Source organism: Bicyclus anynana, chromosome 10, assembly GCF_947172395.1.
Source record: "Bicyclus anynana chromosome 10, ilBicAnyn1.1, whole genome shotgun sequence".
In the NCBI taxonomy this organism is placed as follows: Eukaryota; Metazoa; Arthropoda; class Insecta; order Lepidoptera; family Nymphalidae; genus Bicyclus; species Bicyclus anynana.
This window is the reverse complement of record NC_069092.1, coordinates 9,520,297-9,773,517: the sequence shown is the minus strand read 5'-3', so window position 1 is coordinate 9,773,517 and position 253,221 is coordinate 9,520,297. Positions and strand designations below refer to the sequence as shown.

Here is a 253,221-nt window from a genome sequence, read left to right as displayed (position 1 = left end):
ATTTACATACGTATTTTTATCTCTTAAGACTGAATTCTTTTTGCGAACTGTGAATACATTGGCTTTACACGTTACACAGTTTTTTCACACTGCATAGGATCATACGGTTGCATTACCAATTCTCTATGTACGATCGCAACAGGCTTTGATCCATATGTATCCATTAGGTACAAAATAAACGCAAAAGTAGCGATGTTCGTTTAAAAAAAAATATATCAAACCATGCTTTTTAAACATTTTTAACATCATATTCCCCTTTCTCCCCCGAGTAAGCGAACTGTTATGTGTAGGCTTAACAAGAATCTTGTAAAAATAATGACATTGAGTCGAACCTAAACAAATGCTGTCTTTAGGGTAAGGATCTGAAACTATTCCTTGTTGACTACGGAACTCTAAAACGATTGAACCAGATTGATTGAATCGAGGGATAGTATAATCAATTGTTGGTCTGTATGTCTGTACGTTTTCGCTAACCCTATAAACAAAAACATTTCCTGCTAAACACTTTCTTTTCTACTTAATTCATGAATGGATGAAGTCAAGTTGACGTAGAAACTGATGTGTATATTTGGCACGCTTTCAAACTCTGTACGAAACTAGTTTGTGACGCAGTTGATTATTTGATTTACAGTTTGATTAAACCGTACAGGCTTTAAACGTATTTTGCCCTTAGGCACTATTCACATTGGCGCAGAGTTGAAGAGAAACGTCGCAAATCTTCTAAAAGCAGGTTAACTATATTGAATTGTAACCCAATTTCAAAGTATACGAATAAGCGCGATTACTCGACACATATTGTCATATTTACAAAAATAAATTTATATATCGAAATAGAGTTCTATACATACTTATTAATCACTTTTAAAATCATTTCGCCATTTTTCGCTTTGAACCTGCGCCAATGTAGGAAAATTAAACTTTATCTTTTATTCATATATATCTTTTATTCATATATATAAATAAACGCAATATTTCACGAAGAACTTTCCACGATGCAGTCTACCAATACCCGGTTTAGTTGTATTTTCAATCGATCCAGTGGCCCATTTAATCATGATCATCATCATCAGTCATCAATGGGGGTGGACCAACACTGCGTTTTCCGGTGCGGTGTAGTCTCAAAGTGCACGATTAAAACGTCCATCGGCTCTTTGAACTATGCGCCTCACCTATTACTCACTTGAAGCTTATTAAATATATTTTAAACACTCAAGTCGTTTCAGAAGAGTGCTACCACAAAATTCATACACGAGTTTTTTTTATATATATTAGAATATCGGACGCCCTGCGGTTTCACCCGCGTAGCTTTTGTTAGCGTGGGTATTACAAGCAAAAAATGTAGCCGATTATGTGTCTTTCCATTGGTGAAAGAATAATTTTCACAACCAGTCTTGTACTTTAGCCGTGAAAGCCTCACGCAAGCAAAGTCATGAATTTGCAATATATCATTCCCCTTAGTTTATTCTCCCGTGGATATACGTGGATTAAAATGCTTGTTTTCATTAGGGAGAATGTAGGATTCTAATAGTGAATGAATTTTTCCAAACGGTCTAGTAGATTCAGTCACTGCAACAACAAACAAACGAACAAACAATCGAATCTTTCCGCTTTGTAATATTAGAACAGACGAGTAAATTTAGTATGGAAGTATATTTAACCGTTTTCAAAAGAAGGAGGAGGTGCTCAATTCGGCGCGTATGTTTTTTTTTAATATTTGTTACCTCATGACTTTGTCATTTATTAACCAATTTGGAAAATTCTTTTTTTTACTTCCAGATTGGTTCCATTTCATTTTCATGAAAATCGGTTTAGTCATTTTGTGTTAAAATCTAAATCACTGAAATACTTCTTTGAAGTCGGTTCGTTTTATAAGTTAAAAAGATTATAGATGGCGTTATATTTTATCAATGGCGCATACTTTGATACATTTTTAGGGTTTCGTAGTTCACAAGGAACCCTTATAGTTTCGTCATGTCCGTCTGTTCGTTCGTCCGCGGTTTAGCGCAAAGACTAATAGTACTAGAAAGTTGTAATGTAGCAATGAATATGTAAATTAAAAATGTGAACAAAGTCGTAAAAATAATATCTTGAAAAAAAATTTTTTCAGGGTATATACCCTACATGTAAAGTGGGGATGAATTTTTTTTGCCCCTTTCTCACATAGTGCGGGTATCGTTATCGGTATTTGGCATTACTTAATTATTATAAAAACAAAAGCTGGACTGCTTAAGCTTAATGAACTGAAAAGAGAAAAACATGTATCACAATATCTATATAAAGTTATGAATAAATTATTTATACATTTATACACATACACACATACAAACGCTCGAAAAACATTACCCTCCTGACGCAGTCGGGTAAAAATAAAGATGTTCATTTCTTTCTTTCTTCAAATGTAGTTGATTATTTTATCTAAGTACTTAAACAAATATCCGCGCTGTATTGTAATAGCATACATAAATCGTTAGCTAAAAGCAGTCTCTTTACACTGAATTACGAGTGTTTCCTAAACTTTTAACTGCATTCAGCTAGCTTAATATGAAACGACCTGCTCGCATTAGTGGCATTACTTTAGCAATTTATGACCGAAAATTTTGCTAAACCTGACTAAGTAGTCATGTTATTACTGTGAAAGACAAATATTTTGATTTAAAGAAATTATTAATGCCGGATTGGCAGGCTACGTCATCATCATTATCAATCCATATTCGACTTACTGCTGAGCTCGAATCTCCTCTCAGAATGATAGAGTTTAGGCTAATAGTCCACCACGCTGACCAAATGCGGATTGGCAGACTTCACACACGCAGAGAATTAAGAAAATTCTCTGGTATGCAGGTTTCCTCACGATGTTTTCCTTCACCGTTTCAGACTCGTGATATTTAATTTCTTAAAATTCCCATAACTGAAAAGATTTTTTTTTAAATCTTCGACTCTAAGACTTCGTCTGCGTGGAATTTAGTTTTTCACAAATCCCTCAGGAACCATTGATTTTTCCGGGATAAAAAGTAGTCTATGTGTTAATCCAGGCTATAATATATCTTAATACCAAATTCGGTTCAATCAGCTAATTCGGTTCATTAGTTGAAGCGTGAAAGAGTAACAAACATTGATATCAACAAAATCATCAGTTTTCGCAAATCTCGGGAAACCATAGAATTTTTCGGGATAAAAAGCTTTATCAGATAAACTTCTCTTGTAAAACGGTTGGGTATAGTTTTTCATCGAAAAACACATGGTAAATAAAATATTTGCCGTAAAAGTCTCCTCTTTCACACAGTTCATGGCTTTTGCTATCCTTTCGGATCGATCCAAGAGCTTGAATGTTAGAAAATCTTGAAAACGTGTCCTAATATTTCTGGATTGGTATTTTTTTTTTATTATGTCTATTATTGATTTTCATTTTCGTACATTTGGTATTGTTAATTATAATTAGCCTGTTTCCTTGAAATATACAGGTCTCCCATTGGAGAAGGAGTTTGAAACCCACCACGCTGCTTCAAGCTGGACTGACGGTCTTGCTTTGATTATACGAGTATTTTTCTCTGAAATAATTAGTAATGAATTCTAATAATCAAACCGAGATTTCACGTATGAATATCTTTCCAACTCTTTCCAAGAACTTTCCAAATCTTGGGTCTTAATCGAATTTCAAAATACGAAAATTGAAAAATAAATACTGAAAACTTTTAAGTAATTAATCCAATAACTTATATAGCCTGACTCTCTTAGGTCTTCCTTCTTCTACTGATGTAAATCAACCATATGTAACCAACCAATAAATCAACCAACCTGAACCACAACCACAATCGAGTTACGACACACTTGCCTACTAGTCTAAGGTCCCGTATATCCTTGACTGAATTTTTTCAGGCAACCCATTGGCAATATATTCATTGATTTAAAAACTTTTCATCCCGTGAAGGTCGTCTTAAATTCGGATCCTCTATCTACCATACCTAGTTACTAGTGTAGGCGTACTCAGGATTCAGGTAATAATAACTTCTTGATTGTTTGAATACCTTCTTTTATTTCAATTACTTTATGATATTTCTATTGGTGGTGAAACTACTCTCGATTCGGAATTGCAGACATTGCAGAGAAGAATCGATAAGAAACTCTACAGTAGCTCTTTTCAAAGATGTTGGTTATAAAAACTGTTTCAATTCTACTCGACTTAACTCGTGATTCGCTCAACAGAGAATGATCAACCGCCAACATGAAAACAATAATGTCTCCTGTCAAGTTGTAGCTTTCAAGCTTGGATAAAATAAATCTGATTGGTTCCCGCCATTTTACTTCAACCGGCGTCAACCAATCACAGAATGACAACTGAGAGATCATTTAAAAACAAAGTTGCCAGCATGAAAATAAAAATGTGATATAATTATGAATCTAGTTTGCTTAATCCTAACAATCGACCGTCCTGACAACGTGTGCGCCCCGCACATGTCGCCAGGAGGCATCCTAACAATCGAAAGTTAGTCAGTTGTCACTCTTTACATAAACTCTTACTCTTTTCATAATATTATTCTACTCGTACATTCTTATAAAACTCTGATTGTATACAAATTTCAATGTTAATACCATTCCAATAAACTTACTTTATGAACTGAATAACTCTTGTATCTTATATGATATCAAAATGTAGATTATATTCTCAATTGATTTTATACATCGCAATCAACATAGTTAATGCAACAGTTGCAAATATCAATAAAAACGGTTAGGTATATTCGTAAACTGCAGACTATATTCTCAATTGATTTTACACATTGCAATCAACATAATTAATGCAACAATCACAAACATCATTATAATCGGTTACATTCGTAAACTGATTATCTTTTAAGACTATTAATATTTATATTACATACTGCTATTATTGGTCACATTACTTCGTAAGTAGTTATATAGATCTGCTTGATAAGAAAAACAACGATCGATTAATGCTTTCTTTCACTTATATGACTTCTAACTATTTCGTTGGGATTCGAACGATCGATTAATCGAATAACCCACTATTATCAGCTTACCACTACCCACATATATGCCTGCAAGACGATCGATTTACTTGTGGCAGCCAGTGGGGCAACATACTCTAATATTCACATACCAGGACACGATCCGATCGATTCTCGTGCCTGGTTCTAGTGTTTCTGCTGTGTATCAGGCCACGATCCGATCGATTCTCGTGCCTGATTCCAGCTCCATCGAGAGTGACAAGACACGATCCGATCGATTCTCGTGTCTCATCTGTAACAACGAAAATCAACCTGCAGTTTAAATGCATCGATAAATAAATATAAAAAACACAAAATACCTGATTATTGTAAAAATTCTATTTGGATATTTTATGTTAACTACACCGTTATTGTAATTGTACCTATGCATATGCACCTGGGGAAGTCACTGGCCCTTAAGACACGGGCTTACCTAGTTTAAGGGCCAGGATGTCATTGCAATTCGAGTACTGAGTTTTTTCGTATAAACAATTCTTATTCTTATATAAAATTGTAAACTAAAATCATACGAACATTAATAAACTATTTTTTTTTTTAGTCAAGTATTAATTATCATCTTTATATAATCCTTATCATCAGAGCTCTTGCTCTAACCGTTCATCTTATAAATCAGCAATATGTACTTATCCATGCCAACATACGGTCGGCGGGAACTGTTGTGGGACGTGTGTTTTGCAGACCGATTACGCCTGACACCTGCGCTACTTGATACCTATCCTAGGATATCGTACCCTAGGACTTTAGAGACACGATAGAGTCCTAAATATGAGGGCATGAGCTTTGTTCTGTTCATCATTATTAAAAAACTTTTTTTTAGTTATCTTAACAAGTTCACCTTCAGAGTAAACTCAGGCTGGTTTTCTGCCTTTGTCAAGAATGGTACCTTTCTACTTGACCTAGGACTTACTGCGTTAAGAATATGCTTAGTGACACATTTATTACAAGCAAAATCGAGTAATGGTAAAACGAAACAGCTACCGCGGTCAGCTATAATACGGTCAGGCACTCTAATCATGAAAAATATATCATCTTACTAACATCTAACAGGCTTAATAAGACATGATTTGGTGAATCCATCTACAATCACTAGCAAATGTGTTTAACCTCATTTTGTTTTGACGAAAGGTCTGAGTTGGTCAACATGTATGGTATGAAACATCACATCTACTCGTACATTAGCGAAAGGATGGAGCAGACCTTCTCTCGAGTTTAAACGGGTATAGGCATATGCACATTCAATGCACAAATTTACATATTTTTAACGAACTTTGACATTTTCCTAAACCAATAATTTTTTTTTTCTTTTTAGTGTCTTCTCCGCCCCAAAGTGAACAAAGTAGTCATGATGCGACATAATTATCTGCCACATTCGGCACTCTCAACGGAGATTATCTTTATACGACTCTAAGTAACGATACAATTTATTATCTTTTATTAAATAGTTATCCTTTAGGTATTGGAATCCCTTTTCAGTAAGGTTACTATTAAATATACTTTTTTGTAGGACACAAAGCTCTGTGTTCAATTATTAAAAAATCACAATTCAAAATTCATTTATTGCAATTGAGCTCATTTTACAAGCTCTTTTTAAAACGTCAAGTTATGTCATACTTTAATTTATTTTATGGTGGTAATTATAGTCCAAAACTTATAATTAAAGTTACGAGGGTTCCAAATCTTTATTATTTATGCTTATATTTTGGATTTAATTATCCACGAAAACCGATCAGTCCTTTGTACCCTCCAACGTGTAAACTGTTCTTGGCGCTATGAATTATGAATTAATTCCCCTGTTCCCAGAAAGTTGCACGACCGACAACGACATGACGATTGTTGTCAGTAAAAGTAAATAACCTCAGTAATGTAGTAGATATTGATTCGAATTCAATGGATAGGTTTTGGAAAAAGACCATCTTTGAATATCTGGAAATCTTATGGCTAACACGTACCTTTTGTTTTATTAAAAAGTTAAAATGCTCTTCTTGTAAGTGAAATAAATAAATTAAAATAAAGATTACTCAGTTAAATATAATATTATTATATTATTATTATTATTAAAAAATACAACATATTATTCAGAATACGCCGTATTGTTATTAATAATAACAAATATACATACTCGGCTATGAAAAATGCTAAACATTGTAAAATAACTACAAAACTAGTAAAATAAATATAATAAAGTTAATGTAAAACGAAAGTGCTTTTACGTTCATTTTTTTTTAATAATTCCTCTGGTTTGCATGAAGTTACTAAGGACTATACTTCAAATATATATTTTTGTAAAACTCAAAAAAATGAACCATTTGCGCCAAGAACGAACAAGAACTCAATAGATGTTTTTAACTATGTAAAATAATTAAGTTTAACTAAAGTTTTTTTGGATTATACTCGAATAATTTCAATTGAAGTTTATATTTATATTAAATTAATAACGTTAGAAACAAACAAAACATTAGAGTTTATATTACGATACGAGCATATTAAATTAATTTATATTTTAAGTTATGTACGCCTAGAATCCGTGATGAATAAAATAAATGTTTGGATATATATGGATATAAAATGTATTTTGGTCGCTGTTTCTAACCCTTTTTCAAGGCAAATAAATTTTTCTCTCATTTATTTATATGACCTTTTTTTAATTTTTTTTTTTTTCAACATTGTTAACAAAATATAATATAAAACACTATTAAAAATTTATAATTGAGTGAACCGCCTTACAATACGCGCCATCTCAACAATCACTGCCTTTTGTATCTGACTCTTGATCCAACAGTTAAGCGAAAGCTTCTTAAGGTATTCGTCGAAGCTCTTCGCTATAAGACCATTGAGTGAAACAACTATCGGAACAATAATAGTGGACTCAAATTCACATGACGGTAATCTCATGAGCAAGGTCCAAGTATTTTGATACTTTTTTTTTATGACAAATAAATTAATATTATTATTAGCTCGATGTTAATGTTAGTAGATTTTTAGTTCTCTCTAAAGGTTCAGTTTTCCAATGAATGATGAAAGTGATAGCCCGAATTGTTACAAATTAACAAAACCAAATTTTCAAATGTTAAATTTTCTATGATCTACTTATTACATTTTATTTTTATGCTTCATTTATTACATCCATTTATTACATTAAATTTTATTTTTATGCTTCAACACTGTTTTTTTTTTTTATTCACTTTTGCTGAATAAATAATCTTGGCCAATCCTAGAAGCAGAACTTAGTAATGGCGATCCTATAATCTCAACCATACATCGCAACGTTTACCTTATAAATTTACCAGACTGTACTGTGACTGTGTTTAGATAGATATTCACTGTTTAATGCAATAAGTAGTCAAAATTTGGAAAAAGGTTTACTATTTGAATTTTTACTATTCTATTGGGCTGAACAGCAATAATTGTCGAGATTCAAGACTGAAGGTACTAGTTAGACTTTAAGATACTTATAAGACTACTATAGAGATAATAAAGAACGATGACCTGATATTTGATGTACAATGCCCGCGGCGGACTCTTTCGCGCCGCTCTTCAACGTCCCGGCGCCGTCCCACCAGCGCCACAGCAACGCCCTGGCGCCGTCACACCAGCGCCACTGCAACGCCCTGGCGCCGTCGCACCAGCGCTACTGCAACGCCCTGACGCCGACACACCAGCGCCACTGCAACGCCTTGGCGCCGTCACACCAGCGCCACTGCAACGCCCTGGCGCCGTCACACTAGCGCCACTGCAACGCCCTGACGCCGTCACACCAGCGCCACTGCAACGCCCTGACGCCGACACACCAGCGCCACTGCAACGCCTTGGCGCCGTCACACCAGCGCCACTGCAACGCCCTGGCGCCGTCACACTAGCGCCACTGCAACGCCCTGGCGCCGTCACACCAGAAACCTGATCTCGAGTCTCTCAGAGACCAGCCACCATCTCACTATGATCAACATGGCCCAGAGACAACCCTGGTCAGCACTCCACATAACGAGCCCAACCTCGAGTCTCCCTGTGACTAGCTACCATCTCATTATGGTCCATAGACCAGAGACAACCCTGATCGGCACTCCACTAATCACGAGCCCAACCTCGAGTCTCCCTGTGACCAGCTTACCACCTCATTATGGTCCATGGCCCAGAGACTACCCTGGTTAGCACTCCAGCGTCGCTCAACTAAAGTAAAACTCCACGTGGCGGCGTCTCAGCTGGACTCTAGTCCCTCAAACCGGCTTTGACTCAGGCCACCACGACTGCTTGACGGTTGTCCTCTTTATTTCGACATCTGTTGCAACTATGGTATCTCTTGTCTGTTTCCCTCTTGTAACTCATTCGAACTCGAACAAAAGAAAATGAATAATGTTAATATATGTATATGTGTTTTTTCGACTTACAATTTCATAAAGATGATAATGCTTTCTTTTTATAATAGGTAATTGGTATATTCTGAATCTTTTCAAATACCATACAAAATTATATCAATTATTTGTATAATATTATTTTAATAATTATTATTTTTATATGAGTCAACTATCCTATTGAAAACAACATTTGTCAGTCTACCCCAATGATATTAAACACTGTTAGATGTGTTATGTGTTACTGGCGCATGAAAAATGAGGCGCTCAAAAGAGAAAATTTATAGTAAGCTAATAAAAGTTTTCGTCAACAACGAACGTTATTTATACAAATAATACCTAAATATCGTCTACAATTTCGAGTTGTGTGTTCAGGAAGTATAAACAACATATACACATAAATAAATAATGGAACTAAATTGTACATGTATGCGCTCAGTGTTGTAGCCTATTACTATTATTATTCGGATCACTTTATGCGGTGATTTTGTAGGGACGTAACCGGTCTATAGTATAAATATATCATTGATCTTCCCATAAACTAATAAAAAAGGTAAACGATTTCTCGCTGTCAAACATCCGATACTGAAGCACCATAATAGCGCCGAGTATCTACGTGTGAGTGTGTAGTATATTGCCAGATGTATGAAATTAATGGCCTTGGTCTGTCTTCATATATCTATATGCAATTTGAGCGTGATGGCATGTACTTACATGGGAAATTGGGATGCATCACTTTCTTGTTCATTTGACGGTAGCTCGAATTTTTATTACGTCTATGTGCGTACCTTCATCAATTAAATAGCCAACGCACCAACCAAGATTTTATTTTACAGGTTGAACAAAACTACTCGCAACCGCTATCAATAACTAACTGTACGTGAAAGTTGTAGTTTGTGATATACTTTATTCATTTGTCACAAAACCATTTCTTTGTTTATTCGTTACACTTAAAAATCTGTCAAAGTAATTAAAGAATTTATCATTAAGTATCACAATTACTTACGTAGGTTATCCTCCACTTCTGAAATGTAGGCGTACTCAGGATTCAGGTAATAATAACTTCTTGATTGTTTGAATACCTTCTTTTATTTCAATTACTTTATGATATTTCTATTGGTGGTGAAACTACTCTCGATTCGGAATTGCAGACATTGCAGAGAAGAATCGATAAGAAACTCTACAGTAGCTCTTTTCAAAGATGTTGGTTATAAAAACTGTTTCAATTCTACTCGACTTAACTCGTGATTCGCTCAACAGAGAATGATCAACCGCCAACATGAAAACAATAATGTCTCCTGTCAAGTTGTAGCTTTCAAGCTTGGATAAAATAAATCTGATTGGTTCCCGCCATTTTACTTCAACCGGCGTCAACCAATCACAGAATGACAACTGAGAGATCATTTAAAAACAAAGTTGCCAGCATGAAAATAAAAATGTGATATAATTATGAATCTAGTTTGCTTAATCCTAACACTAGTTAGGTAACTATATCGTTTTGTTTGATAGATCGCTATTAGTTTTTATAGCAAATGCCTAATATTTGAAAATTATTCGTGTATCTAAGTATTATTTACAGAGAAAATATGACATATGAAGTTCCTCCAATTTATTAAAAAGAGCAGATTTATATTCTTTTAAACCATATTTTTCTAGATGTCGCTTAGATATACGGCGTCGCTTAATCACAGGAGTGGTTTAAATGCAATGCAGCATTTCAGAAAGGTATCTTTTGTTAGAATTGGCAGGAACATAATGGTATATTATTTCAGTAATAAATCTTTTTAGAAGGAATTGTGTTAAAAGGATATATTTGGTTTAATTTGGTATAATAATTCTATGGAATATACACTCGACTGTTAATGTTAAGGTGACTCTCCATCTACAAGTAGGTAAGTCATAATTATGTGTATCGAACAGACTGGACTATCACAATAGAATAGACTATGACAATAGTGAACACTTCATAGTATAATCTATACTATATTTAAAGCTGAAGACTTTGTTTGTTTGTTTGTTTGGTTGAATCTCAGGAATTTCTGATCCGATTTGAAAAATTCTTTCAGTGTTAGATAGCCCATTTATCGAGGAAGGCAATAGGGTATATATTATCCCCGTATTCTTACAAGAACGGGAACCACGCGGGTGAAACCGCGTGGCGTTTACTAGTAAAATATAATCACATGAAACCACCACCCACATAATATATTTTTTAATATAATTTAGGTTTGTGACATAACACAGACTACAAAATAGATGTTTTTTTAAAATTTTTTATTGCTTGTCCGTCTGTTTTGTGTATAATTTCAAGCGTCAAAGCTTTTGGGCGGATCTATTTAAATGTTAAATGTGGTTTTCTCTGGTATTTCTACTAGAACTAGAAGCTATGTTTGGTGCATTTTTGATTCATCATAAACGGATGTTAAAAGAGAATTCAAAAATTATTCACGGATTTTTTTGCATTGCGATGTTGTACTGTACTAATAGGACATACCAGACCAGCAGGGTTATTATGTAACTCGGTGTACTATTAATGTAATCAGTCACTACATCGTTTTTCATCGTATTTTCGTTTTTGCAACCATCTAACGTTGTGTTTTCAACGAAATGACACAATTATCGTCATTTTACATAAAATAACATTATTAAAGTAGTGATAGTGGCTGATAGTATCGTGGTTTTAACGAAAAACTAGTATTTACGTAATTTCGTAGAAATAATCATGTTAGATGATCGTAGAAACAAAACAACATTATCACTTAATGTAAAATAGTGCTGTCAAGCTTATTTCGTTGAAATAACTATTTTAAATCATCACAAAAACGAAATACGATGAAAAACGATGTAGTGACTGATAACTTGAATGGTACACCGAGTTACATAATAACCCTGCAGGTGTAAAATCACCTTTAGCCCTTAACACCAATGGAACTTTTTTCCGTTCATACAAACCTGCAAAGATATTGGGAATTGAGTTATATTTGATCTGCATCGAGTATTCGATCGCGTATCGTAGTTCCGACTGTACCAAACTCGATTGCAACACTGGCAAATAACGTGGAGAGCTTTTACAGTTTGATAGGCGAATTTTTCTTTAACCAGTTTTATTTTTATGTACCAAACCATTTTTTCCAGCATATTTTGTTACTATAAATAAAATACAGTAATCCATACTTTAATTTTATAAATGTAGTGTATGTGTGTTTGTTTGTCCGTCTTTCACGGCAAAACGGAGCGACGAATTGAAGTGATTTTTTAAGCGGAGATAGTTGAAAGAATGGAGAGTGAGATAGGCTACTTTTTGTCTCTTTCTAACCCCCCACTTCTCTAAAATGCCCCCTATTTTAGAAGTTGGCGAATTCCGCAATTTACAAGGTAGAAAGCTAAAAATTTGTATGCAGATTAATTGTGACTAAAAAAAACGTGCATCATTTTTTTCACGTCACAAATTCAAACAACCCCGCCACCCCGTATTTAAGAAAAATGGTGAGTCTAAGCTCCAAACTCGATTTCAGTAAGGAGAAAGACAGCTTTCTAGTGGGTTGTTAAAATGATAATTTTGAACTGTTGTAAAATCTAGTTGCAAGATTTCTCCCATACTAACAAGTCTAGTTTTTTGTTTTAAAAAAAGAATATTTGCCATATTTTTTATAATATTATGACCAATATTCCCATTCCCCGCCAAATAGTTGGATCGAACTACCACTCCTCGGCGATGAGTCCAACCGCTCTTACCGTTGAGCTATTGAGGCTTAAATAAAAAGCTTGTAAAAAAGAAAACATTAGTAATTGTGCACTCAGGTAGATACTTGTACAGGAAATAACTCGTTTCATACATTATCTAAGCAAGAGTGCGAGTGCTTTTAAAACTTTTAATGGAGTCGATTACGCTTCTCATTCGAGAGAGCCAACTCAGCGATCCGTGAGAGAAAACATCCTATTTACCGAGCACTAAATAATTTAGCTTAGAATTCATAGTTTTATTTTTTTAGCTATTTTTTTACTTTATCTATTTACATGTAGTGTATGTTGAGAGAGAATCATATATTAAATCAAACTAATTTATTACACTATAATTTCTTTATTTTTTTTACATAATACACATAATACGTAATACAATATACTCTAAATCGGTTATTTAATTGATATTGATATTTTAATAATATATTGCTATACATATCCACAATAACTGGATAGGTGTACTCTCGAAGACAGTTGAACAAAGAATGAAGCCCCCTATGACATCATAGGGGGCTTCATTCTTCATTCATCGTCTTATACTATAGCCAGACGAGTCAGAGATTTTGCCGCCATATTTGCGGAAGTCATTGTTCAACTGTGTTCATTACATTCAGTAGCCATCTTGGCGGAAGTCATTGTTCCACCATGCTCATTACATTCATTTAATAAAAATAGGTAAACATTAATGATATCGATATTGAATCTATTATTAACAATTGCTAGCCAATAGCTAACACATATTTTAGGACCATCATGTGGCAGAAGAGATACACTCCTAGCATAGGTCGTGACTTGCGGGTATAAGGTAAAGTTTCTTTATGACATGTAAAAACACTCTTCTTCTTTCTTTTCACTCGTTGCTCGTGTTCTCTTTCTCCGCTGAATTTGGTTCCATTAAAGAAGCTATGGATTGGACATGCCTATATTATTACAGAAATTCATCATCATCATCATGTCAACCGATGGACGTCCACTGCAAAACATAAGCCTTTTGTAGGGACTTCCAAACATCACGATACTGAGCCACCTGCATCCAGCGAATCCCTGCGACTCGCTTGATGTCGTCAGTCCACCTAGTGGGGGGTCGACCAACACTGCGCTTTGTGGTGCGGAGCCGCCATTCCAGCACTTTGGGACCCCAACGTCCATCGGCTCTTCGAACTATGAGCCCTGCCCTTTGCCACTTCAGTGGCATGACGGTGGATGTCGGTGACTTTGGGTCTTCTGCGGATCTCCTCATTTCTGATTCGATCACGCAGGGATACTCCTAGCATAGCTCGTCCCATCGCCCGCTGTGTGACTCTGAGCCTTCTTAAGAAAAATGGTTTCATACCCCATGCCAAGTCTTGGAGGGTATGTTAAACCTTAATTCTCAGTTATTAGCGTGATCGACCAACTCTTTCTCTATGGAAGGAGGCTTGTCCCTGTAATAGTAACCCATTAAAGTAGGTTGATATTGATTGCTTAACTCTACCAAATATTGGCGTATAAGTTCAACAATTCGGTAATAGAAATTCTTATTGTTCGAGTTTCGAAAATCGAGTGGAATGAAAACTTTAGCTTAGAATGCAGTTAAACTTTTAATAGGCTATTAGAGGTGCAACGAAACGGCCGGATTTTACTGAATCAATACGTGTAACGAGGTTACTAGGAAATATACGAATTTCTGTTAACTGATACTGTATTGATCATTTAAAAGATTTCATTTGATGGTTTTCCTCAAATACCAAATTGTCTTCTTTCAGTGAATACATTATTGCCGTTATAAACACATCAATGTTTTTATAATCATAAAAATTGTATATAATGAGGTTGAATGTTAAAATTTTTAAAGAAAAAAATTTTTTCTTCTTTATAGAGCGTTTAAATAAAAGCTTTTTTTTTTTAAAACGTTTTGGTTTTTTTTTTATTTTTCATTTTTTAGTTATCGCTAGCTAGGTATCTGAGTCTGTTCATATTTTCAAGTTACTCTTAAGAAGCCCTTTCATCTATCGCCATCTTGGGTGGTCTGCCATATTGGATTTAGATTGACGTCATATGACATATCGCGCTTTGTCATTGAAACTTAACGTGTATACAAAATTTCAGCTCAATCGGTTGCAGATATTTAATTCAAAAATGGGTTCAAGGAATCCTCCGTAACATGTATGTTACGGTGGATAATGCAAGTTAGTTATAAAAGCTTTTAAAAATTTTAAAAAAATATGGACCTCGTGTCAATGGAACTCTATACAAAAATTCACAAAGCATTTTTCATGCACCGATAGAGACTAGGATGTAGTTACTAGTTAGTATTTAGATTGCATTTAGTAGTTGGGTTCGGGAGTTTGCATTAGCCATTCCGTTTCAAGCTTGATTGCATCACAGATGTAAAAGGAAAATTGCGTAGTTTCGATGGAAAAAGACTGAATATAGACGGAAAAAACGAAAAAAAAGAACATTTTAAGCAACACTGTCGTACTTCATGGCATGACAGTGTGCAGGCATGCATCTCTAAATTTTCAATTATGTGCGTTTTCAGAAATAAAATATCACGTGTCTCAAACAGTGAAGGGAAAGCATCGTGAGAAAACCTGCATACCTGAGAATTTTCTTAATTATCTACGTGTGTGAAGTCTGCCAATCCGCATAGGGCCATAGCATATGGTGGACTATTGGTGTAACCCCTCTCATGATGCGATAGTGATTTTTGAAGGACTAATCGCCATTACATTCTTGGCGTATAGACTATATAGTACATGACAGAACCTTGCGGACGCCACACGGTTTTACTCGCGTAGTTCCTAATGCCGTGGGGATAACTGATAAAGTAGCTTTCCATTGGTGAAAGAACTTTTAAAATCAGTACAGCAGTTTAGCCATAAAAACGCTACTATGACACACTTTCACATTTATAATAGCTGATGCCCGTGACTTCGTCCGCGTCAATAGCTGACATTTTCATACTACACGTGTGAACCTTCTTAAATCACTCTATCTATTAAAACCGCATGCGTAGTTTAAAAGATCTAAGCTTATAAACGCGGGAAGCGTTTTTTTTATATTATGTACGGGCCGACGCCTCGAGGGATAAAGAATAGCCTATGACACTCATAAGTAACGTCGCTTTCTAGTACTAAAAGAATTTTTAAAATCGCTTTACCTGTACGACAACAGCATAAACTTTACCTCTTTTTAATATTAGTAGGTACGTATAGAAGAAGTATGTTACACACATTAAATTCACGTGTGACCTAAGGTCAAAATGTAAAATTTAATCCAACATATTCAAAATATTAAGTAAACAAAGAGTTAATAACATAGGTACACAGAATATAATAAGCCCTGTTATTCTTCAGTATTCGATAGTTACGAACCGTTAACAATTTGCGCCGAGGCAGTTGGAAACTTCTAATGGAGCAATTTGCAGGTGTATTGGAAACCACCGAGCCGCGGTAGGTGTCGAATTTAGCTCGAATATTCTGATTATTTAGATAATCTGTAGTAATTAAATAATAATATACGTTAAATATAATTATGTACCTGTTTTTATACCTTTATCAGCCTACTAGCCGACGTCCCGCGGTTTCATCCGCGTAGTTCCCGTTTCGGTGAGAATACGGAGATAAAAGATAGCCTGAGACACTCTCAAATAACGTGACTTTCTAATGGTAAAAGAATTTTTAAAATCGGTTCAGTAGATCCAGAGATTATCCCCTACAATAACACAACTTTACCTATATTTCAACATCATAATTATCAACCCATAATGAGGGGTTAGGCCAATAGGCCACCTTGCTGGCCCAATTCGAATTGGCAGACTTCACATACGCAGATAATTAAGAAAATTCTCAGGTATGCAGGTTTCCTCACGATGTTTTTCCTACACCGTTTGAGACATGTGATATTTCATTTCTTAAAGTTGGAGGTGCATGACTCGGACCGGAGTCGAACCCACACCCTCCGGAATCGGAGGCAGAGGTCATATCCACTGGAATATCACGACTCTATCTCACCTATATTTAGTATAGATAAAAATTGGCCACTACAAAGTCAGGCCCTCCTTATTATGGGGGTTGCGATTTGGATCTAAGATCCACTACGCTAAAGTTCATAATGATCACATTATTCGTTATTAACAATGATATTTTAACCGAGGTAAAAGGCTTAACGCCGTCTCCAAGGCACAGGAGGTGTTTTTCATTATACGAACAACTATTATATTAATTACTAGCTACACCTTCCCGTTCCTGTAGGAATACGGGGATAATATATAGCCTATAGCCTTCCTCGATAAATGGGCTATCTAATGCTGAAAGAATTTTTCAATTCGGACTAGTAGTTCCTGAGATTACCGCGTTCAATCAAACAAAGAAACAAACAAACTCTTCAGCTTTATAATATTAGTATAGAAGTATAGATATAGGAACAAAAATATTGGAAAATTTACGATAATTTTTTGGAAGTTTATATAGAACAATGTGTGAGTCGATGGAATCAAGAGCTTGTTATAAGATAACCTAAAAATATGATACTTCAGGTCCCAATTTCCTGATCTACAACAATAGGGTGCTGGTTGGCGTTCTGCCATTTAACGTTTTAAAATCTGTAGAAAACGTCTTTTTCATTATTTAATTCAACAAGCTTCGTATTTGCGCCGATGCCAAAAATTATGAAGCAGGTGAAATCGTTTCTTTGAACATACGTTTCTATGAGATAAGGATAAGCTTGATAAGAGATAAAAGCGCGGTTGCAACAGTAAGTTAATTCTATTTTTACCATTTGTGTCCCGACATTATTGTGATATATTTGGTGTACATACAATTAATAAAATACTAATTACTGTTTAGACAATTCAAAAAATTAAAAAGCTCTTAAGTATTAGATCTTGAGGAAATATGACTACCTGCGAATTTTATACTCGTATCTCTACGTATGTAAAGTCTGATCCGTTTCGCATTGGACCAGCGTAGTAGACTCTTGGCCTAACCCATCTCATTCATATATAGAATAAGAATATGGATTGATAATGAAAAAGTACTTGACCGTCTATGTCAGTCATGTGACATATTTTTAACCAACTAGGTCTATTTCATAAATTATTATAATTACCAGTATATGAAGGTAAGCCTCGCTGGAATTCTGCATAGGTTATAACCATTAATACTTACTATATTCACGTCTCATTTGAACTCAAACACCTATGAGTATATCTGTAAATAGTTCACATTCACAAGACGTTGTAATGCAAGTAGGTATCCTAGTTGTGGTGCACAGAAGAACCGCTCCGAGCAATGCAGCTAAGTATTTGCTCGAAATGGTTACGAAGTACGAACTAAACTATTGATTTGTACCTACTATATTTACCTACTACCTGTGACTTCGTCCGCGTGAAAGTTAGTTTTCCACGAATCCCGTGGGGACTACGGATTTTTCCGGGATAAAAAGAAGATTATATGTTGCTTAATAACTTCCTCTATCTCCCAGTGAAAGTCCCGCTAAAAACCAACCGTTCCTAAGAATAACTCCGACAAACGGAATGACAAAATTTGAAAAATCATTTTGTGTTTTGGTAAAAATAACTACAAGCACTTGAAAAAACACAGTTAATTAAGTTATTAACAATCCATATTCGGCTCACTTTTGCGCACTAGTCTCCTCTCAAAATGAGAGGGGTTAGGTTAATAGTCCACCACGCTGACCCCATGCGGATTATTAGACTCCACACAAGTAAAGAATCAAGAAAATTCTCAGGAATGTAGGTTTCTTCACAATGTTTTTCCTTTACCATTTGAGACACGTGATATTTAATTTCTTAAAAACTTCAAGCGAAATTTGGGACCTCAATGTCCATCGGCTCTTCGAACTATGTGCCCCGCCCATTGCTACTTCAGCTTCGCAACTCGTTGAGCTATATGTCCGTGACTTTTGTTCTTCTGCGAATCTCCTCATTTTTGATTCGATCACTCAGATATATTCCTAACATAGCTCGTTCCATCGCCCGCTGTGTGACTCTGAGCCTTCATAAGAGGCCCATAATTAGCGACCAAGGTAGGCTTAGTTTACAAGCACTTTAGAAACGTCAAGTTTGACAATTTCTACCACCAGTTCGAAAGGTAGGCATAGATCATATCCACAGGGCAATCACGGCTCTTTATTTTTTTGACGGCCTCCGTGGCGCAGTGGTATGCGCGGTGTATTTACAAGATGGAGGTCCTGGGTTCGATCCCTAGCTGGGCCGATTGAGGTTATCTTAATTGGTCCAAGTCTGGCTGGTGGGAGGCTTCGGCCGTGACTAGTTACCACCCTACCGACAAAGACGTACCGCCAAGCGATTTAGCGTTCCGGTACGTGTCGTGTAGAAACCGAAAGGAGTGTGGATTTCATCCTACTCCTAACAAGTTAGCCCGCTTCCATCTCAGATTGCATCATCACTTACCATCAGGTGAGATTGTAGTCAAGGGCTAACTTGTAGATAATAAAAAAAAAGTATTATTTGTATGTATGAATATTTGTGTATTGATTTTAAATTTTGTATTTAATAACGTAGTAAAGATGAAATTGCGCACCGTAAAATATATTATGTACACAGAGGTTGGACAAACTAAATCAATTTGAGGCCGGCCGGCGGCTACTAATTGGTTTACTTTGCAACAATATCTACCTCAATTAAAAATTGTTGGCGTTAGTTGGCTACCCCGGTGTAATACAACAAATATTTGATCAACAAACATTATCTTATCATCTGGTATAGAGTAATATTATACTTATATCCACTAGCCGTGATAGCCCAGTGGATATGCTGCCTCCGATTCCGGACGGTTTAAGTTCGAATACGGTCCGGGGCATGCACCTCCAATTTTTCAGTTTGTCTCAAACGGTGAAGGAAAATAATCGTGAGGAAACCTGCATACCTGAGAATTTTCTTAACTCTCAACGTGTGTGAAGTCTGCCAATCCACATTGGACCAGCGTGGTGGACATGCTCAGCAGTGAGCTGAATATGGGAGGATGATGAAAAATGAGATGGCAAAAGATGACGAGATGGATTGACGCTGGTTCCCTGTGAAATGGGGTCGGTTCTAATGTGGGACGCTACATGCGTTGACACATTAGCATCGTGTCACACCAGGGAGACAGAATCAAGACCGGGAGCCGCAGCAAAAAAAGCAAGTGGCACATTACTTGTGCCATATACCGGTTTCAGATTTTTCTGACTGAGAGTTACATATTTGTTCCTTTTGTCGCGGATACCCTTAGGCCGCAGTACCAAAAAATTTCTTCGTACTATTTCACCGCGGCTAGTTGCTTCAAACTGGTTACAGAAGGGCAGGCTCATTTCTTGCGCAAAGGATCAGCCTGGCTGTATGAAAATGTAGCCAGTATTCTTGCCACCATTCCACGATGGGTGGGTGGGCATGATTTGTATAGTTATTAGGATGAGTCAGCCTAAGTTCCTGATTGTATTTCACAAGAAAAAAATAGCAGAATAAGAGCTATCAGGACTAACAGTATTGGACAACTGTCAGTTGGGTTTAACTTACTTGCCGGGCTCTATACCCGGATATAGGCCTGTTTAAACGAAGTATGTTTTGACTAAGCAAGTATGAGGGATTATCTCCCCGGCGTCAGGGTCTTCGACCGCCGACATAACTTGTCAAGACGCTGTCAAAGTGATTGACGAACGACCCAAGCGTCAATCCTTCGCAACGTTACATTGTTTCAAGCGTTCTAGTAATATCCAGATATCCACCCATTCCTAATATTATAAACGCAAAAGTAAGTAAGTCTGCCTCATATCTTGTTTACCTTTTCACTGAAAAAACCCTGAACCGATTTGAATAAAATTGAGATAAATTTATACAGAGATAAATTGGATCTTGGAGCAGAACAAAGGCTAATTTTTATGCCGGAATAAATCACGGTTCCAGCGGAATTGTGAAAAAAATATATACGGTCGAATTGAGAAACCTTCTCCTTTTTTTGAAGTCGGCTAAAACAGAATTTCACGTGACGTGAATATAGTAGCGGACTGTGTAAGTAGAGCTTTGAACTTCGGAAGGCAGGTTATGCTGAAAAGAACCGACAAGGAACTCAACAGTTGCTTTTTTTTAAAAAAAAAAAACATACGATATTATAATAACAATGAATTGAAGAGCCGATGGACGTTGGGGTCCCAAAGTGCAGGAATGGCGACCCCGCACTAGCAAGCGCAGTGTCGGTCGACCCCCAATCAGGTGGACTGACGACATAAAGCGAGTCCAGGGATTCGCTGGATGCAGGTGGCTTAGTATCGTGATGTTTGGAAATCCCTAAAAAAGGCCTATATCCTGCAGTGGACGTCCAAAATTTCTTTTTAAGTTCGTTTCATGTAGGATGGTGATGGTGACAGTTTGATTCACTCTTGAAAGTTTGTCGCGATTCACGATATTACCTAAGAACGTCGCACAGCCGACTGTCACCGTACCCATGCTATCTGAAAAACACTTCAGTTTTACTTCCTGTGTAAAGGCAAAAGCTGATCCAGTTATACAGTCCAGAGTTCTATTCCCGTGGAATCCCACAGGAATAAGTTTATAATTTTCCACTACTTAATCTGCGGTGGTATCATGTATCGTGGTTGTTAATAGTTATAAACAGAGGTTCAGCAAACTTAATCAATTTGCGTGCGATCGCACTAATTAATTTACTTTCAACGAGATACCTATCTCAATTGCCTTTGCTTGACGGTATAGTTGTAGTTGACTAATGACTACATCAAAATGCCTTGCTGATCCAGTGGCCTAATCCTGGCCTAAGGCATAAGTAAGGCCTATGCCTATGTGGTTACAGATCACGGGGAATAAAATACGGGGTCAAACGACAGATTATCAAAATTTCATTTTAATTATGTTACAAATTCATTTATTACACACAAACCCCGCACCGGAAAGCGCAGTGTTGGTCGACCCCTCACTAGGTGGACCGAGGACATCAAGCGGGGTTCGCTGGATGCTGGCGGCTTTAGACCGTTGTTTGAAAGTCCATGCAAGAGGCCTATGTCCAGCAGTAGACGTCCATCGGCTGATAAAATGATGAAGTTAGAAATTTGAAAAATATTGTTTTTCGTTTTCCATTAGATTCTGTAATCTATACTAATATATAAAGCTGAAGAGTTTGTTTGACTGAACGCGCTAATCACAGGAACTACTGGTCCGATTTGAAAAATTTTTTCAGTGTTAGATAGCCCATTTATCGAGGAAGGCTATAGGCTATATATTATCCCCGTATATACTATACTAATATTATAAAGCTAAAGAGTTTGTTTGTTTGTTTATTTAACACGAAACTATTGGTCCGATTTGAAAAAAAAAATTCTGTGTTAGATAGCCCATTTATAGAGGTAGGCTATAGGGCCTATAGCCGTACGGGAATAATATATAGCCTATATATTATTTCATATTATCCCCGTCAGCTAGTAATTTGATAAAATGGTGCAATGACGACTCAAACGAACGATGAAAATAATGACAACATAAAGTTGAGCGTTATAAATTGTTATAAAATCTTTTTGAATCGCGCCTAACTGCTCAAGCAAAAGTAATTCAAACAAAGTAGATAAAAGTTGCGGCGATAAAAAGCAATTAGGAGAAAAATTTGCATTCTTTCAAATTAATTACTCCCGTAACAAAGTTTTATGAAAGGCTTTAAGGGAATATTTCGCAGTTTTCGAAAAATTTAATGAAAAATATTTTTAACACAAAAATTTTAAATGCTTCGCATCCTTTTATGTGTGAATAGGTTCAAACTTTTATTTAACTTGCGTCGTCCATATGTTTGCCTTTGTATTTAAAACTATTGATTTTTCAGCTGAATTCGTTGAATTTAATTACAATTAATATATATTGTGCTGTTCAATATTTATGACTGCGCTTTAGGAGTCTTAAAAATATCAATGTCTATACTACAGCCTTTCTTGATAAGTACTGTTTACCAACAAATAAATTAGAAATGAAGGTAGAAAACGCATGTAATTTCATAACTTATTTATTTTAAATTTACATAATTTAAAATAAATAAGTTATGAAATTACATGCGTTTTCTACCTTCATTTCTAATTTATTTAAATTTAAAATAAATAAATTATGAAATTACATGCGTTTTCTACCTTCATTTCTAATTTATTTGTTGCTTCATTTCTAATTCATTTATTTTAAATTTACATAATTTAAAATAAATAAGTTATGAAATTACCTGCGTTTTCTACCTTCATTTCTAATTTATTTGTTGGTAAACAGTACTCATCAAGAAAGGCTGTGGTACTGAAATTAAGTTACAATATAAGACTTAGTCAAACCAAACCATTAGGGTTGACTTTATTCTCCCAAATATACCGAATTAGGGACCAACCCAGCTGATATATAACCCAAATTTTCCACTTGTTTTAATGGAAAAGAAAAGAATTAATCATTTTTTAAAACTGAAACTTTTCTATAACATGAGTAATTGACCCCGCGTCCGCTTCGCTCGGAGGCGTGTTCTGTTAATTGAAACTCAGTAAACCGCTGAAGCAATTTATGACAGCTAATAAATGGCTCAGTTTAAAGAGACTGGGTTGTTTGCCAACTCGCTTGTACTCCCATATTACACGCCAGTACAAGGTTATGATTATATCTTGACATGCGAAATACTCCGTAAACGCGTGCTGTAATATTATAGAACTAGCTGACGCCGCGCGGTTTTACCCGTGTGGTTCCCGTTCTTGTAGGAATACGGGGATAATATATAGCCTATAGCCTTCCTCGATAAATGGGCTATCTAACACTGAAAGAATTTTTCAAATCGGACCAGTAGTTCCTGAGATTAGCGCGTTCAATCAAACAAACAAACTCTTCAGTTTTATAATATTAGTATAGAGGAAATCATGTGATACCCAACGACTACACACTAGAGATCACTAGCGCATGTCGAGTGTGAGTGTCTTGTGTGTTCAGGAAGTGTAAAAACTAGTAAGTAACACAAAATTATATAGTGTGCTCTCGATGGAGTAGCTAAATTCGGATCACTTTTTGCGCTGATTTTGTATGCACGTAACGTATCTATAATATAAAATATCGTTGGTGACACCTCATTATACGAAGACTGAAAGTTTACGTAGAAACCGAAAGGGGTGTGGATTTTCATCCTCCCCCTAACAAGTTAGCCCGCTTCCATCTTAGATTGCATCATGAGAATTTGTAAAGAATAGTAATAAATAAAAAACTAATAATTTTCATCTAACAATATTTTTTAATACCTTTAATGTCCAAACTAATGTCTATAAATGAACGAATAGTATCTATATATAAATTAACGATAAGTAAAAAAGCCATGACAATAAAATGGATAAATATCATGAAAATGTTATCAATGCCGAGGAAAAACAAAGTACAATCTGGGAAGATAAACAAGCAAAGCTCTCTAGTAAATAGACTCTTGACAAATTGTTTCTTTTATCAACTCGATTGGTCTTTGGAGAAAAAAATATTGGTCGGAAAATCACCCGGAAATTGTCGTACGGAGGTAATATCTTAACTGTCGAAGTAGCATTTGTGCTTGCCATTGCTCGCCAGACATTTAACACATCATTAGATTAATGATAAATGTTTTGCTCGTATGTTTGTCTCAGTACGAGTAGGTCTTTTTTTTTTATTTTTTATGGCTGGGACGCATTCGGAAAACTTTGCGATATATTTTCGTCCTAAATTCCTCAGTGTCTGAAAACAAAAGTCTTCGAACAGTGCGCCAGTGATGACCTATGGTTCCGAGACTTGGTCGCTAAGTATGGGCCTCATAAGAAGGCTCAGAGTCACACAGCGGGGGATGGAACGAGCTATGCTCGGAGTATCTCTGCGTGATCGAATCAGAAATTAGAAGATCCGCAGAAGAACCAAAGTCACCGATATAGCTCAATGTTTCGAAGCTGAAGTGGCAATGGGCGGGGAACATAGTTTGAAGAGCCGATAGCCGTTGGGGTCCCAAGGTGCTGGAATGGTGGCCCCGCACCAGAAAGCGCAGTGTTGGTCGACCCTCCCACCAGGTGGAGCGACGACATCAAGCGAGTCGTATGTATTTGCTGGATGCAGGTGGTTCAGTATCGTGATGTTTGGAAGTCCCTACAAAAGGCTACCATAAGATGCATTATATTAAGTGCCATTATAGGTTAAGTGCCCGCAAGTCGGTCTGTAAAAGTAGAATGATCAAGAATTCTTGTTTGAAATTGTATGGATATAATTAAGTCTACTTCAGTTGCTTCATTATTATACCAATCAATTAAGATACCTACCGCATATTATAATTGATCATTGATTACAACAATAATCAGATCCCTAATTATTTATTCAATAAACAGCTTAATTATAATTAACGCCACTAATACTAACTGATATTAATACCTACAACAATTATATTGGCAGCACCGTCTCGCACTATTATTATAGATGTGCTAACTGTATAGGTATTTATTCGTCTTATTTTTTAAATTATTATTTTTTTAATACTTTTAACTATATAATTCGCAATTTTTCGAAATCCTACAGGGTATTTTTCGTAAACTCAGAATCTTGAAATTTGATAAGAAGGAACTTATAGCAAAGCATAAATTTTTAGTCAAAATCATAATAAAAATATATTTTTAAAAATTTTAAACTTTTCCTTTTCCTCATGAACGCGAAATGGTAGGTCAACTTGAAATTCATGTTAAACACTTAATTATATAATGCCTATAAGCTGTTACAAAATTAAACTCCTATGTCAACGAAATCAAAATAAACAGCAATTTAAACCGCATATTTTGAAACTCGCGACTCGCAAGGAAAAGAAAATCTACAGGGTACTTCCCGTGAACTCAGAATTTGCGAGTTGTACAAAACATCATTACAGAATAGCCGCCAAGCTAATTCACTATCTTTGACGTATGCAAGTTGACATTTACGAAATTGAGATTCTATGTAAAACTGTCATGCGGTGCTTACTGGTGGATATCACACAGTAGGTATTTTAACAGGTTGATAATAATCACCAAAATAGTGAATAGAACAGCAGGTTTTCCTTTGTATACTAGAGGGTATATGGAGCTTATACCCACGATTCCACAATGCCAGTAGGTGGGCTTTTATATTACCATAATGCAAGATCTAGGTACCTAATAAAACAATGCGCTTAAACATAATAAAGCACATTAAAGTAGTGACAAAATTGGCATAAATCTGTAGCGCTATTCTGTAATGATGTTTTTATAACTCGCAAGTGCCAGTTTCGAATTCACCTCTCACCAAAGAAAGATAGAGGTGATTTCGAAACTCGCACTGGCGAGTTATACAAAACACAGTTACAGAATAGCACTGCTGAACTTTGGGTACGGTATTATTATTTCCTCCGTTTTCGCTAAACAGTAAAGCTTATTGGCAAAATTATTATAGAGCGGCACATTGCAGTTGGGACCATAGTCGCCTGAAATCCACCATTGTCATTCCGTATTACAAACAAAATATAAATCCAACAATATTATTCTGCAAACAGTTTAATGAAAGCATTGAGAATGATGTACGCGTCTCGTTATAATAGAAATAGCCTTTATAAGCACATAAATTGGCGATCGGCCATACTGTGGTTCAAAAACGGCTGTAATTGGAGTCGCCATAATTTGATTTCGCTAACGTAGTGTTTGTCGATGCCAGCGCGCTGAAATTGAATAAAAGTGTGGGGTCGGTTTACAATCGCATTAGTAAGGGTAGTCGGAATTTTCACAATGCTTTTTTGATTTTTCTTTGTATAATTTGTCTTCGTTTTCACTTGTGTCCTTAACCTTGATCAGGGTGTTAAAATATTTCGGTCCAAAACCTTTTTAAGAATAAGCTCTTATCACCGACCTCCATTTCCTGTAACAATGAAACCTCGATAACATAATGGTAAAGGGGCCTGACTCAACACTGAGAAAGTCGTAGGTTCAATCCCCACTCGCTGGACAATTGTCGTATCTACTCCTAACGCAGTCCTTTTCAAAGAATAAATAATAATTGGAGAGGAATATGAAAATTATAAATTGACATATTTTTTAATACTTATTAATGTTTAGTAAAATATGGCATATATTTAAAAAAATACTTGATACATTATACTTACATCAAAACAAAAATATGACGTTTACGCATTTTTAAATCATAATTTATCTTAAATATCTTGAAAGGTTTCAAATAAGAATTGTTTGAGAACAAAGGGGTCGAATTTTAGACATCAGATCATCGACCCCCATTTTTATTTATTGTTTCTGATGACGGGGTCATCAATAAGAGATCAATATCGCTTAGTTTTGGAATCCACGCTCTCAATATAGGAGGTTCAAATTGAAATGTTTAAGTTCATATTGAGTCGGTCCCTCGGTTTGGTTATTGTCATCGGTAGAGCAACAGTTTTTAATTGCGGTAGGTATCTTGTTGCAAAGTAAATCAATTAGTACCCGGTATCGCCAGAAGCTCACAAATTGATTTAGTTTGCCGTGCCTTTGTGGGCAAACATTTTGTACTAACTTGCTCGCTAGTCTATTCTGTTTTCAGTTCTGTGTTAATATAGAGTAGTACGATGTCCTGTAGAAACCGAAAGTGGTGAGAATTTCATCCTACTCCTAACTGGTTAGCCCGCTTCCATCTTAGATTGCATCATCACTTACCATCAGGTGAGATTGTACGAATAGTCAAGGGGTAACTTGTAAATGGGCCGTGATAGCTTAGTGGATGTGACCTCTGCCTCCGATTCCGGAGGGTGTGGGTTCGAATCCGGTCCGGGGCATGCACCTCGAACTTTTCAGTTGTGTGCATTTTAAGAAATTAAATATAACTTGTCTCAATCGGTGAAGGAAAACAAAGTGAGGAAACCTGCATACCGAGAACTATCTTAATTCTCTGCGTGTGTGAAGTCTGCCAATCCGCATTGGGCCAGCGTGGTGGACTATTGGCCTAACCCCTCTCATTCTGAGAGGAGACTCGAGCTCAGCAGTGAGCCGAATATGGGTTGATGACGAACTTGTAAATAATAAAAAAAAAATTATATATTTTTTAACATTGGATATTGTGCAAGTTGCTACATCGTATAACGATTAAAAATTATGCAATTTATAGCACCGGTGCCTTAATGCATTCACTGATTAATTTATTAGGGGCCGCGGTGTTGCAAAATTGATGACTATAACGAGATGAGCGTTATTTTATTTTACGACCATATTTTATTACGGCACGTGGAAAGCGTTGCTTTTTTTATAAATTTAACATAATTTATGACAGCGACTGACCACTTAAACATGCCTCTTTGTTCCGGAGGCTTGTTTATCAGTACTGATAAGATGGCAGTCCCGTATCCCCGAGAGCACGTAAAACTGCCCCGGTCATTATTATAAACATACTAGCTGACGCCGCACGGTTCCTGTTCCCGTAGGAATATGGGGATAATATATAGCCTAGAGCATTCCTCGATAAATGGTCTATCTAACACTGAAAGAATATTTCAAATCGGACCAGTAGTTCCTGAGATTAGCGCGTTCAATCAAACAAACTGGTCTGCTTTGTAATATTAGTATAGATTTTGTTAGTTATACATTCGAAAATTATTATCACCATAATTAATTGCCTCGTTAGCCTATGTGGTTTTGGATACCGAGGTCGAATCCTGGGTCACGTTAAGCCAAGAGCAATTTAAGGGTTTAATTAACATCAGTGATAGTGGTTAACGTTATCACCCTAAGCCCACTAACCCGTATTGGAGCAGCATGGTGGGTCTAAGCTCTATATCCCCTTTCCTATAAGAAGGGAGATGACCCTGCAGTGGACCCTTAAAAAAGGCTGATAATGAAGTTCGCGAGATCGCATTGGTGGTTCTTTTTCAAATTCCTTCACCCAAATATAAGAATAACATAAAATTGAAAATTTTGATAAACCCCTGGTCCCCAGGTCATGAAATTATTAATTACACTCTCCATCAATATTCTCTTTCAGTGCACTTTCATTTGAGACCCCACTCGAGTCGATTTGCAGACATTCGGTTATTCTTCCCTACTTTCACCCCTCACAACTTTTAAACGCTCAACCGATTTTCATCAAACATGTCTAAGAACATTTGCGCATACAAAAAAAATATATTGTAATCGCTTCATCCGTTTGGCAGCTATGGTGCTACAGAAAGACTGACAGACAGACAGACACGTCAAATATATCACACCCCTCTTTTTGCGTCAGGGGTCATAAAAAAAGGTGATTCATTCAAATTACCCGAATACTAGCTGACGCCGCGCGGTTTTACCCGCATGGTTCCCGTTTCTGTAAAAATACGGGGATAATATATAGCCTATAGCCTTCCTCGGTAAATGGGCTATCACACACTGAAATTTTTCAAATCGGACCAGTAGTTTCTGAGATTAGCGCGTTCAATCAAACAAGCAAACAAACTCTTCAGCTTTATATTTATAGATAATGATGAGCATTATTTATAGGATTTTTTTCCTCCTGAAAAAAAAATGACAGCTTGTAGGAATACATATTGTAGGCTTTTAATAATGCATTATCTGATTCTGCTATCATTTCCATAGCAGAAGTATGTCATGTCCGAGAGATTGCTGTGAATTTTGTCTGATTAATACTTTATATCCGTTGATAAATAGCCTACGGATAAAACACATTTAATGATGTTGAACATTTTATTGTTAACATTTCCTGGGTAGCTTATTAACTATCGCTGATTAACATGTCCTGGATAATATGTAGGCTTTTATATTATACTAGCGGACGCCCGCGACTTACTCCGCGGTTTATCACAAATCCCTTTTTTTATTGTTTACAAGTTAGCCCTTGACTACAATCTCACCTGATGGTAAGTGATGATGTAGTCTAAGATGGAAGCGGGCTAACTTGTAAGGAGAAGGATGAAAATCCACACCCCTTTCGGTTTCTACACGGCATCGTACCGGCACGCTAAATCGCTTGACGGTACGTCTTTGCCGGTAGGGGGTAATCCCGCGGGAACCATAGATTTTTTCGACATGAAAAGTAGCCTATGTGATAATCCAGAGTAGAATATATTTCCATACCGAATTTCTGCCAAATCTCTTCAGTAGCCGCATCGTAAAGGTGGAACAAACATACACACAAACTTTCGCCTATAAAATATTAGTGTGCATTCGGAGGGTGTAGGTTCGAATCCGGTCCGGGGCAGGCATCTCCAACTTTTCAGCTGTAAGTAATTAGATATGACATGTCTCAAACGATAAAGAAAAACTTCGTGAGGAAATCTGCATAACAGAGAATTTTCTTAATTCTCTGTGTGTGTGAAGTCTGCCAATCAGCATTAGGCCAGCGTGGTGGACTATTGGCCTAACCTCTCTCATTCTAAGAGGAGACTTGTGCTCAGCAGTGAGCCGAAAATGGGTAGATAATGAGTTGATATTTTACTTTTACAAGGAATAATCTCTCTCCATACCTGCCAAATGGCTACAGTAGTTCCGCCTTTATAATATTAGTGCGTTTATAATAACTGCCTTGTTGGCCCAGTGGTTATCCTATGTGATTTTGGATCACGGGATCTTGGGTTCGAATCCTGGGACGGGCTATATATGCCTATGACATACTGAGTTTTTCTTTGTTCTAAGAAATACACATTCGTTGCCATATAAAATGTATGACACAGATTCTGTTCTGATGCGTCACACATACAAATATAAATCCGGCTTTAGTTACTATATTTAACATCAGATAGTGGTCGTTAATGAATTTAAGATTATCACCCAAAACTCGCCAACCCACATAGGAACAGCGTGGTGGGTTCAAGCTCCATATCTCCTCTATTATAAGAAGGAAGGCTAGGCCCTGTAGTAGACCATCAAAATAGATTGAAGGTTAGTGTTATTTGTAAAATATTTATCAAAGCAAGTGAAGTTAAGATAGTACAAACTATACAATATCAACATCTACTGCATAAAGAGCCCTTCCTTATGTTTACCGAGGGAATAAAAAGGCAAAATTACATCCTCCAGGTAATAACAATACAAAAGAAACGGCATCATTACAATAATATTAAGGACTGTGTGTGAACTTTGTATTGTGACGGCAGGTTATCTCGGTGTCCGTATATAAAGTTATTTCAACAATATGTTGTAATAACACTTAATGCGACAATCAGTTCTTTTCGGCATTGTTGTTGTTGCTCTTTTGTTGTAAATCCAAAACAAAATTGTCGCTAACAAAAGATAATATCGCCGAGTGTAATGTTTACCTTTATGTTCACGATTATAGCTCGCCCTTGATTCTGCACACTCTTTACTGCTTATGCCCTTTCTGGGTCATGGAAGCAGCTGAAAGATTTGATTCCAGAAATAGTAAAACTTTTTTCATTACAAACTTGACGGCAAATTTTTGACGGCCTCCGTGGCGCAGTGTTATGCGCGGTGGATTTACAAGACGGAGGTCCTGGGTTCAATCCCCAGCTGGGCAGGTTGAGATTTTCTTAATTTGTCCAGGTCTGGCTGGTGGGAGGCTTCGGCCGTGGCTAGTTACCACCCTACCGGCAAAGACGTACCGCCAAGCGATTTAGCGTTCCGGTAGTATGCCATGTAGAAACCGAAAGGGGTGTGGATTTTCATTCTCCTCCTAACAAGTTAGCCCGCTTCCATCTTAGACTGCATCATCACTTACCATCAGGTGAGATAGTAGTCAAAGGCTAACTTGTAAAGAATAACAATAAAAAAAAAACTAGCTTACTTCCGCGACTTTGCCCGCGTGGAACGCTTCTATGAAAGCGGAATATCCAACCATACATAGTTTTGTTATATCTCAAAACTCCCTGATGAAACTCATTGATAAAAAAAACAATTCAGTAGTTTTTGAGTTTATCTTGAACAGACAGACAGATGGCATGCGGCGGGACTACGTTTGTTAATATTTATTTTAGCTGTTAATATTTAGTTAACACTAAAATAGAAAATGGCTATAATGTTGTTTCGTACTCGTTTCGTTTGAGTTTGTTTTTGAAATGCAGCGTTTCATGTTTTTATTATACTCTTGTACAAATAAAAAAAAAAATCATAAAGAAATTCAACCGACTTCAAAACCAGAAAATAAACTAAAAAGCGAAAAATAACATCGTACGTGCTATCTTCTGATCACTTTGAAGGCGGCGCCAACACAGTGATGCATTAACTCAAACCACCACAGCCAACACAGCCAACACAGTGATGCATTAAATCATAAAGTTTTCAGACAGTTCTTTCAAGTTCTTTTCAGAAACGGCTTTAATCTCTTTCGGTTAATAATGACGAAGATGTGCGCGAAAGCGCCACAATATGGGCAAATTCATTCATTTATTTTAGTTATTTTCATTTTAACACAAAATTACTAAACTATTTTTATGAAAATTAAATGAGATCAATCTGGAAGGCACTCTCTTTTAAACAAAAAAATCGGTTGTCTGTAAAGTCGGTTTACTGACGATTGAACGTGACAACGTCATAAGAAAATACTGATTCGATTCGAAATGTTCGCCTTTTTATAATACTTAATATACGTTTAATAATCTTAATAGACCAGAATATACTTTATTTCTTGTAAAAAAATGTTGGCAACCCTAGAGCGAGGGAACGACGCATGACGTCATCTTTTTTCGGATCGGCCGGCTCCATCGAATTATAAGACGTTGTCATGTCAAAAACAATTTTTAAAATTGGTTAATAAACGACGAAGTTATGAGGTTAATAAACAAAAAAACATACGCGTCGAATTAAGAACCTCCTCCTTTTTTGAAGTCGGATTAAAAATAAAGCTTTGATGGTTTCAATTTATCCCAAAACGTTCCTTTGTTAAATTTAGTTACCTACTTAAAGATACAAAGTTGTACAAGTTAAAATATACCGTCTTCGTTCCGCGTTACTTCGGCTCAAGATCCTTGTAAGAAATTTGTATTTGTGGTTACTAAAATGTTGGAACTGACGTCTTATTAGAACATAGGCAGGTTTCGTGCAGAGCCGTGACGAAAGAGAGAATAACCTCTAAGATATTTTATGGGTAGATAAATAATTGTTAGCGCTCCTTTTTGGCAATAACCCTGTATATTTGGAAATGCAAATTAACCGATAAAGGTGATATTTTAATGTTATCGCCGCGTTGCAACGACTTGCGGTACCTACGGCTTCAGTGTGCTCGTGGAGTTCGAGCCGTCCACGTCTGTTGTTGTACACAACAATGTAATTCTTTATGGGTTGCTTGGGATAGGCGGGGGGAGTGACTTGAGTGGAAAAGGGGTGTGTTTGTTAAAGGCGCCTTTAACCCTACACACAAGGTTCACAAGTGCGTGACTTCACAATTCAGTTTCTTACAGTAACCCGGCATGTTGAGATACAAAAATTTTATTATCTTATCGTTCTCTACATCTATCATTCATCGTTATTGATGCCATTATCATCATCATATCAGTTGATGGACGTCCACTGCAGGACATAGGCTTTTTGTAGGAGTTTTCAAACATCACGACACTGAGCCACCTGTATCCAGCGAATCCCTGCGACTCACTTGATGTTGTCATTCCACCTGATGGGGAGTCGACCAACACTGCACTTTCTATTGCGGAGTAGCCATTCCAGCACCTTGGGACTTCAACGTCCATCGGGTATTATTGAGATATCGATTGTAAAAGTCAAAAGTCTACCCATGTTTTTTTTGTTAATTTTTCATGACATAGACGCGGGCGGGCACACTTATGCTGGTTTGTATAGTATTCCAAAATGAATGGGTTTAAAGATATTCAAAATGAAGGAAATCACACGAAATCACAATTCTTGAATTGCTTTTCAGAACTTTATTGAAATGTATTTCTCGAACCCTTTGATTCATCAAAAGCCCACTAGAAATACAAGTAGACTCCGAAAATTGCTCGAAAGTCTTACAATAATACCTACTCGGCTCACTGCCGAGCTCGAGTCTCCTCTTAGAATGAGAGGGGTTAGGCCAACCACCACTCTGGCCCAATGCGGATTGGCAGACAGAAAATTCTCTGGTATGCAGGTTTTCTCACGATGTTTTCCTTCACCCTTTGAGACACTTGATATTAAATTTCTGCTTCCTGAGAATAGAGCTTACAACAAAACAAACTTTTCATTTTTATAATATTTAAGTATTAGTTTTTTACTTATAAAAAACTTATTTCAGTAAAGTAAAGCTAGACCGGTCGCTGACGCTAAGTGCCCTAAGTCAGATATTTTTCAGATGGGATTCCTTCTTTCCCGCAAGAAATGATAAGAAATCTTAAAGTCGTTTATCCACCTATACGAGAGAAATTACATTTCTAGAGTATCTAGTGACCACAATTTCCAGCTAGAGATACGGTCGGGCACGATCGATTGTGAGATCAGTTTCTTAAGAGACAAATTGCGGTAACTAATGATTAGTTAGTTCAAATCGGAAGATTTGTAAACTTACTTAATTGTTGTTGACGAAGATTATGATAGCATAATAACTAAATCGATCTCCGTTGTGATTTATTTTCAGATTTTATACGTTAACTAGCGCCCGCGACTTCGTCCGCGTGGAAAACAATGTAAACTTTTAACCCTATTTCATCACTTTAGGGAATTTTAAAAATTCATGATTTACATTATATTTTGTATCTTTTTATGATTTATGAATAAATTTTTAAAACTGTAACTCTAAAAATGAAGGACTTTCCATACAAACTTACATCCCCTATTTTATCCCCTTAGAGGTGGAATTTATCAAAAACCTTTCTCAAGTAATGCCTACGTCATAGTAGCTTTATGCATACATCTATTTGCATGCCAAGTTTCAGCCCGACCCGTTCAGTGGTTTGGGCTGTGCGTTCATAGATCACTACCTATTCAGTCAGTCACCTTTGAGTTATTGTTTAGATTTTTAAGCAAGTTGAGTTTGTATTAATCATGGTTTTTTTGATAGGAAAACACTGTCAAATGGACAGGCCAACAAATGGAAACCAAGTTCGGATCGAGGTAAAATTATTTACTTTTAATTAAAAAAACAGAGCATAGTTTTTTCTTGATGATTAAAGTATCTTTTGAAAGAATCTCTCGTATAGAATATAGCGAGAGACAAGTAGATACTATTAAAGTAAGTAAATTTGAAGGTATAGGCAATATTACTGGACGAACTGATATGTTATGAGCAAATAGGTAATTATACTCGCATACGAGAAATATACTGGGTGCCCGGGAGTATTTACCGTAGGTTCAAGGTGTTGACAAGTCCACTTATAGGAGCCGACCACCATGTAACATACGCCTTTATCTATCCTTGTATTTTAAAATACGTAATCGTAGTAGTAAGACGATATAATCGAGATATTGCAATAGGCATTACGCACTTCACTAGTAAGCTACTTCATGATATTTACGAGTATCAATGACTAAGTTTGGCTAGGTCATAATATAAGGATGCGATATAAGGAACACAATTTAAAATCTATTTACAAAAAAAATATTTTTAGTCCGTAAATATTCATTTTAGAACATAATATGTTACTTACATATTTTTAATGAATTTTCCTTAAATAATATAACCCTAGAATTATGTGAAATAAAATTAAAAAAATTCAGCATTCAAAATTCATTTATTTCAATTAGGCTAAGTTTACAAGCACTTTTATTATGTCATAATGTAATTTAATCTAATGGTGGTAATAATAGTCGAAAACCTAAAATTAAAGTTACGAGAATTTCAATGGTCCGAGAAGAGCCTACAACAAACTCAGCCAAGGTTTATTTTTTTTGTTTATCGCCATTTTACAAACATATATAATAACAATACTATGCAATAATACTCCCGATCATCCTGTATAATATAAAACGACCAAATGTAAATTCTAGGCCCGAACACTGTCGTCTGAGATTGCCGGAAACCTAAATGTACTTCATATTTACAGCTTCTCAAGTGGCATCTTTTTGGGAATGTGAAAGAAAATATCCTGAACCTGCTTATCTCGGAAGAAACGGATATCCGCGCTGGAGCAGCTAAGACTTCCCTATGAGAAAACTTTTGCGTGACGCGGTAATAGAATTCACACAGAACCAGGGGCGTAGCTACCGTATCAATGATACGGGGCCCCGGACTACAGGGGCCCCTTACGTGCTAAAGCAATAATTCATAAAATGTAATCCACAATCTCATTGAATCTGGTGCTTCCCAGAAAAAACAACTGCCTATAAAATTTCACTTCAAAGTGACAAAAGTCATAAAGCAATCGTTTTTTGTCAGTGTCATATTTTCTTCTATGGTAAAAAAGGCCCCTTCATTTGGGCCTCTCAACTAATTTTGATACGGGGCCCCTCCAAGGCACCCTAACCCACTGCACAGAACAGAAAACGCTAAGCCTTCATTCGCACAAAAGATTTTTTAACGGACTTTAAAAAAGCGTTCAAATATATTATGAAGAAATGAAGATCTATTTCCTACACCCAAAATTGAAAATGCAACAGTTCTCGCTTTTTTAACGCCCGTTAAAAAAGCTCTCGAGCGAATGAGGGCTAAAACTAACGTATTTAGAGAATTTATACATCAACTATCGGTAAAGTTATCCGCGTGAATTTCAGTTTTTCACAAATTTCAACCATGAATGGAATAGAACTCTAGACTTTTCCGGCACAACAGTATCTTATATTATGTTGCTCAATACCTCTTCTATCTTCAAGTAAACGCACCAATAAAATCGGTTCAGCAGTTTTTGCCTTTGCCCGGAAAACAAGAGTGATTTCATTTGTGTCGTGTAAATATATTTACACCAGTTAGCACTTGAGAAAACACAGTAATTTTGAAATCAGATACAAATAGATGATCATAATCATCATCATTTCATTTGTGAAATGTGAAATCCGTTAGTTACTTACGAGTAAATAAAAAAATATCTTTTCCGCAGAATCTCTGCAGAAAGTGCAAACTTAATAAGAATTTATTAACAGAGAAAAATATTATGAAGTTTCTTGCAAAACGCGAATAAATAATAATCATGCAACAGTACTTTAATGCATTGCTTGATTAATTTATTAGCGTCCATTGTGTTGTGAAATTGATGACTAAAAGGAGGTAAACATTGATTAATATTCAACACTTATTATCCTAGTACATAGAAAGGGGAATTAATAATAGGGGAAATAATTAATTTAAGAAATTAAATATCACGTGTCTCAATCGGTGAAGGAAAACATCGTGAGGAAACCTGCATACCAGAGAATTATCTTAATTCTCTGCGTGTGTGAAGTCTACCAATCCGCATTGGGCCAGCGTGGTGGACTATTGCCCTAACCCCTCTCATTCTGAGAGGAGACTCGAGCTCAGCAGTGAGCCGAATATGGGTTGATGATGATAGAAAGGGGAATGCATACCGGCCCTTACTACGTCGATACAGGGAACCCAGGTATGCTTCACCGTTTGAGATTTTGCCTCAATACTCAATAGCTCAACGGTAAGAGCAGTCGGACTCATCACCGAGGGGTTGTAGTTCGATCCTCGCCCCGTAGGTCTATTTTGTACCCACTAATACAGTCTAACCCGACTAGTTGGAGGGGAATGGGAATATTATTCATATTTAAAACGATACGGCAAATTATCTTTAAAAAAAATTGCGAAGTGTAAATAATCTAACACGCAATTAAAAAAAAATACTTATTTTACATGTAGTTTTTTTCATCTTAACATTTTTATACTCTCATTTAATTTATTTTCCTCTTCAGGTCCTTCAAAACCGTATCATGCGTCGGGCCACGGATGCTCCGTGGTTTGTAAGCACGACTTACATAGAGACCTAGATCTCCTTATTGAGGTATACTTTTTTTAAGAAAGAAAGAAAGAAAGAAAAATATTTTATTTGGACACACACACACATAATACACAAAAGACAACAAATACCTAAAACAAAAGAAAGAAATTTTACAAATATAGTAAACTATAATTTAAAGATATTAAACTAATAATTAAATTAAATTAAAAAAAAATGATGTGTGTGGTACCAAAATGGTCACCACTCAGCATGTGCTACGCTAGTGACGGATGCACCAGCGCAGCGCTGGTCTTCCGTGGAGCCATGTGGTGACGCGGGCGGAAACAACAAGAAGAAGTGTTACTAATTAATAATTAATAATAAGAACATAATAAATAATTATATATATATATACCTTTATAATTATATTTATATAGTGGTTTAAATAAATTATTAGTAGTTTTCAGTGAGAAATATAATATAGATAAAATTAATTTATTGGTTCCTTAAAACCTTCCCGGAGACTATTTAATATTAATTAATTTTTAAAGAGGGTAGGTGAGGAGCCTTAGTAACTTATTGGACTTTTGATAGTCTTGAGTCAAACTACCTGTGGTTAACGTCAGAGGTCTCTACAACATACCTTCACACAATACGCACGGTATAAAGTATTACTACCTTCTAAGTCCAACATTCAAGCGAAAGCATCTTAAAAGGTATTGGTCGAATATTTTATTAAGATCATCGACTGAGAAGACTATAACAACAATAATGATCTTAACATCATTATTATTGTTGACGCCGCGAACTTTAAAAAATGAGCAGGCAACATTGTAGCGCGCGCGCTGCGGTTGTCATTTTTTTGTAGTTGTCTATGGCTGACCGCTGTTGAAAAACGCGAGGAGTTATGTCGGAGAATTAGTGTTTTTTGGTTTCCGTATGACCATTTCTTGTTGCATCGAGACATGTAGTTGTTGACGATGTTAAGCGCGTGTGAATTTGGATAACTAACTTTGCCGCGGTAGTGAACGATATAACTATTCTAGACCTGGAGGTGAATAGTGCTGGAAGCGGATTGCACCTGCAGACAGGTGAACACATTGAAATACACAATTCCCGACCTACACTAGACACATTACACATTCATATCGCCCGTCAGCTAGGGTCAACCAACCCAGGTCAACTCGCGACACTTCGGCCGTAAGTATTCATTGCCTATCTAACCAATTCTTTGAAGGCTTTCGTTTCGCGGTGTAGCGCCGTATTACGAATGCCCGGCTGCCCACTCTGATCAGTTGATGGGCCCCTGATCCATTCGCGTGGAAGCCGGAGGTATGCCCATACATAATTTCTGGTGGCGAGGCAACCGACTACGCAACAATCAAAATAGCCCTCAAAAGCAACGAGTTTAAAGTGGTTACACTGATTGTAGCAAAAATCGGCTACGACGTGCTTTGCATTTCAATGCAACGCAAACGATGCACCCATCCGGGAAATCACTGATAAAAAGCCGCACCAATCGAGCCAATAAATATTCTCACAACACAACAACTGTCGGAGCGGGAACAGGTTTTTATAAATTATGTTCAATTTATAAAAAAAACATAGTTGCATATAATCTTTTTGTTTACAAAAGGCGTCGAGCTTCTTTCATTAGTTCTTCAACGTCATCATCATCGACATTATCATGCCTCTTGCATGGACCTCCTAGCACAACGGTCTCTAGCCGCCAGCATCCAGCAGGTTCCTGCAATCCGCTTGATGTCCTCGGTCCACACTCCACAACACTGGTGGGGAGTCGACCAACACTTTCCGCCGCGAGTTCGCCATTCCAGCACCTTGGAACCCCAACGTCCATCGGCTCTTTGAACTATATGGCCTGCCCATTGCTATTTTAGCTTCGCGACTCGTTGAGCTATGTCAGTGACTTTGATTCGTCTGAGGATAGAAACTCCAAGCAGAGCTTGCCCCATCGCCCGCTGAGTGACTGAGTCTTCTAATAAGGCCCATAGTTAGCGACCAAGTCTCGGATATAAGTTCGAAGACTTTCGTCTTGAACATCATCATCAGACTCACAAAAAATATAATGTACTAAAGCTTATTATCAGCCTAGTGTTAGACTGCCTAGTTTGTCCAGTAGTTAGCCTATATGGTTTCTGGTTACGTGGTCCTGGGTTTCTGCCCTGAGTCGGGCTATACTAGAGTTACTGAGTTTTTGTTTCTTCTACGAAATATTCAGTAGATTGGGAGTTGGAAGTAGAGTTAGGAAGTTGATGGTGTTACGTTCCTCAGAGATATCATCATCATCATTAACAACCCATATTCGGCTCAATGTTGAGCACGAGTCTCCTCTTAAGATGAGACGGCGTTAGGCCTTAGCCCACCACGCTGACGCAATGCGGATTGGCAGACTTCACTAACCTAGAAAATTAAGAAAATGCTCAGATATGCAGGTTTCACTGTTTGAAACACGTCATATTTAATTTCTTAAAATGCTTACAACTGAAAAGTTGGAGGTGTATGCCCCGGACCGGATTGAAACCTACGCCTGCCGATGCTCCGCGTTTTCACCTGCGTAGTTCCTGTTTCCGTGAGAATGCGGGGATGAAATATAGTCTATAACACTCATAGTAAAGTTGGCTTTCTAGTGGTAAAAGAAGTTTCAAAATCTGTTAAGTAGATGCAAAGAATACTCTCTACAACACTACAAACTTTACCTCTTTATAAAGTTAGTTATGTATGAAATACTTCTACTATTAATAGCTATGAAACAATGATGACATCTGTTACATACATCGTATAGGTATTGTTAAACTAAATGGATTTTTTTTATGAATATTACGGACGAGATTTTCGTTCCCGTTATTGACAGCCGGTTATGTCCTAGGAATATTTATTGCCTCGTTTTATGTGTTACTTTTTGCGGACAGTTTCCCTGGAGCTTTCAACTACACATTACATCAGTGGTTCCCAAACTTGATTGGTTCTTCTAACAAAAACAGACTAAGCGTGGACCTCTTGGCCATCTTAAAAAAGGAGCGCACAATATTGGTAACGCTCAAATTACCTAGTCTTTGTGGTCAAGGGAAAAAAGTCAATGTGAAGTTCAGGACGTTGACCGACTGCTCACTGCTAAGCTCCAGTCTCCTCTCAGAATGAGAGCCAATAGTCCACCACGCTGGCCCAATGCTGATCGGCAGACTTCACACACGCAGAGAATTGAGAAAATTCTCTGGTATGCAGGTTTCCTCACGATGTTTTTTTTTTAAAAAACACACAACTGAAAAATTTGATTCTAAATACAGTATTTTTTTAATTTGTTATGAATTTGTCATCACCAAAGACAACAATTTAAAAATTTATTTATAGAAAATCATTATAATTTTATAACTTTTGTTATAGTTTGTGGCTGTCCTGCTGTTTGCCCGATAGGTCGGGTTATCTTAAGTTACCCACCCGTGGGTCGCCCCATACTTTGGGAACTTCTGCATTACATGCATGTCACGCAGCATGCAGCTTTAAAGGTATAATGACCATTAGTCGAATTGCTTTTACGATTTTATCAATGAAATATTTTTTCCAATGAATTGGATACATTAAAATTCAACAGGCTTACGTTTTTTACGACAATAAACTCTTTATGGATAGATCAAGAGCTATAAAATTTTTTTTTTAGATAAAAGGTAATATCGTATGAGTAGAGCCAAATAGCATTAGGGTTATATGGCCGTGCTCAAACTAAAGACATAATATCTTAGGTTCAAAAAGGTATCGCTCGTTAGACTATTTGTCTTGCCAATTTCTAGTAAAAAGATTCAAAATTCAAAAAATCAAAATTCATTTATTTCAATCATGCTTAGTTTAAAAAACGAGGGTTCCAAACTCAGCCAAGGTTTATTTTTTTTGTTATCACTATTTTACAAACTTATTTAAAACTAAGCACAAAATTCAAAATTCAAAATTCAAAATTCAAAATTCATTTATTTCAAGTAGGCTCAGTTTACAAGCACTTTTGACACGTCAGTTGACTATTTGTAAAGATTCTACCACCGGTTCGGAAGGCAGGTTCTGCTGAGAAGATACCGGCAAGAAACTCAACAGTTGCTCTTTTGAAAAAGTCATACAGTATTACAATTTACATTTGATAACAATTAAATTACAATTTCTTATAGTTTTATTTCCTGTGTGAAGGTGGAAGCTGATCCAATGGCCTCCAAGCACCTTTGTCGTTAAGGAACTCATCAATAGTGTAGTAACCTCGACTAAGTAAATGTTTTTTAACACATTGCTTAAAATTGTGCATTGGCAAGTCCATCACAGTCTTGGGGATCTTGTTATAGAAGAGTACACCCAAACCCACAAAAGATTTTTTAACTCTTTGGAGACGATATGCAGAAATAACTAACTTATGCCCGTGTCTAGTAAGACGTGGGTTTAGATCTCCTTTTCGTTTGTACAAATTAATATTTTGTCTCACATAAACTATACTGTTATATATATACTGACAGGCTACTGTTAAAATGCCTATTTCTTTAAACTTTTGACGAAGGGACTCGCGTGATTTTAGTTGATATATTGCTCGAATTGCTCTTTTTTGAAGTACAAATATAGAATGTCTAATTCTGAAATATAGAATGAAATATAGAATATAGAATGTCACACAGTCGTATAATATAGTTTAACACCAAGCTTTTATATCATTTATATAATCATTAACACTATCGTAAGACTTTCCTAAAAGCTTGTGTTTAATGAACACTTTGAAATTTTTGAGAGACATTCCAGTGGCTAAAGTTTTTAGGATCAATTGGAAAGGAAAAGGGAATTTTGTTTATTTCTAGAAGTATACGTGCTGTTTGTAACGTGTCTTGTTTTGGAATTAAATAAATCAAAATTGCTAACACCATTCCTGATTTATTCTAAGGATTTTATCTTCGGAGTTGCCAATGAACATTAACTGAGACCAACTTTGAAATCACAATACAAGTTTCAACCTCAATAAAAATTCACAAACTTCAAAAACCTCTTAATAATATTAGTGTACCTACTAATTAATCAGGTTCTATTTTTAAAATTTGTTACGAACCAAAATATTCTCAATTCTATGCGAAAACAACATTTTCAAATAGCGTTTCTTAAGCTGACAAGGAAAGAAACATGAACAAAGTTTTCTCAAGCAAGAATAGTATCGTCATTGTTTCGCGGTTTCTCGGGTTGAGACCCTTGTAAGCTTAATACGTATTTGTGGTTATCGAAATGTTGGGGTTGGTTAAACAGTTTTCTTGAAACTACGTTAACTGAATGTTAGGTATACAAAGTACAGTAATTGTATTGCGTATTTACTTCACGGTTTGAGAAGATATTTAGGGGAGAAACTCAAAACCACATTGAAAATTACTGGCAAATAAAGTTGAATGTTGATGAATGATGATGGTTTTTCACTAAACATTAGGTACGAAAACTCCAGTGGTATGGACTTCATAGAAGCAAAAATGCAATTAATTGAAAACCAAAACCTTTATACCATTTCGTTATTGTTAGGTTTTTGACGGCCTCCGTGGCTCAGTGGTATGCGCGGAGGATTTACATGACGGAGTTCCTGGGTTCGATTCTCGGCTGGGCCGATTGTGGTTTTCTTAATTGATCCAGGTCTGGCTGGTCACCACCCTGGGAGGCTTCGGACGTGGCTAGTTACCACCCTACCGACAAAGACGTACCGCCAAGCGATTTAGCGTTCCGGTCAATCTTAGATTGCATCATCACTTGCAGGTGAGATTGTAATCAAGGGCTAACTTGTAAATAATAAAAAAAGGTCAGACATATGATATGTCAATCTTTTGACAATCATACAATTAATAAACTTTTTTAAGTTCTTACACCAAGTATAAGTACCTATTTTTTAAATATTACTTCAATATAGTAACAATGTCTTTTTATAAAATAATTACCTACTTAAAACAAATATGTGGCGAACAATTTTAATTTATATTACATCAGTTATCTTTGTAGCAATTCTTTTTGTAAGTACAATAAATTTTATCCCTATTATGCAAGGAAGGATCGGCTCTAGCAAAGACAGAAATAAGCTTTATCCCTCTTCTTTTCTCTAAGTGTTGTAGTTTTAAAATGATATTGCCTTCAGAATATTTACTCTACTAAAGTTAAACTTTGAAAACAGTACGAAGCGCCTCTACTCAGGACTATTTAAACTCAGTCAAGATTAAAAAAGTTTTTGTTACAAAAGTTTTTTAGTTTCTTTTGTTAAATTAATTTTAAATTGTCTAAAACTTTTTTTTACGTTATGTAATCTTAGATTAACTTGTTATTTACGCAAATAAGGTATTAATTTTATCGTTAATATTTATTACCTACTGGATGATATGAAATATAGAATCAATCAAGAAAGAGATTTATTTAAATTTTGTTACTAAAGAAATTTCAACTCAAATGTATAAATCAATTTACTACTATTATAGTAGTAAATTGATTTATAAATTTGAGTTTAATATCAATGCCATCTTCGCCGACTAGCGCTTACGAGCACAAAGAAGAAAAATCTTTGTTATTAATTTAAAAGAAAGAAAGAAAAAATCTTTATTAGAGCATAATTTGTTCTTTTAATCGTCAGGACAATATCCTGCGTTGTGTGGCATTCTTAAGTAAATAAATCTCTTTCTTGATTATTTCTATTACGGGTATTTTATAAATACTTGACCATTGTCCCATCCCTGTTGCGCAGAGTGCGGGTCAGTTGCAGCAGCTAGCTGGGGGCGTTTGCTGACAGGCTCGACTGTCAGTTGAATCACTGTTCTATTATTCATGTACTGACTAGTCGATCCTGTCATATATGTATTTAAGTAGGCATAAGTATTGTGCTTGGTAAGGGGTGAACGGTAATAATATCTTACCCGACCCACATGCCAACCTCACCTGCACGCGTCAAAGGTTCGTATGAATAGTTGACGACGGTGCCCAACATCGTGGTGCCCCCTACTAGATAACAGACGAGGCTCTGGCGATCGACTATGAACCCTTTCTTTGAGTCGAAATAGAAGATTTTAATTTTTATTACCTTTTTTATATATATATCTTCACAATCTTGACTTTTTAAGTCAAATATAAATAGAAGCTTTGTAATATTTATGAGTTCAGAAAATATATAACCTTTGTACCCTTGCAATTAATTTTATTATAAAGATTTATCTTTTTAAAAGATTTCATAAATTTTACTTAACATTTGATATTTGTAAGGAGTTTGTCGAATTCTCCTTACAAATATAATAAACATTATAAATGATAAGGTATTGGAAGTCGAGGAAGTCGGAAATTGTGTATTTTTTAATTTTCCGGCTGTCTTCACGAGGTCTGAACAGACGGGTTCCGTGGCGTCGCGAATGTGTTGTGAGTTTGTATTAAATATATTTCTGATATACGATACCAGTACAAAGGGATATATTTAACTTAACGTAGCATTATTATTTGTTCCAGAAATCCGATCATCTTCAATACATATGTAATTATATAAAACTTAAATGTCTGTATGTGATCTCAAAATAAATGTTTTACTCAACTGCTAGTTATTTCATCATTATCAACCCATATTCGGCTCACTGCTGAGCACGAGTCTCCTTTCAGAATGAGAGGGGTTGGGCCAATAGCCCACCACGCTGGCTTAATGCGGATTAGCAAACTTCGCACACGTAGACAATTAAGAAAAATCTTAGGTATGCAGGGTTCCTCACGATGTTTTTATTTCACCGTTTGAGACGTAATACGTACGTGATCTTTAATTTGTTAAAATTGTATAGGTAACTGGAAAGTTGGAGGTGCATGCTCCGGTGCGGATTCGAACTTACGCCCTCCGGAATCAGAGGCATATCAACTGGACTATCACGGCTCGGCTAATTATATTAGGTACATGATATTAAAATACAACTTTTTAAAATTTTTGTCAGTCTGTCTGTATTTTTGAATGACCATGGATCACGATCCATCATGGTCCATGATTTGTGAAAAATTTAATTTCACGCAGTTCATCTGCCGGCATCCACTATGTGTAATTCTTTACTTAACTAAAATAAATTTTCCTATTAAATAAATCTGTCTAAAATAAAAATTATAATAAAATCCGTTGCATAGTTTAAAAAGTCTAAGCGTACAGACCATGTCAAGCAATTTTCTTTTATACTATAGTATTCGTAAGAAGATAAATATTTATTTCGAATTTCATTTCTGTTAATAATAATGAAAACAATTAATAAATTTTAGTTCATATTATTTCAACAAAAAAGATCAGGATGATTTAGATATAATTTTGTGTAAAGATAAGGTTCTGCTTGTAAACTACCTATAGTTGTTATTTTCTCAGAAAATTAATTAATTAAATACTTATAATCTACAAAAACACCTACCTATTTGAAGTCAACCAGATAATCTCTCATTTTACTTGAAAACTTGTTTTCTAAAAATAACCTTCCACGAATATCCATCCACTTTGCTACAAAAAACAATTTAAGTTAATTGGAAGAACTTGAATTTTCGAATTTTTTATTAAGTACAAATTTGTATAGCCCGGGGAGGCAATCACGCGGAGGCTTTCAACTTTGCTCAACTTTTTTATTTACTCGCTATAACGTCCGTCGCTGCGATCGTTAAAAATATATTAATTAAAATATACAAAAAAAAAATTAACAGGTTATCTATTTTTGCTACTAATTTCTAATTTGTGTAAGCCATATCTAACTATTATTCATATTACCTAAAAATTGGCTCTTAGAAGACATTTTTAACAGACGAAAAACGGCGAGAAGGTTATCAATTGGACGTGTATATTTATATGGACACGCATAACTTTTTACTGAGTGGCCAGAAGTCGGTGTTAAGCCTGTGTGTTGTTAACTTTTAGTCGTTACTGAAAAAATTTCATTAAAGAAAAAAGAATGTCTTAGAAACAAAAAATTTTATAATAGTACACCTTGAATTAATCACCGGCTTGGCACCTCCTTCAAAGTGACCAATTGGTAGAAAATATTATATTGTCATTTTTCGCATTTTAGTTTCGTGGGTACGTTTATATTTTTAAGTCGTTTATGTTTTGAAGTCGGTATGTTGTAATATTTTTTAAATAAGTAATTAATTATTTTATAAACAAAACAAACAATCAACTTCATAATAGATAAATAAAGATATTTAAAATTAAAATGTAAACTTGTTGGACAATTTTTGAGGGGGCATGTTGGGACATTTTTTAGGGGGATATGAAGTTTGTCAGTTGGATTGAAAGGAAACCGACCCACTACCGATCATAGTTCATAGTTTTGTCCGATTGGTCATGTTATCACTTAACAAAGTTGGAACAGTATGGAGGCATTATCATCATCACCATCATCCTCATATCAGTCAATCCACTGCAGGACATAGGCCTTTTGTAAGGACTTCCAAACATCACGAACCTGAGCCGCCTGCATCCAGCGAATCCCTGCGACTCGTTTGATGTCGTCAGTCCACCTGGGCACAGTAATATTACGTACCTGGGGGTTCACCAACACTGCGTTTCCTAGTGCTGAGTCGCCATACCTGCACCTTGGGACCCCATCGGCGCTTTGAACTAAAATTATACATTATATCTATCGCTATAATAAAAATATAGCTTTTAGCAACCGGAATTTTTTAAATCGGTTCAGTAGTTTCGGAGCTTAATAAATGCAAACAAACAAACTATCAAATCTTTCTTCTTTATAATATTAGTATAGATAATGATTAGCTCCCAACGATCTCATTTGTGCAAAAAATATACACAGCCATAAAATGTGTGTAAAATACATCATTACTATTAACCAGCTTACATAGGCAGACTTTTAGAGCAGAAAAAACCGTGTTTCTTTGTAAAGGAACGGCTTTAAGAATTATTATTCTCATTTCGCAATAGAGAAGTTTTAACAAGAAAACTTCCCAATGTTCTTTGGCCAGAATGCTCGTAAAGTTATTGTACTAGTGAATAATTTTGATCTTTCGCCCCAATCGATTTGTGGTCACGAATTAAAACTTTTCCGCTCCCTCGGCTTAATTAATTTTATCGACGACTATGAAGCACATTTAAAAGTAATTTAACTTTCTTTGAGTTCAAATGGTAATAACATTTTGATATTCAAACTTGTCTTAATAAACCATGTAAACAGAACCGTTAGTACAACTTGGATGTGGTTATGTAGCAGCGGCGAAGAGTGCATACAAGCTGATTCCCATCGGCTTACCTTTAAATCATGCATATTCATTGTTGTAACTAGATATATGAATTTCTTTTTCTTTTTCTTCATCTAAATTCCATCCTTCGCCACTGTTATGTTGTAACCAAACCAAATATACGGTTCTCTTTCATTTCGTTGGTACGAAAATACTCCGACACCATTGAACGAAAATTTGTCTGTATTTCTCTTCATTGGTCGAAAATTACCACTGAAGTGCTAACATGCAACCAACGACATTATTTCGTCTAATTTCAACAATGAAAATGAAATGAAAGGACATGTCCCAAAATGGGCCTTTATTATTTATAATTTATAAGCGGGTCGATATTATTTTTCCGGATAGAAGATACAAATTGCTGTTTAGAAAATAATTTTCAGAATTTTACTTTAATTTTCAGAATTTTTTTTTAGTACTAAAAAGGGACTGCGACGATTCCGATGCCATTGGTCGACACTTAGTCTATTTTTCTTCACTAGGTCGCATGTTAGCACAGCTGTATGTTTTGTCTACCTATTACTATAGCTTGGCAACTACGTTCGTAATACTCCCGATGTTGCGCGCGGGCCGGGGGACATGTAGCGATGAATGAAAACCTTCGACTGATGCACTTCACTTCCCCGCACGCACGATTTCTCACCCGCGCAGTCATTCCCCCTGTCGCCCGCATATCATAGGAGTGTTATCAACAAACTTGCCAGACTATGAAAAAGTCGTATTTTTTCCAAGCAAAAATATGATGAATACTTACAAATAGTAAGTTATTTGATAACCTCAAAGATTATACATTCTATGAATATTCATTCAAACAAACTCAAAGCGTCAGAAACAATATACCGACCCATTTTATAGGGAAAAAAGCGTTTTACGCGTTTAAGATAATAAATGTTAAGGGTGTTTACTTAAATGCGGTGACATAATATTTTTGTCTTTTTGTAGATAAATACCTATTTAACATTATCGCCTATTTTAATATGAGAGGGAACATGGAGCTTGGACCCACCATACTGTTCTAATGCGGATGTGCGGGTGTAGGGTGACAATGTTAAATTTATCTCTTCGTCCTCTATACAACATCACTAATTTCCGAATTCCGTAAGAATTTTTACTTCTTTGAAGTTATAGAAGATAATGAATGACTAATACAATATCATGTAGAATATGTGATTATATTGCCAGTTTTTTATGCTTTACAAGTTGGCACATGACTACGATCTCACTTGATGGTAAGCGATGACGCAGTCTTAGATGGAAGCGGGCTAACTTAGCCCGCTTCCATCTAAGACTGCGTCAGGAGGAGGATGGAAATCCACACTCCTTTTTGGTTTCTACACGACATCGTACCGGAACGCTAAATCGTTTGGCGGTATGTCTTTAGCCAGACCTGGACCAATTAAGAAAATCTTTCTTTATTTCTTGATAATAATCAGCTCAAAATAATCTACATAATAAGTATAGTAAAATTTATAGGTGTTAATTAAGGAAAAACAACGGTTCTATACCAAAAAACAGAATGAAATGAAACATGAAATCAAACATAATTTACGGGCATTACTTTAAAAGCGTAATGATATTAAATCGGCGGAACGTGAAAACTGCAGCGATGGGAACGGCGCTTGCAATTTCCCTGACGTCATATTTTTACGGACAATAACTGTCTCATTAATATAATTGAACATTTTGCTTCCGGAATTCAACAAAACCACCGATTTTATGAAACATCAATTTAAATAATCGCCGTAAATATAATATTTCATATTTTCGGTTACGGATAATCGGGCAACTATGTTTACAAAAGTAGGTTCACTCTGCCGGATTGAATTATCGCATCGTTCATTTACTACGCTCTGCTCTTATTTATGGAATATTAGCGGACGCCCGCGACTTTGCCTGCGTGGAATTCAGCTTTTCACAAATCCCGCGGGAACCATGGATTTTTCCGGGATGAAAAGTAGCCTATGTGTTAATCCAGAGCAAAATCTATTTCCATTCTAAATTTCAGCCAAATTGCTTTAATAGCTGCAGCGTAAAAGAGAAACAAACATACTTACACACTTACACACAAACTTTTTTAATATTAGTGTGACAAAATAATACACTGTTGCCCGCGACTTCGTCTGGATTAACTTATAGAATTATTATAGGGGACCACATCTTTAGTTATTTGGAAAATGTGTTATTTCAGATTATAATATGCTGTGACAAATTTCATCAAAATATAGTTTTTACTCTTTTGAGTAAAGCCCGAAATATGCAAACTTTCGCATTTATAATATTAGAAATGTTATGATATTCTTTACATTAAAAAAAAAAAAAAATCCGACGAATTGATAACCTCCTCCTTTTTTTGAAGTCGGTTAAAAAATAAAAAGAAGAGTTACTTGAACCATTTATTAGCATTTCAATGCGGAAAGTGATTGAAGTGAAAATTAGCACAGAGATAAATCTAATATTTTTTTTCACCAAAATAAGTTATTTTTACACATGCTGGTCACCCTGAATTAAATTAAAAATATCTGTGTCGATAAAGATAGATTATAATCTGGTCTAGCACAAATACTATCCTTTATAACACGATATTCCTGCGAGGGAAATATTGGCGGGTAAAAACGCGGGTCTTTTTATTTATAAAAGTTTTGATGTGTTTTATCGAACGTAGTCGTATCCTTTAATATTATAATACATTAAAGTTGATTGTTATTTCATTTGTGGTTATTGGCAAGGTAATATTAAAAGCGATAATTATTATATTTATACTTTGCAATAAGCTTAAGCGATTATTTTAGTATTAATAAAACTTTATGCTTTTTGTGTGGTTACGTTACACGTAAATATTTATTTTATTTTACTAGGTACCTACTTATCAAGCATAGGTACATACCTCATATTTGCTGATGATATTATTTGAAGCTCAGTAATTTTAGACATACATTATCGTACTTGATATAAAAGACACGTTTTTTATATAGATTTTGGTAAGTTTTTACCCCCCACTTACGTTATTAAAAGTAGCTTCAGTACGTTAGTAACAACTACCTTCCAAAACCACCATGGTTCAAATTCCATAGTTGTCTACCGTAATTTACCTTTGGTAGGAAAATGAGCCGACACACTTTCTACTTTATTATTATATAGTAGTAAGATCTTTCAACTTTTGCCTCGTCAAATTTTTTCATTATTTTAAGTTAACTTTTATTTTTTATGAATTATAAAAATTTTAATAAAAAAAATTCAACCGACTTCCAACTCTAAAATTAACCTAAACTAAAAAGCAAAAAATAACATCTTACCTATGTGCTACCTTCTGATCAGATTGAAGGCGGTACCAAGCCAGTGATGTTTTAATTCAAGCCATTTAAATTACACAATTTCTGTGGTTCTTTCAGAAACGGCTTTAATTAAAACATGACACTGGATTGGCACCGCCTTCAAACTGATCAGAAGGTAGCACATAGGTAAGATGTTATTTTTTGCTTTTTAGTTTAGGTTAATTTTAGAGTTGGAAGTCGGTTGAATTTTTTTTATTAAAATTTTTATATTTTAATTTTTAGTGTTAGCACACCTAACTGAGTGTGAACAAAAATTAATGAGCAATTAGTTGAAACGTTATTTTCTTATGATAAGTATCTAAGTCCTACAATCCCAATTTTAAAAATACTACCTTAACTCATGTACTCCTAACTCCCCCTTTATCCTAACTCCCCCTTTATCCACACGTATATGAATATTCAGAAAAACGTGAAAGGTGACTGTCCTCCGTCTTCATCACCAGACCCCCTATGCAGTCACAATCCATATGGGTGGAAAGTTCTCATCAATGTAAAATTTATCAAGTCCAAACACAAGGTAGCTACTGTGAACCGTCAAGGAGTTCCCTTAACTCTCCTTCATCTTCATCAACAGACCTTTAATACAGTCACAACCTATCCAAGTGGAAAGTTCTCATCAATACAAAATTATCAAGTCAAAACACAAGGTAGCTACTGTGAACCGTCGAGGAGTTCCCTTAACTATTCTTCGTCTTCATCACCAGACCTCTAATACAGTCACAACCCATCTAGGTGGAAAGTTCTCATCAATACAAATTTATCAAGTCCAAACACAAGGTAGCTACTGTGAACCGTCGAGGAGTTCTCTTCACTGTCCTTTGTCTTCATCATCAGACCCTTAATACAGTCACAACCCATCTAGGTGGAAAGTTCTCATCAATACAAATAAATCAAGCCCAAACAAAAGGTACCTGCTGTAAATCGTTGACGAGTTCCATCGTCTGTGTATCAGCTCCATCATCAGACCAACTCCAGACCTTCATAAAATTGTAGTGGTTTAAAATACCTTATGGAAACACTAACAAACGCACTAGCCGTCCCTACAATTTTTGAAAGTTCCTCTCGATTTCTCCAGGATGCCATCATCAGATCCTGACATGAAAAAAATGGGACCACCCTGGAATCAAACCCTTCAAAACAAAAAAAGAATTTTTAAAATCGGTCCACAAATGACGGAATTATCGCTGGACATACATAAAAAAAAAAAAAAAAAACATACATACAGCCGAACGTAGAACCTCCTCCTTTTTGGAAGTCGGTTAAAAATGAGTAATGCATTTCATACCCTACTCTATATTATCCTAAAAAATATATATAAAAGAAATTCTATTTTCTCCTACTATTTTCAGCACTAACTATATTTTCTCCAAGGTTCAGTTTGATTCCAAAATTTCATTTATCACCAATACTCATCATGATTTAAAATAATTGATTTTATGGTTTAAACGTAACAGACGTACAAACCGACAGATTTGCAGCATTTATAATAATTATTACAGATAAAACCAACGCGCAAGTCGATCATCGGTGTTCCTTTTACGTGACACCTACATTAGCTATAATTATTATTAATGAAATTCCCCACTGTTCGTTAAATACTGCCTTCGCCGTCAAATAGAGACTTTGTAATACCTACCGCAAGATATCTAAATCGTGGAGCCACCGGGAAATGACTGGGAAATTGCTCCATTATGCCTCAGGATCGTGAGATGCATTCCTAACACTTCTTTCTTTGTAATTTGCAAGGCTTTAAGCTCGGAACAATATACCGTGAACGGCACAAATTTGAAGAGGTTTCATTGAATGTTTCGTTAATGTTTCATTTATTAATTTTTATCACACTAATATTATAAAGGCGAAAGTTTGTGTGTAAATGTGAAGTATGTTTGTTCCTTTTTTAAGCTACGGTTACTGAAGCGATTTGGCTGAAACCCCTCATCCTGGAAAAATCCATGGTTCCCGCGGGATCTGTGAAAAACTGAATTCCACGCGGACGAAGTCGCGGGCGTCCGCCAGTTTAAAATATTTCCTCAGTTGATAGGATTATATTATTGACCTGCAGGCTAATTCACTAACTTTGACATGACATTTCTTAGTTGATTTGATGTTTATTTTAATAGGTTGTTAATAAATACCAAATTAGAGAATAGGCCAGTTTGCCCTGTAGTGAACATTGCAATAGTCTGATGATTATGATGTTGGTAATGTTAATGTTAAACAATGATAGCCCAGTGGATATGATCTCTGCCTCCGATTCTGGAGGGTGTGGGTTCGAATCCGGTACGGAACATGCACTTCTAACTTTTCAGTTGCGTGCATTTTAAGAAATTAAATATCACGTGTATCAACGGTGAAGGAAAACATGCGTGAGGAAACCTGCATATCAGAGAACTTTTTCAATTCTGAGAGGAGACTCGAGCTCAGCAGTGAGCCGAATATGGGTTGATAACGACGAATGTTAATGTTGGTGATGATGGTGATGATGATGATGGATGATGATGATAATGAATTCCTTTTTAAAATGCTCAAGTCTTTAGTAACATAGTCCAATCGAAATGCGATAATTCAAGCCATTATCCGTTAATAGGCGCAGTGAAGAGCCACGCACGTGGTAAGAGGGACTGGCCCGCTGATAGGGGTTAAGCGCTCTTATATTGAAAGCTTAGTTTGAGCTAGCGAAATGTCGCACGACAAAACGTTTCGAGCGACAATGCACTACTGTTTCTTAAAATGGGGAAAAATAAAAGTACGTATCTTATTACGTAACTATCTTTTTAATTAACAAAATAATATAAATTTAAGTAACCTTTGAGAAACGTAGTGACTTAGGCGTGAAAGCGCAACAAACAGAAAAACTCATTTTCACATGTATTTATGTAATGTAAGTAGATATGGATTGTTATCAGACTAATATTATAAAGGCGAAAGTTTTAATCCCGGAAAAATTCATGGTTCTTGCGGGATTTGTGAAAAGCTGAATTCAAAATATTAATTATGAAATTTTCAAATTCTTATCATAACTTAGAGTATATCTTTAGTCAATTTATTTTATCAACTCTAGTTTAGAAACAAAAAGTCGCTAGTGTGATTTTACTCTAAACATACTTCAATCCCCTACAAGAGTCTCGTTAGGAGGTTACAAGGGCTATTTAGATATACCGAGAAACACGTCCGAGTCCCTGTTAATGAATCCGCTCTACTGAATTAGATTTATAAGATCACTAGCGGAATTACGAAAACCCTGAACCACGAAATTAATTATTTATATAATAAATATCTATATTATTATCTATCTATACAAATAAATATATATAACTAGATTTAAATCAATTATGAAAGAAAGTGCTTATAGTTGTTTTCACGATAAAACACCAGAAAAATTCATGGTTTATGCGAGAATAAATGAAATTTCACGCGTACGAAGTCCCTTGCATCCTGTTAGAAGATGGAGGAGGAGGGGGAGAAGAATTAATTCGTCTATTAGCTTGGGTTAAGCTAATAGACGAATTAATTTTAAGCAACCGTCTGGTATGGGATCGGCATGAAACTGAGGCTGGTCAGGCGGGCGGGAAGCTAGATCGGTCAGGAAGAGGCTAGTTGGCGAAAGGTCAGCAGGAAGGGTTGTGGAGACACTTGTAACAGTCCGTTAGTGTCACACTCACAATAATCTTGAATTAAAAGGAAAAAAAGAAAATACGTTTATTCCTTTTAGTGTCACCAACAGTACATCCTATTTAAGATATTAAATGTTGTCTGTAACACCAAACAGCTCAACACTAAGCCGTTCATTGCAAAAAGCATTTCCCAGCGCAACTGACATCATCGTATGATTTGTCTGCTACAAATAGCTCATTACCGCAATACAGGTTCTGTAAAAGGACCTACATGGCTCTAACATCAATACTCTATAGTAATATGTAAAGCTGAAGAGTTTGTTTGTTTGATTGAACGCGCTAATCTCAGGAACTACTGGCCCGATTTGAAAAATTCTTTCAGTGTTAGATAGCCCATTTATCGAGGAAGGCTATAGGCTATATATTATCCCCCTTTTCCTAAGAGAACGGGAACCACGCGGGTAAGACCGCGCGGCGTCAGCTAGTATAAGATAAAATACAAAACAACGGTTTGAAAAAAAAAATTGATGAATGAACTGAAACTAGACATATTTATGTAAGCCTGTCTTTAATGTAAAAGTAAAGCATAATTTTTAATTTAAAAAGGTGACATCAAAGTCACATACAAGGTTATTAAGCTGTAACATCCGAAAAGAGCTTTTAAAACATAATTTTTACTTACTGTAAGTGTCACTTGATTTTACCAGGAGCGAAAATTAAAACAGAACATTAATGGCACTGCATTAAAAAAGTAATAGTATTAAATTGTCGAAAATGCAACGCTTCGCTTGCAATTAAACTATTTGCACGTAAAGAATATGAAAGGATTCTTTACGTGCAAATAGTTTAATTGTATCATTAATAATTATAATTGAAATATTCCGGCATTTTATATTAAACATCAATTTATATGAATACTCTAAATGCTTTCGTCATAAATTATTTGCAATACTTGAATTATTAAAATTGTAAATTAAAATATCTTCATCATCATTATCAACCCATATTCGGCTCGGGTCTCCTCTCATAATGAAAGGGGTTAGGCCAAAAGTCCACCACGCTGGCCCATTGCGGATTGGCAGACTTCACACACGCAGAGAATTAAGAAAATTCTCTGGTATGCAGGTTTTTTCACGATGTTATTCTTCACCGTTTGAGACACTTGGTATTTAATTTCTTAAAATGCACACAACTGAATAATTGGAGGTTTGGACCGGATTCGAACCCACATCCTCCGGAACCGTAGGCAAAGGTCATATCCACTGGGCTATCGCGGCTCTAATTAAATAAATAAATTGAAATATACGAAATATTAATGCATGTTTAATACGGTTGCTGCGGCACTGATTTTTCTGTACTTTCCTCTGGTGCGGTACGAGGTTTTTTGACCTCTTACTAAAACTTTGAGTGGTACGAGGCCCATCGACCTCGTAACTCTTGAATACACCAGACTTACGAGGTCGATTGACCTCGTACTGTAGCGAACGTGTTAAAAATTTATAAAATATTGAAAAAGAATATAATAGGAAACACAAGCTAACTTATTTTAGCTAACAGCATTTCCTCGTAGGAATTTGCGCAAAAAACAAGTGTCACCTCCGACGCACGAATAGAGTTTACTCTTTCAGATCGACTGTCTAAATAGGTGTATGTTGCCCCACAGGATCCACTATGTACGTCTCGATACTACGCCTGAAAAGTGAAAGGTGCGCAGAATAGATTGCACACAAAAACGCAACGCTGTCATTCGTTCATCGAATTTTACTGCCCATATTTTTTTCATACCGGGGGCTATAAATGAAAAATCGATTCTTAGGGAGTAAACTCCTATAAAAAAAATACAACCGACTTCAAAACCTAAAAACGTACCCACTAAACTAAAAAGCGAAAAATAACATCATAATATGTTCTACCTGCTGATCAGTATGAAGGCGGTGCTAAGCCGGTGATGTATTAATTCAAGCCATGTGAGAATATCTTATAGATTTAGATTTTGCAGACAGTGTTGTTTCATATGGTCCTGTCAGAAATGGCTTAAATTAAGACAACACCGGCTAAGCACCGCCTTCATACTGATCAGCAGGTAGAACATATTATTATGTTATTTTTCGCTTTTTAGTTTAGTGGGTACGTTTTTAGGTTTTGAAGTCGGTTGTATTTTTTTTATTAAAATTTTTATTATTTTTCCATTTTTAGTGTTTCATCTCAAACGAATACATTAGACCCCTAATGACAGTCATAACCCATCTTGGTACAAAATTCTCAGCAATACAAATTAATCAAGCCCAAGCACAAGGTAGCTACCGTAAACCGTTAAGGAGTTCCCTTATTTGAGCTTAGACTTCATCATCAGACTCCTAATAACAGACACAACTCATCTAGGTAGAAAGTTCTCAGCAATACGAATTAATCAAGGCCAAACACAAGGTAGTTACTGTAAACTGTTAAGGAGTTCCCTTACTTGTCCTTGGTCTTCATCACCAAACCCCTAGATGACAGTCACAACCTATCTATGTGGAAAGTTCTCATTAATACAAATTAATCAAGCCCAAACACAAGGTAACTGCTGTAAATCGCCGAGGAGTTCCCTCGTCTGTTTTATGGCTCCATCATCAGATCGATTTTAAACCTTCATGGAATTGTAGTGCTTAAAAGTACTTAATGGAAAAGTTTACGAACACACTAGACACTTATATAATTTTCGAAAGTTCCCCTCAATTTCTCCAGGATTCCACCATCAGATCTTCACATGAGGGCAATGGAACCAAATGGGGACTATACCGTTTCAAACAAAAAAAGAATTTTTGAAATCGGTCCAGGCGTCTTTGAGTAATCGGTGTACATACATAAAAAAAAAAAAAAAAAATACCGACCGAATTGAGAACCTCCTCCTTTTTGAAGTCGGTTAAAAATGAGCCAGCTCTTCTGTCACCAGAACCTATTTAATTTAAATTTCGGGTACAGCGACTAATATGTGTTCAAAAACACATACAAGAGTGCACCATATAACACATGGTGTTGTATGGAAAATGGAGATGAAACACAGGCACCGGAGAGAGACAGGCGCAGAATCGATTGCGCAACGTATTTTACGAAAAACTTATCTCCAATTTTCCTATTAAAATTGATTAATTGAATATACTCCACCAATCAAAGGAAATTTTCGGAATTTGTCCTTATTAAGAAATCTAATATAATATCTAATTTAATTTGTCTAATACCGTCGTAAGGTTTTAATGTAGAAGGAATAGTAACTAATTATGTTGAGCAATTCTCAATTGAAATCATTGAATTGCTCCAATATTTTTCTACTATTATGAATGCCAATGCTGTACGTAGCAACGAAGAGTTTAAACGGATTTCATTATTTCGAGCTGATTTGACTTGCATTCCAATAACTCAAACAGCTGTGAGCAATTTATACCTGTAGTTTGTCAAAGACTCAGAGTAAGTTGGGAACTGAATTAAGATTTTGACGAAGAAATCGATCTTTTCGTCTTAGAATAATATATAAATTAAGTAGGTAATTAATTTTTTAACTTCTTCATCATAGCGATGACATGCAGTCTGTGATCTTTGCTATTCTGAGTATCTGTAACGTGGACAGAGAAATGAATAGACAACTGATTGGCATATACCTCACAGCACGCTACACAGAACATTTTTGCACCATAATATTATATTTTATTTTGCTACGTTTATTGTATACTAGCCGACTTAGTACGCCCTTTGACCTCCATAATCCCGTTAAAGATGAGTGTAGTAAGCCTATTTCTTTTTGACAATTGTCAAACTTTTTCATCCCATCGTTGTGTCTAAAAAGGGGCACGCGTTTTGAAACCAAATATCGAACATCGAAAATCGAATATCTGTCCATGTCAGCTCTATACTCTATTTGAGGGAATGCATCGGATATCTTCTATTCATTTCTTTGTCTACGGTTTGTGGTATCAACTATTCAGATAAACACTAAACAAAACTGACATTTATAATTTTCTTCACCTCACCGGTATTATACCAACTCTTCAAATTTTAACATCCCCAAAGGTCAAGTTTACCTTAAAATTCACAAGTAATATAACTTTTTATGAGCTTACTTCAAACCAATAAAAATTTAACAACTTTATGCATAACTTTTCTATTCGCAAGTAGGTACTTCTTTTTGGGAATCACATCACACTATCACTAATGTGACAAAGGCGAAAGTATGTGTGTAAGTGTGTATGTTTGTCCCTCCTTTGCGCTGTGGCTACTGAAGCGATTTGACTGAAATTTGGAAATAGATTTTTACTCTGAATGAACACAGGCTACTTTTTTTTCATAAAAAGTAATTCAAATCATTCTGAATATCCATGTAACATAATATGCATTTTAAAATACGTAAAACTTTACTACGTCATAATCATAAGGATGTGTTTATGGGACACATTTTAAGATCTATTTACAAAAGAAATATTATTTACCACGAAAATATTAATTTTAGAACACATGTTCTTCGTACATTTTTAATTAATTTTCGGTAAAGAATATAACCCCCAGAGTTATGGCAAATACTCCCCAGCACTCTGTATGTAACACTTTTCATCCATTTAACAGATGGGTGAAGGTCTTTTCTAATTCGGAACTCCTACTTTTATGAAATTTCAAAGTTAAGAGTCTACACCAAAACGTAGACCATCTGCCAAACTTCGGGTGTTCAAAGCAATTTTTGTGAATGTCAAAGTCTCAAGGAATTTTTCGAGAGAACAATTTTTTCCCATTTGTTTGTTTCACTTTTAGGAAAACACATTTAAAGTATACAATAACTGAAGACAAAGGAAATGAGATACATAAAAGTAACTTTGGGGAATAAATTTCTTTTGTATTATCCTTTCGATAGGAAAAGTTTTGATCATAATAATGAAACTGTTTTCGGTATAGAGTGCCTAACACTTTCAGTTTTTAGTTAAAAACTTAAGGTGGAATATAGACTTATTTTTATGAAATTATTTTTTGACTATTGGGTCTAGTTACTACTCTACCAACATAAATGTCAAAATAACTTCAAAAGAATATTATTTATGTTATTCATAAAAATTTCGTATTTTAATATTATGTATTTTGAAAAGATTTCTATATTCTAGTTTATTATTTTTAATTGTACATAGTTCAATTTTGACTACTGGCAATTATAACGAAATGTCAATTGCGTATTATATTTATCTTTCTTTTACGAAAGATAAATATAATACGGGTACTTATCAATCGATCATTCACTTTTGAGCTAATCACGAGTTAAGTCGTTAGTGGAAGACAACAATTTATAACCAAAATTTTTTTTTAAGAGCTACTGTAGAATTCTTAAAAAAAAATTCAAAAAAAATTCAAAAGATGACGAAACATTCAAGAACTTTTATTAACCGAATCCTGACAACTCTAATACTTGTAACTACTTGAACAAGACGTTAGTAGCTCCATGCAAAAAGAGCTTTAGATGCTCCCGGTGGTATTATGAGGAGTTATTTGCTCGCAGCTCGTTAGGGCGACATCCTATACGTAATGATATGCCAGGCCACTCGTACTAAACAGAATTAAGTAACCAGGATATAAGGCTTATTTTTATTAAGGTTCTCATTCGCTTTGATGTTAAATGCTCCGCTGCATTTTAGGGATAAAAATCGTAAAAAAGTGTAAATCGGCTAACTGTTTTTAATATTGAACTAGCATATGTTCCGTGGTTTCACGATTCCGCGGAAATGCGAGAATAAAAAATTTCGTTTTAGTGATCATATAAAATAGTTATTCCAATGAAATAACCTTGATTGTACCATTTTACATCAAGTCGTAATGATTTTTAGTTTCTACGATCACCTAACATGATTATTTCAAGGGAATTACATAAATACTAGGTATTCGTTAAAATAACGTTACTATCGGATTCTACCACGACTGTACTAATGTTGCTTTACGTAAAACGACGATTATTGTGTCATTTCGTAGAAAACACAATGTTAGATAATTGTAAACCCGAAAATACGATGAAAAACGATGTAGTGACTGATTACTTGAATGGTACACCGAGTTACATAATACCCCTGCTGATGTGATTACGATCACTCCGTATAGATTGTCACAACGTAGAAACTATAAAAAAAAATATAATCAAAGCAGTAAAAAACCATTTTTCTATGTCCGAGTAAAGCTTTTAAGCTATTCCCTTTGGCATCTGTGAGACAAGACATGCAAATTACTAACAAAGAACTATTGCGATGCAGCTCACGATTTGCAAGCATAATGGAGCAATTTCGTAGCCACTTCTCGGACTGCAAGTGTCCGATGTGTTGTGGAATTTTGCTTTGTCAGTTTTAGTCGTCAAAGATAAACGTCACTTTGCAACTTTGCGCCTACTATATTTTGTTATGTGCTCGTGTTACTCGCACTCGTAGCTACGTGCTAGTCATACTATTAATTTAGATAAAAGTTCGTTGTACCAAAAGTCAAAATACATTTGATATTGTTACACAAAATATATATAACTAGCGGACGCTCGCGACTTCGTCCGCGTGGAATTTTCTGTGGGAACCATGGATTTTTCCGGGATAGAAAGTCTATGTGTTAATCCAGGCTATAATGTATCTTAATACCAAATTTTAGCTAATTCGGTTCAGTAGTTGAGGCGTGAAGGAGTAATAAACAGTCATATCATAAAAATCATCAGTTTTCGCAAAACTCGGGAAACCATGGATTATTCAAAAATAGCCTATGTGTTAATCCAGAGTAAAATATATTTCTAATCCAAATTGCAGCCAAATCGCTTCAGTAGTAGCGGCGTTAAAGAGTAACAAACATCCAAACATCCACACAAACTTTCGCGTTTTTAATATTAGTAGGATAAAAGCGAAAGGTCCACTCATTACAAAATATCGAACACCGCTGGACGTACAAAGATGAAAAGCAGGGAGGTCGTTTCTAGTTAAAAGACGTCCGCTAAGCACGGATTTTGCTACAGGGCCCGATTTAGAGCGGTCGGTACGATATGGATAAAATTCGAAGCGCAAACGAGACGCCAAATTATGATTTTAACGTGAGTGAAAAGCACGGAGTGATTGACGCGCGACGCAAATTTTATGACGTGAGCGCCAAAACCATTTTTACCTAATTGCAAGTAAATTAAACAATATAACGAAAAACAAAATGGCCATGTTCAAGATATATACCTAATTTTCTATACAAAACAAAAATTTAAGAAAATAAGTTTGCTTTTCCTGAGATTGAAAGCAAAATGTGAGCAAAACATGTATTTTTCAAAAAAATAAACTATTGAGAAAAGTTTTAAAAATTGTGTATTTTGTATAGTCATAACGAAGCTTACACTTTGAAATATCATTTACCCAAATATCAGGCTCCTAACTTTTTCAGAATCTGAGATCCAGTACCATTTGTAACCACCAAATTACATATTGCACACTCTTAAGGATACCGGAGAAGGAGACGCCCCGTGGTTTTACCTGCGTAGTTCCTGGTCGCGTGGGAATAGAGATAAGCTTACTCAGTCAAATTAGCTACAATTTGATTGAGTAAGTATCTGTCAAAGTCTTAATTTTTTAAATTAATCAAATTGTATGGAAAACTTGTTTTACGACGTGACTTTAGCTACGAAGTGTTATAATTTTTAATGAAAATCTACATTAGAAAAAACCATGCTTATAAATTAGTGTATTCAGCGCGATAGCGGACAATTTATTATGTCCTTTGATAAGAAAGAATACAATGTAAGGGAGAAACCATTAAAGAGATACCATCTATCAAGAGATTTTTGTAATACTCCTGTCACATTTGCCACGCTAGAGGGCGCCGTCTGCTCAGACCTCGTGTAGACAGCCGGAAAATTAGAAAACAAACATTGACTTCACAACTTCCTTGTAATTTATTTTTTCACACACGCTTGACAAGAATAACAATACTGTATAAAAGGGTATAAAATTTGACTTATAGATATGTTCTTAAATATTGACATCTGTCTATAAAATAAACCTTGGCTGAGTTTGTTGTGGGCATTCTCAGACCAAGGCGCATTTGGAACCCTCGTAACTTTAATTTTAAGATTTCGACTATAATTACTAAATTAAATTATGAATTATATTGACGTTTCAAAAGTGCTTGTAAACTAAGACTAATTGAAATAAATGTATTTTGAATTTTTATACAAATATAATATAACGTTTGCTTTTATTAACAATTTTCACGAAGATGGTTAGAAAATGAAAGAGTTTTCAAATTGAAAAATCGTTGTAATTCGTTAATATCGATTTCGTGTACGTACATGATCAGAAAATTTCTCGACAAAGTTCTCAGACATTTACAGGCCCAACTAGGGACCCAAGTAGCTTATATACTGGTGTACTACTATTTACTATGCAGTATCATCATCATCATCATCATTATCATCATCATTATTATCAGCTAATGTCATTGCTCTATCAGTCTACCTAATGGGGTGTAGACCAACACTGCGCATTTCAGTGTAGGGTCGCTATTCTATTTTCAAGACCCCAACGTTTATCGGTTCTTCGAACTATTAGAAATTAAAAGTAAAAGGGAAATGCCCATCCCCGGCCCAGGCCTACCCTAACCACCCTGCAGTTTAATTATATCTAAAAAAATCTTGATAATTCTATTATAATAATGAAATCATTACTATATCAAAAAAAGTTTGCTACAACTTTTTACAACATTTTTAATTCTACTACAACATATTTAATTTAAATATTGGATAGAAGCAGGCGTTACTTTGCGGAAGTTCATCATGATTATATAATGATTTATTTATTTTGCTATCATGCTCCGGTTTCGGGGTGAAACGTGCAAAGTATTTTGTCGGACCTGGGTGACGTTGTCGCATGGGCTCGTCGACTTTTTGCGGATGATAGCAAAATAAATAAATCATTATATAACATATTTAATTTGTCTACAACGGGGACAAGCTATGATCTTTGACCATACAGCCTGAGTTGTACGACGAAGACTTATGATTGATTTATTTGTTCGTTTTCTTATTTGTTAAGCTTGTTGGTAACGGAGATGTTACTTTGCCGCTTTGGTACACCGGCGAACATTTTGCCCTAGAATAGTGATAAAAAAAATATTTTTCTTCAAGAAACATACTTTTATTAAGCCAATTAATAAACCAAATCCTTATTTATACTTTAAACTCATCAACTTTTATACGAAAAACTGGGCCGATGTTGTATGGGCCGGTGGGCATTCTCCTTTAAAAACTGATTAAATTAAATTACCATGAACATCATTAGAAGATAATATACTCGTATAATAATCTAATTTGGGAGTAATTTCTGTAAAGATAATGAATAAGGGAGATACAAATAGACTTAATTCAATTAAACGTGAAGAATTACCACAGGCGTCCCAGTACATACACTAGGGGCTTAGGAGACAAATTTCTCGGGAAACAAATGCGATTCAAATTCAGACAAATTGTCCCCGCGCGGCGGAAACAGTTTACCAGGAAATTTGTCCATCAGTTTTGGGGCAGCAAAATGTTTCGCCTTTTATTCCGAGTAAACCACAGCTGGTTAATGGTTCATTGCTTAATTATATAGGTATATATATAAGTACTATACAATTAAGTCGTTTACGATGGATGTTGCTTAGATCTTATAAACTATTCAACGGATTAATGCAGCTTGCTAAGGTACATACGCAGTAAATAAAATATATCAGAGATTTAAAAAGCTAGGCACAGCGGATGCCGGGCGCCGGGTCCGGTTGGTAGTGGTCGGGGTTAGGCAGACAAATCATATTAATTATTATTAATAACTCCACACTACCACATATTAGTCTCTACATAGCATCCGTGCGTAGCTAGTCGGTATATAAAGAATATTAGTTTCACAACATGCTAACTGCAAGTGTAACGTAATTTCAGTCAGCTGTTTTAGACAACGATCTCCTTAATAATTTGGAACAAATTATTTGAGAAAAGTTATTAGACAATGTCTCTAGAACAATCTCTGTTTATGGGCCTTTTGCGAGACCAACATAACTAAATTTTGTAACTTAGCCTCATATTTCTCCTTTTCCACATCATAGCAATAGCCATATACTTATTTTAAGAAGGCTAAAGTCAGCCCATAAAAAAAGTATAATAAAAATCGTTTATTTCACTTTCTAAATTTACATAAGTTAGTGCGATTTTGGAACCTTGCTCCTACCCATGCCCAGAGCCCATGCTTCTACGGTATGGTACGTATGTACGGTAGCTAATTTTTATGGATCGTAATGGCTTTGGAAGATAGCAGGTTTCAAGAGTCCAGATCCTCGAAAATCAAAATGTAGTTCGTAATAATTACATCATGAGAAATCATTCCAATAGTCAGATAAGTACTTAGCTTTGTGGCAACCCTTCGCTAGACACTCTTTAAGTTCTCTTTAAAAAACAGCGTTTGTCGAAGAGTTGCCGCAAAGCTGGCGATTGTGGATATGATTTCTCATATTATGCCGAAGAACACATATAAAATACGCTACTAAAACTTACTTGGTCGGTTGAACGTGTTGACTCTTGGAACAAGCTATCTTCCAAAGCCGCCACAGTCAAACTCCATAGTTTTCTACCTTTCTTAAATAAGGTATATCAGGCCATCGCAGGCACTAGAGACTATAAAAAGGCAGACAGGCGTGCTATCATTCAAACGTCAAGAGATGTCGTGACTACATAACATTTTCCGATTGCCCGACTTCCAGCCCAAGTAAATAGATCACCGACCCTAATGCTTGAGAGCACAAAGTATCCCTTTTTGTTTTATTTTTCAAAGTGATGTCTGTGCCATAGAAAATATTTTTGAATATCTGTATGTACGTACAAGTATGTCTTTACTTGATTCATTAGTCTACGTGGCTTTGGTCAAGAGGTCCTGGGTTCAAGGCCAGGATCTGGCAATGAAATTTTAAGGGTTTCTCACTTTTCCATCCGGAAATGGGACGTCAGAGACTACTTACGTTAACCTATCGGTCTTATATCGAAGAGTAATTTTTGCAAGAATTAAACAAGCCCACCACCCCACCCCGCATTGGGAGAGAGTTTTGGGTCTAAGCTCCCTCTCCTATAAGGAAGGAGGCCTCAATGATCCGAGTTAGTACCCTAAGCCCATCACCCCCACTGGAGGGGATGAGTGCTGAGTCTAAGCTCCCTTTCATATAAGAAACTAGCGGACACCCGCGACTTCGTCCGCGTGGAAGTTAGTTTTTCACAAATCCCTCGAAAATCCAGAGTAAAATCTATTTCCATTCCAAATTTCAGCTAAATCGCTTCAGTAGTAGCGGCATTATAGAGTAACAAACATCCAAACATCCATACAAACTTTCGCGTTTATAATATTAGTAGGAAGTAGGATGAAGCTTCAATTGTCCAAGTATAAAATGTAATTTTCTTATAATTTCTACGCTGGGGACCCTTAAAGTATGGTCTTTAATAGTGTTTTTCAAAAGTGTTGCCACGATGCTAAGCGACTAGCGACTAGTATAAAATCTTTTTAACAAAATCATTGTACCAACTTCAATGATGCATTACTCTAAAATGATTTAATATTATAAGGAAGGTCTGGCTATAACCGACTCTCTCTATCTATCCATTTAAATAAAAGCGAAATGTAGATAAAAATGGAAAAAAAATCACGCTAGAAATATTTCTTTGAATTAAGCCCCTTGTACATTTACATACGTATTAAAGAAAATTATTTGAATCTCCATAAATAAAACATCAAAACACTGATGAATATGAATTTACACACGGACATAATGTGGAATTTCCTCATTTTTCCACCATAATCTACTTTGTACCATAAAAGAGCGATTAATAATCTACTGATAAAAGGAATGAATATTCATACACAGAAGTTCAAAGCGTCGTTAATGTACATTTTTTTTATAGAAAAGCAAAAAGCTATTTGTAAAACTCAAAAAAGAAATCTTTGAACTAAAACATAATCCTGTTGATTTACCTGGTACTGGTACCTCCATAAATGCCTTTTGACCCTCGGTGTAATAATTCGGAGATTTTTTTTGGCATTGCGACTCCATGACCATTGGCATTGAGTCTCCAAGGCAAAAGGAAAAAATATCAGTCAGAGAGGCATAATACTTGTGCATAATATTTAGAAAAAGCTAAAACCGATAAGTGGTTTCAGCTTTTTCTGCTGCTTTAGATTACTACCAATTCACACATGAGCTTATTTGGAGACTATTATAACATTTAGGTGGTTTTAGTTTCCAAATAATCGCTCGACTTGTGAATCGAATCTGACACCTCGAACCTCTCGGTTATACTCAAATTATAATATTATAAAAAGGTTTGTTATATATTGGCAACTTCGTTCGTAACATTCCCGATGGCCCGCGCGGACCGGGGGGCGTGTAGCGATGATTTAAAAAACCTACGACTGATGCACATCACTTCCCCGCACGAACGATTACACACCAGCGTAGTCATTCCCCCCGTCGCTCGCATATCATGGGAAGGTCATCAAAAAACTTGCCAGACTATAGTTTGTGAGGTTGTAGGGGGTAATCTCTGGATCTACTGAACCAATTTTGTCTGACAGTACAAAGGCGGTTATGAAATCGTTGTTCCTGTAGTACTGAAACCGGGTGGAGAAGCTTGTTCAAACACAAGTTAAAGGATCCTACATAGCCCACCTAATTAATAATTATGGTTTAATTAAGACCGTCACATGCAAATGTTTACCAGACCTTTGAAGAAGTATTACATTATTCACAGTGTCGTGTACGTATTCTGAACTTCGGTGTATCTAACAATGTCCATGGTTGTACGGTTGGAAACACACTCATCATTTATCATCACTCAGCTGTGATCCAGCCCAATCCGACCTCCGTGGCGCAGTGGTATGCGCGGTGGATTTACAAGACGGAGGTCCTGGGTTCGATCCCCGGCTGGGCAGACTGAGATTTTCTTAATTTGTCCAGGTCTGGCTGGTGGGAGGCTTTGGCCGTGGCTAGTTACCGGCAAAGACGTACCGCCAAGCGATTTAGCGTTCCGGTACGATGCCGTGTAACCAAAAGGGGTGTGGATTTTCATCCTCCTTCTAGTTAGCCCGCTTCCATCTTAGACTGCATCATCACTTACCATCAGGTGAGATTGCAGTCAAGGACTAACTTGTAAAGAATAAAAAAAAACCCTAACGCAGTGCACAAAGTATCTAAAACAAAAATAAAATTTCGAGTTTTCAGTTCTACGTAAATGATTTGTTCTTCTTATCATGCAGTTATCAAAACACTTCAGGAAATTGAAAGTTAAGAAATAAAACTCCACAGATTATTTTGACGGGTGAATTGAACATTTTACAGTTATGTTAAGAAGGTAGTTTAAATAAGTTACCTACTTCGTAAACTGCCCTGTCCGGAATTATCTCGTATGCAAAAAAAAGAAAAATAACTCCAAATAATTATTTTGACCGATGAATTGAACATTTTACAGGTAAGTTAGGATTATAACGTACAGAGTGGTAACATAATAGAACATTCTAGTTGTAACAATAAATACTAAGAACAGTTTGTCCTGCTCTTAGAATTCAGATCCTGGTACTTCGTATGCAAAAAGATCTTGAGACTTGAAATTATAAGGGATAGGAAAGAACTATAAATTCATGATGTTTTTAAAAATTTTCGAGTTCTCGCATAAATTATGTCAGGGAGACAATCGGAAAAATCGAAGATCATAAAAATAGCTATAGTCTGGCAAGTTCATTGATGACACTCCCATGATATACGGGCGACGGGGGGAAAAACTGCGCGGGTGTGAAATCGTGCGTACCGGGAAATAAGGTGCATCAGTCGTGAGTTTTTCATTCATCGCTTCCCCTTCCTGGCCCGCGCAGACTATAGGGAGTGTTACGAACAAAGTTGCCAAGCTATATAGTTTTTGTTCAGTTTTATCTGGTAACTATTCCGAGTTTATTTTATACTAGTGGACGCCCACGACTTCGTCCGCGTGAAAGTAGATGTAAACTTTTATACCTACCCTACCCTACTCTTCCCTTACCCTAGTCCCTATCCCTACCCTACCCTACCCATTAAGACTGCACACGCGACGGAAGCTTAAAAAATGGAGTAACTTTTCCCGTTTTCCCAACATTTTCCTTCACTGCTCTGCTCCTATTGATCGTAGCGTGATGTAAAGTATACTATAACCTGCCCAGGAGTATGAAGAATAATTGTACCAAGTTTCGTTAAAATCCGTTGAGTAGTTTTTGTTTCTATAAAGAACATACAGACAGACAGACAAAAATTTTACTGATTGCATTTTTGGCATCAGTATCGGCCACTAATCACCCCCTGATATTTTGGAAATATATTTCATGTACAGAATTGACATCTCTACAGATTTATTATTATCAGTATAGATAGATACATGAGATGTAGAGAATTAGCCGGTTATCCTTTGTGTGGCGAGGCAGTGTAGTCGACAAGTTAGCGGTTTCAAGATACGCGTGACATTCCGCATACCTACGCTTGTCCCTTGTCAAGTGGCTGTTGGTGTTTGGGTAAAGGCATTTTTACCTATAACAATGTTGGATAGTTTGTTTTCCTTATCCGTTTTTTACGTTTATCCTGCAAAGTATTTTAGCTGTTTGTTTTAATTTTTCATCGTTATCAGACTATTTAAACAAACACAGGACCAGCTGGCCTATTTCCTATTTTAGTTTTTATTATCAACCCAACAAAATAAAAAACAAATCAATTGACAAAATGTCATCCACATACTATGATACAAATTACAAATTTCGTCCAGTACTTACAGTGTATATCATATAGTATGTAGATAACACTTTGTTGTCCACTTCAATAAGTTGATAATAAAGACCAAAATAGTGAATTAGGCCACAGGCCAATACAGGACCAGCAGGGTTATTATGTAACTCGGTGTACCATTCAAATAACGAGTCACTACATTGTATTTTCGTAATTGTGATCATCTAACATAGTTATTTCAACGAAGTTGTCTTGACTACGTCATTTTACATCAAATGGCAGTGATTTTGTTTTAGGATCTAACATGATTATTTCAACGTTAAAAACGGGTTTTCATTGAAATTATCTCAGGAATTGCTACTGCCACCTCAATATTACTGCTACTCTACGTAAAATGAAGATACTTATATCGTTTCGTAGAAAATACGATGTTAGATTATTGCACAAACGAAAATATGATGGAAAAGGATGTAGTGACTTGTTTGAAAATGTAATCCACAATCTCACTTAATCTGACGCTTCCCATTAAAACATAAAAATTTGGCTATATAGTTTCACTTCAGAAATGACAAAATATACAAAACACCAAGTTTACTGGGTTAAGTATGTGCTCAAACGTAGGAGACAGACATCTTACATAATATAGTTGTACGCATTAACAAAACTATTGGCCTTGGAGGTCCAAAAATTAAAATAAACATTCATTTTTTGAGCCCCCGCAAGTAACTTTGATACAGGGCCTCCAAGGCACGCTACGCCACTGGTTTTAGTGCCCACTCTGACTGCTTCTCAGCCAGCTATTTCTGCATATAGGTCTGTCAATCAAGTATCTCGGTGAACAATTCAAAACATGAACAACTATATATTTTTTTCAATATAGTAGCGTACACCGATAGACATAATAAAATTCGCAATTTTTTCCGAGTTTTTGGGCTGTGAAAATGCATTTCTCCACCGACGAAACAAAAAAGAGACAATAGTCCATCACGCTGGCCAAATTTATGATCATTTTCCAATTTTCAGATGCATTATGCAGGTTTCTTCATATAATTTTTCCTATCATGCTATATAAAGATGTAGGCAAGCTATAAATATATAGTGGTTCAAACACAGATAGATTCGCAAATTCAGATACGTAGCCCGATTAATTATAATTGCGTAAAATAACAAATTCAGCTATTTACTTGTGGTGAATATTTCTAAATAATAATTGTATATTTAGGCGGTCGCACCTTCACTAACAAATAAGACAACCGCATTATTAAATACAGTTGTCACTATTATAATAATTAGATATTTTATATGTGTGGCAAATTTATAATTGTTAAATAATTTGATCATTATTTAAATTCATCAACTATAATTGAATCCCAGGGAAATATTAAATGTGAAAATAGGGCTAAATTCGATAATTATGATATTAGGAGATCGGGGAGTTATCAATGTAGTACCTACTTGTGATTTAAGGAAGTAGAGTCCCTTAGTGGAGCTTTTATTCATAGGATACGAATGTTAGGCGATTTTTCCATAAATTTAATGGAAAGTTTGTATATAGAAAAATTTTATTAAAGTCTTTCAAGCTTGTAAATTAATTAAGACGGCAAAGACGTACCGCCAAGCGATTTAGCGTTCCGGTACGATGCCGTGTAGAAACCGAAAGGGGTGAGGATTTTCATCCTCCTCCTAACAAGCTAGCCCGCTTCCATCTTAGACTGCATCATCACTTACCAACAGGTGAGATTGTAGTCAAGGGCTAACTTGTAAAGAATAATAATAAAAAAAAACAAGAACAAAAAAAAATAATTAAGACACCGGGGTACCAAAATAGACGTTACGACTTTATGCCACGGTTACGTTTGGTGTTACAAGTGGTATAAATAAAATCTCAAATTGCGAATTAATACATATAATTCTACCAGTTTTATTATAAGTATAGATTGCATCATCATTTACCATCAGGTGAGATTGTAATCAAGGGTTAACTTGTAAAGAATCAACTGATACAACTATATTTATCAATTTAAACCCACGAAGTAGTGAAAGCGTTCAAACATGTCAGCCACTGGGACAATAAAGCAGTCAATATACAATATACACAGTGGAGAGCTACGTATGTATCGAGAGGGTCCGAGCCGAGGGCGCATCGAAGGGAGTGAAGCGCACTCCAACACTAATCGCCTACAGAGCCTCTCCGAGAGGTTTCAAGGGTTCTTTCGACTAATCACTATTGCCCGAGAAACACGTTCCAATGCCGGATAATGAATTCCCGCTAATTGGATTAGCGTATTTAGACAAGTGGCTGAAGAACAAATAACCATGTACTCTTTTTATCATTAAATAAGGGGTTGTTTTGTTTTAAAATTAAACAAACAAAATGAGCGATATTTTTTATATTGTAGTTTTTATTGTTGTTTCGAGTAAGTACATAATAATGGAGTCAAATAATACATAAGACAAGCATATGCTGGAAATCCTCAGAAACAGCTCCGATTTTAATGATTTTTTTTAAGTCATGTTTTTTATTTAAAATCAGAAATGTTTTGGTGCGGGTACGAAATTATTTATATTGTTAAAAAATATCTATGCTATTTATATAAAAAATAATTTTAAAATACTACCGACTTCAAAAATACAAACATATGCAGTAAACTAATAAGCGAAAGAAAATATTGTAATATTTTCTATCTATTGATCACTTTCAAGGCAGGGCTAATGGTCCAAACAATGCTCTATTGATTCGCCTATAAGTTCGAATCAAATAACCATTAAAATTGATTCGCTCGTTTGCAAGCTACGAACCGACACTCTGACATACAGATACACGATTTAAAATTTTAACTCCTTTTTTTACGTAGGTGCTTAAAAATATTAGTCAAATTTAAATTGATCAACCAGGCTAGTAGAAGTCCGCGATAGTGACCGCGTGAATTTAAGTTTCCTAACAGAAAGAAGTCTTTGATTTTTAAGTTAAAATAATAGGTATCTCCTTAATTTCGTCTAGTTAAACATTATAAGATAGATTGACGCATTTATAATAACCAATGAATAAAAAATTATTTCAGGGGTAGGGCAGGTGTAAGGTAGGAGTAGGATAGGGGTAGGGTGGGGGTAGGGTAGGGTAGGGGTAGGGTAGGGTACTAGGGTAGAGTAGGTTAAGGTAGAGGAGGTTAATCGAACTCCTTTTGATTTTGCTGAAGGGGAAAGAGAATTAGTTTCTAGGGTGGGGGTAGGGTAAGGAAGGGTAGGGGTAGGGTAGGATAGGGGTAGGATAGGTGTAGGTTAGGGTAGGGTAGGGTAGGGTAGAGGTAGGGTACGGTACGGGTAGGGGTAGGCTAGGGTAGGGTAGGGATAGGGAATAAGTGCACATAAGTCAAAGCGAAGCTTGACCGGGTCCGCTAGTTAATCATAATCATATCTTTATTTAATAAAGGGTAAATAATATATATGACAGGTGGACAAATGTGCACAATGTGTTAATTTCATGTAGTAAAAAACTAAAGTTATTTTATTTAAACAAATATTACCTACTTATACATTGTCTACTATGTCGAGTTGTGTGTTCAGGAAGTGTAAAAACTATATACATATACTTAAATATATAATGTAACTAAACCCAAAATTAGTATAAATCAGTTTGTAGGCGTGTAACACATCTATAGTACTTATAAAATATCATCGAGACAGAACAATAAACAAAGTTCTACAATATTATATTTTTTTGCGTTTTATAAATCTAGGTAATACGCGCACTGTGAAATAAAGCATTTAAAGCATCTAATTATTTCAAGTTGAACTCATTGTAACTCACACAGCTGTAAGCAACTTGTATTTTATAGAGACTGCAGTCCTCCAAAGAAATTATTATTAGCGACTTGGAAAAACGACATTTAAACTTGGGCAAAATGTAAAGCTGAGTAAAGTTAAGTTTCATACCATTTTGAATGGAATGTCATTTATTATTAAAGCGAAAGGGGTGAAATGTGACTGAACTGTGTGCATGTTGATTTGGCAAAACTGTACAAATAACAAAATACTTTTGTGAAATGTAAAGCTAGAGACAATGTCAACTTTAGAATTTAAAAAAAAAAAACAAAAAATCTTTCGACAAATATGTACTAAGTACGGCGCATATTAAAAAATACCTAAAAATGAATTTCAAAGAGCACAATCTATGCTCACGTAATATTACAAAGCTGATGCTTAAGAGTTTGTTTGTTTGATTGGACGCGCTAATCTCAGGAACTACTGGTCCGATTTGAAAAATTTTTTCAGTGTTAGATAGCCCGTTTATCGAGGAAGGCTATAAGATATATATTATCCCCATATTCTTACGGGAATGGGAACCACGTGGGTAAAGCGCGCGGCGTCAGCTAGTTTGTAATCATTCAATATATACCTATCGTCCCGAAAGACGTAAATACTTAATATAATATGAAAAAAAAAGATTATGATTCGGTACGTTCGATTTTTTAAAAAGATTACATTTTACACATCAAAAAATCTTTATTACATATGACTAAATATTAGACTTATAATAAACTGAATAGCATTTTGATATTTACTGAAGGTAGATAAAACTCAAGATATGGGTACGTTTTATTATGGCAGACTCCTTGGGTTGGCAAGAAAATTCTACATTTTAATACAACAAATATGAATTCAGAATGCTTACGTTAAGTAGAATGAAAATATGAATAAACTTTCTCTTGAAATGTATTTACAAAGCTTCAGAGTAACACTGCTAAATGTAGCCACATATTCGTTTTTACTTTAAATTATAATTTTGATTCATTTTTTAAACCTACTCTGAAAAATTAGCTACAATCTCACCTGATGGTAAGTGATGATGCAATATAAGATGGGAGCGGGCCAACTAATTGTTATAGTAGGGGAACCGAAGAGGGGATTTTTGCAGTTACTCAAGCGCGGCAGATAAACATAAGGGACTATACCTTGCACGTTGTTGAGTACCTCCACCAAGTATGAGCCCTTAATATTGGTATTGGTATTGGGTACGTTTAGGGCTACCAAAAAAAAAAAAACTAACTTCAGAAATACTCAGCACGTCAGATTGAGATAAGGTAGGTGAGTTGATTGCACATTTCGAAAATCTGACGATTTGAGCGTAACGTAATGGAATGGGAGGTTTCAAAGTTACAAAATAAAACCCTTATATTTTAGTTCTCGAGTTACGAGCGCGATTAATTTTTTACTTATTTTTAAGGAAATAACCTTCTAATTATTCTCTAAGAATTTCTGATAATTTCCAAGCCAAAGTAATAAAAATTGCTTTTAAAGTCTGTAGTCTTTTTTACCACCGCTAAAAGCGAAAAAAGTAAATAAACATTTATTCTTTCTATAATTTAATCTACCAAATGCAATCGGTTCCCATGACGCTCGAGTAACAGCAAATATAGCATCCCGGGCTCCCCTACTATTAGGAAAATGAAAATCCACTCCCCTTTCGGTTCCTACACGACATCGTACCGGAACGCTAAATTGCTTGGCGGTACACTTTTCAATTTTTCAATTTTTGGCCGGTAAGGTGATAACTTGCCACGACCGAAGCTTCCCACCAATCAGACATGGACCAGTTAAGAAAACGTCAATTGGCCCAGCCGGGAATCGAACCCAGGATCTCCGTCTTGTAAATCCACCGCGCATGCCACTGCTCCACGGAGGCTGTCAAAGATTTGATGACCCGTAAATACGCACACATAACACGCCAAGCTAAAGAAATACTTATTTGTTACATATGCTAATGTAAACTTAGATTGCATTACCATACAAAGCAGAACGATTTGCTGACAATGATTGAATTGCATGTGTGGGATCGGACGGAGTCCCGAATCCCGACAAAATGGCGGACGTCATTTAATCCCGCTGATCACATGTTTGCTCTCTGCGCCATCATATTTAAATTGAATTTCGGAGTATCCACGACGAGAAGCAAACAAAAACGCGGAATAGTATTAGGGCAAGCGCATACGAAGGGCTTGTCCTGAAGTTTGTCAAAAATCTATATCAGTAAATTAATAATCATTTACCTTCGTATACGAGAGATGAATCATTTGAATAATAGTAATGTATGAATTCCGGCATATATTATTTAGTGCGTATGGTGTTCATTTTGAGATATTCGTACGAAAATAGTTGTACTTCTGTAAAGTAATGTGCTAAGACTTCTAGTGTTGAGAAAAATCTATACTTGCCTACATCACTTGAAATTTTTCTACTTTTGTCATCAATGATTTTTCTCAGGATACTCAATTCTCAACTAGACTACTAGTCGTAAAACTGATATTGATGATGATTCGTTAGTTCCTGATCATGGGTGCGAATCAGCTATTTTACACTCGAACTTTTGCCTATAAAGTCAGCCATTGACGATCATGTAGGCTCACATGCTTTCAGCGCTAAAAATAATCGGGTGCTGGTCACGATCTGCATGAAATCATGGCGATCGTGACCAACATACGATCAGTTATATCGGACGTCAAGCCGTTAACGCTGCAGGCATGTGATCGAATGGTGAGTGGCTAGCATAACACGTCTCGATTTTTACTAAAAATGTTTTTATGATGGCAAAATTAAAATATCATTAACAAAGAATTTTCAATGGAAATGAACGATGTCCCAGAGCTGTAAACTTTACAGAACGCAACTGCACAAAATCGCAAGAAAAGAAAATCAAAACTTAGAAGAAAAATATCTCCTAATCGTAAATATACTTTGAATTTAGAGAAAACCGTAAATTTTATTGCATTTCATGATTTGGCAATGTATTGTCACCATATATGAACATTTACATTGCCTCTGAATAAAATTTATTAAAAAAATATATTATGTTCGGTTTGCGCTGGCCATTATACGGCTCCCAGTTCGTCTGAATGAGTTTTAATGGACGTCCTTAAAATTGAGTTCCGCTTATAGCTCCAGCGTTTTACATAAAATTTTAATAAAAGAAATCAATGCTTATCTATGTACCTATTAAATTAATTAATTTATTAACCTCTACTAATTGATTAAGTAGGTTTTTTTTATGATGTTGTTAATATCGCCACCATTTGGCAGCCATTTTATTTCTGCCACTAAGCAAAAATAAGCGAAAAATTACTAGTACTTAAGACTTCATACTTAGGTCAATACAGTACTACAGTTTTGTTAACTTATTACAATCTATACTAATATTATAAAGCTGAAGAGTTTGTTTGTTTGTTTGATTGAACGCGCTAATCTCAGGAACTACTGGTCCGATTAAAAAAAATCTTTCAGTGTTAGATAGCCGTATTATCGAGGAAGGCTATAGGCCATATTTTATCCCTGTATTCTTACGGGAACGGGAAACACGCGGGTGAAACCGCGCGGCGTCTACTAGTACAAAATAAATTGAAAAATAAAGTAAATAATATTGGATTTCTGTACGTTGTACAATCTACTCTTAAGATATAAATTTCGATAAAGGGAGTTAGTTCAAAGGTCTTTAGATGTAATTTACTTCAACTTAAAGCTAATAACACAAAGCTTTATAATTCGTAGAAATAGAACGAGCGGGCCAGCGTATCATTACAAGAAGGATGTCGTTACTAACGAGCTGCGAGCAAATAACTCCTCATATTATACCACAGGGAGGAATCAGAGGACCAGAGGAGCTCTGTTTGAATGTGTCTACTTACTTGTGCAAGTTGCGTAAGCTAATACATACTGAATATGACAATATTTTTACTGATTTTTAGTATTAGTAGTGCTCTTTAATACAAAGTTTTTCGGGAAAAGTAATGCCTTCATTCTTATGTATTGCGTACCTTACTTTACTTACCTTGCTTGCCCTGCGAGTGTTATTGTAAATTACTAAACACGACAGACAACTGAAATGATATTTTGTAGGACGGAAAATGATATTTTTTAGGCCACTCCTTAGGTACTCTTTAATATTTAAAATTAATATTTAATCTTCATAAAAAAATATGGAAATTAAGCAAAATGGAATCTTTTCCATTTATGCTTCCTTTGTCTGTTTGAGATACAATTTCATTAATTCCAGTAGTTAAATTGTTACATTTAATAGTACTAGAGTTTTATTATGTTTAAACTTCTACATATCTACTAAATAAAAAGATACAATATAGTTGCCAGTGTACTCGCGTAGTTCAAACGCGTCTTCTTGGATAGAGTGTGGTTAGTGTGCATATTTACCGGCAACTCGGTTTCTCTGTTATTAATAAAGCTTAAATTAAAAACAACAGCATATTAGATGAAGTTTCAAAGAAAGTTTTAAAACATAAAATTCTACTAGTTACTCGTGCATTTCATGCAGGATAACATTTTAATGAGTAAACTGTAGGTATTGAAAGTTGAAAAGCACTAAGTTTTTCTTACTACGTGCTTGTATAACAGCTACAACTTGTAAAGAATGAGCTAAAATTGTACTTCGTAGCAGGTATTGTTTCACTTAATTTGTATCTTAATTTGCGTATACGCTCTACATACAATTAGGATGTTAAATTCATTATCACCATCATCTTCAGCCCACAGACTCTGGCAAGAGGCGGAAACATCTCTGCGCATTCTATGCAATTGCCCAGCTCCAATATATAAACGCAACCTCTACCTAGGTTCATCAAAAACCCAGAGGAGGTAAATCACATCCTAGCCAAGAAACTGCTGCTCTCCCTGGCGGCAACCAGTATTGGAGGGGAAATATAGTCATTGGCGATTAAAATAGATAGGACGAGTTCAACATGATACAGTGACCTCTTGAAGACCTGCAGAGTCGCTACACCTACAAGAAGAAGAAGAATAAGATCATCGGCCTATAATAGCCCTTTATTACTTTTACCTTATCAGCCGATAGACGTTCACGGCTAGACATAGGCCTCTTGCATGGACCCCCAATGACAACGGTCTCGAGCCGCCCGCATCCAGCGGCCTCCTGCAACCCTTGATATCCTCGGTCCAGCTAGACGGGGGTCAACCAACACTGCCGTTTTCGGTGCGGGGTCGCCATTCCAGCACCGTGGGACCCCAACGTCTATCGACACTTCGAACAATATGGGCTGCGCATTGCCACTTCTGCTTCGCGACTCGCTGAGCTATGTCAGTGACTTTGGTTCGTCTGCGGATCTTCTCATTCCTGATTCGATCACGCAGAGAAACTCCAAGCATAGATCGCTCCATCGCCCGCTGAGTGACTTTGAGCCTTCTAACAGGGCCCATAGTCAGAGACCGAGTCTCGGATCCGTAGGTCATCACTGGCAACACTCACTGTTCGAAGACTTTCGTCTTCAGTGCCTAAAGTCGAAATAATACTCTTAAATCAGTAAAATTCTAAAATATGGCATATTTTAGAATTTAAACTATTGTGAGTGTTATTCATATTATTGGTTATGAAAAACGGCTAAAACTCACGTGATATTAGGGCGGAGTATGCCCGACTAGTTTCGAATCCATACGGGACCCTTAGTCATGAGCTGAATCTTGCATCGTGGCACGATCCAAACTGATCGGGTCTGTTTGGATCTAATATCACGTGAGTTTTAGCCGTGTTTCATAATCAATAAATATGGCATAGGTATTTATTCTGAGAGCCGATTTGGAGCTTAGACCCACCACGCTGCCCTAAAACGATGTTCTTGGTTTCGTTTCCTATGTTCTACAATCCGACACAGGTCTCGAATCCATGCTCTCATGATTCAAAGACACATGCTTTCCACCAACGACTGAATCTTAAAGGCATTTTGTAAATTACTATCATGCCTTGGAAACACTACAGTTGCGTAACTTATAAAAAAAAATTTGAAAGATTGAAAGAAGTTAACGATCAATCAGGACTTCGTTCAGATATTACTATGAAGAGTAAACTTGTCTAGAATTTTAAAAAATCACTTCGAACGAAATTACTTTAGCATTTGTAAAGTCGTGTCGAAGGCCGAAGTTGCGGAAAGTGTCCACACTTTTTTTGTGGAGGACCGAAAGTTAGCACTTTCATAACTCTTTGCTTGAAAGATAAATTATCACAAGTTTTCCCTGACGCAACTCTTTGATTCAACTTCTAACGAAATATTGCTTCGGGATAACCGCTACTTCGTAACATGCAATATAAATATTATTGCCGCCTCAAAAAATTATGTTCTTTTATACTTACTAAAAAGTATAATAATAAATATAGTATATTTATTATTATACTTTTAAGTATAGTGTTTTTCAAATAGCATGGGTACTGTATGAGACAGTTCTTTTCACTATTGAAAGTTTGCCGCGATTCACGATAATAGTACGTATTATAAACGTCATAAGGCAACTGTCACCGTACCCATGCTATTTGGAAAACACTTTAGCGGATACCCAATAGTTCCGCTTCTCGTAGTTTTTGTTTTCGTGGGACTATGGGGATAAAATATAGCCTCTATTACCACTCTCCATTGTTATTATTTCACCAACAGAAAGCTACAGATCAGCGATCATCTGAAATAATTTTTAAACGGTTTAATGGTTTAGCTGTGAAAGGATAATTTACCAACAAACTCAAATTTGCATTTATAATATATTAGAAGACGCCCCTCCTTGAAGTGGTGGCTTCTTATGGGAAGGTAAACAACCCCCTAGCCAAGTGGCACGTCGATTCTCTTTCTACGATCGCTAACGCTTCGCAAAATAAGAAAAATTTATGGGAATGACACTGATCTTGATCACGTGACCTGTCGATAGCCAATGTCATTCCCATACATCTTTCTAGTTTTCGAAGCGTTAGCGATCGTAGAAAGAGAATTGACATGCAACTTGGCTAGGGGGGCTGGTTTGTAACGTAACGCGTTACGGAGCAGTTTAAATTATCACTTCTGTCAAGCGTCCCGAGACGCACACGTATTTTTTAACATTTATCTCTTTATGATAATTAGTTTAATATAGTTTACTTTAGTATAGTTGTACAGGTTTTTTTTTTTTTTTAATTAGAGAGAGACTGGAGTGTTTCCACTACATAAACGGTTTCATGTTTCCCCAGAGCCAAAATAAAGCGTTGTATAATTAAAGCTTTAAACAGTAATTTAAGATTTCAAACACATAATTGAATTTAGAACATTAAAGTCTTTATCTAAAGTTAAATTCGCGAATGTCGCAAAGTAAGTTCAATAAGAGGTGTCAAGGAACAGAATACTTGAATATCAATGCCGCGAAGCAAGGAAGACATGGATGTGGATTAATATCTCTTATTCTTTTTTTAAAAAAAAAATATATTTGTCATATCTTAGTTTAGTTATTAGTCGGCAAAGACTGTTTTAGGAGTGGGTACGACAATAGTCCAGAGGGCTGGGATAGAACCCACAATTTTATTTTCCTTCACTTTCACAATCACACGGCAGTATTATAACCCCTTTACTGTTGAGTTGCCATGGTTTGTAATACGGAATGATTATACTGGTAATAGTAGTAGATCGTCAAACAGCATTGCTGTGTTCTAGTATTGAGATCGAACCCCTACACTGATTAGGATTTGGACTTGGATTGGATTAATGTTCCCGTGGGAATACCAGGATATATTTATAGCCTGTGTTACTCGTTAACATTTGCTAAAATAATTTTCAAAATAAACTTTTTTATAATATTTTTTACTTAATTAACAATGTTTTTTACCGTGACTAGTAGATACATCTCAATTTTTCAGACCGCTTTTTCACCGTTCTGCTAGTGATACTTTATTTCTTATTACATTACTTTTATTTACTTCACTAGCTTAGGTATATATGAAGAAGCTTTCAATCCTACACCAGGAGCGGCCACTTATGTTCTTCCTCCGCTACTTTACACTAAAAGGCTTTTCCGTAAACACAAGTCCCTACTACAAACTCAAACTCTAAATCAATTTCTGTGTATACTTTAAGAATAAATAAGAAAACGTAATAGTGAATGGTCTTCGACGTCGCTTAGATCTACCAAAAAGTCCTTTACGTACATTTTACTCCAAAGCAGAAACATCCTCTTGCGATGTTGCGCCATTGTTGGGCAATCTCAGGAGCGAATTTGGGACTCTGCGGTACGTTTGACGACCAATCGTACCCCTGCTGACCCAACAACAAGCCCCGGTTGACTTGTTGTTGGGTGCCGACTTTTTGGGTTGCATTGTGACAGGTGGCGCCCAACCCTTGAAGACTAAGAGCTTCAGTGCCCTTCCGATATTTGGCCATAGCTTTCTTGGTCATGTTCTGCCAGTAAGGCCGTTAGAGCATGTTGAGCTTCTCCGAGTTGCGGGCACCGCGCTTATTGACCTTGTGCAGTGGTTTTTTGAAAACGAGGAACCCCCTTGTGCGTCTCGAGTGAACCCCTCCGACCAGAATTGTGAGCTGTTTTATCAGAATAATATCTGGTCGTCGCAAGGATGGTCGGTTTGTTACTCGATTACCGTTTTTAGCCTCCCGACGCCCACTCTGACGAAGACTGTTGTCTATGGGACGGCTTAAGCGAAGAGACGAGGCTTTTCGGGAGAAGTATACTGCATTTATGCGCGAATAAGAGGAATTGGGACACATGTCGGTGTCAATCTTCGATTGGCGCGCGCCTGAACACTATTTCCTGCCACATCACGCTGTGTTGAAAACCCCCTACAGCAAGATCAGCGATCGCAAGAGCAAGCGATGCTGTCTCTTCAATATTTAATTCTATTCGCAATCTAACATTAAAAAGATTGTATAAATGACGGTTCCATAAGTTGTCGCTTAGATTCGTCGGGGTTTCGTGGAAAATATTTCAAAAAATCAATTATTCACTATTCATAAAAAAACTTCCGCAAAGCTACGCCAGCTTCTATTCAACATTTAAAATCATAACCCTAGAATAAAAGCTTTGTGTGTTAGTTACACATGGGGCTTAAAACCTTTACTACACAGTTAGATGTTTGTAGGTGCAGGAGTATCCAGCACACTATAGAATATAGTCCCTTGCATGTTTTAACTCCCAACGCTTAGTTAGTTTTTTTTTGTATTTTAGGCATGTTTGGTGAAAACGGTTGAGCTGTTTAAAAGTTGTGGGGGGTGAATAACCTAAATGTCTGCAAATATACTCGAGTAGGGTCTCAAATGGAAGCGCACTGAAAGAGAAGTACTTGATTACTTGATCAAGAGTGTAATTAATAATTTCATGATTATCGGGGTTTTTTTTTAAATTTTCAGTTTTTGTGATACTCTATCATTGTTCCCTTTGTTAAGTACAATAAAAATAATGTTCTTTATAATATGCACACAGACATCATCTAGATTACCCATACGTACTCAAACTTACAAACATATATAAATACTAGAAAACTTCAGGCTAGCCTCAAAAACAATGCAGTAATGTTTTCATCTCAAAGTTAGCCTTAAAAGACTATGTGGTAATTCCAGACTTCAGTGCCTGTTTGTAGTCGTAGTTTAGGCGGGGTTTTAATTATAATCCGTAGTCGGGTAACAAGTCTATTATCCCCGATTTCGTAATGCCACGTGAGACTATTGTTCGTGAGTTTGGGCACTTCGAAACAAACTTCCACGCTCAAGTGTTTGCGCTCCCGGCTCTTTGGTATATTGTTATTCATAGCCTTGCGCTATTGATATACGTATAGCCCCCTAGATACAGCTTAGTCTACTAAATTTTGCATTTTTTAATTTAATTTTAACATATTCATTGCAAAAGTAATATTACAAATAGCCAATAGCACTAATAGACGTCTCTTCCCAGCCTAAATTATGCTCTAAGAAACGTTGCAACCTAAATCGAGAAGAGAAAAAATCGAGAAGAGTAAGAAAAAGTTGTTCATAAAAAGACGATTACTATAAAATAACAGAAAAAAATAACTCGAGAATAGAGTTTGTGGTATGTGATGTGTATTCACTGAGGGTCACAAAAATAATTAATTTACCATTTTTTATTTCTCTACAATGTTTTTCTCCGTATAGCTGTGAAATCAATTATCGTTTCTCGAAGCTCCGCAGTGCCTGTAATACGTTTTTCTAGTACTTACATTTGCCTCAGCCATCTGTTTCAATACAAGCGCGGAACACATCATGTAATGACATAATAATCGCAGTCAAGCGCTTATTGATAAATACCCTTTAAAAACTACAAAACTTCCTTTGGGTCCGTAATTGGACATCATTATAGTATCTTGAATTACCATGATTAATTTATTATAATCATATATTTCTGAATTTTAAACTTGGTACCAATTATATGGTCACAATTTTAAAAATCGAAATAAACAAAACCAAAACCGGATACCAATATACTAAATATAAAATACAGAAAAACAAATGAAAATGAAAATTCAATAATTTCAATAAATTATCCAATATTATACAGGATAATAAAAAATATACCAAAGTTATAACTGATTTTAGGTAAAATTAAGGGTAAGTGCAATAACAAATACAGTGCAACCTCGATATAACAAATCGGAGGGGAACAAGAAAATATTCGTAATATCAAGTAATTCGTTGAACTGAGGTTTGTTATGTTGAGGTTAGATTGGTCTAAAATTCGTTATAAAGAGGTAAAAGAATAGTTTTATTCACCTCAATATTACGTACTTATCTTGTTATAGCGAACAACTTCTACTAATAAATGATAACACATTTTTATCAAATTACTATAATGTATTTGCTATGTATTTAAAAACAATAATAAATTTTTTTTCTTACATTAATAATCAAAAAGAATTAACAAGTGGTTATACATAGTAGCTTAATCTCAATTTTTTTCATTTATTAGAAAAAAAGTCATTGATAGTTGTCTGTTTACCACCGGTATGAGTTATGACATCCAAAGCGCAATCTAATTTCGTGATGGATTTCACTACATCGTCACTCAAACCTCCCTTTTTGAGAAATACAGATTTTATTGTATTCAAATCATTATAAGCATCTTTTATTGTGAAGTTATGCTCATCAATTTCACCCTCTTCTTCCTCGTCTTCATCCGCTTCTGCATCAGTAACTGGCAACACAGATGTGACGATGTCAGCATCAGTTAGTTCTCCACAGATTGCTAAATCATTATCAAAGGTAACGAAGTCTTCGAAGTCACTCTCTTGACGGTGTAATTCTTCTTGAACTCTTTGCCAGGTCCTAGCAAGTTCTGCGAGGAATCCCGAACTTATTAGCTATGTCTAATTTTTTCGTCATGGGATTTTGATCAACATAATTAATGATGTTTCGCTTTTCTGCGACCGATAAGGAACGCCTTTTACGTTTCTGAGCCATTTTAACTTAAATCTTCAACAATAGTGACGAGCAGAGGTGTTTACATTACTTTCCATCAAAACAACACTGATTACTTTACAAACAAAAGCGTTTCGAAACATGTCGATACATGAATCACATTATAAGATTAAGAGTTATATTATTGGTAGAAACTTTATATAAAGGTTTTGGGTTGGCAAAATTCGTTAATTAGAGGTATGAATACTTTTTCTTGATAGTTGAAAATTCATTATAAAGAGGTTGTACGCAAAGAATGTTCGCAATGTAAAGGTATATTTTATATTGACTCTTATGGACAATTCAAGGGGATTACGAAAAATTTGTTAAATCGTTATATTGAGGTACGTTATATTAAGGTTGCACTGTAGTTTGTTTCTTCCTAAGTTTATTACGTTTTAACGTTTACTTTCGAAACCAATCATTCAAATTTTGTAACGTTCTGTTGCAAAATTTTTGTTAATATTAGTTAGTTATTAGATAACTATAATGTAATTAACTTATAATTTTTAGCAGACTCAGAAGTGATAACAAAAATAAGAAAACTAATGTCAAACAAAGGTTGTCATTCACAAAATTTGTCAAGACAACTTAATTAACAAATCAAACTGTAACCAAAATAAGACCCTAGAATGGCAGAGAATGACCTTAAGTGAAGTCACGCACTTGTGAACGTTGTGTGTAGGGTTAAAGGATCCTTTGACTGTTAACAAACACTCCCCTTTTCCACTCAAGTCACTCTCCCCGCCTATCCCCAGTTAGTAACCCATAAATAATTACACAACAAGAGATATGGACGGCTCGAACGCCACGAGCACACTGAAGCCGTCCGTACCGCAAGTCGTTGCAACGCGGCGATAACACAATATAATGTTTTTAGGTAAAAGGTACTGTGTATCTTCGGCTTTTTAATACCCATGACCCTTGTAAACGTTGTAAGTACGCTGCAAAAGAGTGCTCCACACTTATCGCTTATCATCTGTAGAAAGTAAATCACACTCGTCGGGCCCTGTTTTGTTTCATGCGGAGACAAAAGTTATACGATAAAAGTTAAGATAACAATCATTGAACGGTCGTTGACCTTTGTCTGCTAAATTACATGAAGAGTCTGTGTTGGTCAGACCTTCGTAATTTTTAACCGACTTTCGAAATCACTCAACTTGACGCCAAAAAGGTAAAATAAAACTTTAAAAGAAGCTATGTTGTTTGGCATCGCATTAAAACCGGTAGTAAGTATGTTATTCTTCTCTATTTTTATTTTAGTGTAATGTATGTCAGTTAAATTTTTTTGTTAAACATATTTTAGTTACAAGCTTCTGGCAACTTGGCTAGAGAATTAAAGTTAAAATACACTTAAACAAAGAAAATACACCTCACCATTGGAAGCATGAGGGGCTTGGATGTTTGAAATCAGCAATCTCCGAAATCCAATACAATTCAAACTAACGAACGAAATATATACATATTTAAATATAATACGAACCAAAATACCCGGCTTCATAATCATAGAATAATTATTAAGACTTCAATTAAAAAAGTAGGTACCTATTCCTTGTGGACAAAACGTTATGTTTTGTCAACAATAGGTACCTACTTTTTAATTTAACATAAATAACTTGAATTCCAGACTTGACATAATACTAAACCTAAAGAATAAATTGTTAAGAAAATAATTATCCATCATTTTATATTTTTTTCATTTATAGACGTTTAAAAAAAATGTCAACAAAAATTTGTTTGGAATATTGTTATTATTGATATAATTAGTTCATTAGACAGCAAAGTTTCCACCCATACGTGAACTATCAAGAGAGCTCTTTAAGAAAGGCCCCAGGGAGTAATAATATTCAAGTTACATTAGTCGAACGCACTAGTTTGGTAAGCGTAGCTTCAGGAGAACTTTACCACATCCAAAGGCTAATAATAATAAACCTTTAACAAATTACTTAAGGAAATATTTTCTGTTTTAATATTAATTAATTGGTAGAGATTTAAATTTAAGAACTATATATATAAGAAATTAAATATCACGTGTCTCAAACGTTGAAGGAAAAATCGCGAGGAACCTTCATACCTAAGAATTTTCTTAATTCTCTGCGTGTGTGAAGTCTGCCAATCCGCATCGAGACTGCGTGGTGAACCATTGGTCTAACCCCTCTCATTCTGAGAGGAGACTGATAATGTTGATGATGATGACGATGAACTATATTTTGTAATTCGAATATTAAGTACCTATGCTATTGGTCTTTGAGCCTTGAACAAAATATTAATTCATGACCATTTCACTAAAACTTTGTCATGGCGAGTCGTACAAAATTATGAACATAGCGAACCAATCTTCCAGACTTCGGTGCGTCCGAGAGCAAAATATAACCCCTGTACTACCTAAAAAGTTACTACTTCATTTTAAATACGATCTATTAATTTTTTTTTAATAATACAGCCGACTTTTTTAAAGTACTAATTATAAAATCAGCCAAAAATAAGTGTTTTGGCTGTTTCTACAATTTGATTAATAAAGCTCACTACTAATTTTATTCAACTGCTTCTGGTTATAACATATTCATCACATAAACCTGAAAGTAACTTACGATTTATTTACGTTAAAAACTTAAACATTAATAAGGACAACAATAGTAGTCTTAGTCACACAAATAGACAACAGACATGCGCAAATCACACATCACGTTCACGTTAAAAAAGCTCAACATACAACATCATTGTCAGTTATAATATATCTTAAAATATAATACTTACGGTCCTGTTTACAATATATTGATTCCTGGTGTGTGCAATATCGCAATAACAAAGCACTGTGAAGATGCGTCCAGTCAAACACACATATGCGACTGATGCACACAAATAAACAACTTACATACGGAACCGAAGCAAAGTTGTTTTTCGTGTGTGTTCGTAAAGTCCTGTGTACACAATTTCGTGAAAGCAAGACAGGGCAAAAGAGGAAAAGCGCTCGCAGTAAACGCGGGCGAAACACCGGTCGGGTTTCTGTACCAGTTGTCAGTATAAACTGGGACGCGAAGAGAGATGGTGGTTTTGTCGATCGCGAATTTCACTTCTCGACGTCTCGATTTCCCGCGTAAATGTCCACGTGGTTAACTTGTTATGATATCTAAAATACTATTAAACTTTCAAATTACATGTGTTATAAAATGCATACGTGGATGGTTGTATCAGCAAACAAAAACTCATGATTGTGTTGTGTAATTCTAATGGTTGTCTTCGTTTTGTGGAAGTAAGTTGACTAATTAGTACTTTAGCATGAGACATGTTTTGTAATTTAATGAGATCTCCATTTGTATAAGCATTGAGGACTGCCGGTGTCTGTGAAGTTTAACTGGAAAACTTTCGCAATTAAACGTAATTAGTTAACTTAAAACTTTGTTCGTAACTAAAGCGTGCAAAGTTTTATTTCTTTTTATAGGTGCGAATAACTTGTTGATTTCGCGTTCAAAAATTAAAATATAAATTAAAAAACCCATAATACGTTTTGATTCAAAATATTTTTTTTTCTAGTTACCTAGGTTAGTTTACAAGTATTTTTGAAACATTAGGTTTGTCTTTTGTCTATTTTATGTGTTAGTGTGACTCTACCACCAGTTTGGAAGGCAGGATTTGCTTAGCAGAGCCGAGAGATAAGAGAATAAATTCAACAGTTGCTCTATTGGAAAATCAGAAACAATAAACCTTAAAGTTCTTAAACTCAATACCTACAACTTCTTCAATTTCCTGCATGAAGGTGGAAGCTGATCCAATAGTTTCCAAACCTTTTTATCATTAAGGACTTATGTAGTAACGAGGTTGCTTTCTATACATTGGTAGGTTCAAAATTGTATTGGGGATGTTATTAAGAGTACACCCAGTACATAAGATTTTTGCACTTTTTGAATACGATATGACGATATCATTAATTTATGTCGTCTTAGACGACGATTGTTATGTTCTGTTTATGTTTATAATTAATATATTAATCATAAAAAATGTTGTCAACAATTGTTGATTAAATAATATTTTTCTGTAGACTTTAAGTAATAAAGAATATCGTAAACATGCCTTACTTACTTTTGGCAACACTATTTTATATTGCCTATTAGAGCAACTGTTGGAGTGCATCAAATTGACTTTTATTCTTTAGGTTTTTTTACTACGAGTTAAGTAGGAAAAGGAAAAACTTTTTATGATTTTGGAACGAGTAGGTAGGTACTTAAAACTTTTGATTAAAATAAATTATGTACTTTACGTTATATGATAATAAAATATGTTGTTGACAAAGTTGCGAACATACAAACATACACAGCGAAAACAGAAACTGTTAAAATAAATAAACAACATATCCTTTGTTCTACATACCTACACAATTATAAAGAATACTGTATTGTACATAAAACTAATCTAGTAACAATTATACCAACAATGTATCAGAATTTCAGCTGATAAATTAATTCGATCACGTATATACTAAGTGTAGATATATCTATAGACCAAATTCCTAAATAGAACGTTCGAGAATTCGTAGCGCAACAAACCCTCAATACTCGAAATATTTTACGTACAACAGTAACAAGCACGCGGATTACTTTCAAAGAGAAAACGCAGTTCGTACTCTACGGCTGGCTAACTAAATGGTTGTATATACTTAGTACCTACTGTTAAAACAATATTTCCTATTATATTGATCTCCCGTCTAGGCCTTTACTGGATTCAAATGTCTTTTTGATATAATTGTTATCTATACAAATATTACAAATGTGAAAGTAAGTCTGTCTGTCTGTTACCTTTTCCTGGCTAAACGGTTAAATCGATCAAGATGACTTTTGATATAATAGTAAATAAGACCTTGGAGCAAATCATAAGGTACTTTTTAACTCTAAAATAGAAAAGGTAGGGGTGAAATAGGTGTTGAAAGTTTGTATGGAAAGCCCTCCATTTTTAGAGTTACAGTTTTAAAAATTAATGAGAGAGAGAGACGAATATATTAGCATTCCATGGATTCACCGTGCGGGTGCCGGGTCCACTGCGTTATAGAGAGAAAAACTTATAAATCATAAAAAAAATCGAAATATAATGTGATTCAAGAGTTTGTAAAATTCAACCCCCAAAGTGGTGAAATAAAGGTTGAATGTTTACAATGATTTCCACGCGGACGAAGTCGCGGGCGTCCGCTAGTCTATACTTATAATAAATCTGTAGAGAGGTCATTTCTGTACATGAAATATATTTCCAAATAACTATCAGGGGGTGATAAGTGATCGATACTGATGCCAAAAATGCAATCAGTAAAATTTTTGTCTGTCTGTCTCTCTGGGCGTCCGCTAGTCTATACTAATTATAAAGCTGAAGAGTTTGTTTGGTTGAACGCGCTAATCTCAGGAACTACTGATTTTATTAAAAAAAAACCTTTAGTGTTAGACAGCCCATTTATCGAGGAAGGTTATAGATTATATTTTATCCCTGTATTTCTACGGGGACGGGAACCACGCCGGTGAAACCGCGCGGCGTCAACTAGTAATTAATATAATAGGTATGTTAAGCTATCGCAGGCTCTACGGTCCTCCAGAGTTCCGTGGTAATGAGCTTTAGTACAATTGAATGAAAATCGATTCAATGTTATGTAATTTATTTTTATCGTCAGTGTTCGTTTATAAGCTTCTTACTATTAAATTAATTATTGGAGGATATTCCAGTAGCATTAATTCTTTCATGCACCTTTATAACCCCAAGGAGGAATGAATAATAAATTATTAAATTTTCATAGGAATAATATAAAAGCCTTAATAATAAGAAGGAAGGAAATTCTGCAGGAGGTAATGAAATAAAGATTTATGACATCCGTTGCACGGCTCTCTCGTAGCGCACTGGCGGCTCCATTTACTCGCTTTATAGGAAAAAGTAAGCGTATTTAGTTATAAGTATTCTAAATTGACAATTTCATAATTTTATTTCAGCTTAACAAATAAAAACTTGGGATGTAGTTTTTAATTACAAGTCAGAAGACCCACAATCTATATAAACAAAAGAAAGTCGGGTTTGTTACAACACTTATAACTCGAGATCTGCTGGACCGATTTTCATGGTTTTTGATTCGTTGGATTTATCTCCGCCAAGAATAGCAGAATACATCTTTAAATCAATGAAAACTCGACGAATAAATAATTATGAAAGATGGAATAGGAACTACGAGAAGGAAAGCGTCTGCTAGTAAAAGATAAATTTAAATAGCAAAATCTGATCTAAACACATTATTTTATGGATATTTTCTGTATATTATTATTCTTTCATCATCTCGATGACATCATAATACGTTGTCACCAGGCTTAAATAATGATGAAATTTTATTTAAACTGGGAGGCAAGAAGGTGATACCATGCAGTTTGCAAATTTGAACCATATAAATATGGCGACTTGCGGAAAAGAGTAGGTAATACATTTATGTTTTAAATAAAACATTTTTGTGAAAGCCCGATCATGGTTTAAAATTTTACAGTACCAACGTTCATATACGGTATTGGAATTAAAATTATTTCGACCGAAAAGTTATATGGTATGGAATATATTTAAAGCACTGTTACGAATTCTTTATTTTATGTTGTCAAAGTATTCATTTAAAAATTCTGTAATATTTTTTTGAAAGGAACCCCGAAAGTACGACTTTTGTGTTCATAATTAAGGGAACAGGAAATTCGTGTAGACGGAGTCAAAAGCCATGCATAGCTTGTATAAGCTGCTTACGGTATTCGATTCGATACATTTTTAATCTATCATAATAATATATTATTTAATTAAATATTACTGTTCATTAGAGAGAAGAGAGTCGTGATAGCCCAGTGGATATGACCTCTGCCTCCGATTCCGGAGGGTGTGGGTTCGAATCCGGTACGGGGCATGCACCTCCAACTTTTCAGTTGAGTGCATTTTAAGAAATTAAATATCACGTGTCTCAAACGGTGAAGGAATATCATCGTGAGGAAACCTGCATACCAGAGAATTTCTTAATTCTCTGCGTGTGTGAAGTCTGCCAAACCGCATTGGGCCATGCGCGTGGTGGACTATTGGCCTAACCCCTCTCATTCTGAGAGGAGACTCGAGCTCAGCAGTGAGCCGTATATGGGTTGATAACTGTTCATTAGTTGGTTGGACTTCGACGTAGAGTAAGGAATATGACGAATCGTGTTAGATAGAGTGAGAAAAGAAGCCGTTTTGAAGTCGCGTTGCGTAGTGCGCTTTAGTAGTGCGTTCTACGGAAACACGTACAGTAATTAGAACGTAGAACGTACGTAGAACGCGCTACCGTATTAACTAAACATAATATCTACAAAAAATGTTAAGTCTAAAATTAAACGATGAAGTTTAACTTTAATTCTAATAAATTTCAACGGGTAGGTAAGTGTACATACTGATATAAATAAAAATATAGTGTAGATATGTCTGTGATTTTAAAATACTATTTTTTCTCATTATAATTATTTACACGATCGCTGAAAACGAAAAAAAGTGTTTCTGTTTGTACGGGATAATCTCTGAATTGGCTGAACCGATTTTAATGGGACTTTCACTGGATGATTGAGCAGGCTATTGAACATCAAATATGATACTCTTTGTCAATGTTTTCCGCCGGATTGGTGAAAAGCCGTGTTTCAGGCAGATGAAGTCGCGTGCGTGCCTAATAAAGCAGGCTATTGAGCATCTAATAACCTACTTTTTGTCCCGAGAAATCCATGTTTTCCGCGGTATTTGTGAAAAACCGTATTTCGCGATATCGTTTTAAATATGAAAGAGCAAACATTATAATTATTTTGCTTATACCTTCATTAATTTAAGGCCGATAATTCGCAATTTGCATCACAATATTTGCGGTGGTCTCGGGCGGACTGCGATTATCCTGTAACGTTGCAACGTTTTATTTGTCATCACCGCAATATTAACAACTACGGCTGAAATGCGGTTGTTCAGTAAACCGGGCTCCATGATTGAATTATGTTTAATGTTTGCATTTAGGAATATGTGACCATAAACGTATTTTAAGCACTGTTTAACAGTATTGAACGTTTGCAATAAAAACAAATTAGACAAATTGTAGCATTGTTGGAAGCAGTCTGTGCTTCGTTTAGTTGCTCGTTAAATCTAATGCAGACTTAGTTATATCGTGTTGCAACTCGAAACGCTGTCGGAATACCATACGAACAATAAAAAAAACAGCTATTCAAACGGTATTCGGCTCTCTTCAAAGCGAAAACACTGTTAGTAGTAAAAATGTCATTCGCACATGCATTTGAGCTATTCTACACACGACCACACCTATCCTGTCCATAGTTCTTATTGTCATAGAAATAAAATCCATAATTCGCTGAAAAGGCTCCCGATTCCGCCATTCCACAAAACAAGAATGCCTTTGTTTGAATGAACAAAGAGTATGCATTTAACGTGTTCGCTTAGTTATGTACGTGCTAAATTTTCTGCGACAACAATGTGTTATCAAAGTTGTGCAGTATTGGTTGTCGTATAAATCAGATCAGCTCGCCATTAAACGCGTTTATTGTGAGGCCAAACATGCAGTCGGGGCGCAAAAGTTCAATAAATACTGCACCATTTAAATGCTATGAGATTATTTAACACTATATCTAAATAACTAAATATAAATGTATAATTTTGGCTGGTGGGAGGCTTCAGCCGTGGCTAGTTACCTTACCATCCTAAAGACAAAGACGTACCGCCAAGCGTTCCGGTACGATGTCGTGTAGAAACCGAAAAGGGGTGTGGATTTTCATCCCCTTCCTAACAAGTTAGCTCGCTTCCATCTTAGACTGCATCATCACTTACTATCAGGTGAGATTGTAGTCAAGGGCTTACTTGTAAATAATAATAAAAAAAGCTCATTGGCGTATCTAGGATTATTCCCTAGGGTGGGCCTGGCCCTCGATAATACAATTCCATACAGTGGGCATAGGTACATTCAAGGGTGGGCACTGGGCATGGCCTATAACCCCGTTCGCTAATAAGCAGCCGTGATAGCCCAGTTGATATGACATCTGCCTTCGATTCCGAGGGCGTAGCTTCGAATCCGGTCCGGTTTATGCACCTCCAACTTTCTAGTGCATTTTAAGGAATTAAATATCACGTGTCATAAACGGTGAAGGGAAAAAATAGCGATAAAAACTGCATACATGAGAATTTTCTGATTATTAACAACCCATATTCGGCTCACTATTGTGCACGAGTCTCTTCTGAGAATGAGAAGGGTTAAGCCTTAGTCCACAACGCTGGCCCAATGCGGATTGGCAGACTTCACACACGCAGAGAATTGAGAAAATTCTCTGGTATTTTTAAAATTTTCCTTCACCGTTTGGACACGTGATATTTAATTCATTAAAATGCACACAACTGAAAAGTTGGAGGTGCATGCCTCGGACCAGATTCGAACCCACACCCTCCGCAATCAGAGGCATAGGCCACTGGGCTATCACAGATATATAGTACAAAAAGTAGATAGATAGTGCAATACTAGTACTAAATACGGACGATGTAAAAGTGGAAATTCATCTATACTAATATTATAAAGCTGAAGAGTTTGTTTGTTTGGTTGAACGCGCTAATCTCAGGAACTACTGGTCCGATTTGAAAGATTCTTTCAGTGTTAGATAGCCCATTTATCAAGGAAGGCTATAGGCTATAAATTATCCCCGTATTCCTACGAGAACGGGAACCACGCGGGTGAAACCGCGCGGCATCAGCTAGCTCAAAATATAATTTCACTCCTTTCAGTCATATGCTATACTACATTTTGTAGCAAATTAAAAGTTTCCCAAGACTCATTAAAAATTGTTACTGAATTACTGCAATCAATATCTCAGGTCCGCAGTGCAATTTTATAAACTTATGGGGAGTTATATTTCTCGCGAGGAAATAAGTTTCTGCTGCTGATATAACAGGAAAACTAATGGAAAAGAAAAATTGCAAACCTCATTTTGGTAGCACAACAAATAATGTAAAAGAAGGCTTATTTTTATGGATATGAAATCTTCTTTCGATTGGAAAGATGTAGTTTCGAATCCTGGCATGCACCTCCAACTTTTCAGTTATGTGCATTTTCGGAAATTAGATATCACGTGTCTCAAACGGTGAAGGAAAATCATCGTGAGGAAACCTGCATACCTGAGAATTTTCTTAATTCTCTATCTATCCGCATTGGGCCAGCGTAAACGTGGGACTAAGGCCCATCCCTCTCATTCTGAGAGGAGACTCGTGCTCAACAGTGAGCAGGTTACGCGTTGTTGATGATGAATGATGAGGCTTATTTTACAAGCACTTCGAGACGTACGGCCAGGATATGTTGTCATGGTGATAAGTAAAGTTGAAAATTTGAAATTAAAGTTGAAGGTTTCAAACGCACTTATCGTCTGAGCAAATTCATGTTTTTTATTCTGCACAAGTAAGACCTTGATTATACAATCTCACCTGATGGTAAGTGATGTTGCAATCGAAGATGGAAGCGAACCCCGAACGTTTTCTACCCGACATCGTACCGGAACTCTAAATCGCTTGGCGGTACGTCTTTGCCGGTCGTGTGGTATCTAGCCAGTCTCGGACCAATTAAGAAAACCTCAATCAGATCAGCCGGTTCGAACCTAAGACCTCCGTCTTGTAAGTCCACCGCGCATACCACTGAGCTACGTAGGCCGTCTTGTAATAGAGCAATTTAAGCTTAAATCTCTTACGTAGCAAATTGCAAATTTCCAACCAACCAACTTCCTGTTGCGGTTTTTCAACGCCATTATTATAAGGTTATTTAAGGTGGCTAAATAACCCTTCAAATGCTGGTAAAGGCGGTGTAAGTGTTTATAGGCTGTCAACGACATTTTGTGCTATAGACATGTTACGTGCCTACAAATCACCGCAAAAAGTGGGCCGAATTCAGCTAATCCACTGAGCGCAGACATCCACAATTTTGTGTATAATTCCTTATTATTATATTTATGTATACAGGATGCTCGGGAGTATTTCCCATAATTTCAAGGTGTTGACGAGTTCACTTATAGGAATTGCATAACTAATTTAGGTTTTAATTTTTTTAACTAAAAAATAAAACCTTTTTATGTTTTCATACAAAGTAATTCAAAAAATTCCGATTATCCATGTAAGACACGCCTTTATCTATCCTTGAATTTAAAAATACGTAAAACTTAGCTTTATAGTCATAATAATCATAAGGAATGCGTATAGGGGACACAATTTATGATCTATTTACAAAAAAAATATGATTTAGTCCGAAAAATATTTCTAATAGAACACAAATGTTTGACATTTGTAATTAATTTTCTTCAAAGAGTATAATATTCCCTAAAGTTATGGAAAATACTCCCGAGCATCCTGTATACATTTTCAAAAGTTCCTAACTACACAACTCGACATTATATATGCATGTTTATATATTATTTGTTTTAATAACTTTAGTTGTTTACTACGCGACTCTGTAAAATACGACCAATTAGCCGCTTTTGTTCGCCTCAGATTAACGCGCTAGTGATATATTATCTCTATTATAAAATATTTGGTTGCTGTAATCACTTCACATCAGGTGATCCGAAAGCTCGTTTTTGTCGCTACTATAGCAACAAAATGTAAATATAAAAAAGCAGCTGCTTTATCTAGTTTGTTAGTTTGACAGTAAGTTTTTTTATGGTTAGTAATCAAATGTTAGAGCTGCGATAGCCCAGTGGATACGACCTCTGCCTCCGATTCCGGAGGGCGTGGGTTCGAATCCGGTCTGGGGTATGCACCTCCAACTTTTCAGTTGTGTGCATTTTAAGAAATTAAATATCACGTGTCTCAAACGGTGAAGGAAAACATCGTGAGGAAACCTGCATACCAGAGAATTTTTTTAATTATCTGCGTGTGTGAAGTCTGCCAATCCGCATTGGGCCAGCGTGGTGGACTATTAACCTAACCCCTCTCATTGTGAGAGGAGACTCGAGCTCAGCAGTGAACCGAATATGGGTTGGGTTGATAACGAATCAAATATTAATATTATTTACTGTTTTGAGCTTTTTGAAATTTTCATTTTTATAACAATATTTATAAAATACAAAAATTGGTGGGCAGTTGATATTCTATATTAGAACCAACTTGCAAGACAAACTTGCTAATATCATGGCCAACAATTAATTAAAAATGAAACTCCAACTAAATCAATTCAAAATGTATTACTTATAAAAAGAAATACAAGGAAATTGTTTACGTAGATACAGTATAAAAATAGTATGTATTGAGGGCTGATTTACGCAACAGTGCTTCAATATTCTCGAGCATTTTAAAGGAACTTTTGAGCCAATCATCGCGTAACATTTTCAAGAAAATCTCTCTTTACATTAAACTGAAGTGGGTAGACGTTTCCATAAATAAACCTTTTATACTAAGCGTAGTATTAAATTTCCTTAGAAAATCTGTACATTGTATCTTAATAACACACACGTTACTTCATAGATTGGGTTGTGGGTTGTTAACTAATGAGATACCTAATATCAGTTATCCTAAATAAAAATACCTACCAGCAACGAAGAGAACATGCAAGCCGATTCCTGTCGGGTTACCATTAAAAATCCATGCATATTCATTGTTGTACTGTATTTAGATATATGAGAAACCGGAGTGTGTATCACGCTGTAAGAATTTTCTTGTCGACTCGACTTGTCTTCATCTAAATTCATCCTTCGCCACTGGTACCCGTTACCAGACAAAAGTTAAATACTGGAAGATCAAGACTGTGGTTAAAAGTCCTTAAAATAGTAGCGATGAATGATGATCCACTGTTGGAATACAATGTATTTGTTGTATTACCCATTTGTCATCCCCATTTTTCACCCGAAACGTCCAACTACTACTTAAATCAATTTAAGACTCAGAATCACTCAGGGGATGATTGAGTGAGCTATGCTTATAGTATCAAATTAGAAACAAGAGATTCGCAGAAGAACCTAATTAATGGACACAAACCTGAGGTCAACGACTCGCAAAGGTTATAAGGCAATGGGCTGTAAACGTACTTCGAAAAGCCGAAGGATGTTAGGGTTGCTAGAATGTCGAACCTACACCTGAAAGCGGAAAATTACGGAATTGACGGAAGCTCCTACAAAATGTCTGTATCCAGCATTGAACCGTCCATCGGCCGATGTGATGATTATGGAATATACTGTTTTAGTCAATTTAACCCAAAGCTGTCAGAGATTTTTTTAAGTTTGCTGAACTTAAAAAAACTGAACGAGTATAAGCCACATTATTAAGTCTATTGGAATAGTTTTTAGTCACAGTTAATGCAACAATGAAGAGTAGAGATGCTAAATTTATACGACCGCGTAGCGTAGCGTACTACTCCCATCGGACGTGATTTAATTACGTTGAAGTCAAATTTAGGTTTAATTGTGCATTATCACCACCAAAGATAAGAATATCTTTAATATACCCGTTTAAGAATGATTTGTAATAACAACAGAAACTGAGTAATGTTTTTGAACAAAAATACTTGGTTAAGGTTTTTATTATTAAAAATCTATTTGTTTGATTTATTTATTTATTTTCCTAATTTCCGTGAAATATCGATAATGAAAAAGACGTATTTCACGTATACATATATTGTACTCGTATACTAGTGGACGCCCGCGACTTCGCCCTCGTGGAATTTAATTTTTTACAAATCCCTCGGGAGCCATTGATTTTTCTGTAATAAAAACTAGCCTATGTGTTAATCCAGACTATAATCTATATCTACTTCAAATTTCAGGTGATTCGGTTTAGTAGCCGAGGCGTGAAAGAGTAACAAACATTCATACCTACCATCAAAATCATTAATTTTGTTGCAAATCTCGGAAATCCATGGATTTTTTTGGGATAAAAAGTAGCCTATGTGTTAATCCAGAGTAAAATCTATTTCCGTTCCAAATTGCAGCCAAATCGCTTCAGTATTAGCCGTGTTAAAGAGTTACAAACACTCAAACAAACATATATCCATATAAACTTTAACTTAGCTTTAACTTTATAATATTAGTAGGTTTCCGTAATTCCGTATTGATAAATATAAGATAGATAGCTAATTAGGTACCTAATTATTAATTTTCTTGTTTTTAATTTTCATTACATTTCACTGTTTCGTATTTATAAACACTCGATTGGTACTTTTGTGTCTTAAATTCGAAAACCGCTTTACGGAAAGCAATCCCTGTAAATTAATCAGAATGCAAATTGAATCGGAAACGAAACAATCAACGTGCTAAAGATCATTAAACTTTGTACTCATCGTGGGTGAAGTGTCGCTTTAATGGGGTAAATTACACTTCCTTGATAACTGCCTCATTGGACCAATGGTTAGTCATTATGAGGTCCTGGGTTCGATTCCTGGATCAAGCAATGAAATATTAAGCATTTTTTGCTCTCCGAAAATTCGCGGAGTTCTGAAGTTGTAGGAGGTACATACCCTTGTCGCATAGAACCTTAGTAGCATAGAGCCGTGATAGCCCAGTGGATATAACCTCTGCCTTCAAAGCTGGAGGGTGTAGATTCGAATCCGATCCGGGACAAGCACCTCCGACTTTTCAGTTGCGTGCATTTTAAGAAATTAAATATCACGTTTCTCAAACGTTGAAGGAAAATCTTTGTAAGGAAATCTGCATACCAGACAATTTTCTTAATTATCTGCGTGTGTGAAGTCCGCCAATACGCATTAGTCCTTTCATATAAGAGATATAAAGAAATACTAGCAGACTCTCGCGATTTCGTTTGTTTCAAGCTACTTCACAATTCACGAAAACGAGATTATACTCGTAGAGTGCTTATGAGAGACGCCTAAGGATACAATATATTCCTGTGCTGAATTTCATCAAAACTGGTTCAGTTTATTCCCCGTGGTCCCTGCGAGACATATAATGCTGCCGAATTAAAAATATGTTGTGATCAATATTATACTCGATTTTTTTTAATAACTCGAATACTTTTAACGTAATCGGGAATACTTTTGTCGTATTTTTACTGATTAAATATCTTATTAACCGACTTTAAGAAAAGGAGGTTCTCAATTCTACGCGTACCTATGATATATTTTTTTCCCCTTTTTTATTTTTTTTTTAAATTTCTTTTTTTTGAATTTTATTTTTGATATTTTTTTAAAATTTTTTTTTAAACTTTTTTTTCAAAAATGCCCGTAAGATACAAGAATATCTTCAAGAAAATAAAATAGTCCATTGGTTTTATTTTCTTGAAAATCGGTTTTGTAATTTTGTGTTATTAGGTATTATGTGAAAAAAGATTAAAATAGATACAAGAAATCGGTTAATAAGATATTTAATCAATAAAAATACGACAAAAATATTCCCGATTACGTTAAAAGTATTCGATTTATTAAAAAAAATCGAGTATAATATTGATCACAACATATTTTTAATTCGGTAGTATTATATGTCTCGCAGGGACCACGGGGAATTTATTCTCCGTGGTCCCTGCAGGGACTACGGCGCAGGGACCACGGGGAATACACCTTCAGTGGTTAAGCAAATACAACAAACAAACAAACTTACTTTCACATTATTTTTATTTCAGCTTAAAATACCTAATAAAGGTACTAATTATGAAAAAGTCGACTCAAGAATTTCATAGTTGGGTTAGATATTATTCTCTGCTGCTAAAAATAAACTTACTGATTTTCTCAAGAAAGGATTAAAGCTTTACAAGGCTTAGTTAGTTTTTTGCTGTTTACAAAATTATCACAATCTCAGTTCAAGTAAGATTAAAAGTTTTAAAATAAAAATTCGCCATTATACTTTATATTATAAGTTATACAAACTCCTTCCTTTGGGAGGATTGTAGGGGCGGCGAGTTAGCTATTCCAGAGTTTTGGATTGTTGGTTCGGCCAATGCGATTCAGAGGAAAGTTGAATTCGGATTGAATCGGACATAACGCGAGGAAAAATCAATGATTCAATGCTGCTATCGTAGCATTGAATCATTGATTTTTCCTCGCGAAGTTATTTGAAGTTTGAATTTGTTTTGTGCATATTTTGCTGTTGGATTTCAAGTCTTTCGAAATTCGTAACAAGCAAAATGGTAGGTCGAAATATTATTTGTGGACTAGGATAGCAGCGGTCTAAGCAGTACAAGTTTGGGCATTGTACCAGCATGCTAAGTTGTTTGGTATTTTGTTAATAGGAAGAAACCTCTCAGCGAACTAAACTTGAGCCAATTTAGAAAGAGGAATGTCCACCGGCCCATACAACGGCGCAGGGAACCCAGGTATACCCGTATAAAAGTATATGGAGAGGATTATATGATGTGTAAATAAGGATCTGGTTAAATAATTGTCGTAATAAAAGTATGTTTCTTGAAGAATAATGCATTTTTTTCATCACAGAGCAAAATGTACCAAAGCAGCGAAGTAACATTTGTATTATTTTTTCTGTTACCAACAAACTTAATAAACAAGAAAACGAAACAAATAAACCAATTACCAGTCTTCAAAAAATATCGTAGAGCTCAGGTCAACAGTCTTTGCTTGTTTGTGCCCGTTGTGGAATAATTAAAGATGAATTAAAAATGTCATAAAACGTTGTAGCAAACTTTTTTTTTATAAATGATATCTATACTAATATTATAAAGCGGAAGAGTTTGTTTGTTTGTTTGTTTGTTTGATTGAACGCGCTAATCTCGGGAACTACTGGTCCGATTTGAAAAATACTTTCAGTGATAGATAGCCCATTTATCGAGGAAGGCTATAGGCTATATTTTATTTAAAAAAAAAATAGGGATCCTTCCTGAAACTTCAATAATGTAACCCAAGGTGTACATGGCGTGTGTTCGCGCCTTCCCAAAAGTCTGCTAATGCCCTCAAGCATTGTCATTGCTATTCAAAAGGCCAAGGGGTTGCAAATACAGCAGCGTCATTCATTCGACCGTGAAATGACCTCACTCTCAACCAACACGCGCACGAGACGGTTGTAGCTTGCCAATTTGTCATCGGACCTAACCTTACTTACAATAAACCTTTTCAACCATCTCCATGTTTTTCTTTACCAGCGTGCGCTGCAAAAACTATTGATGTTAGAATAAAATAATGTACAACAACTTTGTAGAACACATCATTTTCTACAAAAAATGTCGCGACAGCATATATCTTTCTATCTATCTATCTATACTATAATAAAAGAGTAGAAATCGAGTGTCTGTACTTTGACCAAATTTAACTAAAATCAAGTTAGGGCGATTAGAAATGAGCAATGGAATACAAAAATATATATATATTTTTTTTTTGCCTGTCTGTCTGTCTGTCTGTCTTTCTGTCTGTCTGTCTGTATGTCTGTCTGTCTGTCTGTCTGTCTGTCTGTCTGTCTATTTGTCTGTCTGTCTGTCTGTCCTTCTGTCGCGCTATTATCTGGTTCTGCTGAACGGATTTTGACGCGGATTTCACAAATAGATTAAGCATAGTTCAGGGCAACATATAGGCTTTGTTTCATTAAAATCGGACAGATAGAAAAAAAGTTATCTTAAAAAAACCGGATTGCTCAAATTGATTCGAAGGCGTTATTTGGAGAAACGAGTTTTCCACTAAAACTGTGTAATATCGATATTGAGGCACATATTCTATACTCAACTGACCAATTTGTTTGTTTATTTGGTTGAACGCGCGAAACTAATCTCAGGAACTACTTAAAAGTTCAGGTTCAAACTGAATAATCCTTTTTGTGTTTAAATAGTCACATTGTCTACTTTTTTTATCGTATAATGTTATGCAAGATTTATTACTATAACCCTTTACACTCGAGGTTATACGATCGTGAGTTTTGACTTTGAAAAATTCTACACTGCACACGTAACAGCTTTTGCGGACGCAAACGTCGTCGAACGATCGTAAGACTATCTGAGGGCATGCGAAAACACACTTTATTACTATAGCTACATGGTGGAACTTGTCAGTCGTCCGGAAAACACGAAAAAGATGACTGTGTTTTTTGACCACGCCGCTCGAACAAGTACGTATTCAATATTTTCGTAATGCTAACGGTTTACTAATATTTTTAAATGTAGTTTGCTACTTTATTAGTTGTTAAATAATACCACATATGTTTTTTGTACATTAGTTTATTTATCGGTTGATACTATGCCTCGAAATTTAAACTCGCACGATTGTAGTACCTCGGTTGTACTACGTAAACTTGATAACAAATGTTACCCTGTCTTTTAGTTTTATTTATGTGATTTAATGCCTTTAAATGTATGTATTTTTTACTTTTAGAGCGTTCACTCATGGGCGAAATAGTTCACCTTTTGGTTAACGGCAATATCTCTGATATTGAAGATTCTGAACACAGAATTAGATCCAGATGTCTCGTTTCAGCACATTGCAGACGTAGCGTCAGAAGAAGAACAGGATGACAAAGAAATACCACCTTCCTTTTAGGTAACAGAACTAAAACCTCCGTCACCACCATATGAATTGCCAGTCCTGCCAAATTTAAGAACGACAGTGAGAGAATCGCGTTCTACTGTGCGAGAATCAAGATGTTTGCCTTTTGCAGTAGCAGATCGAGAACGCCAGTAAGTAGACGTGGAAGAAGGCCTTCAAGAGGGCGAGGGGCAGCATCAATTTTAGGTACAAGAAACAAGAAAGCGAATATGGAAGCAAACTGCTTTTATAGAAAACGCTCACAAGTATTCTACCTTAACAATAAACCCAGTAAGACGACCTATTGAATATTTTCATGGTTATTTTGATACACAGTTTTTTTAGAAAAGATATCTCATTGTTCCAAATTATATTACCATACGCACATGATCATGAACTTAAATCTTCAAGAGCTGAAATAACGAAATGATTTGTTATTCATCTTATTATGGGCTGTATTCCTTACCTTCGAGTAACGTATTGGAGAGTTGGTATGAAGTTAGGATTGATCAATGACCTAATGACAAGTGACAGACTCCTTACTTTAACTGGTAATGCACTCTATGTTGTCGAGTCCTATTCATCAGCTCCAAACGAAGTGGATAACCACGTATGGAAGGTACAAGCCATGATTGACATGTTAAATAACCTGTAAAAAATTGGTAAGAGTCCCAGAATTCTACTCGATTGACGAGCAGATGATCCCCTTTACAGGACGCTGTAAGCTATGGCAGGTTGTAAAAAATAGACCACGACCTGTAGGCCTAAAAAGTTTTATCCTTTCCACAAGTGATGGTGATGCTAGATTTCGAAATTCACATAGGCGCTAAAAGCAGTTTCGGTGATACAAATCTTGGGTCTTGGCCCCTCAGTAATTTTAGATTTGATAAAAGGTGTTCCACGTGGTTGCTGTACATATCATGATCAATATTTTACTATACCTTCCCTTTAATTGAGGAAATGGAAAAGATGGGGTTGCATTCGACAGGAACCATAATGCAGAACAGGATTGGATGGCCGAGCATCAACTAAAATGTTTATTTTGTTTAACTTAAGTCTAAGACTGAAGTAAAAAAGTGTTGATTTTATAATAATAATTATTTAAAATAAATTATGTTTATAGTTATCAATCATTATTTTATTATTTTCTTTGTTATATTGCTATATAATAACAGAGACTCACGATCGTGCGACTTACAATTATTTCCTGAAACTCACGATCGTGAGGGTCTGGTTGCAGCAAACCAGGTGCACTAGGATTTTTTTCAATATTTTTCTCATAATTTTCTACCACTATGGAAGTTAAGGAATAACATTTAAACACAATATAGAAGAACTTCATCTCTCGGGTGTAAAGGGCTAAAAAGAGCACGAATTTGGCGCAATAGCTATTAAATACTTATCTATACTCTATACTTATAATAAAACTGTAGGTAACAGGTCAAATTACAGAACTTTTTGATTAATTTAAAAAAAAAATTATTATAGGGCATTATACAATCGATACTGCATTCAAAAACATTTTTTTTCGATTATTTGTCTGTCTGTCCCTATTTTTTGTTGACCGGGCATCACACTGAAACTACTGAATGAATTCAAATGAAACTTAGCACGGTTTGAGAACATAATACGGAGCAGGTTATAGAATACTTTTTATAGCGAAAATAAAATCAGAAAGGGGTGAAATAGGGGTTGAAAGTTTGTACGAAAAGTCCTCCTCTTTTCCTGGTTAATTTACCCAAGCACAAAAAACGCGCTTTAAACTTTATTATAGACCGGCATTCGGCCGGGAGTTTGTGATAGGGCCTTTGACCGTGACTACGGCAGGGCATTTTACTCAAGCACAAAAATCGGAACGCGCGGCCTTCGGCCGGGAGTTTATGATACAGCCTTCGACCGTGACTACGGCTGGGTATTTTACCCAAACAAAAAAAACGGAACGCGCGGCCTTCAGCCGGGAGTTTATGATACAGCCTTCGACCGTGACTACGGCTGGGTATTTCACCCAAGCAAAAAAAAAGCGTGGTCTTCAGCCGGGGGTTTGTAATATGGCCTCTGATCGTGGCTACGGCTGGGCATTTTACCAATGCACAAAAAACGGAACGTGCGACCTTCGGCCGCGCACTGTGTTGTGATCCGGCCTTCGGCCGGGAGTTTGTGATAGAGCCTTCGACCGTGACTACGGCTGGGCATTTTACCGAAGCACAAAAAACGGAACGCGCGGCCTTCAGCCGGGAGTTTATGATACAACCTTCGACCGTGACTACGGTTGGGTATTTCACCCAAGCAAAAAAAAAAGCGCGGCCTTCAGCCGGGGGTTTGTAATATGGGCTCTGATCGTGGCTACGGCTGGGCATTTTACTGATGCACAAAAAACGGAACGCCCGACCTTCGGTCGCGCACTGTGTTGTGACCCGGCCTTCGGCCGGGAGTTTGTGATAGAGCCATCGACCGTGACTACGGCTGGGCATTTTACCCAAGCACAAAAAACGGAACGCGCGGCCTTGGGCCGCGCACTGTATTGTGGCCCGGCCTTCGGTTGGGAGTTTATGATACAGCCTTCGACCGCGACTACGGCTGGATATTTTATCCAAACAAAAAAAAGCGCGGCCTTCGGCTGGGGGTTTGTAATATGGCCTCTGATCGTCGCTAAGGCTGGGCATTTTACCAATGCACAAAAAAACGGAACGCGCATCCTTTGGCCGCGCACTGTGTTGTAACGCGGCCTTCGGCCGGGAGTTTGTGATAGACCCTTCGACCGTGACTACGACTGGGCATTTTACCCAAGCACAAAAAACTAAACGGGGTCGAAAATGTACATCGATTTTCACGCGGACGAAGTCGCGGGCATCTGCTAGTTCGTGTATATTAAACAGTTCGCTAGTGCAACTTGGATCGAAATCGAAACAATCTAGAAAGCAATCAAGATGTCCAAGATCGTGCAACTTCATTCCATGTTAGTTTAAGTCGTGTCATGTAAAAAGACAGTTCGTGGGCGTCCTCTATAGGAGTACCTATTGTTTAATTTTGTACAAATAATAATTTACTATAATTTAACTTGAAATAATAGTCGAATAGAAATAAATAAATAAAAATAAAAAAAACCTTTTATTTCTTTTTATTAACAGTTTACAATTAATTAGGTGCTAAGTATTTTAATTTGTTAATTATTTAATTTAAGTAAGGTATAATTTTTAAAATTTTATTTTCTTTCCTTTTATTTAAAAGAAGAACCCTTTACGGTGAAGGCCTCCTCTAGGTTCTGCCATTTTGATCGGTCTTTTGCCTTCAGTAGCCAGTTTTTGCCGGTGTAATAAATAAATAGGCGAATAAGACTCACTAATGTTTATCGTGAAACAATAAGAGATTAATCTTTTATTGTGTCACGCTTAAAACGGTTAATCTCTTTTAATTTTAATTTTAGTTAGGAGACTAAATTAATAATTAAAAGTATTAATTGTCATATCAAACCCCTTTAAGTAAAATATACTTTGCAAATAGCGATTTATAATGTTGTAGACCGGTAGGAATTAGTTTTATGGTGTAGCAGGACAAAAGCATATTTTTATGTGCCACTTTTGCTTCTCTGAATAAGTATTACAAACACATATTGTAGAATATTACCAAAGCTCAAATATATATTTTTATGACAAGTTAGCCCCTTGATTGCGATCACACCTGATGTTCAGTAATGATAATAGCCACAGCCTTTGCCTACCACCAGACCAGATCAGACCAGAGACAATTTAAAAATTATAAAACATTAAACTGACCCGTGCTAGGAATCAAACCCAGGAACTCTCTGTTGAGAACCATAATCATAAATATGCAACTTAGGTAGGTGGCAGTTTAATATCCTGTCAATTGCTATTTTTACTTGACACCTATTATAAAATGTATGCGGTTTGTTATATAATAGGACGTTGGCGAAATATTGCAACGTTCTGACGCCGTCCTTTGAATGGGGCAAGATAGAGTTAGCAATGTCAGATTTTGCGTTATTGACTCGACCACTGTGACTTGTAGCAAATCCGCGTTTGATTGAATTGGACCCAGCGTCATTGCTATCCTCGAATAGATTTATCGGCAATTGCTTGTGTGGCTGTTTTGTTATTTTGAATTATCCTAATAGTATATTGATTGCCGTTTCAATTCAATTTATCATTAAATTCAATAACCTATCCATTGTAATTTAATGGTAAATAGCCTTTAATAAGCTTTAAGTGTTATAAGCTTACTGTGTACTGTACAGCTTACATTTTGCGTGTCTGCCTGTATTTAAAACAATTTAGGGTTACACCGAATTCATATATTCCTCAATAGTATTATAATCACTTACATACACAAATTATCTAACACCTACCAATATATTTAACTAGCAGGTGCCCGCGACTTCGTCCGCGTGAAAATCGATGTACATTTTCGACCCCGTTTCGTTTTTTGTGCTTGGGTAAAATGCCAAGTCGTAGTCACGGTCGAAGGGTCTATCACAAACTCCCGGCCGAAGGCCGGGTTACAACACAGTGCGCGGCCGAAGGATGCGCGTTCCGTTTTTTTGTGCATCGGTAAAATGCCTAGCCGTAGCGCCGATCAGAGGCCATATTACAAACCCCTGGCCGAAGGCCGCGCTTTTTTTTGTTTGGATAAAATACTCAGCCGTAGTCACGGTCGAAGGCCGCGTGTTCCGTTTTTTGTGCTTGGGTAAAATGCCCAGCCGTAGTCACGGTCGAAGGCTGTATCATAAACTCCTGGCCGAAGACAGGGCTACAATACAGTGAGCGGCCGAAGGCCGCGCGTTCCGTTTTTTGTGCTTCGGTAAAATGCCCAGCCGTAGTCACGGTCGAAGGCTCTATTACAAACTCCCGGCCGAAGGCCGGGTCACAACACAGTGCGCGGCCGAAGGTCGCGCGTTTCGTTTTTTGGCATCAGTAAAATGCCCAGCCGTAGCCACGATCAGAGTCCATATTACAAACCCCGGCTGAAGGCCGCGCTTTTTTTTTGCTTGGGTGAAATACCCAGCCGTAGTCACGGTCGAAGGCTGTATCATAAACTCCCGGCTGAAGGCCGCGCGTTCCGTTTTTTGTGTTTGGGTAAAATGCCAAGCCGTAGTACGGTCGAAGGCTGTATCACAAACTCCCGGCCGAATGCCGGGCCACAATACGGTGCGCGGCCGAAGGCCGCGCGTTCCGTTTTTTGTGCATCGGTAAAATGCCCAGCCGCGCAATCCGATTTTTGTGCTTGGGTAAAATGCCCAGCCGTAGTCATGGTCGAAGGCTGTAACACAAACTCGCGGCCGAAGGCCGGGCTACATAAAAGTGAGCGGCCGAAGGCCGCACGTTCTGTTTTTTGTGCATCGGTAAAATGCCCAGCCGTAGCCACGATCAGAGGCCATATTACAAACCCCCGGCTGAAGGCCGCGCTTTTTTTTGCTTGGGTGAAATACCCAGCCGTAGTCACGGTCAAAGGCTGTACCATAAACTCCCGGCCGAAGGCCGCGCAATCCGATTTTTGTGCTTGGGTAAAATGCCCAGCCGTAGTCATGGTCGAAGGCTGTAACACAAACTCCCGGCCAAAGGCCGGGCTACATAAAAGTGAGCGGCCGAAGGCCGCTCGTTCTGTTTTTTGTGCATCGGTAAAATGCCCAGCCGTAGCCACGATCAGAGGTCATATTACAAACCCCCGGCCGAAGGCCGCGCTTTTTTTTATTTGGTCAAAATACCCAGCCGTAGTCACGGTCGAAGGCTGTATCATAAACTCCCGGCCGAAGGCCGCGCGTTCCGATTTTTGTGCTTGAGTAAAATGCCCTGCCATAGTCACGGTCAAAAGCCCTATCATAAACTCCCGGCCGAATGCCGGTCTATAATAAAGTTTAAAGCGCGTTTTTTGTGCTTGGGTAAATTGACCAGGAAAAGAGGAGGACTTTTCGTATGAACTTTCAACCTCTATTTCACCCCCTTCTGATTTTATTTTCGCTATAAAAAGTATTCTATAACCTGCTCCGTATTATGTTCTCAAACCGTGCTAAGTTTCATTTAAATTCATTCAGTAGTTTCAGTGTGATGCCCGGTCAACAAAAAATAGGGACAGACAGACAAAGAATCGATAAAAAATGTTTTTGAATGCAGTATCGATTGTATAATGCCCTATGATAATTTTTTTTTTTAAATTAATCAAAATGTTCTGTAATTTGACCTGTTACCTACAGTTTTATTATAAGTATAGAGTATAGATAAGTATTTAATAGCTATTGCGCCAAATTCGTGCTCTTTTTATAGTAATAAATCTTGCATAACATTATACGATAAAAAAGTAGACAATGTGACTATTTAAACACAAAAAGGATTATTCAGTTTGAACCTGAACTTTTAAGTAGTTCTTGAGATAAGTTTCGCGCGGTCAACTAAATAAACAAACAAATTGGTCAGTTGAGTATAGAATATGTGCCTCAATATCGATATTACACAGTTTTAGTGGAAAACTCGTTTCTCCAAATAACGCCTGCGAATCAATTTGAGCAATCCGGTTTTTTCAAGATAACTTTTTTTCTATCTGTCCGATTTTAATGAAATAAAGCCTATATGTTGCCCTGAACTATGCTTAATCTATTTGTGAAATCCGCGTCAAAATCCGTTCAGCAAAACCAGAGAATAGCGCGACAGAAGGACAGCCAGACAAACAGACAGATAGACAGACAGACAGGCAAAAAAATCAAAAAAAACTATTTTTGTATTCCATTGCTCATTTCTAATCGCCCTAACTTGATTTTAGTTAAATTTGGTCAAAGTACAGAGACTCGATTTCTACTCTTTTACTATAGTATAGATAGATAGATAGATAGATATATGCTGTCGCGACATTTTTTGTAGAAAATGATGTGTTCTACAAAGTTGTTGTACATTATTTTATTCTTACATCAATAGTTTTTGCAGCGCACGCTGGTAAAGAAAAACTTGGAGAAGGTTGAAAAGGTTTATTGTAAGTAAGGTTAGGTCCGATGACAAATTGGCAAGCTACAACCGTCTCGTGCGCGTGTTGGTTGAGAGTGAGGTCATTTCACGGTCGAGTGAATGACGCTGCTGTATTTGCAACCCCTTGGCCTTTTGAATAGCAAAGACAATGCTTGAGGGCATTAGCAGACTTTTGGAAGGCGCGAACACACGCCATGTACACCTTGGGTTACATTATTGGAGTTTCAGGAAGGATCCCTAATTTTTTTAAAAATAAAATATAGCCTATAGCCTTCCTCGATAAATGGGCTATCTATCACTGAAAGTATTTTTCAAATCGGACCAGTAGTTCCCGAGATTAGCGCGTTCAATCAAACAAACAAACAAACAAACAAACTCTTCCGCTTTATAATATTAGTATAGATAACATAAAATTGAAAATTTTGAAAAACCCCCGAAGGTCATGAATTGATTAATTAAGCTCTTGATCAAGTCATCAATATACTCTTTCAGTGCGCTTTCGTTTGAAACTCACTCGAGTATATTTGCAAGCATTCGGTTATTCTTCCTTACTTTCGTCCCATAGAACTTTAAACGGCTTAACCGATTTTCATCAAACATATCTTTGTCAAAGAACACTTGCATATAAGTACCTTATTTATAAATCTATATTGAAATCGTTTCATCCGTTCGGGAGCTATGGTGCCACAGACAGACTGACAGACAGACACGTCAAGCTTATAACACCCTTCTTTTTAAGTCGGGGTTTTTTTTTATTTTTTACAAGTTAGCTCTTGACTACAATCTCACCTGGTGGTAAATGATGATGCAGTCTAAGATGAAAGCGGGCTAACTTGTTAGGAGGAGGATGAAAATCCGCACTCCTTTCGGATTCTACACGACATCGTACCGGAACGCTAAATCGCTTGGCGGTACGTCTTTGTCGGTAGGTAACTAGCCCCGTGTGTGTGTGTGTGTGTGTGTATGGTTGTTCCTCTTTTACGCTTGGAATGGAAATAGATTCCACTCTACTTTTCATCCCGGAAAAATCTCGTGGGATTTGTGAAAAACTGAATTTCACGCGGACGAAGTCGCGGGCTTTTACTAGTTTACAATAAACCAAAGGTTAAGCCAAAATTCGGATAGGACAGTCAGCGAATAAAAGATAAAGTTATCACATTTCAAGCATTGAACTTGTCCGGGTACCTTACCTGGGTGTTAGGTAAATAGGGCTCTGAAATTCAGCAACCCACTAACGCTGTCCTTTGGGAGAGAAGCCGGTGCTATGCGACAAAGTTAGTAATTACTCCCGAGTTTGCATTGTTGGCTCGACCACTGTGACTTGGAGCGAATTCGCTTTGGGATTGAATTGGACATTACGCTGCCACTATCGTCGAATTGTATCATTGGCATTTGCGTTTGTGAAAAACTGTTTTAAAATTGGTTCAGAAGTTTTCCGTTTCGAGTTGTTTTTTGTTTTGTTCCCAAGGGACTTTAGATTTGAGAACGAGATACGTTTTTACTGTTTCCCGCTTTTACGGGATTAATAATTGCACTTCGACGGCCGTGTGGCGCAGTGGGTAGTGACCCTGCTTTCTGCATCCACGGCCGTGGGTTCGATTCCCACAACTGGAAAATATTTGTGTGATGAGCATGAGTGTTTTCCAGTGTCTGTGTGTATTTATACATTATACAAGTATTTATATGTAGTATATAATTGTAGGTATATTAATATTATAATATCAACTATCTTAGCACCCATAACACAAGCTACTCGTGATGTGTATTGTTTAAGTATATTTCTATCTATCTCTAAACTGTATCATTGTAATTTTCGTTTGAGAAACACTATTTTAAAATTGGTTTAGAATTTTTTGATTTTAAAGTTGATTCTTTCGCTCTTATGGGACTTTTGAGGACAAATACATTTTACTGTTATCTGGTTCTACAGGAATTATACCTACTCGTATATACGACTACGTGTAATTACAATTTGTATAAAAATATGAATAAAACACAACCTTCTTTACGAGCTTAAAATTTATGCTATGATTAAATTATATCGTTGGCGTTTACGTTTGTGGCATTTGCGTTTGTCCATAGCCTATACCTTTTTTATGTGATCTATGCTATGTTCAAAAAGCATTGAAAATTTGTTTAAAAGAATTTTGGTTCAGAAGGTTACAAGTTGTTTTTTATTTTGGTCCTTGACTTAAGAACGTTGTTGTGATATTGTAGGACAGATAGACAGTTAAATTTTATTTATATGTATTGATAGTAGAAGTAGAGCTCTGAAGGAATGATTTTTAGAAAAAAAAATCGTTGTGTAATTGTGTAAAAATGTAGTTACGACTTAAAGACACGAATCACATTTGGATGCCCATGTAACTAATCAATTTTTTGCGCCACTGTGATTACGAATTACAGAAACAATATAAAAATAAACTAACACTTGTAGTTCCATTTTATCTACAAAAGCTTTGTAACAATACAATTAATCAGAATGGAAATGCAAATTAGATTGAAATTGAAACAATCTCGGAATCAATCAAGATACTCAAAATCATTAAACTTAGTAGGTTCAGTAAACGTGGGAATCCGAGGGTGTTACATAAGTAGGGCTAAATTGGTTTCCCCCGAAAATCAGCCACATTCTAACGCCGTCCTCAGGGAGGGGAGGCCGGGGAAGAGGGATAAAGTTAGCAATCCCAGAGTTTGCATTGTTGGCTCGACCACTGCGACTCGGTGGGAATTCGAATGGGTATTGAATTGAACCTAACGCTTTCCCTGTCGCTCTATTGAATCATCGGCATTTTGCTTATATTGGGCCTTGTTTGAAGCTATCTGTATTTTGAATTTTTTTTAATCTGTAATTTATTTATTTATCTATTTTTTTTTAAATTTTAACAATGTTAATATAAAAATATAATACAAAGCACTATTAAAAATTTATAAAAAAATAAACCCTTCCGGTGCGGGACATTTGAGTGCCCAAGCAACCGGTGGTCATGGCTCCAGAGAATTAAATTTAAGAAAATTGAAAGATTTACATAATTAGAATATAACTAATAATAATTAATATCGATACCTTTGATAACGCTATTACTCAAAACTTAATAATCTTTTTTATTTTGGGTACCTAATAATAATCAATTAATATCACATTAAGATTTGCTCATATCTTTCCTTAATCTATGAAAATAATTTTGATATCCAGGAGTAAAATGGAAATCGATTCTCAGAATAATCCGTATATTTATACAGAGTAGCCTGAAGCAGAGCGATCTAAGACGGGCTCAAGCCTTCAGCCAGGGTTTATTCAGTCTCGCGCTGTAGTTCACATAAAAAGCATAATGGAATGCATCAAACTGGCTTTTAGGATTAGGCGAAGTGTTCGAAGTTTAAAATTATTGTTTAAGATTGGATGGAAGTTACTGACTTTGATTATTTTAAAATTGGATGGATGAAATAAGTAATAAATGCAAACTAGCGGATGCATGCGACTTTGTCCACGTGGTATTCAGTTTTTCACAAATCCCGCGGGAACCACGGATTTTTCGGGATGAAAAGCCTATGTGTAAACCAGAGTAAAATCTATTTCCATTCCAAATTTCAGCCAAATCGCTTCAGTAGCCGCAGCGTAAAGGAGGAACAAACATACTTACACACACAAACTTTCATCATCATCATCATTATCAGTAGATGGAGGTCCACTGCTGGACATAGGCCACTTGCATGGACCTTGGCAAACGGTCTCAAGCCGCCAGCATTCAGCGGTTTCCTTTCACCTTTATAATATTAGTGTGATGTAAAGAGCCTGCGACACCTAGACATACTTCATTTTAAAAAGGCTGAAAGTTTTTCTGTTCATGCCGCTACCATAAGTAAGTACTGTAACTAATTATAAAATTTGAACTGTAGTTACTTTGGAAAATAGCACTGCTCAATAGGCTTTGTAATTATGCAATTATTATTATAATATCATGCTCTACAAGTCTTATAAATCCTTCTAGTAGCATAGTTTCACAAGAGAACATGCGTATGCATAAATATTAGTTATTAGAAGGATTTTAACTTCAAGTTGACATCGCTGGACAAAGTTCACTTCTTCTTATTGCATTAAGTTATAAATTTAATTCATCTTAAATCAACAAATATACTAATAGTCAGCTTTGTTTTACTAATTTTTAACTTTAACTTATTTTACTTTAAAATAGTGAATCATTGTTTACATTAATACAAATTGTAGGTACACCTTTAGCACATGGAACAATTAAGAAAATATTTCTAATTTCGTCCGACTCCATCATCGGGTTTTCATTCCATGAGTCAAAATGGAACGTCCACTATCTTTGTACTAGAATTCATACTGATATCTGATGCAAAGCAGCATTGCTATTTTTTGGGGTGTAACAAGTTGGTTGCTGAGTAAATATAGGCCGTATGATGCTCCCCAGAAAGACTGGTATAGCTTGTCACTGCCAAGTTTTACTCTAAGTGTATGTGATAGTTTGATAGATCAGGTGTACTATCTGCTTGTTCAATCAACTATTACTGTAAAAAACGATTGTCTATAAAGTCTGTTTACTGACGACAGCTGAACGTGACAACGTCATAAGAAAATACTGATGGAATGGTAGTATTTTTCAAGAGAAAATGTTCGTTTTTCTAAAATACTGTTTAATAATCTTCATAAACCAGGATATACTTTATTTCTTGTAAAAAAAGTAGGCAAACCTATAGCGAGGGAACGACGCATGACGTCATCTTTTTTCGAGCGTGCAGCTTGCTTCATCGAATTATAAGAATTATCACATCAAAAAGGGATTAATTTCTTCTCCGAAAAAAAAACGACAAATTGAACCGAAAAATCCGGCAGAAAACCCTCTAGTTACCGTTGCATTGTAAAAATACTAAAATAGCCATAACCGCATTGAGAACCTGCTTTTTTTAATTCGATTAAGAATCATTAATCACCCATGCCGTGATAGCTCAGTGGATATGACCTCTGCCTCCGATTCCGGAGGGTGTGCGTTCGAATCCGGTCCGGGGCACCTCCATAAGTCGTGTGCATTTTAAGAAATTAAATATCACGTGTCTCAAACGGTGAAGGAAAACATCGAGAGGAAACCTGCATACCAGAGAATTTACTTAATTCACTGCGTGTGTGAACTGCCAATCCGCATTGGGCCAGCGTGGTAGACTATTGGCATAACATCTCTCATTCTGAGAGGAGACTCGACCTGCTGAGCTCAAGTTACCGAGAGTGAGCCGAAAAAATAATATAAGTTACCGAATTTTCTTAATTCTCTGCGTGTGTGAACTCTGTCAATCCGCATTGGGCCAGCGTGGTGAACTATTGGCATAACATCTCTTATTCTGAGAGGAGACTCGAGTTTAGCAGTGAGTCGAAAAAATGGCAATCACCCATTGCTAATGACTCCCGCTTGGCACAAAGAAGGGTCCTAGAGTCAAAATTGAAGCCACTCCTGTGGAGTGGCGTGCAATCGTGCAGCAATGGGCACATACATTGTTGCTTCGCTAGCATTGTTCTCGCACCTGCGAGCTCCCATTCCTCTTGTTCGGAACTAGAACATACGGACCGCGCGTCTTTTCACTGCAATTGTATTGCATTGCATTGTCTCGTTTCATTTATTCCGCGCTATAGTTTGGTGACAGCTCCTCCTTTCTTGGCTTATTTGTTGAACATTTGGTCCTCGCATCACCTGCGGCTCGGTTCACTGTTCTATAAACTAAAAGGAGTTTATGTACCAACAAATGTAATATTTAAGACTCAAGTATTTGCACGTTTGATTTATTTGCATTAACTATGGATCCTGTGCCAATGATATTATTTTTAAGCACTTTGGTCTAAGGTTGAATATTTCCAGGATTAAGACCACAGATATAAGAGGTAACTAGATTTATAAAGTGCCAATTCTTTGTATTGAACCAGCGTACCCAGGGGCGTGGCCTAAATAGCTGTTTGATATTTAGTGACAAATGAAATATGTCACCCTTACTTTAGAGTTGAATATTATTATTTTTTTTTTTTAATTTATTTTACGGCCTTGGATACAAGTCCTTATAGGCCCTGCTTAAAATATTACAATTTTTCTTAAAAATGTTGAATATTATTTATTCCTTTTGTCACAGAACAAAACAAGACTGCTAGTACATGCGCGGACACGCTTGCGTTGTTCCGCACACCCGGGTGTACTGTCTGTTCTGTGGTAAAGACCCTTAAGCGTCCAAATATAATTTTCTAGAACGATTACTATCACATAGCAATGATATTTTTTTTTTAATTAATGATAAACTTAATAAAATTACAAGTCTGACTAGCACAGGTCCTCAAACTGTTAAACAAAGTAGCAAATTTTTGACGGCCTCCGTGGCGCAGTGGTATGCGTGACTTACAAGACGGAGGTCCTGGGTTCGATCCCCGGCGGGATCGATTGAGGTTTTCTTAATTGGTCTAGGTCTAACTGGTGGGAGGCTTTGGCCGTAGCTAGTTACCACCCTATCGACGACGTACCGAAAATCGATTTAGCGTTCAGCATGTCGTGTAGAAGGCGAAAGGGGTGTGGATTTTCATCCTCCTCCTAAAAAGTTAGTCTGCTTCCATCTAATGGAACTACGCGGGTAAAACCGTAAGTCGTCTGCTAGTCCATAGACATAAAATGCAAGTATATGAAAATATCTACGGCTAAGTAAAGTGTCTATCTTCTAAGTAAGTTATACCTTTCGAACTGGTAGTAGACTTTAGACTTTTCAAAAGTGCTTCTGGTAACATAAGTAGCATGGTGTTGCTTGTACAGTAAGCTGCACTATTCGTCGTCATCAACCCATATTCGGCTCACTGCTGAGCTCGAGTCTCCTCTCAGAATGAGAGGGGTAAGGCCAATAGTCCACCACGCTGGCCCAATGCGGATTGGTAGACTTCACACACGCAGAGAATTAAGATAATTCTCTTGTATGCAGGTTTCCTCACGATGTTTTCCTTCACCGATTGAGACACGTGATATTTAATTTCTTAAAATGCACACAACAGAAAAGTTGGAGGTGCATGCCCTGGACCGGATTCGAACCCACACCCTCCGGAATCGGAGGCAGAGGTCATAACCACTATTACTTAGTACTTATACAGCATCTATTTTACGTATGCACAGTAAATAATAATTTGCAAGTTCTTCAGGCTCATTAAAGAAGCTTATTCTCCTCAGTATATAGCCGTGATCGATCATAGCCATAGTCTTCCGGAAATAGAATATCCTTAACAGATTTTTTTTTATAGTTTTAGTTATACCTACATTTAGATTAATATATTTCCTTACTGTCCATTTAGGGTATCCATTTAATCCGCAAAGGCTTCCAACAGTGTAAATACTTGGGTTCACAGTTTCGTGTGACGCCATGTCAGGATGATTGATGAGAGGACACTTGAGAGTCGCATGTTCACAGCCTCGTGCCGTTTGACAATGCTATGTGATTTGTGAGTCAAAGTTCAACCGACGGGAATTTGATTTTTGTGATCACATTTAATTTGAAATGTTTTGTAACTATTCAAAAAGTGGAAGTAGAATTCTATTTTTTTTATTTATTCAACCATTTATCTTTATCAGAAACACAAAAATATTAATTTACTTTATTAGTAATACTGGCTGGTTTTGGTGCATTTGTCTAAAAAAAAACAACCGATGGTAACAAGTTAGCCTTTGAAAACAATCTCACCTGATGGTAAGTGATGATGCAATCTAAGATGGAAGCGGGATAAGTTGTTATGAGGATGAAAATCCACACCCCTTTTGGTTTATACACTACGAGTATATCGTACCAGAACGCTAAATCGCTTGTCGGTGGTAACTAGTCACGGCCATAGCCTCCCACCAGCCAGACTTGGACACATTAAAAAAAACTCAAACGGTCCAGCCGGAGATCGAAGGACCTCCATCTTGTATATCCACCGCGCATACCACTGCGCTACGTAGGCGGTCGATAATGATGATAAATAAAATAAAAAAAAAGTCAAATAAAAATTATGTCGCATTTTCCTTTCGCCTAATGCACAGCAAAACGGATCGCGTTGTACATCAACGGGCACAAAGATGTGGTCACGCAGGATTTATGACTATCCTCCCATCAATCATTCAGATATTGTGTGACGCTTCAACTTGTGACCCCAAGCATTTATACTGTTGACAAGCTTATATGGATTAAACTGATCCGCTAAAGGACGAACTCCAAGCGGAGATTAGACTGAAACAGTTATAATGTTGTTAGAATCATTCCAGGGATCGCTCCGTGTTGCTAAACTTTGTTGCCATTGAATTATGGGAGTGGAATTTATGATGAAACGGATGCATAAATTACTATCGTAATAAACAAGCTTTCCTTTAAAGTATAATAGATTTTTGACGTGACAACGTCTTATAATTCAATGGAGCCGGCTAAAAACTCGAAAAAAGATGACGTCATGCGTCGTTCCCTCGCTATAGGGTTGCCAACTTTTTTTACAAGTAATAAAGTATATTCTGGTCTATGAAGATTATTAAACAGTATTAAAAAAAAAACAACATTTTCTTTTGAAAAAGTGCGACCATTTCATCAGTATTTTCTTATGACGTTGTCACGTTCAACTATCGTCAGTGAACCCTAACCTACGTCACAATTTCTCTTATTCGGCAGACTATGACTATAGACTATATGAGTCGACTAGTATGCTTTGGATTGTCAGTCACATAGGAATACAGAGCATCGCTTGGATGATTCAGCAATCGGTTAAACTCGCATAAGCTTGTTAACTGTATGAATGCTGCAACTCACAGTTTGATGCGTCACGCTATATCAGAATGATTGATGAGAGGCTGCTCGTAAATCCCGCGTGACCACAGCTTTGGAACGTCCGCTATATGTCCTGGTTAGTTTGTGAAGTCGACCGGACATATATTAATATATAGATGTGATATATGGGATACGTTGATTCTATCTATTTCAAAAGAGTACCATAAACTTTATATAATTTAGGTAGAACATAATTGTGTAGGTATAATCGGTGTAATATATTTTATTTCTATACCCTAATGTTAATTTTATTAAACTAAAGATTAAGGCTGGTTTTAGAGTCACGCTGACAAGACGCTGGCTGTCGGCGCTGACAGACAAAATGTATGAACTACTAGCCATTTGCTGCCCGCGAGTATTTTATCGAAAAGCCCGTCTGCGTTGAAGAAGCCGACAGTCAGGGAATGCGGTTTTAATCTACCGTTGTGAGCCATTTAAAAAATCTTTTTATTCCTCTATCGCACGGAGCATGATACTGTGCTCGCCTATTGCCCTTAGTTTACTTTATATTTTTTTACATGTCACGTAACGGATCGGGCGACCGGTCGTCCATTTAGGAGTCAAGTGTTTCAGAATAACGCGTGGCTATCAGGGCGTGCGGGCGGTCAGCGTGACTCTAAAACCAGCCTAAAAGGAATAAATACAGAAAAGACGGTTTTTCTACTCTTATTTCGTAATGTACACAGTATAAAACCTCAAACCATACCACAGAGCTATTCATTCGTACAGTTTATTAGGTAATGTTATTACCACATGGGTAAATCGTGTTTTTCTTAAATTTTTACAGGACTAAACCTAGGACGCCACGCCGAGATTAAATTTAGAAAGCCACGCCAATACAAAGTTGAGGAGACCATGCCCAAGGCTAGATATTAGTACATTATGATATAAGTGCGGAAATTTGAAAATTACAGCCGAGGCGATATTGCAAGCTCGAGCCTTGGCGAGAGCTATAAGTAAGGAAGCAGAGGCTGTAATTATCAAAGCGCACGTATGTCATACGACGTTTTATAACACATTTGCGAGGAGGTAACACACATTCTGAAAATTAATTTGCATCTTTGCCTGTTTTCCTTAAGATGACATTTTGATACGCTTGTCATTTTTGCACAGATAACGAAGTGCGTACCAGCGTTTGTTTTTTTTAAACAAATGCATCAAAAACAGCCAGTACTAATAAAGTAAATTCATATTTTTGTGTGTCTGATAAAGATAAATGGTTGGCATTTATTGTCAAAATTATTAAAATTAAAGATTTAATTGTTTGACAGGTCACGTGATCAAGTTATCGACCGCATCTGTCATTCCCATGAACTTTTCGAAGCGTTAACGTTTGTAGAAAGAAAACCGACGTGCTTAGCTACAGGCCCTGTTCTGCATGCTGATTTACTGAAATTGTAATAGAGAACATTATGATGGTAAGATATCCTTCGTGTCCGTCAGCGAGTACGGCTCGCACTTGACCGGTTCTTCTTTTAAAATAATAAACATAAATTTCTGGCCACTCGCCTTTGTAACTTTATAAAGGATCGGTTAACTCGCAGTGAGCTGGTATTTCGGGCCGTGGATAACCTTTAGTTGGCTCTCCTTATAAACTCAACCTCAAAGCGAATTCTTGTGAAACACGCAAATTCTTTTTGAAACAACGGGTATTTTGAAAGGACTGCTATGGACTTGATATTATGTAGCATAGCTTTTGAGTTACTAGATGACCCATTAAAAAACCTATTATTATAGGTATTTGTCTTTATAAAAACAAATTTCAGTTCGTTAGTAGCACTAAAACTCAAAAACAGTTGTCTGATTTATATTATTTTTTCTTCTATTTGCTCTAACATATTGTTAAACCTACCTAGTGAAGATACATTAAATAATTTTAAATTTACCTATTTAATAACTTATGAAATTTGCATGAAAATAAATGTTTAAAAAATTTGATTTGGTCATCTTAAAGTTCTTTTCTATAGTTTTATAGAGTCAAAGGTTCGCCCAGTCGGCCAGTGATTTTTCTAATTCAAGATAAACTTATCTTGTATCAGAAAAATCATACGAATTCAATCTTGTTATCTGTTTAAATCAATAGGTACTACTTACATATATGCTAAGTATAAAAAAAATTAAGTGTATGTGTGTGCGGTTTCAATAAAACAGTTTATTCTCATATGCATAGAGTTGTCTACACAATACTAAAACACAATCTAGTTTTTCTCTTTCTGTTTGTCTGGGCTAATCTCTGAAACCGATTTAATTAAATATTAATTTCAATGGAAGAGGTTATTGAGCAACTGCACAGTTTATTTTTGCCACGGGATTTGTAAAAAAACTGAAAGTAAAATGTCCGCTAGTAGAAAATATATTCACTTATAGCGCGATAAATTTTTCTGACCCGGTGGCCAAAATTGGAACTAATGTTACGGAGGTAGCCATACTAAAAGCGCGACAACAGTGATTTGTAGGTATAACTCGCAAGTTCGAGTTTCGAATTCACCTCTATCTTACTCTTTCTATATTACCGTGTTAGACAGACAGAGAGAGGGAGATAGAGATTAAATCGAAACTCTCACTAGCGAGTTATACAAAACATCGTTACAGAATAGCTCTTCTAGTCATATACGTTTGTGGCAGTATAATTATATTTCCGTTGTCAAAATAAATATCGTCGTGGCCGTAAGTGCACGTAAGTGGAGGCACTGTTTGTATCTCATCACTTGGTAAGCGCTTGTCGAAATAGTGACATTCAAATAAATCGTTACTTACGAGTACTGTGTGTTTCGCCACTTAGCAGCTAAACGTATCTAGATATTATTTGCTACACATATATATTTTTAGCCGTGATTAAACGAATTTAGTATTTAGTATTGTTATAAAGTTTTTTTTCAAATTATTTATATTTTTTTACATATATAAAAGTAAATTTTTAAGAAAAGACCATTTTGTTTTTTTTTTGATAGATGTAGTCATGTTTTCCACAAAAATCATTATATTATATGTTACCGTTAAATTGTAAAATATATTAGTTTATACTCTTACTCGCGATATTGTTATCTGTCGTTATATTGTGAATTGAACATACTGATTACAATTTAACGTGTTATTTTTTAATATATTATAATCTATCGAAGTGAGCTCGGTAAATGTCAGATTATAAACTAACGTATTTTACAATTTATCGGTGACATATACATATCATAAACACAGTGTCTACATGATTATGATGATATGATTATTATTTCCATTGTAGACTTTGAAACCGTACAACCGAAGTTCGTAAAACAGGTTTCATTAGAAAACTATGCAAAATATGCCATTGCATCGCACAATGCAAAAATGGATTTTATGTGTTTGTTTTAGTTTAATAACACACGCCGGAGTATGCGCTAATAAAATCCGAATTATGTAAGAGGAAAACATTTCGAGTAGTTTTATATTTTTCTCACTGAAATAGTAATTTCTGTTTTATTGTTTATTCTGATATAATTAAAATAGATAGACGATAGACACGCTCACAATGTATGTAAATTTTATTGAATCACAGTGTTTTAGAGAACTATAATGTCTAAAGCAAACAATAAAAACATCTCGAAACTTATGTTTGCTTCAAATATCATAATAAAATAAAGCGATATAAGAATATAATACCGTAACTGACGTGCTTTGGGATCCGTTAAAGGCTGAGATAGAAATAGGGAAATTCAAATAAACGCTACCACAACGGGGGAATAGGAGCGGAATGGATTTAGATTTGTTTTACGGAATGCGAACAAAAATTGTTTAATACCCAACGTTTTGACGTACATATAAAGGAAAAATAATATTATTTTTGTATCCATTTTTTTGATGGATTTACTGTGGAGTCTATCTACACAGTACACACCCAATCCGCGAACTTTATCACCCTGATGACGGCTTGTTTTTGGTAGGTAAATTGGCGGCTTTCCAGCTTGTAAATACATCATAGATGGGCATCTTTATAGAATACTAGCGGACCCGGTCAAGCTTCGTTTTGACATAAGTGCACTTATTCTCTATCCCTACTCTACCCTTCTTTACCTCTACCCCTACCCTACCCCTACCCTACCGCTTGACTCTTAAACGTTTGTATGGGAAATAGAAAAGGGCAGTTTTTAGGGGTTTCCCGGAAATTATTTGATTTTTTCTAACCTTTTAAACCTTTCCTGTACCTCCACGAACATTTCAAGACCAAGATAAGATAAATCCGTTAAGCCGTTCTCGAGTTTTAGCGAGCAATTCATTTATATATATATATAGATAGATAGATATAGAAAGAACTATGTATATTGTATATAGTTTGTTTAGTTTTGGAAGTCTGTTTAGATTTAGATGTAGTGGTAATTTGTAGTTACAGACAAAAGCGGTTGACAGCAGACCGCGCGTTAAGGCGGATTTACATTTCTCTGACGTGCCGTGTCGTGACGCATCAGAACAGAATCGGTATCATACATTTAGTATGGTAACGTTTACACTTATGTGTTGTGACATGTCGTGATGGGTCGCAAACAAAATGTATGAAACCGATTCTTTACTGATGCATCACAACACGACACGTCAGACAAATGTAAAACCGGCTTTAGTGTTTGAAACTGAAGGAATAATTATCTCATTAATTAAAAATCAATATCAATCCGACATGTTTTCTGTCCGTCATAATGGTTTTTGATTGACGTAATTTTAACTAACGTTTATCAAAATTTCGTAAAAATAAACATGTTAGATTACGGGAAAAAGGATAATCTCTTGATGTAGTGGTGGCTCAAGTTTGAAAGTTTGGTTTAGTAGGTTCTTAACGGACGCCTAATAACTATAAACTACCTCCCTGCCAAATTTCATCTGTTGTACGTGTTCGATGGTGGTTCCTCCCTTACCCTTCAATCATAAATGAAGCTTTAACTCACCATCACCCGTCATTTTAGGAAAAAATAAAAATATCAGAAAAGTCTTTTTGTCACTTTTCGCTTTTATTTTATAAAGATTAATTTGTTATAATTAATTAGCCAACTATATAAGTAGATCCCGTAGATTGAAGACAGGATTAAGACGGAACAACATCGAATTTGGCAAAGTGTGCTCGCAGGCGAGTTAAGCTCCTAGAATTATTTGACGCTTGGGAATGGAATGCGATCCATAATACATGCGAAGTTGAGGTTCAATTTAAGCAAATGATTTTATGTTATAACTACTAGAAGACGCCCGTGACTTCGTCCGCGTGAAATTCTGTTTTTCACAATGCTCGCGGGAACCATGGATTTGTAACGAGTAAGTTATGTGGTAATTCAGGGTATAATCTTATTCCATTCCAAGTTTTAGCCAAAACTGTTCTATAGTTGCAGCAGGCGTAACAAACACACACTTAAACACAACATATTGCCTTTAATAGTAGTGTGATAATGTCATCATTTTTATAGCAACTTAACTACAGGACACAAGCAATCCCTTTTGTACAAGTGTAAACCCATCACTCTTCTGGCATATTGGCAAGCTTTTGGCTTTGTAACAATCGTTATCACTTCATAATCACCATTAACCCATATTATAGAATGAGAGGGGTTAGGCCAATAGTCCACCACGCTGGCCTAATGCGGGTGGGCTTACTTCACACACACAGAGAATTAAGAATATTTTATATTCTCTGTTATGCAGGTTTTCTCACAATGTTTTTTTTTTTTCACCGTATGAGGCACGTGATATTTAATTTTTTAAAATGCCCCGGACCGGATTCGAACCCACATCCTCCGGAATCGGAGGCAGAGGTCATATCCACTGGGCTATCACGGCTCTCGTTATCACTTATCAGATATTAATACCTACGAGCAAAACATGTAGAAGCAGGGACAAAATGTTCTTTCTGAGGTATCCTCCATACCTATACTATACCAACTACTTCATATCTTTGATTGAAAGTAATAGATTATTGAAAGAAAGAATACTCAAATATTTCGATAAACTACTCAGGATTCGAATGTAAGACCTCAAGATCCGTAATCATACATGTTAACCAATATACAAAGAGGCAGTTTATGTATAATACAGCAATATAATGTAATATACCATGATAGAGCAATATAAATCCTCACAGTAAGTTTCCACACAACTTGTTCAAAGTAATATTATTAGGTTTCGCATAAGAGGTTCAATTAGGACCGGAGCCTCGAACAATAACTTTATCAGAGTACAGTACATGATAGTTAATAACAGGGTATCGTTTTAAAATATTGGTACAGTAGCCGTGTTCATTAAATAAGATTTTCGAATAAGGCGCATACATAAATAGCATGACACACATACATAGTACCATATACAGCGTAATCAGTGTACCTAGTGGGAGTTTAAATATTTTCATACTGTTACTATCGCGTTAACGTTAACGCGAATTTCTCTGCAGGTCATCTCCTCCCTGACAAAAATCCAGGTGGGGGTACGGGCCTCGAGGCTACGCCTCCTTGCCCGGGTAAGGCGCGGGGGATCTTGTTCCCCCGGTCATGTTCTTCCAGCCCCTTTCGGGGCTGAGACCTTTCGGCCTAAGGGTAGTAGACGATGTTAGTCAAAGTGCCCCGCGCGGACTGCAATTACTCGCTATCCTGCGTTGGGGCGGTGTCAAGTCCGGTATGTGCGTCATCCATCTCGTCGCCATCTTCGTCGCCGTAGGCGTCTGCGCCTGCAGGTTCGGCCACTAGAAGGAGCTCGCGAGGTAGGGGACGCCCGTTCGGCGGTCTCTCGCGGTGGGGTGCGATGCCATGGAGGTGTTGGTATGGTCCGTTATCTGCGCGCACGAACATACGGTGCGCTAGATTCCGGACGAATTCTTCCACGGCGGGCGTCCTGGTGTCTCGGTGTATGACGTCATTCCTGACGTACCTTGGAGCTCCGGTGGCAAGGCGCAAGCACTTGTTCTGCTGGACCTGAAGCCGGTTCTTCTGGTACGCGGAGCACAGGGCGTACCAGGCTGGCGCCGCGTACGTGAGACGGGAGCGGACATAGGTGCTGATGATCTTCAGCTTGGTCCTCAGTGGGAGTCGGGATGTTAGTACCTGGTGCAACATCGACCTGGCCGCCGCAGCCTGACACACAGTGTGGTCCACCATGCGGATCATATTTAGGCTGGCGTCGATGTAGCATCCCAGGTAACGGACTGAGGTCTGCCATGCTATGCCCTGCCCTCGGAGCTGGAGATTACGTAGCGGCCTCCGAATGTTGAATGCTATGGCGGCCGTCTTTCCCACATTGACTGCCATTCTCCACTTGTCCAACCATTCGGGTAATAAGTCCAGCAGACGCTGCATTTTGTTGATGGCGACGATTTGGTGAAAGGATGATGCAAAGTACGCACTGTCGTCAGCGAACAGCGACAATAGTACGTCTTCCTCTCCCTCGCTCAGGTGGTTGGCGAGCGTAGGGATGTCATCGGTGTAGACGGCGTATAAACACGGTGATAAGCAGCTGCCTTGCGGTACTCCTGCTCGTATAGGGCGCGACTGGGATTCCGCTCCCTCTACGGAGACGTGGAAGGTCCGACCTTCTAGGTAAGCTCCGACCTTCTAGGTAACGCGAATTTATATTCAATTGAAACAGTTGTGCAGTATTGCCACTAGATGGCGCTGTTTCAATTCCTTAGAAATTTGCGTTTAAGTTAACGCACCGTATCAAACTGCTACTCGGCCCTAAGATCACATCAAGTCTCACTACAATAATGAAGTTTATGTACTTAATACAATCTTTATGTGGGAAAAATCAACTTAGCAAATGCAAATGAACTGAGAAAGCTGATTTTAGATTTTACGTAGGTAGCTTAGAGTAGTTTTACTTCAAATTATCGACCAAGATTTCCTATGTGCATTTTCCGCTATCTTTGGCTGGTGGGAGGCTTCGGCCGTGGCTAGTTATCACCCTACCGACAACGACGTACCGCCAAGCGAATTAGCGTTCCGGTACAATGTCGTGTAGAAACCGAAAGGGGTGTGGATTTTTATTCTCCTCGTAACAGATTAGCCCGCTTTTTTCTTAGATTGCATCATCACTTACCATCAGGTGAGATTGTAGTCAAGGGCTAACTTGTAAAGTATTAAAAAAAATCTTGAAAAAGGTTTAAATCCAGTTGTTTGTTTACAATATACGGTTTTTAAGTTATATTGTTTTTTGTATTAATTTCATTTAGACGTTAGGTACCAAAAAGAATTACGAATGAAATTTCGTACTGAAATTTTCTTAGAAAATAAAGCTCATTATTCTATAGCCCGACAGCCGACACAAGAGTCGTTCCCAAAATCTCATATTTTAAATCCATGTTGGTTACTACTGGACAAACGAGGTAGTTTAAAAAAACCTAAATTGTCCCGAACCGAACCGAATCGACGAAAGGGGTGTAGATTTTCATCCTCCTAACAAGTTAGCCCGCTTCCATCTTAGACTGCATCATCACTTACCATCAGGTGAGATTGTAGTCAAGGGCTAACGTGTAAAAGAATAAAAAAAAGAACCGAAAATTCAGGTTCTAAGCATTCACAAACTCCGCTACTCGCCAGGGGACATCAAAATGCTTGATCATTCTGCCTGTTTTATATTCAAAAACCCATAAAAGGTATTGACAAACGCAGTTCCAAGTTCTCTTTATCCGCCGTCACATCTGTAACCATCCTTTTGTTAGACGCCACATTTCCCGCAACTCTAGCCCGACGCTTACTTCACAATGCAACGTGTTTTCCCTTTTGTACAAACATTTTGCCTTTGTGTTATATGAAGCGACTTTTCAGTATTATTATTTTCATTCCCTTTCATATATTACACCGGTTCGATTGAAGTTTGACACCTAGTATTCTGGTCTGGCCTGCGATAGCCAGGCATACCTCACTTTATCTGCTATTTATTTATTTATTCATTTATTTATTTATTTATTTATTCATTTAAGTTACATTTCCACATGTCATGAATAAAAATGTCATAATTATAAAAAAATGGAACCCTGTGAGGGTGTTGGTAACTACAAAGTAAAACTTAACTTAACATAACATAAGATAAGATAAGTAGAGAGGCGGATTTATTGTTTTTCGGTCAAAAAAAGCAAAAAGTTTTTTAATGTTAATAAAAACATTAATGTTTTCCTTTTTCTTAATGTTTTGCGGTAATTTATTATATATTTTTATGCACATTTTGTGCGGGCCAGTACTGTGCATTTTTAAAATTGACTTTGGCTGTACCAAGTTAAATTTACGCGCGGTCCGTAATTTATTTTTTCGTGGCAATTCATTTAATTTTTGAAAAAATTCTGGATTTTTCCTTACGAATTTGAAAATTTCGTTTACTTAAGTTAAGAAAATCTATCTTTTTTTTCTTATCTGCTTTACAATAACCTACTGACAGATAGTTTGACTATGTAAAGATAGTTTGACTGTAACTGATAATCGAGGATAGCTATCTATCCATAATCTTGGGTAGTTTACTGAAATCGGCCGTAAAACAGAAGCAGGCTTACTTGGAAAAGATACAAGTTTATGCTACCCATACCTCTGACGGTTACTACGCGGCATCGTATCGGAACGTTAAATTGCCAGGCGGTACGTTTGTGCCCGTAGGGTGGTACCTAGCCACTGCCGAAGTTTCCCACCAGACCAGACTAGAGCCAATTGGATTTTTTTATTCTTCACAAGTTAGCCCTTGACTACAATCTCACCTTATGGTGAGTGATGATGCAATCTAAAATGGATGCGGGCTAACTTGTTAGGAGGAGGATGAAAATCCATACTCTTTTCGGTTTCTACACGGCATCGTTTTGGAACTCTAAATCGCTTGGCGGTACGTCTTTGCCGGTAAGGTGGTAACTAGCCACGGCCGAAGGCTCCCACCAGCCAAACCTGTATAAATAAACAAACAAATATTAAATTCTATCGAATCTAATCGAATCGTTCTTTGAATAACAAAGCTAATTTTAAGAAAATAAAAGAAAATGAAGAAAATTCTTCATCCAATATACCAATATACACTACACGTTTCAAAGATAAATTTCAAAAGCACTTCGTAACAAAATAGAGGATAGCGCAGTTTTTTCCTTGTGGTCTACACCTCTGTCACAGACACGTCCTTTTTTAACAACGACCCGTCCACTAACTAACGTGTTATTCTTTATGCAATGGTGCAGGCTTTTATATTCATACACAACGGTTTTTTATACTAGTGTTAAGTTCAGAGGAGTTTCGAAATAATATTCACTGTTGATCTTCAATACTATATTAATAAATTCGACATATATATATATATATATATTACACTTCACCGCAATCACTTGGCACTTGTTACCTCTGCGATAGCAGAGGGACGACTGACTCGCAAATGAGGAACCGATAGCTTTTATCTCATGTATCATGTAAGTAAACACAAAATTGTGCATGTGTGCGCTTAATAGAGTCGCTAAATTCGGAACACTTTTTGCGGTAATTTTGTAGGCACGTAATATATCTATAATATAAAATAATCATTGTTAATGCAAGCGTTTTTTGAAATACTATATTCGTACGTAGGTACCTACTTAATATTATTATTTGCCCATAAAACTTCTAGCCAAACTATCAGTAATAAACTATAGTTTGGCTATTTTTGGTTTTTGGGCAGTATATTTTTAACGTATTAACACTTTTTATAGAGTGCAAGTTTTTCTATTTTGCACCTTAAAATATTTATCTACGAGTATCTACAGGACATATTGGATCACCAACTAAAATATAGGATTATGGATTTTATTAAAATTTCTTTAAAATCTATATGATTTGATAAAAAAAGGCCGTTAATTGGGTCAGCCAAAAAACGTTAAATATTTTCATCATAGAGAACATTTAATCTTTTAATGGAATCTTTTACTAGAAAGCCTATTAATTACTTCTATATCTGCGGCTTCATTCAAAATGTTCTGCATTCTGGATGTTATTTTAATTGCTCTATAAATCGCATAATATGACCTGAATTACCCTTATTATATAAAGCCCAATAGCGGAAAATGTTCATCGGTTATTAACGATATAATTAATATGAATTAAATATTTAGTATTCCAAAGGTTTCCTCGTCAATCATCATGTCATTGAATTAGCTTTCTAACAAGGACATTAATAAAACACGTTTTTAGTTTGAGAAACCATAATTTTTGTACCTGTGTAAGGTATGTTTTTGTTTCCACGAGATTTCCGAAAAAAAAATATAACTTGGTCACCCTAGGGATTTTTTAAAAACTGTACAATTAAGATAAGGTGGTGTATCTACATTTGCGTTTTATCCATTAGTTTCGGGACATCCTGTATAAACACACTCAAGGACATAGAGGCAGCACACAAGAGGAGAGGAAGGCCAAAGAAGAGATGGTTGAAGTATGCGGAAAGAGAATTACGGGTGTAAAGGGGGTGGATTATATGTTGACGAGTAGGTAATAGAGGCAAATGGAGGAGATTGACCTATTTTGCCGACCCAACTTAAGTGGAATAAGGTAAAGGAGATGATGATGTTATTATAAACACATCCAGACACTGAAAATGTCTTCACTGAATCATGTCACCAGTTGTCGTGATAATACTTTGCTAGAAATCTTTCTCGGTGTTTTTCGAAGCGACTGGCGACTGAGGGACATGATTTTTTTACCTACCTTCTGCTGCCTTACAGACACCACATTCCAAAGCCCATAATGAGCTACTATACTTACTCCTGGTAGGAGAATAGGCTAACCAACTCTCAGCCTTCAAAAGTAGGTAGAACGGACATATCAAGGCCCTAATATCTGCCACACTTTCACAACCGCTTTATTGCTATCGTTAGCCGTCAGATACTGCCTAATGCATTTTATAAACAGGATTATAGAAGATATATGCGACAATGGTATCGCAAATTGGCTTAACGTGCTTGCCTACGCCTATCACGGATAACCAAATATTTATTGGCAATAAATATTCCCCCCAAAGATCCGTTGTATCAATAAACGTTATGTTCTTGTTGATACAGTGATGTTATTAGAAATAGTGGATAGATAATTACTTTCACTAGCTAAATATAATGTGATATAAAATCGGTTGTGTAATTTAGAAGCTCTCAGCGTACAGTGGGACGACGGGAAGTGACAATTTATAAAGTAATACCTGCAACTTAGTCCGACCGTGAACCGTGACACTTTTTATTAAGAAGGTTAATATCACAGGACATAAAAATGCTAAAGCTAACGATTTGCTTATACCAATCTTTATTTTTATTACCTAGTACCTACACTATGTATTGTTGAAAACCGCATTAAAATCCGCTACCTACTTTAAAAGCTTACAGACAAAAAAGACTTTGTTTTGTCAAAATACTTATAATAAAACTATTGAATTCTATACATTTATTCGTCGTATCTCTTTTCTCGGACCCGCATGGGTCCGGGGGGAAGCACGTCCGAGGCGTACGCCTTCTGCGTGCGGTTTCTCTCGCACTCTCCTACTGTAGAGCGGTCATTGGATTACCCATTTGTAGGGTTCTTGATTTTTTTCTCGTCTTCGATTTCTGTCTTCTAGTTTATGCCCTGATTGCTCTGGACAGGAGTCTCACGATGGAGTCATTTGGCTTCTTTCTAAGAGATTGTCTCGTGGGAGAGCCCAGCGATCAGGCGGGCGTGCGTGCCATAAAGCCAACATCACGCGGTGTTCCCAGGCGGTCACCCATCCAAGTACTGACCGCGCCCGATGTTGCTGAACTTCGGTGATCGGACGAGAACCGGTGTATTCAACATGGTATGGACGTTTTCGCAATTTGAGATTTAACTTATACCATTTGTAATAACAAACGTTACCGTGGCATAGAGTACAACTAGCGCCATTTAGAATCGATACTTATAATACGAATTCTGTACATTGAATATATTTTGAAAATTTTTGTTGGCATTATATAATCGATACTGAAGTTAAAAATATTTTTTTTCGATTTTTTGTCTGCCTGTCTGTCTGTCCATGTTCTTTGTTATTCGGGCATCACGCTGAAACTACTGAATGTATTCAAATGAATCTTGGCACGGTTTAAGGCCATAATACGGAGAAGTTTATAGGATACTTTTTTTGAGAAAATAAAATAAGAAGGGGGTGAAATAGGGGTTTATATGAAAAGACCATCAATTTTAGAGTTATAGTTTTAAAAATTTGTTCATAAATCATAAAAAAAAATACCAAATATAATGTGATTCAAATTTTTTTTAAATTCAACCTCTAAAGTGGTGAAATAGGGCTTGAAAGTTTTGACATTGATTTCTACGCGGAAAAGATGTTAAGATTACAGATACATGAGGCCTTAACCTTTATAGCCCAGGTTGAAAAATTCCGAAAAATGATGCTATGTTTTAGATGGGGTTCTCACTCGAAATCGATTTGCCTTTGTTTAATCTAGTAATAATTTATGGTAGTATTTTTTTCTTTTGTAAATAATATTCTCCTAAAACTAAGCGAAATTGAGTATATGTGGATCGATTCATATAGCTGTCAAATTGAAGTAGAGGAGACCTTGAATGATGACAGGACAATATTACTTAATACAATTATTAAATTACTCTACGTGTAATAATAATTAATATCACCATACGTGAGCAGAAATTATAGCTAAACTTAACACCAAATCGGGCACGCAATTAAAATATTATTAAGCTTATTACACTAAATTGTTTTATGTTATAAACTGGAACGCGATTTAAGTGTGATTAAACTATTATAACATAATGACGCTGTATATTTTAATAGACTCTTAATTAGCTCCGATTTTATGTAGTAACGCTAATATTATACAGATCACGTAATACTGCGTGCCATCTATTGGATTTAGTCTATAATTTGCGTAATTAAATTAATTCTGCTATAAATTATATGTTGGCGTTACAGTCAGCTAATATTTAATGATAATTAGAAAGAAATTTAATTATTTAGTGCATACGTTGTAAATTGAATAAATTTGGCAGAACTAGACCATTTATCTCCCAAATTTTAATTTGCATGTAGCATACAATATTTTTAATGCTTTACCATATTTTGTATGAACCAAAAAAATATGATTATTTTGAATAGTTTAAAGGTTTAAATGTGAGGTTTTAAATTTAAAAGAATCATTCTAATTTATTTAACTTCTAGTTGAAAGATAAATATTAGTTAAAATTACTAATTAACATTTTATTTTCTAGTTTATTGAATTACTTACATCTTACAAAAATTCGAAAATAATTTTCAATAATTAAAAATATTAAAATAATTACACAATTATTAAAAAAAAGTCAATAATTAATAGATAATGTGATTTTTGACTCAGTAACTTTAATTAGATGAGTGATGAACTAGTACTTTAAGCCAAAGGTTGGGGCAATGCAGTTTTAGTAAACAACTAGCTGAACTGCATGTACCTATTCTACCTACGTAATCAACAATTTTATTTGCGTATAATATCGTAAGCCCATCCCGATCACATCAGCTATCAAACATAAAATCCACATCAAATATGATCCATTTGTCGAAGCTCAAACATAAAAACATACACGTAAAACTTTTAACAACCCTAACTTTCGGGGGTTAAAACGTGGCAAAGTATACAAACAACTTACAGTAATACAAAATGCTGCCATTTAAATTGTCTAGGCGCGCGTCGCGAGTTAAATTTTGTTTCCGCCCTTAATTATCCGGCTAACAAACAAGATGAATGAGTTGTCAGCTGCCACGCACGAAGTGGAAGTTGAACACAAATGCACAAAGGGGTAGCCTAATAAAAGCCTATTTTAACCGACTTAAAAAATAGGAGAAACCCAATTTGAAACCAATTTTTTTTAATGTTTAGAAACCAATTTAGAAATTTATTAAAAAGGTTTTTTTTTCCAAAAAAATACAAAATGAAACTTTAAGAGCAGTTACATTAAGATACCTATTTAGAACCTTAAAACTGATTAGTAGGATAAAACATAAGTACGAAGTCATTTATCATATGTAGTAAAATCTTTGTGTTTAATAAAGTTGGCTTTTTCTAAAATGAAACGTTTAGTTTTTAAATAGTTAAGTCAAACATTAACGCAATGCACGTTAGGGTTAACTATATGTAAACCAATAAATACTATTCACAATTTACATAGATGAAAAACAGGGTATCACATAACAGACAAATAAATAGAATGTAAAGGAAAAGCGAAAAAAAATATAGGTACACCGAACTTATTAAACTAAATACCTTTTTAGGAATTTGCGGAATAAATGTCTGTCAATTTTATATTATCTCCTATTCACCACTACGAATTTGGAAAACACTCATGTTTCTGAAGAAGTCTCAAGGGTACTGGCTTTGGACTGGTTGCTAAGTTTTATGCAAGAGAACGTTCACCCTACGACTGTTTTGTTGGCTTGGAAGATACTAGTCATTCTGTGTTCCGGCCAAGGACAACAGTCGCCAATATTGCAAAGGTATGTTCATCCAATGGTGCTGAAATCAAGGTGTACAAATTATTCGCTATAGACTTTTCTAGAGCGTCACCATTTCCGCTAATTTTAAACATGCGTATTTTGCACTTATCCATTGACGTTAGCCATAAAAAATGCAGTGTTAAATAGCAGCTTGCCGATTATCTTTTTCAATATTTCATTTGAAAAAGATAGAACTTATTTTCTATTTCTCGATGTTGTTGTTCGGGGGAATTTAATAGACACCGATAAATCTCAAGCAAAATTTGTTGCAGATTTCTAATTTTTTTTTTACATCCGATCTTGATTAAATAAAGTGTTACATAATGTACCGAAGACATCAAGTGGCTTGCAGGGAGCCGCTGAATGCTGGCGGCTCGAGACCGTTTAGTTTGGAAGTCCATGCAAGAGTCCTATGCCCAGCACTGGACGTCCGTCGGCTGTTTAACATAAACTGTGTACAAAATTCATAAATAAGTAGGTAGGTATAAGTTTATCAGGTGAGCACGAAAAAGCTGATAGATATTCAGAAATAAAATTAGCTTTTGTGTTCTGCTGTACTTCTTTCTTCGAGTGCAAATAAAATTTATGGTAGGTCTATTTAATTAGTTGAGTATATGTGTTACCGGAAATGTGTATAATTCAGGTACTGTATAGAACGCCTAGGCAATGTATAAAATAAATAATATTTCATACACGTCTTTGGTATTTATACATTGCCTTGGCATTGTATAGAAAGCCGGATTATACACATTGCCGGTAACATATACAGAAATGCTACTAAGCCACTTTTTCATACATTATATCTGTAGTATATATGTAGTAAACGTAGATTACGCTAATTGTTGCATTTGGAAACGATAAGCCATTTCGGTTCAGTTAGTATCAAACGTACTGTTTAGTTAGATGCAGATTAACAAGTTGCTTGCCTGGTTAGTCACTAGGATAACCTATGTTGCCTTTAAAACATGATTTGAGTTCGAGTCCTGGGTCAGACTATAAAATATTTGAGCTTTTATTTTTTCCAGAAAAATCCCAGTGACATCATAGAGTTGAGTCTATAACTGTGTTGCCAGAGATCAGGTCCAGGCGTCGGTGATTTAACATTAATAAAGTCTGAAGAAATAATTACAGTGTTATTTAATCTATCAATCAACCTGACTCCATATTGGAGTGCGTTACTCCAATAAAATGTTGTAAATGGTGGGTCCAAATTCCAAATCCCCTCTACTTTAAGAAGCGAAGCCTGCACGGCTATTCTTTAACGATACTTTGTATACGAATTCGTCGCTATATTTCTCATTCTATAGTATCGTGTTAAACAGAGAGAGATAGAGATAAATTCGAATCTCGCACTTGCGAGTTATAAAAATATTGTTACAGAATAGCCTAGCTGTTCTATAGTTAGTAGTCTATTTAAAATAATAGTCTTTTAGGGGTGATGTTTGGTTTAGTCTTTTTACCTGCCCCCCTAGCCAAGTGACACGTCGATTCTCTTTCTACGATCGCTAACGCTTCGAAAACTATACTACAGCCTTTATTGATGAGTACTGTACCAACAAAGAAATTAGAAAACGCATGTCATTTCATAACTTATTTATTTTAAACTATGTATGGTTTGCTTATAAAATGTTACATAAAATATTTTAACCATATCTAATTGTTCTAAGCTTATTAATCAAATTTATTTCCATTTATTTAGGAGTAAGTTAATTATAATTATTATTAGGGTGAAATGACTAGTGATTTATACCCTCATTTTTAATTTGTTTGTTGGTAAACAGTACTCATCAAGAAAGGCTGTAGTATAGAAAGATGTATGGGTATGACAGATCTTGATCACGTGACTTGTCGATAGCAAATGTCATTAATGTAGAATCGACGTGCCACTTGGTTAGGGCAGAACAGAGAGAGATACGACGGGTATATGAATATCCAAAATATTTTAGACAAGTTGATTAATAATGGTTCTCCATTCTCTTTTTATAACTGCTATAAAATATTTTTCGTTTTGGCACGACCACTCACGGCTCGCTGATTAAAATTGAAAATTAACGGCCACAATATATTCAAAAGTATTTGTACGTAGGCGGTGAGAGATAAAATTTTTATGTTTTCGGCTATACATTTGTACGGTATTGTATAGTAGATACGAATATTTCTCTTTTATAAAAAAAAATGGATTAAGAGCTTGCGATAACCAGACTTACCTCATTTTATGAGGTTGAAAGTTTGTCAGATTCAAGCTTCTACCTTGTAAGTATGATAGCCAATTATGTAGATTAAGACGCAGTGTCTTTAGAAGGCACTTTTCAAAAGTCTAGACCTTAAGGCCGGACGTATTATGTTGGTGGTTGGTTATATTGCTATTTTGAGGGGGTACATTTGTAACCGGACGCACTAAAGCCTGGAAAATATTTTGGAAGCAAAACGCGCCACTGGAATGGTCTGTACGCCATGAATATCAAAGGATAAAGGTTTTCAAAAGTCAAAAAGTTCATCATTGTTTTTTTTTTGCTATTTTTGAGGGGTTTATTTGTAATCGGATGCACCAATGTCTAGAAAATAATGACAAAATGCGCCACCACAATGATATATAGGTACACCATGTATATAGCATTTTTTCGGAAGTTTTGAGCTCAAAAAGAAAGTTTTGCACTCATAATATTTGCATCTCAAGGTGGAACTGTAATGATAAAAATCACAGATATTTTTTATCAGAAGCTTTCGACTATATTCATTCCGTTTTTTCCTTTTCAATGCAGAACCCTAAAATTTCGATTTACCTTATATCACAAGCAGGATATATTATCGTGATTTATTTAATAATCTCCAATTTTAATCATAACAAAATAATTAATACGTATATTTTGTTATCCGAACAAAATGAAACACCGACAACCGTTTAATAAAGCACGGCACGTTAAACACAATACGACTTAATCCAACTGAATGGCACATAAATTATCCTTGTTTCACATATAATCAAATATGCAATTACCGAATGTAATTAGTATTTAATGTGAGGTTTAGACTGTGGTCGGGATTCCCATAATTAATGAACATTTGGGTTGCAAATCTGTGGACGTTTGGTTGACCGGGGTCAATTGGGACAAACAGAAGATTAGGAACTCCTAGCGTCTGATTGCTTTTATATGCCAACAAGTTATACAGGGTGTCCCGTAAGTATTACGACATACTCTACAGCTACAATTTTGCGGTTTTTATTATATTATTTTCAGTTATATTAATCTTTGTCGTTTGTACGAAAATGTAGTTGGAATGCCCGTCCTGCGTTTGTGTTTCCTGGAACTTATAATAGGTTGGTGAAAAAATTTTTTTCGCTTATAGTGTGTATTAACTTGCAATAAAATCTCTTTCGCTATAGGTACCATTTGTATCTGGCTGGTTTTGGTATCATTAAAAAAATTTTAGAGATGACAATTTCAAATTCAAATTAGGAAAATGTTTGATTTTCATTTGTTTCTCTTATTTAAAAATGAGTGAATGTAATGAAATAATTCGATACACTTCAAAATTTTACTACAAAACATTTAGAAATGCAACACAAGTCGCAAAAAAAAACTTTTTATTTAAACACCTTCAAAGCAAGCGTGAGTAGGCATCTTCTAAGTGTGTTCCAACCTGGACCGTATTGCTGCTTTTCATCGGGCTTAACTGCAGTCAAGCGTGATATTTCATAAAAAAATATATATGTCACATGTCCTTTGTATGACGTCTTCCCCATCCTCCAGTGAGTTATGAGCAGTAGCAACAGTAGATCACACTTTGACGTCGGATAAACGAATTCCCATCAAAAATATATCTATGTAAAATAACGCTGTCAAGCCTTGGGCGCGTTCGTTTTAAAAAGTTGTGAGTTTCTTAATAGATCCTTGACGAGTATTCATATCTTTACCCTGTACTAATATTATAAAGAGGTAAAGTTTGTGGCTTTACCTCTTTATAATATTAGTAATAGAAGTGATAGGTAACATAATGAAATATCCTTTGACACCATTAAACAATAAACATAAAAGATATACATACCATTATAGCGGTAGAAACAGATTACAACGTTCATAGTTCTTCAATCTCTTCCTATAGATAGAACTACAACAATAGAAGTAACAATGACAATTTGTCTTTTCTTGTCAAGATTCGAAAATAGAATAATTTATAACCACTTCATTCTGTTGACTTAATCCCATTTCGACTGGGTTTATCGATAAGAAAAAGCATTTTCAGTGGTTAATGAATAACAACCCGCGTGTTCTATCAGCGAATCAGATATAAGATGACAATTTTATTTACACAGACGAAAAATATACTCTGGGCGCTGTCCACAGAACAAAACCTAGAGCAACATTTTAAAAATCATGACAAGAATATGATGTGTTACCAGATGTATCTTTAAACGTCATTGTTTCATTAGCCGCGGTTACTATATACGTATAGTTACAACGTTCACTTACGAGTAGTACTTTAATCATTATTAACAACTCATATTCGGCTCACTGAGCACGAGTCTCCTCTCAGGATGAGAGGGTTTAGGCCTTAGTCCACCACGCTGGCCCAATGCGGATTAGCAGACTGCACACACCTAAAGAATTAAGAAGATTCTGCAGGTTTCGTCACGATATTTTCCTTCACCGTTTGTGACACGTGATATTTAATTTCTTAAAATGATTCGACCGGATTCGAACCTACGCCCTATTAGTACGTTAATAAACAAAATCAATTGTCAAAAGTGGTATAATATACTCAAAGTTATTTTAAAATATTGTCTGATCTGACGCGGCCTAAAACAAAGTCGGAAAAACGCAAAAAAAACACTTTAAAAACCGTAATAGGCATATTAATTCTGTCCAATTTTATGCTCGAGGGACCAATGTTGTTAAATAATCTCATTTCTGAAAGTTTATGATAAAACGCCTCGATTTATTGGAAGAATTATTATGTTCGGTGACGGCTTAAAAGTTTCAAGAAAGATACTCCTAAAGCCCTTGTTACTTGGACATATTGACAGTTTTTTCTTGTTTATATAAAAATAATGAACGAGCCAAATAAAAATAGCAAGAAAACCTTTCAATACTCGATACGATTTTCTCCGCTTAATAATATTGCTTCTACAACTACGACATACTTTTTCACCCACAATTTCTCGTATTTTCGTTTATAATATTGTTCTACAAAACTATTTTCTAGAGAAGTAACTTACTCGTATACGTTCTTGACTCGTTGAGCCAAGGGGTATAATACCACCTATTTGACAACTCCGGGTTGAGGATTAGTACAGAAAATTTATTCGGAGACAAAAAGTACTTCATACCGACCTACGACTAGGACTCGAAGCCTGGTATTCGTGATTCGAAACCACATATGTTATCCACTAGGCCAACGAGGCAGAGACATGGCTACCATTTCTTTATTTAGATACTAGCGGACGCCTGCGACGTCGTCCGCATGGAATTCTGTTTTTCTCAAATCCCAATATATAAAAAATTAAATATATCAAAGTTGTATAAGTGTAATTATGTGTGTGTGTGGCGCAGCGCAAAGGAATAAATATACACAATTCCACACTTCCGCACACACACACACACACAGTCTTTCACCCTCAATTTTCGCTTTTATAATATTAGCGTGATTTAGCGTTACTTAAAGAATACCGCATTACTAATTTTTTACAGATATTTAAGAGTGGTAGGAGTCACTTAACATTAGGTTTGCTGATGTACCCGCAATTAAAAAAAATACACGTCTATCAGTGTAACTAAGTGACGTGTATTCACAAAAGCATTTCTTGTCTGTGGTCACGTTAAAAGCTGGCAATTTATCATTCACTGGCATAATTATCTGTAACAGCGGCGTTAGTCTTTTGTAATAAAAACGTATTTAAAAGCCTTTCAAATCCGTTATCACGTAAAGTATGTGACGGAAAAGTCAGTCAGAGAGTAATTTATCATCTATGGTCGGTCGCCACTGACACATGGAAAAATGTTGTCACGAGTTATGACCATAGATTTTGTTAACGGGCAGACTACCCTCGTTTTGTTTTGTGGACCGTATTTGATGTACATTTGTAGCGGTTACCAGTGAATTTAGTTGGCTATTTCCGATATTTTTAAAACTAAAACGTATTACGCAGCGTCGACGTCATACACCATCGTCAGATATCGATAATATTACTGTGATATTATACAGGAAGACCCTTGGTGAGAAAAGTTTTGTTATATTTTATTGTAAATCGTCATTCTTGGCTTCTTAAATTGATTAGTTCTTAACGTTTTAGTGCGTGCTCTTGGCGTTTGAGCCGTCCACATCATTCTCTTGTTGTGTAATTCTTTATGTGTTACTTGGGATAGGCGGGGAGAGTGACTTGAGTGGAATAGGGGAGTGTTTGTATACAGTCAAAGGATCATTTAACCCTACACACATCGTTCACAAGTGCGTGACTCCACTCAAGGTCATTCTCTGCCATTCTAGGGTCTTATTTTGGTTACAGTTTGATTTGTTAATTAAGTTGTCCTGACAAGTGTTGTGAATCATAACCTTTGTTCGGCATTAGTTTTCTTATATTTGTAATCACTTTTGAGTCCTATAATATTAGTTTTAGAGTGTTTATTAACATACATAACATATAACATACATACATACATACATAACATATTTATAAATCGTCCTATTGAATCGCTCCATCTGTATGTTAGAAGATGTAATGTTTGAAAGATTTAAGCGTACATACATACCTTAGTGTAAGAATTTTAACTCTGAGGTAAAAAAACGTACAAATAAAGAGACGTTTGTCTAAAATGATACATAATTATGTTAAAATACGAGTATAATTTTGTAAATTATTACAAAGAAGTTTTAACGTAATTATGCTTCTTATTTAGGCCCAGACATCTGGGCTCTAAATACACAGATCAATGTATAACCTAAACATAATCATCAAAAAGGGCTGAACCTTCTACCACCTAATTTACTATGTATAGATATTGTTTACTATATCCTAAGTAGCTCTAGACTAGAGTAACAACACGTTCGTCGTAATGAAACCACTTTCAGTATACGCCATTAAGTTGTCGTTAGGATCGGTTCACGTTATAAGACCGAGTAACGTACTTAATACAAAATTATTTAATGACGGAGCTTTAATTAAATTTTGTTACAAAATGAAATTGTATTTTATCAGGCAAAGATTGTACGTTAAAGGCAAACAAAGCCCTCATTCACCATGGAAGCTTCCAAAGAATGTGAAGCCATGACTTCACCCACGCTTAATTAACAATTCCGTGGATGGTTTATGGAAGCTACTCGATTGTTCAGTACTAGTCAATTATTGGAAGCACTGATATTTAACTAAATATTGGTGTAGTGTTAGATAAACGCTGATTTATAGGTAATATAAAAATGAATCTTGAATCTTCTTAAGGGCAAATCTTGAAAACGGCTGTACCGATTTCGTGGTTCTTACGTAGGGTTTTTTAGGGTAGGGTAGGGAATAGTTAGGTTAGGGGTAAGGCCTACTCTACCCCTAACTTATGAAAAGTATGGTAGGGGTAGGAAAGAGGTAGGGTAGGTGTAGGGTGGGAGTAGGGTAGGTGCGAATAGGGTGCACTTTTTGCACAAAAGTTTTTTTATGAAACTTCGAACCTGCGCAAGTGTCGAGTTAGAACCGTAATTTTGACTTTGCGACTAAATTTTATGCAAGTTCTGCAATACTTAGTTAAGTCATCTCTCCTCAAGCAAAATCGTAGAATATACATTAAATAGATTAGAATATACATAGGGGTGATTCGGATACTCCTCGTTACAGGGCATCTAAATTTCAGCTTTGAACGTCGATTCCCCGGCCACCCTGTATACATAGTAATGTCTCGTTAGAAATACATATTGCCAGTTCAAGATGACGATGTTTATATCATTAAGAGTCTCAGACCAATTATAGAAGGACCTGTATCGCACTCATAGTCACGAACAAAATTGTCTGTCATTTTCTGAGGAAAACGAGCTTAAATTTTGTATATCTTATACTAAACTAGAAGTTTTTGCCCGTTTTTTACACAATTCAATTAAACAAAAAGGTATTTTTACGGAGCTCTTTAACCAACAAACACGATTACAACTATTTAACATCGACTCTATAGAGATAGTTTCTAGAATCGCATTAGATCGTTGATCATATACCTTGACAGAAAAGTAACGTCTAGCGAGGCAGGTCCTATACAATAATTGGTCTGAGTTAAGAGTCCATAATTGACATGCGGAGCTAAATTGTTGTAGTTATTTGAGCTGGCTGCTTGTTGACACACAACGGCCAACAGAACAATCAATACGCTCATACGAATTATGAGTTGATGTGGAGAACGACAATGGCCAGGCCGTTGTTGCTCGATTTATTTGACAATTTATTGCCACGGAACCTGACTCGAACTAGATTTATTAAGGTACCGCCGGCAATTTATTAGTCTTTGTAACGGAGCAAAAGAAACCGTTCTTATAGCAAATTTAATTGGCTAGAAGTTTGATTGTGATAGCATAAAGTGAATTTTCTGAAAGCTTGCTTAATAAACGGAGATATTATTTTGATTTGTGTCTTTCTCGGATTAAGTTTCTAGTACCCTTGTTCCAGATACTTTATCTCTTTATCCTACTAATATTATAAACGCGGAAGTTTGTATGGATGTTTGGATGTTTGTTACTCTTTAACGCCGCTACTACTTAAGCGATTTGGCTGAAATTAGGAATGGAAATAGATTTTACTCTGAAACTTTTGATTTTGATGATATGAATGTTGATTACTCTTTCACGCCTCGATCACTGAACCGACTTAGCTGAAATTTGGTATTGAGATTTATTATAGCCTGGTTTAACACATAGGCTACTTTTTATCCCGGAAAAATCCATGGTTCCCGAGGGATTTTTTAAAACTAAATTCCACGCGGACGAAGTCGCGGGCGTCCGCTTGTGTAACATAAATGCGATTGCGGTTATAGGCTATAAGTTTATTTAATTATTAAGTATAAATCATAATGAAATGTGGCAAGTAGCAAGCAGAAGAGAAGAGTTTATTTAGAAATATCGTGATTGATGTTGGTGCGTGAACTTTCGTTGTCAACCGATATTAGAAGGTTCACGGAATCTTTTTTTTTCTTTATTTAAAGATATCTGCGAATATGCCTCTTCGTTAGGCTTCTTATATTTTATACTTAAAATAGGTAGGTACTACAATAAAACTACTAAACTATCTATATAACAACATTTTATTACTAAAATAACTATTCTTTTATTGGGAAATTTCTGCATAAATAATCATTTATGTAGAATATGGATTTGTGGTAAATTAAGTGTTTTCTTTTTATAATTAAGATTTTAGTTTTAATTTTTTTATGTAACATAAACTGAAGAATATTGTAAATAAGGAGATAAGCTCTAATTTAAGAAGTTTTGTTTTTATAATTATCATTGTTAATTAAAAACTATATTCTGTTAGATAACAAAAACTATGCACTTTTGTGCAGCTTTTTTTACTTATTTAACGAAAATTATTATCCTGTTATTTGTCTGTGTGCTCACATAATAACAATGACAAAGTAATTCAAGATAGTTGCATGGTAAACTGAAAGGAGATAAATAAATAATTGTCCTTTTGCCAAATACGTACCTAATAATGAACGACATACGACGTGCATTGTTCGTATAACAATCAATTCCTTATCAAGTGCTGCTTGTAACTATATACCAGATTTGTGCAGTATGTATTCAGGTAGGTACAATGTCTTTATCTTAAATTAGATCTTAACGCTCTAAGATAGACTTAGATTCTTGCAGACCTCTATTTGCAAATTTACGTATTTTGCCACTTCCATGCCTATATATTTTTATCATATGTCTCTTTGTTAAAAAACATAGTGTGTAGTACCTTTTCTCTAAAGCAGGTGACGTAAATTAAAGACCAATGAGAAATAAGTATAGATTGTTATTGAACTATAAGCCCTATACGGCATTTTTCCACAAAAACAGCTATGCTATGTCTATAAAAATATATAACAAGTTGCTTCCAACCTTCGTCAACAACCTCCAAATCAATTTAAAAAAAATCTTTTCTCGTCGTTGTTAGATAAATGCTTTTATTCGGTGAATGAATTTTTATACTAATGTAAATGTAAATTGTTCTTAGACTAATTTAATTTAATTTGCATGCCAGATGTGGTCGAATGCATTGTATTATATTTGGATGTATTCAGCAAATAAAGAATTTGTATTTGTATTTGTATAAGGGTAGTTTTGACTACAGTTATATGAAGATGCTTTGCTTCGGAAGCAAATAGTTCTAGAAATTACACCAGTTCTGATAACTGTATACTCGTAATTGTACAACGTACTCGTACATACATATAGTTGTGTGTTGCCATTGTCTGTCTGTGTATAGTTGTCAGCCAGATTTCTCTACTAATCCAATGTGTTAGTCAGTTTGAAATTGTCTTTTAATCGTCCGCTAATAGAGTGAAATATTAAAGTGGCTTTGAGATTATCTGATCTGATAATCTCATGATCATTGGATTCTGCCATGCAAATCGTAAACATGTAATAATTTCGATATTTTGGATCTATGTTATCATCATCGTCATCGTCGTGGTCGTTGTCGTCGTCGTCGTCTTCATCGTCGTCGTCGTCATCATCATCATCATCATCATCATCATCATCGTCATCATCATCATCATTATTATCATAATCATCATCATCATTGAGCTATATCAGCCTAATTAAATCTCCAATCCGCTCTTCTATAAAAAGGGAGGAGTAAAAATGGCTTTTAAAATACAGGCTGATGACAATTCTCGCTAACTTGATAAACATAATACCATCAAGCTGAATTACAATGAAATATAAAAACTGTTTTAATTTCTTTTTATAATACAAATCCTAAACCGCCGTTACCTTTGCAAAAGTACTTGAAATACGAGATTAAACCCTATTGTTAATTCAAACAAAGGTGTTATAAAATCGGGCGCCTAATAATTTCGCAATACTTTGTTCGTACTTTGAGCAAAAAGAAGTCAAAATGTTTCCACGGAGTTTTTAATCATAGTTTACGAAACAAAGTTTTAATTAGACTTCCGCTTAGAGTTATCGCACAGTTTAAATCCTCAAATTGGGGAAAAGAGTTGAGGTACAGGGAGACTATTAAATTTTTTTATTCATCATCATCATCATCGTCATCATCATCGAGCTCCTTGGGACCACAACGTCCATCGGCTCTTCTGCAATTTATAACATTTTTTTACTAGGTTATAATTTATTATTTTATAATGGTCAGGATTGGGTAAGACCATTCGGATTCAATTTTGTATTACCATATGATTTACATTTGAAGATGTGGCCGGTAACCGATCGCTTTTTTGAAATTTTGCGAAAATTACCTAAGGTCGCGGTCAGTGGTATTCAAAGACGTTATAGGGGCTCTCCCAGGGGATCATTCACCCGCTGAGTGTTAAATTCTCAAACAAATAGAGGTTAAATTTGACACTCAGCGGCTAAATGATCCCTGGGTGTGCGACGTCTATGAATTTCACTGTGAGACATATCTAAATCGACAGTCATTATTAACAGCTTATTCCAACAGTTTATTAGGGCCAGGTCTCCTTCCTTATATGAGAGAGGATATAGAGCATTGCACCCACCAACCTATTTCAATGCGAGTGTACACCACCAACTTCCGTATTCCGGGCTGAGAATTTTTATTGAAATTTTTTGTTAAAAAAAAGAAACCCAGAACTCGAATCCAGGACCTCGTGATTCGAAGCCACTTAGGCTAACCATTGGACTGACGGGGAAGTTTCCATCATTTTCAGGCAGGTATATAGTAGGCAGGTAAGGAAGGAGGCCCTGGCCCTGTATTGGCCCTGGCTGTCAAAATAGGCATATAATGATAATGATTATATCTATTCACATTTATAGCTTGACAACTCAGTTGATAACGCACTGACTGTAGTGAAAATATGAACACTATTACGTGATATATGAATGCTTAGCGTTGTCTAAGAGCGATTGTACAAATAAAACGTTGCAGTGATATATGATAATAGCATTTTGCGGATCAACTCTGGATAATTTACATTGATCCCACTCCGTTTGTGAGCCATCAATACAGATAGGGGAGCAATTAGTTCCCTGGGGGGTACAAGGCACCCCCGGTTACGTCGAGGCGCTTGCACAGGGATATTTATTTCTTGGTACGTGTTTACGGTTTCTATACAGATCAAATGAGTCTGCGGCCTGCTACGGTCCGCATCGATTTGTGGTCTCGCATTGATTGATTTCTGTATAGCCTTTAATTACAGCAGTAATCAAATTACGTGCGGATTTGCGGGTAATTAATCAAGGATAATATTATCTGTACCAAACATTATTTTGTACGTGTGCTGAATTTTTTTGCAGGTCCGATACTATTTGTTCATCGTCGTGAAACGCGCAGTGATTGGTCTATTTAGTCCATATGAAAAGTTCACTCTCAGTTAATAGGTATCATACAAGCACGTTATTCCTAGGTAGGTAGGTGGGAGGCTTTGGCCGTGGCTAGTTACCACCCTACCAACAAAGACGTACTGCCAAGCGATTTAGCGTTCCGGTACGACGTCGTGTAGAAACTGAAAGGGGTGTGGATTTTTACCCTCCTTCTAACAAGTTAGCCCGCTTCCATCTTAGATTGCATCATCTCTTACCATCAGGTTAGATTGTAATCAAGGGCTAACTTGTAAAGAATAAAAAAAAACTCACCAAAGTAGGCATATCCTCAAATATTCTGAGGGGACTAAAGGATATACTAAAGGATATGTTCTAGATATCATTAGGACTTTATTAAAATTTTATTTTTCAATTCTAAAATAAGCTTAATACCATATTTTAATGCTTTATGAGGCACTAGCTAACTAGCCTTACTTACCTAACAAACTTTATTTTTTTGCAGTTTATTTTATTCGTCCTCTTAAGGTCCAATTAACTCGATGACTTTCGCAAATAAAACCTAGAATAATACTTAAATAGAGGAGAGCAAAATTAATTTTCCAGAGTAATGTTTACTTAACCTTTTCGTGTTCAAATAAAAACCGGCGTAAATGAGTGCCCACGTGCGAAACAAAAGCGTAACGCCAAATTAAACGCTTAAGTAACGAACAAAATTTCAGTTCCATACGCGTTTTTATACATATTTTTATAGTAACTGACTTATTTTTTATATAACTTTATTAAAATTAATAAAATTATAGTGGTTTAAAATTCCTTATGGAAACACTAACAAACACACTGGCCGTCTCTATAATTTTCGAAAGTTCCCCTCGATTTCTCCAGGATGCCATCATCAGATCCTGACATGAAAAAAATGGGACCACCCTGGAACCAAACCCTTCAAAACAAAAAAAGAATTTTCAAGATCGGTTTGTAAATGACGGAATTATCGCTGGACATACATAAAAAAAACATACATACAGCCGAACGTAGAACCTCCTCCTTTTTGGGAAGTCGGTTAAAAATATTTAGCTGGTATAGGAAAGTCATTGCAGAAAAACCATAGACGGTTCAAAGATTTGCCAAGGCGTTGAGTCAGTGGGCACTATTCTTTCTTCTTCTTTCATCAGGGCCTTGACCATAGCAGCAGCTATGTTAGCTACCTAATATAATTAACATCAAATCAATAACAACTGCTATTTTATTCGTATTCCGTAAAGCCCATTGTTAACCAAAATCACAATGTCAACTGGGCAATGTCATCTACCTACTCTATGATATCCACGAAGGGTTGTCAGTCGCCACTATTTGACATTTTTTACCAATAATCTTCGAACTTCGAACGTCGTTCGAATAGCCGATGGACGTTGGGGTCTCAAATTGCTGGAATGGCGACCCCGCACTAGTAAGCGCAGTGTTGGCTGATCCCCCACCAGGTAGACTGACGACATCAAGTGAGTCACAGGGATTCGCTGGATGCAGGTGGCTCAGTATCGTGATGTTTGGAAGTCCCTACAAAAGGCCTTTGTCCTGCAGTGGACGTTCATCGGCTGATATGATGATAATGATGACCAATAATCATAATTTTGATCAGTTAGCATTAAATAAATAAATAAATGATTATGAGGGAATAGTCTGGAGGTATATATTGTATGTAAGTGATGATACATGCACACACATAGTAACTCACACACATACACACACGTATAATACACAAGGCAGCATTTTTATTGCTGTGAGTTATTTGCATGTGAAGTGCTGTTAATTACGTAAAAATCACCATTAGATCCATTAAGTGGGTCATCTGTTTAGTTTGTCAAATATAAATAATCAAAAGATTCGTTTATTTATTTAAGAGTTACAAATTATATACTCATAGGCACAATTATCCGCCCACTTTAATATACTCGCGTCTAGAGTATATAAATTAAAATATAATATTGTTTGTTTCAGAAACATCATCGACAAACACATGCTTTCACCGTCGATGAAGGCGGCCTGCTGGCTGACGACGTTTTTAAGCGTTTTTGTCACTGGTAACTAAATCTTCACTATTATAATTAGAGTATTTTAACGGTCCAATACAGAGCACAATCCTCCTGTCTCCTTAAAAAAAACCCTTGCTCCAATACATTAAAGGCATTGAGTAATTTTGGTAATATTAATGAAAGTGACATAGACCGACTGAATGATTTACCGCGTCTGCGAGGCATGGGGGTGTTACACCCATAGAAACAGTGCAGTTATCAATAATGGCATCGTGAGGCGTTGACGACGTCGGCAACCACCAACGGCGTCTGGACTCGCAAAATGTTTTACGCACAGAACATGCATCACAGAATCATCTGGCAGCACTATAATATGTACTAACATGGCGAAATTATATGGGTTTCTTGTGGACTGCGTTACCCTAAAAATATGAAGCGCGTGAATATCAGGAAAATCTTGAGGAGATGTCTAACTTACAAATTAAAAATTTTCTTAAATGGAAAATGACACGTGCCTCAAAATAATAAATAAAAATAATAATTTTAACTGTTTACACAGGTATGACGCATTCAAAGTTGTAAATAAATGTATAAAGATGTGATATTTTATAGGTGAAATGCCGATCCAAGCAGAAGTGGAACCAGAATTTTTGCAAGCTCTGGAAAATCACACGGTAACACAGGGACGCGAGGTCCACTTTACTTGTGTGGTCAATCATCTTTCCAATTATAGGGTGAGTAATAAAAACAATTCAACAGTGTATCTTTTACTAAAATCTTGTGTATCTATATCGGATAATAAAGCAGAACAAACCCGAGTTTTAAAGATTTTAATCAAAACCTGTTTAAAATTTCCAAAATTATACGAATAGCCTTCAAATTGTATGTCTAATCACCTATTTAATAACGAGTATTTTGAATGAACGATGAGTAGCTAAGTATTTTATGTATGGACGGGCATAAACTTTTAGAGGAAACCAACGCACGAAGTTTTAATTCAATCACAGAATACAATAAAATCGTACATTCAGAATAAAAAATAAATATCCTTCGTGGTAGAGCTATGAATATTTCGGTAAAAGATATTTGAAATGAGGTTAAATATTCCCACAACATAAAGCGCCTATGCTACAAAAATCTACTGTCTTAGTTCTAACAATACATTTTTAAAACCACTTTTAATTTAGAGCGAATTAAAAATACAAGCTATATATTATTTTACACACAAGAGATCATCACAATATGATAATAAGGATATAGTTTTGTATTTTATTAATATCTATTCATTGTGCTTTAAAAGTACTGTCCAAGGTAAGCGACTATTAGGTATGTTAAACCAAACTTTTTTGCCGGTTTTTTTTAAATAAACTAGTGTTTTGGTTTCCTTTAATCATTAGAATTGTATCCAATATTTTCCAGATATCGTTTATTAGATTTTATAATATATTCCTAATAATAGATTATATCACATTAGTTTGAATTATTGCGAGCTATTAAACCAACATTTTTGTCATTCTCACGTGTGTTTGAAGTTCCTACGAAATATTCTTCTATTTCCAATGGACTTTTGTTTTTTGTCTCAGGCATGTATAAATACAAAAGAATTGTTATAATAGTAGACAAAATAGCAAAGCATAAGAAGGTGCCAGCTAATGTCAAGGTTTTAAATAAAAAGAGACTTGATTTAATAGTAACCACCATTATAGTTGCAGCAACTGTACCAACAATTATAGCGGATGATCTTTGATACCTAATTGGTATCAATTCACCACATATAGAAGTTAAAAGTATCATTGGACCACTGCTAACAGCTACAGAATAAAATCCTAACAAACCTATAGTTATAAAGTTATTCTCAGGAATTATGGATTCTCTGATTAAATAAAGGCACAGACTCAGTATATACAAAAATGCTATAGCGAACGACGATGTACTAAGTAAATATGTTCTTCTTTTAAAAAATTGTGATATAACACAACCACAATACACACTGAATACTGTGATGCCGTCTAAAATCAACATTCCTCTGTAAGCAGTTGTTTCATCTTTTGTTATCTTTTTCAGTAACTCTATAGCATACATACTGCATACCAATTTACCAGATAAGTGATATTGTAAGACTATCAAACTTGCAATTGAAACCGGTTTATAAAATGTTTTGTTTGTAGCTGTTTTGTATAACGACAAAACGTATTCCTCTGAAAATATTGATTTTATATCAGATTGTTCGCCACGAGAACGTTTATAGGAACGTACAATCGTATCAAGTTCCTTTTCTGCCTCAACTGAAGTTCCCTTTAACCATCTATGTGACTTCATACATTCTTCAAATTTTCCTTTTTCTGCCAACCAATAGGGTGATTCCGGCCACATGAAAACTGTTAAAGAATAAATATTGCAAAGAAATGCCAGTATTGTGATGTTTTTCCAATTCAAAAATGTTCCTATAACATTTGCAACCCACATCCCCCAATAACTGGAAGCAGATTTAATAGTCATAATAATACCTCTGTATTTAGGTGATACGTACTCATTTATCGTCAAAGGACCAACCGCATGTAAACAGCCTAATACTATTCCTAAAACAACTTCACCAATCAAAAGTTGCGTTAAATTATTACACAAATATAGAACAAGAAATCCAGCGAAACAACTAAGGTATACAAATACAAATGTTTTCTTTCTTCCGATAAAATGTGAAATCATAGGTAAAATAAACACCCACGGCAATGCTCCAAAAGTAACAATGGACGCTGGAAAGAAAAAATATGATAATTATAAACGTATACAAAATCATAGTAAGAATAGAAAATAATACAAGTCATACTAATATTATTAACACGAAAGTATGGATGTTTGTTACTCTTTCACCCAAAAACTACAGAATGGATTCGGCTGAAATTCGGAATAGAGATACTAGAATTTACCCTGGATTGACACATAGGCCACTTTTAAGGTCGTAGCTCATTAGAGCCACGTGAGACCCGACCCACACTACCTCGCCTCGAGTGGTTATAGCTTGGCAACTTTGTTCGTAATACTCCCTATGGCCCGCGCGGGCCGGGGGGCGTATAGCGATGAACGAAAAGCCCACGAATGATGCACCTCACTTTTTCACCCACAGGTACGATTTCACACTCGCGCAGTATTTCCGCATATCGCATATCATGGGAGTGTCATCAACAAACTTGCCAGACTATTGTATTCTTCTTATGGATTTGTATGGGCATTGGGCATGCGCCCACTACATCAACTCCGTGTCATTGCCTCGCCAGACTTCTCTACCAAATCGCCTCGCTCGCGAGGTGTCCACGCGCGCTCTGCGAGTGGACCACTCGATGACAGCTAGGTGTGACATGTGCACACCTAGGGCCAAACGCTGGTAGACTACTCGGAAATTCGTTGACCACGCGAGGTTCACTGGTTACAACGCGGCGTCCACCCACTGCAAGTGGATGCCTAGCGACGAGGCGGTGTGAGTCGGGTCCCGGATGGCTTTAATGAGCTTCGATTTTTATAACTGAAAATCGTTTTCTGTGAAATACTAAAATTCACGCGGACAAAGTCTAGGTCGCGTTCTTGAGTGGTAACTAAAAATGAAATGTTTGTGATACTTACTAATCCATGAAGCCATTTCATCGTCAATATCGGATGGAGATTTTGATTCTTTCCGTAACTGTGCGATAAGCACTGTCGGTGCTCCTATATGTAGGCCATACAAAAAGTACAGCGTCCAAATTGTGCTGCTGAGCAGCAACTGAAAAATATTTTTAGTTTTTACAAATAATAAGTATGCAATAATATAAATTTGTAGATTATTGATAGATGAATTTTTATTCTAAGCATTTTGAAATTTAAACAATTTGTAATGGCATATTTGAAGAACAGATGTAAAATTTCACCGAGAATTTTATTATTTACTAACGGACGCCCGCGACTTAGTCCGCGTGGATTTTTTCCGGGAAAAAATCTATATAAGAGTAAAATCTATTTCAGTAGCCGCATCACACTTACTCACACACACTTACACACACATACACAAACACATACAAACTTTCGCCTTTATAATATTAGTGTGTAATATAATATTTGATAATTATTCAACCAGGGTCAAAAGGATTAACAGGCAAGCAATAAACACTACAATGTCGAGTTCGATAAAAGGCACTCACGCTGAGGGTTTTTGAGCAAAACAAGGCCCTTTACTAGTATTTTGAAATTTGTGGCAGGCGTCCACTGATCTGCATCGTACGTATTGGACGCATCGCATCATTCGGATTTTTAATTTTACGGTAGATAAAATCTGTTCGATGTTGACGCACTTCTATGAATTTCCAAACATCCTCATTTCATCCTTACGTCATTGACATTCCTAGAACTCGTACGAAACGATTTGCTTCTTCGTTTCTTATACGTATGGCAAGGGTATGGAACTCTCTCCCGAAGTCAGTATTTCCTAAATCTTACTACTTGGGCATCTTTAAGATGAGAGTGAATAGGCATCTTCTAGGCAAGCGCGTATAACCTTAGGCCACATCTACACTTACCATCAGATGAGGTCGTGGTCAAGCGCGAGCTTATTCCATATATAAAAAAGCTAAGTATACTGAAATCCGTTTGATAGTCCGATACGTACGATGCGGATATGTGGACGCTGCCATTATATGGTAATATACTACAGAATGCGAGAAAAATATTCATGACTAGCTGACGCCGCGCGGTTTCACCCGCGTGGTTTCCGTACCCGTAAGAATACGGGGATAAAATATAGCCTATAGCCTTCCTCGATAAATGGGATATCTAATATTGAAAGAATTTTTCATATCGAACCAGTAGATCCTGAGATTAGCGCGTTCAATCAAACAAACAAACTCTTCAGCTTTATAATATTAGTATAGATAGAAAATAATTAAAAGTATATCAAAATTTTTCGAAGGTAGGTTTTACTCGTAAAGGATTTTATTATACCTACTATCACTTGAAACTGGAAACTAAGCTAAGTTTTATTTTTATATTATCTGTCAGTGAATGACAGAGATTCCAAATTAATTTCATTTTATTCAAAAAAGTGTCAAGATAAAGCTTTGGGTATGGATTCCGCTATTTTACATTCGTCGATGAATATTTCGCCAATAACACGTCACTTTCAAAAACTTCTTGTTAAAAAGATGTCAAATTTAAAGCATGGCTAACAACGAAGTTGCCATGGCAACGAAGGATTTTACAGCGCTGTTAGGTACTTGACTAGGTACTACTAGGTAGGGCTGATAATGATATTATGTTTAATAATAATATTTACCTGTCTAAGAAGGGGTTTCCATAATAATTTCTTTTGTTGTTCATCAAATTCACAAATCTCCTCCGTATCTACGCCTTTATAACTTGATCTACGAGTGTCTCTATCTACATTCATCATGATATTTTCATATCACTAAAGAACGAACATAACACTAACTAAACTCATATCAAAATAATATTAAATAAATTAACCTAAACCTTCAATAAAGGCTAATAGTAAACTATTAGTAAATATATATAAACACCTATGTTAGTTGAGCAAAACACTGTTTGATATGAGACTGTTTATAATATACTAGCCCAATACATAATTTAAATCTAAAGCAACTTTTTGGCAAATACTTGTTACCCAGTACCGGTTTGGCGGCATGATCTGTTCGGGTTGTTACGTGTAGGTTTATACTGTTTTGCAAATTTATTGGTAGGATTTTATTTATATAAATATTTATTAGTTATGTAAATACGTTCATCAGTTATTTATTCGTCTAACATGTCAAATGAAAACTTATTTTTCACTACTCTTGCTCAAAAATACCAGTAGTTGAAACTAAAAGGTACAAGTAAAAAAAATCCGACGAATTGATAACCTCCTCCTTTTTTGAAGTCGGTTAATAATAAGTTTTTGCAGACTACCTAAAGTTGGTCAAAGAAGTGACGTCAATTTAATCATGAAGTACGCAAAAATACGGTCGATTCTCTTCGCTTCATTGGCTGCTTTTGTTGTGCGCTATTAATTGTGTAAATAATTGTCAATTACTGCCTATAGATAACCAGTTCGCTCGCAAATCGACTGGGAATCGCGGCATTTCAGTAATTTGCCTCTCAATAAAAGAATTTTCGATTTTATCCTCACTGATTATTCTGCAAAAATTCAAGCCAATCGTCGAAAATATTCGAGGCCGAAAGTTTTTATTAAAAAGAAATGAATTATTAAATTCAAGAGGCGCATAAAACTTCATTGTGAGACAATGAAGTTTTATTACTCAAAAATTATTCAATTGTAATACTTTTAACATTTTTTTAAATAACTGCATTGGTTACACGATCTTTTAGAATGATCACGGTTGCTACAAAATTTGTTTTTTAAAATCTCGCAGTTTTTGAGGCATCACTAAAACTCTATACTAAATATTTTAACAACTTGAATTCTCATTATCTCCTCATTCAAAAAATTAGTACATTGTAAGATATCCTTAAGGTTTTTGGGCTAGTTCAGAAGCCTACTGGTTTTAATTTGGGTTTTAAACAAAAATGTAATCATCATAGGGTAGGCTTCAATTTATGAATTACTGTGAAAATAAGCTACAAATGTAAGAAAGAAAGAAAAAAGCTTTATTAGAGAATTATGCCACACAACACAATTTGTTCTATTAATCGTCTGGACAATATCCTGCGATGTATGGCATAACCCAGTAAAGGGATGTACATTAAAAGCAGCTTTTGTTATTGTTTTAACAGTTTTCGCCTGTTTTTGAAGTGGATTTTCATCGTTTATCGCTAGAAAAAAACCTGAAACCGTAATTGAAAACAGCATCAAATCCGAACTAGTACTTTAGGAGATTAACGGCAACATTGGTTTGCGCAAACATCCATTTAAACCATCACCAAATGCAACACTGCTTGATAAAAAACCGTCGTGTGAACGAATACTTAGGTATGCATTTTTTGTATTTGAAAGCTATTTTTTGTATTTTTAACGGACTTTAAAAAGCTCTCGTGCGAATTTGGGCTTAGGCTTCATTCGCAAGAGAGTTAAAAAAACGTTCTTAATTTAATGCATGTTCTATTTCTAACGCCCAATATTGAAAATACAACATTGCTCGATAAAAAGCGTCGTGTTTTAAAAACGCTGTCGTGTGAACATATACTTGGGAATGCATTTGTTGTATTTGAACGCTTTATTAACGTCCGTTAAAGAGCTCTCGTGCGAATGAGGCCTAAGCGGATTTCTGAAATATCACTGAACAATGTCATCATGTAGTGTGTTCTCAATTTTGTAACGCGGTCACGGAGATAATATAATATGTAATTAAAATTCTAATCTACCTTCGCGAATAGCAGTTTATATCGTGTCACGTAAATTACAAGCTTTTTCACAGCGGCACAGTCATAAACTTATTAATGTATTGTAATTAATCTCTCTCATGGTACAATTAAACGCTGCTCGTCTGCCTAATAACGCGGGGGAAGTACTAAGGCCTCTTTCGTGGCTTACAAGTTAAAGTAGTAATTTTACCTTCACCGCTCGCTAAATAATAAATGTTACCAACATTTTGTCTTTGGAACAGCTATTATTTTACGTAGGTATTATTTCTTTTGTATTTTCTAAATATTGTAGTCAAAGTCAAGGCCAAATATTGTCTATTTTTAATTCGATTTGTCTTAAATTTGCCATACCGGAACTTACATTTTCAGGACAATTTTATGGTCTCTGAATGTTACCGAAAAGTGGTCAATATAGCCTGAATTTACAAAAACTCAATATAAATATTTCAGCTCTAAAGTAGTTCCATCTTTGGGACTCAAATATAATATGTTTCTTTTAATTAAAATATTATTTGTTTAAAAGAAACATGACAATGAGTAGGGCAGTTGTTATTACACGATTTTACTTTTTAAGTATTTCCATTGACACATTTACATACTGAGCGAGTGTATTTTTAAAGTAAAAATTGACAGATCAAAAAGATGTCATTTTTGATGGTAAGTGGAAAACTATGGCCTATATACTGGGCAACACAACACAGAGCATGCGAATGTCATGCACTACATAGTCGTTGGGCCGCTCTGTGTCCATCAACCTTTAAGCATTAACCAAGGTGTTAAGCGCGTGGAACTATTACCTATTTCATACATTGTTTTTTTATGCAGCGTTTTCGATGAAATCTTATGAAAATCCGTTCAGTGAGTTTCAAGTTTATTGCGAACAAACATAAAGATTGATGCGGCGGAGGACTTTATTTTTAAACAGCAGACACCTGTGACTTCATACGCGTGTAGTCCCGCGGTTGCCATGCATTTTTTCGGGATAAAAAGAAGCCTTTATGCTCCATAACCTCTATCTTCCAGTGGAAGTCCTATTAAAATCGGTTCAGCCTTTCCAGAGATTAGCCCGTATAAACAAAAAAACGGGCAGACAAAATAAAAAAAATGATTGATTATGTTATAATATCGTGTCGAAAAAACATGGTTATTTTGAAACACAAACACTTCAATTTTATTTGAATGTATTGATATAAGTAAAATACACACTATAATAAAAACAAAAATACACATTTCCTTGAATTAAATTAAAAAAATACATTATAAACGCGACAGATACCCTTCCTCTTGACATGAAACAAGAACCACTCGTAAAATACCTACTGCGTATTTAAAATTCTTCACGCACATTTTTAAAAGGCATTTTTCCACAGTAAATAAAATATAAAGAAAACATACGGTATTTAAACGGTTTTATTTAGCTTGCCCAGTTTGTTGGGTCAAATTTAGTAATTTACTGTTGTTGAATTTTTTTAATTTTTTACAGTTTTCATGCTTTTTATGAAAAACTAAATTGAACTGTGAAATAAACAGTTCTGTATAGGTAGGTACGAAATCAAAATTTTAAGTTTAAGCGAGAATATCAGATTTATAGAATACTAGCGGACGCCTACGACTCTTTGCTAAAATTTCAGTTTCTTACAAATTTCGCGGGACCCGTGACTTTTTTCCGGATATAAAGTAGCCTATGTGTTAATCCAGGGTAAAACCTACCTCCATTTAAAATTTGATACTTAACGAAGCAACAAACATATTTTGTGGTCATTTGGGTTTGATACTTAACGAAGCAACAAACAGCTTTTGTGGTCATTTGGGTTTGGGGGACTTTTGGAGTCGGGGGGCCTCATAAGGTCGGGGGGCCTTTTCGAGTCAGGATGGGTCCTTTGGGGTCGGGGGCCTTTTAAGGACCCTGGAGCTCACCAGCTGTCTTCAGGCCACGGCATAAAACTATAGCAAAAACATTACCCTCCTTCTTACGCAGTCGGGTAAAAAGTGTCGTTACTTCGTTTCAATAATAACCCCCGGTAATTAATAAAGGATAACTAATAGGTACTGTTTTGATTATATTAATTGACTGTTACCTAAAGAGTCGTAGATTAACATCGCTGCAATGTTTGTAAAGTTGGAACTTCGGTTGGGTACTTATCCTTTGGTATAGTTTTACTAAAGCCTCAACTTAAAGATCCAAAAGCGTTTAGTGAAAACTCTCTGCGCTGTGGTGAACTAATGAAAACGAGAAAAGTTTGTTATTTTCACTTTACTTCTTTATTTTTGTAAATATCGAAAAAGAGTATTGAAAAGGTACTGTTGATAATTTATAAGGCTGCTGTGATATTAGAATATTGTTGTACCAAAATATAGTCACAATATAATATCAATTAAAACTTATTAAAATAAACAACCTAGCTAACATAAAATATACATTTAAAATGATTAAAAAAATACATTTTAACTAAAGTATAAAGTTCTAAATAGTAATATGATAAATAAGTTTTTAACATTATAATTATAGGTACCTATAGTAAAAGTACTTTGTAAATTTAATAAAAAAGCTCGTAGTAATCAAAGTACCACAACGCAGTTCCTTGAAAACATAATGTTTTGTTAAAATTTCTAAACGTGAAATATTAACAATCGCTTGACGTACAAAATTAAATTTGGCAGGGAGGTAGTTTAAAGTCAAAAGACGACTGCTGAGAAAGGATTTTGCGACATAGTCAGATTAAGAAGGTCTAAGGCCGGAAGAATTCGCGGGCGTCCGCTATTAAGTATTATTCACTTCAATTAAAAATGAATGTTCTGTACGCTATTTATTATTCTTTGTCTAAAGTGTACAAACAATATAACTTCTGTCGTGGAACGTCATATAAAGAGAACGCGTTTATTACATCGTACCGAAACCTACCTAACATAAAATATACGTTTAAAATCATTAAAAAAATACATTTTAACTAAACTATAAAGTTCTGAATAATAATATGATAAATAAGTTTTTAACATTGAAACTATTGAAATTTGGCAGGGAGGTAGTTAATTGTCAAAGACGTCCGCAGAGAAAAGTATTTTGCGACATAGTCAGATTAGGAAGATCTTAGGGCGGAAGAAGTCGCGGGCGTCCGCTAGTAAGTAAATATCACTTTAATTAAAAATGAATGTTCTGTACGCTATTTATTATTTTTTGTCTAAAGTGTACAAACAATATAACTTCTGTCGTGGAACGTCATATAAAGAGAACGCGTTTATAACATCGTACCGAAACCTAGCTAACATAAAATATACATTTAAAATTATTAAATAAATACATTTTAACTAAAGTATAAAGTTCTGAATAATAATATGATAAATAAGTTTTTAACATTAAAATTATAGGTACCTTTAGTAAAAGTACCTGTAAATTTAATAAAAAAGCTCGTAGTAATCAAAGTACGTCAATGCAATTCCTTAAAAACATAATATTATGTTAAAATTTCTAAACGTGAAATATTGAAAAGCGCTTGACGTACAAAATAAAATTTGGCAGGAAGGTAGTTTAAGAAAGGATTTAGCGACATACTCGGATTAAGGCGGCCTAAGAATAATAAATAGCGTACAGAACATTAATTAAAAATGAATGTTCTGTACGCTATTTATTATTCTTTGTCTAAAGTGTACAAACAATATAACTTCTGTCGCGGAACGTCATATAAAGAGAACGCGTTTATAACACCGTACCAAAACCCTCAGCTACAAACGTTAGCTCCAGAGCTAGTTGGAAATAATTCTCACAAACAATGAAAATTGTTACTAATTTATTTCCCTGCCGCAACAAAGCGAGATGTCACATGAAAAATACGTGAAAGCGGTTGGATGGGACATTCCTCGGATGAAACACGTAACATTTTATGTGTCACACCCCCAGTTTTACGTTTGCCATTACTACGTAGTTAAACAATCGTTTAAACATTGACGTCAATTTTGATTGTAATCGTGTGTGTGTTATTGACACCTTTCTTTAAGTTAGATTATATTATGTACTAGCGGACGCCTGCGACTTCGTCCGCGTGGAAATCAATGTAAAATTTCATCCCTATTTCACCACTTTTGGGGTTGGATTTTAAAAATTTTTGAATTACATTATATTTTGTATTTTTTTTTAAGATTTATGAACAAATTTTTAAAACTGTAACTCTAGAAATTAAGGACTTTCCATACAAACTTTCAACTCCTATTTCATCCCCTTCTCATTTTATTTTCGCAATAAAAAGTATTCTACAACCTTCTCCGTTTTTTTGCCTTAAGCCGTGCCAAGTTTCATTTGAATTCATTCAGTAGTTTCAGCGTGATGCCCGAATAACAAAAAAACACGGACAGACAGACAATGAATAGAAAAATAGTAGATTGTTATACAAGGGGCTAAAAAACCCATTTTAAACGAGGTATTTTTAGGCCGCCTAAATAGAAACCGAGCTTATAATGGGTTTAGCCCCGCGTGTTACACAATACTTTTCACTACGATTGCGAGAAAATAAAATAACTCGGTACAGTATTCAATGTTTTATTTTATTTGAAAATCAAAATGTAGGTACAAAATACTACAACTTCGGATGTTTCGGGGAGATGCTTTTACCCGGTAACTTAATTTCCGACTACAGTGAAGTTGAATAATGAGTATGAGGGGTAAACATGTTAGATAATTGTTTAAAAAACACCATACGTAAGTTGTAAGTAAGAATGCACTTGTTGTTCTTTTCTCCACTTATTAAATTTTTCGTAAGTAGGTGTTTAATTTGTAAGTTATGTAAGTTTAATTTGATCCATATCCAAATTAGGGTCACTATTCTCACTAGATGAAGCTTTTTAGCTTTAGTATCGATTATATAATAAATGCATATATTTTTAATAGGATTAATATTCCCATTTCCTTTCAATTAGTTCGAAAAAACTCCATGTAATAGGAGTGAGTGACAACAGTCTAGCGGGCGGGGTCGAACCCGTGAAGCTTTCAGGCAATGGGGATGATGACTAGGTTTGAATAATATTGATTTTTATGATGATTTGGGTAAATAAGGTCAATGTTAACTAATTTATACATAAAAAGCAAAGATTGTTTAGATATTTGTAAAATAAATAAGATTATAAAATTTCATAATGCACTAAAAATCTTTTAACGTAATTAGATGAAAATTCCTTGCATTGAAAGTGACATTTTTAATTATATGAACTATAAACGCACAAATATCAAAAATATTGGTAATTTTGTTTGAACGACCATACAAATCTAACGATCATTATGTACCTACGACGTCATTAATTCGTACCATTTTGTATGGGGTGTTTTTCAGGAATCCGCGACAGCGCCGCTTATCTAACCCTTTAAATCCATGTAGCGCCGATGATCGCAGATACCCTGTTACTTTTACAAAATTGCTTTACTATTAGCATACTCTTAATTTATATACAATTTAAAAAACTGTCATTATTTACTATTGTGTTAATTTCTAAGAAATCAAGTCCGCTCAAGTAACATTATGTTTCGACTTCTACACTGAACAATACAAACGATTTAAAACTTAGAGGAGCGTCGAGGAAATTGCTGGCAATTTATGACATTAATCTAGACATTAAATGAAATTTCACGCTCGTATGCAATCCCGGGGAGTGTTTTGTTTTCCCCTAGTCTGAATGTAATTGTGTTATTAGAGGCCTTTTCGTTAAATAAACACTTAGGGCTGGTTTCACCACTTACTCAGGACAGAATAGGATATATACCTACCTCCATCCATATCCATACTAATTCCATTCTATTCCATAATTTATAAATGTACAATGTAAAAGTAAATGCAAAAGTCTGTCTATTTATAACTGTATATATCTGTATATTTATATGAAATTTGATAAAAACATAAATTGGAGCCGTCGTTAACAACCCATATTTGGCTCACTGTTGAGCATGAGTCTCCTTTCAGAATGAGAGGGATTAAACCTTAGTCCACCACGCTGGCCCAATGCGGATTGGTAGACTTTACACACCTAGAGAATTAAGAAAATTCTCAGCTTTAACTTTAAGTATTAAAACTTTTTGAAAACTTTCTGTGCTCTATGAATCTTAATATACATGTAAATGCGAAAGGTAGGTACATCACAAAATTCTCGAAAATCGCTTGACGTACAAAGAAGAAATTTGATAGGGAGGTAGAACATATTTTGCGATAGGGCCGGATAGGTCTAAGGGTGGATGAAGTCGCGGGCGTTCGCTAGTAGTCGTATAAAGTCATTATTGAAGATCTTAATAATAACGTTATACGTATATAATTACTCGTATTTATACACAAAGCCCGTTCATAAAACTTGCAGAGTATTTGCAACGATGAATTAATAAAATTCCCGGGGTTTTATTTAAAAGCGGAACTAGAATTACAAAGGGAAAATGTATAATTGAAGGCACTCGGCAAGCTACTCACAAATAATGTTATCTGCTCCCGGTTGAAAAGAAAGACGACCTAATTTGATGGCTCCGTAGCAATCTATACGACTATAGTTTACTAATATTATAAAGCTGAAAAGTTTGTTTGTTTGCTTGAACGCGTTAATCTCAGGAACTACTGGTCCGATTTGAAAAATTATTTCAGTGTTAGGATAGTCCATTTATCGAGGAAGGCTATATTTATTTATTTTTATTTATTTATTATTCAACAAACAACACATTTAAATTAAGCCTAACCATAGTGCAACACAAACCACAGTTGGTTTTACTGTGCACTGGTTATATATTAACCCCGTATTTCTACGGGAACGGGAACCATGCAGGAGAAACCGCGCGACGTCAGCTAGTAATTCATAATACTATCGGGACTTAACTGTGATAATTATGTTCTAAGATTTTAACTTTAGAAGATTGAACATATTTTTTTTACTTAGTATTTAGTAGAAGATTCTTACAATTCGATATATTAGCAGTATTCAGTTTTCTATTTCCGTTATATTCTAGCTATCCACAAATAATATATTAAACATACCTATTCATGTACTTACCGCGGGGCGTCTGCTATTTTTTTACATTTTCACTATAAGACGCCCGGCGGTTTCAACGGCGTAGTTAATAAAACATTACCTGTGATACTCGCACATAACGTGGCTTTCTATCGGCAAATGAATTTTCCAAATCGGTTCAGCAGATATAGAGACCTAAAACCCCACAAACATCTCTTACATACAACTTCACAAACTTTACCTCTTTAAAATATAAAGTGGATATCACATAGTAGGTAAATGACATTTTGACAATTGATTTGATGTTTATTTTATTAGGTTGATAATAAAGACCAAAATAATGAATATACCAGCTGGATACTACATAGATACGCAGATACAACAAATAATCCTCTCTCCCTGTCTATTTTTTTTAAAATGTCGTAATTACTTTCGTTAAAACAAAATAATTGAAATGACATTTATTTTCAGGTTGCGTGGATAAAATCGGACTCCAAAGCGATACTTGCAATCCACACTAACATGATAGCACTAAACCCTCGGCTGTCAGTCACATACAATAACCACAACACTTGGAAGTTGCATGTCAGTAACGTCCAAGCAAACGACTCTGGCACTTACATGTGCCAAGTCAATACAGACCCTATGAAGAGTCAGGTAAGATACATAATCGTTTGAACTATTATTTAATGTAACTTTCTACATTTTCAGTTATTTGTATGTAGCTTGATAATTTTAGTATTTGGAGTCTAAATTTTACTTATTCGTTGGGGTAGGCTGACCACGTTTTTGCATTTTAGCATAATATTTTTGCTTCTTAAATTCTCAATAATCCTTTCGTATACCTCTATATTTCGTACCTTACCTTATCAGCTGATAGACGTCCACTGCTGGACATAGGCCTCTGGTATGGACCTCCAAGCACAACGATCTCGAGCCGCTAGCATCCAGCGGCTCCCTGCAACCCGCTTGATATCCTCGGTCCACCAACACTGCGCTTTCCGGTGCTGGGTCGCCATTCCAGCACCTTGGAACCCCAACGTCCATCGGCTCTTCGAACTATGTGGCCTGTCCATTGCCACTTCAGCTTTGCGACTCGCTGAGCTATGTCAGTGACTTTGGTTGAACGTCTGCGGATCTCCTCATTCCTGATTTCTTTCGTATAGGTTCGTCGTACTCTTGACCTAACCTTTAATTCTTGATCCTAGTGTTATCGACGCGTTGCAACGACTTGCAATATAAGGTGAACGTCGTATAAACGGCTTCAGTTCAGTGTGTTCGTGGCGTTCAAGCCGTTCACATCTCTTGTTGTGTAATTCTTTATGGGTTACTTGGGATAGACGGGGAGAGTGACTTGACTGGAGTGTAAATTGTACTGTAAAGGGTAGTGTTAGCAGTCAGAGTGAAGTCACGCACTTGAGAAGGTAAGATACTTTTAACCCTACACACAACGTTCTCAAGTGCGTGACTTCACTCAAGGTCATTCTCTACCATTCTAGGGTCTTAATTTGGTTACAGTGATTTGTTAATTAAGTTGCCCTGACAAATGTTGTGAATCATAACCTTTGTTCGACATTAGTTTTCTTATTTTTGTAATCACTTCTGAGTCTGCTAAAACTAGTCCAGGTAATTTCACCTTGACCTTTCACTTAACTCATACATTTTCGTTAGTCAATCTATTATACAAGGAACAAAAAAGTCAGGTACAAATTATATTGGAATTTTAAATCCTAGATATTCTTCCAATCCTGCTGAAGCAGTCGCAGGTACGAAAAGAAAACTGTTACGAGCATGTTTTCACATTTAACGAAATTGAAAAACCTGAAACCGACTCGAAACATTTCCACAAACTTCAGCAGTATTAAAAACTAAAACGAAGGCTTATAAGAAAAGCAATTTCGAGTGGAATATAACAAATTAATATTGTCGCCCTATATCAAACTAAATTGAGTTATGGGGGTATAAAATCGTGATTACTGCGGCTTTGTGGCCCCGCGCCATTTTGTGATCTGTTATTGACAGTTTATAGAATAACTCGTTTAATATTAACGATTGATGCCCACTGATCTTTGGGGACATTAATTTAATAGTCACTCGCCATAAGGTCACCATTAAATGTAATGGCTTCTAATGCAGATGGATGGTCAACATTATCTCATTAAATAGCTTTACGCTATCCTTCGCTAGTTCCGTTCTTTCAAGTTCTGATTCGTTATTCTTGCTTTTTAATATTATAGGATGGTGCACACACACTCACATACAGATAAGAATTTATTTAAAATTAATCTCGAATCAACCGCGTTAAGCCACTACTAAATTTCTAAGGTTAAAAATTAAAATTGAAGGTTTATGATAAAACGCAACATGACGTGTTTCAAGAATTTTAAAAATTGGGGTTAAATTTTCATTTTTAACAGACTTCAATAAGAAGGTTCTCATTTCGACGCGTATGTTTGTTTGTTTTAATGTTTGTTACCTCATAATTTCCTCATTTATTAACCAAACCGCCTTCATAGTGATCAGAAACGTACGATGGTATTTTTCGCTTTTTAGTTTGTTTTCTGATTTTGAAGTCGGTTAATTTGTTTTTATGTACTAATAATATCCTCATAGATTTCAATTTCTGTATGTACAGCAAAAAATTTTTTTATTTAATCTTCATATAATAGAGAACTTAAATTCATTACTAGGCAGAAAAAACTTATCTCATTGGACACCTATTCATTAATTTTCGTTTCCAAGAATAATATATAAAGGAAAGAAACTTGGCAAGAGAGCACCCGGTCATCAAAGGCGAAAATGGTTAGGTAAATGAAATCAACTACCCACTATAGAATAGAGTTGTTAAAGAAATTTTTCTGCGTACTAACCACCAAATCTCGTTCAGAGGAAGGTGACTATGATGTAGAAAGTGATGATGATAATCTTAATAACTATTTTTGTCAGGTTCTGTTTTTCTGAGTGTCATGGGTCAGAAGTACCGGGGACCGCATATGAAGTTTCGCTCTGCCACACGATGTTAATTATATTCCTGGTCGTTAGTACCCACCGCGGTATAGGTACCTATACCTACATTGTATCTATAGGGTTATTGATTTTTGCAGATGGGTCATCTATCAGTAGTGATCCCCCCAGACATCGTGGACAGTGTCACAGAGGGTAGCTCCGCGAGAGAAGGGGGTAGCGTTCGGTTGACTTGCAGCGCAACCGGAGTACCCCCTCCCACTGTTATGTGGCGAAGAGAACACAACAGACCAATCGTCTTCAGGCACGAAGGCGGCAGAGAGAGAAAAGGTCAGAATTTATATTATTTTCTAAGTTTAAGGTAGTTGTTATAAAATAATCCGCTTTAGAGTTTAAGCAAATGTTTCTTACATAAAGCTATATTTTGTTACTGCGAAAAAATATCTAAAAATATAGGGACTAACTCTTTTTCACTTTTGGGTAGGTTTCGAAACATAACGGCTTAGCAACTCATTGTACGATTTAAAAAAGTGAACTACTACATCCAGTGTGGTTTTAAATTTCTTTCATCATCTAATGTGGTTATTTTATTATAATAAACATTATTTCTTTGAAATAACTCAATAATGCTAAGCAAAGTTATTAACGGCATTACGTTGATTTAATCATTCGCAATTAAACGAAAAATGGCTGTCACTTGACGTAATGGTTCCTGTTTTGAACTGTGTGCCTAGTGTGAGTTTTCAATATTCTCATACTGTGTCTATCACGTTGATGTAAACGCGAAATTATATGGAATTGAAACAGTTGGCTTGACTGTTTCAATTTCTTAGAAATTCACGTTTACGTTAACGCGATCATCACAGTATCAAACTGCCAGTAGGCCCTCAGAGGGCCTTTCCAAATAAATTAATCAAATTCGCGTTTACCTCAACGCGATAGTAACAATATGAAAATATTGAAAACTCCTACTAAACACACTGTACACCGATTTACCCTCGCTCACTTTACTATAAATCTTTAGTTTATCATTACTTAAACATAAAAAGTAGCAAAAATAATAAGTCTTAAAATGAAAAACTTAAAAGGTTCCACGCAGTTCACGATGAAGAGCACAACAAACTAAGCCAGGTATTGTCATTTAACTAAGATGAGAAACTGTAAGCCGCAAATTCTCCTCACGCGTATTAAAAGAGAAATTTTTAATTAGCACTCCCTCCTTATCTCGCAAGTCGGACGAATATTAAAGTAATAAGTTAATTTAAAAATACGGTAACGACTATAGTTTCTGACGGCACTCGGCAAAAATCTGAAGTTATTCTAGTCGTTGATGCAGTCATGGTCTTATTAAAATATGAAAGTTTCAAGGATGGCTCATTTCATTATAGCGCTGGTTAGTTCGGAATAGTGCACGGCTATTACCGTTTGTTACAGCTTTGTTGTTATTACACGGTTGCCTGCGATTGGATTCATAAGTTTTTCTTTATAATCTTGCTTCTTATGGGCATTATGGTTGCAGTTAACATTTCATACTGGTTATTTTTACTGCAAGGCGTATTGCAAATTCATACGGACGGTGTATTTAATTTTTTTTTAATAATTAATTAATGGTCCACTATTGTACATAGGCCTCTTGCATAGACATCCAGCGGCTTCCAGCAACTCTCTTGATATCCTCGGTTCACCTAGTGGGGGGTCGACCAACATAGCTTTCGTTAATAATTAATTAAGTGGTAGATATTAATAACATAAATGGCCCAAAAAGCTGCTTTTCTTTGTTTGCCTGTTTATTTGTTCGAGTAGGAATAACACAAAAAGTAATGGATCGATTTTCATGCGGTTTTTGCCAGTAGATAAAATGATGCTTAAATCATGCTGTAGGGCTTTTTTCACAGAGTTCAGATAAAAAGAAAAAAAAAATTTGGTACTTACATCAAGACAATATTAAATATTATTTACATAAATTCCTGTATTGAAATATATTTAGTTTATCTTTCAAGAGCATTTTTACGTATTTGTTTAAAAAGACAAACAAGCTGGCGTATTCGATATTTTGGTCTTTTTTTATCAACAAATATAAGAAACATCAAATCAATTGAGAAATGTCAGCTACCTACTGTATGATATCCACCAGACACCAAATGATATTTGTTACATAAAATCTCACTTTCGTATAATGTCAACTGGCATACGTCAAACATAGTGAATTAGCCTGCAGGAGATGATAAGACTCATGATTAACATTTATACATTTAAGTACCTTACACATAAATGTTAATAAGCAAAAGCACTTAGCAAAGGTAAAGTAAATCTCTAGTAAAGAGAACAGAGACATTTTCAAGTCAAATCTTATTAATTGAATAATGTAATTAAAAGTAATGAATAAGATAAGATCATTAAAGTTTCTGTATATAATGAAACGGTATGAGATTGGTGACTTTAGCAATATTTCAAGGTACTCTTGTTAATAAAAGCTTAATTTACAAATAATAAATGAATGAATAATATAGAATGTGAGCTGTGATAGCCCAGTGGATATGACATCTGCCCCCGATTTCGGAGGGTGTGGGTTCGAATCCGGTCCGGGGCATGCACCTCAAACTTTTCAGTTGTGTGCATTTTAAGAAATTAAATATCACGCATCTCAATTGGTGAAGGAAAAACATCGTGAGGAAACCTGCATACCTGAGATTTTTCATAATTATCTGCGTGTGTGAAGTCTGCCAATCCGCATTGGGCCAGCGAGGTGGCCTAACCCCTCTCATTCTGAGAGGAGACTCGATCTCAGCAGTGAGCCGAATATGGGTTGATAATAATGATGATGATGATGAAATGAATGAATGAGATATACTTTATTATACGCCAAAAATAAAAAAAAAAATTAAAAGCAAGAAATTGGCGGCCTTATCGCTAATGAGCGATCTCTTCATGACAACCAATCAAAAAAGAGAAAATAATAACAAGGACTAATTACACAATATGAATACACATTAAGAATTTAACAAATACACATACATCTGTACATATTCATATCATTAACGTTAAACGAAGAGGCTAATAATTGAAATATCCGTATTAATAGATCGCTATAATAACGTGTATTGGAATGATATCCGCTGTTTCCGTTACGTGAAATATCCATTTGTAGTTTGCTGACCCCAATTATGAGTAAATTGTTTATTCGATTGTTGACAATCATTGCCGATGTGTGGTTTCACGAATAGACCGAGAGCCTGCAATAGTCAGATATCACTCATTTCTTTTATTTATTTACTAGCAGATGCTCGCGACTTCATCCGCGTGAAAATCGATGTACACGTTTGACCCCTTCTATTTATATCTTCGTATGTTTTATATATAAAAATCAGAAATCACCACCCTCCGGCCGAAGGCAGGCGGTGTACAATAAAGTGCGCGTTTTTTGTGCTTGGGTAAAATGTCCAGCCATAGCCAAGGTCGGCGGCCGTATCATAAGCCCCTGGCCAAAGGCCGGTGTATAATAAAGTGCGCTGCCGAAAGCCGCGCGTTTTTTGTGCTTCGGTAAAATGCCCAGCCATAGCCAAGGTCGGAGGCCCCATCATAAGCCCCCGGCCAAAGGCCGGTGTACAGTAAAGAGCGCGGCCGGAGGCCGCGCGTTTTTTGGCATAATCAATAATAATATATCATAATCAATAATAATAATAAAATTAAAGTATGACATAATCATGACCTTTCAAAAGTGCTTGTAAACTAAGCCTAATTGAAATAAATTAATTTAAAAGTATTAAGAAAAACATTTTAGAGTATACAGTACTTTAATGCATGTATGAAGTGCACGCCACTGGTAGTGGGCTGTTAAAATAGGCTGATAATGAAGAAGACGATTACATCGCAAATTTTGCATCCGTAATATAACCGTTTAAGTAAACATTTTAAATCTCAGTATTTAAAAGGAAAAATGTGGAAAAACGCGTCGACAACTTGACATAAATAGCTTTCTTTCCGCTTGGTGTTAGCAGACAATCATTTTTCTATTTCATTACAAAATGCTTTTTTCATTTCAAAGCTGAACATAGTGGATCCAATTTACTGTTAATAAAAACACTTTATATTTTTCCAGTTCAGACTTTATATTAGTGTGGGATATTTTATTTTAACTAGCGAGCAATTTGAAGCAATATATTTTGTACTAGCAGACGCCGTGCGGTTTCACCTGCGTGGTTCCCGTTCCCGTAGGAATACTATATAATAAAATAGCACTTGGACTTTTTTGCGACCTCCGTGGCGCAGTGGTATGCGCGGTGGATTTGCAAGATAAAGGGTCCTGGGGTCGATTCCTAGCTGAACCGATTGAGGTTTTCTTAATTTTTCCAGGTCTGGCTGGTACTACACTACCGGCAAAGGCGTACCGCTAAGCGCTTTAGCTTTCCGGTGTCAATAGCGCGATGTCGTGTAGAAACCGAAAGGGCTAACTTGTAAAGAATATATATTATTATTAAGAATGTATATATAGGAAAGAAGTATTTGGTCACCTTGTCTGCTACAATATATCTGATGGCGACTGTACACCACGAGCAGGTGAGGTTGGCAGTTGGGGAGACTGACTGGTACGGAGCCTCCCCCTTACCCTCCTCCAATACCGATAGCTCTTAGTCCATATTATTTTCGAATGTAATTTATCACATCTCGTAACTTAAATTGACTTCAACAAATAATATTTCGACACCGCGCCGGGCCGTTCACAAGATGGGAATAAAAATGGACAAGTGGGCCTTCCCTGCTGAATTTTTGAAATATTTGTTTATTTCTTTATACATTGAACACCGGCTATAGTCCTGCGGGCAACAGGAGTAATAGCAAAGTTTTGGTTCTGATTTTTAAAGGCAATACAGTTTACGGAAAGTTGTTAATAAATTTCCATTTTTACTTCAACCATCTTTTGTAGGAGTAAAAATTGCCCGTAGCCACTCTGGAGGAGTTTTAAAAATATTCGTTTTTATTACGTAACGATGACAGGAAAGTTTATGAAATAGTATTTAAGTATTTTTATCATCCTGCTTATATTATGAATGTGATTTTGTTGGTTTGGATGTTAAGATATTTTATATTTAAATATAAAATATTTATATAATTTAAATATAAAATAAATATAGATATTTAAATGCTGGCCGTATTAAAAACTAGGACAACCTCGTGGTTTTCAGTAGTACTTCCCGTCCCCGTAGGAATACTGGTATATAATATAGTCTATGTTACTATATGTCCGGATAATATACCCGGATAATTAATGAAAGTATTCTCCAAATCGGTCCAGTAAAGAGGATGTATAAAGAAGTAAAGTTTGTGAGGTTCTAAGGGGGTAATCTCTGGGTCTACTAAGCCGACTTTGAAATTCGTTTACCAAGAGAAAGCCAGGTTATTTGCGAGTGCCAGGGGCTATATTTTATCCCACGGGAACGGGAACTTAACAGACTTTATATAAGAATATTAAATTCAAAATCGATTCACTATAGAATACCCCCTACAACCTCATAAGCTCAAAAAGTCAAGTTTTGAGTTTGTGAGGTGATCTTTTTATAATAATTATTATACATATATTAGCGACCCGCCCCGACTTCACACGGCTCATACTAAATACACTACAGAAAAACTATGAACTCCCGCCGCCTCGGCCGGCCGGTACGCCGCAAACGCTACGTCCCGCAATTTTTAAATCTGTAATATCTTTGAAAATGTTCATTTAAATTATATGTGATTTAATTCGACGGCCTCCGTGGCGCAGTGGTATGCGCGGTGGATTTACAAAACGGGGGTCCTGGGTTAGATCCCCGGCTGGGCAGATTGAGATTTTCTTAATTTGTCCAGGTCTGGCTGGTGGGAGGCTTTGGCCGTGGCTAGTTACCACCCTACCGGCAAAGACGTATCGCCAAGCGATTTAGCGTTCCGGTGCGATGCCGTGTAGAAACCGAAAGGGGTGTGGATTTTCATCCTCCTCCTAACAAGTTAGCCCGCTTCCTTCTTAGACTGCATCATCACTTACCATCAGGTGAGACTGTAGTCAAGGGCTAACTTGTAAAGAATAAAAAAAAAATATGCTGTAAAAGGCCATATAGATCAATTAAATCAACAATATATTTAAGATATTTAATTGGATAAGGATTAATGCTATATGGGTTAAAATCGCTTCGAAAATTAGCCATTATTTGTCGTAAAAAGTAAAATAAGTACATTATTTTGATAAATCTTTTAGGGTTCAGCCTGCGTTTGCAATGTAAGCGGAAAAAATGTAATTATTTACGACATCACATTTGAAACATCAAAAGTAACAGTATTTCTCCACTATTTATTGGATGTTATTATACATAGAAAGCTTTCTCTTCAATCACTCTATCTATTAAAAAAAAGCGCTTCAAAATCCGTTGCGTAGTTTTAAAAAATTAAGCATACATAGGGATACAGAAAGCGACTTTGTTTTATATACTATGTAGTGATTTTTGTAGTGAGTTTTATACTATTTAGTGACTTTGTTTATACATTTTAAGAAATTAAATTTCACGTGTCTGAAACGGTGAAGGAAAAACATCGTGAGGAAACCTGCATACCAGAGATTTTTTCTTAATTCTCTGCGTGTGTGAAGTCCGCCAATCCGCATTGGGCCAGCGTGGTGGACTAAGGCCTAGCTCCCCTCGTTCTGATAGGAGACTCGAGCTCAGCATTGAGCCGAATATGGGTTGATAATGAATGTAGTGATTAGTACATTTAGTTATTGGTTTGTTTTACTAAAACTTGTCAAATCATAATTAAGTAAACACACTCATGGTATAACAATTACTGTACCTGGGCTTCTGTGGATGAGCCGCTAAACAAACAATTACCCGATATTTCGCTGCGCAAACAGGGCGGCCAGATGAAAATTTCACGTTACCATATCCAGCTGATATCATTTGCTGCCAAATGCTGCATGCCGAAATTGTTTGCACAACGTAATTGGCTTGTACTTACAAGTTAAAAGTTTGAATACCATTATGGTGTGGTGTTCAAAACAGTGGTTATCTTAGATATATTTTTGTTGTTTTAGAATTCACTTTTAGTAACGAGTAAGTAAAATCTCATAAACGTTTTTTTATGAACAGATATTTGCAAATTCAAACAGTATTTTATTATCAACTTAAATTAATTTTGTGTAGTTTAAGCATTTGCTTTGATAGCAATTAGGTAAAATCTATGATGCAATAAACACACACGTTTATTCATGAATTGCTTAATTCAATTGAAGTTTGATACTATATGAGTGTAATCGTAACTTAAGCCTCAATAGCTCAACGGTCGGAGCGGTCGAACTCATCACCGAGGGGTGGTGGTTCGATCCCCGCCCCGTTGGTCTATTGTCGTACCTACTCCTAGCACAGTATTTCCCAACTAGTTGGAGGGGAATGGGAATATTTGTCAATTTGGTCATATTATAAAATATATTATGGCAAATATTCTTTAAAAAAAAAACTAAAAGCAGTTATGGCCTCTACAGTCCACATGAAATTCAGTTTTCTTAATTCCAAAGAAATTATGAATTTTGGCTTTTTTTCTAGAAAAGGAAAAACATGCCGCTTGATATAAACTCCGGTTTCTCATACATCCATAAATATTTATTCATTACACTAATGAATATGTATGTATGGATTTTTAAAAGGTAGCCTGGAGGGAATCGGCCTGTATGGACTCTTCGCCGCTGATACTTAGGATTAATCCTATACTTAGTATTAGGTAACAAATGATAACAAATGTTGCTTTTGCTCTATGACCTATCTTTTTGTGAAAGTCCCATTAAAATAATTATTATAGTACAGAAAGAAACAGACAGACAGACAAATCTCAAAAAAGTATAATGTAAACTTGACTTTTCAGTTGTGTGCATTTTAAGAAATTAAATATCACGTGTTTCAAACGGTGAAAGAAAATATCGTGAGGAAATCTGTACACCAGAGAATTTTCTTAATTCTCTACGTATGTGAAGTCTGCCAATCCTCATTGGGCCAGTGTGGTGGACTATTGGCCTAACCCCTCTAACTCGAGCTCAGCAGTGAACCGAATATGGGTTGATAATGATGAAACTTGACTTGGGAAAACACTTAATTCAAACAAGTTATTTTATTTTGAAATCACAAACATACGCTTAAGTTTATTTATATTGTGTTTATATATTGATTATACGCCTGGTGATATCCGTGACTCATTCTTATTTTAAAAAAATATTTTTAGATTGAAATAGTACTTATAATACTCGTTCAACGAACCTCTTTGCTTGTACGCGTATTTCGTTTTCCTCCAAAAAAAAAACACACAGCACTGAATATATTAAAACGCTTCCATTCAGACATTGTTCCGCCAGTTACGAGTGCTTTCTTTTGAAACGGAAGAATTTTTCATTTCAACCCTTTATTAAAGGATATTTTGATAATAGTTTTTCCAGAAAAGCTAGACTTTTATGCTCGTGAATACCTAGTTAACACGGGAGGCGCAGTGGGCGTAAAAATAAAACTGTACAACTTAAGCCTTTGTACTTAGAGCGTGTCTGTTCGAAATAGCATTTCATAATAAGATATTCTAAGGTTATGGATATTTTATTTTACTTACAAATACTTACAAATGCAAATATGAGAGTAAGAACTTATCTGCTCAACTATCTTTGAGCCAGGAGACTCATTGGCACAGATTCACCGCTTTTGACAAAACTCCAAACCCTTGAGCATCGGCGGAAAGTTGCCAGTTTATCAGCGCCAGTTTATAGAATATATTTTGGAGAGGAGCTATTCGACGTCATACCACTTTCGCCTTTTTACCATCGCACCGCAAGACATCGGGTGGGTTTTCATCCCCATGTTGTAGATGTTCCTAGGACCCGTACAAAACGCTTTGCGTCTTCTTTTTTCATAAACACGGCTAAGGTTTGGAATACCCTTCCCAAGTCTGTGTTTCCTGAATCTTATAACTTGGGTATTTTCAAAACAAGAGTGAATAGGCACCTTCTAGGCAAGCGTGTCCCATCTTAGACTATATCTACACTTACCATCAAGTTAGATCATGGTCAAACGCGAGCCTATTTTCTTTAAAAAAAAATATTAGAAACAAAGATAAGGATATAAAATAAAACTTCCATCATCTGCACCAGAGGGCTTGGCTCCGACACAAGGGCCCAATCTTCGGAGCTCGCCGCTAGTGGCGTACGGCGCATGAGATGGACGTCGGATATTAATTTGAATGTCATGCGCGTGTACTACTGTGTTACTATCGCGTTAACGTAAACGCGAACTTCTAAGGAATTGAAACAGCGCCATCTAGTGGCAATACTGCACAACTGTTTCAATTCCATATGAATTCGCGTTTACGTCAACGCGATAGTAACAGTATGAAAATATTAAAAACTCCCACTAGGCACACTGGTGGAGAAACCGGATGGATTGGCTATATCCTGACAATGACAATACCCTGATATGGCAGAATTCGGAATTTTATATTTTCTATTTGCCTTTGGATCAGTCGGCCTGTAGTCTGAAATCAGGTTTAAGCTTTGCTATTTATTGCCTTATATAAGACGCACGGTCAAGCGATTTAGCGTTCCAGCCAGATCCTGAATTATCGAGTTATGAACATATTTTTTTTATATTAAATAATATGAAAAATCATGTCGCCAGTCGGCAGGCAGGCTAGTTTCACGGAAACCTTGAGACAATATTTAAGATCAAACTTTAAAGTATCATAGGTCACTAGCGAAGGGCTGCTACGAAGCAAACAGTCTGACGACCAGAGACATGATTCTTAGAGACATTTTTCCTTTGTTCAGTAGAAAATATCAAAAAAAAAATTGTCCAGTATGAAATTTAATTTTTTTTTTATCTAGTAGAAAAAACAAAAATATTTTCTATCCAGTAGAAAATATCAATTTTTTTTTATCCACTACAAAATATAAAAAAAAAAAACTTGAAACCTGCTGCTACGTTTACCACACAATCTATACTCCAAAACTGGCTATCGGAATTACCTTACGACTTTTAGCTCTCATGATGAATCATCATCATCATCATCATCAACCCATTACCGGCTCACTGCTGAGCTCGAGTCTCCTCTCAGAATAACTTGATACGACCTCTGGAATCGGAGGTAGAGGTCGTATCCATTGGGCTATCACGGTACCTATGATAAGTATGTCTTGCTATTACTGGCTCTCGTTCCATTATAGAGAAGTCGACAATTCGCCAAAACAAGGAGCAACAATTGTACTGGTAACAATTCGTTCCCTCACCTCGCGGCGGCTTTACTTGCTTGCAATATACACTAGATTGTTTTGTTTCGTATTTACAGTTAGAAGAGTTGCTGGGAGCTTTGAAATTACAATCCCACGTGAACTAGAGTGCGATATCTGGTATATTTTATTTACAGTTGTGAATGTGTTGTGTGGAGTTTTAGAAAGTCCTTCAATTACATTAAATTATATTAATATTTTATTTACGATTAACTGGTCCCACATACGTTGTTTTTACAGTTTTTTTTTCTAATTTTTTTGAGATACCCACAAAAGTTTTGTCGCAATCTGTAGAATGGTTAAACGGAATGATTTGAGGATAAATATACTATGATTTAAGTTTTACAGTTTGTACGAGTAGAAAACATAACTTAATTAAATAATTATAAACTTGAACTTGAAATAATTTAAAAGTTTATACATAGATACAAAATTCACTATTAAAAACGGGGAGTGGTGTAAGGAGACAATATGACCTATTCTCATACTTATCAAATATCAAAAAAAAAAATCTTCAAGCTGTATGTATCGCAAGAGTGCGACTAACATACAAACACGAGAATTAATATAAGATTTTCATAAACACGTCTCTATATTTCACGAGCAGCTGAACAAATTCAACAAAATAGTAATAATCTTAGTTTATTTTTCCTTTGAACATACCACTTTTATTTCAACGTAGATTGAATCTTTAATTAAAAACGAGCAAATAAACTTCCTTCCTCGTTGATTTTATAACGCAATTGCTGCATTTTCAATGCCCAACTCGGTTTTATCTTCCGACTCTGTAAAATGAGTGCTTTTATTTGTTACCAATGAACGTTCGCTTTTAGCGTATTCTTCGGATCATCAATCGAGCAAAGATTAACGTAATAGTACGAGTTCTTGCTTAACATTATTGATAGGTATCACAATTCACTATATTATCGTTTTGTTTATATATTTAAGTCTTGATTAGCCCGCCAACTACCGTGGTGGGTCTAACTTTTATATCCCCTTTCCTATAAGGACGAAGGCCAGCAGGCTGATTCACTATCTTTGACATAACTAGTTGACATATACGAAATTAAGATGGAAATGTCATCCAGTGCCTAATGATATCATACATACAATGACATTTCACAATTGATTTGATGCTTATTTTAATAGGTAAAGACCAAAATAGTGAATAGGCCAGCTGGCCCTTTAGTGGGATGTTACTTAATAGGCTGATAATGACTGTGCTATCATCTACTTTAATTCTGATAATAATGACTCTTGATTCATATCGAAAAACGTTATTTTACCAGGAACATTGAGTTGATGGCATGCAATTAAAGTTTTCAAAATATGTACAACCAAACAAAGAAATGATTTTTTGTGATCCTTATTAATAAGAGCAGATTGATAGTATTTGGGATTTGAGACTAAATAAAAGTAATAAGTAGCCTATTTTTTACGCTATACATGCTTCTGTATATTGTGTATATATGCTAATACTATCTGATGGCCAAGGCGTCTACCGCGTCGATCCCACTAATCCTTATGATTCAAATAACTCTGACACTTCCAATAATTCTCATATTAATATTTGAAACAATTTACACAAATCCTTCACTAATTTTAAACCTATACCTTCCTCAAGGATCACTCTATCTATTGGCGAAAACCATTTAGTTTTTGAGTTTTGTGATTGAGGTATGCGGAGGCGGAGGACTTTGTTTTAAAATGCTTGTAAATGTTAATGATTATACAAATGATAAAAAATCTTGGTGTTAACCTGCATTATACGACTGTGTGCTTAGTTTTAAAGAAGTTTGTAAAATGGTGGTAAACAAAAAAATATATATACATTGGCTGAGTTTGTTGTAGGCTCTTGTGGACCAAGGCGCGTTTGGAACCCTCGTTGCTCGTTTAAATTATCACCGTTAGATTAAATAAAATTATGACATAATCCTGACTGAATAACCTGACTAAATCCTGACAAATAAATGAATTTTGATTTTTACTTTTGAAGTCAAACTTCTGAAATTGAACCTACAAGCAATTGTCTCTCATAAAAACACCCATTTATAAAGTTCTCAAGAGTTCATGAAATCCTTTATCAAGGTAGACGTGCAGGAAAAGTATCACCAAACAGAGCACATTTTATACACTTTCCCACTAAAATCCTACAAATGGAATACAAAAGTCCCATCTAGTACGAATCTGTTTGAAGTCGGTTTTTTGTCGAACGCTTTTATCGCTGGTTTTAGAGGACTTTCCCGTAAATATTTATATCACTCAGCGGAACGAGCAGCGGAATAGAGTGAACGCCTGCGGGTTTGCAGTTTCGTAAAAAAATATAATGGCGTTTTTAATTCGTAATATCTACGAGTAGGTGCTTTACGCTTCATAATACGAAAATCCTACAATTTACATTCTTATTTAAATGAAATATTACTATTACAATTTCTTATTTACTTGGGTGTTATTGAGTATAAAAGAAAAACCAACTATGCTCGGACTCGTACATCAAGGTTTCCATTCTAGACATTCCTGCTAGCATATTTACTATTTTGGTCTTTAATAACAACCTTTTAAAATAAACATTAAATCAATTGACTAAACTTCATCTACATACCTTATGATATCCACCAGTAAGCACCTGATCACATTTGTTACTCATGTACGTATATGTCAACTAGCTTATTTCAAAGATAGTGAATTAGCCTGCTGTTTGCCAAGGTTCGTTGTCAACGAGACCCTATTGATTTTCATTTTCATACGACAAGTATTTTTTTTAATTTTCCTAAAGAATATTTGCCGTATTTTTATATATGACAAATATATAAAAATACGGCAAAATAATCTATTAAAACATGGCCTCTCAGTGTAAATCTGGTTTCTTTCCCGTTCATTGAGGCTTTAATGCAACGTAAATGCAACTGAATTCGTTTACTTACAATTAGAAGTCTAATTTCTCACAGTTCTGCCTTCAGAACTAGAACAAATTAGACTTTTATATTACAGCCCTACTCGATATGTACTATAATACCAACAAACAAATTAAAAATGAGGATATAAATCGCTAGTCATTTCACACCTAGGAGTAATTATAATTAACTTGTTCTTAAATTAATGAAAATAAATTTGATTACTAAGCTTAGAACAATTAAATGTTAATTACATTTAATTGTTCTAAGCTAAATATATCGTATATTTTTTTAATAATATTTTTTAAAAAATAAAACTAATTTAAAAAACATAAGTTGAAATGACATGCGTTTTCTACCTTAATTTCTAATGTTTTTGTTGATAAACAGTACACATCGAGTATAACCCGTACGCATTAACTTGACACCTGGCTACCAAACACATCCATACAAACACAGTACTAACATCATTCGACCCAGGAGTCAAGTTAACGAATGCAGTTGCATTTAAATTAATCAAAATTCACGTAAATACTTATTTACGTGAATGTTGTTATTAATTTCAACATCAAATAGATAACAAAGTGTTCCAATAAGGGTTCCGTGTTTTCCTCATGAAACGTGAAACCCTACCAATGATCGTTTTACAAACAAGGAGAATGTAAGACGTATTGTCGTCCCTACAGATTGAAATTTCCTTTTTCCCAAAGTGTCGATGGCTCGAGCGTCTTTTTTCAATTCAATCTATTTTGCATCGTCCCCAACATCGCATGAAGTATTACACCTAGACCCGTCGCCCACCTCCCTTGCACTTATTCCCAAGCACCTCTTTTCCCAATCGATTTTATTTACGCAAGAGAAAGCAAGCTTAATACATATATCGTCGGAGACAATAGGGCGGCTTTAAACGGGGTATAAAAGCTTTGAGTTACTCTTCGTTCCTTTTAGTAGGATTCCTTTGAAATGAATCGAATAATTTACGGAGTTTATGCTCATCGTTAGGATTTTATTTGCGAAATACTCTGTTAAGAGTGTAAATAATGATCGCCGCAATTCGATCGTTCGCTCTCAGATCTTTTCCGTTTCGTAATAATAAAACAAAATACCCTTACATGTCGGTTTTGGTGGAAAATAAAAGTAGGAATTCGTTGTAGAGTTTACGTCAGTACTGATAATATAAAGTTTGTGAGGTTGTAGAGGGTAATCTCTGGATCCACTGAACCGATTTTGAAAATTCTTTTACTAATGGAAAATCTACGTTATTAGCGAGTATCAATGGTTTTATTTCATCCGCGTATTGCCACGAAAACGGGAACTACGCTGTTGAAAGCGCAGGGCGTCTGCTAGTAGCAAATAATAATCACAGCTTTGCACGCTCGCTACGTGAAAGGTACAACATTCCACGCTTCGGCTACTTTTTATAATAAATAGCTCTTTGTAAATAATCTCGTACATTATGATTATAATTAGTTCATTATCGTTCTACCGTTTTATTACATGCAAACGTGATTTATAATTTCAAAGCTACAGGTTTAATGACATCTCATTTATTTGCAAATTCGTTGAACTTTACCTGTGTTTAATAATGTAATTATGTTAAAATATATTATTAGCCTTCCGATACACTTATTCCATCTCCCGTACAACATTTTAAACTAGCAGATTCCTGCGATTTCGTTCACGCAAAATTCAGTTTCACAAATCCCCCTGGATCCATGATTTTTTTCGGGATTAAAAGTAGCCTATAAGTTGTTCAATAACCTACTCTATCTTCTAATAAAAGCAGAAATCGATTTACCCGTTTCAGAGATTAAACCGGTCAAACAGACAGACAGAAAACACAGTAATTTAAAATCACAGACATAGACTTCAATTTAATTTATATGAGTTGATGTTTGGATTTCTTATATCTGTTACATTATTAAGTTTTTTTTGATAAAATAAAACCTCACTGCCGTGGTTGTTCAAAGTTTTTTTTTATTAAATTTTAAGTTTGACTGCAATCTGCAAATGACGACGGTAATCATAGCAGGCTAAATAACTATCTTTGACTTATGCTAGTTACCATATTCGAAATTAAGATTCTATGTAACAAATGTCATACTGTGGATGTCAGACCTACAGTGGGTAGATGACATTTTTTAATTGATTTGATGTTTATTTTTAATAGGTAGATATTAAAGACCAAAAATAGTCAATAGGCCAGCAGGTGAACCGACAGAAGGTTCATATACATTTTTAGCATTTAAAAAATTGTGCTGACTTTTTCTAATATATTCCTTTACTAAATCAAAAAAGCTTTTGTTATTTCTCGGTTGAGTGTTACAGACAAGAGCTCGCGAAGGTATTTTAGTTTCAAAGTGAAACGTGAATAATGGTGTACTTCAATATACGAAGTTATTATAAACTATAAACATTTATATTATATTTAAGTATCTTGTAAAATAAAAGTAATTTTTAGTTGCTTAAAATATTTTTTTTGCAAAATAATGTCTGCATCTATGCAAGGAGGAGCATTGTTTCTCGAAAGATGACTTGCTAAGGTGGTCACAATCCTCACTCGATACTACTGTAGTTTCTTAGACAAGAAGCTAGAAGGTTTTGATGAGTAGCTTATATAAGAAACTCATCATCTCTTACTTCTTTAGAATAACCGTCTCGTTAATCCAGTGGTTAACCTCTATGGCTCCTGAAAGTTTTCTTTCAGTAAAAATTTACAGCCCGATGTTGGGAACATAATGACATCCTTTGAATAATGAGAACTTAGCCCCACTAGGCTGCTCCAATGATGGTTGGTGGGTTTGGAATAATATATATTTTTTAATTATTATGCTTTGAAAAATTACACACACCTAACAAGTTAGCCTGCTCCTATCTTAGATTGCATCATCACTTAACATCAGTCGAGATTGTGGTCAGTGGCTACCTTTTAAAGAATAAAAAAAAAGGTACTCAAATCCAAAACCATGATCGCAGGCCACATATGCTTACCACTGGATCAACGCTCAGACCAATTACAGAAGGACCTGTATCGCACTCATAGTCACGAACAAAATTGTCTGTCATTTTCTGAGGAAAACGAGCTTAGATTTGGTATAAATCTTATACTAAACTAGAAGTTTTTGCCCGTTTTTTACACAATTCAATTACACAAAAAGGTATTTTTACGGAGCTTTTTAACCGACGAACACGATTACAACTATTTCACATCGATTCTATAGAGACAGTTTTTATAATCGCATTAGATCGTTGATCATATACTTTGACAGAAAAGTAACGTCTAGCGAGGCAGGTCCTGTACAATAATTGGTCTGAGGGATCAACGGGACAATTTTTGATACAGTAGAAAAACAAAAATTAACATCGCTTATTCCAAACCTTTACTAAGAAATTAAAAAAAAATGTACGTGGATTTTACTCTGTGAATAGAGTCGGCATTTTCAGTAGGAAGTCGCAATTACCATTATTGCGGTAATTTGGCGATGCTCGTCTTGCAACTCGGCGGCTTTCTTACGATGAATTTAATTCGCTACCTACTTAAATATAATTTAAATTTTTTACTCTACTATTTTAAAGTTGGAATAGAGCTTTATTTGTACAACTAGCTGACGCCGCGCGGTTTCACCCGCGTGGTTCTCGTTCCCTTGGAGTACGGGGATTAAATATAGTCTTTAGTCTTCCTCGATAAATGGGTTATCTTACACTGAAATAATTTTTCAAATCGGACCAATAGTTCCTGAGATTAGCGCGTTCAATCAAACAAACAAACTCTTTATTTTTATATATTAGTATAGATAGTTTATATATTAGTATAGATAGACTTTATATATTAGTAGATAAGTAAACTAAGAACAAGAATATTAGTTTTTATTAGATCCTTAACCGTGCTTCTTAGTTTTACAGGTTTTTGTTATGTTCCTGTGGGAATATCGGGATAAGGCTATATATATACATGTATATATATATATATATATATTGCAACTAAAAATAACCTATATTTTGTGCTGTTTTTTCATCTAGAAATGCTGAATCGTTCTGGAGTTTATGCGTAATAGGACTGTATTTTATATATTGATACAATGATTGTGATTATTATAACTAGAGATGCTCGCGACTTTGCTCGTTTGATTTACTTTATTTAGTAGAAAAGTGTTTGGTAATTTATTTATATCTATCTGGGCAGTAAATACTCAATTTTTACTCCTAATGATGTGCACCTTTCACCGTGATCAATTCACTTTTCAGGCGTGAGTATTGAGATGTACATAATGTATGCTGCAGGGCAACAAAAAACTATTTAGACAGTCGATCTGAAAAATTTAACTTTCATTAGGTAGTTAAAACAACTGCTTATTCAAAAATAATTAGCTAAAGTATTTTTTCAGCACATGGTATAACTAAACTGCACTGAACATAGGGAGTTTTGCATTTTGTACAAAAATTAATATAACTTAAAAACCGTAAAATTTCGGCTAACACATTGTGTAACACCTTGTAAAGTATGTCGTAATATTTATGGAACATCCCGTATATAGATTTGGATATGGAATAGACACAATTATAGAACAATTAGGGTACCACCTTTAGAACGATACGATGGCACAAAGCAAACGTTTTGCAGCAGGAACTCGCAATTACCATTATTGTGGTAATTTGGTGCTCGCATTGAAGCTTGGAGACTTGAACATACGTTGTAGTTTCGCTGGTTTTCAAAGAAATTAGAACGTCTGAAGACTTTCTAATAATAAATGACTCGGTATTTAAATTAAATCTATAATTTAATATACGAAATATATTTTACTAGCAATTGATAGCCCAGTGGGTATGACTGCCTCCGATTCCGAAGGGTGTTGGTTCGAATCCGGTCCGGGCATGCATCTCCAACTGTTCAGTTGTGTGCATTTTAAGAAATTAAATATCACGTTTCTCAAATGAAGGATAACATCGCGAGGAAACCTACATACAAGATAATTTTCTCAATTCTCTGCGTGTTGAAGTCTGCCAATCCGCAGTGGGCCAGCGTGGTGGGTGGGCCTAACCCTTCTCATTCTGAGAAGAGACTCGACCTCAGCAGTGAGCCGATTATGGGTTGATAACGTAACGTGAATGGCCCGCGATTTCAACCGTGCTTCCGTGAAAATATGGGGATAAAAGATATTCCATTCCATTCACAAATAATGTGGATTTCCATTGATAAAAGAATTTTCAAAATCAGTTCTGTAGATTCAGAGATTACACTTACAACTTTACTTCTTTATGGTATAAATAAAATAATAATTTTGTTTAAAATTTGATACTAAATGAACACAGACAATTTTGTGGAAATTATACCACCAGAGTAATTGTTTGTTTTCATTGCGAGCTTTAATCTAATTTATTTTATTGTTATATCAGGTTTATATACCATTTTACACCTCTAGCATCGTATTAAAATGGAGCACAGTATCATGTGTTGTTTTATATACCTAGAATAGTGTTAGTTCTTGATTTAAATTAAGTGTTTTAGTAAAACAAAATAATGTCTCAAACATTCCAGATTTATGCAATGTGTGCTTTGTTTTTCTTTTTCTTATAATTTTTTTTATATATATTTGAATATAATTAGTTAGTAAGTTAGTTACTTTTTTTTTATTCTTTACAAGTTAGCCCTTGATTACAATCTACCTGATTGTAATCAAGGGCTAACTTGGTGATGCAATCTAAGATGGAAGCGGGCTAACTTGTTAGGAGGAGGATGAAAATCCACACCCCTTTCGGTTTCTGCACGACATCGTACCGAAACGCTAAATCGCTTGGCGGTACGTCTTTGTCACTAGGGTGGTAACTAGCCACGGCCGAAGCCTCCCACCAGCTAGACCTGGACCAGTTAAGGAAACCTCAATCGGCCCAGCTGGGGATCGAACCCAGAACCTCCGTCTTCCAAATCCACCGCGCATACCACTGCGCCACGGAGGCCGTCAACGTCAATGATAATATAGTTAGTTTTGTTTTAAACATAAATTTAATTTCTGTAGTGTCAAATATGTCAATTATTTTACTTCAACTCGGTATCGACTAATAAAAATCAATGGTTTGAAAAGAGATTAATTTATTAGTTTTAATCCGCATTCATTATGTTTTAATCTGCATAATCTATGTTAATAAGATATTATTTTGTTTTTCAAACGAGTCATAAATACGCAGAGGTAGGCTAATTTCCACCGTTTAATTAAAGGTACAAATTAAATCCACGTACAAATAAAGGCGTGGAATCTAAACATAGAGTAAACAAGCAATTTACAATTTGCATTTACATTAAGGCAACCAATAATATCTGCTACATTTAGATACGTGGGTGAAATTTCCATTTGGTATGTGGCAGTTTACAAAGCGGAATTATTAGTCAATTGTTTGCTCAGCGGTTTGGATGTAGCTTACACATTGTTGTGTATCTGAATATGCACATTATGTTCTACTGGTTCTACATTCTTGGAACCTACAAGACTCTAACTATTCTAATTAATAACATAAATGCGTAGGTATTTTATTAGCCTTAGCCTATTTTAAATTAAAAAACCAAGTTAAAAATGTATTGCATCAAACAAAAATTCCTTTACCTACCTACCTACTACCCCTACTACGTGAGTTGACTTCACCTCCTTTGAATGTAAGTGCAAATACCGGGACGTTTATAATTGTTTGCGTTGTACATTTACTCGCTAGCGGGGCATGTTGGTATGCAAATTCAATCTTTGTGTTATAACAATTAATAAGGAATCCAGAGCCGGTCCGGTCATATCAAATATAGTCCTTAATAACTGTAAATATTTTGAATGTAAAGTGCTTATAGAAAGCAATATGTCGTAAAATACATATTTCTTTGAACTTCAATCTGTGTGCCTAGTGGGAGTTTTCAATATTTTCATACTGTTACTATCGCGTTGACGTAAACGCGAATTTATATGGAATTGAAACAGTTGTGCAGTAGTGCCACTAGATGGCGCTGTTTTAATTCCCTAAAAATTCGCGTTTACGTTGACGCGATAGTAACAGTATCAAACTGCCACTAAGCCCTCTGCGGGCCTAGTGGGAGTTTATAATATTATGGCCCTCATTCAGTTGATTACGCTTACTATATTCAAAGCATGATGTTTAAAGAAAGTACCTATCATGCATTCTGAGGCAAACACCCATTTATCGGTTAGAGCTTCTTTAAACGTCTTTATAGTGCAAGTGTTAGTGTTTGCTTTATACATTTATTTGCCGGCGTGTTGTTAAGCAAATCTAGATCTTGTACGACAATGGAGAAGGAACTTTAAAGTGTTCCATTTCCGTGAATGTGTTTGAGAAATAAGAATACAACGCATATGAAAATAGGTAAGCAAATTTTTAGACTGCGATCTTGCCTGATATTAAGTGACAGTGATACAGTCTAAATAATATGGAAGAGCTTACTTAGAGAAAGTATATAAAGCGAGCTTACTTATTGACGGCGTTCGTGGCGCAGTGATGTGCGCGGTGGATTTACAAGACGCGGAGGTCCTTTGTTTGATCCCAGGCTGGACCAGTTGAGGTTTTCTTAATTGGTTCAGGTCTGGCTGGTGGGAGGCTTCGGCCGTGGCTAGTTACCACCCTACCGACAAAGACGTACTGCCAAGCGATTTAACGTTTTCGTGCGATATCGTGTAGAAACCAAAAGGGGTGTGGATTTTCATCCTCCTAACAAGTTAACCCGCTTCTATCTTAGATTGCATCATCACTTACCATCAGGTGAGATTGTAGTCAAGGGCTAACTTGTAATGAAAAAAAAAAACTTTTTTACCTGACTCCACAAACGCAAATGCAAGTGACAATTACAACTTGCGTTTATTCATAGACACACAAGGAAAAATGTGAATAGGTTGTATTGTTTAAACAAATTAAGATGTCATTACAAAAAACACTCTAATCGTCATTACAAATAACTTTGACTTATAAAAAAATGTTTACTTATACTAGAGGGTAAAACAGTGTTTTCTCTTGCAGCATCTGTAAATGACTACTTTAAAGTGCAAGCGTCAAGGAGCTAAGTGTTTGCTTTGTGCATTTACTTACCAGCGCGTTGTTATGCAAATCCAAAATCCTTGGGTGACAATGAAGAAAGATTTTAAAGAATTTTCGCGTCTCTATTTTAAGCATTGGATTACGGCATATTTAAAGAAAACTGAGTTAATATTAAATCCTTAATTCTGCGATTTTATTACAAGCTCTTATTTCATTTATTAAGCTCTGGTTTGGTAGTATTTGTGTGTGGTAATTTCTTTTTGGGATATAAATTTTAACCACCTGGTTACATACATACTAGCGGACGCAGCGACTTCGTCCAGCATGGAATTCAGTTTTCCTGCGGGAACCATGGATTTTTCCGGGATGGAGCCTGTGTTTCACACGCGTGGTTCCCTATCCCGTACAAATATGGATATAATATATAACCTATAGCCTTCCACGTTATTCCACGCATAAATGGGCTATCTAGCACTGAAAGAATTTTCCAAATCGGACCTGTAGTTCTTGAGATTAGCGTGTTCAATCAATCTAACAAACAAACTCTTCAGCTTTATAATTATAATATTAGTATAGATATTATTTTATGATAAATGCTGTTTAATCTTGGTGTTACCGGAATATAGGAATAAAAGGGCCTAAGTCATTCGCCGATAATTTAGCTTTCCATTATTTTTTTTTTATTTACAAAAAAATCAATTAAATTGGCTAAGAGACATTAATTTTTTCATTTTCATTTTCAATATCTATATGAATACTTTATTTATCCCATGTTAGTGATACAATATTTAAAATTTTATTTACAAATCTTTATAAAATGTCAGCTCAGGCAGTAAGATGTTCTCGGATAGAGCAAGAGAGACCATTCCGAAGAAAAGCTAATTTTATAAGTTAGGTAACGTGCGAACGTCACCACAGTAACAATAACCTTTTATTGGCCGTTTACTCCTCGTTTGAACACTCCGCATTTTTAATAAAAACGAGATATAGTTTTCCCGAGACCAGCAATGGGAGCATCTTGGTATTTTCAATTTTAGAAAATTAAATAGCTTTAAACAATTGCTGACGAAGGCTCGTAAAAGGTTTATGTTTCAAATTATTTCTCGAGAAAAAGGTCGCCCGTCCATTTTCGGGATGAAACTAATTGTTCGTTTTTTTTTGGTAGTAACTTACGAACCTTTCTGCTCACCCCAAAAAATATATAAACTCTAACTCTTCTGTATACCTGACGGTAAAATTCTCCGTCTCAAAATAGATCTTGAGTTTTCATCATCATCATTATCAACCCATATTCGGATCACTGCTGAGCTCGAGTCTCCTCTCAGAATGCGGATTGGCAGATTTCACACACGCAGAGAATTAAGAAAATTCTCTGGTATGTAGGTTTCCTCACGATGTTTTTTCATTTCCTTCACCGTTTGAGACACGTGATATTTAATTTCTTAAAATGCACACAACTGAAAAGTTGGAGGTGGATTCGAACCCACACCCTCCGGGATCGGAGGCAGAGATCGAGGGAGGGAGGCGGAGGGAAGTATAATAAACATTTTTCTTAAATTATACAAATCAAGTTGGGGTGGGGTCCCAAGGTGTTGGAATGGTCGACCCACCACTAGGTGGACTGAGGACATCAAGCAGAAGTGGAACCGCTGGATGCTGGTAGCTCGAGACCGTTTGGAAGTCCATGCAAGAGGCCTATGTCCAACAGTGGACGTCCATCAGCTGTTAATGATTATGATGATGATGATATAAGTCATTTAAGCAATATTTTCCTTTTCCTTCCAACTAAGCAAGCTTAATTAAAGCAAGCAAGCTTATTAGCTTAAGCAAGCTTATAAGCTTAATTGATTTTGAAACACGGCTAAAACTCACGTGATATTAAGTCGGAGTATGCCCGACTAGTTTCGAACCCATACGGGGCCCTTAATCATGAGCTGGTTCTTGCATAGCGGCACGATCCAAACTGTGACGCGGCTGCGCGACGATAAATTCTAAAATAAGCAGAGCTTGTGTTCTGAAAGGTACGGCATAATTAGTGTATTTACTAGAAACGTGTATATAGTAAATATACTCAATAGGAAAGTAGTCAACAGGCACGACAATAGTGTGTATCAGAAACGGGCGGAGATCGAATTCTGGTCCTCTCAATCTCTATCTAGATTTATGTGGGACTGTGATCCGAAGCCACTTTCATTATTAATAAATAATGTTTTGATTTATGGGCCATACAGTAAATTTCATAGCCGTACAGTTTTAAAGTATCGTCACATGAACATAATATTACCGACCGAAGTTTTCTCTCATAGAATAAAACCATTTGAGCAAATAAGAAAAAATAATTTTTAACAGCAAGTCTAGAAATTCTTGGCGTTTTAAAGTTGAAACCTAAATATGCCATGCAGTTTTGTAACAAGGTTTGGTCTTGTCGCCTTTAGATTAAAATGTGTAAGAAATGGGATGGTCAGGTCCACTCTTGTAGTCCGTATCATTAAATTTTAAAAAATACAGGGTATTTGTTGAAATCTAAATAAGTGAATAAATCTAACTAAATAAAAAGAAATAAATAAAATTAAGTTATATTAAGATGGCGCCCACAAAGCAATTATGACATGACAATTGACAGCAAACGTCAAAACGACTACTGCGTTGAAAACGTCATCAATCCGCCATTGTTACCCATAATAGTGTTGCATTTCTTGGGAGACAATGAATATTATTTCGAAAGAATTAAAGTAAATTCCTAGATTTGTGTAATCGAAAATAGTTGAAAATTTTATTTTTTTTATTTCCGCCAGGGTACAATGACTGATCCTGGGCTCCATACAATTTTAGACCTCCTCCTCTCTCCTTTTCTAAATTTTATAGGTTGAATTTAAAATTACGTTACGAATCTTATTTCTCTATGCGCTGCTCAACTTTGTGGTATCTTATTATATAAATGCGGAAGGTCATGCATCACGAAATCTTGAAAACCGCATGACGTACGAAGACTAAATTGGGCAGGGTGTTAGGTTACAGATAGTAGACGACCACTAAGAACGGATTTTACGACAAAGCCGGTTTAAGCAGGTCTAAGGGCGGAAGAAGTCGCGAGCGTCAGCTAGTTTTATTATATAGGGCCAAGTCTTTTTGAAGGCACAGATTTCTGGACTTCACAAACTCCAGGTTGAGTAATTTTACTGAAAAAACGTGGCGGTTATGTACTCTATCTACTTGAACGTTCTCGGGACCGAATCATCCCGTTTTATATTGACCGACATAAGTCCGCGGGACCAATACTTCAAAAAAAAAAATGTTTTTGCTAAACTTTAACCTGTAACATATTAATAGATAAGTTTTTTTCCTGTACTTTCAAGTACACGACGATATTTTTTGATTTCAAATGTATGCAATACTATAATAATAGTATTAAGTTATTAATAGTATTAGGTAAGAATTTTTATTCGACGTGGAGCGCGGCAAAAATTCTAAAATTCTTAATAAACATTTGCCAGGACGGTATCTGTAAGAAGGATTAACTTAATCGTTATATAAAACGACAAACATGCCATATTCTGTGCTCCATTGTAATCCACTGCAGAGGGTGTAAAACAGACCATAAACTTCATATAACAATAAAAATAAATTAGATAAAAGCTCGCAATGAAACTTTGCCCGTTACTCTGCTGGCGTAAAACACGAAATTTCATGAGATTGTCCGATTTAATTAATACAAATACCCGTAGAAATCGTCTGAGCTCATTACCTTAAAACTACTTGCTTGTACAACGCAGCGCAGTTGCTTCGTGGCTAATCCTTTTAGTCTGTATGAGGATAAATAATCTTAACGCAAATCCTAATTAAACACGTTACATTTACTTATTTGCTTATCATAAATCCTTTATCACCATTGCCTTGAAATATAAACTTAAAAGGTATTTTTTAATTCAATCAAATTAGTTTATTTCATGTAAGCTGTGATTTTGAGCCTTATTTTCGAAAGTACGTAGTAATTTATATAAAGGCCTCAGTTAGCGACCAAAAATTAAACTTCTCAAAGTCATGTTAAACTACTTGTAACTTTGCTCCGGCTTGCATAGACTTTAATAGAACCGGAAAGCATAAGCACCATAAAATTTTAATGAGTAGAGCTGGCAAGTATCATATAATAATAATAATAATCGATTGTTAATGATGGTGTTGGTGATATGAAAAAGTAGGATACAAAAGACTTTTAAAGGCTTCTAAAAGATTTTTAGTTTAGTTGGCATTCTTGATTTTTCTTGACTTTATTCATTCCATGGTAGTTCAGAACCGTTTATCTGTTAAAAGCAGTTTAATACGAGGTCTCTGTTGGTAGAGGCGATATTTTCAATTCTAGCGTTGTAACAAAACGGAAATGACAATTTTTCTTTTGGAAATAGCATTTTTATTTTGTTCACCTATCTCTGCTAGAACCTAGTTTGTGTTCCCACAACACGTACGATTGTTATTATTCTAGCTTGAGAAAAGCTTATTTTATAATTCAGTCTTAAATCAAATATTATTATCTTATTTTCTTTAACGTAATACCGGTATACCTAACTTATAATATTTATTACGGTGATGTTTATCAAATAATTCGGTATTTAAGTTTAATGAAATGCTTCGATATCAACCCATATTCAGCTCACTGCTGAGCTCGAGTCTCCTCTCGAAATGAGAGGGGTTAGGCCAATAGTCCACCACGCTAGCCCAATTGGGATTGGCAGACCTCACACACGCAGAGAATTAAGAAAATTCTCTGCAAATTAGTTGAGAGGTAGCTTAGAACCAGGAGACTGACATAGGTTACTTAGGGTAGGGGTAGGGTAGGGTAGGGTTTCACGCGGACGAAGACGTGGGCGTCCGCTTGTTTATTAATAAAACCAATAAAAGAAATAGAAGAGTGAAATACAAAGTCTAAGCAAATAGTCTGCCATAATACGTTTAATGTGATGGGGCTGTTTTGATCTTTGATTGAGCCATTAAGCTGATTGCCGTACTTTAAGAAATTCAGTACTAAAAGTTGGCAAAGTGTTTTAATTAACGTCTTAACTCGTTGCCGGCAAGGGAAATAGTATGAAGTTTACGAATTAACTAAAATATCCGCCTCGAAGCCGGCAATAATTTATGCGTCTTGTAATGTAAAGTTAGGAGAGTTTGTAGCGTAAATATTTACTTTAAGATTTCATTTTATTTGACATTATATGAATTTATTTTTTAATTGAATTGTATTATTTTTGTTATAAATAAGTCTTGAAAACAATACTGAATACTTTCAGTAAATTATTTCAGTGACTTATTAATTTTTCATCCAACAAAATAATGTATGATTCTATGTGATTAATCACACCGTTTATAATTATGTTTCGCAGCTTCATTCTTTGCGATTTACAGGTTTACATAGTGTAGTAGTGCCCCCACGCATTAGCCTTGCACGGATGTTTAAATTTGACTTCTTTTTAAAACTTTTTTACGTTACCCCCACCGTCGATACCCCCACCGTCGATACCCCCGCCGCCATTGCTGTCGGCCGGCTCGTGACTTCATTCTGTGTTTCCGTGCTCAAGCCTTCGCACGTACTTGAAAAATGGAGAGAAAAAGACGTCGTGTAATTTATTCTTCATCGGAGGATCGGAGGAAGACGAAATCGAGTCATCGCGCAGTATGGTGTCATCAGGATCAAGAAATAATTTAACACGTATTGCGTGCACACGTAATACGTCTTCGTCGCGAGTGCGACAAAAATCTCCACCTGCCATCACACATGGCAAAGGTGAGTCGCGTGTGCGACATAAATCTTTACCTGCCAACACACGTGGCAAAGGTGAGTCGCGTGTGCGACAAAAGTCTCCACCTGCCAACATACGTGGCCAAGGTGAGTCGCGTGTGCGACAAAAATCTCCACCTGCCAACATACGTGGCAAAGGTGAGTCGCGTGTGCGACACAAATCTCCACCAGCTAACACACGTGGCCAAGGTGCATCGCGTGTGCGTTCAGATTCACCAGACAGTGGCGCATCACCGCCTAGGAGGATTTTAAGACCATGCAATAAAGTGTTATCGCCGACCATCATTGTTTGACGAGGACCCTCGCCGACAACAGCGGTACCGTCGTCGCCAGCGCGTCTTTCGCCAACATGTTTGTCACCAGAGCGTTCGGCGCAAGGACCTGAAATGCCTGACCAGGAAATAGATGGGCCCGCTGATGAAAAATGTCTACAGCTTCTAATATGGTAGACACCTCTCTTGGACCAGCTATACGTAAAGACATAGCTAGCCAATGACAACATATTATGAGTAAAGGTTTACCAAAAACCAAAAAGATAAACATTTTGAAGAGTATTTGGTAACAACTGCGATCTTTTGCAAGCTCCAGCTCTCAACCAGGTAGCAAGAGTAGTAAGTACCCTTAAATGAATCAATGATACGTCGTGACGTGTCTCTAATGCAAAAACAAATTGAAATTGCGTTGGCCGCTTTAGCTGTCACGATGGATATGATTGTTTGAAATTAAACCTCTAAGAAAAAATTGCTTAAATTATTATGCGTGCCGCATTTTGTGCGAAACAAAAACACGAAGAAACTTAGTGTTATCTTCCATTAGCGGAAGCTCCACGAGATGCCAAATTTCGATTCGGTGAAGTTTTAAGACAACAAATTGAACAGTGCAAGCGTCGCCGACTCGAGCACAGCACGAGCGCCGCCAGCACGCCAGACGTACAGCGGTGCGCGGAAGTGGAGCTACCAGGGGCGCACGCCGCCACCGCCACCTCCACGCAGGACGACTTACCGGAGATAAATACACAGGTACCACCTTACGCTGGCAGACTCAAATATTTTTACTCTAACTGGACAAGCATAACAAATAACACAACTATCTTGTTTTGAATCACTGGTTATACCAATGGTTAATTCCATTTGCTGAGACTCCATACCGCACAGATAGTCCATACTATGTTTATCAACAATCAATTTAAGAGAATATTAAGTTTTAAAAATCAATCAAAACTTTGTTTAATATAAATGCAATTTCACAATGTATCTACTATATTTACCTATCTAAACCGAATAGTGAGAAACGGTTTATTCTAAATTTAAAATGTTTAAATAAATTTATAGATACGAAACATTTCAATAAGCAAGACTACCGAACGGCATTAAAAATGATCACTAGAAATTGATACATGGCATCTATAGACCTAAAAGACGCTTATTATTATTTTTTTAGTATACCCATTCACAATTCTCACAAAAAGTACTTACGATTTAAATACATTAATGTACTTTATGTAAACCAGCAATGAAGTCATTGAGATCACCACAACATTTTGTCTCAGTTATACTTAGATAATTTTTTTTGTGTAGGTAGGAGTTTCTCAGAATGTAGTGGTAATGTTAACACAACTAAAGTTTCTTTTTTTTTTTTTTATAAAAATCTAGGATTTATAATCAACATACGTAAACTTTACATTTACATTACATTTACGTTACATTTACATCAAGTAAAAGCTCTTTGGCTCCAAAAACAAAATATAAGTTTCTATGTTTCGAATTTGATTCCAAAAACATGACAAATGATAAACGTCGAAAATTAAAGAAATTTTCTAACCTCCTTCCTTTGTTTACGTAAATATAAATTAACTGAATTCGCAAGGGTCTTTAGGTCATCTGGTATCAGCTTGTCCAGCTATACAACACTCTTGTTTATATACTAAAGAGTTCGAAAACTATTAAATACCAAAGTTTATTAAAAAGTGCCAGTTACGACCACATTATAAAACTACCCGCAATTTTGAGAAGTGATATGTTTTAGTGGCTAAGAAATATTGAACATGGATTTACTTCATTCGGTTCAATTCGTTATGATATAGTGTTTTTTTTGCGATTCCTCTTTAACTGGTTGGGGTGCATATTGTAATTCTAAACAAAGTTGCACATAAATGAGCTTGAATTAAAAGCAGCGTTTTTTCAGCCTTTAAATGTTATACAAATCTAGTAACCAGTGTAATAAGGTTTTGTTAAGATCGGATAATATAACTAATATGTCTTGCATTAATATAAACGGTAGCATACAATACAGACATCTGAATAAAACATCAAACGAGATTTGGAAATGGTATTAAAGTCATAGTTTTATTTTATTTGCATCCGACATAAATACAATGTCCAGTTATGAAGCCGATTCACTTACGCGAAAGAAATTTCGTGATACAAAATGGAAGCTAAATAATATCGTATTTAATAAATGCAATGCCAGATGTCCCGTTTATGTTACAGGGAAAAACGATCCAGATGCATTTGCAGTGGATGCGTTTACAATTTCATGAAAAGAAAAATACCTTATCATTTCCCACCGTTTATTTCTTAACATGTTAAGACTATGCAAAAGTAGTTAGCGACAAGGCTGAGGGCATTATTGTTGTTGTTCCATATTGGCCCACACAATACTGGTTCCTTATATTCAAAGAGTTGATAGTTTCAGATTTATTGTTTTTTGAACCTGTTATCAACTTGACTTTAAGAATCCATTACAATCTTCACAAGACTCTAAAGTTGGTAGTCGCAATGCTTTCCGGAAAGTTCTATTAAATAAGTCCCTAGCACCAAGATCTATTGAAATCATATTGACATCATTATAAAACTCAACATACAAGCAATATGATAATTGTATAAAAAATTGGATGATTCTTTTGTAATAAACACCGTTACAATTATACATCTGCGCCAGAATCAGTTATCATTGATTTTCTTACTGAAACATTTGATAAAGGGGCTAAATATGGTACTATTAACTCGTACAAGTCTGCATTGTCACTTTTATTGGACAATAAACTCAATAATAATGAAATCAAACGCTTTATGAAAGGAGTTTTCAAATTGAGACCCACAAACCCTAACTATAACATAACATGGAACCCTAATATTGTTCTGTCTCATTTAACAAGTAAATGGCCTAATACAGGTCTCAATGTAAAAACGGTTTAAAAAAAAAAAAAAAAAAAACCATTTCTTGGCTTTGGTTACGGCGCATCGTGTTTAAAATTTTTTCGCTTATAAAAAGTTTCAATATTACTATACAACCCGGTCATCAAATATTTATAAAAATCCCCGCTTTAAATAAAAACTTCTAATATAAATAGATCACAACTACTTTTGAGACCACCTTAATTTGTATTTGCCATGCAAGCTATTTAGAAACATACATAAATAAAACAGAAACACTTCGTAATAGTTATTATTTATTTGTAAGCACAAAGCAACCGTATTGAAAAGTATCGGCACAAACGCTTAGTCACTGGATTAAAGACGCACTAAGTGAAAGCGGAATAGACACATCGATATTCAGTGCACATAGCACGCGACACGCAGCACCTTCCACAGCCAACAGACTTGGAGTCAACATTGATCTGATCCGCAAAACAGCTGGCTGGACTGATTACTCCTCTGTTTTTGCAAGATTTTACAATAAAGATGTTGTTATTGATGCTATTCGCAAAAAGTATTCTTTCTTCCAAATAATACACATTTGTATACACACACACACTAGTCTTATCAAGCATGTCTTCATGTATGCTATACTTACTTGTTTTATTTTGGAAGAATCCTTTGCACATTTTATTTCTGCTCTAAACATCCTACACTATGTAAACCTGTAAATCGCAAAGAATGAAGCTGCGAAACATAATTAAAAATCAAACGAACTTACCAAAGTGAAGTTCGATGATAATTATGTGAGCAGCTTCATTCGACGCGATTTACATACACCCTCCCTATACAATGAATTACCCTCCCTACCTAAAATAAAAAAAAAAAAATGTGCAGTGTTTCCAAAATAAATAAATAAATTAAATTTTAACGAAATGAAGTCACGAGCCGGCCGACAGCAATGGCGGCGGGGGTATCGACGGTGGGGGTATCGACGGTGGGGGTAACGTAAAAAAGTTTTAAAAAGAAGTCAAATTTAAACATCCGTGCAAGGCTAATGCGTGGGGGCACTACTACACTATGTAAACCTGTAAATCGCGTCGAATGAAGCTGCTCACATAATTATCATCGAACTTCACTTTGGTAAGTTCGTTTGATTTTTAAATATCAATCAATGTTATTGTCAGAATTCTTATGTTGACAAAGTTATGACAAAGTCGAAGTTATTTATGGTTGATTATATACCTTGTGAGATTTTATCTTATCGTATTTGGAAGAAACTTTCTTCATAGGAGAGATGGATTAAAGTTTTATGTATAAGGATTTGTTGTTATATTAAATAAAAATCATCATTATTATTTAGGTAAATTGCTCATACGGAAGAAGCTATCGACAGTAGCTAGTAAAATAATAATGCAAAAGGCTTATTTCCCCAATTATTCCTAATTCAAATAAACTAAACAGTGTGATAATACAAAAAGGGGTAGTAAATTACGTAATATCAAACCATTGTTTCTCAAATTTCACCTCAAATCCCTGACAGGGGTAAATTGTACACATTTTATGACATTAAGCTACACATTATGATAAGCCTGTATACATTCGACGTGACAGGAATGTAATATTGTATAATATTACCGGCGTACGATCAAATTTAATACCACACCGTATAATAATATCGTATGTCGTGAATGTGATGTCTGTCAGGATAACATCACGAATATCCCATGGTGAAACTCGAGAGATATTGAGATTGTCTATTCCATAAAGACTAATAGCGAATCCGGCCTTTACAATCGGAAATTGCAAATGGATGGAGTATTTTAACCCTAAAGGCTACAATTATTTTATATATAATATAAAATACTTTATATATGGTCAATACCCCACTATGACTACATGGGTGGGTGTTAATGATTATGTAAACGACAAAATTGCTTGGAAATGAAATGTATTACATGACAGGCTACAAATACACCTATTGTTAAATGGTGATAAATTAAAAAGGAAAAACCTGGCTGAGTTTGTTGTGGGCTCTGATCAAGGCGCGTTTGGAACCCGTTTGGAACTAATTATTATCACCATTATTTTAAGTATAATATTATTACATGACGTTTCGAAAGAGCTTGTAAACTAAGCCTATTTGAACTAAATGAATATTGATATTGGTATTGGTGTTTGGTGTAAAAACACCGGGTTACTAGTATACCTATCTGGAAACATCGCTCAAAACTTCTTGCCCCTCGTGTTCTAGGGCCACTGTAGACTTAGGAGAATACACAAAATCTCAAGGCGCTGCGTTAAAAACAAAAAAAAATTTTAGATACAAAACTGAGTCATCTGGGTGTAAAAACGCCGTAGTAGCTTTAAGGGTTAAGTACTGTTTTAAGACTCCATTTATATTGACGCGGAATGGAATGAAAGCGAATTTTTTGTACCAAGTATACCGAACTGTTTATGTATTGTAATATACAAACTAAATCAAGCCAAAAAAGTCACTTGTCTTCAGCAGAAATATCGCGCATTTCTCCAAATGGAATTTATATTGCAACCTAAGGAGGAAACAGGTTTAAATGGTCCAATACCAAATTTAGACAGAATTTATAATTTATCTATTTGCTCGTGTAAAATTAGAAGGGTTAGAATACTGAAGGGACATTTTCTAAAGCTTTACATTTCGGTTTATAAGCGTCAGCATAGGAATGATAGAATAAAGAACTCGGTGTAATTAAGAGTTGAGATTCAAAAGCGGACGTTAATGAACTGAGTGACATCATAGAACATAGAAAACGCAAAAGCAAAATGTGTGATATATTCAACGGTACTGCAGTCGGACTTTATAAATTAGTTGTAAATGAAGAGGATGAGGATGAAGCTTATTGAGGTTCTAAGCACAACATAACTTTTTATTTAAAATGCTTGCAATTACATGCGACTAGCAGACATTCACAACTTTGTTCGCGTAAAATTCTAATTTTACGATTCTGGTAGATTGATACGTGCGTTTGAAATCCTTTCATCTTTGTTTTTAAGTTTTCGACTTTTCTTATCACTTGTAATATTAACATAACCTGACGTAACAAAAGTACTTGAAATAAATTAATTTTGAATTTTCATTTTGATAAAATGATGCATCCTTACCGGTGGTATAACAGGTATTTTACTGCTTTACTAAAATCTCACCTGATAGTAAGTGATGATGCAGTCTAAGATGGAAGCAGTCTAACTTGTTAGGAAGAGGATGAAAATCCACACCCCTTTGGGTTTCTACACGACAACGTACCGGAACGCTATATCGCTTGGCGGTACGTCTTTGCCGGTAGGGTGATAATTAGCCACGGTCGTAGCCTCACACCTGGAAAAATTAAGAAAACTTGAGGTTTTCTTAATTTTTCAAGGTCTGGCTGGTGTGAGGCTACGACCGTGGCTAATTGCCCATTCCTAATGGCCCAGCCGGGGATCGAACCCAAGACCTCCGTCTTGTAAATCCACCGCGCATACCACTGCGCCACGGAGGCCGTCAACAGGTCAAAACAAAGTTATCCTTGTGCAAAAATAAGCATTTTGATAGAACTTTAAATGAAGAGAAGAGAATTGATAGAGAAGTCTAATATGTTACTAAGTTGGTTAGACCAATGTTGGTTAAATGAAACTTTGTTTGTACTATGATATTTTGTTCCACATAATTCTCTACCTACTAGCGGACGCCCGCGACTTCGTCCGCATGACCTTGTGAAACTCTATGTAACTTTTCAACCCCTATTTTACCCACTCCTGTTAATGTTTTTGCAAGATACAAACAAAGAGCCTTTTCTAACGGCGGCATTTTCATTATTTTTTAAATAAAAGAACACTTATTGTGTCATGACTATAATAGTTAAGCATATGCTGTCGCGACACTTTTTGTAAAAAAATATGTGTTCTGCAAAATTGTAGTAGGTACATTATTTTATTCTAACATTTCGGACATCAATAGTTTTTGCAGGATGTAAACAATATGTTAGGTAATTTTTTTACAACTTGGTTGCATAATTGGAGTTCCAGGAAATATCCCTATTTTTTTGAAAATATAATATAGCCTACATACAGCCTTCCTCGATAAATGGGCTATCTAACACTGAAAGATTTTTTTCAAATCGAACCAGTTCAGACCAGAAAATTGACTATATCTAATTGTTCTAAGCATACTAATGAAGTTTATTTTCATTAATATAAGAACAAGTTAATTATAATTATTATGAGGTGTGAAATTACTAGTGATTTATTCCCTCATTTTTAATTTCTTTGTTGGTAAACAGAACATCAAGAAAGGCTGTAGTAGTAGTACTCTAAACGTGTAAGCAAAGTCTTAGCTTAATCTGTCTGGTATAACTAGGCGGTTTTAAAATATAATTAAATATTACAAGTAGACCACTTAAACCTGACTTGAAGAAGTAGAAACAAAACAAGACAATACTAAAACGTAACAACAAATAAAAAAAACAATTCCAAATTTAACGACAATATCAACTTGAAACTTCCAATTTGCTATTTATGAGTCTTTTAGATTCCATTCAGGTTTACAAGAAAAAAGTAATTAACGATGTTTCCTGCCGCGGCATTAAATGAATCCAATTGTTGGGAAGAACATCCTTTATAAATTGCGATGTTCAAGTTAAAGGTAAATTTTATTAAGGAATTACAAAGAACAATTTTAAAGAAATTGCATTTAATTTACCTTGTTTAAAATATTGTGGTACTTGAGCTACATTTTTATTTGTTACGTTATTTGTTTTCTGTTTAATTACTTAATCGAGGCGAATCGTTATTAAAATATGGCAATTTCTTGAACCCATATACGTAGTATGTTTTAAAAGGCATTTTTTTTAAATTTATTTTGTACCAATATTAGTAACACACAAAAGTAAAAAGAAAAACAGTGGACAAGGAAACACTTATCTCTATAAGAGATCTCTGCCAGTGACCCTTGGCAGTGGCTCGGAGAGATTTAAAAAAAAAGAAATGGATAGGTACAACAGAAAAAAGTGAGGAAATATATTATACTTAATACATAAATAATAAAAGTAAATAATATTAAATACATCAAAAATAACACTAATAAATAAATAAAAATAAATATATAAATTATAACAGTACATATCAATACTATATATAAATAATAACTAAATAAATACATATATACATACATACATATAATATAACGATCTATGATGATAAAGAAGGATAGTGTTCATGAAGTCGATGTTTAAAGGTATCAACTGATGGGTATTTTTTAATGCAGTCTGAAAATAAACTGCCTAAGTCTCATACTAAACATAAATAGCGACATATTAAAAACAACATAAAATATGTATGAAAAGCTGAAGAAATAATTTGAGTATATACTCAAATTTTCTTCTTGGTAAACATATACGTGTTTACCCAGAAATCTGTTGTTACCCATACAGCTCTTGTGCAAAATTAAACAGGGTAAAATCAAATGAGAAACAAGAAAGGATAAGGTAATTTATATTTCAAAAATATAATATACGTTAGGTTACGTCAGGTTAATTTAAAAAAATATTATATAGAGGTAAACTTTGTGAGGTTGTAGGGGATAATCTCTGAGTACAATATTTAATTATTTTCCTAATATAAAGCTACGTTATGTGTGAGTGTCACAGCTGTATTTTATCCCCTACGTATGACTGTATTTAATACCACGGCAACGAGAACTACGCGAGTAAAACCGTAAGACGTCTGTTAAAATTTTAAAAACTTAGTTGTTTGAAATTGAAAATAACAATATATTGATGACTAGCTTAACTCGTGATCAATTCAAAATACAAAATATGAATTTGTAACACGCCTAAGTAGGTTAAAACAGACCCGGTCCGTTTTTGCACTACTTTTTGCTTTCGGCCATCCGTCCATCATTCTGTCATCGAGGCAGAACTTTCACACATTTGATGCGCACTGGAAAAACAGACGCAAAGTTTTCCGGCCCGCGCCCGCGGTACCAACGATGTTTTAATTACATCCCCCGAAAATTACACTGTAGCGTTTTTTGAGGCTTTAACGAAAAATAGTTTTGGTTTAATAATAAAATGTGTTTGTAAGTAACTAGCGGACGCCTGCGACATTGTGCGCTCGACGACCGTTCTAATAAACTACCTCTCTGCCAAATTTCAACCTTGTACGTCAAGCGGATTTCAAAATTTCGTGATGAGTGAATTTCCGCTTTTATCGCCTAGTCGATAAATTTCAATATTTTTCTATTATTCTATTAGAACGAGTATACGAGCAACCGGTTTATTCACAAAATTGAGGATAAGGAATACAAGTAGTAATGTTAATATGATATTTTCTTCTAGACACGGATTTCGTCTACGTTTACGGTCTTCTGCGGATTTCCTCGTTCCGGATTTTGTTCTTCAGACTCCTAGCATAGCTCCCTCCTTAACTCGCTGAGCGACTTTAAAGTTCTGGATAAGACCAATCGTCAGTGTCCACATTTCCGCTCCATACGTCATCACAGGCAAGACACACCCATCAGATCATCATCTTCAAGACATCAAGCTTCTAGTCGTCTTCTAGTCTTCAAGCGTTGAGGTATTGACAATTTGAAGACCCGACGTAATTTTCCAAACGCTGCCCAACCAAGCTGAATTTTTCTGTCAGCCTCCTTGTCGAATCTTTATATATTATGTCGTTATTACATATTTGATGTATCAAATAATATTCTACAAACTAGAGTTAATTCTTCCTTTGAAGCGGTATAGTATAAAATGTCAGGTCCAACTGGACTCCTAAATTATTTTTTCATTCCTTTTTTGTCAACCCGTCCAACTTTTTGTGGTGGATGCAAAATTTTTACACATATGTACAGGAAAACATACAATGTTGAGCTTGAATATAAAAACGTTAGTCGGTGGATGCCAAATATGAATGTGCGGCTTTTTGCTTTCGTCAATCATTTTGTCATTGAGGTCAGTAGGAATTCGATACTTTTTGGAAAAAACCGATGAGCGGAGTTGGACTCGCAATTCTCGCAAAAGGTTCGTACAAATCTGAAAATAATTGAGTAGCTGAAGTTAATTTTTTATCATCTGCAACCGATCCGAAAAGTTACAAAACTATTGGTTTTCAGATTTCTCATAGTTTTTATGTTTCTATGAGACATTATTCCTTGGCAAATTTTATGGTTTTATTTAAATGGGAAACAGCCTTATCTTTTGAAAATGTCGATTTGGTAATCTGATTTTTTAATTGCACACTTCACCAACAGATTTTGTAAAATTGATTAAAATTAAAAGCTCTACGTGTTCCTGAGAAGTGTCTTTACTATTGAATTAAAATCTCTATGGTCTTGACAGATCTACGAACAACAAGGTGTAGAGTCTTAACTTTTTAGATATGAAACTTTCGACTACTTGACGTGAAAACGTATAACGTCGCCTTTCCATATACATAATAAAAGCATTCGTGCAATATAGACCTCAAGCGCAAACGGCAATATTATATTACAGCTAAGAGGCAAGTGAAGTTTACGCCGCGTTATCACGGCCTGGCATCGCGGTTATGGCATTATTAAAGTAGACCGTACGTATCCACCGACGCTGAAAAATACGTGACCGATTTACACAATTTTTTGCCGCTGAAGAATAGCTTTCCACAAATTTAAGGTCGGCACTGAAGGTCGTGAATAAATTATGTTAATGAGCGGTTTGGCAGCGCATCCAAAAGTTGATTTGGGTTTGAATTGTGCCACTTTTTTGACAACTTTAGTATAGGGTAATCGTCCATATTAAAAAAGAAAATCAACTTCACAAACAGAGAAGAATCTAATCTACATAATATATCTGTTTAATAACTGAAAATGAAACTAAAGTCGAGAAACCTTTGATGGATTTGAATCATGCTTTTTATTTCTTCATAGAGAACTAGAGTAAACCTTAGCAATAAAATCGAAAAAATCGATATCGGTTATTTTGAATGAGCTTTGAATTAAAATAAGGACGACATTTGTAACCCTCCTCTTGCTCGATAGTTGCATGGCAATGGCCATGACATAATATATGACATGCATATTTTTTTATGTAAAATGCGGCATAATATGCAGAAAATGGTATTTGGCAGGATTTGGTTTATTGACGTGACGTCTTATAATTCGATGGGGCCGGCTGCATACCGATGACGTCATGCGTCGTTACCTCGCTCTAGGTTTGCCAACTTTTTTTATTAGGGTATTATTTCTTAAATAATTGCGATGTGTGGCATAATGTAGTAATAAATATATTTTCTTTCTTTCTTCTTTCTTTTACAAGAAATAAAGTATATTCTGGTCTATGAAGATACATAAATAGTATTTTTTTTAAAAAAAGGAAGTTTTCTTTTGAAAAATGCAACCATTCCATCAGTATTTTCTTTTGACGTTGTCACGTGCTGTCAGTAAACCGACTTTACAGACAACCGATTGTTTTTTTTACTTCAATGTCTACCTATATTTGTTTTGATTTTAACATTTTATACTAGTTAGCGAGGCCCTTACCGTAAATTACATGACCATTTTACCATTTAAAAATAGCTTTCAACAAAATTTAGGGTCCGTTCTGGCGGCCACGAATAAATTATGTTAATGAACAGTTTGGAAGCGCATCCATTCATTTCCACAATCGCGTGGAGGTATTCCGCAATTTACATGCCTAATAACCCAATATTTTCAGTCGTTAAAGTGCCCGTATTATTTTGTTTTGAGATATAGGCAGCATTATAATTGCTGCTCATAATATCTTCTCTATGTAAATGTTTTTTCTGTAAATAAATCTACACGAGTATTACAAAGAGGAATGATTTGTATATTTATACTTGATCACTTTGAAAATTCTTGCACTAATACAAAGCTATGTTATCAGGGAGTAACATAGCCTATATTTTGTCCCCATATTTTCACGGGGGTGGGAAGGAAATGGCGTCTGCTAGTAAACGTATATTTTTACTAGTAGACGCCATTAGTCGAACCTCGAGATTTTACCCACGTCGCTCATTTCCCTAGGTGAACACTGAGACAATATAGCTTTTTTTATTTCCTGATATAGATTTCCATTGGTGAAGAATTTTTTTTAATTAGTTTAGTGGCTTAGGCGTGAAAGCCTAACAAACAAATAATCTCAGTTTCCCATTTAGTAATAAAGAGCCTACTCATAAGTATGGATATAAAAAAATTGCCATGTATTTTAACCATGACTAATGTTGTATTTACTCAACTAAGCAAAAGTCCTGTGCTATAAATATGGGTACGACAAATAAGACTCGGGTAAGAATCGAATCCTAGGCCTCCGTTTTAAGTCCGACTAAACTATATACTAAAATCCTGAAATATATTCGTTTAGTAACATAAATCCATCTAAATAGTGTCTAGAATTTTTTAAATTCCGGACAAAATCAGTACTAAATCGAACATATTTAATTTTAATGTCATACAAAATATTAAACACCAACCCTAATATTTATACATAATACGTAAATATTTGCAGTCGAAAACAATAAATTTATTTTCGAATGTAAACATTATCTACCTATTTATTTGAACATAAATAATTTAACGAAAATGTTGACAGAATAACTGAAACAGAAAGACAAATAAGTTAAGTAATTATTGTATGAGTTTGGTTTTCGGAGACAAAATAAATTACCAAATTAATTTGCAGTGTTTTTTTATTTATCATTATTCTCTTATTGTTTTAGTCGGTTAGGCTTGCAATCACAAGGACCTGGGTTCGTTTTAGTAAAGAACGAAGTACGTTATGACGGCCTCCGTGGTGCAGTGGTATGCGCGGTGAATTTACAAGACGGAGGTCCTGGGTTCGATCCCGGCTGGGCAGATTAAGATTTTCTTAATTTGTTCAGGTCTGGCTGGTGGGAGGCTTCGGCCGTAGCTAGTTACCACCCTACAGGCAAAGACGTACCGCCAAGCGATTTAGCGTTCCGGAACGATGCCGTGTAGAAACCGAAAGGGGTATGGATTTTCATCCTCCTCCTAAGAAGTTAGCCCGCTTCCATCTTAGACTGCATCATCACTTACCATCAGGTGAGATTGGTAACAGGTAACTTTCATCTGCATAAAATAGGGTAGATGACTCATATAAAATTTAATAAGTATAAACAATAATAATTTCGTATAGTACCTACATGGAATAAGGATACGAAATATATTGATAATAAAAATTAATACATGTTAAGGTTTCCGTAAAATACTTAATTTAAAAATCATGTTTTTTAAAATTTTCTAAACGTCAAAAACGCTGTCGTCCACTTTGTGACGTCACAATGTTACATGATGTATTAAACGTCAAACTAATTGTTAACTAATATTGCTCCGTCCGTCAATTGCTCCGTTTGGTAAAGGATTTGTTAACGTGACGTCATGAAACAGTTTAAATATAGACCATCATAGCCGACAGAGTTTTGGCTCGTCAAAAAAATTTTTAAAAATTAAAAGTTTTATATCATCACGTTTCAGATTTTTTTTTTAATCTAGTAGAACAATGAACATAGAGTTAATAATGAACAATTTAAGACCGTTTAAATCAAAGTTTCAACTAGCCTATGGAAAAGCTTGTAAAAACAATTCTTTTTTTTTATTTTTTTAAAAGCGGACCCGGTCAAGTTTCGCTTTGACTTATGTGCACTTCTTCCCTATCCCTACACTACCCTACTCCTACCCCTACCCTACCCCTACTCAACCCTCACCCTACCCCTACCCTACTCTACCCTACCCTACCCCTACCCTACCCCTACTCTACCCCCACCCAACCCATGAACGCATTAAATCATCATCAATCAATACATAAACAGTATTTGACAGGATGGACAACAAATGTATGACAGGTACTACACAATGTAACATTTATGGAAAATTATTCATCTCATAATTTCATAATTGTTTATTCGTCGAGTTTTCATTGTTTTTAAGATGTATTCTGCTATTCTCGACGGAGACAAATCCAACGAATCAAAAACCATGAAAAACTGTCCAGCAGATATCGAGTTATAAGTGTTAAAAACAACCCCGACTTTCTTTTATATATATAGACGACAGTTAATACAATAATACCTATGGGCTATGTTATTCGGTTACTCAGTATGTAGCAAGGTAACGGTTTGTTAAGCCAAACGTGACGTGGGAGCCTATCGTGCAATGGGCCCTCGGGGAGCGACCCGAGACTTTTGTCTATGACTATTATCATCTTAACCCACATAAAACTAAACGAGTTAAGTGTATCATTTTGACGATCGCCCAACATATGACCTTGAACTCGGAACGTTTAATTTCTGTTTGAATCTGGATGGAAAAAAAATCCAAAATTCTGATCACTTTGAAGGCGGTGCCAAGCCAGTGACGTATTAATTAAAGCCGTTTCTGAAAGAACCACGGGGAAGATCTGACTTTAAATCCTAAAAGTTTATGATTTAATCGGCTTTAGTTAATGCATCACTGTGTCGGCACCGCCTTGAAAGTGGTCAGAAGGTAGTAAATTATACGATGTTATTTCTCGCTTTTTAATTTGTTTTTGTGATTTTGAAGTCGGTTCAATTTTATTGTTAAAAAGATTTTATTATTCTATTTTTAGTGTGTCCTACAATTTAATATTCATAAAAATCGGTTCATTATTTTTGTGTAACGGCACGTGGCGCTTTCGTTAGTGAACACAAAATTATTGAACTGATTTTCATGAAAATTAAATGGGACCAATCTTGAAGTATATTCTTACAACAAAAAAAAGATTTTTTTAAATTGGTTAATGAATAACGAAATTATGCGGTAACAAACATTAATGAGAACCTCCTCCTTTTTTAGTCGGTTAAAAATGAAGGACTTTCCAGCTTTCTAAAACTAAGCTTTCACCCCATTTTATTTTTATTTTCGAGTCAAATAGTACTTACTATGTTTTGCTCCAAGGTCCCATTTACCATTATACCAAAATTCATCTTGATCAGTTCATTCATTTAGTCGTGAAAAGATAACAGACAGACAGACAGTCTTACCTTCGCATTTATAATATTAGTATAGATTAGAATGCCAACCATTACTTCCCGGGAAGCGAAGTATTTTCCATAAACAAATTGATGTACTTCAGCATTCACGCGCGAACATGACTATACACTTATGAACATAATCCTAAATGGACTTACCGTGTAAAATGCATTTAGATTATTCACTACGCAAATAACTTCGCGTTGCATCTACTTTGTTACTGGAACAAACTAAAAAAGGAAGGTTTTCCTTCCCAAAAATATTACTTGCGCAAAGATAAAAGATTTTCATGCAAACTTTCACACTTTAGAGCTTCATTTTAATCCTTGATTGCTAATCTAGTGTGTGAAAAGAACGTGTCGTTATTAAAAATTTCATAAAAGTAAAATAGTTAATCATATTGTGAGCTGTGATAGCCCAGTGGATATGACCTCTGCCCCGAATTCGGAGGGTGTGGGTTCGAATCCGGTCCGGTCATGCACCTCCAACTTTTTAATTGTGTGCATTTTAAGAAATATCACGTGGGTCAAACGGTGAAGGAAAAACATCGTGAGGAAACCTGCATACCAGAGAATTTTCTTAATTCTCTGCGTGCGTGAAGTCTGCCAATCCGCATTGGGCCAGCGTGGAGGACAGTTGGCCTAAGCCCTCTCATTCTGAGAGGAGACTCGAGCTCAGCAGCCGAATATGGGTTGATAATGATGATGATGATGATGATGATTATGTATTGTACAAATTCCACACAATTTAGTAGACGTGTAATTCTAGAAGAAGTTTCTACATACGTAAATACTTCTAGAAGATAAAGATTTTCCACCTCAAATTCAAAATACATTTATTTTAGGAGGTAAGCTTCATTTACAGGTTTTGTACCTGTACCTCTTTAACCTCTGAAACGTCAGGTGATAAGTGATAAGTAAAGTCGAAAGTTAAAGTTACGAGGGGATTACCAGTCAATAACTAAATATCTCTTAAAATACAATCTTTTATATTCCGAGCGACAGTCAGCGAGAGCGTAGAAAGATTGTAAATACAAATACTTTGCAAAAATAATAATGCTAAGCTTTATGAATATAAATAACGAATAATGTTTAAAAACAATTGTAGTCGTCCATAGTAACATTTTTATATTTACTCGTAAGAAACTTAAATGTCTATGTAAGAGTAAACTACGGACCTTTTATCTTGTAAACCTACCGTTATATAAATGGCTATTGTGCTCCACAAAAATATAATGTAACAGTTAATGTGGGTTGATTTATATATCAACTGACACGTGACACGAAGACGAAATTCGAATACTGTTACATACGAGTAAAATGGTCAATAAATGCGACAACAGAACACCATTTCGACCACAACTCTGTGGTCGGACTGTGGTAAATACGTACGCTTGAGTCACGCTTTAACTTTATAGTAGTCAACGTTCAGGAGGGAAAGGTCATGTAAGGCCCCTTTCACACGGCAGTACCTACAGTTTTTTGCAGGATCCCGTTTTTTGAAGGATCCCGTTTTCTGCAGGATCCCGTTTTCTGCAGGATCCCATTTGATGGCGAATGTGTTTATATGCTAGCGTTCACACGAGCATCCCGCATGCGGGATACTGCAAAAAATCGATGCGGTCGAATTGTGCCATTCGGTTTTGTCACTAGAAACTGGATCCTTAGTCCAGTAAAAAGCAGGATCCCGGTTAATCACACATATATTTCAATAGCAGTGTTCACTCGGCTTCTTGCGCGCGGTGTTCAGTATTTACCTGATAACCGGTGTATGAATGGTAGCTTTTTAACACGTTCGCTGCGGTAAGAGATCAATTGACCTCGTACGTCTAGCGTCTTCAAGGGTTACGAGGTTGATGGACCTCATAATGCACCACAAAGTTCTAGTATGAGGTCAAAAAATCTCGTACCGCACCAGAGGTGCCGCAGCGAACGTTTTTATTGGATCCTGCAAAACTTAACTGCCATGTGAACGTAGCGTCTAGTTTTGCAGGAAATGCCGGTCCCGCAAAACTGGACTGCAGTGTGAAAGGGGCGTAATACTGCCACGTATTTTTTATGATAGTTGAATAGGTACGGTCTGCTTTAATAATGTCATAACCGCGATGCCACCCCTCGATAACGCAGCATAAACCCTAGTGAACTCGAACGTGTGGAGTTATTCTAATTTCCGCATTACACATTTTTCGCGTCAATATTAAATATAACTGAAAAAGTGCGTATTTTCTGTAAGTTAAAGATTCAAAATTAAAATTAGTTTTTTCATGTAGACTATAATGTTTACAGGCACTTTTATAACGAATATTTGACATAATAATATTATGTCTGTGAATCTTTCCTTTCCTACTCTAGCATGAGACTTTGACTTTTGAAACGTAAGTTTGATTACTCTGTTAAGACTCTACCACCGGTTTGAAAGACATGTTCTATTAGAGGTTTTTTTAAATCATTATCATTTTTTTACATTGAATATTGTCATACCATAGAATATTTAATTGTACTTCTTGTGTTATTTTTTCTCAGATCTCACCTCCTTTTAGAGAGAGGCCTAGCCCTGGGCCTGTAGCCATGTGGCATGTCGATTCTTTTTCTATAAACGCTAACGATCCGAAAATTAAAAAAGTATGGGAATCACATTTGCTATCGAGAGGTTACCAAGTTGTCGATTGGATGTGTCATTCGCATAGATTTTGTTAGTTTTCGAAGCGTTAGCGTTTGTAGAAAGAGAATCGACGTGCTACATGGCTGGCTACAGACTCTGGGCCGTTAAAGTAGTCTGATATTGATGATGGATTATAAAGTAAATATAGATTAGATACTTCTATCACAAAAATAATTGTACGAAGATTTTGTAATAATTTGTCCTTTAGTACCTAACTCCAGTACGTGAACCATGCCAATATTCGCTTCTGCACTTGAAACCTTTAATTATTATTAACTGGCCGGCTAAATAACTACCCCCAATTTCGCACTCGCTTTTCCCATTAACATCGAATGCATACATCATACTAATTACACTGCTTCGAATATACTGCTTTGAACCTATGCCAAGCTAACGCTTAATTTCTCTGGAGACAATAAAGTAAATAAAAAATTAATAAAGCATTCAAAACAACAAGGGAATAATTAACATTTTATTAGATGTTTACTGTGTGCTATCTTTTCATTTTTATTCCACAAATTATATCAGCTTAGCAATCTACTTAGTACTTGAATATATAATTAAGTAACGATTATAGATACGAAAATGGAATAATGTAGAAGAATGTGTAGTCAATATTATTGATCAAACAATTTATTTAACTAGTATGAGTTGCGTAAGTAACAATCTAAAAGTCAAGTCAAAGCCACTACGATCCAAACTCCATAACTGGCTACTGTACTTTATCATCATTCATCATCATTAACAACCCATATTCGGCTCACTGTTGAGCACGAGTCTCCTCACAGAATGAGAGGAATAGGCCAATAATCCACCAGGCTAGCCCAATGCGGATTGGCAGACTTCACACATGTAGAGTATAAAGAAAATTCTTAGATATGCAGGTTTCCTCACTATGTTTGTCCTTCACCGTTTGAGACACGTGATAGTTAATTTCTTGAAATGCACATAACTAAAAAAGTTGGAGGTGCATGACCCGGCCGTATTCGAACCTACGCCCTCAGAATCGTCATTGGCAGAGGCCTTCAGTCTTCATAAAATTAGGTAGGTCTCAGCGGCGAAGAGTTCATAAAAGCCGATTCTCGCAATCCGATCACGGAATTTTATACATTATTATATAGATGTTTGAGAATCCGTGTACGTATTAAGCGGTATGAATATCCTTTTCTTTGGGACGGATTACCTTCGTCAAAATTTCATCCTTCGCCACTGGTAAGGTCTGGCTATAGCAGGCTCTAGATAAACATGTTTATCATATATTAATAGTCCTGTGCTTCTACATAAAGCATAGAGCATACGGGACAGCCGGGATATGTGGGTGCGGCAGTGAATCATATTGCAAACGCAAAGATCTTAAATATTATATTTTGCAAACCAACGTCGCACAGCGTTCAGCTGTGGTGCATTTTACATTTTCATGCAATACCATTTTATGAACCCCTAGCAGACACCCCGCGGTTTTACCCCGCGTAATTTCCTTCCCTTGAAAATACCGACGACTGCCGTGGCGCAGTGGTATGATAGTGGATTTACTAGATGGAGGTCCTGGGTTCGAACCCCGGCTGGGCCAATTGAATTTTTTTTTAACTAGTCCAGGCCTAGTGAAGGCTGCTTCAACTGCTGTGGCTAGTTACCACCCCACCGGCAAAGACGTATTACGTCTAGCGTTCCGGTACGATGTCGTGTAAAACCGAAATTGGGTGTGGATTTTTATCCTACTCCTAGCAAGTTTTCCCGCTTCTATCTTAGATTGCATCATAACTTACCATCAGGTGAGATTGTGGACAAGGGCTAATAAAGAAAGCTGGTAAAGAATAAAAAATACGGGAATAAAATAGAAAGATTACTTACTTGATTTTTGGATTTGGAATTTTTAAAAAAGGTCAAATAGTTTATTGTTTAAATCGTAACAAACAAACAATCAAATCTTACATCTTTATAATAGTTTGGACTCAAATAATTGAACTTTTAAAAGTTTCAAGAAACGTGTTTAAAAAAATTACATTTATATAAGATACAAAAGTACATTTTAATACATAATGATAGGCTATCAAATAGCGTAATATAAATTTCAATTCCAAAACATAAATTAAGCAAGCAATGTCTCGACATTTGAAATGATTTAATACACTTACGGCTAAGAAATATTGCTTATTGTTATCTTAAATTAAATTTCAGTAATGATAAAGGATAAGTCATCCTGCACTTGTGCGCATCTTCTAATGTTGTGTCTTACTGTTAATAATTATAAATTATTAAACAAATAAACAGATTAAACAGAAATTTATTAACGAAACGACGTGCGTAACATTAACATTAGGTTCATTAGGATCTAGTAACCCTGTGTTTATTTTAACAAACTTATGGCACATTTTCTTCTTATTCAACTAGCGGACGCACGCTACTCCGTTCGCGTAAAAGTCTGTTTATCACAAATCCCACGGGAATCGTGATTTTTCCGGAATAAAAAGTAGCCTATGTGGTAATCCAGAGTAAAATCTATTTCTGTTCCAAATTTCGGCCAAAACGGTTTGCAAGCCACAGCGTAATGAAGGAAGGAAGTTTGTGTGCTTCTAAGCATACTTCCACACTTACAAGCACACGAACTTTCGTCTTTATAGTATAAGTGAGATGTAAATGTGCAGACTTGTCAATATAGGTTAAATTTGGACTGATTTGTTAACAATCAAGCCTACAGTGCCACCAAGAGACCAGTCAGAGGATTGATTTTTAAAAACTTGCCCATCGACAACTGACGATTACCCTAAAATTAATATTGCTATAAACTTCAGGCGCTCTGTAAATTTATGAACTGTCGTCTTATTCTGTCCGCGGTTCTATTAATATTAAAAGAAAATTTCAACACTCAACCAACCGGCGCTGCGAGATCGTAATTTTCGTTCCTTCGTTTTATCGAAGCACTTTTACCCGTTCATTTTTAAAATACGATGTTCGACAAATTCACTTAATGCCGCGTTAAATGAACCGTGTTAGCATAACAAAAGATTTATACTTGAAAAGCGATTTCAAAAACGGACTACATTCCTATTGAATGAGAAAAGCCGCATTCGACGTCACTACTTTATCTTCCGTCTCCAAATACGAGCATTCTTTCACGCCCTAGCGATGGCTTCAAAATTTTACGAGAATAATTAAAAAAAAATTAAACTGTCTTCGTACTCTATATCCTAAAACTGACTAAACCAGTTTCGATGAAATGAGCACTTTTCCCTAAGATCAAGTAAGTATCTTTTTTTAGTTCAACAATTCTTTTTTGTAATTTGCTTTGATGTTATGATAGTCTTTTCGATATGCGCAGATTTACATACAATCGACGACATTTTTAATGTTGATATTTCAACCCAGTTGCATGGATCGTGGTCACGACGGGACTGAAGTTTGTGAGATGCGAAGTTGGCAGCAGCTGTTAGGGGCAGAACCGATCTGCCCTCTTTCTTGTTATTTTTTCTCTTTTTTCAACAACCTCACATTTTTGTCTATTTAGGCGAACCACACTCTCGACATCGCTTTTGTTATTAGGTTTTTTGCGGCGCCCTCTTGGTTTGCACAATTCTAAACCTAAACAGACAAGAACGTGAGGTTGTTGACAAAAGAAAAAAAAAAGAGGGTAGATCGGTTCTGCTCCTAACAGCTGCTGTCAACTTCGCATCTCACAAACTTCAGTCCCGTGACCACGGTCCATGCAACTGGATCGAAATATCGACATTAAAATTTCTTCGTTTTATCGTGGTATGTACCCGTTTAAATAATATTCATGATATTACATACAGTCGCATTGATAACCTTCTTTTTTGAAGACAGTGAAAAATAAAGTTAGGAAGGCACTATACATATAAACAAAATGTCGATTGTTTAATACAGCTCGGTTTAAATGAACAGAGGGATCTTCCGTCGAGTTTGTACGTTACTTTCGTCATTAAGAGAAGCGTTTTCATTTTCCACTAAATTTCTCCTTTGAATTCCCGCAATAATTAGGAATAAGGAGTAAACGTACTGTAAATTAAACTGGAAATTCGCTTTCTCGGCGTATATTCTGAACATTAAGTATCTTTTAGTTAATATTTTTTTTTATTTTGTTTATGTCAACGTAGTTATTTAACATCGAAAATTTACAATGAAAATAAAAGCACCATGAGTGTATTCTCTTGTATCAATAAATGAGTCAGAATAATAAAGGTTTCATTTGCGACGTTAAATATTTAGTTCTTTATTTTTGTACCGCGATTTAAGCAGACATTTTTTGTAAAGCAGATATTTCTGAAATGTTTTATATAAATCGTCATTCTTAACCGTTAATCATGTTTCTACGGATATCTATGTAATTAACAATTCTCCTGTGTTACCTCCTTTGACAAAATAATATGTACGAGTACTAAATACTCGAAATGTATGTTTTTATTCCTAATGAATATAAGTATATTTAAGTAAGACGATCCCAAAACGCAGAAAATATACAAAAAACTAAAAAATAGTTCGGTAAGTTACTCTCCACTCTCCTTCAAAGTTGATCAGACAAAAGAATAAACTCGTAGATTTCGGGAAATTTCTATCGACAATTAAACGTTCATATTGCACCCATGATTTTATTATTGTTTTGAGAAATTTCGTTACGTCAAACACTGTAATATCAACATCCCTAGGCTGCTCCGGTTTCTTAGAAACGTTCGTAATAGTACAATGTGAAAATTACAGCCGAGGTGATATTGCAGCTCGAGCCAATGGCGAGAGCTATAGTAAGGAAGCAGAGGCTGTATCAAAGCGCACGTATGTCATAACACGTTTTATAACACATTTGCGAGGAAACACACTTCAAACACACTTTCTGAAAATAAATTTCCATCTTTGTTTTCCGTATGATGACATTATTCCATCTATCCAAAAATTATAAAATTGTGAGCACTTTTCTGACATGAAAACTTTGTTTTTTTATTTTAAAAAGAACCGTTCGTTTTTAGAAGAATGATAAAGGGTTTATATTACATTACGGCACATGTGCGTAATGAGATACATTTCGATATTGAAATTGGTGAAATAAGTACATAATACTTTACGAGCAAATGTGTTTTAAAAGATATTTTGGTTTTCTACCACATATGATATTTTGTACATTGAAGATATTTTGTAAATTTTAGTCAGTATCAATATTTAAGCTGAAGCCAATTTTTTTTTCGTCTGTATGTCGGTCTGTCTGACCGCCTTTTTGTTGACTGGGCATCATACTGAAACTACTGAGTGAATTCAAATGAAACTCGGCACGATTTGAGAACATAATACTTTTAATAGCTAAAATAAAATTGAAAGTAGGTGAAAATTGTGGTTGATAGTTTGTATGGAAAGTCCATTGTTTTTAAGTTACCTTTGTACTGTTACTACTAGAATTTTTAAAAAATGTAATTTAAGATTTTCAAAAAGTCTATCCCTAAAGGGTTAAAAAGGGGTTGAAGTTTTTTTTAATATAAATCTTTCACTTTCATCATATATTTTTGTAAAATGATTAGTTAAATCATTATTATAAATCATGCAATAATAGAAATGAAAGAGGTTTAGGGATTGAAAGATTACGTCGATTATCACCCGAACGAAGTCGCGGGCATCCGCTAGTAACAAAATAAACGAATTATTGTGATTACTAACATTAGCTTCCTTTGTTCCAGTGGTGGAAAGTCACAAAGGCGAGGGCCTCGAGTTGTTCCACGTACAAAGGAATGACATGGGCGCGTACTACTGCATCGCTAGCAACGGCATTCCCCCCACCGTGAGCCGACGATATCACGTGCAAGTGCATTGTAAGTCTGCCTTAACAAACTGATAGTAGTCGATTTATTCATGCTATCCATGCAAGCCATGACAAATACTTATAGTACATAAATTATTACTTGTTGCAACTCGTAATAATAATTGTCTTAGTAAATATTTTGTTTGCTTAAAGTTATTACCGTTTTACTTGATTAATACTATACAAGACAATTTTACATTTCAAAATTTTTATGATGTGATATTTTATACTGTCTTGTTCGCTTCGAAGAGCCGATGGACGTTGGGGTCCCAAAGTGCTGGAATGGCGACCCCGCACTAGTAAGCGCAGTGTTGGCCGACCCCCCACCAGGTGGACTGACTACATCAAGCGAGTCGCAGGGATTCGCTGGATGCAGGTGGCTCAGTATCGTGATGTTTGGAAGTCCTTACAAAAGGCCTATGTCCTGCAGTGGACGTCCATTGGCTGATATGATGATGATGATGATGATGTTCGCTTAGTGGTTAGCCTATATAGATACGGAAAGAGTCCAAGATTGATATACGAAATATTGAGCTTTAATTTTTTTAAGAGATTCTTAGAAGAAAACTAATATTTTTAACTTTAAGTAGCAGCATAGAGTAAAAAACTTAGTGGAGTCACATCTCCGTTCTTCTTCAGAGAGCACGTTATAACGTCATTCCCAGTCAATATAATTAACAACGATAGTGATCGTTACAGAAAATCAACCCGGTGTTTTGTTTCTTTAAAAAAATTGGTAGTAAGGTAAAAAAAAAGTAGTAAGACTTGATTAAGTATTTTATGATTAAATCCAAAAAAAAAAATTCGCTAAATGCTATCGATGTTGGGGTTATAATCATTTAGCAGCAAAAGGCGAGGACAGAAGCCAAAATGCCATTATTGTGCCCAAGATGGTCATATTGCCAACAGCTGCACAAATGAAGCTTTTTGTGACAAATGGCAGGGTTCATCAGCGTTCTGAAGGTAGGAGAGGTTTTAGCCGGTAGGAGTCCGAAGCTCCTACCCCAAACGGGTATCCATAAGGAGTTTTCCCCCTACAGAAAAAAAAGGCTGGACTTGGGAAGTTAGTAGAGGTACAATCCAGTGCCTCGAATAGCAGGTTAATCGCTTGGTGTCTTAACGATAATCAAATTTGGCATATCCACACCTTTGTAAAAACAGACAGGAAAGACTGTTATAAAGGTTGATGATGATGATGACTAGCTCTTAAGATATGTTAGGGAAACATAAGAAAAGAAAATGCTTGTTTACAGTTATCCCTCAAGTAAAAGTAACGAATCAACTCGTTGGGGCTCCTATTGGCAGTGATGTGGAACTGCAGTGCTACATAGAAGCCTCTCCTAAAGCCATGAACTCCTGGTCACGTGAGGACTGTACGTATAACTCATGTCTGTATGTGTAACTTATTAGTTCAAACAATCATAAAAATATTCTAAAAGAAATAAATTAGTATCTACTTAATAAGTGAAAATCTTCGATGCGTATTTGCTGGTTGAGCTTGAACTAAAAATAGATACCTACTCAATAAAAAGGAACACACTCATATAAACTACTAACAGATGTCCGCGAGTTCGTCCGCCCTTAGACCTCCTTAATCCGGCCCTATCGCAAAATTCGTTTTTAGCGGATACTTATTAACTATCCGGAACCGGATCCGTGCTCAAATTTGCGTTTCTGTCTCACCTGCATTCGACTTATATGTAACCGAGGTTACCTAAGCGATACCAAATCTCCATACAATTTGATAGATTCTGTCAACACTTCTTGAAAATTTAAAGTCGGCGTTGGTCCTTAATTGTTAATTCGCAGTCCGGGTGACGTTTTCAGGCCTCCTGCGTCTCCCTGTAACATAAAAAACATCTACATCCCTGCCTAATTTCATCTTTGTACATCTATTAGACTTCGAGATTTCGTTCGATTTTTTTTTGAAAATCCTTTTGAAAGAAATTCGTTGAAACAGTAAACTAAATACGACAAACACAATACAAGAAAATACGTTTAATATTATCAATACAAAGTGTTAATCATACCGCACGAGTATAGAATGTAATGTAACTTTACGACTAAGTATTGTGTACCCACCAAAGATTTATTAACATGAACCGGGAAGAAATCAGATAAACGAGAATAGATGGCTTCTACTATACAAGGGCACAAGATAATATGAGAGTCAAGCGATTAATCACGAAACAAAGCAAAATCTATGTAATTAATGATACCTTCCTCAAGCAACACATGGAGCACGGAATAGCATTATTAAATATTCGCTCAGTGAACTTGGAACATCGCCAGATAATGAGCGGAGTTACACACCCACTGCATTGGAGTTCTTGCTCTTTGTCCACGAAATCTGGAGGGAAGCATCGCTGTGCAATTTCATAACACAGCAAATGACATGACAAACAAACAAACTGAAAAATGATTTCTTTATTTTGATGCAAATCGTTATTTTTTTAGGATTTTTTTATTGCCACATTGGTGATTAGTGATCGATACTGATGCCAAAAATGCAATCACTAAAATGTTTGTCTGTCTGTCTGTTCGTTATAGAAACAAAAAGGTAATTTTTGATTGACACATTGGTGATTAGTGATCGATACTGATGCCAAAAATGCAATCAGTAAAATTTTCGTTTGTCTGTTTGTTATAGAAACAAAAACTACTCGTCGGATTTTAACGAAACTTACAATTGTTCTTCATACTCCTGGGCAGGTTAAAGTATACTTTTTATCACGCTGCGATCAATAGGAGCCGAGCAGTGAAGGGAAATGTTGGGAAAACGGGAGAATTTTTACAGCGATACTACTGTAAGGGCTGGATTAAAGAGGTGTAAGGGCAGACGAAATCGCGGGTGTCAGCTAGTCACAGTTCACACTATCACACTAATATTATAAAGGCGAAAGTTTGTGTGTAAGTGTGTAAGTATGTTTGTTCCTCTTTTACGCTGCGGCTACTGAAGCGATTTGACTAAAATTTGGAATGTAAATAGATTTTACTCTGGATTAACACATAGGCTACTTTTCATCCCGTAAAAATCCATGGTTCCCGCGGGATTTGTGAAAAACTAAATTCCACGCGGACGAAGTCGCGGGCGTCCGCTAGTAAAGTAATAAACTTTCTATTCAAGTCTATTTTTAAAATTGGAAAAGGGTTTCTCTTGGTGATGAAGTCGCGGGCGTGTACAAGTTTCTTGCGTACACTAAACGATTTAATTTTTTCCATAGTATCAATCATAGTTCTTTTTACAGCTTTTGACGACCTCCGTGGCGCTGTGGTATGCGCGGTGGATTTACAAAACGGAGGTCTTGGGTTCGATCCCCAGCTGGGCCGGTTAAGGTTTTCTTAATTGGTCCAGGTCTGGCTGGTGGGAGGCTTTGGCCGTAGCTAGTTACCACCCTACCTACCTTACCCTACAAAGACGTGCCAAGCGATTTAGCGTTCCGGTACGATATCGTGTAGAAACCGAAACGAATTTCCCATCCTCCTCCTAACAAGATAGCCCGCTTCCATCTTAGATTGCATTATCACTTACCATCAGGTTATTATTGAAGTCAAGGGCTAACTTGTAAAGAATAAAAAAAAAAAGCTGAACAAACATTTTAATAAACAGTATTAAATTTCCTCAGCGCTAGTGAGCGACAAATTGCTGGAAAATCCAAAATTCCGCATCACGGAAACGGCGGTGAACGAGTATTCTTTATGGATGAACCTCACGATAAAGTCGCTTGCACCGGGCGATTATGGTACCTACGTGTGCGCCTCTGTCAATGCACTGGGGAAGATGGAGAGCCAAGTCAGCTTACACAGTGAGTACATATTTGATAAAATACGGTACACATTTTGTACTGTATCGGTTAACTTTTTTTTTTTTTTTAAAAAAAAGAATATTTGCCATATCTATACTAATATTATAAAGCTGAAGAGTTTGTTTGTTTGTTTGATTGAACGCGCTAATCTCAGGAACTACTGGTCCGATTTGAAAAATACTTTCAGTGATAGATAGCCCATTTATCGAGGAAGGCTATAAGCTATATATTATCTCGGTATTCCTACGGGAACGGGAACCACGCGGGTGAAACCGCGCGACGTCAGCTAGTATTTGATAAAATACGGTACACATTTTGTACTGTGTCGGTTTAACTTAGTATAAACCTAACTACAAATCAACGAATATAAATAAAACTGATGTATCTGTTTGTGTTTCCAAAATAACTGATTTCTCAAAACAAAAACAAGCTTTACTTAATTTTAGATTTTTTTTTTTTTTTAAAAAGAATATTTGCCATATCTTTTATAATATGACCAATATTCCCATTGCCCTCCAACTAGTCGGGAAAGACTGTGCTAGGAGTGGGTACGACAATAGACCAACGGGGCGAGGATCGAACCACCACCCTTCGGTGATGAGTCCGACTGCTCTTACCGTTGAGCTATTGAGGCTGCTTAGTATAAACCTAACTACAAATCAACAAATATAAATAAAACTGATGTATCTGTTTGTGATTCCAAAATAACTGATTTCTCAAAACACAAACAAGCTTTTACAAATTGTTGTATCTATCTGTTTGTCCAGGCTAATTTTTAGAACGACTGAATTGATTATAATAGGGCTTTCACTAGACAGAGGTTAGTGACACTTTTTATCCAGGAAAAATCCATAGTTCCCGCAGGATTTGTGAAAAACTGAATTTCTCGCGTACTAAGTTACCACTTAGTGAGCTAGTGGAAGAAATTACTTTCTTTTTTCACCACATGACGAGGTTTTCATTTTTCTGGTCAGGCTATGTCATATTTTTGTGTGTTTACAATTCAAACAATAGACTAGGAGGCTGGACAAAGGGCAGCACCTTGCATGCCCTGCAAAATATTACTTTGTTGCCATGGTTTTCAACTTATCTTTTTTTGGAGTTAAAATGTATTCTTTTTAGTATGAATTAGAACTTATTTACTTGAATTACCTTGAATAAAACTACAAAAAAATACCAGTAAGGATAATAAATAAAGTTAAAAATACAAATTTTACAAATTCTTTTCCTTAACGCTGAATTTCAAAATTACTCAGCAGTTTTCCATTTACTACATTACAAGCTTTATACCTTAAACTTAGTCTTGACTAACTTATAAATGCTAACAACGACATGTTTCTCTAGGACTAGAGCTTAGTATGAACGGCTTCGCGGACGAGCCCATGGTGTCAGGCGCAGCGTGGCAGCGAGCGAGGAACCTCCCAACACGCAGTCGCCCCATCGCCTCACACGCCCACCAGTACCTCACGCAACACCTCCCACCACAACTCTACGCGTTGTTGTTAACAACACTGCAGTATGTGCACACTTTTTAATTTGTCAGGACTATTTTCATTATCCAACCATACATGTTAAGGTCATAGCTCAATAGAGCCACTTGGCACCAACCCTCATAGTCTAATTTTGTAACATCTTGCGAGCGAGGCCTACTTGCAACCCTACGACATTGATGTAGTTTGCCCAGTATTTTTCCCGGGCATAAAACAGTGGGGTGTTATAATTTTTACACGACTTTCCTTTTATGTACACAAAATTCATTAACAAAGAATTTAACAAAACTTAAAATTTTAATTGTAGACACCGTCATTTTACATCAGGTAATAGTTGTCAAGGGCACAGCTGCCATATTCACCAATTTTAGTACATAAAATCAATAACAACTGCATTAATTGTGTTCCTTATAGCCCATTGTTAACGAAAATCACAACGTCATACACACTAGTTAGTAATTTTGATCAGTTAGCTTAGCTTAGCTTAGCTATAAATTTATATTGAATACGAAATCACGTGACTCAATAACTAGTTGATAAATTACGTGTGTACCTATCCATTAAAGTTACTCAAAGTTAGTGAATAGCCAGCTAGGGCTTATGACTTAGTATTTTCAATCGTTGCAATAAAGATGTGATGCAGGTAAGTAGCGGATACATATGTTCCTAAAAATATAAAGAAAACTAAACGCAAGAGGCGGTGTTGGTTGGGTGCTAAGTTGCTCTAATACGTTATGACCCTTATTACACGATTATTGCGTAAACATAATGGAATTGTATAGCAAAATTCATCCTTTGTTATTCATTATAAACTAAAATGTCATTCAAAGATAATAATTATGATGTACCCAATATGTTAGAATTATGCGATCTCATTAAATATTGTCTCTGTTGTCATCAAAATCATTATCAATATGTTTAATCATAAGTAAATTATTATTTACTTATGATTAAACATATTGATAATGATTGTTGAACTGTTTATAATAAATGAAATAATTGTTATGTAAATACTAAATAATCCTCATTACTGCCAGATAAGTTTACGAGAACAGTTATACAGTTTTTCAATTCGTTATTATTTTTGAAAATTTTAAATTTATACTATTACTACTAGTTATTACCAAAGATTTACTTGATATGTTATTCATACGTTACTCATGCTTTGACATCTACGAGTAGGCGATAACCTCACATTTTTTGATACTTTCTAAGAGATATCATGTGGAATACTGTCTTCAGTTCTCAGATACTTAATTTCATGGCAATTTGCTAGAATCCGTAAGTTTGATCTTTACCAAAGTTTTTTAAGTGTTGGCAATAAGTAATTTGACGGCCTCCGTGGCGCAGTGGTATGCGCGGTGGAATTTACAACACGGAGGTTCTGGGTTCGATCCCCGGTTGGGCAGATTGAGATTTTCTTAATTTGTCCAGGTCTGGCTGGTGGGAGGCTTCGGCCGTGGCTAGTTACCTCCCTACCGGCAAAGACGTACCGCCAAGCGATTTAGCGTTCCGGTACGATGCCGTGTAGAAACCGAAAGGGGTGTGGATTTTCATCCTCCTCCTAACAAGTTAGCCCGCTTCCATCTTAGACTGCATCATCACTTACCATCAGGTGAGATTGTAGTCAAGGACTAACTTGTAAAGAATAAAAAAAAAAGTGGCTGTCGACTAGGGACATGAGTAAAATAAAGAAAATACGCATTATGCGTGGATGGTCAAGGATCCAAAGTCCATAATTGGCTACCGTACTTACCTATATTGGGTAACTTATGGCAACTTTCAGCATTCATAAAATCATACATAAATGATATCAGGCTATCATAGGCTCCTTATCCATATCCATGGTCCATCAATGAGTCATCAGAGATGCATGAGTAACTGTAGCTATTTCATTCGCAAAAGAGCATTGGCTCAATAAGAAAACTTTGAGAATTCTCAGTTCCTTTAAACTAATTAATTGATGTGCAATATTAATTATATTTGTTGTTTGTGCCTCCTTCTGTTTGTAACAATATTTAATGTAAATATTTACTTATAGTTATAATAAATGGTCTAACGTATAACCTAAAATATAGATTTTCCATCCAACATACATAAAGTACGAGTTTTTACGTGTTAAGTGTAACTTTCTAGTGAGATGTATATTCACTTTAAACTATTAAAATAGTGTTTTAACGAAGTATTCAATACAGATTAGTATACTCTTAAGTCCACTTAGACACTGTAAAATTCAACTTCAATATATAAAGACGGACACATGCGATATACAAGACAGTACAAGCTCCTTATTCATGCTTCCTTTATTCGCGTTTTAACGGATTGTTATAGAAGTTATTCGCGGATTAAAAAATTGCAACTCAGTTTTTATATTCGCGGACCTGATTGCTAAAAATGACGTTAAATCTACATATTCAATCTTAAAGTTTTAATTTTAAAGTTGCAAATATTGCTGGAATTACGAATGGAATAAGTCGTCGCATATTGTAATAACGTGAAGGTTTAATGGAATGGCAAACGATTGTTGTGAGTTCTTTAGGATCCATCTGTGTGACGAACTTTATTTCTTTTAAGGGGGAAAAAGAGATACTAACCACTGTCAAACAAAAAGATGATACAAATTCTTAAGCCAGAATAAATAACTAATTTAATATTGCAAGAAATTAAATTTTTGTTTTGCCGTTTAAGTATCCCCTGTAATTCCATATTCCATTCCATAATCGCAGCACATTTACTTACCCCACGAATGAAGAGCTTTTACTCTATACGGAAAAACTAATTCAGAGCTATCTAAGCTATACGGTTCTTGGGAAGTTCTCTGAAACTCCTCTCGGAGTGTGACAGTTTTATCGTAATGATATCTTGATGTAGTGTGTGCTCGCCGTCAGAACTTTCTGGTTGTTTCAGAACTTGACTCGAAATCTTGTGCTAATAAATATGTTACGTTGACTTTGACAATAAATGTGTAATTTACAAACTGGTGTAAAGTTAAAAAATAAAATTTTAAAATGTGACTGTGTTTCTTTTATAACCTTTTTCCTGTGTGAGGGGGAGGGGGGGGGGGATTGTTTACTGTCACTTTAAAGTCTCGCTATAATTTAAATAATAGAATAATATTTTTTTTTTTTTAAAAAGGAGGTGCCACTTACGATAGAATATTCCCAATAACTCTGGCGTCCTATGAAACGTAATACATCTGGCATGACTTGTGTATTATCCGTACTTTATAAACATTAAAAAAAATACCAATCAAGTTGAGAACCTCCTCCTTTTTGAAGTCGGTTAAAAACTAAACGCAAACGCAGCGCTTAAACAGACAGTATTCTTTAAAATTCAGCAACATTCCGTAACGTGATATATAAGTAAATAGCACGTATCATTTACAGATAAGAAGCTAAAAATTATCACACTAATGTAATAAAAGCGAAAGTTTGTGTGTAAGTGTGTAACATACACACTCTTCTTTTGCGCTGTGGCTACTGAAGCGTTTTGGCTAAAATTTGGAATTGAAATAGTACTTTGTAATTACTATTTCAATTCCTGTACTTTGTAATTGAAATAGTAGGTACTTTGTATCCTGAAAAAATGCAGGTTCCCGCGGGATTTATGAAAAACTGAATTCCACGCGGATGCGAAGTCGCGGGCGTCCGCTAGTATATCAATATATAGGATGCTGGGGAGTATTTACTATAACTGTGGGGTTATATTCTTTACCGAAAATTAATTAAAATATTCGAGGAACATGTGTTCTAAAATTAATATTTTCGGGATAAATAATATTTCTTTTGTAAATAGATCTTATGTATATGTATGTATATAATGTAGCCAAGTTTTACGTATTTCAAAATGTAACGTTAGATAAAGGCATGGATAGTCGGAATTTTTAGAATTACTTTGTATAAAAACATGAAAAGTTTTCATTTTTTAGTTGAAAAAAAATACTAGTTATGAAGATCGGCTCCTATAAGTGGTCTCGTCAACAACTTGATGTTATGGGAAATACTCCCGAGCATCCTGTATATTTCAAAAATAATGTACCTAGTCTAGTTTCTACTTAGGTGGGTAATCAAGTAATCTTTATAAGTTTCATAACCTTTCTAGCTGATACTCACATCATCGTCCGCGTGAATTTGGAACTTTTCTGTCGCTATAGAACAACCATTATGGTGTTTTAGCGTATTATATCTTTATGCTAAATTTCATCATAGCCCTCCAGTAGTTTTGGCGTGATTGAGAAACTGATTTTCTGTAATAGTTGAATAGTTTACAAATCTCCTAGTTTTTACTATTCTACGACTATTAATTCCAGTCAGTAAAATGACAAGTGCAACTGTCACTGACATGACAGTTTACTAGTAAAATGACATTTCAGTGACAGTTGCACTTGTCATTTTACTGACTGGCATTAATAATCGTAGAATACGAGTTTATTCAATCAGTACAGCTGCTTGTTTCACGTCACGGTCACCACTGTTACGATTGGTCTTCGGGCAGACCAACCTTACGTGTTTTGGTATAAGTGAAACCACGGAGTGTACACTGTTGTATATTATACTATAATGGCATAAATATTTACAAAACTTAGGATCTTATATACTAAATGATTCTATACCATTAATAAGATTAATTTACGTCATATTAGAATGTGCTTACTAGTATTGGACGTGTTATTCTCTAGGCCGTAACCGCGGAACATAAAATGATGTATAAACATTTATTCTATACATGTATTATTATATTGGTTTGCTTAATTATCTAATTATATTCATTATTTATAACCTTATGTTTATCTTGACTGTGGCCACATTTAGTAATTACGTAAAACATAGTTAAATATTTATCACTATTTCAGTTTTATTGCCCGCCATTGGGAAAAATTGGCAACATTTGGCCGAAATGGGATTTTAATGTCCCGGCCAATATTCCCGTAGGTTAAGCGTTGTCCAAAAGAAAGCTGGGACAATGACGAATGGCCGGCGGCCGCTAATGCATTTTTCGTGTTGCACTTGAATTAATGCGTCGACGTTTTATTCCAAAGGCCCTCTTTATGAGGAAGTAACTAAAGAGTGGTCCAGAAAATAAATTGGACGTTATTCCTACCATCTAACTGAGCTGAATTTTTAAATATACTTCTGAAATCAGCATATAATGTGACGGAAGGACAACAGGTGGTCTACAGAAATTAATGCTTGGTGCCCAATATAACAAGAGAAGAAATCACGCGAGTCCCTTCGTCAAATGTTTAAAGAAATAGGCATTTTAACAGTAGCCTGTCAGTATATATATAACAGTATAGTTTATGTAAGACAAAATATTAATTTGTACAAACGAATAGGAGATTTAAACCCACGTCTTACTAGACACGGGCATAAGTTAATTATTTCTGCATATCGTCTCCAAAGAGTTAAAAAATCTTTTATGGGTTTGGGTGTACTCTTCTATAACAAGATCCCCAAGACTGTGATGGACTTGCCAATGTACAACTTTAAGCAATGTGTTAAAAAACATTTACTTAGTCGAGGTTACTACACTATTGATGAGTTCCTTAACGACAAAGGTGCTTGGAGGACATTGGATCAGCTTCCACCTCACACAGGAAATAAAACTATAAGAAATTGTAATTTAATTGTTATCAAATGTAAATTGTAATACTGTATAACTTTTTCAAAAGAGCAACTTTTGAGTTTCTTGTCGGTATCTTCTCAGCAGAACCTGCCTTCCGAACCGGTGGTAGAATCTTTACAAATAGTCAACTGACGTGTCAAAAGTGCTTTTAAACTGAGCCTACTTGAAATAAATTAATTTTGAATTTTGAAGAAGAGGAAGACCATTATATAGATGGAGAGACGACCTAGTAGAGTATATGGACCCTACATGGCACCAAAAGACAAATCAAAATCTGTGGAAGAGTTTGGGGGAGGCCTTTGCCCGGAAATGGGATGGGTTCTAAATAAAAAAATAGAAATATACATATATAATAATAAATAAATAACCAGGGTAAAATAAATATGAAATCGGGGCGATACAATTTATTTTACTACAAAAATCTTTTACACGCTATTACTAACTTAAAATTTACTTCCATTTCTAGATAAATTCAGTGTCATTCAACTTTAAAGGTTTGGTAATTCTATTTACGAGAAGACATAGTCGTATATTAGATAAGTGCGAAAACCAAAGAAATAATTGTTTTTCAGATGAAAGATACATTATGAAACATTTTTACAAAAAGAAAAACAATTTTCAGTATAGCTGTATTGCCTAATTGCTCATTGCTTTATTTAAATAAATGACATTTAACAAATGAATTTACCAGAAATCGAAGTTATATAGGAACATTTAGCGTTGTTTTACCTTCCTATTCCGGTTTCCTATTACTGGACAAGCTGGTCGAAGCAGGTAAGCCGATAGAAACAATTTCACCGATATGCTTTAGAATGTGAAATAGGTATCAAATATTTTATTGTGAACTAGCTAGTTTAATGTTCACACCAAAGAAAATAGTGTTTAATGTCAAATATTTTAGTTGGTTTTTATAAAATAGCTATACCTACTTGTACCCAAATATTAGTAGCAAATTAATATAATATTTTTTATTCATATTGATTGACAAACAAACATTATCAGCCAGTAAACAGTTGGGCTAACAACGGTCTGTCTTGGGATATTGGACTAAGATAAAAGCAATGTTTATAACTTCTAAAAATAAATGTATCTATAACTTATCAAAATAAATGTATTTCAATCCCTTTGTATGAAGCCAAGCCATATTCACTATCTACTTTTTACATGCTTATTATTATTGCATGCAAACATGAATATCATGCGATGATATGTAGATGTGTGTACTCATACAAATCCCAGGTGCAATAACAGTGAAAAATATATGGAGCTTTTAAAGATTTTAGCATAAACAGGTCGCGCATACGGTAAAAGCCTATTTAAAGCTATATATATGTGAACCCTATCGTTTTAGATATCGTACGCACGATAATAAAACTCAAAGTAGAGTATTATCCACGTAATTTATGCAGGATACTCAGTAAATGTCCCGGTCGGACGTTGCCGTAATTTTTTCAGTATTCACTCGGTATCCGGGGCGAATTTCGGACTAGATGATTTTTCAGAGGGAAACATCGATTGTGCAACGCGGTCACGTAGTTTTTTAGCGTCACTCCGGACAGAGATGCGCTGAAGTTTAATAATGTCATAGCCTACCGACCTCCCTTAAAGGTTGTAGCACACATATCGACTCGAAAAGGGACCGTAACTGTATCGCCTCGTCGTCAATTAGGCTACGCCGAGCTCACAGCTCGCAGTCTGGCACGCTGACGTCTCTCCGTATGGTCCGAGAGCTGGTGGATAATTTTGAGTAAGTATTTGAGGATATGAGACCTCTGCGTCCTATTCCGGTGGGTGAGGGTTCGAATCCGTTTTGTGGCATGCACCTCCAACTTTTCAATTGTGTGCATTTTAAGAAATCTGCCAATCCGCATTGGGCCAGCGTGGTGGACTATTGGTCTAACCCTTCTCATTCTGAAAGGAGACTCGATTTCAGCAGTGAGCCGAATATGGATTGATAATGATGATGATAATGATTTGAGGTGACTTGACGGATTTCGAGCCGTAGCTGTATGTAGATGCGGCGAGGCGTAAGCTTGCCCCAAGGCGAGGCGTATATTACGTTTCCGATTAGTGTGCGTTGCAGTCAGGTTTCATGGAAAGAATGAATCGCTCGAGTTTATTCGTTATCGATCCCTTTTTGATATGTGTGGAATTACCTTTATACAGCAGACCTACGCCTCAATTTCCACTATTTTGACTCTACATTGTGTATAACTTCCCTTTTTTTACCACACAAAAAATTATAGAATTTTGTTGTATGGAAAAACTGAGAAAAAATCTGTGAAAAATTCTATTGTCGTAAAATTGTATGACCGACGTTAGTTAGGTGTGTATAAAGGTGTACAATAAATAAAATATTTTTGAAAGCATATTGTCTATCAAAGCGCTTTAGCAAAACATTTTTATGAACTTTTCAGGTGCACAATATTTTTTTATTTGAAGGTTTGTCCCAATTTATTTTGAAAAATAAAATTAATTGGAACAATTGTAGATAACAGTGTATGTATGCAGGTACACAGTAAATAGTGAAACTCTAGTTAAGATCTTACGTACAACAGACTCGTTTCTTTACACCGTCTTTCTATAATACTAAAAAGTCTCTTGTGTGCCATAATAAAATGAACAAGATATTCGTTAAATTTCGTCATCAACCCATATTCGGCCCACTGCTGAGCTCGAGTCTCCTCTCAGAAAGGAAGGGGTAAGGCCAATAGTCCACCATGCTGGCCCAATGCGAATTGGCAGACTTCACACACGCAGAGAATTAAGATAATTCTCTGGTATGCAGGTTTCCTCACGATGTTTTCCTTCACCGATTGAGACACGTGATATTTCTTATTTTAATTTCTTAAAATGCACACAACTGAAAAGTTCAAGGTGCATGCCTCGACCGGATTCGAACCCACAAACTTCGGAATCGGAAGCAGAGGTCATATCCACTGGGCTATCACAGCTCGTTAAATTTATTAAATCTTAACTTAGAAAAATAAGTTAAAATTAAGATCTCAAATTAATACCAAGAAGACGTCTCAAAACTTACGAAGACATTTCTTGTGATGTTTTACTTTAATATTAATGTTTGATTTTTTTATTTTATTAGGCACATTAATTACTTTTTTGCCTTAGGGATCATGCTCTAATTACGTTACGCAAATTTCATCCTGCCCTGGTGCCTCCAGGCCTGTGTCAAAGGTCAATGTATCTCATCCCTCTTTACCATCCCTCTCAGTAAACAGTGATAAATATTTTTTGTGTAGACAGTCAATTATCTACAATATACACGTCAATCTTTTTTACAACAAAGATCTATATACAGGATGCTGGGGAGTATTCCCCATAACTTTAAGATGTTGACAAGTCCACTTACAGGAGCCGAATCTCTTTTTGACGGCCTCCGTGGCGCAGTGGTTTGCGCGGTGGATTTACAAGACGGAGGTCCTGGGTTCGATCCCCGGCTGGGCCGATTGAGGTTTTCTTAATTGGTCCAAGTCTGGCTGGTGGCAAGGAGGCTTCGGCGCTGGCTAGTTACTACCCTACCGGCAAAGACGTTCCGCCAAGCGATTTAGCGTTCCGGTACGATGCCGTGCAGAAACCGAAAGGAGTGTGGATTTTCATCCTCCTCCTAACAAGTTAGCCCGCTTCCATCTTAGATTTCATCATCACTTACCATCAGGTGAGATTGTAGTAAAGGGTTAACTTGTAAAAAACAAAAAAAAAACTACATAATTATTATTTTTTTAACTAAAAACAAAACTTTTTATATTTTCATACAAAGTCATTCAAATAATTCCGACTATCCATATAACACACATCTTTATCTATCCTTGCATTTTAAAATACGTAAAACTTGGCTACGTCATAATTATAAGGATGCGTATAAGGGACAAAATTTAAGATCTTTTTACAAAAGAAATATTATTTACATCGAAAATATTCGTTTTAAAACACATGTTCCTCAGACATTTTTAGTTTATTTTCCCTGAAGAATATAACACTAGAGTAATGGAAAATACTCCCGAGCAGCCTATATAATTATATCCATCTTTATATATTTATTTTAGACACTATAATACTAATATTGGGTACATAAGTACTCGTCATTATCAGCCTATTTTAACGGACCATAATGGTCAGGCCTTCCTAGGCCTTCTTTCCCTTTTTTTATAGGCGAGAAGATATGTAGATCCACCACGCCGCTGCAGTGCGGGTTGGCAGGTTTAGGTTGATAATGTTACATTTATTTACGACCGCTATCAAATGTTAATGATAATGACAAGAACCGACGGTTGGCTGAGGTGACATTTTCTAAGCAGCGTAGTGAGTCTAAGCTCCATATTCCCTATATATGGCTTTCTTCTATAGTGAAGAAGAAGAAGTGGGGGAGAGGTTTATAATAGACTGAAAATTAAACAAAAAATAAATTATAACTTACCCTTATAAACTGTACTGAGTTCTAGAAATCGGACTCAGAGCGGAATGAAATAAGGAATTTGCGAATACAAACCCATTTCACGTAGGAATTCAATAAACTGCGCGGTAGAGAGCCGGCGGTCGCGGCTGGATGTGTGACGCTATAGAAGGCGAAGTGCCGTTTGACACTAAACATACGTGACTGGTTTGTTATCCCTTCATTAGCCCTTCATCATCATCATTATCAGCCGATGGACGTCCACAGTTATAAGCCTCTGGTGTAGACTTCGAAACACCACGGTATTAGGCCGCCGGCATCCAGCGACTCGTCCTCGGTCCATCTTACCATTTACTAAGGGGGTCAACAAAACAGCGCTTTCCGGTGCAGGGTTGCCATTCCAGCACTTTGGGAGAAATCATCTTATATCAAGCATAGAAACTAATTACTATTTACAAATAAAAAAATTTAGTAAATGTATAAACAATGCCATCATTCGCATTTACCCCCAACTAAATTTTTTCTGCAAGTAGATGTGGTAATACTTCAAATTCGAAGCCAAATCCTACTCTCGGGTAGCAGCTAACAATAATATTGTCTCGATAAGAAAAGGCGATTTTTAAAAACCAAAACTACGTTTTGAAACTACATAATCCATTTCCTCTAACAATAGTAACTAATAAATCATAAAATAAAAATCATGTAATACTTTGGGACCGTAGTAGGTACCTACCTGTAATAAAATAATAACTAGAATTCCAATTTTAAATTGGCTTCCTAGGTTTTTACTAAAGTCTTCAATAAGAATAATAGACGACCCGACAATCGGCTCAAAACATAATGGCTTTAAGGCAAAAAACCAGCCATTTTATATTGGACGAAAACAGTCCCTTCAATTATCCCCGGTGGCTTGAGAACGCGACCAGAATTTAATGGCCCTGTCAGCCAACAGAACATCTTTTGAAACGGTAACATGGAGACGTTTAACACTAATTTGACGTTCACCTTTAGACAATGTATAAAACAAAGGAAAGCAGCTGATAGCACTAGCAAACGCCCCGCAATTTGACCCGCGTAGTTCCTGTGGGAATATATATATATATATATATTTTAATCTTTACAAGTTAGATCTTACCTGATGGTAAGTGATGATGCAATGCGGGCTACCTTGTTAGGAGGAGGATGAAAATCCACACCCCTTTCGGTTTCTACGCGACATCGTACCGGAATGTAACAGTAATCGCTTGGTGGTAGGGTGGTAACGGCCGAAGTCGTCTACCAGCCAGATCTGTACCAATTAAGAAAACCTCAATCGGCCCAGCCGGGGATCGAATCCAGGACCTCCGTCTTGTAAATCTGCCGCGCATACCGCGACACCACGGAGGCGCAGTGGTATGCGCTGGTCCTGTGATAAGCCTATGTGGCTTTAGATCACGATGTCGTGAGCTCGAGTCCTGAGTCGGGCTATGACTTTACTCATGTTATGGCTACTGAGCTTGTCTTTCTTCAAAGGAATTTTCAGTAACAATTCTCAGCCCGGTGTTGGGATGTCTCAGTAGCCCCCGTGTCTCGGTGGGTATGAGAAGTTGTCGGTTGCAGTCGTTATCATTAATAGCCGATAGTGTTACAGTTTAACATGCCACCCTAATGGCACCAACCCGCTTCAAAGCAGCATTGTGGATATAAGCTTCGTATCCCCTATGCAGAAATGCATAGCTTGGAGGAGTAGGACTGTAGTGGGTTGTAAAAAAAAATATAGGTAAACGTAACTGCGAGTCAACGACGTACAATAATATATCTCCAAACAACATGAATATCCAATACATTATAGATAACCTCTTTAGTCTACTCATAATTATAATGCCGTCGATTAATTGAAAACTTAAGACACTATTAAAGATGTTCAAATAAGAAGATTGTCGCAAAGTTGTCGCAAGCTACCTGGATGGACAATAAGGTGTTTAAAAATCACGGACACAGTCAAAGAATAATGGTGTTCTAGTCATAAATTCAAAGAACCAATTCAACGTTTCAGGTTATAAAACATTATTTTCCTTCTCAGACGACATAAAACCAGAGCGACATACATTATTCTGGTTTATTGACTTGGCGACATTTGGGCAGGTGTCGAGTGTATTGTCAAATACAACTCGTATCACAGTTTATGATTCCTTCAACACTCTTACATTTCCTACAAATGTAGTAAAAGAGAATTGAGATTATAATTTCAACCGTCATATAAATTGATGAAATAAAAATCATCATTATTATCAGCCTATTTTTTACAGCACACAGAGCCAGCCCCTGTATCCGACGTAGAGAATTGACGTGCCACTTGGGTACAGGGGTATACTATCCCCTCTCCTATAAGAAGGGAGTCCTTCTTATAGGAGAGGGGAGCTTGGACTAACTACACTGCCATATAATATGGGTAGGCGGGCTTAAGTTGATAATGTTAAATTAATTAACAATCACAATCAGACCGGGCTGAAGGCATTTTGTGATTTCTGAGACATGGGGTTTTAACACAGCAACTTTCCAACTCTGCTGGCTGAGAATTGTAACTGAAAATTTTGTAAAACAAATAAAACTCAGTAATTTATAGCCAGATCCAAGTTTTGAACTCAGAACCGCGTGATCCAAAATTAAACAGTTAAAAATATAAATGACATAAACTTAATTTTTCAAACCAAGCACAATAATTTATTGTGCTAGTCTTTTTAAAAAGAACATGATTTTTCATCAGAGCTAAACCAAATGCGATTATTCTCCTATAAAAGTAACAAAATAATGTTGAGGCTACCTAACATTAAAATATTTGTTCTGTTATTTATTTACTCAAAGTATTTAATGTGCATACGTTTATAACCATTGTTATAATCGTATGTACATCAATAACATGATCGAATACATGAGAAGATCTAAAGCAAGCAAGAAAAATAAATAACTCTTTGTTCATGTTTCTGATTTTTTAATAATATCAACATTGTCTTTGGTTGAACATATTATTTACGTATTTCGACCAATAAAACTTATCTAACTATATCACGTTTATCTGGATAGTATAATACTCCAAAGAATAACGATGTGAGTTGTAAGCTTTGAAAATTTAAAACATATAATAGCCGTTAGATATAGATATAGATTCTCCTCTTTTTTTAGACTTCGGAAAAGAATATTCGAAAAAGCAATAACCTGAAAGTATGCGTCTTGAGTGATATTTTTAGATATTAATACCGTTTTAGCCTTAGGAGCTACATGAATTTTGAACGACGTGCATTATTGTGGTTTATTGACGGTCGGGGGTCGATATAAATTCATAAGAAAGCATACTCTGTTAGTATCAGAATGACCGCCAGACACGTCATTTTCGGTTGTAAAGGCTACGCGGGAAGGTCACATATTGCTTCCCAGATAAAGCCGAATAGCCGACATTATTGCGGACTCAGGTCGACAGGTGTCGCCAATATTGTCGAATGTATAAAAATGCAAGATAGACTGTTTTTTTATTTAACGTCAGGTTGGTCTGCTTACATTCCAGATATATCTTATAGATTACAAGCCCTTGAACAAAAATTACATGTGAAATGAACCAACATGACTAACTCTTAGGAGGCATAACTCTGAGCACTATGCCGATATTTCTGAGCGGTACAGGTGAGTACGCGAGTGAAGAGAAAGGCTTGTGACCCTTATCTTTCGACACCTGCGCTGGAAATATGTGCGGCGTTTACGGGTAAAGTATATGTGTACAAAAGGAATAACACAAATGCCGTACAGTAATAAATGACCTATATTGCTTCTGCAGTTGTCGACGAATTAACATTTGTTCTGACTTCCGGCACCACCATTTTAGTACAGCACGAGGATTTTCGACATTTATTTTTAATCATCTTTAACACTATAACAAATACGTACATTAATAATTAGTCGTAATCCATCATTTGTACCTGAGAAAATCCATTCACTCGCGTACTCACCTCTGTACTGCTCAGAAATGACGGCATAGTGCTTAGAGTTATTTTCTGATATAGTAAAAGCCTTCTAAACGTTATTCACGTTGGTTCATTTCACAGGTAATTTTTGTTCAAGGGCTTGTAGTCTATTAGAGGGCTTTCCGATGATGTTTTAGGGTTTTGTATACTAGGATTGTGTTTGAAATAGCCGCCGATTTGTTAATAGTAATTTACATGAAGAGTGGTGAAACTATCTCTGTCTTCGTTTCGGAGCGAGTAGGTTTAAATTTCGTCCGGGGCTCCAACTTCTTACTTTTCAGTTAAGTGTATTTTTAGAAATTAAATATCACGTGTCTCAAACGGTGAAGGAAAATCATCGTGAGGTAACCTGCATACCTGAGAACGTTATTAATTCTCTACGTGTGTGAAATCTGCCAATTCGCATTGGACACGCGTAGTGGACTATTATCCTAACCCTCATTATGAGAGAAGTCTCGTGCTCGACAGAGAGCCGAATGCCCTATTCGGCTTTCTCGGAATATTGTTAATGATGATGATGAATTTACATGTACTTATCGAGTAAACTGTCAAACTTTTAGCATCTCTCATTAAATGAGGGATGTATGGCTATAGCAGACTATTTGTTCAAATAGAATCATATACAAAATAATCGCCTATTTTTAGTTTCGGTTGTCAACGCTTTTTCGTTTTAACAAGATCGTAACTAACCCCTAAAGCGATTGAGTCTATTTCGATTTCGGTAATGTATCTTATTGAATTTTGTCGTAGCAAGAAATGGAACTCTACTTCAGATAAAGGCACTACCGAATTTTATTTTGCTGTTACATTTTTGATTCGAAAAAACGTCGCAGTAATTTTATCACAGAAGTGCTCGTTACAAAAATGTATTACAGAAACTATTGAATTCCCTCGGTATTAAATAGGCAATTTTAAGTAGTGTTAGGTCGTTAGGCACTTAAATTATTATTTGTAGACGGCAAAATTTGAAGAAGTTTACGACCAAGAGAATTAGTAATAAATATCGTGTAGGAAAATGTTTACAACTGTCCATTATAACTTATTTATACATTTAGAACCTCGATTTAATTTTTATTACCAAAAAATAAAATAATACTGAATAAATATTTATTTTCCGTTATAAATTGATATATTTTTTTAATTTGAAACAATACAATACTATTCGTACCGAAGTGAAAATTGAAAAGAGTCAACCTAAGTTATGTTTTTAGAGCTATTTCTGAGCATAGGTGAAAAGATTATTCCTAGTTCGAGCTATATATATCGAATATTATTCCGAAACTTTTACACAGGAACGTATGATCCGGTAAAGTGGGCTTATTTAAATCTCTTTATATAGGAAAGCGCTTTTCCTCCTTGAGATAGGATCGTATAAAATAGTCACGTATTTTTAGTGTCGGTGGCTTCGTCGCCTCCCGGTTTAACGATATCATAACCGGCCTACTGGAGCGATTGCGTTCTCTTCGGAGTTCGGTAATGTGGCTTATTGAATTTGATCTTATACATTTTTTTATTTTAACCCCTTACTGCATGAATTATGAAGGAAATAAAATGATTTTTTGATGAGAATGTATGTATTTTATGTACATTAAACATAATTTAAAAAAAATATATAATATATTATGTATGGCGTCGTATACTATCTATACTCGTATACTATCCTCTGAAAAAAATTCAGATTTTAACTAACCGTTTTAATGTATTTTTTTTCAATAACAAAATTCACAATTATTGACTTGCCACTTGCCACAACTTTTGACCACGCAGTAAAAATACTGAAATAAATTGACAACTAACTTTGACGTAGATTAACAAAAATACATACCATTACACGAAGAAATGAATATTTAGGATGAGAAGATAGATTAATAAAAATCTGATTTTAATATACAGAAAAAAAATCCTAAAGTATCGAAGCCAAGTGTAGCTTCATATGCGGTAAGGGGTTAAACCTAGAATGAGCATCTAAAATTGGTTACAGTTCCCCCTTTTATTTTCTTTTTCGTAATAATTTTATCGCACGAAGTTTGACCGACTTATTAAAACTATTTGCAAAATGACCAGCAAATTCTAGTTTAATCTACATAAGAACGATAGCCTGCAATAGCCAGACATACCTCGTTTTATGAAGGCTGAAAGATTGTCATGCCTATGCTCATAACATTGGTAAGTACATTTGATAGTAACAGTAGTTGTAAATGACTTATATTAAATTTAATTTAGACAATAATCATTTAGTATATAACTATACTAAATGATTATTGTCTAAATTAAATTAAATTACGAAACGTATCAATATTAGTTAATAAAAGTTAAGGATTTCTTATAAAACTTGTGGGTTTGTTTCATTTTTCCAAACGTCAAAAACGCTGTCGTCCGTTTTATGACGTCACGTTCTTACTAAAGGAATAAACGTCCTTTCGTCATCAAACGTCAAAGTAAGGCTTGTAAATTTTTCCCTTAAATCATATGGTTAAGGTTTAGTGTTAATGGGTTTACGTGACGTAATGACACAGAAAAAATATAATCCATCACCATAGCGTTTTGGCTCGCATTGTCAAAAAAAAATATATAAAATTAAAATTACAATGTATTACATAATTTTTGTTATTTGTTTATTATAATTCTACTAACTATTTGAGACCTTTTAAAAAAGTGTCAAGTAGCCTATTACGTAGATTAGTCTGTGGTACCATTGACACCAAGGTCTCAAAGGTATTCAGACGATGTATGCATGTCTACCCTAGTTTCTTAGCCCACTATTGGCAGTAGTATCAACTACTGCCAATAAGACTTTTTTTATTATTCTTTACAAGTTAGCCCTTGACTGCAATCTCACCTGATGGTAAGTGATGATGCAATCTAAGATGAAAACGGGTTAGGAGAAGGATGAAAATCCACACTCCTTTCAGTTTCTACACGACATCGTACCGGAACGTTAAATTGCTTGGCGGTACGTCTTTGTCGGTAGGGTGGTAACTAGCCACGGCCTAAGTCTCCCACCAGCCAGACCTGGATCAATTAAGAAATCCTCAATCGGCCCAGCCGGGGATCGAACCCAGGACCTCCGTCTTGTAAATCCACCGCGCATACCACTGCGCCACGGAGGTCGTCAACAATGAAAATTAACTGTCAATTAGCTCTATCATTGTTTTGTTTATCATTGGCGACGAAGGTTTCATTTAAACCTTCGTCACCTTTCATGGATAAGCCAATGAACTTCCAAGGTTTAAATCACAAAAAAAAATTAACATAACATGAATAACCTATTAAATTAACAATGCAAATTAAAATAATTTAACGATATCAACACAACTTCGAAACAACTAGTTATTATATTAGAAAGTATAGCAATTTCCGTTTTCAAAAAGCATCAACAAGTTAGCAATAGACTGCAGTTGGCTTGTGTGCCGTCATAAAATATTCCCGCTGGTGACATAGTAAATCCTCTCAGCGCTGACATCCTGACAGTGCAGCTGTCGGGACGTTTTTAAAGAATTATGGCCACGTGACAGTGCCGCCTCTGTGACCTGTACTCTATAGGCAAAATGTGTCGGTAGCATATACATTAGACACTTACATAGATATATTAATAACAACGCAATATAAATGGCTTGTATTCACCAAACTCACAAACTACACTACACTCTAGATCCAAGAACCATCAGCGACAAAGTGTCGCTGATGGTTCTTGGATCTTGAGTGTAGAGTATAAAATACCATTTATTTGTTTTTTTACAGCGATACATTAGATATTATTAATTGTATGAGACAGTAGTAGATCGTTACAATACAGTGCATTACGTTTTTCTTGAATTTTTGAGGTACCTCTGCGGCGACAATTTCATACATACACGCCATTTCTTGCCTTATTGCTAGCGATTTCTATTAGTAGATTTCTATGGTTGGTGGAAATAAATAATAATAATAAGCTTCGCAAATAGCCGCACACTACATAATAGTGTTTTTCAGATAGCATGAGTACGGTGACAGTTCGTTTCACTCTTGAAAGTTTGCCGCGATTCACGATAATAGTACGTATTATGAACGTCATTAGGCAATTGTCACCGTACCCATGCTATCTTAAAAACACTTTAGCTAGTAATCCTGTGTAACCCAAAGTTTACTGGAAAAATATTTATATTCAACGCAGATACTGAGTTACTTCTTTAGCCCATTTTCCTCCCTCTTTCTTTAGCCCAACTAAGTATTAGTCTAAGCTCCAAATCTACTTCTCTTCCCGTGGTGTTGTTGATTTTTTTCCCGATTATAATAAACATTTGATAGTCGTTACTACACTTAGTATAAAACTTACCAAAATCTGCCAATGGGATTTAAAGTTTCAAGCTTTAAATCCGCTCCCTTATGAAGAGGGAATCTTGGCTCTGCATAAGACTAATAAAAAGAACCTGGTGGTGATGATTATGATGAAACAATGTGATATGAAATGCAAGATCTTCAATAAGTTATGGCACTTCTACATCCAAAGGCAAGCTACCTACCAGGGAATAGAAAAACCTAACCTGTAATAATTGTGGTTTGAATAATTCAAACTATAACTACATAAACAAACTTCATCTTTGCTCTACAAAAGTCAAGAACTCGTAAGCCGAATGCCTGCATTGCATTTCTGTGGTTTATCAAAGTTGAGCAGGTGTCGCCTCCAATTTCAAATAGTGAATACCTTGCCGAACGATCGCCACTTATCGCGACTACTTTAACTAATTTATCGCCGTTTCGTTTGACCCAACAGGGTACTGCGGTTTTATATTTCTTAAATGGGTCGTGTCGTAAATGCAGTACTATTTTTTAAGTGGATCGTAAAAAGTGGAAGAGTGTAGGTGAAACTTTCTGAACTGTGTTTTATAGATCGTTATTTTTACTAAATTCAAAATCATTAGAAATTGATTTATTTTTTCTCCGCGATTTCACCCGCGTGGATCCCGGTTCCGTAATCTGATTTTATTATATTCAAAGATAAAACCTGATTTACACAGAAGAAAAGAATCCGGAAGAGAGGAGCTATATTTTATCCCTTTACCAACTTTCATTCAGATTCATTTAGATTTTCTAGAGACATAAAAATAATTATGTGATGTTATGGTGTACTCGTAACTAACCCAATTTAAGCATTTTTTTAAAAGCACGATATCTTTATAAGTTTTCGTAATTTTGAAACTATTATAGAAGAAAAATCCGAAAACGTTTGAAATGTTATCCTAGAATAACAAATACTCAATAAATTTAAAAAGAACGTTTTTTTTATATAATTTTTTAAAATACCTAATGAATATCGAAAAAATATAGTTTTCCATAATAAGTCAACAATATTCGTAATAATATAACTATCTAAGTGTACTCATATCATAAAGACTTGTTACTCAAAGTTAAAACCACTGTATGATATGAGTATCTTTTTCATTAACATCAGAGATTTTAATTAGGTTTTGTTTACCAACGAAGTCCTTAACGGAGACAGGAGTGTTGCGAGCTTTTTGCACTCTCCGCTTTCATTAAAAATTGTTTTTTTTTAATATTTTTGCTAGGAAATAAAATGGTAAGCTTAACTTGACTGAAATAATATCTCTCCTGGAAGATGTGCCTGAGTTTTAACGCTATATGTGTGGAACTAAATATACTAACTCTAATTATTGAGCTTCATTCGACATGGCTATGACTGACTTCTGACTAAGTCAGTCATAGCCATGTCAAAATTCAACGTCATTGAAACAATTTAGAATTAGCTGTATTTGCAAACATTCATATTATAAAAGCTACCAATTATCACCATTAATTTTTAATAAATTAATTCCGTCGTAAGAACTTGTTAAAAGTCATAGATCTGCATTTGAAGTAAAAAATATATTTTGATTGTTTATAACTGTCAACAAACATAACATTACCATCATGAACAGCCAATGGACGTCCACTGCTGGGCATAGGCCTTTTGAATGGACTTCCAAACGGTCTCGGCCGCTAGTATCCAACGGCTTCCTGCTATCCACCTAAAGGGTGGTCGACCGCGCGCTTTCCGATGCAGTGTCACCATTCCAATACCTTGTCCTTCGTTCAACGTCCAACAAACGTAATTATAGGATTTAACTACTAAAATAATCATGCAGTGTGTGCTACAGAATCGACGATTTCCGATTCCGACAAATCAACGATTTACACAAAAGCAATGTTGAAGTATTCGCCATATTATCGCTCCGATTATCCCGCCCTAGCAAAGAGAAACGTACTCGACGTCGCACTTATATTGTATGTTATTAAATTCTTTTCAGCTGATAGCAATCGTCCTTTTCAATTACGCGTCAAAAGGGCATAGGAATGGCTCACAATGAGTTGTAAGAGGAGAAAATGTCGCTATTGAAAATGCGAATTTATTTTATTAAAGCTCTCCGTACGGCGAGGAATGTGCGCGTGTCATTTGATGCATTTCTCGATAATGCGATGTTGTTTAGTCTCAGTCTTCAGACAATATTGCCAGTAAATAATAAGGTAACAACTTTATATTATGGTAACTGCTTCCTTGCTAGTCAGCATATGTGGTTTAGGATCACAAGGTCCTGGAATTGAAATCATGTGAGACGTAATATGACGTCGCTCGATCTCGTGTTGACTCGTGCCTACGCTAGGTGGCGCGACTTGTTTCCGTAACGAGTGGGAGTTAGAGAGGGGGAGTGATCGGGTGGGAGTTACTGGCGATGGCGCTCACCGTACGGTCGGCTTCAGTCTCGTGGCGTTCGACCCGTTCATAACTCTTGTTGTGTAATTCTTCATGGATTACTTTGGAATATGGAAAAACATACATATACAGGGAAAATAACTTGAGCAGTGAAGGTGAGTGTTGTCTAGTTTTAAGGGTACCCTTGGACCTGCACTCGCAGTGGTAAGTAGTGGTGGCTATATTGGTTACATTTTGAAGTATTAATTAAGTTGTCCTGACAGAGTTGACTTTTGTTCAACAGTGGTTTTCTTATTTTTTTTTATCCACTTCTGAGTTTGCTAACTAATGATATTATAAGTTTCCCTTCTTTATAATCACAGACGGTGCGAACCATACCTGAAGTAAGTGGAATAAACAAATGAAATGAAATGTACTTGTACTTGTACTTGTAATGAAGTAAAGCATCGGTAGCGGGAAGGAAGGCCGGTGAATGTAGGAGGTTTTAGTCCGTAGGGCACCGTTATCGGTGATTTTGGGCTTCGTCATCTAGGCTACCTGGATGTCATCCACGAGGATTTCCTTCTACAATAAAAAAAGGTGCCCAATAAAATATAATCAGCATGAGTTTAATAATTTGAATCATTTGATACATATATCACTGCAAGAAGTTGTTACTTATATTATAAGTACTCGTAGATTTTAATGCAAACTAATTCAGAAGCTTCAATATACATGAGTGTACATTTTAAATTGGTACATAATCTCAGAATCTCATTATATTGAAATTTATTCCGTGAAAACATTTTTGTTTTTAATTCATTTCTCTTTTACGTTTATGTTACAAAATTCATTAATCATTCACATTTGACCTCACTTAGGGCTTTTGAAATGAATCTGATTATAGGTTCCATGAAATATAAAAGTTATAGAATTGCCATTTCATTTCTAAATATTCCAGCAAGATAAGTACTATTCAATCTTATCTCTGTAGGCAGAAAAGTGAAGGAAAACGACTTTAAATTCGATAAGAAGTGTAATAATAAGTCGACACTTTCCCGCGGGAAAAAAACAAAGAAAAAATTCGCAGTTAAATATTATAATACTCGTAACACAATTTTCACTTATACCTCATTCATCATTAGCAATCCATTTTCGATTCACTGTTAAGCACGAGTCTCCTCAGAATGAGAGGAGTTAAGTGTTTTTTGCTCAGCGGGGTTACCACATCCCATACCACATCAAGTTCCCAACAATTTGTCATTTAGAAGCTATTAAAAGATTATAAAACCTGATTTTCGCATCCCGGCCTAAGAGTCGAAATCGGGACTTCATAAACAAATATATTTTGGACCGACAACACAATTGTATTATTTACGTGCTTTGTAATATATTTGTACACAATTTGAAGCGCTAGAAAATATCTATTTATTACCGTCTTGTACATTCAATAAAGTTGTGACGTCATACTCGACATTTGCTATCATTAAGTATTTAATCATGTTACAAAATACTTTGCTTGAAACTAGGGCTTGAATTTACAAATTTAATTTTCTCGCTTACACCTACACGATTTAGAAGACTTCGGTAAGTGTCCTGATACTCGTATAGGTACATGTATAAAAGTGCACAGGTATCATAGTATCAAAACTATATACTATCATCATCATCACCATCATCATCATCGTCATAATCATCATCATCATCATCATCATTCTTCTTTCTCTTCTTCTTCTAATAGGAACCTACATCACATTTGAGTTTTTTCTTTATTATTATTCGATTGCCTAAAGTACCTTTATGCGTATGACCAATAAGTAATTTTCGAATGGTTAGACAGAGACGCATCATCCCGTAAAAACCAAATTAGACCCCAACGATAGATTGATGAGCAGTCGTTACGTACGAGTAACTAGTTTTTATCTGGGGTTGCCATGAGTTTTTAGGACATTTAATTAGTATTAAAATATATTAATCACGTAAAATAATAATGTTTTTCCTTCCCCGTATGAGACTAGTGATATAGAATTTCTTAAGAAAAGAAGTGAAAACTTAAACCCAGCGGAGACTAGTTAATGTTATTCAATTTTAACAAGTAAATCTTATTTTATACTAGCGGACGCTCGTGACTTGGTTCTCGTTAATTTTAGTTTTTAACAAATCCAGCGGGAACCATAGAATAGTTATTCGGGTTAAAAAGTAACCTGTTGACTTAATCTCTTATTTTCTCCGGTGTCCTATTAAAATCGGTATCTTATAACTAAGAGCACATGAAAAACACAGTTGTTTTTAAATTACAGACAGACAGACATTTACTGTGTGTTTTTTGTTGTTGTAACTAGATTTTAATTTCGCATAAATACAACTTTACGGGCGATGGAACGAGCTTAGGAGATGTTAGGAGTATCTCTGCGTGATTTAATCAGAAATGAGAAGATCCGCAGAATAACTGAAGTCATCGACGTAGCTCAACGAGTTGCGAAGCTGAAGTGACAATGGGCGGGACACATAGTTCGAAGAGCCGATGGACGTTGGGGTTCCAAAGCGCTAGAATGGCAACCCTGCACTAGTAAGCTCAGTGTCGGTCGATCCTCCACCAGGTGGACTTATGACATCAAGCGAGTCGCAGGGATTCGCTGGATGCAGGTGGCTCAGTATCGTGATGTTTGGAAGTTACTATAAAAGGACCATGTCCTGCAGTGGACGTCCATCGGCTGATATGATGATGATGATGACAACTTTACGTTTTTACCATAGAATAGTTACAAAACCTCACATTCACATTACTAAACATTCTTCAAAGTTAAGTTTAAATATGTCTCACGTATGGATACAGTATGGTAACACTATACAGACCCTTTCTTTCGGTCAAAGACAATTTGAACGACCTTTTCAAGCGTTGTCTAATGACTGGCAGTTTTATTTACTAAAAGAAGCTTACGGCCTGACAATTTACATTATATCCAAGTTTTAGATATACTCGACTACAAAAGTATGGAACAAGCATGAACCTACGTAAACAACTCCGTTTTGGCACATGGAATGTTAGAGGAATTCTAGAATGAGAAACTTTATTCTTTTACTGGCCCAGTAGGGCTTGTTCTTTATAAACGAGAAGATTTGGAGCATAAGCACGCCACACTTTTGAAATGCGGATTGGTAGGCTTTGAGTGATAAAACCCTCCTACTAAGTTATTAACTGAGAAAAAATGTTATATTTTCTATAAATAACATTATTTGCAAGCGCTTGTTTTTAAATTTCTGAAAAAATGTTCAGTAAATCTAACATAAAAAAGTAGAAGTAGGTAACATAAATCGTAACCTTTTATAATTTGTATGAAACATAATTTATTTTAATGTGTATCTGGAATTTAAAGAATCTTTTATAAATGGAGCACATTTTTCTTCAGAAGGAAAAATAAGACGATTTGTCACAAAATGTTATTTTTGTATCCATCCGGATTGACATCCTTTGCTCTATTCAGTCGGGTTTTACGATTGTTTTTGAAGATTTTTTTGCATGATGTCTGGAATTGTTATCTGTGAAAACAATTTCTATTGTCTAAGGCTCATTTCCGTTGGTTTTAATAGGAACAACTTTTAATTATCCTCCACGATTTTAATGATTCTCATTTAGTGTTATATTTCTTTAACATTAACAAAACTTGTCTTGTTAAGCTTAAAGAGACATACTCTTTAGGGTTAAAGAGGAGGATCATGTTTTTTTATTAGGTACATATTTTCTTCAAGTAACATACTTTTATTAAGCCAATCATATAACCAGATCCTTATTTATACATCACTAGCGGACGCCCGCGACTTCGTCCGCGTGGATATCAATGTAAACTTTTACCACTTTAGAGGTTGAATTTAAAAAATTTTTGAATTATTTTTCCATTGTTTTATGATTTATGACCAAATTTTTAAACTGTAACTCTAAAAATTTTTTTTCTTTTTCTTTCCATACAAACTTTCAACCCCTATTTCACCCCCTTCTTATTTTATTTTCGCAATAAAAAGTATCCTTTAACCTTCTACGTATTATGTTCTTAAACCGTGCCAAATTTCATTAGAATTCATTCAGTAGTTTCAGCGTGATGCCTTAATAACAAAAAAACACGGACAGACAGACAGACAAAAGCAAAAAATATTTTTAGCTTCAGTATCGACAATAATTTTCAAAATATCTTCAATGTACAGAATGTACAAAATGTACAGAATTCATATTATAAGTATAGATTCTAGATGGCGCTGGCGTCCTTTATGTCACGCTAGCGTTTGTTGTTACAAATGGTATAACTAAAATCTCAAATTGCTAGTAAATGTGTAGAATTTGACCAGTTTTATTATAAGTATAGATATTATTATCATCTTTTATGCGGGGTATACCTGGGTGCCCTGGGCCGACGTTGTATTGGCCGGTGGGCATTCCCCTTTTTAATCTTGACGTTTCAAAAGTGCTTCTACACTAAGCCTACCTACTCAAAATGTAATCGAATTTTTGTTTGCTTGGCAGCACGAACAAGCATAGCGATAAATAAATATACCGTCTTTCCCTGACGAGCTCTGTATGTTAATATTATTCCAGAAAATCAACCTATCCATGACTTTTCCCTAAACACGGTTTCATGCCACGTCCTGACCTCCTTCATCATAGACCAAAGTTCATCAACTCAGTAACTGCTACGTGTCAATCGCGTTATGCAGCTCACGTGTCACAATGCGACAGAGGACCAGCGAACTGTCCGAATTAACATTATTAACATTATTAACCCGCCCACCGATACGTGACTGATAGACGTTTAATGTAATCATTCTGTCCTATATGTTAATGAACAGGTGCAAAAGATGGCTTTAATTAACATACTCCGTGGCGCAGTGGTATGCGCGGTGCGTTTATAAAGTGGAGGTCCTGGGTTCGATCCCCGGCTGGGCAGATTGAGATTTTCTTAATCGGCCGGCAAAACGTACCGCCAAGCGATTTATCGTTCCGGTACGATGCCGTGTAGAAACCGAAAGGGGTGTGGATTTTCATCCTCCTCCGAACAAGTTAGCCCGCTTCTATCTTAGATTGCATCATCACTTACCATTAGGTGAGATTCTAGTCAAGGGCTAACTTGTAAAGAATAAAAAAAACTTTTCATCACGATAATCTGTGGTTATAATCCAATAAAAACTCTTGGCGAAGCTGTAATATAATATTTTTAATCTGTCAATTATTTATTTGTCCTTTTTTTTAATTTTTAACAATGTTAATAATAAAAAACACTATTAACAATGTATAACAAAAATCAACCCTCCCGCTGTTATTTGAGTGTTAAATTTAACTGCATTGTTGGATGGCCTATGGCCATATATAGATAGTTGGTTCAGATGCACAAGGTCATAGATTCGAGCACAGGGTTGGACTATGAAATACTGAGCTTTTCAAGTACAGTTAACATTTGCAGCCCACACTTGAGAAGTTGACACCACCGTGTATCTGAGAGCCTTAAAATCTCAAATCATTAGAATGTAATAAAATCTATTAGTACATTAATATGTAATTTAAACTAATAGTTACACTATTTATAGCTCAAGAACGGCTGAACTGATTTGGCTGAAAATTGGTGGATAGGTAGCTTAGAACCAGGAGACGGACATAGGATACTTAGGGAAGGGGTTGGGTAGGTGTAGGATAAGGATAGGGTAGGGTACGGATAGGACAGGGATAGGGTATGGTACGTTAGAGGTAGGGTAGGGTTGAGTAGGGAAGGTGTAGGGTAGAGTTTCACGTGGACGAAGTCGCGGGCGTAAGTTAGTATAACATAAGTACTCTAAACCCGCCAACTCGTATTAGGGCAGTGTTGTGGGTCTATTGGCACACTCTCCTGCAAAGAGTGTAGAGGGTACTGTAGCGGGTCGTTAAAATAGACTAATTATAATGATGATAATTTTGTAACTACAATTACCTAATATAAAAAGCCTATTCAACTAAAGCCTTTAAAAATAAAATATTTACAAACTACTTACTACCCACCAGGGATTACACTTTACCCTTTAAATAAAATTCGTTAACTAAGTAATAAAGTAAAAAGCTCAGAAGATTTGTTCTCTTTAAAATGTTCCCGTAAATCATGGATCACCGAACAAGAAAAAGCCTTTGTGAGCATGTAAGCTGATTTACCGTTATGTTCATTTGGCCGCGAAGACAGATCAGACGACAGACGGGTCGTCACATTCTTCAGTCTATAAGTATGAAAGTACTCGTAAGATAAATAAAGTAAAAAACCCTTAAAAGGATTATATGTATTGTAAAGTTCGCTTTGTAACAAAATGGATTATTCTGAAATGCTGAAGTGTACAAAAGTTGTTAAATTATATTATTTGTTTTAACACATAATGCATCATTAGGAATATGATGAAGTAAAGGTAGCATTTCGATCTTGGCGACCGCGACCGAATCGTGCGACCCACTACTTAGTATGAATTTATATGGAACACTAAACTAAGGCGGTCGCGCGACGCGGTCTCGGGCTTTGTTTAGTGCTCCATATAAATTCATACTAAGCAGTGGGTCGTGCGACCCGGTTGCGATCGCAGGTTGCTACCGCGCGTTGCGGTCACCAAGATTGGAATGCTACCTTTACACTTAATTGCTCCACGGTGAAGGGGTCCGATTCAACACCTAGAGGTCATGGGGTAGGTTTGATCCGCCCGCTGGAGTATTATTGTACCCACTCCTACCAAAGTATGTCTGAGTAATTATTATTCTTTGACGAATTAAAGGAAAACAGAATATTGGTCATATTTTAAAAGTATTATGGTAAATGTTGATAAAAGAAAAATATGGCACTGGAGTTTACCCCGAGGCAGCCCCAAAAAGCGCTGACGTGATGTGAGACATGAGAGTCAACTATCAAAAAAATGGATGTCTAAGACACGGGCAAAGTTCATGTCAACAAGAACCCCACCTTGTGGAACAACGCCAAGAATAACATAAAATTGAAAATGTTGAAAAACCCTCCAATGTCATGAAATTATTAATTACACTTTCGATCCAGTGCGCTTTCATTTGAGACCCCACTCGAGTATATTTGCAGACATTCAGTTATTCTTCACCACTTTCAATCCCCATAACTTTTAAACGGCTCAAGCGTTTTTCATAAATATTATAAAAAATGTCATTTCATGCGCATAAACACAAGATATCTTAAATACAAAAAAAAAATTAAATCGCTTCATCCTTTCGAAAGACATGGTGCCACAGACTAACAGATAAACAGACACGTCAAACGTATAACATCCCTCTTTTTGCGTCGGGGGTTAAAAAGTAAAAGAGTAATAAAAATATGGCATTTAATTAAACATTTAGCAGATGTTCATTGTTCAACATTGGAATTCGCGAATTTTCTATTACATAGTATGCGGTAAAAGATTCATAGGCGCGCCACATGTCAACTTTACAATTTGGAACTTTGTAAACTTATAGATAATCTACGAACTAAATATTAATATGGATACGCTTATAATGATTATACAATAATATTTATATGGATAACGCTACATAATATCTCATTGGTAAAAGATTCATAGTCATATTTATACATTTACCTTTAAAAATTTATATCACCAGGGTTCGGGTTTGACAGGGGCCCGGTTACACAATGGGCAATCGAATTATCATACACCTAACAAAGGGGTGAAAATTGATTATATTGAATGGTCTGAAGTTATTGTGGTTCTAATAGATCGAGTACATTACTTTCAAGAGTTTGATTTTATTTATTTAACTCAGACAGTTATTTTTACGAGTTCTTTTCTTACCTACCTGTGTACCTATTTAAAAAAAACAAGTTAGCCCTTGACAATCTTACCTAATGGTAAGTGACGATGCAATCTAAGATGGAAGCGGGCTAACTTGTTCGGAGTAGGATGAAAACCCACACTCTTCTCGATTTCTACACGACATCGTACCGGAACGCAAAATCGCTTGGCGGTACATTTTTGCTAGTAGGGCCACGGCCGGAGCCTCCCACCAGCTAGACCTGGGCCAATTGAGGAAATCTCAATCTGCCCAGCCGGGGATCGAACCCAAGGCCTTCGTCGTGTTAATCCACAGCGCACAACACTGCACCACGGAGGCCGTCAAGAAAGCCATTTCGCTTAGGAAGACCAGATGTGAACGCCCTAGGGTTCATGAAGTTCATAATTGAAACACGTCTTAATATAATATTTTTTTTCTTTCTTATTGTTCTGTAGTTTGATCTGATCAACGCAAAAACTACTACTACTACTACTACTACTACTACTAGATCCTACTAACGAAGTAGACTAACGACATCAAGCTAATACCAGCGACAAAGATGCAAGTAGGTATAGCAGAAACTGTAAAGTATAATATACAAAGAAAGTTTTTAAAACAAACTAGTTACGTCCAACAATATACAATTAAAAGGAGTCAATGTCCAATTCGTTCGATGAGATAATAACTAATGGATCTTCTAAAGACTCAAAGATTTATATATCTAGCTAATATGCTAACAACGTGGTTACAAATAACAAGTCAGCTTAGTCTAAGTAAAAGTTTTCTGGGTAAAGAAAATTAAAGCGATCGTTTCGACCGCCGGTCGCCCAGTGACTGGCAGTTTTATTTGCTAAAGGGACATCCAGCATTCCAGTGGACGTTTTTTCTCTGAACTTTGTTTGAGTTCCCAGTTTTCAAATAAAAAATAATCTAGTACGGGAAATGTTTGCTAACTAACAAGCGTTTATAAAATGTTTTTAAATAAGCTGCAAAATGTTATATCTCTGCAACAAGCAACTAATCACTTCTTCCCGCAATGCAAAAGTTGTTTGTACCTAAACGAGTTTATTTTTCAGTTATAAAGAGTATGCATAAGGATAATAATATTTTAAGGGAAACAATGAATCATAAGAGTCATCATCATCGTAATAATCAGCCGAAGGACATCCACTGTAAAAGACATCCAAACAAATCAATCAAAGCAAAAAGCATCAATTTGAGTTTTTTTTTTGTATATTTTCTCTATTTTTATGGTTCGTCGCATTTAAATAATAAACATTTTTTATCTTCTTTTAAATAAATGCGAAAGGTTCAATAAATGTTCATTACGAAATCTCAAAAACAGCTTGATGTACATAAATGAAATTTGGCAGGGAGGTGGTTTATAGATAGTAGATATCCGCTAAGAACTGGTTTTGTCGAATCGAAGTCACAGGCGTTCGCTAGTTCTCTATACAGGATATCGATACAAGTAAGTATGTTATTCCAGACTACGGTCTACACAATCTTCTTACAATTCTTGCACAATCTCTCTTGCTTCTTCCATTCTCATCAATCCGTTTATACAATGTCGTTGTTACACATAACATGTAATGAATGTCCTGGATTTTGGTAAGTACAGGAACGTTGACCTTGTCTCTTTCCAACATGTCCACCACAATATATGTTTGCCTTAGAGTATTATTGAATTATTTTATTAGACTTCCTTCATTCTCTTTATTTTATAAGTCTCTACGTGCCCAAACTTTTCTCCATTTCAGTCATTATATCTTCTGTAAATTTCTAAACTTTCTATCACCCCTGCGGTTACGTCATAAAGCAAATATCTACAACTTTAGATAATAATATGTGTCTTCATACACTTTTGTTCCATTTAAGGATTACACACACACATGTATAACTGAGAGAAACTCAAGTGGAACAGCAATTTGCTGTTGGTTGGCAGATTAACACATATTTCAAATTTCCCTGGAGATATGCAAGTTTTCTCGAGATGGTTTCCTTCAGTGTAGGACGCGTTATGAATTGTACCCACATAATGTCACTTACTTAATATCCTTATACGTATGTATAAAAAATGTGCCTCGTTGTTTGTCCACGATAAGTTCCTAAACTAATCTATACTAATATTATAAAGCTGAAGAGTTTGTTTGTTTGTTTGATTGAACGCGCTAATCTCAGGAACAACTGGTCCGATTTGAAAAAATCTTTCAGTGTTAGATAGCCCATTTTTCGAGGAAGGCTATAGGCTATATATTATCCCCGTATTCCAACGGGAATGGGAATCTCAAGGGTGAAACCGCGCATCGTTAGCTAATTTAATTAATAATTGCACTCTGTGATTACGTATTTCCTCTAAATAGGCCAAATAGTTATGCTTATAA

General features: G+C 35.7%; 2 protein-coding genes and 1 non-coding gene across 4 annotated transcripts; 1 reads left to right on the top strand and 2 right to left on the bottom strand.

Annotated features, from left to right (window-relative positions):
• Window positions 1–38,756: 38,756 nt before the first annotated feature.
• LOC112042984 (lachesin) lies at window positions 38,757–225,370 on the top strand. 2 transcript variants are annotated; one of them, XM_052883949.1, is made up of 9 exons: window positions 38,757–38,954; window positions 149,158–149,240; window positions 149,805–149,926; window positions 163,974–164,159; window positions 166,607–166,796; window positions 216,939–217,070; window positions 218,314–218,433; window positions 220,687–220,866; window positions 222,211–225,370. In XM_052883949.1, exons 2-9 carry the CDS (start codon window positions 149,177–149,179, stop codon window positions 222,399–222,401), a joined length of 1,185 nt encoding a protein of 394 aa, XP_052739909.1. In that variant the 5' UTR covers window positions 38,757–38,954; window positions 149,158–149,176; the 3' UTR covers window positions 222,402–225,370. The 2 variants fall into 2 exon arrangements, with proteins under 2 accessions (XP_052739909.1, XP_023933986.2); XM_024078218.2 differs by lacking the exon at window positions 38,757–38,954 and adding an exon at window positions 88,075–88,288.
• LOC128198474 (5S ribosomal RNA) lies at window positions 131,905–132,023 on the bottom strand. The gene has a single exon (XR_008251193.1). It is a non-coding gene; the product is annotated as a 5S ribosomal RNA (ribosomal RNA).
• On the bottom strand, window positions 149,941–152,937 carry LOC128198438 (facilitated trehalose transporter Tret1-like). Its single transcript, XM_052883947.1, has 2 exons — window positions 152,811–152,937; window positions 149,941–151,945 (listed from the first exon to the last, which is right to left on the bottom strand). The coding sequence occupies exons 1-2, from the start codon at window positions 152,824–152,826 to the stop codon at window positions 150,663–150,665; spliced, it is 1,299 nt and encodes a 432-aa protein (XP_052739907.1). The 5' UTR covers window positions 152,827–152,937; the 3' UTR covers window positions 149,941–150,662.
• Window positions 225,371–253,221: the final 27,851 nt, after the last annotated feature.

Coding starts and splice junctions, on each gene's coding strand:
- LOC112042984 (XM_024078218.2), top strand. CDS start 88,266: ATGGTTGTCTTCGTTTTGTGGAA. Junction 149,241..149,804: donor TTTAAGCGTTTTTGTCACTG/GTAACTAAATCT, acceptor GATATTTTATAG/GTGAAATGCCGATCCAAGCA. Junction 217,071..218,313: donor ATATCACGTGCAAGTGCATT/GTAAGTCTGCCT, acceptor GCTTGTTTACAG/TTATCCCTCAAGTAAAAGTA.